The 288,358-nt window shown below is 34.7% G+C and overlaps 17 protein-coding genes and 1 pseudogene across 26 annotated transcripts in view; 10 read left to right on the top strand and 8 right to left on the bottom strand.

Moving 5' to 3' along the window:
• The first annotated feature begins 977 nt into the window (after positions 1–977).
• On the top strand, positions 978–27,694 carry LOC109081444 (zinc finger FYVE domain-containing protein 16-like). The gene is given in 20 exon segments (XM_042733283.1): positions 978–1,146; positions 1,983–2,095; positions 3,625–4,337; positions 4,340–5,575; positions 7,565–7,661; positions 14,111–14,287; positions 15,428–15,567; positions 15,652–15,865; positions 17,940–18,062; positions 18,158–18,313; positions 19,514–19,636; positions 19,639–19,737; positions 19,855–19,937; positions 21,889–21,993; positions 22,079–22,229; positions 23,364–23,444; positions 23,527–23,689; positions 24,284–24,389; positions 24,466–24,642; positions 25,535–27,694. Coding segments are annotated over 19 exon segments (4,173 nt in total). The 5' UTR covers positions 978–1,146; positions 1,983–2,025; the 3' UTR covers positions 25,694–27,694.
• Positions 27,695–28,363: 669 nt separating this feature from the next.
• On the bottom strand, positions 28,364–32,804 carry LOC109081445 (ankyrin repeat domain-containing protein 34B-like). The gene is made up of 2 exons (XM_042733282.1): positions 32,659–32,804; positions 28,364–30,176 (listed from the first exon to the last, which is right to left on the bottom strand). The coding sequence occupies exon 2, from the start codon at positions 30,113–30,115 to the stop codon at positions 28,475–28,477; it is 1,641 nt and encodes a 546-aa protein (XP_042589216.1). The 5' UTR covers positions 30,116–30,176; positions 32,659–32,804; the 3' UTR covers positions 28,364–28,474.
• Positions 32,805–38,465: 5,661 nt separating this feature from the next.
• LOC109097889 (ras-specific guanine nucleotide-releasing factor 2-like) lies at positions 38,466–72,627 on the top strand. Its single transcript, XM_042732042.1, is given in 31 exon segments — positions 38,466–39,062; positions 45,092–45,198; positions 46,355–46,526; positions 47,462–47,551; positions 47,686–47,939; positions 49,242–49,311; positions 49,548–49,736; positions 49,858–49,967; positions 50,688–50,806; positions 52,311–52,471; positions 54,631–54,697; positions 54,822–54,958; positions 55,606–55,688; positions 56,382–56,630; positions 58,262–58,354; positions 59,843–60,246; positions 62,080–62,205; positions 63,083–63,172; positions 63,314–63,420; positions 64,843–64,955; positions 66,098–66,158; positions 66,246–66,349; positions 66,453–66,537; positions 67,518–67,715; positions 68,498–68,577; positions 68,653–68,770; positions 68,873–68,941; positions 69,280–69,425; positions 70,693–70,810; positions 71,510–71,704; positions 72,607–72,627. Coding segments are annotated over 31 exon segments (4,218 nt in total). The 5' UTR covers positions 38,466–38,780.
• On the top strand, positions 71,566–76,698 carry LOC109097602 (creatine kinase S-type, mitochondrial-like). 3 transcript variants are annotated; one of them, XM_042733280.1, is made up of 10 exons: positions 71,566–71,704; positions 72,830–73,020; positions 74,004–74,202; positions 74,599–74,694; positions 74,790–75,011; positions 75,145–75,230; positions 75,783–75,906; positions 76,013–76,147; positions 76,241–76,366; positions 76,463–76,698. In XM_042733280.1, the coding sequence occupies exons 2-10, from the start codon at positions 72,872–72,874 to the stop codon at positions 76,577–76,579; spliced, it is 1,254 nt and encodes a 417-aa protein (XP_042589214.1). In that variant the 5' UTR covers positions 71,566–71,704; positions 72,830–72,871; the 3' UTR covers positions 76,580–76,698. The 3 variants fall into 3 exon arrangements, with proteins under 3 accessions (XP_042589214.1, XP_042589213.1, XP_042589212.1); XM_042733279.1 differs by lacking the exon at positions 75,145–75,230 and adding an exon at positions 75,433–75,518 and having other exon boundaries at positions 71,689–71,704; positions 72,845–73,020; XM_042733278.1 differs by having other exon boundaries at positions 71,689–71,704; positions 72,845–73,020.
• A 1,807-nt stretch (positions 76,699–78,505) lies between these two features.
• LOC109110364 (ubiquitin-conjugating enzyme E2 L3-like) lies at positions 78,506–80,658 on the bottom strand. The gene is made up of 4 exons (XM_042733281.1): positions 80,595–80,658; positions 79,670–79,765; positions 79,382–79,568; positions 78,506–79,291 (listed from the first exon to the last, which is right to left on the bottom strand). Exons 1-4 carry the CDS (start codon positions 80,619–80,621, stop codon positions 79,137–79,139), a joined length of 465 nt encoding a protein of 154 aa, XP_042589215.1. The 5' UTR covers positions 80,622–80,658; the 3' UTR covers positions 78,506–79,136.
• Positions 80,659–83,490: 2,832 nt separating this feature from the next.
• On the top strand, positions 83,491–95,773 carry LOC109110311 (hypermethylated in cancer 2 protein-like). Its single transcript, XM_042733277.1, has 2 exons — positions 83,491–83,755; positions 89,082–95,773. Exon 2 carries the CDS (start codon positions 89,112–89,114, stop codon positions 90,795–90,797), a length of 1,686 nt encoding a protein of 561 aa, XP_042589211.1. The 5' UTR covers positions 83,491–83,755; positions 89,082–89,111; the 3' UTR covers positions 90,798–95,773.
• A 9,356-nt stretch (positions 95,774–105,129) lies between these two features.
• Positions 105,130–144,647, bottom strand: LOC109091485 (annotated as a pseudogene).
• A 3,130-nt stretch (positions 144,648–147,777) lies between these two features.
• LOC109091471 (tricarboxylate transport protein B, mitochondrial-like) lies at positions 147,778–159,966 on the bottom strand. Its single transcript, XM_019105244.2, has 9 exons — positions 159,751–159,966; positions 153,232–153,339; positions 152,637–152,736; positions 151,448–151,586; positions 151,024–151,108; positions 149,954–150,058; positions 149,742–149,857; positions 149,590–149,663; positions 147,778–148,610 (listed from the first exon to the last, which is right to left on the bottom strand). Exons 1-9 carry the CDS (start codon positions 159,860–159,862, stop codon positions 148,496–148,498), a joined length of 954 nt encoding a protein of 317 aa, XP_018960789.1. The 5' UTR covers positions 159,863–159,966; the 3' UTR covers positions 147,778–148,495.
• Positions 159,967–161,435: 1,469 nt separating this feature from the next.
• LOC109091469 (voltage-dependent anion-selective channel protein 2-like) lies at positions 161,436–169,302 on the top strand. 4 transcript variants are annotated; one of them, XM_042733274.1, is made up of 10 exons: positions 161,436–161,575; positions 162,488–162,559; positions 162,649–162,698; positions 163,641–163,643; positions 165,061–165,213; positions 165,305–165,357; positions 165,430–165,651; positions 166,397–166,547; positions 166,935–166,992; positions 168,453–169,302. In XM_042733274.1, exons 2-10 carry the CDS (start codon positions 162,493–162,495, stop codon positions 168,542–168,544), a joined length of 849 nt encoding a protein of 282 aa, XP_042589208.1. In that variant the 5' UTR covers positions 161,436–161,575; positions 162,488–162,492; the 3' UTR covers positions 168,545–169,302. The 4 variants fall into 4 exon arrangements, with proteins under 4 accessions (XP_042589208.1, XP_018960787.1, XP_042589209.1 ...); XM_042733275.1 differs by lacking the exon at positions 161,436–161,575 and adding an exon at positions 161,774–161,979; XM_019105242.2 differs by lacking the exon at positions 163,641–163,643.
• A 261-nt stretch (positions 169,303–169,563) lies between these two features.
• On the bottom strand, positions 169,564–174,150 carry LOC109091468 (torsin-4A). 2 transcript variants are annotated; one of them, XM_019105240.2, is made up of 2 exons: positions 173,995–174,150; positions 169,564–171,126 (listed from the first exon to the last, which is right to left on the bottom strand). In XM_019105240.2, exons 1-2 carry the CDS (start codon positions 174,028–174,030, stop codon positions 169,894–169,896), a joined length of 1,269 nt encoding a protein of 422 aa, XP_018960785.1. In that variant the 5' UTR covers positions 174,031–174,150; the 3' UTR covers positions 169,564–169,893. The 2 variants fall into 2 exon arrangements, with proteins under 2 accessions (XP_018960785.1, XP_018960786.1); XM_019105241.2 differs by lacking the exon at positions 173,995–174,150 and adding an exon at positions 173,591–173,932.
• A 1,432-nt stretch (positions 174,151–175,582) lies between these two features.
• Positions 175,583–185,875, top strand: LOC109091467 (BRCA1-associated protein-like). Its single transcript, XM_042733272.1, has 12 exons — positions 175,583–175,855; positions 176,623–176,784; positions 176,869–177,052; positions 179,016–179,205; positions 179,518–179,631; positions 179,992–180,140; positions 181,991–182,066; positions 182,368–182,506; positions 183,871–183,980; positions 184,067–184,156; positions 184,278–184,381; positions 185,135–185,875. The coding sequence occupies exons 1-12, from the start codon at positions 175,777–175,779 to the stop codon at positions 185,493–185,495; spliced, it is 1,758 nt and encodes a 585-aa protein (XP_042589206.1). The 5' UTR covers positions 175,583–175,776; the 3' UTR covers positions 185,496–185,875.
• A 1,808-nt stretch (positions 185,876–187,683) lies between these two features.
• Positions 187,684–206,820, bottom strand: LOC109082581 (N-alpha-acetyltransferase 25, NatB auxiliary subunit-like). Its single transcript, XM_042733271.1, has 24 exons — positions 206,665–206,820; positions 204,193–204,278; positions 203,113–203,251; positions 202,812–202,930; positions 201,398–201,472; positions 201,191–201,298; positions 201,033–201,111; positions 199,808–199,919; positions 199,577–199,666; positions 199,205–199,377; positions 199,006–199,118; positions 198,044–198,251; positions 196,568–196,657; positions 196,298–196,478; positions 195,130–195,229; positions 194,878–195,029; positions 194,664–194,789; positions 194,344–194,587; positions 193,230–193,359; positions 192,407–192,472; positions 192,102–192,199; positions 191,904–192,014; positions 191,663–191,809; positions 187,684–189,784 (listed from the first exon to the last, which is right to left on the bottom strand). The coding sequence occupies exons 1-24, from the start codon at positions 206,720–206,722 to the stop codon at positions 189,662–189,664; spliced, it is 2,928 nt and encodes a 975-aa protein (XP_042589205.1). The 5' UTR covers positions 206,723–206,820; the 3' UTR covers positions 187,684–189,661.
• A 594-nt stretch (positions 206,821–207,414) lies between these two features.
• Positions 207,415–216,355, bottom strand: LOC109097253 (ATP-dependent RNA helicase DDX55-like). Its single transcript, XM_042733270.1, is given in 14 exon segments — positions 207,415–207,919; positions 208,799–209,085; positions 209,164–209,329; positions 209,513–209,660; positions 210,732–210,788; positions 210,870–211,001; positions 211,822–211,904; positions 212,144–212,333; positions 214,367–214,516; positions 214,592–214,654; positions 214,724–214,815; positions 214,914–215,000; positions 215,677–215,727; positions 215,815–216,355. Coding segments are annotated over 14 exon segments (1,788 nt in total). The 5' UTR covers positions 215,923–216,355; the 3' UTR covers positions 207,415–207,745.
• Positions 216,356–216,440: 85 nt separating this feature from the next.
• Positions 216,441–221,134, bottom strand: LOC109097455 (transmembrane emp24 domain-containing protein 2). Of its 2 annotated transcripts, XM_042733269.1 has the most exons (5): positions 220,833–221,134; positions 219,818–220,010; positions 218,696–218,716; positions 218,137–218,244; positions 216,441–217,352 (listed from the first exon to the last, which is right to left on the bottom strand). In XM_042733269.1, exons 1-5 carry the CDS (start codon positions 221,010–221,012, stop codon positions 217,228–217,230), a joined length of 627 nt encoding a protein of 208 aa, XP_042589203.1. In that variant the 5' UTR covers positions 221,013–221,134; the 3' UTR covers positions 216,441–217,227. The 2 variants fall into 2 exon arrangements, with proteins under 2 accessions (XP_042589203.1, XP_018966643.1); XM_019111098.2 differs by lacking the exon at positions 218,696–218,716 and having other exon boundaries at positions 220,833–221,132.
• A 3,926-nt stretch (positions 221,135–225,060) lies between these two features.
• On the top strand, positions 225,061–238,124 carry LOC109097254 (tyrosine-protein phosphatase non-receptor type 11-like). The gene is made up of 16 exons (XM_042733268.1): positions 225,061–225,297; positions 226,807–226,929; positions 227,834–228,028; positions 228,136–228,328; positions 228,876–228,995; positions 229,436–229,549; positions 229,670–229,766; positions 229,874–229,953; positions 230,030–230,188; positions 231,321–231,452; positions 231,533–231,687; positions 232,812–232,879; positions 233,010–233,155; positions 234,245–234,360; positions 235,290–235,390; positions 236,130–238,124. Exons 1-15 carry the CDS (start codon positions 225,284–225,286, stop codon positions 235,357–235,359), a joined length of 1,782 nt encoding a protein of 593 aa, XP_042589202.1. The 5' UTR covers positions 225,061–225,283; the 3' UTR covers positions 235,360–235,390; positions 236,130–238,124.
• A 4,769-nt stretch (positions 238,125–242,893) lies between these two features.
• Positions 242,894–263,020, top strand: LOC109097252 (rabphilin-3A-like). 3 transcript variants are annotated; one of them, XM_042733266.1, is made up of 17 exons: positions 242,894–243,078; positions 250,903–251,040; positions 253,098–253,227; positions 253,589–253,672; positions 255,854–256,010; positions 256,170–256,208; positions 256,296–256,505; positions 258,171–258,323; positions 258,520–258,599; positions 258,717–258,791; positions 258,878–258,987; positions 259,248–259,374; positions 260,361–260,417; positions 260,665–260,816; positions 260,979–261,060; positions 261,248–261,344; positions 262,183–263,020. In XM_042733266.1, exons 1-17 carry the CDS (start codon positions 242,915–242,917, stop codon positions 262,314–262,316), a joined length of 1,989 nt encoding a protein of 662 aa, XP_042589200.1. In that variant the 5' UTR covers positions 242,894–242,914; the 3' UTR covers positions 262,317–263,020. The 3 variants fall into 3 exon arrangements, with proteins under 3 accessions (XP_042589200.1, XP_042589199.1, XP_042589201.1); XM_042733265.1 differs by having other exon boundaries at positions 242,896–243,078; positions 256,293–256,505; XM_042733267.1 differs by having other exon boundaries at positions 242,935–243,071; positions 256,293–256,505.
• Positions 263,021–265,001: 1,981 nt separating this feature from the next.
• LOC109097454 (group 3 secretory phospholipase A2) lies at positions 265,002–271,787 on the top strand. The gene is made up of 7 exons (XM_042733264.1): positions 265,002–265,887; positions 266,740–266,872; positions 267,059–267,193; positions 269,090–269,394; positions 269,490–269,619; positions 270,492–270,617; positions 270,806–271,787. The coding sequence occupies exons 1-7, from the start codon at positions 265,353–265,355 to the stop codon at positions 271,017–271,019; spliced, it is 1,578 nt and encodes a 525-aa protein (XP_042589198.1). The 5' UTR covers positions 265,002–265,352; the 3' UTR covers positions 271,020–271,787.
• Positions 271,788–272,845: 1,058 nt separating this feature from the next.
• LOC109097535 (tetratricopeptide repeat protein 28-like) overlaps positions 272,846–288,358 on the top strand; it is a 270,646-nt gene continuing 255,133 nt past the window's right edge. The window contains 2 exon segments of the mRNA XM_042733263.1: positions 272,846–273,115; positions 284,179–284,469. Of these exon segments, the coding sequence (XP_042589197.1) occupies positions 273,086–273,115; positions 284,179–284,469 (321 nt within the window). The 5' untranslated portion in view covers positions 272,846–273,085.

The raw sequence follows: 288,358 nt of genomic DNA, 5'->3' as shown, positions 1-288,358 counted from the left end.
TATACATTGTTCATGGAATGGTTTTTTTTAAAGAAACGTTTCAGCTGGACGGAAGTATTGTATTCAGTATTCAGAAGTAATGTTCTGATAATGTTTGCAAAATGATGAAATGTTCCCTTAACATTGGCATAACCAATAAAAACAACACTTTTAAAATAAAAACTAGACATTTCACCTTTCAGAAAATATAATTTTGAATATAGTAAAAGCGCTCCTTAGAACATTTTTTTAAAGGGTTAGTTCACCCAAAAATGAAAGCTACATTAAACTGATTATTACGTTTTGAATATGGATATTTTTCTTACAAAAAAAAAAAATGCATCGATTCGCTACAGAAGGCCATTGTTCACCCCACAGAGCCGCGTGAGACACTTTTTTTAAATGGATGGGTGCTTTTTATTTAACTTCTTTTGGACTGATGCATGCAACACCCACTGAGTAGAATTTTTAATATAACTCCGATTGGATTCATCTGAAAGAAGATAGTCATATACACCTAGGATGACTTGAGGGTGAGTAATTTATGGGCTAATTTTCATTTTTAGATGATCTAACCCTTTAATGTCAACATAAACAAGAAAAAAAACATTTTAAAAAATGGACGTTTTGAACGTTCTGTGAATGTTTTTAACTTTAGGCCTTCATCTGGTAAAGGAGGCTGTTAGGGAATGAATGACGTAATGGTCTTTACAATGGTACTCACTATATAAAGGCTCACGTAAGATCACGTGATTTTAGCTAAGTCACAACTTTCAAAACTGTTTTATGCAGTTTTTGTCTCCTGGAAGTTTTTTTTCTCTCCTTCTTCCTCTCTGAAAAGACTGATTTGTTAAACAACAATACAGTCCATTGCACACGCTGTACTTCAGTCCCTTACTGATTCTATTATTTTTTATATATATATTCTTGTCGAAAATTAAATATGACGCTACCCTGACTAAGCTCTGTAATTCAGTCAAAAATAGTGCGCGTCCCCTTTAAACAGCGACTCTCGCGCCGGGTGGAAATGGTCGCTCGCGCAGTCGACTGTGGAATGTACTGAGGGAAAAGAAAACATTAGCTCGCTGCTAACAGTGGAAATACACTAACATTTCATCCGAATACAGCCAACAAAACGAAGACGACTGAACAATGACACACATTAAGGTAGCTAACGAAGCGGAATGATATCATAAAAAATAACATTCCGGCCACCTGGGCTGAATTTATGTGTGTGTGTGAGAGATTAGACGCGAACAGCTAGACGCTAGCTAGCAGATTGCTAATGATAACTGGACAGCTAATATAACTTTATGAGAAATAGTAAGTTGACGTACTCTTTATTTGTTATATTTTGGGGTTGACGTTACGAAAGCTTTATTATTGTGTGCTGAAACGGTTTGAATGGTGTGCTTTATTAGTTTCTGACAGTGCAGTGATAAATAATGATGTTATTATTAATATCGAAAATAATAGCACTAATACGCATTAAGTAAACGTTATCCAGTTCATTTAGATGAATAATTAACAGCCCTTTCGAAACAAAGATTGATATCATAGCTCACGACAGAGGAATCCTAGATAATTACCATAGCCTTAGTGAATTAATTTAGTGTTTATAGTTTCTTGTTTAAAACGTATTGTTATATACAATGTTTTTTGTCAAATCTTTTGATTTGCTCTACAGACCACTTCCACTTTTCACTTCTCAATAAATCACAGCAAAGTAAACATCCAGAACCGTTACTGTGAATTTAGATGTTAAAAATATTCAATCTTACAATTATACAAATCCTCAGTATTAATAATAGCCATACATACTTGTCCCCGCTTTTAACTTATTTGTACTTAAGCATTGAGAACAGCTTGTCTATTTGTTCCTTATTGTTTTGTCTGTTACTGTCAGTAACTACCAAGTATTTCCTAGTTAGATTCATAAGACATAGAAATGTTACATTAGTAAAATATGTGTGATTTTTAACTTTCTGTCTCAACTGCCCCAGTTTCTCTGCAGGGGTAAGTGAGGTGTATCGTACCCGTCCTAGGATGGACAGTTATTTTAAGGCCGCTGTGTGTGACCTGGACAAGCTTTTGGATGACTTTGAACTCAATGCAGGTTTGAGACTTTTGCTTTACTGATATTGTAGTATTACAAATATTAATCTTGCACTTCTCAGTTGGTGAGGACACAATTCCTTTTGGGTGAATTGATGTAAATTCAACAACTTTTGCCGTTCATTTAATTGATCATATGTTCTGTATAATGTGTATGTATCCTATAGTTTATGTATGTAGTTGGTAGTTTTTTTTATTATTTTAACCCCTTAACTGTCCCCGTCCAACCTGTGGGACGCTTGGTGCTGCTTTTTTGTTGTTGTCCTTTTTCTCTACAAAATCTTTTAGTAATCATCATAAATTATATATCATTTGAAAGCTTAGAAGTCCAAGATTCATCCTGTGAAAACCATTTTGAAATCAGACGTATTGCATAACCATGGAAATGGTACTTTGAAATCTTATGGCGGTCTTCTCCCTCTTAGTGGGCAGTGTCAAGTGTCATATTACAAAATGTTGAGATAGAAGTAAAACTGACAGAGAAATCTAGAGAAAAATTAATTAAACAAAATTCAAAGTAGTTTTGATGGCTCCCAGTGGCTGTTTGTGGTATGACGCCCTAAATAAAATCTCACAGGAACCTCAATTTTTTTCATATCAACTTCAAATTTGGAACATAACTTATTTAGACACAAGGCTTAAATTTTATACCAATTTTAGAGTAAAACCTGTTATGTAAAATATTTATAATAAATAAAATAAAATGAATATAGCACATTTTATTTATAGTACATTTAAACTTCTATAACTTTTTGATACTTTAATTTTTTGAAAAATTTATGCCAAAAATCTACTAATTTTATTCTTAAAAAGAGACCAACCTTAGGTCTATATTCCAAAGTGTTCATAAATTACAACAATTTAAGTTTGGATAGTGCACTTTAATGCCTATTTTAAAAAATGGGGGTGACAGTTAAAGGCTTAAAGTATTTTAAATTGAAATAACTTTTTTATCTGAATATATTTTAAAATTCAGATTTATTCTTTTGATGGCAAACCTGAATTATCAGCATCGTTAGTCTTGAGTGTCACACAATCATTCAGAAATATGCGGATTTGCTGCTAAATTATTATTAGTTATTAACTGGTGCTCAATTATTAATAATTGTTCTTGATTTTATCATGTGACACTGAAGAATGAAGTAATGATGCTGAAAATTCAGCTTTGTGTCACAGGAATAAATTACAATTTAAAAATATATTTAAATATAAAACAGTTCTTTTAAATTACAATAATATTAACACAATATTTTCTATATTTTCAATCAAATAAATGCCTAGGTGAGCATAAGACTTCTTTCAAAATCATCATCAAAAAAAAAAAAATCTTTATTTCAAATTTTTTATTGGAGAAATCTCATATATTATGTGTAATTAATAATATGTGCAACAATATATATTCTATGCATGTCGTCTGGTCTTTATGTCAGTTTTATGGTATCATAACATTTATTTTGGTTGTTTTATTATGGCTTATGTTTTCGTGTCAGCTACATTATAAATTAATATGATGTTTTACTTGATTTTTAGAGGAGCTTGAGAACAAGTCCACCACTTTTACAAGCCCTCCTTGTCCGGACGCCACGATTGTCTCTAGTCACCATTTGGACCTTCAGAGCTTCACACCAGAGCAACACACGGTCACACAAACACTCCCAGACGTCAATGCCCTGCACTATGGACTTACATCACAAAGTATTACCTTAAACCAAAAAGATTCTTATTCTAATGAACAGCCACTCACAGGTGTGGACCTCCTGTCCTCTGTCGATAGCAGAGCCACCAAAAGTTCGGCTCCTCCTTGTCCGGACCGCTCCCTAAAGCCTGTGTGTGACCTGGTGAACGATACGGGTTCTGCAAACCTCCAGCAAGCCGATAGTCAGGAGGACTTTAAAGAACTGGATGTTTCTGAGAAACAAACTAACGAGGAGCTGCTAGTGGACTTCGAGAGTCCTGTAGTCTCTTGTCCGGGAGATGCTTCTAACGCCGGTGGATTACCAAAACATGACTCTGAGATTAACTATAACTCATTCAGCCTGCTAGATGTCATATTACCGGCCGTTGGTGACCCTCATGGTTTAAGTAGCATCACACCTTTGGAGTGCAATCGAATTGAAAGTCTTGAAGACTCGAGCTCCAATGATCAGAACAGCTGTCCATGTGAAGTCTCAGTAAACGAAGATGATGTTAATAATTCAATTCCTCATGCTACAAATGAAGCAACCAGTGAAGAGCATGCTGTAACTCGCTGCAGCCGGACTCAACAGACACCCAACTATCTGAAGATCTCAGTGCAACTCCAGAGGATTCAGCTGGAAGTCCCTCCCTGGAGAAGGAACCTTCTCTATCTTGCTTGCCGATGGCTGTATCGATGTGTGGATCCCTTGTGGCGTCTTTAGACCCACAGACAGCAGTGATTGAAACCAAAGATGAGGCTGATCTGGAAAGAAATTCAGCAATTCAAGAGGCTGAAGAGTTAATTCTTCCGTTAGAAGAACCCACAACACCGTTCTCCTCCAATAGGCCTGATTCCTCACCTGAAGATGAACCTGATTTGTCCAAAATCATGTCGAACACAGAAAGGGCGACTGCTGTCTCAGGCCATTACCCTGAAAGAAACTTTAAGCGCAACTTGTCACCGACAGAGAAGGAGTTGTGCGAAAGCAACCCGTCTCCGCCCTATTCAGAAAGCCCTAATTATTCCTACGAGTTCAGTATCGCCAACGATTACCTTCCTGAAAGCGACCAGACCGTGATGATGGTTACGGACGAGGAGCTGGACGCCTTTCTGATGGGTCAGGATGTGAAAATGAACTCCGACGCAGGCGCAGAAAAATTCACAGATGACGGCTTTTCAGAATTTAACGGAAACGCGGAAGGCTTTTTAGATGAGGAGCTACAGAGCTGCAAAGTTGAGACATTTGCTTCTCCTGAGAGCGATGGTTCTCTTCAATATCTGGAGGAGAGCGAAGGTTCGAACGTGTCGTCTTCATCTCAGGACAGCAGCCCGCTGAGGACAGATGCCACACAAACAATTAGCCATGAAAATGCAACCAGCCCTGTTGAGATTCAGTCAGTTTGCACCCCTAACCAAGACTCAAATTACGGCGGGGCGAGACCCAAAGCAGTTTTGTCCAACCAAACCGTACGGCCTCCATCTGAACGACCCGGGACTGGTCATGCTAATCCCGATTTACCAGGCCTTTCTGCAGAGAATGGCTCACAAGTTTCTCCCAACCAAGATGAAAATACCTGTGAACCCCCTTCTTATCAGCAATATGATACAAGTTACGGCCATGATGAGCTTTCAGAGCCTCCACCGTACCCAGGAGAGAGTCCTGATCCACCAGGACATGAGGTCGAGGATCTGGGGTCAAAGCAGCCCCCGTGGGTGCCGGACTCCGAGGCTCCTAACTGCATGAATTGTGAGCAAAAGTTTACCTTTACCAAAAGAAGACACCACTGCAGAGCATGTGGGAAGGTGAGTTTGTTGTCTCTCAGTGTCAGTAACCACAATTATTTGGAAGATATTAAATAGTATGGGGTCTTACGATTAATTTTTTTAAAAGAAATTAATACTTTTATTCTGCAAGGATGCATTAAATTTATCAGAAGTGACCATAAAGTTATAAAAGATTAGTTTCAAATGAATGCTGTCCTTTTCTATTCATCAAAGAATCCTGAAAAATAAAATGTATAAAGTTTTCCACTGGAATAAGATGCACCTGTTTTCAGGAAATAATAAATGTTTATTTAGCAGCAAATGAGCATATTAGAATGGTTTCTGAAGGATCATGTGACACTGAAGATAGGAGTAATGATGCTGAAAATACAGTTTTGATCACAGGAATAAATTACATTTTAAAATATGTGACCACAAAACCAGTCAATTTTTCGAAATTGAGATGTATACATCATCTGAAAGCTGAATAAATATTCTTTTTGCTATGATAGGACAATATTTGTCTGAGATACAACTATTTGAAAATCTTGAATCTGAGGGTGCAAAAAAATCTAAATATTGAGAAAATCATCTTTAAAGCTGTCCCAATGAAGTTCTTAGCAATGCATATTACTAATCAAAAATTAAGTTTTAATATATTTACGGTAGGAAATTAACAAAATATTTTAATGGAACATTATCTTTACTTAATATCCTAATGATTTTTGGCATAAAAGAAAGGCTTAAGACTGGTTTTGTGCTCCAGGGTCACATCTATTCAAATTTTCCCTGAAATTTGAATAGATGTTTTCAATTATAAAGTAATATTTCACAGTATTACTGTGTTTACTGTATTTTGAAATAAATGCAGTCTTGTTGGGCAGAAGAGTCTTTATTCAAAAAAATTTGCTTTACATTAAAGTTAACATAACATTTTAAACTTTAGTAGTTATATATTTAATATTTTGATATCATAATTAGCTACATTGTAAAAATGACTCATTATAAAAAAAAAAACCACAAAATTTATATATATTTATATTGATCTTAAATCAATCAAATTAGTGCAAGCATATTAAGTATTTATTGAACCGAACCTGTGACCACAGCAGCATGATACAAACTGAACAGTGATTTTACCTATACATTATTATAAAAAAATCTAACACAGATATATTGTACATTTTAAACAAATCTCAACAAGCCCAAAGTTTTGTTTTGTTTTATTTTATTTTATTTTATTTTATTTATTTTATTTTATTTTATTTGTATAATTGACTATTGTCCCTGGGAGGTGATTTACTTGCTATATTACTCTGTACTCTTTCTTCTCACATAACAAAAGAGTTTAAACTCTGATCAATATTTCATGTCCATTTATTATTTATCGAGTAAGTATCTTCATAATAAGCAAGATATGTACAGTCAGACAGTCATTATTTCAAAATAAACCCTTTTACGTTTGAATCCTTATCACCCTGTCAGGGTTTATTTTGCATAAATGAAAAAATTAGAGTCTTAGTAATGTGTTTGCTTCAGTTCTGAAAGTGACTTTGTAACTTTGTGTAGTAGTTGAGTGTGCCCTGACTTTTGGAGGTGAAAGGCAAATAACCGCAGTGTGAATCGATGAATTTACATGCAGTCAGCTGCGTTGATTTCGAGCAAAGTTCTGTGCCATTGTGTCTTAGTTTATTATAACCACAGGAAAGCCTTAAACCTGTAGTCCACTGCTTTAGACAGCAGAAGTACTCATTTTATGTATTGTTATCATTACGTCAGTGTGTGGTTTATTCTTCTCTGGAGGTGCTAAATATAGAGGCGGATTTACTGGGTCAGCAGAATGTATTTTTAGTGCTGATATAGTTTCCCGCTTGAAATGCTGCACTGAGTTGCTGTTTTCTAGACATATTGGGCCAATAAATAAAATGGGCTAAAGGACACCAGAGAGGAGAGTTTTCTCCAGGTTTATGTCTGATGAAGTACTGCCCATATCCATTTTATTAATAAATAATGTTGTCTGCTTTGCAGGTGTACTGTGCAAACTGCTGCAACCGCAAATGCAGACTGAAATATCTGGATAAAGAGGCCAGGGTTTGTGTCATCTGCCATGTTACCATACAGAGAGGTGAGTGCTAAACCACTTTAATATAGTCCCCAGCTGGCTTAATAAAAATGAATTCAGTATGTTCAAGTGGATGCAATGCACTGTACCTTTAAAACATCCATTACAACGAACAAACATTAAAGGGATAGTACACCCAAACATGAAATTTTGCTGAAAATGTCCTCACCCTCAGACCATCCAAGATGAGTTTGTGTCTTCGTTGGAACAGATTTGGAGAAATGTAGCATTGCATCAGTGTCTCAGCAATGGATCCTCTGCAGTGAATGGGTGCCGTCAGAATGAGAGTCAAAACAGCTGATAAAAACATCACAATAATCCACTCCAGTCCATCAGTTAACATCTGGAGAATCAAACGCTGTGTGTTTGTAAAAAAAATAAATCCGTCATTAAGATGTTACTAACTTTAAACCATTGCTTCCATCTAAAATCCAGTACTAGGGATTATAGTGGTATTTTGGCATCTTAAATGCCTTAATCAATGCCTTAATGTGGATTATTGTGATGTTTTTATCAGCTGTTTGGACTCTCATTCTGACGGCACCCATTCACTGCAGAGCATCCATTGCTGAGACACTGATGCAATGCTACATTTCTCCAAATCTGATGAAGAAACAGACTCATCTACATCTAGAAGGCCTGAGGAGTGAATTTTCAACAGTTTTTAATTTTTGGGTGAGCTATTTCTTTAAAGACTGACAATCTGTGGCAGTGGTTCATGTCGGTATGTGGGTATGACCCATTTCTACACTTCGGCCTACATGAACTACTGCCACAGATGGTTTATTTTTAGCTGCTGTAATGTGGTAAACAGAAATTAGGTTGATAAAATTAGTTTTTGAGGAAGAAATACTCAAAAGTACTCATTGTATTGGTATTGTGATATTGGCATGAAATCTTTGAAAGAGCTTTGTTTGATGCACTTAGTATGTATTAGTTATGTCTGTGAAGTCATCGGCTCTAAAGGCCCATTTGCACGTAAAACGATAACAATAATGAAAACGTTGCCATTTACAGCTGGGAAAAAATTCTGAAAGCGATTCTGTGCAGTTATCGTTACAAAGATTTCAAGACAAAGTATTTTTCACAAATAAATACATATTTAATGAAAATTTAATTAAAAAGGAAGTAAACACTGTAACCAACAGGGCACTCAGTATTCTGAGAAGTTTGTGTGCATTGAGAATCATATTTGTTTTCAAATAAAGCCAAGGTAACACTCATTTTACATACAGCACGCAGTGAAAATGACGTGAATATGGCGGTGGGCAAATGCATAAAGCGCAGCATAATTTGAAATCACGAGTTTAAAGTTTGTTGATCGCGCGTCTCCAGTGAAGCTTAACTCTCCTTCTGCCGCATTCAATTCACACGGACCGACTGTCACGCAGAGAACACGCGATCGTGCAGGATACAAACGAACACTTCACAAGATCTCAACTAGATTCGACTAAGTCTGAAATGTTCATTAAACAAAAAAATAATTATTCAAACAAATATAAAATCGAAATTACATAAACCCGAATCAAACAAAAACTTACTAAAACGATAACATACTATTAAAAACTAATAATATCAAATAAAAATAATATAAAACTCAAATTTATAGAATTAGATAGACTTATCCATATTAGACAGAACTGAAAGACGACAGCCAACAGGAAGTAAATTGTGAGCGGTGTTAGCGCCGTCAAAATAAAAGTCCTGCCTCAAACACATCGGCTAAACAGAAAAACTTATCGGCCTTGGCGATATATATCGGTCAACAACTAGTCGTGATATGAACTCTGTTCTTTAAAATATAGAAGAATTTTAACAATATTGAAACACTATCAGTCTTTATTATTTCTGGCCGATAGTAACTCTGATTACTAAAGGTGCATTCACACAAAAAACAATAACTATAACCATAAAGTTTAAAAAAAAATTCTAACTTTAAGAAAATAGTAGCATCCACACAAAAATAAAATGATAACAACGTAGAGAAACAATATAGTTGGAATCATTTTCACTGCTTTTTTCATCTAATGAACGCTAAAAACATTAAAGTGCATGTTGACATCACATTCACGTAAAGTCTAAGCAATTAGATTAAATATAATGTTATTGTTTCTGAATGTGGACACTGATATTGTAAGTATTTTTTTTTTTTGGTGTGAATCAACATACTTTTACTAAACATAATAATTTTTTCAGTTGGATCAACAGAGGGCAGTGTCAAAATCAAAAAGTGCATTATAAGTGATGAAGTTGTTGACAAAACTGAACGGCTGATCCCTTTCTCCTCTGTTTTCTCCAGTCATGTGGCACAGAGTTCAAGTTTTTGCGTTTCTACTGCATAGACAACTAACATTTAATACCCAACATAAAAATCCCAATAAAATCCTTTATAACTTTTCAACTATGCTTTTTTTTTTTTAACCTTCATAGATGTTTTTTTTATTAAATTGTTTAACAATGTAACTTTTTTTTTTTAAATGACATTGATGTCCTTAGTTGATACAGTTCTGTCATGACCGTGTTATTTTAGTATTATTTATACTATTATAGTATTAATAAATATTTATTTAGTGTTTATTTTTGTATCTTCAGATTTAGTTATAATAAGTTTATGTAATTTTGTTAATTTAGAATTATTATATACTCTTATAGTATTTATTATTTTGAATTCGCTTTTATTTTTTCGTTTTTAATGTTCATGTTTGTTTTAGTCATTTTTTAATGTAATTTTTATTCGTTTTTAAATATTTTTTTTATTTCAGTTTAAGTAATTGTAATACTTAAACTTATTTCACTTAGTTGCCAAGGCAGCATCTTTTAGTTCTTAATCTCATAAGTGTATTTTATTTAATTTAACCTTTACTACTTTTTTTAGTTTCAGTCAGCAATAATAACACTGGCTCACTTGCGTCCCTTTTGAAAGAAGCAGATCCCGTATCCTTTTAATTTGTGTCCAACTTTTTTGTGGACCAAACATCTGAAGCTCTTTTATTTTTCAAGGGCTGATTTAATGGAGAAGATCAAGGCTTTATTTTATTTTTGTTTTGGCCGGTCTATAAAAATAGGCTGGCACACGGTGTGTGGCAGAGCGTGCGGTCCATTTGCACATTAAAAAGGACATTCATCACAGAGCGTCAGTGCTGCGAGGGTTTGGTGCAGGGCTGGGTGGAGCCAGGGCTCTGGTGCATGTCCTTGAGTGTGTGTGTGTGTGTGTGTGTGTGTGTGTGTGTGTGTGTGTGTGTGTGTGTGTGTGTGGTTTAGGACCCACCTGGTGCAGTATTCGTGACACCCTCTCATTCACTCTCTGGGTTGAGGAATAGAGTTAGACACACATAAACACACACACACAGACACATATCTCATCTTCAGGCGAGGAGGGTTTGTCACCACTCTCAGCCCAGGGCAGCAATTTAATACGACCTCTGTGCGTGTGTGTGACGGACTGACTGAGCTTGCACTCGCAGCCAGAGACGTTAGCCTGGTCCAGGACAACTCAGTGTGAGCTGCGCCCCGTCCGGGATGAGAGAGGCTCAAGGATGCACCCTCTATTTCACTCACTCGCGGACTCTCTCTCGCTTAACGGCAAGGGGGACACTTCCTCCTTTGCTCGGCGCACACTAACGCGGTCCTGGGAGACTAACAGGCTACCCGTGATTAACCTGGAAGAGAGTTAATTTAGGATGAGGTAAGCTCACTGAACTGAATCGAAATCGAGCCCTCTTGAGGCTCAAAGTATAATTGATCATTTTATTTGGTTACCTCTTAAAGTTTGTAACTTTTTTTTGCACCGTCTTTAGTGTATTTCCACATGCTGAAGGACGTTCCGTCCTGCTGGTTCTTGGCTTCACAGTTCCCATCTGTCTTGTTGTAGCCGTTTTCACCGTGAGCCAGCATATTCTGCTTTCGTGCTTCTAGCTGACATGTTTGCAAGTGTCACAGGCAGTGTCAGTGTAATCAGGTCGATGAGCATCTATGAGCTTTAATCAACAAAATGCACAGCGCGGCTGACTCACAGCTGGAGGAGGTGTCAACACACTGGGCTGTGGCTGCACTGGACGTCCTGTTTCTTGAGTTCAGTTTGGTGGCTCGTTGCCCATCTCTTTAATAACAACAGTACTGTGATTGACGCTTAGTGCTCTTGCTTGTAAATGTTTGATTTATTAGAAAGTGACTCAGCTGATTGAGGTTTGTACTTTGGACTTTAGTCATCATTTGGTTTACAATTCTTGACAATAGACATTTATAACGAAATATTTGAGTGTACATTATATACACTACCATTCAAAAGCTTGGAGTCTTTAAGATGTTTCTCAAAAAAGTCTCTACTGCTCACCAAGGCTGCATTTATTTGATCAGACACCATTAAAAACTACAATTGTGAAATATTATTGCAATTTAAAATAACTTTATGTGAATGTTTTTAGATGTAATTTGTTGCTGTGATCAGATCATCATTACTCCAGTCTTCAGTGTCACATGATTCTTCAGAAATCATTCTAATATGCTGATTTTGCTGCTCAAGAAACATTTCTGATTATTATCAATGTTGAAAACAGTTGCTGCTTCATATTTTTCTGTGAACAGTGATACATTTTATTTTTCCGGATTATTTGATGAATAGAAAGTGCAAAAGAACAGCATTTATTTGAAATAGATATCTTTTGTGACATTTTAAATATACTGTCACTTTTTAACAGTTATTCAATGCTGAATAAAGGTATTAAATTCTTTAAAAACAAAATCTTACTCACCCTAAACTTTTGAATGGTAGTGTATTATAAATATAGTTCACCCCAAAATGAAAATTGTCATCATTAAAGGGATAGTTCACCCAGAAATGAAAATTTGATGTTTATCTGCATACCCCCAGGGCATCCAAGATGTAGGTGACTTTGTTTCTTCAGTAGAACACAAACTAAGATTTTTAACTCAAATCTTTGCAGTTTGTCAGTCTTATAATGGAAGTGGATGGGAGTCATGGCTTTGAGAGTCAAAAAATATACACAAACGAAACCAAATTAAACCCTGTGGCTTGTGACGATACACTGATATGTAAAGACACGAAACGATCGGTCTGTGCAAGAAACTGAACAGTATTTATATTGTTTTTTACCTCTGATTCACGCAATGTCCAAACTGTCCTGAGCGCGTCCTGAGCGTGTTCTCAACAGCCGGTGCATGACACATTTTCTTCTTCTTCTTGCTTTATGGCAGATTGCAGACTTATAAGTGCATTACCGCCACCTATCTCTCAAATGGACCATTGACACTCCTAATTGAGATGTGAAAAATACACTCAATGGTCCATTTGAGAGATAGGTGGCGGTAATGCACTTATAAGTCTGCAATCTGCCATAAAGCAAGAAGAAGAAGAAAATGTGTCATGCACCGGCTGAAGAAGACGCGCATGAATCAGAGGTAAAAAACAATATAAGTACTGTTCAGTTTCTTGCACAGAACGATCGTTTCATGTCTTAAGACCTCAATGTATCGTCACAAGCCGCAGTGTTTAATTTGGTTATGTCTCAGTTTTTTTTGACTCTCAAAGCCATGATTCCCATCCACTTACATTATAAGACTGACAGACTGCAACGGTTTGAGTTAAAAATCTTCTTTTGTGTTCTACTGAAGAAACAAAGTCACCTACATCTTGGATTCCCTGGGGGTAAGATAAACATCAAATTTTCATTTTTTGGGTGAACTATCCCTTTAACTCATGTTGTTCCGAAGCTTATGACTTTTTCTTTTATTGAATACAAAAAGCAGAACATTGTCGCTTTTCTTTCCATGAAATTAAAGCATATAAACCAGGGGTTGTCACTCTCTGAAAAGCACCATAAAAGTAGTTCATACTTGCCAGTGTGCTATTGAAAGTCATCCAGAAGTTAGAGTTGTGAGGAACAGATTGAAACGTATTCACTGTGCTGCAGTGGAGGGCAGGATTTTCAGTAAATATTTACAAAGATACGAACGACAGCACACACGTCTACTTTTAAAGGGAACTTTTTGTGCTAGATCTCTGTTTTTGTATTTCAACAGAAGATAAAGAAAGTCATAAAAATTTTTGGCTTGAATTATAAACTCCTTTTTTATGTGCGAGTATGCATGGTGTGAGTAATACAGAATATTAATTTTGAAATAATTTAGGATGAGACTTTGATTGGATAGTTACATATTAGATTTCCTTTATTACATAATTCGTAAAGTCAAGTAAAGTCAGATATGAACTACTGTATTTTACAAAAGTATTTATTAACTATTAATTAAATTGCCTAAATTAAACATTTTTGGGGTCCTGTTAACTAAAGTTGTGCACAGCCTTTAATGACAAAACCTCACATTTACCGACTGTTCCTTTCTCTCTCAATCATTCTCTCTCCCAGCATGAGCTTTCATTCACCACACTGTAAAGACTGATTTAGGGATGGCTGATTTTGTGTGTTTGTGTGCAGCTCAAGCCCATGAGAGAATGATGAGCCCTACTGGGCCCAGTCCCAATCCCAACATCCCATCAGAGTACTGCTCCACCATACCACCCATGCAGCAGGCCCGCGCCGCCGGCACCCTCAACTCTCCCCCACCCACCGTCATGGTCCCCGTGTCTGTCCTCAAACACCCCGGTAATGACGGTACGCACTGCACTCTGAGCCAGAGTTATAACTCTTATGGCTATAAAACACAGTGACTTCCACTTAATATAATTAGCTCATGAATGAAAGAGTGATTGCGTCCCAAATTTGCATGCACTGCGTATCATATAGTGTGCTAGACTAGGTTAGCGTGTTAACTGTACACTACTATATAAAAGTTTTGAATCAGGATGATTTTTAATAAATATTTCAATTCAGCAAGTATGCATTAAATTGATCAAAAGTTGCATTTGTAGACATTTAATGTTACGAAAGATTTCTATTTCCAATAAATTCTGTTCTTTTGAACTTTTTGTTCATCAAAGAATCCTAAAAAATTAAATGCATCACGGTTTCCGCAAAAATATGAAGCAGCACAACTGGTTTAAACATTGGTAATAATAAGTAATGTTTCTTGAGCAGCAAATCAACATATTAAAATGATTTCTGAAGATCATGTGACACTGAAGACTGGAGTAATGATGCTGGAAATTCAGCTGCGCGTCACAGGAATAAATTGCATTTTACAATATATTCAATTAAAAAAAGTTGATTTTAAATTGTTATAATATTTCACAATTTCTAGTGTATTTTTGATCAAACATTTGACCCAAACAAAAAAGCAAACTTTTAAACGGTATTGTAAATGGTGTAGAAAAAATTGAAAACAGAAAAAAATCGCTTCCTCTTCATCACACCACATATCATGGATATTTTATTTGATACACCTATTTCAAGTCAGTGTCAATGATATACTATCATAGTTTTATTATTATTTTAAATTAGATTTTGTTTTTATATTTTGCTTTCATTTAAATTTTGAAGTTTAAGTAAATGTGTTTTGTTTCTGTCATTTTTTAGATGTCTAGTTATTCATTTTATTTCAATTTTAGTTATTTTAGCACTTGAAGTTAAACTGAAATAAAATAAGAATTAATGCATTGGCAACTAACTGAAATGTTAGATTTTTATATAAATTTTATTTCAGTTTAACCTTTTATTTCGAGTAACAAACTTTCAGTATATATATGGTTTTAGTTATTTTAGTTTTATTATTTTAGTTTTAGTTCACAACAATAACCCTGTTTCAAGCTTTATCTTGACGAGTTGCTGTTTGTGTTTCTCCATGTGTTCTTGTAGGTTTTCCACGTGAGCAGAAGCATGTGTGGTTTGCTGATGGTATCCTGCCGAACGGTGAAGTCGCCGACACCAGCAAACTGTCTGTACAGACCCGGAGATCCTCTCAGGATTCGAGCCCAGTAACGCCAGACCCGCCGGAGGTGAGACGGCTAAATCCTCTCAGCTGATGCTGGAGAGAACTGATAATGACAGCTGAAGTCATTAACTGATTTGCTGCCTTTCAGCCTGATGGTAAATTGCCTGGTGAGTGTGATGAGAGCACCGGAGGAAGTTCTGACAGCGCTGCCGAGGTGAGCCGCCCGCCCGTCAGAGGCCCGTGGGACTACGGCCTGCTCTGTGCGGTGGGCAGCTGCGTGCAGAGAGAGGTCAGTCTGGTGCCAGAGGACGATGAAGGTCTGCCTCCACTGCTCATTACCACAGGAGAGGAGGAAGATGGGGGTGAGCACTTTCAAAGGTTTAAACTAGAGGGTAGTCTCGTTTTGATTGGGCTACAAGTCGACATCAATATTTATCAAAAACACAAATGCACTAGGGCTTCGAATTTCGAATATTTGTCTAATTTAAAAAAAAACAAAAAAAACACATTTGAATGCAAAAACATTGCATTCGAATTTTAGGTCTGCGTCAGCTGTCAGGCAGCTTTATCAGTGGCACACCAAATGCGACGACGATGTAAGTTTCATTGCATTTTAATGCTTTTGTTAGCGACAATGTTAACCTATGCAGTTGAACCCACTTGATGCGGCACTGCTACGGTGTTCATTCAATATATTGCAGAAAACGAGAGCATCAGTGTGGAGAAGATGTTGTTTACGTCAAAACTGAAACCAAGCTGTACACACAGAATGCATATTTATCTCATTTTCTAGAGGGACATCTATCACGTCTCGCACGAGAGCGGCATGTTTAGAAAGCCATGTAAAATTAATGCAAAGTTAAACTTTTAAAAAGCACGTCTCATGACTTTATGCCATCTTTTCCCCATCCCACTCTATCTCATGTTTTTAAATGAAGAAAGTAGCCTACTTTTGTGATTGGTTTTCAGTCCTTTGTATTGAACTGTACATACATGCACGGTGCTGTTTTTTTTTCTACCTGTTTAAGCAGCTCTATTAATTATATATGGTTTATAAACATTATTTTAAACATTATGCACTTTTTTCAAAGATAGTCATGTTATTTTATTACGCTTTGAAGAAACGAGCATAATGTTTTGCTCGATGCGCCCTCTAGTGGCTTCAGGAGAGAAGCCAAAAGCTTTTTTCCCTCTAACTGAAATTATGCCTTCCAATATAATATTTAAGTAGAAAATTAGAATTCAGTTTTTCAGTCATTTTGACAACCCTAAAATGCACAATGTCGAAAATAAACTTGAACATGTCTTCATGTACTTCACCTCCAGAGCTGTCACTTTTGCCATCATTTAATTTGAGAAAAACTAGTGTCAGATACACACACAAACTCAAAGGTCTCCGCAGTGACCCACCGGAATAAAAGTATGGTTTAATTTGAAGAAGTTATTACAAAAAGATATTGCTGTTATATAGTAAAAATGTACTTCTCCTCTCAAAGTAAAAATAATAATAATACAACAATATAACATTACTTCATCATAAAAATAATAAATAAAAAATGGTCTTTTTCCTCATTTATTCCTTCTCTTTCTACCTTGTACTTATTTGAACAATGTCTAAAACTTGGGATTTCAAGCACTTCCTGTGTCTGTTTGCCTCTTTAAGAAAAAATCTCTTTATGTATCCCCCAATTGTAAGTCGCTTGGATAAAAGCGTCTGCAAAAGATTTTTTTCATCCATGTTTTAATTAATACAGTATAACATTTCTGCAGCACTTTATTTGACCAAAAAAAAAAAAAGTTTGACATAAAATAACATATTTTGCTGGAAATTAGTGTTTTTTCTTTTCCCCCGTTAAGGTTTTATGAATTTGCTTCTTTAGACAACTTTTTTGATAAAACAGAAACGCAAAATTTGGGAATTTTATTTATATTATTTATAAATAAAGAATAAAAGGCAGCTTATTCTGTAGTTTAATTCTAAATAAATACATTATATTCAGATTTATTGTCGAGGTCTAGCAAATATGTGCAATTCATTTTCTTCCCCCTTTAATGGTATGAAATGAATGTTGTGATAAATCAGTATTTATATGATATGGGGGGAAAAAATGTTGAGATAATATTTTTTGGCAATATTGTCAAACCCTACATTGGACTATTCAATGAGAAATTTTGAGGATTTCATGCCCTCAGGCTCAGAAATGTGTCTATTGTAATGCCAGTGTGACTTTGTAGATGACCGCAAAATGCTATTTACTTTCAGAAGTCACTTAATATCCTGATTGAGTATAAAACGTCATATAAATGTGTAGCTACCTCACTACCTTTAACTGAAGCTGCTGCCATTTCGGTTGTTATTTTGTGGCCTCACAATAGTAATTTTGCTGCTGCTGATTCTTTAGGGTGTGATACTGTTTTTCTGTCATTGCATTGCAGATGTATTAGTTGAGGAACGTCCTGCTGCTTGCCAAATATTGCTGCTGTTGGAAGAGGGAGGCCCACAACCTCTGACCTTTGTGCTCAACGCCAATTTACTGGTGAACGTCAAGATCGTCACATGTATGTTACGGTATCGCAATCTGATTAAAATATGTGATCACGTCCAGCTCGTTCATTGGCTAAACGTCATTGCCTTCTCTTTGTATGTGTTGTAGATGGTGGGAAGAGGTGCTGGTGTCTGAGCTCTAATGGTTTTCAGGGAGTGGGCCAGAAGGAGCTGGTGTTTATAATCGAGTGTCTCCCAGAGGAGAACAGCCTGCCTAGAGACGTATTCAACCTGTACATTAGTTTATACCAGGATGCACAGAAAGGTATGTCACACAAACACTTCACAGTATGGGAAAACACATTACGCTTGGTTGCTTTTCAGATCTTAGGCTTTTTGGCTTTTCGTCACGTGATGTTTCAGACTAGTGGAAAGAAAACATCTAAAAAAAAATTTTTTGTCTATTTGTGTGTGTACATTTAAATTACAATCCATATCTTTAAAGGCTGTTTTCTCAAAATGACTTTTTGCACCACTTCAGTCGCACTGACATACAGTACACCAAACTTTACAGTTTTTATACATTTTATTTAAAAAACCATGAATAATTTTTCTTCTCTCTTTACACAATATATATTTTTTACTAGAATGAAGTATTTCTCAAAGTAAAAATAATATTAATAATAACAATAATAAAACTTATAATATTACTTTTAATTATTTTACTATTAGCATTAGAAGTAATATCACTATTATTAATAAGAAATATCTCACAACTCTTACAAATATATATATTTAATATATACATTTTATCCATGTTTCAATTCATACAGTACAATTTCTGTACTGTAGCACTTTTTAACCAAAAATAAAATAAAATAAAATGCATTTTGGGGGGAAATTATATAATGTATATATTGTATACTTATATTGTGTGTATTGTATATTGTATATACATATATATATATATATATATATATATATATATATATATATATATATATATATATATATACACAAACACACATATATTTATGTATTGACTAAATTGTTAAAGTTTAATGAATTTGTCCTAAACAACGTTTTTTGATAATAAAAATCTCTTTCTAGAAATGCATGCAATTTAGTGCATATTTCATTAGTTAATGCATCATTTGCATATTTAAACATACCATGCCAAAACATATTTGCAATTATTAATGTAATCAGTTAACAGAATATGTACGTTGATATCTGTTAAATTATTAACCTATTCATCTGTAGTGTCTTGCCTTAAAGGGGAGACAAAAACCGTCATAATTTGCTTTTTCATGTCCATATTCCATCCTCTTTCTGATTCTAATAAAGTTGTATTTTTTACTACTGTACTGATAAATTGGTAGCAAAATAGATTTATACCAGCAGAAATATTTTGTTTTAAGGTTTATTTTGTTGCATGATATTTTATCTTTTTAATAAAAACACTAAATATTCGGAATGTAATTGAGTGATATTTATAGTGTTTTTCTTATTTTTCCCACCAAAGGGAAGTTCATCGAGCACCTTGGAAACGTAACGTTCACTGACAGTTTCCTGGGCAGTAAAGACCACGGGGGCGTCCTGTTCTTCACTCCAACCTTTCAGCCACTGGATGGTCTTGCTCTGCCGCAGGTTCGTTCCTCTGTGGTGTTTTGATTCAGAAACTAGAGGTTCCCTGGGCTAAAGTGTTTCCCCTCCGACTGCTGCTCGCTCTGGGGGTGCAATACAACGGTGAGTCCTCATTAAAATATCCTTTAGTACACTAGAGAAGACACTGTTTTTAAGAATATAATATTCGCTCATAGTACTGTCTCCTCCAGTCTTGTGATGTGGTGTTTATTGTTACAGTGTATCCCTGCACTTTGGTGAGCGTGCGTTTCCGTGACTCAGTTTTTAAAGAGACGGGACACACCATCATGAATCTGCTCACAGTACGTGTTCACATTTATATCCCTCGAGTATTGAACTAATTCATATGAATTTGCAATGCATTGTTTAAAGATTTAAAAAGTTTGGGATTGGTAAAATCCATTAATATTCAATACCAAAAATCAGACTAATTGTGATCCTGCAGCACAAAAGCAGTCTTAAGTCTCTGGGGAATATTTGTAGCAATAGCCAAAAATACATTGTATGGGTAAAAATTATCCATTTTTATTTTATACCAAAAATTATTAGAATATTAAGTAAAGATCATGTACCATGAAGATATTTTGTAAGTTTCCTACCATACATAAATACATAAATATATAACTTCATTTTTGATTAGTAATATGTATTGCTAAGGTCTTCATTTGGACAATTTTAAAGATGATTTTCTCAATATTTCGATTTGTTTTGCACCCTCAGATTCCAGATTTTCAAATAGTTGTATCTCAGACAAATATTGTCCTCCTAACAAACCACACATCAATGGAAAGATTATTTATTCAGCTTTCAGATGATGTATACATCTCTTATTTTGAAAAATTGACACTTAAGACTGGTTTTGTGTTCCAGGGTCACATTTGTTGCTAACCTTATACACAATATCTAAATTTTAGGTTTATTGTGGTTTTAATTAAAAATGTTATAATATGTGAGTCATTTCCCCCTGAAGGGTATGAAATCAGAGATGGTTTGGTCAAGCTGTTTTTCTAACCAGAGTCTTGGGTTCAGCTCAGGACAGATAATGAAGGAGATTAGAGAGCGCTCAAGACTCAAACCCGAGACCTCACAGTGTGTACTTCAGCTCTGAGCCACTCTTGATTTCTGAGAATTAAAGAGCTTCTTTGGTCCCCATTCTAACTATAGTGCTTTCAGGTACACTTATGGCCACTTTTTTGGATGCAGGCATGGAAAAATATGGCCTATCTCTGCAAATTAAGTTTATTTTGCATCTAAATTATTACCGGTTATTCTACTTTGCAGATCCATTTTAGTATGACGTGAATGTAAACATGTAATCAAATTTTTGGCCCTGTAACCCAAAACCCTTTGCTGATTTATGGCTTAAAATGCTTTTTTTTCAAGCAGTGAACCAACATTCAAAATATTCAATGCAAAATATTCAAGGCAAAAACTAATAATCAAGTTGTTCAATCAAGGCATCAATACCTCTGTTAACTATTACTAATTATATGGACAGAAATAACATTACATAATACACACGACACACATGTATTATTATAGGAATAATACAACCACAAATTACATTTTGCTGAAAATGTGCTCTCCCTCAGACCATCCTAGATGTCGATGAGTTTGTTTCTTCATCAGATTTGGAGAAATGTAGCTTAGCATTGCATCACTTTCTCAGCAATGGATGCTCTGCAGTGAATGGGTGCCGTCAGAATGAGAGTCCAAACAACTGATAAAAACATCACGACAATCAACAAGTAATCCACACCACTCCAGTCCATCAGTTCGCATTTTATGAAGCAAAAAGCCACGTGTTTGTAAGAAACTAAAACAAATTTCACTGGAGGAATTGTTATTATGGATTATGGACTTATATTTTATTCGGAAGCAACAGTTTGAAGTATAAAAGCCTTAATGAGGGATTTGTTTCACGCAGCTTTTGGCTTCTCAAGACATTAACTGATGGACTGTAGTGATGTGGATTACTTGTTGATTGTCGTGATGTTTTTATCAGTTGTTTGGACTCTCATTCTGACGGCACCCATTCACTGCAGAGCATCCATTGCTGAGAAAGTGATGTAATGCTACAGTTCTCCAAATCTAATGAAGAAAGAAACTCATCGATGACTTGGAAGGCCTGAGGGTGTGTACGTTTTTAGCACATTGTCAATTTTGGGTGAACTATTCCTTTAACTTTAGGCCTTGTAACGCCAAATCCTTGTTATCCACCTTCATTTTTGTGATTTGCTGATTCTAACACAGGATCTGAGGAACTACCAGTACAGTTTACCGGTGGTGGAAAATCTGCGAGTGCACATGGAGATGGGCAACAGCTACATCGACATTCCCAAGTCCAGGTTTAATGAGGTCAGAGTTATGTTTGAATTGTGCAGCAGTCAGGCTTCAGTGTTATTGTGTTGTTGAATGTGTTGTGTTGTTCTGGCTGTTGTAGATGCTGAAGGTGGTGAACTCCTCTAATGAGCACGTGATCAGTTTCGGTGCCTGTTTCAGCAGTGAGGCCGATTCTCACTTGGTTTGCCTGCAGAACGAGGACGGAAGCTACCAGACGCAAGCCAACAGTATACCAGGAAAAACCAGGAGAGGTTAGTTAGTCACTGCTATAGCTAAAAAGCTTTAAAACTTGGTGTTTTTCTCTTAAATGTCTTAAATGGATTTTGTTTTTTCAATCAGAGGGACCAAAATTTCAATCATTTTAAGCCATTGTAGTCAAGTAGATATTTAATGCAAAATCTAAAAATCAAGTGAAAAGTAATCAAGGAATGTTTTTCCCAGTGATTTTGACTAAATGAACACAAAGAAAATTTGATTAATCTTTTTTTTTACATTAACATTACATGAAACACATTATTCCAACTTACATTTAAAATAATCAAACCATGTTTTCTCAGTGTTTTTTGACTGAATAAACGCTAAGAAAAAATATGTATTTAATCATTTTTATTGATATGCACAAAAATATTACATAATACTAAGGCTGTCAAATCAATTAATTGTGATAAATCGCATCCAAAATCAAAGTTTGTTTACATAATTTATGTGTGTACTGTATATATTTGTGTATATGTGTAAATACACATACGTACATGTATGTATCTATGAAATATTTATGTGTGTGTATGTGTGTGTGTATTTATACATATGTAATTTCATATTAATGTATGATATATATTATATAAAAATGTAAATATATAATGCATATATTTATTTAATATATACATGTATGAGTATCTATATATATATACATATAAATATATACAGTACACACACAGATGTGTAAACAAACATTTATTTTGAATGCAATGAATCGATTTGACATGCCTACATAATACATATTATTTTACCTACATATATTTGTGAAAAATAATCAAGGCATGTTTTCCTAGTGTTTTTGACTGAATTAACATGGACAAAAAAGTTTTAATTGCTTTTCCACAAAAATATTTAGATAATTATTTAAACTTAACAAACAATAGCATTTTAAATCTGAGGTGATATTAAAACATCTTTATGTTGTGATAGTTGCATGTTGCAAGACAATGAATTATCGCAAGGCTATTTAATATTATCAAAATCCAACCAAAACCAAACTTTCAAATGTACTTTGGTCAGCACCAGAAGTTTTAGTGTGATATCACTCTTTAAGTTGTTGGTTGTGTAACATTTGTTATGTAATATGATTAGTGGATGTCTCACCGGACCGCATCTTTCATTTGCAGTGACTGGAGCTAGTTTTGTGGTTTTTAACGGTGCTCTGAAAGCCTCATCAGGATTCATCGCCAAATCCAGCATTGTAGAAGGTAATGCTGTCACATAAATCACTTTCAAACACTACTTCAGGTCAAAACGTTTAATCATCACGCTGTCCCTCTTTATCTTTAGACGGGTTAATGGTGCAGATCCCTCCGGAGACCATGGAGGGTTTGCGACAGGCCCTCAGGGACCAGACCGACTTCCAGATCCCCTGTGGAAAGGCAGATTCGGAAGAGACACGGGAAAATGTGAATGTACGCTGGGTTGACTGGACCACACCTGTCAACACTGGGTACCAGCAATTTATCATATACATTTACACTATCATGAGTTTGGAGTAGTTAAGATTTATTGTTTTTAAAAGTAGACCCTTATGCTCACCAAGGATGCATTTATTTAATCAAAAATATGATCAAAACAGCAATATTTTTACAATTTAAAATAACTTTTCTATTTTAATATAATTTTAAAATGTAATTTATTCCTGTGATCAAAGCTGTATTTTCAACATCATTACTCCAGTCTTCAGTGTCACATGATCCTTCAGAAATCATATGCTGATTTGCTGTTTAAAATTACTGTATTTTTATCAAATAAATGCAGTATAGGTGAGCAGAAGATCTTAATCATTCCAATCTTTTAACCAGTAGTGCATGTTCTCACCAGATGCTTGTGGAGGTTCTTATGCCAATACTGTACTGAATAACCACTTTACTGAACGAAAAACAACTACCTATAAAAGGATGCCAGTGACCTTGAAAATGTCTTCTGCCTTAATTAGGCACTATTTAATATTCATTCCTTCAGCTTCCTCTGACTGTTAAGATGCTGTGTCAGGCCAAATTTAATTCCCCTACGACAATATAACGTGTTTGCATGTTTGCAGAGTCACCAGTCCGGTGGATGGCAAGTCTCTAGAGGGAGTGTGCAGCGTCAAGATCCAGCAAGACTCAGAGTTTGAGATGGACGGCCGAACCATCAGGTGTACTGAGGTGAGTACGGCATGATGCCTGCAGAAGAAGGGATTTTATTGGTGTCATCTCTGCTTCATGTCCCATCTCCCTTCAGGTCTTCTATGTGCTGAAGTCTTCAGACGTTTCTCTGTCTGCCGTCCTCACATCATCGGCTCAGTTTCAGAGAGAGATCGCCACGGCCAGCTGCGCCGCCCTCTGCCCGCACCTCTCTGTGCTCATGGCCAACGGCTTCAACTCTCTCGCGCTCCGGGTCTCCACCGACTCGGACATGGTAAATTATTTTGGGTGCTAAATTATACAGCAGTGTTGACTTTACAATATCTTCCCAGGCTAAAACCTGCTCATTTTATAATATAAGATCAAAAAAAATTTCAACAAAAGAGCAGTTTTAATGGCTTCCTGTGGATTTGCCGGCAAAATAAAAGTTTGAGCTTTGAAAATTAAGAAATTAGAGCTAGCTATATACATATTTCTCACACATACACACATATATATATATATATATATATATATATATCACTTCATATATTAAATTATATAGATTTATATATTATATATATATATATATAAAATAAAATAGACACTTCATATATTAAATTATATAGATTTATATATTCTATCTATCTAGTATTGTAAAATTGCAATACTAATATTTATGGCTAGTTTAAATTTCTTAATTATCAGTAGTTGCTCAAAAGATTTTAATAAATATTACTAATGTTAAATTTTAAAATTTATTATTAAAAATATATAAATGTTAATATTAGCATTTCGACAGTGAAATATTTCAATAATATTTCTGATTTGTTTGATATTTAATGTAATATATTTAATGTAATGTTAATACTAAAAATAATCATGTAAGTTATGTTCATATATATTATCACCAAATTTTGGGTCAAATTATGCAGCCGTTTATTTTATATACAGTAGTCAACATTTGAAGTGGATCTAAACATTTCATCAAAGTTGTCCTAAAACCTAAAACCAAAAATGCGTTCTTGTCTTGTCAACTTTGATGAAGTTTTTTGATCCACTTCAATTATTGATTACTACTTATATACAGTATATTTTATGCAGCCCTTTAAACAAGCACAGCAAACCTTTTTTAATCACATTTAAAATCCCAATATTGAGCAGAATCACTCGTTGTATTCTTATAGGTTGAGTATCAGGCTGGCTCTGGTGGCCACCTCCTGCCTCAGAAGTATATGAACGATCTGGACGGGGCTCTGATTCCTGTTATCCACGGAGGAAGCTCCTGCGTCCCCCATCAGGCCATGGACATGGAGTTTTTCTTCTACATCTCACTGAGCATTTGAACACTGGTGACTCAAACTTTCCAGCCACAGGCAGCCTGTCAGACCTTCACGATCGGTACCAATGAATCACAGATGCAGATAGACAGACTCCGTATCTGATCTCTGACAAGGTATGGAGAGTTTGATGCGTTTTATAGGAAAAGGGGGAGATCCTTATATTAGCGATCCTTTAGAATAAAGAACGAGGTCTTGGATCAGCAACAAAAATAAAAACGACAGAACTTTGCTGAACTTTGCTTCTTTAGTCATGTTTCCAGGGTCTGATCGTTGGATGCTGATCGATGAATGTTAGTTTGAACGTGAACAGAATTGTTTATGTATGACTACGATGTCAGATATACTGGTAATTATAATCGTTACTTGATTACACACATGGCAACTGAGCATATGAAGTGCTGTTTCTTTATGTCTGTTTTTTCTGAGCTGGAATCTGCAATCTGTTTTTCCCATCCATCATAATTTACTGTTACCATATGAAGTAGCTTCATGTGGACTTAAGAATCCATATGGACGTTTTATGTACTGATTATTGTACTTTTTTTAAGTACTGCATCTTATGATTAGTCATTTTTCTCAATCTGTAAAATACACAGGATAAAATACGCCTCGGTTTGATTGTTTAAAACATACAGATGAAATCATCTGCTAATTCGATTAAGCTTTTATTAAGCTTAAATACTATTTTTGGAGCAGACAGTTCATGTGTTGATTAAAGGTGATATTTTTGATAGGGCATTGAAATTAGAAATACACATTCTGCAATCATAACCCCAAAAAAGCTAATGAAATGCTTGTGAAAACATGGTTTCAAACCACATATTATATTTACCAGAAACGTTCAGAGTAAAGGACGATAGGATGATCTCAATGAAATGCTTTGCTTTAACATTTATATAATTATTTTCACTCTACTGCATTAATTAAACAAAAGGTAATATATTGAGATCTTTAAATGGCTTTATTTTACTATTAGTTAATTTTACTGGACAAACTGAAAAACAGCCCCATCTGTTAACACTACAAATGTGTTGTTGGTGTAACCAGCCAGGAATTGAAGGATCCTTAGAGCTTTGAATGTTGGCCTGAAAAAAAATATCAACACATCTGAACACTTTCCATGTTTTTTAATTTAAAAAAAATCTCAACCCACAATAATGCGAGTTAACAAGGCTGCCGAATGTCCTCAATATACTCCACGCATTAAAATATCCGTAACTGTTTAACAGATTGAAGAATTATGAAAATGCTTTCCTTATGAAATATACTGGACGGTGTTTCTGAATTAAGTAGTCATTTTATAAATGCAATAACCTTGAGTTGTTTAACTGGACTGTGATCCTACAATTTTACCTTCAGCTTAAAATGTACCTTAAACCTGCAAAACAAGGCTTTTTTCCCTCAAATGAATTATGATTATATTAATGCCAAGTTTATGAAATCATTACTTTATAGATGCTGCAGCTTAACAAAAACCTAAATTCATTAATTTGCAAAATGCACTTTTACTGTGGTTGGTGAAAGCAAATACAGGGCGAGTGATTGTTTCTTATTTTTTATTCAGTTTTTCTTCATGGTGATAAAACACAACATAAGCAGTGATGAATCAGTTTATTTGATATATTTACTGGTATATTTAAATGATCTGAAGGCTTCTATAATTCTGTCACAAACCAAATACAAATGTTCTTAAGATACACATGATTGTTGTGAAAGGATTGAGCATTTTATAGACATCTCAGATCCTTATTTGGGCTTTGTGGAATATTTTGGGAGTTAAATTACTTTCTCACTGTTCCTGATTAATTAAATCATCACAAAGTATTTTTATGCTTTACAAAAAGCTGTTAAGATGTACCGGTTTGCATAATGTATATCTATTTATTCATGAAAACCAGATTTATTTGATGAATTATCTGGTATGGGACCTAAGGATGTTCTTCAAAACAACATTCATTTCTAATATGTATCTCATGTAGAATAAAATTTTGATAAATATACAAATTTGTTGTCTTGTGCTCGTTTATGACTTGTTTCTAACAGCCTTTGGTTTTGCCATTTAGATGAAGTTAGATTTTCTAAATGGGCGAGGAATTTGCTGCAGATTTACTGCTTACGTTATAGTTCTGTTGTAATCGTTTTATTTTTTAAAAGACATTGGGAACATCAAACACAGCACCCAAGCAAAGGTATATTCTATACACAATGACTCAAATGTATTATGAATGAATTTGTATGTTGGCAAGCTGAATTTCTGTGCCAGTAATGTCTTAACCTCGAACTGAATGGTATTTTAAACCTACAGGTCATTTAAATGTTTTTGCATCCTGTTTTCTTAGTTATTGAAGCTCTATCCACATTTATGACCAATTGTTCCTGTTAAGTCGTCTTTGACTGTAAAGGTGCGGTCACATTCAGGCAAATAAAAGGTCCATTGTCAATAGCATAGAGATGCATGGAGCACTGCTGAACACAGAAATCCCTTTCAAACCAAGCAGATTTACTGTACGTAACCAACTTGAATGTGCAAAATCTACGCAGGGAAATCTTCCCACACGTGAAGCTCACACACACCGATCCTATTGGAATGACCGGATTTTGACCATGAAATTAAAAATAAAAATAACAAAACCTAAATCACCTTAAATATTCAAATTTAATTTTTTGGGGATTTTGATTAGACTGAAAAGTATAGAGGCTTTTTGTTCAGTTTGAGGGACCAGCAATTATGTGGTGTCAGTGCAAATCAATGCCTTTGTTACTGTTTATAACAGTGGCAACCATTCAGTGTCCAAAAATTTCTGTGAAGTCACCATGTCGCTTGAGCTGCTCGGTTTGCATGGAGTGTCTTCTCATCAGCATCCTCCTGGTCTTGAGATCCTTTGGAAAACCGGCAGGAGCCGAGGGAATGCAGGGCTTTGCCACTGCCGGTACGCCACAAACTGCTTTGTTGCTGGAGCTGATGCTGCTTGGGTTGCCACTTCCGGTGATGTTTGGGATTGGTGTATGCTGGTTCAGCGGAGGGAGGAAACCAGCTCGAGGATGGGAGATGGGATCCAAAAGCGCCCCGGAGCCTCGCCGCTCGTAGCTGATGGGATTCCTCCTGTGCAACTGCGTCAACGAAGCGCTCTCAAGAGATTCCCTGGAGCCCACCAAAGTAGGAGAACGCGAGTTAGCAAGTTTTCTCTTCTCTAACTGTCCTTTACGGTCTTCTGGAGAGTTGGCGAGGCTCACCGATAGTTGGGAATCGGAGCTGTAGTGGTCCATTCCTAGTTTCCTCCTCTGGATGATATTACGGAGACTGGACATGGCCAAATTTGGCAGGGATTTGTCCGGATCCTTCTCAGCCGGTAAAGCTTCCGCACTGCTTTTGCAGTGAAGATTGGGATGGGATAAAGAGTGCAGGGATGATAAGCTATCAAAGGACATGTTTCGGCATAGTGATCCTTCCAGTCTTAAACATTCACTGTTGCTTCCTTGCCGTGGAGTTTGACTCAAAGAGTTGGCTTCTTTCAAATCAACACTGCAATGCCGTGATAGTAGCGTGTTATCAAAAGCCAATCTCTTCATTCTGAAAGTCATTTCCTCTTCGGGCGTGATGTCCGGGAGTTCCTCCGTAGCGGAGGTGCTTTTGACATGCTGTTGGGCCAAGAAAGACTGTGGGATCTTCAGCCAAGGCTCGGAGTGTAATCTTTGGAGATTGAGGATTTTGCTCAACCGACTCTTTACCAGGGGGACCTGGTGGGATGGAGAAGTTGGCTGGGAGTTGGTCATACTTTGGAGGTCCTGGAATGAAAACATGTGCTCTGTAAGACTAGAAGAAAGAGTACCCTGTGGAGAGGTACTGAGGAGAATATCAGACGGAGAAGCACAGGGAACAATTGTAGAACTCCATTGTTCCACCATTGCAAGAGGAGGAATAGGGAGGTACTGTTTTGAAGTTTGCCTTCCGCATGCAAGTTTGTCAGGGGTGATGATGATGACTTCTTTTCCTCTGGCTTTGCAGGCATCCATCAAGATTTTAAGAGTTTCTTCATCGCTAGTATTGATGGCGTATATCAGAGCCGAAGAACCGGTGTGGTCCTCGAGACATGGATCCGCCCCGCTACCCAAGAGCAGCGCCACCACCTCAGGACCGGCTTGCTCCAAACAGGCATGCATTAGAGCCGTCTTCCCACTCTTGTCTTGGATGTTCGGATCAGCACCACTTTCAAGCAGGTACCCAACCATCTTCGCCTTCGAGACACTTTGGTGGTCCATATGCCTGCTCCTGCAGGCGACCATCAAGGGTGTTTCGCCACACTCGTTACTCTCATTAATATAAGCGCCTCCTTCCAGGAGTAGCCGTGTGAGACGGAGACGACTTAGATAGACAGCCTTAAGCAAGGAGTTGCCATCAGTGTTGACAACTTGTGGACCTTCCATCTTCACCTCTTTCACTGAGACTCGAATCTAACGGGGATCACGTATGCTGCCATGACAAAGCCTGTGAAGAGGGGAACAAGGTTAGGTATTTGTTGCAAGGGATGTATGGAAGACGGTCCAGCTCTTCTTATGGCAAATTACACACAGTGCATCTACACAATGGAAGCCTCGAGTATATGATCCTATTGTGTTCGGCTCGTTATTAGATGCTTGATTGGTTGCACACAAATGCTGCAAGATGATAAAACGGAGCCAAATGCATTTTCTCTTTTTCTGTCTTTCTTTATATTAAAGCTTCTTTTTTTTTGTAGAATTACAGCTTTCCCTCTCAAGCAATGTTTTTTTTTTTAAGATAAATTTAATTATCCGAACCAGAGACCTTGGCTTTATTGTTTGCCATTACTGCCTGACAACATTCTTTGCGCTGCCTGTCCTTCTCAGCATGAACGCAATACTTGGCCTTCCTCATGCTTTCATTAGGAACAGCATCTTTCTAAAGGCCATTGTGTTTGCTGTCCTTGGTGTTACTTTCTCAAGAGTGCTGACATGCCTGCAGAACATCATGCCTCTGATTGGGGTTTATTAAGTGCTCTTGAATAGCTTTTAAGTCAATTGGAGAGACGGTAGGCACTTATTTAAAGAAGGTTTGGATACTGTATTCAGTTAGCTTCATCCTACATCTAAGCAATGCATTATAATGAAGTCTCCCTGCATTTATTATAAGTTACTTTGCCAAAGTATTTGTAATTGTTTGTTTTTGTGAACGTCATGCTTCCATGCTTCTTAACTGCGAATGAGACATTTTCACATGTATTTTTTAAATTTGCATGTCAAATTCAACAAGAAACCATAATGGACTCATTTCGAATGCACATTCGGACATTCCTGGTGTTATTGTTTACAGTTCTAAATGGTGTAGAAACAATTTTCAATTAGAAATTGCAAGTAAATTTCACAAATTGTTGCAAAGACATGGCAAGTAACATTGAATTAAATGACATTTTGAAGTATAAAGACTGAAATAGTATTTTCTTGTAAAACTTGCTCCAAACTTTATTAACAACCTAAAAAATATTGCTGTGTATTTCAAAGATAATTTCTATATTTTACAAAATTTCACCAAATGCTATATGAAATCAAAATTGACCCATTTTGGACTAGAAATAAATTGCTGGTAAATTTCACAATCGATTACAAAGAAATAGCAATTACATGTGAAATTTTGAAGTAGAAAAACTGAAATAGTGTTTTCTTGGAAAACATTCCTGGTGTTTTTGTGTACAGATATTTCAGAAATAATTTGTGAACCAGGACCACAAAACCAGTCATAAGTTGATTTTTCAAATTTTTTAAATATTTCTAAATCTGAAAGCTGAATAAATAAACTTTCCATTGATGTATGGTTTGTTAGGAGGACAATATTTGGTCAAGATAGAACTGTTTGAAAATCTGGAATCTGAGGGTGCAAAAAAATCTAAATACTGAGAAAATCGCCTTTAAAGTTGTACAAATGAAGTTCTTAGCAATGCATATTACTAATCAAAAATTACTTTATAGTAGGAAATTTACTAAATGGCTTCATGGAACATGATCATTACTTAATATCCTAATGATTTTTGGCATAAAAGAAAAATGGATAATTTTGACCCATACAATGTTTTTTAGGCTATTGCTACAAATATACCCCAGCGACTTAAGACTGCTTTTGTGCTCCAGGGTCACATTTCTGTTGTTTTTGCGATCTTTCACCAAAATGCATTGCTTTGCTTCTCAAATGAGGGTCCTTTTCTGCAGATTCTTTGTGTCTTATGCTCCTTTCCTAGTCAAATATCGAGTTTCCCTCAGAAATGTCGTTACAGAAGCAAAATGCTTGCAAATGTCATTTCATGTGGACTTGCATCATGTTGCATGCTGCAGATGTTGAAATCAAAGCCACTGCCAGTGAAACACCATCAGTACTGACTGTCCAAATACCAACTGCATTTCCTCTATGTGAAAACAAGTTGTCATGAGCAGCTCGCCCGCTGTTACCATGGAGGAAATGACGATTGCTTTCAAGTAGCTGTGACTTCTACCCTGTCAGCGATGTTCTGCCGAGATGCTCAACTCTACTGGGAGCAGGTAGAGAAGCTCCACTTATGCACTTAAAGTCCTGTCCAGCTGTTTTTGCACAAACAAATCAGAAAATGACTTCATGCCATTTGCTTAAATTCTTCAAGCTTTTGTAATGTACATGGAAAGATGATGTACGAAACAGCATATTCAGTATGCACTTGAGATTTTGAAGAGGACGCAAAGTGTTTCTATTCTAAACAAGGTACTCTGGTTCAAAGCACTGTCTGCTCTGTGCCAACTTAGCCAGTGAATCACAAGAAAATACATCTAACAACGCTTTAAGCAAACCTCATTCAGACAACTTCGTAACATGGGAGTCTTCAGTTTGCATATGGTAAAAATGAGGTTTGATTATCATAAGCTGCTCGTTTCATAGTTTAATGTCAAATACTACAGACCTTCAATTTCAATGGATAAAGAACACTTACCGTGTAATCAGAAATTTTGACCGATCCGGATGATGGCTGGAGTCAGTGATGTTTTGCCAGTGTCACAGCTGTCTGTAGTGTAAATGTTTGACTGCTTTCATTGCAGGCATGACGTTGATCAGATCTAAGCGACGATGAGAGGTGCATTATTCACATGCTGAGAGAGGAACAGGCAGGGTGGGAGAGAGAGAGAGAGAGAGCAGGAAAACATCAAGACTCACAATAAGCCTGATTCCCAGGAACTTCAGATACACATTTGGACCCTTCCAGAGTTTCAGAGAATTGATTTAGAAACAAATTAATCTCAAGTAATTTGATTGATAGATAGATAGATAGATAGATAGATAGATAGATATCATTTTATTAGCGCAAAACTACTGTAAACTTAATGTAACGTACTATGTTATTTTGTTTTGATATTGGGGCTTACTTATTGCAATTAATCCATTAATTAATTTTGCAGCTTTTAACACATCATTAATGTCGTTAGTTCAAGTAATTGCTTGACTGTAGAGATCTTGAGTTTCACAGGGACACTGCACCATTAAACTGTACTTCCGGATGCCTTCATCTGTGGTTTGTACAACATTTGTTGCATGTGTAATGTCTCAGAACTCAAGGACATGCAGATGGCAGCACTTTAAAATGCTTTTCATTGCTTGTACCGAGCAGAAAGCGACTCCTGAAGAAAAGCACCTTGTTTAGGGACAGTTGTACGTACTGTCTTTTTTCATCAGACCTTTTGAAATAATGGTGTTTATGTGGTGCGGTGGGTCTTTACATATGTGAAAGAACTGTCGTCAGGTTGATTGGAAGGTGAGATGGCGTAGTTTCAGTCCACTTGAGCAATGCCATCTCCATGGCAACGAGTGGAATAAAGAAACGCTGCATATCAGGTTGGACTAAACTCACGGTGAACTTCCAGATTACGTCTCCCACCGATCGAGTGCATCTGATCACGCAGTTAATTACTGCAGCGACTAACTCAGCACTTTACCACCACACAATAATCGCATAAAAATGAAAAAATAATAATAATAATAATAATAATAAATGAGTTATTTAACGTGATTGGTTTTGGTTGTGATGATATTAGGTGTTCTGGTGTGTAGAGTTATGTAATGTAGAAATATTTCAAAGCTAGAACTGAAATGTAAAAGCTGGAAGTACATGGTCAGACGAGTCATATTTAAGGACTAAGGACTAATGTCATTTATTAGTCTAATGAATGTCTCATATATTAACCAAACCTATGACTGGCTGACCTTTCAGGCCTTCCATGTTGCAGCATGTTAATTACAGTGATTTTATTAGTTTATTAGTCATTTATCAGAAACATTTTGCTTTGTAGATTGAAGTGTTTGAAAGGGAATACTAAAAAGTATTTTTCTAGTTTTATTTAATTATTTATAATTTTATTTTTGTTTTATTATTTAATTTATTTTTATTTTGTTTTTATTGTATTTTTTTTTGCTTTTATTTTTCTTTTTTGTTTAATTTTATTTTATATTCAATTCTATATTATTGTATTCCGTTTTTTTTTTCCTTTTTTTTCTTTAATGGCTTATTTGATTTTATTCTATTTTATTTTTTATTCAATGTTATTATTTGTTTTTATTCTATTTTATTCTATTCTATTCTATTTTATTCAACTTTTTCATTTGATTTTATTCATTCTATTTTTTATTTTTTTATCTTTTACTGTTTTAATTTTCTTTAATTTAATTTAATTTTTAGTTTATTTTTATTAAATATTCAATTAAATTCTTTAATTTTGTTTCATTTTATTTCATATTCAATTCAATTCTATTCTTGTATTCTGTTTTATTTTGTTAACTTTTTCTATTTTATTTTTTGTTATTATTATTTGCTTAATCTAATCCATTCATAAACCATTTTATTTATTTAATTTAATTCATACATAATTTAATTACATGGAGCTGTTTCTATTACATGGAGCTGTTTCATTGCACATGTGTCTGCTGTTAATAGAAACCATGAACCTGCTTCACAGTGGACTCTAATTGTTTAGACATCGTCATGGCAACTATTCAACAACATCAGGTGCAACTTTTTCCCAGTAAACTGAGTGACGTTAATGATGGTTTTCCTCTATTAGCAGTCGGCAGCATCCGCTCTGATTGATTTTCATTTCAGTACAAAAACATGTGAAATCTATATTCAGATCCAGAAATTGTGAAAACCACTGATCTATAATTTAGAATATAGATCAGTGGTGAAAACCTGTTTTTCTGTGCAAAACCAGCCGACACAATACTAGTGCTGTGAGTGGTTGCAAAGGTTTTCCTTTGCAGTTACAAGGGTCTTCTGAGGCTTTTAGTACATTGCTACACTATTGATAAGGTCTGAATGTTTGACAAAATATTGCTAAGTAATTGATTAGGGCGTCAAAAGACCCCAGTCATGATTTTCAGATGAATTATGATCTGAAGTTTCAAAAACTAAGTATGAACAATATTAGGCTAGCGGTGATGCTCAGCTTCTCAAGCACCACTAAAAATGACCTATTCATTCTGGACGTGCCACAAGATGGCACTCTATCAGCAGTTTTAACAATTTGTTTGTATAACGATTTAATTAATTTGAATATCATATTAATATAATAAGATCTCAGCTGCTGACAGAATCTGTGGTTTTAGTAGCAATAGAAATAGTTCTATAGTAACACCACTTAAAACAGCACAGCTAAATGTATTTGTTCTTCATGTAATGTTTTTTTCTCTCTTTATATATAATTTAAAAAAAATATAAAAAAAAAAAAAATAAAAAAAATATTAAAAATAAATTCGCTTTTTTTAATTATTACTCTAAAATGGGAAAAGAAAAAAAATAAAGAAATGGAGTACATATATTTAAATGAGTTTAGTTTTTTTCTGATTTTTTTTTTTTAGATAAATTAAAAAAAAATACTTTGTATTTATCCAGAAAATACTGTAGAGGTAAAATAAGCATATACGCATATACAGCTTAATTTTTCCTCTTTATGATATTTTAAGTTGAATGATTAAATAAAAAATAAATAAAATACATAAAAATGTTTAAAAAAAACCTTAAAAAAATTATAAATTTATCTTTTTAATCCAATGTATTTTTTGTTTCTGGTCCATGTGATATTTACACATAATTTACTTTAATTTACTAACAAACAAAAAAAATACTACTGCATTATATTTACATGCAGTGTGATGTATGTGTTTTTTTATTTAGATGTTTATGCAGTGTATTTATATATAACATTGTTTAATATTTATATTATTAAAATTATTAAAGCTATAAAAAACACTAAAGCTATAAAAAAGAACTTATTAAAAAAATATTAAAAATAATATTTTTTAAATAATTTAAATGTGTTTTGCATTGTGTATATTTTTTAATAAGAATAAAATAATTTCTAATAAATAATAAATAGAGATGCTTAATATATTTATTTATTTAGTCACATTTTTTATTTTTTAATGTTGATAATTTTCTGATCCAAAATTGTTTCCTTCTCCTCAGAGAAACCCCTCGAGCTGTCGGTAAATGATGTCAAATCATGAGTTTGCGGACCTCATCTGACCCGATATGCAAAGCTGGACACAATCAGAAATCCTGTCCTAGTTCTGCTTTAGACCTCAGATGAAGCTGAATTCACCCCATTATCTTTATTTTGCAGATCACGAGGCTTTCTGTGGCATTTCAACTCACTGTTTTACGCATGCTCATATATATCGAGATTAATAAATTTTGACTTTGAGGATATTCAATATTAGCTGCAAATATGATAATGCATGTTCCCAGAGAAGTCTGGGTACGCTCTTAATGTGGTTTCCTGCAGAGGTTGTGTAGAAGTGGGCGTCTGGTATCGTGAGCTCTTCCTCTGTAAGACAAGTTCATCTCTTTGCACAACAAGGAGATGAAATTAGAAGCGGTGTGAGTTTCCTCAAGCTTTATGCTGCTTTATTCTAGTCTGAAAACAGATTTAATATGTGTTTCTAATCACAGACATCACTATGGCTCTATTCCCAAACCCAGAGATGCCTAGATAAATGAGGTTTTAAAGCATTGTGACGTGATTCTAGGCAGCATCAATGCATCCTTTACAGTGAAAGCAATCCCAGAATGCATCACAATGAGCTCAGAGTTTAGATTATTTATTTATAACTCATGCGCCACATGCCAACATACATAAATTATCTCATTATTATATATAAATGTATCATTTGGTGCTATGATCCTTTCAAGAGCTGATGTGTGTCGGTGCAATAAGATTATTTGTTGTTGCTGTTTTTCTTTATATTGTTGTGGAAAGTGTGTAAAACACAACAGTCAGTGGTGCGATATTTTGGCGTGCTACAAGCGTAGCCTACTCATTGGAAAACTTTTTTTTTTTTTTTAAACAGATTAATTTCTGATGGACATTTAGAAAAAAATAATAATAATAAAACATGCAAATAAAAAAAAAGAATTCGTTGCGAATACAAAGGAGTCGCGAATACGCGCAATGCATCAAATGAATCGTTTTTGATTCTGTATTGAATCTATCTTGGAAACGGTAACGTTGCTCGATTGTAGATTATTATTGTTTGTCTTTGTTGTGGAAAATGTGTATTGTTTATCTCAGCTGATGTAGAAAGCACAACAGCAGTGTATTTTGTCACGACACAGTGGTAGTCTTTAAAAAAAAAAAACGATCCAAAACTAAACTATTTTTAAAAATATTTTCTGATGGACATTCACATTGAAATACAACTCGTACATTTAGAAAACATGCTAATTTATTTAAATAAAGAACAAGCTTATTTACATATTTTGATACAAATGAGATTCAATACGGGCGGCAAACCAAATGAATCGGTGAATCGTTTTTGAACGAACGAATCAAACCGATTCAGTAGTCTACACTGAATTCGATCTATGAACGCTAGACTACTTGAGAGAGATTGTAGGACAGTAGTTTGTTGTAATTTTAGTAGCCGAATAGTCTTCCTGGAAAGTATGTATTTATGAGTTAAAAACACTCAAGTCACAACGATATAAACAATAAACCTATTTAAACATAATACATATAAACTCTACTAACTCAAAATCATCAAAAAAAAAAATAAATAATTTGTATCATTTCTTTTTTTTCTGTTTTTTTTTTCTGTTTTTATTCAATTTATAAACTGAATCATGACATTCTATGCTAATTAGCCTACACAATAATATCATATTTTGTATATAGCCTACACAATAATATCATATATATATATATATATATACATATAGCTTTATTGTAACGTTACATTAATATATATATATATATATATATATATATATATATATATATATATATATATATATAAATATTCATTTGAACATTGCATCCGACAAGTTTTTCTCACTGACACGCCCCCAACTCAGAAACGCGGGACTTTTTCGAAAATGTCGATTTTCCCGCTCGAAAAATAACGACTTTTTGTTCTTATACGTTAAAACTCGTAAATACGGTCTAACCGACGTGTCTTGAACGCACCAGTATTCCTAGTAGTGTGGAAACTGTAGCCTATTATTTTCCTATTATTTTAATATTTTGTCGCGCTACAATGCTACTCGTTGAAAAAAAAAAGTAAGTTGGAAAAACCTACACTTTTTAACTGAGTTTTAAAGAGCTAAATTCTGTCCGATTAACTCTAGCATCTGCAACTTTCTGCAAAACTCGTTTCAGGGAGGCGTGACAGAGACACCAGAGTATATTCTCTGTGGACAGTGATGTAAACAGAGACTGAGGGGAGTAACGTTAAATAGTTCTCTGTCTCTTTAAGTTAGTGTCAAAGCCGATTAGCGCTGATCTCGGTCGTGATTCTGGCGTGCCGTCTGTTCACTGGAGCTATTTTTGTTTTACGTCGCCGGCGCGCGCATTTTAGACATTTTTGTATATATTTGTTGACTTTCTGAAGTGTGTTTTCGCTTGCTTTGTTACCCGCGCACTCCTTTAGGATATCGCTGCGTGTTATTACGCGTCTGGAATCTCCTTTACGCACAGCATCAGACTTCAGATCATCATCATCTCTTGCTGCTGTGTCTGAGGAGGATGATGATGATGATAATGTGTTCAGTGTGACAGTCAGGGCTGTAAGATGCAGAAGAGCGTGCGTGATAACGAAGGGCACGCGCTCTATCTGTCCATGCTCGCGCGTAAAGAGGGAATCAAACGTGGGTACTTGAGTAAAAAAGGCCGCAGAAAAACAACCCGCTGGAACGAAAAGTACTTCGCACTGCACCAGAATGTGCTGTTTTACTTTGAGAACGAGCAGAGCACCAGACCCTCGGGGATTTATTTGCTGGAGGGATGCACCTGCGAGAGGATCCCGGCTCCCAAAGTGTCCACCGCTGGGAAAGAGAGTTCAGATAAACAGCAGGTATGATCTGACTTCAAATTCACTTCATATTTCATCTGTGATCTACTAGTTACTCGCTGTGACAGTTTCGAGGAAGTTGGTTTCTATACAAACCACGTGCTTGTGTCTGTTTATGAGTGAGTGTGTGTGTGTGTGTGTGTGTGTGTGTGTGTGTCATATTGAACACAGTACACTGGTTCTAGCTGTCACAGTTTTGACTCTACTGACAGTTTCTCAGTCTAGGTTTGTTTTTATAAGTCATCTTCTGCATAGACACAAAATGTATGGAATTAATTTGTTTTTCGGACACAATTGTGAAATATTATAACCACAGTTTCAAGGACAGTTCATGAAACATGTCCTAATTCACAAATAAAACTAAACTAACATACTAAACCACTGCTCTCGTTCCTCTTATTCCTAAGAAATAGCCTTATGACAACTTCCTCATGCGACAACTAGCCCCTGTGGTTCTTATGTGTTGGTGTTAAGATGTTAAAACCAGCAATAACAGCCCATATATTGCAGTCAAACATGACCGTATATATTTACATTTACATTTACATTTAATCATTTAGCAGACGCTTTTATCCAAAGCGACTTACAAATGAGAACAGTAGAAACAATCAGATCAACGAGAGAACAACAACGGTATACAAGTGCTATGACAAGTCTCAGTTAGTCTAGTACAGAACACGTAGCCAGGGTTTTTTTTTTTTGTTTTTTTTTTGAATATGATAGACAAGAAAAAGAAAAGGTAAGTACTCACTTATATGCATTATATAAGTGAGTAAATGTCTGTACACTGGTATATTGGCTTCGAAGTGTATTTTACAAATGCAAGTTTTAGGTCTTCTTCAACAAAATGAATGCAAATGAGTTCTGAAATAGAATTTGGAACAATTAGCCTATTGTCAGCGTGCAGACATGAAAACTTCTATTGTGAATATACATTTTTGTAGTTATGAGTTATTTAGTAGGTTAGAAACTAATCTTTATTAGTCACAGACCAGTTTACCAAGCAAAATGATTAATTTATTGATATTTTTTGGCTATTTTGAAATTGGGCATCAGCCTCAAAATTTGCTTGGCTTTTTAACAGAAGTTTCCTTCTGCTTGTGTTAGTTTCTGTAAATATTGAATTTTTTGTTGTTTTTGCTCTTATCAAATTTTATTCTATACTATATTTTAAATATTATTGATTATTATATTAGACAGCCACCCTGCTTTTAAAGTACTCACAGAAAAGTCATATTTTATTATATTTTATTTACGTTCACCACTGAGAATATTGACAATTATCAAAAGTAAAATGTCCCTGCTCACTAAAGAGAAAATTGATTGTAATAATGAATTTTGTGGTAAAATGTCATTAAGTCCTTTAACAGCAAAGCACTGTAGCAAGCACACACCTTATGGAGGTGCCAGTTATGGAAAAAGGGTAACACTTTACTTAAAGCCTTTATTATAATGCATTATTAATGCATTAATTATGCCTTGTACAGTCTCATGAATTCTTGTAACCACAGTTAATACATTATAACACTTATCAATTCATTGTTGCACTATGCATTTTAAATTCGGGTGTAATTATTTACGACAAGATATAATGTATTACAACACAGATTATGAATAATTCTAATGCATTACACCCTTTAATAACCCTTTATAATGCATTACACATAAAGGCTTTAAGTAAAGTGTTACCGGAAAAAGACTTGTAACAAAAAACACATCTGCACACTCACTTAAAAATAAACTTTTTATTAATAAAGTGAGCATGCAGTTTTTTTTATTGATACGTTGATGCGCTTATTTTCTTTTTCTTTTTAAATAACCCTCAAATTACCCAAATTTGTAAAATTAAATTTAGTGGTAACATTTATTTATTTAAATTAATAATAATAAAAAGCATTTATTTATATATCATGATAGTGTTTGTTGTACTTCTTTAATTTGTGTTAATTTTAATAATAAAAAGTTTAAATAGTGTTTAAATAAACACTTTTACAGTGTACTTTTACCATTGGGAATAATGACAATTACAAATAAACTCAAAAGTAAAATGTTTCTACAATTATTTTAAATGGTAATAATATTCCACAATATTACTGTTTTTACTGTATTTTTAATCAAATAAATGCTTTGGTGAAAGCAGAAGGGATTTATTTCAAAAAAGTTTAAAAAACGTTCCAAACTTTTGACCAATAGTGTGTTTTTTGTTGTTGTTTTTTGTTTTTATCCATTAACAAGATTAATTTTCAGTAATTTTTATTGTACAATGCCAGGCATCTTCTTCAAAGAGTTCCACCAAAATTTGGTATTACTGATAAAAAAATTATTGTTGTATGTTGAAGTTGGGCCTGTTTGCATTTGCATCAAACAGCACGAAGCATCAGAGAGCTTCAAAGTACTTCAGCAGCATTTAAAAGCAAATGCTGATTGCGCTTTGATTTCTGGGCCAACTCAATTAAACAAGCTTTTGTGATGTGCAAACTAACCTGTGTATTTATAAAACAGTCGTTTATTGATGGAAAATAGGTCTTCTCTGTGTGAAATGCCTGCTTTTATTTTAGAATCAAATTACAGTTAATTATGGTAACGTTTTTAATGAGATAGTTTGGCAGTTTTTGATGTAAGCTAATCCAGTTTGAGCTATTGTGATGCAAAGTGCTCATAACTTCATTATTCGTTTGGCCGATATTTCCTCTCGCTCCAGTTTCGACCATGCAGCAGTAGATTCATCTCCCTCTTTGAACGTACATGATAAAGATTCAGATGCAAATGAAATATGCTTGACACAACCACCTCATTCGTTAGCTGAAACCAACATCTGTTCTGCCAATGACTTGTGTTACCATGGAAATCAGGTTTGATGTCATGTTGAAGTGCCACTGTATTATTATGCTTGCAGCACTTATACATCACAAGCTTCCTACTGCGTCAGCTGACTTTGAGGTCTGTTCCCTTTAAAGTCTACATTAAAATGAAAGCATACCCTGTTTATTTAAAAAAAAATTATATCATATCTTACTATCTTTAAAAATTGCAAATGATGGGATAAAGTCAGTTTTCTTGCAGTTTATGTATAATTGTACTGTTCATAAGTTTGGGTTGGCGAGATTTATTATTATTATTATTTTTGATAATGTTTGAAAGAAGTCTCTTCTGCTCACCAAGGCTGTGTTTATGTGAAAAAGTAAAAAACACTATATTGTAAAATATTATTACTAGTCAAAAGAACTATTAATTCAATGTGAATATATTTTTAAATATTATTTATTTCTGTGATGCAAAGCTGAATTTTCAGCATCATTACTCCAGTCTTCAGAGTCACATGATTCTTCAGAAATCATTCTAATATGCTGATTTGAGTTTCAAAACAACAGCGTTTAAAAAAAATCTTATATTTCTTATTCATCTTTCATCAATTTTATGCATCATTTCTAAATAAAAGTATTAATTTGTTAAAAAAAAAACTTGTAGATCTTTGGAGCTTGAGAGTATATCTGAATGTTTTATATATTTTAAGTTATATGTTTTTAATAGATTTTAAGTTATTTCAATATTAATTATGAATCACTGGCAGTCTAGTTTTATTTTGTATATTTTGCATATAATGTATTTTATGTAACATTATGTACTGATTTGATTATGTTAACTGCATTGAAAATAAAAGAAAATCCTTATGTAGTCAAGATTTAAAAATATATATAATTCTGGAACCAAGCTGTTATACAGTAACTATTAATGGAAAAAATGATTTCCCGCCCTGTAAGAAATCTGAATTTTAAATACTTAATTTAACTTAATGTTAAAATGCATTCTAAATGCCATTGCATATTGTTTTTGTCATATTTTCTGGATTCTTACAGAATTCTAGCCTCTCAGAGTTCTGGGTTCCCGTCTAAGAAGTAGCCCTTCTGGCAGTGTGTTTCTCTCAGACGCGCTTAACTGAATGAAAGTCTACAGTGCATGACTTCAGAAGGACAATCTGTGTATATTTATGTGGGTGACCCAAGAAAAAACGCATCTAGAGCTGCTAGCACAAATTATGCAAATGAGTCAGATATGAATATGAATTCTCGACAATTAAATTAGCTATTTTAATCTAATCCAAAAAATAAAGGTGATTTCAATGGCATTCAGTGAGAGAAGATAGTTCTGTGGGTTGGTCAAAGTAAAATGTATTTGTGGGCCTGCCGTGTCTATTGTTATCTCTCGGTTTAAACATGGCCTGAGGCTCAGGACAGCGCATTAAAGACAGAGGAGAAGCTCTGATGGTTACATAACCACACACACACACACACACACACACCAGCCGTGCATCATGAGAACACAAACGAGCCCTTAAGCCTACATCCTATAAAACACTCTCACAGTTTTCTGGCTCTTTCGCTCCATCACTTATTTGAGGGTGAACCTGTCAAGAACATGTCCAGGTCATATTTTTATCCATAATCAGGTGAATATACATACGAAAATTAAGTCTGTAGTGAAAATCCTTTACCTAATTTGGTGTTCCTGCTCAAATAAAAAACTGCCTTTTTAAAAAATATCTTGTAAATCTCTCAGTATGCTGAAATCTTGGATTCAATCTCGTTTTCAATTTGTTTTCTTTCAATTAGCACAGGTTTTGGATTTTTTTTTAAACTGATTGGTCATAGGCCTCATTGATCTGAGCTGATGCACCTCAGCTTTTCAGTGAAAAAAAAAACATTATTTGTTGGTAATTTTGGCAAAAACTGAGCTGCATCAACGAAGGTCTACCATCAAGTATTTCCAAAAAATAAATACAAAACCTGCACTTATTGAACATAAATAAGTTTAACAAAAGATTGAATACAGTGTTTGGTAATAATTTAGCATATTGAAAAAAATTTTAGCCATTGTTTGTATTTTTTAGGCTGGTGATTTTTGACCAGGAACACAACAAATATAACAAGGTGGTATTTAAAAACAAAAACAAAAATGTAATTGTTATTAAGATTATATTACAATTAAATGCTTTACTTTTACTTTTTATGGATTACATGATGACATATTATTCACACAATAGCAATAAATTATTCATAATGGAAGTCTGGACAAAAACATTTCAAACCTGGGCTTGTAATGTCATTGTTGTTTTTATGTTTATTAATATTTGTTCATATCATGCAGGGATTCCTAAATATTTTTGTCAGCTGAACCTCTTAAATATAATCTTGGAAAAGTTCTTATTTGAAATCATTTAACTACGCATTCACACGTTTACAGCTCTCTTAATGGTCAAATTTATATGCACTTTAATGCATATGCATTCAATTATTTTTATTGTACATTTTTCAGATTTAATTAATTATTAGCTTCTCCCAAAGCCACTGCAGTTCTTACTTTCAGGCCAGTTTGGCAAACCCTGGCATAATGTAATGTTTAATTAAAAAAAATGTAATGTTTTCTTTTTCTTTTTCTTTGCTTTTTTATATGAATATGGTATGTTTAATGTAAGTTTAAAACAATTTTTATAAAAGTCATCTTAAAAGTAGTCAAAATTACATTACCTAAAATGAGTGATCTAGTTTGCATTACTAACTACAGTTTTTATCAGGAAATCTGAAATCAGTAACTGACTACAATTTGTAAGCAATCTACCCAGCTCTGGTGGTGATATTAACTAACATTTTTGGGAAAAATAAAATAAAAAATGTCAAAATGACCAGAACACAGCATGAGAGTTAAAAAAGACAATGCTTTTTTTTTTAACTTTGTTTCTTCCCTATCAGATATAATCTATTCATATTTTTTCCCACTGTGTGTTGGTGACACGTTTGGTGTTTTAATATATTATCTTCTTTTGATTGGCTGTTTTACATGCTGCTTCATGATTTAAGGGAAAATGACTCGGTAATACGTCTACTGTTATTTCCATTTAATAAGTGCATGCATGCTAGTGGCTGCTGGAAGCGTCTCTGTTTAGGTCAGAACTGTATTAATGCTGCTCACCATGGGCCAAAAGCACTATGAATACTGAATGCTGATTTGTGGCCTACACTCTCTGATGTTTTCAGTACTACTTTCTGGTGATTTTCGGCCACGATGGGCAGAAACCTCTGGAGCTGCGGACAGAAGAGGATGCTGATTGTAATGAGTGGGTGGAGGCCATTCATCAGGCCAGGTACAATAAAAGACAGAACGCTCAACATCTTTGGGAACATAATGAGGTTTTTCTGAGCTGGATAGCATGTCGTTACAACCTTTCTCTAGGAAAGAAAAATCACTTGTTTCTTCTAGATAGCAATGCAAATGAAGACGTTTGCCACTGCTTTTCAGAAGAAAAAAGACCTCAGTAATCCAACACCAGGGTTATTATAATTAACCTAAACAAAAACAAAACAAAAAAACATTTGCATGTCTTACTTGGAATAACTGTTAACAGAAAGAAAGAAAGAAAATATTATTTTGTTTTATTTCCGCTAATTTATCAGTTTTGTTTAACTTGAAATGCTAAATAACTAAAACTAAAACTATTTAAAAAAATTCTGTTGCTTGATATACTGGTTAACTGAAAAAATAAAATATAAAAAAAAAATTAAACATTTTATTTTAGCTAATTTCTTAATTTTGTTTACTTTAACTTGAAGTATTAAAATAACTAAAGCTGAATTTAAGAAAAAATTTACAAAAACTATACAGACATATTTTTAAAAAACTGACAAAAACACAACAAAATTACTAAAACAAAAATGAAAATGAAAACGTATAAATTAGATTTAAAACATAAAAAAAAAAATATATATATATATATATATTATATATATACACACACACACACACACACACATACATATTATATAGAAATGTAATCTTATTAAATGAGAATGCTTCTCATTGCATTGTTTTCAATTCAAAATTGTTTTGGAAAAATTTTTTTATGTTTTGACATTTACATGAGAGTTTTGCATGTGGTTAATATATCAGGACCTCAGTGGTGCCTTTACTAAACTGGCTTGGCAGCGTGTAGTTTTGATGGATTTGTTATAAGGTAGGAAAGCAAGCATGTTCACACATTTCACACAGATCTTTCACTCTACATCACTAGTGAGTTACAGCTCAGTGATGATGGAGGAGAAAATAATGCAGAATGCAAATGGTAAAATGCAACTCTCCATATACTGTAAACATGCATAGTTAGGATAGCAAAATAAATAGGCGTATAAATTTTTTAAGTAAAATGACTTCCTATAGTGACAGGTACATTGATTTATTTAGCACTCAGAGTTTCTATTTGTAAATGTTTCTAAGCAGTTTTGTCCTTCTGCTGTCGCTGACAGTTATTCAGACCTCATCATCGAGCGGGAAGTTCTCATGCAGAAATACATCCATCTGGTCCAGATCATGGAGACGGAAAAGGTTGGAGACAGGAAAACGGAAAAGGTGGCAGCAAATCAGCTGCGGACGCAACTGGAAGACCAGGATACAGAGATCGAGAGACTGAAGGCAGAGGTCAGTTCAATCTTCATTGGTTCTGTCAAGGGTTGCCAGGTCCCAGAAAAATTTACCCTCCAAAACCCACTCATAAGGAATGAAAACAAGCCCAATTTTTCCATTGTTTTGGATGATTATTTGGATGATTTCAGCTAGACTAGTTACTCTCTTTAATTAATTATTATTATTATTATTATTATTTTTTACAAATTATTAAGCATTTTGCATGATAAATTGCATAAAATGTGAGCTATGAATAATAATAACACTGCTATTAAGCATGTTATTCTGACAAATCAATGCATACAATTCTGTCTGTAAGTCTCGCTGTTTTTTTTCTCAAAATTGTGAGAAATTAACTTGAAAATGCAAGAAAAAAGTCAGAATTGTGAGATAAAGAAATTGCATTTACCTTTTTATTTTTTTATTCTCAGAAAAAAATCCAGCCCAAAACCAACTCCACACTAACCGAAAATGAATATAAACTAGCTTTGTTTTTAAGCATCCAGTCACAGTTAACAGCTGCTGGATTCTTATAAATGGACTTAAAATTAAATGTTATGTTTTTTTTGTTTGTTTATATATATATATATATATATATAGATATATATATATAGTATATATAGATATGTCCCTATTTGATCTTCCATTTCACCACACACACACACAATTAAGCAACCTTTAGTTTGTGACATGACAGCAAACATATGTCCCTATTTGCTCTTTCATGGGTCCTTTTGGTTGCAAGGTATTAAGAGGAAATGATTAAAACCTTAGAAAAAGGATCTTTTTATATTTATTTGTCTACAAATAAGCAGTGCATTATAAAAGTAGTCCCTAAAAAAAATTCATTTCCAGCAAAGGCATTTTCAAAAATTTTCAAGAGCCCAATTGTACAAGAAAACGCTGGCAACCCTGCTATGTGTATATTAACTGTGTTATCTGTGTTCTAGATTGTCGTTCTTAATAAAACACAAGAGCGAATGTTGCCCTGTCAGTCCAGTCAAGAGGAAGAAGATCCAGATATCAAGAAAATCAAGAAGGTATATGATTGTCTACATTTGCATTGTATATTTGTTCACAATTATAAATCCACCTCATTGACACAGTAATGTTTGATATTGTTTCTAGCGTAAGTGCAGTCATTGGGGCGTCTCCGTTGCGTGTTTTCTCACAGGTGCAAAGCTTCATGCGTGGTTGGCTGTGCAGAAGGAAGTGGAAGATCATCGTGCAGGACTACATCTGCTCACCTCACGCCGAGAGCATGAGAAAGAGAAACCAGATCGTCTTTAATATGGTGGAGGCCGAGACGGAGTACGTGCTAGCTCTCTATACCTCAACAACTTCCTCCTGCCGCCCACTAAGGACGGCCACCACCAAAAAAAAACCCCCCATTAGTCATGACGATGTCAGCAGCATCTTCCTCAATAGGTATAATTCATGTGGTCAGCCTGAAATGAATTGAATACTTGGAGGAATACTCTGGAAGCTACTGTGTATCTGCGAATTTTATCTCACAATTCAGACTTGTTTTCTGAATTGATGTCTTGCTATTATGATTTTTTTGTTTCTACCAAAAAATAATAAAATTAAAGGGTAATTGTGACTTCTTGCAATTACGAGATTTTATATTGCAGTTCTGAGTTTATATCTCACAGTTCTGAATTTTCTCAGAATTATAAGTTGTAATATTATTAAATTGTAAGCTAAAATATTATCTTGCAATTCTGATTTTTGTCTTGGAATTGTATGTTTACATCTGGCAATTCAGTTTTTCTTTCTTCATTTCGACCAGGGAATAAAAAACATGTAAATGGTAATTGAGAATTTTTTTCTCGCAATTCTGACTCTTTATTTTTTATCTTACAATTTTGAGATTATATCTTGTTTTGAGATTAAATCTCAAAATTCTTACTTTTTTCTCAGAATTTAAATTTCACTCTTCTGTTATTTTGTTTCCACCACTGAATAAAAAATAAAAAAGGTAATTGGAATTTTACGTCGTGAAATTTTTTCTCTGTAATTTGTTTCATATCCATCACAGAATTATGGAAGCCCGTTTCTGCCACTAAATAAAAAATAAAAAAGGTAAATGTGACTTTTTATCTCGCAATTCTGACTTTTTTTTTCTCATAATTGCGTGATATAAACTCACAATTCTGACAACATATCCCCCCCCCAAAAAAAAATTGGACTTGACTCACAAAAAAGTCAGAATTGTGAAATCTCCCAGTTGTGACTTTATATCTCGCAATTCTAAGTTTATTTCATGCAATTCTTTTTTAACCCAATAACCTTTTTTATTTTAATTTTTTTCAGTGGCGGAAACGGGCTTACATACAGAATAAACAATAAAAAATTATTAGATAAAATTTTTATCTCTCAAAATTTTTTATCCATGTGAAAAAAAAAAAAACTAAAAAAAAAAAAAAAAAAAAAACTAAATTGTGAGATAAGAACTCAAAATTGCAAGATAAAAGTCAGCATTGTTAGATAAGTCACAATTACTTTAGTTATGAATCACTTTTAGTTTTTTATTCCATGATAGAAACAAGCTTTATCCAGATTCTTTTTTCAAATTTTGTCATGCTGTTGATCAAGAAAAAATTACTTTTATTCTGACACCACCAATAAGTGTTTAAAATATGCAACTCTTTTTAAAAGTATAATATCTGTTTTCAAGTATTAGAAATTGATGCACCATGCATTTCTCATTTTTTCTTTATTTGTAAGTGAGACGATAATGTTTCTCCATGAGATATTCCATCAAGGCTTGAAGGCTCGGATAGCCAACTTTAGGTGAGTGTATAGATTTTATTTTATCTATTTCAAACAAACATACACACACAAACACAAATAAACACATTCATTAAAATCCACACTACAAATCAAAAAACACAGAGTAAAAACTAACATAATAATAACATCTAGTAATCTACACAAGTCAGTGTAGAAATAACAATGTTCACATAAACATGATGCAAAACCGTACTGTGACGTTTCAGCGGATCTCTTCGACCGTGACGGTTAGGGATTCAGCGGAATCTTGCTTCGACATCCTTGCTGCCGATGCTGAACATTTATCCGTTTGTGCGAAACCATCAGTACAGTTTGCAGGTTCTGGCCAACTGTAAACAGAACACACACAAACAACCTAAACAAAAAGAATCAAACGCTTCCTGTGAGGGCCGAATGCTGGAAACCTTCCTCACCTATCCCATGTTTCAGGTGAACCGCTGACCTCTGACCTTAGAGCAATGAGCGGCACAAGCATACTGCATATTGCATTTCATTTAACTGGTCCATTGTGTAAAAATGAGTACTTGTGTATTTGAATTGTTACTATTAGATCCCGCGGTACATCATCACCCTTCATGAGCTCCTCGCCCACACGCCTCATGAACATGTGGAGCGCAAGAGTCTGGAATTTGCCAAATCCAAACTTGAGGAACTGTCCAAGTAAGTGAAAGCTTAGAAATAAAGATGAGATGGTCTCTTCAGTCCAGTATTTTGGCTATAAAGCACCAGAACATAAAAAATATAACAAAGAACTAGAGAATTAAAAGTTGAAAAAACATTATTTGTTCTAATTGGAACCTTTATTTTTGAGAGTGAAGATTTTAAATGTTATTTATATAAGTTATAGTCAAAATTATAATAAAAAATAAAAAAAAAAAATAAAAGAAACAAATAATAATAAAAAAAAACAATATTTAAAAAAATTTCATATACATAAAAAAATAATACATAGTATAATATATAAGTATATAATTTATTCTTTAAAGATATACATTTACTATAAAAACAAATCTTTTGTTTGTTTTAAAATAAAATTAAAAGTATAAACTTTTTTAATTGCTGTTTTCTCTCTTAATTCTTCTTAAAATCATCCTAAAAGCAGCCATACACTTCTGTGAAATTATATTAGATTGTATCCACTAAACATGTGGTTATTCTAAGATGAAACTCTCATATCAAACAGCCCCATTAGTGTAAGTGCCTTCTCTATGGAAAAAGTGATGCTTTTAAATGCAAACATTCATGTGACCAAGGCATTGATCACGCTTTCTCATGTCATGGTTCACTGTCGTCCAACTCACATTTCTGCCAAACACCTTCAAATCTCTTTATTGTATACACTGAGATGATACAGCTGTGTGTGTGTGTGTTTATTCTCAGAATGATGCACGATGAAGTGAGTGACACAGAAAACATCCGTAAGAATCTGGCCATCGAGCGAATGATCGTGGAGGGCTGTGATATTCTGCTGGACACCAGTCAGACGTTTGTCCGGCAGGGTGAGATGCGGTTCATTACAGTCACGTGAATGGAGCGGCGGGGTGTTCGATTGCAGGACACTTCCTCTTCAAATTATTTTCTACCCCAATACTTCATGAAGTGAATTCCTTCCTGTTTGTTCTGCTTTTCTACAACATTGCAAGTGCCATTTTCTAGCAGCTGATCCAAATGAACTATTTTTGTTTGTTTGTTTGTTTTATTTATTTGATGATTTGATTGATTTAAATGATTAAATATTCCTGACCTATTTATCATGTTGCAGCAAGAAAAATAATTTTTATGGGTCAGATGTGTACTTTTAAATGTACCTAAGTTCAATTTTAAAAAAATAATAATATAAATCTTTAAAAAAAAAAAAAATGTTTGAAATGATAAAAATTAAATAATTAAAAAGAATATGTTGTTGATATATGATAAAAATTACAATAAGGCATTATGATAAACTGTAAATAATATAAAAATAATAAATAAAATTAAATCAATATTAATAATTTATTTAAAATAATTAATAATTAATTAAAATAATAAATATAATTTAATTAATAATAATTTCTTTAATAATAATTAATATTAATTTTAATTAATTAATATTTGTTTGTAATACAAACAAAAATATTTTATTTTAAAAATAAAACTATTTAATATAAATATATATTATTTTTATATATGGTAAAAATAAAAATTTTAATTGTTTTAAAATATTATTTCTTTATTTAAAAAAGTGACAAATACAAAAGCTTATATACAAACAAAAATAATATTTTATTTGTGTAAAAATAATCTTTTTTTTTTTTTTTTTAAACACATATGTGACAACATATTTTGTTTTTTTTTTTAAAAGCAAATACATTGTAACCACATATGTCTTAAGTCGCTAGGGTATATTTGTAGCCATAGCCAAAATACATTGTATGGGTCAAAATTATGGATTTTTCTTTTATGGCAAAAATCATTAGGATATTAAGTAAAGATCATGTTCCATGAAGATATTTTGTAAATTTCCTACTGTAAATATATCAAAACTTAATTTTTGATTAGTAATATGCATTGCTAAGAACTTCATTTGGACTTCAAAGGTGATTGGAAAAATCATTTATTTAGCTTTCAGATGATGTATAAATCCTGACCCTTATAACTGGTTTTGTGGTCCAGGGTCACATATGTATTATTTGTTTGTTGTATATTATTATTGTTTCTTTATTTAAAACAAAAGTTGACCGGCTTAACTGGAGTCAGTCAGTAGTTTAGTATGATTACGAGTGTGTGACTGTTTCTGCTCCACCCAAACACTGATCTCATTCAGCTCTGCTCCACACTGACAGCAAGGTGTGAAATGTGCTCTAATGAAATCTAATGTGCCATTTTAATGCATCTTGTCTCATAGAAAAGTGTCTCTGGATGAGACAGCGCTGCCCTCTCTCCCTGAAACACTGTCTTTAATGTTCTCCTTCCTCTGGATAATGAGTTGATGTGTGTGTGTGTGTGTGTGTGTGTTTGCTGTAGGCTCTCTGATTCAGCTGCCCTCCGTGGAGAAGGGTAAACTGAGTAAGGTGCGTCTGGGCTCGCTGTCGCTCAGGAAAGAAGCCGAACGCCTGTGTTTCCTGTTCACCAAACACTTCCTCATCTGCACACGCACCTCCGGCGGCAAACTGCACCTGCTCAAAGTGAGTCGAGTCCATCTGAAGATAATAACAGCTCAGCAATACAAAGAATCAAAGTGATACTTCTAGCTTCTTAAAGGGATAGTTCACCCAAAAATGAAAATCCTTTGATTAATTACTCACCCTCATGTCGTTCCAAACCCGAAAGACCTTCCTTCATCCTTGCAACACAAATTAGGATATTTTTGATGGAATCTGAGAGATCTCTGACTAAATTTCTATTCTGAAGATGAACGAAGATCTTACGGGTTTGGAACGACACGAGTAATTAAAAATAATAATAATAATATATATATATATATTATATATATATATGAAGAGTTTGGTTCCAAACGCTATAAATCCAAAATTGTTAAATTGAGAAAAAAGGCATTTTTCTTTCCCAAAACGACTGTTTGTATGAAAACTGTTATTTTCCTGTTTCAAACTGTAATATATCATTATGAGTTTGTAATAACATAAAAAAATCAAATCCATATTTTGATTTTAAAACATTTATTAAACAAAGAAATTTTTTTTTCTCCCAAAATGCAATATATCCATTTTTGTTCATTTTTTTCCCCAAAATTGCTACAAATCCATTTCATCAACAAAAAACTCACTTTTCTGTATGAAATTGCAAAGACATAACAATAAATAACAGTAGAGAGTGTCGAAGTTTTTTACAAGATCGTCAGCTGTCAGTTTGTCGGCATGACAAAAGTTTTTGATTCACGTGTGAGAACAAGCAAAACCGCCGGGTATTTTGCCACCCGCCTGAGTTTCTTGCCTCTCTTTCTGACTTCCCTTTCGTGGTTGTCTTTTGACGGCTTCCACTTCTTTCCCCACAGACGACACGACCACTGGCTCCTCAATACCCATCAAAGTTATTCATTTTAGTAGCCTATATAAAAACTTAAAAGTCTGAGGCGAGTGTTTACCGGCGTCTACTGACAGGGTGCCGCCATGACAGTTTGCGTCATGGAATGGTGCGCGGTGATTGGTCGAATGGAACTGTAGGGTTTTTGCGGAAAAACAGGAATGGCGTTATTTGTCTCTGTTTGAGAAAAAAGGGAAGAAACATGGCAGCGAAACACGGCGGTATATCGCGTTTTGTTAAAAACTGATTATCGAACTTTGAATAGAGAGTCAATGGGGAGCTTGTTTTGGCGGTAACTCGATCGTTTTTTCAAAATTGGCGTTTATCGCGTTTGGAACCAAACCCTTCATATAGATTATATATATATATATATATATATATATTATATATATATATATATACATGCACACTGTATGTGTATGTGTATATATATATATATATATATATATATATATATATATATATATATAATTTTAAATGTATAAAATGTAAAATATTTAACTATTATTTAAATCATTTTATTTAAATCATTTTATTTTATGTATAAAATTTAAAATAATTAACTATTATTTAAACTATCTTATTTATTTAAAAATAAAATGTAATATAAATTTGAAAGCAAATATCTTTTTTTAATATTAAATATAATTATTATTTCTTTATTTAAAATTAAAATAATAATTATATTTGTTTAAAATGTACTTTATAATAATAAGTGTATTAAATATGCATGATTTATTTAAACATTTTATTTTCTGAATTATTATATTCTTATTTTAAATGTGTGTATATATATATATATATATATATATATATATATATATATATATATATATATATATATATCATATATGTAATAATATATATATATAATATATATATATATATATATATATAATATATATATATATATATATATATGTAGAATGTTAATATATATTATCAAAATTTTGTTATTTTAATTATTTTTTTAATAACTATTATTTTAAATTAATATTATTTCTTTATTGTAAATTAATCAAAAATAAAAATACGCACCTTTTCAAAGTGCATTGAGTCACCCTGAGAATAACACCGCCTCAAAAATTACAAATATAAATTTCGTTCACCCTAAAATATTCTCATCAATTAATCACCGACCGTCATGTTGTTCCCACCCCACTTTGTTTTATGTACAGTATTGGTCACTGTTCACCTTTGTTGAAAAGAGCAGTTCAGACATCTGGGTGAATTTTTACTTTAACTGTTTCATGCAAAAGCATAAAATAACTATAATAAAAGTACCTTTCTTCAAAAACCACAGCAGGGAGGCAGGTTGTCTCTGATAGAGTGCACGCTTATCGAGGAGCTGGATGCCAATGATGAAGACTGTAAGTCTGACGCCAAACCAACCGTCTGTACTACTTTATTGCTACCATTAAACCTAGTAATACCAACACAAAGCTAACTATTAATGAAGTAAATAGAGTGAGTTTTGATTTCCAATCTCCTCAGATAATGCTGCTGGTCAGGGACTCAATCATCTGGAGTTTAAAATAGTGGTTGAACCTGCTGATGGTCCATCGTTTGCAGTCATTCTGCTCGCTCCGTCTCGACAGGAGAAAGCATCCTGGACCAGCGACGTGAGCCAGGTACAATCTGCACAATACATGCAACACGCTTATTCACACCTTTTGTATCTGTAGAACAAATCTTTTTCTATGAATATCACAGCTCATATGAAACAAAAATGCATGCACAAGAATTAAAGTTTATTCAAGCTCAGAAATGTAGAGATTCAATCAAACCCGAAGAACAGAAGTTCATGTGTTGTAGCTAGAAAGCAAGATGCATGAAATGCACAAGAGTGGGAAGTTTCCATTATATTTGCATAGACATAAATAGTTTCTCTGACTTTTACGGTAAGGTTTTTGCATAATATTTTTAGTATGAACTGTCTAGTATAGACTTTGCCCTAGGGATGAACTGGTATGCAAATTTTGGCTTAATATTGGTATCTGTTTTGGTCTTTTTGTTTATTTAAATATCTATAATTTTATGTGCTTCAGATGAACTGTCATCTTATAAAAACAATTTGAGTAGGAGAAATAAGCCCTTATATTATATGCTAGCAGTATCAGCCTAATCAGACAAATTCTGATCATTTACAATGCTAATATTAGCTGATAATGATTGTGCACCCCATGTTTGTTTATTTAGACTCCTGTTACTGTTGCTAGAATGTGAGAGTGAAGTCGCTGCATTCTGGTTTTCTTTTCTCTATTTTTATGCCATTTAGTGCATTGACAACATTCGCTGCAATGGCTTGATGACCAGCGTGTTTGAGGACAACTCCAAAGTCAGCGTGCCTCACATGATCAAGTAAAACACAAGCACTCCAGTTTTTTTATTTATTTTTATTTTATTTTAAGTAATTGTAGTGCTTCAGCTTTATTCCATTTCTAATTGTATTTTTTTTATTTAAATTCAGATTCATTTATTATGCAAATAGAAATACATACATATATTTGTTATAAAAGCATAAATATTTTGTTTATTTTACAATAATAATGTATGCATTTAACATAAATATGCTTTATTTTAAATTAATATTTATTTACATTTAGAAACACACACACGTAATAAAAAAACATAAAATGTATTTTTTGTTTTAATTATTTAAAATAGACATTTTTAACATTTTTATTTAAATACAGTAAATACATATTTATTTTAAATCAATTGTTTATTTATTTAAAAATGACAAATATCAAAACAAATATTTATTATAAAATATGAATATTTTATTTGGTTTAAAATAGAAATCTATGTATTTAAAGTGTTTTTTAATAAAACTTTTTTTCATTTAGCTGCCAAGATATTATTTCTAAATTCCATTTAACTTTAAGACTCTTATCTAATATTTAGATTTTATTTCATTTCAGCATAATTCCAATTAACATTTAATTAATTAGTTAATAGTTTTAGTTTTAATTTTACTTTACAGACTCAAAACACAGACTTAATCCCGATGAGTTCACTGTAAATAGTTAATTTGCTCGTTCGTGTCTGCAGGTCTGACACCCGACTGCACAAAGACGATGTGGACATCTGCTTCAGTAAGACGCTGAACTCCTGCAAGGTGCCACAGATCCGTTACGCCAGCGTGGAGAGACTCCTGGAACGACTGACCGACCTGCGCTTCCTGTCCATCGACTTCCTCAACACCTTCCTCCACACCTACCGCATCTTCACCACCGCTGCTGTCGTGATGGACAAACTGGCTGATATCTACAAGAAACCCTTCACGTCTATACCTGTCAGGTTAGAGTCACTAGCTTCTGTCGCTCTAGCTCTTTCTCCAGTGCAAAGGTTAGAGTATCTGTCACTCTACCAATTTTTTTGATTTTTTTTTCCTCCAGTGCAAAGGAAGTGCAAAAATGATTGATTTGATCATTGTTTTGACTGTCACACATTTAAAACAAGCTCTTCATTCTCCACTCAACACCATTAATAATTTTAAACACTTAAATACCCCCAACCCATCACCCTCCAAAAAATTTGCCAAAAAAGACCACCAGCCACCGCTAGCGATTTTGATGATTATCACTAAAATTTAATGGCCTACAGTATATTTTGCTGTATGAATATTTGAATATGCAATGCACCAAAATAGAGATCAAAGCCTCTTCTTTTAAACAAGAAAATCCTTTTTATTTTAGCTTAAAGCATTCTTTTTTATCAACACTTAAATATAGGTAGGTTTCATAAAAATTTATAATTTTGAGCAAAAAGGTGAGAAAATAAAATTTTTATCAATAACTACATATGAATAATATTCAGTATGATTATCAAAGCATAAATCCAGTAAATCGCTTCCATCAACACCTCCAAAGCTTGCACAGCCATATATCACTTCCTGGATCATCATGTTACTCTTTAACATTATGCAGTTTTCATTTATATGCTGTCTATTGCTTATGATCACATTATTTATCATATGCATCTGTTTACATAAGAGATCGCTCATTTCTCCTTCCTGTTCATGTGTGTTTTTGTTCGGGAGGTTTTGTACTCGTTCACAGGATGTGTAATAGCGCCCCCGGGTGTATAACAGTGAAAACACAAAAAGCTGTAAAAACTCATCAATGACGAGATAACTCATCAGTGGTGGGGAGAGAGTTATTCTGAAGTTCATTTTGATTATGTACATTGCCATTGAAAGGTTTTTAAAAAAAAATTTTTTTTAAAGAAATTGATACTTTTACTCAGCAAAGGTGCATTAAACTTATCAAAAAATGGCAGGTATTTACAATGTTTTCTAATAATAGTAATTATGATTATCAAATAATTATATTTTTATTTCAAATTGGAGAAATGGCTGCTGAAAAAAATTAAAATTCTATTGAAAAACATGACAGAAAATAATGGGAATCAAAATGTATATTACAATAAAAAACTGTCATTTTAAATTGCAAGAATATTTCATAATATGTCTTGTAGTCATTTTCTTTTAAGAATCTTGGAAAACAAAGTCTTACTGATCACAAACTATTCAGTTTATCTTTTAATGATTTCATTAATTAATCAGTGCAAATACAAATGAGATTTTCTGCATTTTACTAAAAACAAATTAGCAAATTCAAACATGCAAATTGAAGGAGTCAAAAATGAAAAAAGCAAATGCAATCCTCCAGTATGTGTGCAAGAAAGGTTTAAAATGTAAACATTATTAGGTAAAATGCAGATAAAATGATTTTCTTTATTTATGGATTTTTATTGATCAGTACAATAAACAAAACCAGCATTACTTTTACAGTACACTAAAAGATGCATACAAATGTTAAGGTTTGGCGTCATCTGTGTCTTTAGAATACAGACCACAGAACTCACTCTGTTCCCTCGATCCTCTGCTTCCCACAATCCTCCTGTTCCTCCCTCACTGTCACCCGCAGGGCTCAGTATCATTCGTCCGACCGTTTGTCCATCGCCTCCATCTGTCCAGACTACAGCCTGAAGATCACAAGGCTTGCGCTGGACCAGTCCAAGTAACTAATCGCTCATCTCTCCCTCTGTCTCTTTTTGTTTAACATGTTTGTGGACTTTATTTTCTCTCATGTCCATTTTATTTTATCAGTTAATCAGGTTTGTTGTCATAATTTAGTTTTTCATGATCATTTCTCAACGTCTTTATGATCCGTGGAGCTATACAAATTGTATTTGCTACTGTACCTTTAAGACTTATATATGTACCGTATTTTTCGGACTATAAGTCGCACCTGAGTATAAGTCGCATCAGTCCAAAAATACGTCATGACGAGGAAAAAAACACATATAAGTCGCATTGGACTATGTCGCATTTATTTAGAACCAAGAACCAAGAGAAAACATTACCGTCTACAGCCGCGAGAGGATGGATGGATGGAGGGTGGGTTGGTGGATGGATGGATGGATGGATGGATGGCTGGAGGGTGGGTTGGTGGATGGATGGATAGATGGATGAAGGGTGGGTTGGTGGATGGATGGATGGATGGATAGAAGGGTGGGTTGGTGGATGGATGGATGGATGGATGAAGGGTGGGTTGGTGGGTGGATGGATGGATGGATGAAGGGTGGGTTGGTGGGTGGATGGATGGATGGATGAAGGGTGGGTTGGTGGTTGGATGGATGGATGAAGGGTGGGTTGGTGGGTGGGTGGATGGATGAAGGGTGGGTTGGTGGGTGGGTGGATGGATGAAGGGTGGGTTGGTGGATGGATGGACGGATGTTTGAAGGGTGGGTTGGTGGGTGGATGGATGGATGGAGGGTGGGGTTGGTGGGTGGGTGGATGGATGAAGGGTGGGTTGGTGGGTGGATAGATGGATGGATGGAGGGTGGGTTGGTGGATGGATGGATGGATGGATGAAGGGTGGGTTGGTGGATGGATGGATGGATGAAGGGTGGGTTGGTGGATGGATGGATGAAGGGTGGGTTGGTGGATGGATGGATGAAGGGTGGGTTGGTGGATGGATGGATGGATGAAGGGTGGGTTGGTGGGTGGATAGATGGATGGAGGGTGTGGTTGGTGGATGGAAGGGTGGGTTGGTGGGTGGGTGGATGGATGAAGGGTGGGTTGGTGGGTGGATAGATGGATGGAGGGTGGGTTGGTGGATGGATGGACGGATGAAGGGTGGGTTGGTGGATGGATGGACGGATGAAGGGTGGGTTGGTGGATGGATGGACGGATGAAGGGTGGGTTGGTGGATGGATGGATGGATGGATGAAGGGTGGGTTGGTGGGTTGATGGATGGATGGATGAAGGGTGGGTTGGTGGATGGATGGATGAAGGGTGGGTTGGTGGGTGGATGGATGGATGAAGGGTGGGTTGGTGGGTGGATAGATGGATGAAGGGTGGGTTGATGGGTGGATGGATGGATGGATAGATATACAGACAGACAGAACGATAGATAGATGGATAAATGGATGGATGGTGGGTGGATAGATAGATATTTGCAGTGCATTTATTCACTTGTTTCCATCTTATGCTGATGGTTTAGGTCCCTCGAGCTTTTCTTCGCCACCAACCAAGGCCCCTGGAGCGGAGAGCACCTGAACAACAAATCCCCCCGTCTGTCTCGCAAGTTCTCCTCTCCTCCGCCCGTCTCCATCCCCTCGCGCACCTCTTCCCCCATCCACTCGCGGAAGCTGTCCCTCAGCTCTCTTTTGAGTTGTAAGGGTGGAGCTCTGGACCTGTCGACGGCCACTTCTTCTGCGGCCAGCAGCCCGACGTCTCCCTACACCCCTGGCATCGCCTCCCCTCCACCCACCTGCACCAGGGCCCCTCTGGACCTCAGCCGGGGCCCCAGCTCCCCTGAGCTCAGCCCCTCCACCCCAGAGGAGAGCGGGGAGCTGCCGCGTATAGATGCCTTCTGTGGGAAGCTGCGACGGAGTATTCGACGAGGTGAGAGTCAGAAGGCAAATTCACTTCATACTGGATAGAAAATAAGATGTATGAATAGATAGACTGACAGAAAGTTAGATAGATGCTCTATGTGCACAAAAGCATTGGGACACCTGACCATTACACCCACAGGGATTTAATGACATTGCGTTCTAAATACATAAATATTAATATGGAGTTGGTCTCCTTTCTTCAGCTGTTCTGGAAAGGCTTTCCGTAACATTTTGGAGTGTTTCTGTGGGATTTTTTGCCCATTCATCCATGGACTCAGTAGCTCAGTAAATAAAGCATTGTGTTTTAATCTTGGAGACCTGAGTTTGAATCCCACTATTGGGTCAGTTGTTGCCTAATAGTTAGAGGGTCTGGTTTGTAACCCAAAGGTCGCAGGTTTGATTCTTATTACTGGGAGGAAATATATGAGGAATAAACACAACAGCATTTTGTGTACAAGCCACATCACAAAAGCATTCGTGAGTAGGGCTGCACGATGTGTCGTTTAAGCATTGATATCGCGATGTACGAATCCACGATAGTCACATCGCAGGATGTAGGCTGTCGTAGTTGATCCGTTATTCATTAACCGTACGGGCCAGCTGCTCCCCAGCCCTTGACGAATGTGATTCGCGGATTAATTGCACAGCTTAACCATCATAGAGTGAAAGTTCATCATTTGCATGTGTTTTTAAGTCCTGTCAGTTTAACAGGGAGCATATAAGAACGAGCAGAGAGAGAGAGAGAGCGAGAGAGAGAGAGAGCGAGAGAGCCCCGGCCGTGCGCGCGCGTGCTCACCTTCACCGTCTTCAAACAACACGAGCGCTGTCTTGCTCTCTCTCCCTCGCGCATATTAATCAAAATCTACTGACACGATGGTGTCGAACAAAAAAAGAAAAAAAAACCTTTCCAGTGATGAAATGTTTTCTGTGTTGTCAAATCTTGTGCGATATCCTAAACTGTCGAGATAATTACACAACGCGTGCCGTACACGTCTGATTCGCGAACTAATGATTCCTTTGAACCGATTCAGTTTAATGAATGGTTTAAACAACTGACCTGTCCAACACTGAACTCACGAGACGTCTGAATTCGTGTATAAAAAAAATCTGTAACACTTTACAATAATGTTCTATTTATTAAACTATTTAACTACATTATTTAACATTTACTATTACTAAACTGCACTTCTACAACATTGTTAATTTCAACATTTAGGCTATAGCCTTCATTGTTGTAATCAAAAGTTGTACAGTATTTGTTAACATAGTTAATGCACTGTGAAGTAGTAACATTACCAAACAATGAACAGCTGTGTTTTAGATAAACTAAGATAAACAAAGATTAATAAATATAGTAACAAAAGTATTGCTCGTGGTAAGTGCATGTTAGTTAATATGTTAACAATTCAAACCATATCCTGAAGTTACAAACAAATAATTTACTCTAATTTAAATAATACTCTGATGTTTAAATCATTTAAAATGAGAATGTAAGTGTGCTCACCCCATTTTTGTTTGTAAGAAAAAATTAGATTAGAGTTCATATCGCAATATATATAGCGCAGAAAAATAAAATATCGCAATGTCATTTTTTTCCAATATCGTGCAGCCCTATTCGTGAGGTCAGGCAATGATGTTGGACAAGAAGGCCTGGTTCACAATCTCCATTCCAGTTCATCCCAAAGGTGTTTATTGGGGTTGAGGTTAGGGCTATGTATGGGTCCGTCATTTCTTCCACATCAAACCATTCCATCCACTCCATTTTTCCCCAAGTGTTTGAAAAAGCAGACTTTATGGCTGACTTTATGGCATGACTGATGTTGTATGATGTTCATGACAGCTGTACTGGAGTCAGTATCCTTGGATAAGTTTATTCCCGAGACACCCACGTCCAGTGATTCAGGAGACATGTCCCCATGCCGTTCACCGTCCACCCCGCGACACCTCCGCTACCGACCACCTACAGGTACTGCTCTCTCACTCTTATATTTTCATTGATAGTTTTAGCGCACTGTAAGCATTAGGTTATGAAATATACATATTGTACACTTCTTAAACAAAAAACATAACGCTGAAGTTAGTCAATGTTTCCTAAACCAAGTTCATAATTTTTAAAACCAAATTAAAATAGGGTTTTTTATACTTTACCTTTACCAGTCAAATGTTTGGACACGCTTGACTGGAATATATTTAATTTTATCATGACAAAAAATATATTTTTTCTTTTTTAATTAAATTTTGATTTCATTCTTTTTTTATTTTTAAATGCATTAAAGTCCGGCAAATTAACTTCTTCAGTACTGTTTAAAAAGCATCCCAAAATGCACCTCATGAAGTTGGATTATTTTATTAAAAATAAATACTCTGCATTGATTGGGAAAAAGGATTAAATAATACATTCCCAGCTAACAAAAATATGTTCTAAAAATGATAGACAGATGTTCCCAATAAGTTCTCCGAACATTCATAATGTACAGTTTTTTTTTATAAACCCATTTTTTTCTTGTTAAAGGAAAATTCCATTTTATAATTTTGCAAATATTACTTTTGAATGTTCCCTGAACATTCCGAAATGTAACATTTAAAAAAAACGTTTGACAAACTTCCAACTAAAATGTTTAGAAGAAACACCTTCAATGAAGGATGTACTGTATAAAGAATATTTTTGTGCTAAAGTTTTGAGAACATTTGAACAAACATTCTATTAACATTACTGAAAGAATGTTTGTTCGTACCTTTTAAAGAGAACATTGCCAGAATGTTAGCCAAAAGTTATGAGAGCGTTCCCTGTTAGCTGGATTAAACTCGTATTTCAATTGTTTTCTCTACTCGTGTCCTCATAGGTCAGTCTCCCGATGGCTCCCGCTGTGCCGTGTCCCCCACGTCCGCCTTCGCTATCGCCACCGCCGCAGCTGGACACAGCAGCCCGCAAGGTTAGAGACACTGATGGGGTCGGACAGCTGCCCTCGCCACTGAAACACATCTCCCATCGGGTCTTTGTTGAGTCATGACACGGCTCTGGTGAGGCTTTCTCATCCTCATCTAACAGAAATCTCCTACTGTCTCTCATTCAGGATTTATCAACCCTGAGAAATCCTATGACAAGGAGTTCCTCGTCCGCAGGGCCGCCACCAACAGGGTGCTTAACGTCCTGCGTCACTGGGTTTCCAAACACTCGCAGGTTTGTTGACTTTGCATAATTTTCAGCCTGTTCTTTTGTTCCTGATGTCCTGCCCTTGAGTGATTTATCAGTCATAATGGAGACACATCTTGCAAGGAGGATGTAAGACACTACAGGTGAACAGGGTAAAATCTTAACTCATAGATATCACCATACTTTTTCATCAGTTGTTTTGTATTAGAAGTTTTGATGTTGCTGCAACGTTGCAAATGATGCATTATCTAATTAAACAAGCACTAAATTATATTTCCAGAACATGAATCTGAACATTGGATAAAGCCAGGTTCAAATTTCTTGTTTCATTTTGTTGACATAAGAAACGTTTTAGCCGAGGGGATTTTGGATTTCTATTTTTAAAAATTTTATAATATTTAAAAAGATAGTTATCTCACCATAAATCAGAAAGTACTGGCATCAGACAGAAAAAATAAATTTTCACCATATTTTGGAAATAAAATTTTGATGATGTATCAGGCAAATCATGTTTGAACAAACTCCTCTGTAAAAGCTTTCAGAACATAGTTATGAATAAAACCGTATGCGTTATAAAATATATACATACACAAATAGATAAAGTGTAATAAAATAAACACTTAAATGTGTATATTGGATGTTTTCTTTCCTCTATTCTGAAGACTGACATATGAAAGCTTGTCAGCCACAGAATTAAAAAAAGTTTTAAAAGTTAATTTTATCTCACAATTATGACTTATTTAATTAAGAATTAAAAGTATTCTAAGATATAAGGAAAAGTCAAAATTGTGAGAGAAAAACACATAATTGAGAGAAAAGAATTATGAGATTTAAAAAACAATTGTGAGACTTGTGATATATAAACTCACAATTGCAGGAGAAAATGTCAGAATTGTGAGCTAAAAAGTTTTTCAATTTTTTTTTATTCCACAGTGGAAACAAGCATCCATAAGACGTGTCATCAAAGCAAAGTAAAATTGACCTGAAAAACTGTGGTTTGCCTGTGGATGAAAAAACAAACGTCTATATATACAATGTTTAATATTTACACAAGTCAAATTAACCCAAAACAAATAAATAAATAAACCCAAGTGAAGTCATTCACACAGTCATTTTAAATTCTAATATTTCACAAGATTACTGTGTTTACTGTATTTTTGGTCAAACAAATGCAGTCTTAGTGATTTCTTTCAAAAATAAATCTTAATGACCCCAAACTTTTGAACAACAGTTACATTAAATTAAACCTGTGTATGCACACAAACACCATTTCTGAGTCAAATTTGTACAAATCCATGAATCTGGGTTTACTTGCTCAGAGGACAAAAAAAGATTGCCTGATGTTCATGTCCTTTCTTCAGCAGTAATGGTTGGGTTGGTCCTGTTTACGTTGGTGGAGTGCATGAATTCATCCTCCCTGAAGCACTGTGTTTGTTTTTGTCTGTGCAGGACTTTGAGATGAACGCAGAGCTGTTGACGGCTGTGATCGCTCTGCTGGAGGAGGTGCTGCGAGATCCAGATCTTCTGCCGCAGGAGAGGAAGGCCGCAGCTAACATACTGAGGTGACGCCCACTCCACTGGAGAACACGTTATCTGTCAGTCAGACTGCATTTGTGTGCTTCAGCTGCACGAGTGAGAAATCTTTACAAATCTGAGAGAATTAGTTTGATAATGATGTCAGTTTTTTTTCATCTACACTAGCATTCAAACGTTTAAGGTCGGTAAGGTTGAATTTATTTGTTCAAAAATGCGATAAAAACTGTAACATTGTGAAATATTATTACAATTTAAAATAAACTGTTTTCTATGTGAATATATTTAAAAATGTAATTTATTCCTGTGATGCAAAGGTGAATTTTCAGCATCATTACTTCAAATGTCACATGAATGATCCTTCAGAAATCATTCTAATATGCTCATTTGATTATTATCAATGCTGAAACATTTACTATTTGTTACCCTGGACCACAAAACTAGTCATGACTAGCATTTGTATATTTGTAGCAATAGCAAAAAATACACTGTATGGGTACAAATTATTGATTTTTCTTTTATGCCACAAATCATTAGGATATTAATTAAAAATCATGTTCCATAAGGAAATTTTGTAACTTTCCTACGGTAAATATATCAAAACTTCATTTTTGATTAGTAATATGCATTGCTAAGAACTTCATTTGAACAACTTTAAAGGTTTTTTTCTCAATATTTAGATTTTTTTTGCACCCTCAGATTCCAGATTTTCAAATAGTTGTATCTCAGCCAAATATTGTCCTATCATAACAAATGATATTCAGCTTTCAGATGATGCATAAATCTCAATTTTAAAAAAAAGAGACCCTTATGGCTGGTTTTGTGGTCCAGGGTCACCTTTTTGTGGAAACCACGACACACTTTTCCTTTTTTTTTTTTTTTTTTCAGGATTATTTAATGAATAGAAAGTTGAGAAGAACAGCATTTATTTGAAATGGAATCTTGGAATATTATAAATGTCTTTACTATCACTTTTGCAGACTAAAAATACTAATTTCTTAAAAAAAAAAAAAAAAAGTTTTTACACCCAGATTTGGGGTGAAATCTATGCAGTTTTGTTAAATGGATTTAAATAGTAACATGCGCATTAAATGGGTAAAAAAATACATAATTTTGAAATGTTCATTTTTAGTTGACCTACTCTTTTAATCATTTATATATCTTTCCTCAGTGCACTTTCTCAAGAAGAGCAAGATGATTCACAGCTGAAGATTGAGGACATTGTGCACATGGTTAGTGTGACTGCAGCACTGAAGTCTCTCTGATTTGTGTGTATAGATGTCATTTATTCATTCAGTGTAATTCTGTGTGTTCTCCAGTCCGACTGTCCAAGAGTCGAATGCTTTGAGTCGCTGTCAGTGATGGAACTAGCAGAACAAATCACTCTACTGGACCATATTGTGTTCTGGAATATTCCATATGAGTGAGTGTATCACTGTACTTTAGAGTGCTTTATTCTTAAATGGTTGCTGATTAACTATTTAGTAGCATTGCATGATGTTTAATAGAGATGTTTTACTTTCCAGGGAGTTTCTTGGTCAAGGCTGGATGAAAACAGACAAAAACGAAAGGACTCCATACATTATGAAGACCAGTCAGCACTTCAATGATGTGGGCAAAAATGATAAACTATAAACATATTATTAGTAGTAGTAGTAGTAGTAAATTAATAAATAAATTAATTAATATTTGATCATTCTAATAACAAAATGCACTATGCTTGACTATACAGTTATTTAATTAAACTGCAGTCTTTGATTAGATAATCACAATAAACACAATCACAATTATTATGGTGCCCCTTTTATTTTAATTTTACATTTAATATAATGGTAACACTTTATAATAAGGTTTCATTTGTTAGCATTAGTTAACAACACTAGTAAACAAGCAATGAACAAAGCATCTGTTAATGTTAATTTAAACATTTACTAAAAAAAATTTAAAATCAAAGTGAACTAACATGAACAAACAATGAAGAATTGTACTTTTATTAACTAACATTATTAAAGATTAATGATTAGTGTAAATGTATAAATATTGCTCATTGTTGGTTGATGTTTGCCAATGCATTAACTAGTGTTAACAATTTGGACCTTGATTTGGAAATGTTATGTTTGTATGCATGCATGTATTTTATTATTATTTTTTTTTTTAATTAATAGCCAAATATATTGCATTTACAAGAGTACATATAACCAAACATGTCAGGGGTAGATCTACATGTGAATATATACAACAAAAAAACATTGACATTAAAAAGCTGCTAAGTTCTTATTGCTTTTAAGTTTTTACTTTTGGATATTTTTCAAATATATTTCAATATCAGTTTTAAATCATTCAAAGATTGACATTTTTTCATTCCAGTGAACTTTATGAATATAATAACAAGCAATTATAACAATTAAATCAAATAAAAATACAATCTTGACATCACCATCAATCTACTAAACAAGAATCCTAGCTTTTCTTTTTAAATCTGTTCACTCCCAAAATAATAATTATTATTTAAAAAAATACACTTTTGTAACTGTAAATCTCTAATGTGATGTGAGCGAGTCAATGTAACTTCTTAATCATTTTCTGAACAGATGAGTAATCTGGTAGCGTCTCAGATCATGGCTCATGCAGACGTGAGCTCCAGAGCCGCATGCATTGAGAAGTGGCTGGCCGTGGCTGATATATGCCGCTGTCTCAACAACTACAACGGCGTGTTAGAGATCACATCCGCACTGAACCGCAGCGCCATCTACAGGCTAAAGAAAACATGGGCCAAGGTTTGCAAACAGGTGAGTCCAAAAAAGCCTCACAGATTCCATAGGATTGTAAAATAGGGTGGCCATACGCCCTTCTAATTTGCTTAAATGTCTGGGTTTTAACTTTGTTTTTTTGTACTAACATGCTCTCTACAGTCCTCATACATTATATGAATGTCTATTTGCTTTGCTTTGCTTTGATTGTTCTCTGTAGATTCTGCCTCCTCGTGCCCCGCGATTGGTCGATTTTGTACAATGCCTGCATGCTATTGGTCAAACTAGGGATGCATGATAATAGTTAAATGATTAATTACGATTATTTTGCTCAAAAATATAATCATGATTGTTGTCATTTTTACCTTTCATTAGAATTATTGCACTTTCACATAAGCACAAATTAAAAGAATATCAACTCGAACGAGAACGAGAAGCCATGAGAAAGAAAACAGACTGGCTGTACTACATTTTATTTGAGCTGAATATCTCAGTAGAGATTGCTAAACTCTAACTTATTTGTTTGCTGGTGTTTTCAGATCATCCACGCTTTTTATTTCATAATGTAGAGAGATGAAGTGTGCATGGTTGCCAGATTGGGGCAATTTATCAATTTCTGACAAAATATTGGAGGATTTAAACTCTTGAAATCTGGCAACCGCAGCCATGAAAGATTAAAATATGATTCATTATGAAGGCCTTCAATCTTTAAAAACCCCCTGAACATATACAAGAAAAAGATCATTTATGGTCACCCTATGTAAGCAAACAGTTTTTGTGATTTTTTTTAACCATGTGGGTGGAATTTTGTTAATTATCAGACCAAGGCACTTATGGACCGACTGCAGAAGATAGTTTCATCTGAAGGGAGGTTTAAGAACCTGAGGGAAACCCTGAAAAAGTAAGTAGTTTGTTAGATTTGCACAGAATATATACACTCTGTGATTTTATACTTAGTGGCGTATTTAATCAGCAGCTGTAACCCTCCGTGTGTGCCCTATCTGGGCATGTACCTGACGGATTTGGCGTTTATCGAGGAGGGAACGCCCAACTTCACAGAGGAGGGTCTCGTCAACTTCTCTAAAATGAGGATGGTATTTAAACAATTCTTCAGCTTGTGGTGTTTGTGGGACGTCGAATCTCAGGATTTCAAAAAACATCAGTGAACCTCTCTTCAAATGTGTTGTTTTTCACAGATCTCACACATAATACGAGAGATCCGACAGTTTCAGCAGGCGCCCTACAGGATTGATCTGCAACCCAAGGTACTGTCTGAACGGATAGTGATATTATGGATATATTATCTATAATAAGTAGATAAAGAATTGCTTTAGGCGAAGTGGACATTTCAAGACAGAAGCTTATTGCTTTTAAAAAAAAGACTTTTAAAAGACTTTTAAAAAAAGTCTAAACTATCAATCAGATGACAGAAGGCGTGGAGTAGATTGAGTGTGACAGCTTTAACAGCAAAGTTTTGATCATGTTGAACATTTGGAAACCTTAGAAATTTACATATCAGATATGATACAGTAGCCTTATGTTTAAAAAACAGACTTTGTAGTTGGTTCTCGATTTATGTAACGTATCGCTGTTTTTCTCTCAGGTAACACAGTTTCTCCTCGACAAGACTCTAGTAATGGACGAGGACACACTTTATGAATTATCTCTTAAGATTGAGCCAAGAAACAAACACTTCAAACTAAACCTGATGAAAAAATCTTTTTTTTTTTTTTTTTGCTGTAAACTCAGGTTTAAATGTGCCTTTTTTAAATATTATGTACAGTTATAATATTTCATAGTGCATATTTCTAGCATGATGCATTTTAATAACAATTTGATAATCTCTCTTTTTACCTGAATGCACAATATCAGTTCCATTTTTAAAGCTGTATCATTCCTTTACTATAATGAGAATTTGTATGCATACAAACATATGTTCAGATATCAAAAATGTGTGTGATTGATGTTCGCTGGTCCAATTTTTACAAGCAAGTTGATCTGCCCGCATGTATAACAATCATGTCAGTACTTTGATCCACTGGAGTTCGCTGAAATGTCAAAACTCAACCAAGCATGTTTACGGTTTACCAAAAGAAATATATTTTTACATTTGTTATTATTAGGTGAAATCTGTTTACACAGCATGTTGCAACGAGGCTGCAGTTGCTCATTTAGCATGTTTCTGTTTGTAGAAATGTTTTGATATTTTGCTATGAATCTGTAACTTTTTGAGTAACAAAAGCAGATTCGAAGCATTTATTAAATATATTCTACACTTCAGAAATACTGTGATGGTATCATGATACAGTGATGGGAATACCGAGGTACTTTTGTACTGATTTATTACCATATCTGTGTACTATGGTATTATACACCATGATACTCCATACTATGTTATGTGCAGAAAATATACTTTCTGGCTGATGCAGAAGGTTTATTGTTGATTTTGATATCAGCAGGAAATCATTCACTAGTACAGTTTTTGGTTGTTTTCATAAAGTTTACTCCACCCAGCTTTATCTGACAGTATTTCAATTTTACACAAATGTTTTAAGTGGGCATTTAAGTCTGTTTTTGTACAAAGAGAAATAGTTGTTTAATTCAAACATAGATTCAGCAGAGTGTCCTGTTTATTTAATTGGGTATATATTCATTTATTTGAACTTTTTCCATGAAAACTTAGATATTGTAAACATACAGTAAATAATGCTGTTGACTCATGCACACTTTCTAAAGAAGGGCCTTTTCCATTAGTGATTTCACATCTTTTTCAGTCAGTGACATAAATGTGCTGTACATTTATCCTTGATGTAGCTGTAACCTTTGAAATAAAATTTGTCTTATCTTCTGTATAGTTTGTTTTGCATTATGCATTCAAAAGATGAAATAACCCATAGAAAAAGATCATTTGTATAATCAACATATGTTTTTATCATTCTGGCTAGCTAGCTTGCTGCCTGTCTGTGCAAGTTACTTGATAATGGGATAATTATTGTGATTTAAATAAGTATTATAGTATTCCACCCACGACTGATGATGGACACTGCCATATTAGCAGAGACCCCGCCCTGAGTGAGCCGCACACAATCCCTCATGTTTATCTTCAAGCAAGAGCATTTAATATCAGCGTTCAAGTAAGAAATGTCTTCTAATTATAACTACAAAAATTATTCATTCAAAAGCAGTGAGTGATTTTCTGCTTTTATTTTATTGTTTGGGTCATATTAACACCGTAGACAGCTACAAGTAACTGTATATTTCGCTGCTGTCATTGGGGACACCTGAGACTTATATTACATCTTGTAAAAGAGGCACAATAGGTGCCCTTTAAAGAGCTGGTAGTGGTTATATTTAAAGGGGTCATATAATGCGATTTTAAGTTTTCCTTTCTCTTTGGAGTGTTACAAGCTGTTTATGAATAGATAAGATCCCTAAAGTTGCAAAGACTAAAATCTCAAACCCAAAGAGATATTCTTTATAAAAGTTAAGAGTCAACCACGCCCTCCTAAAACGCCTCGTTTGAACACGCCCCCACATGTCTACGTCACTATGTGGGAAGATTTGCATAACGCCACCCAAATGTTCACGCAAAGAAAGAAGGCGTAACTTTGATTCTCGCTGTTGCCGCTGCCGCCATGTTGTGGAGACGCTGTTTTGTTGTGAAAGCGAAACTACTTTGTTTGGTCATAGAAGAGAAACAATTATGTACAGTATGTGGAAAATAATGTTTTTTTAACCTTAAACCACATAAACACATTTCGTTACACCAAATACACAAAATAAAGTTTTTTTTTTAGCAGCATCATATGACCCCTTTAAGTGGGTGCATACAGTGCAAAATGTTGGACTATGGTGGAAAGTCTCAAGGACAAGCTGGACGACAGACATGGGTTATGACCTGGCACTTACGTGGAAGAGGATTGGCCATCAGGTCCACTTCTAATCCCATATCCTGGGAGGAGCGCCAGCTTCCCTCACAGACTGTGTGCTTCCTGACACAGCCTACTGTAACAGAGGAGACTCTACAGGTAAAACTCTCATCTCTTATACTACTTACTCAAAAAAAAAAAAAAAAAAAACTTAAGCTAAATTTGAGAATTTGGCATTCCAGTAACTGCATATATAAATTGGACTGGTAAATACTGAAAATGCAAAAGTGCAGTGTAGTGTATGTTTGGTACAGCTTTTAATTATTTTTCTCATTTGATATACTTAAGTTGTATTGAATGGCTGTGAAACAGATTGCAGATGCCTACATAGGTTACTATTTCAATAGGAAGCATTTGTTGGAATCACTGTGCCATCTTTATGGACATTAAACAGTATCTTATTTAGTGCTATTCTCCTAACATTCTGGACTAATCCTTGAGTTTAAAGCCTAATAATCCCCCACAACTCCACCGAGAGATAGACCTTAAACCACGGTCAAGTGCTGACGAGCCACCTGCTTAGAAGTATCACAGAGTGTTCATGGTTTTGCTGTATAATGTAGATCTGAGTTGAGGCTGCCGGATTCTGGTTGGGTCTTGCGTACGCTTGTGTGACCGGTTCAGAATGTCACGGCTGAGCACGAGGCCTCAGGGTAGACTGGTGCCAGTTGGGGCTCCGTTCCAAACACTTCATGTAGTCTGCTAGTCTATTAATAACACTTTCAGTTTTAGAGTTCCAGCTGCAGTGTCAGAAGGACGTTGTCAAGGATGTCACCAAATGTTAAAGTCTAAGAATCTGCTGTGGAGAAACCATTACTGATTGACCAAATTTTGGGGTTCCAAATTTTAGAGGTGTATTTGAAATATATTTTAAGTGTTCCTTTGTTTGGTTACTTTGACAAAATATTACAAAATGTTGTTCGGCTTGACTACTAAACTATGTCTTGTATTTAGGACAATTCTCAGAAAAATTATAAAGTTCCTCCTTAACTGTCCTGTAGAAACCGGTGAAGGACGATTAGTAAACAAAAGTATTAGCGTTAATCAACCAGTCTCTTAATAAGGTAACCAGTCAGAAGTAAAGTAAGTAAGCTGCCATCTTAAATCAAGTAATACTTGTCAGCTTAGGGCACCAACTACTGTAACACAAAGTTTAGTTTGATAGCTATAGTCTTAAAAAGAAGCTATGATCATTGTGAAAACCTTGCCACCTTGTTCTACCAGTGCTGATCCCGTCAGAACTTTTGGACAAGAAACGGTGTGAAGATGGCAAGCTCATTTGCCAAGATGATGTCGAGCCGTACCGCTGGCTTGCTCATGGCGAGCCTTGGAGCTGGTGCTTTGGCAACCGGTTACTTAATGAGCGACAATGCTGCCATCTCTGCAGATCAGAGGAGGAAACTCTACCCTCCCAGGTAAGCACTGGAGGCGTGAGTACAATTACATCCCATTGATAGTATTGCATGAAACACAGCTAGTCATTATTTAATAAATATCTAGACTTGCTTTATGATTATCATTTGTCACTTACCACATTGCTCATTTAGCAATCATGTCATTAAAAAATGCAGGAGAAGCTAAGAAGAAGGGTGAGGAACTTTCTATTCCATCAGCTTGCTTGCACCTGTTCAGCAATGGAAAAAATATGATCAGACGTAGAGGTCATGATGTACTGTGTGATGAAGTATCACACGTTAACTGAGTGAAAGGTAAATGAGTGGGAACATGCAACTTATGTCCCATCCCGCATGTCACCTTATTTGCACTACTCTAATAGACGCCAAAGATCAAATCAGATCAGCAGTCCAAGATTTAAGTTCCTTGAAGGAGCCAAATATGAAGAGAGTTTCTCTTTTAGGCTGATCCAAAACCAACATCCTACACTTAAATTCATACTTTAACCTTCAACTGAGAGAGGATCAGTGAGTCTCCTGTTACAGTCCTATAGATTTTGGATTTAGGCCTGATTCACAAGATGTTAATCTGCCCCGAATACCTCCCTCAAGCTTTGAGATCCTCTAAGTCCAGACTGACTTAATCCTGGATATACTTTCGAGTAGTAGTACACTACAAAGTCCTCACTAGTGTGGTTTCGTGATTTGACTGAATCTCCAACAGGTTCACCATTCGATCCAGTGCCAATGACAACTCTGCACATAGTGGATGAGTTGCACAGTCTTATAGCAGTAGATAGAAATGACCTTCTGCGGTGTTCCCTGTTGCATCAAGGTTGCATTACTCTACTGCTGAACACAGTCTTCATTCCAACAAGAATGCCATGGGGCATGATAGCCAACAATTTGGACGTCATTTTCCTCTCAGTCATCACTTCCACAGGCTCTAGGTCTTTCCCGATGACAGAACATGACTTAAGATGTGACTTTGTGTTCCTCAACAGTGCTGACTTCCCTGACCTTCGCAAACACAACAACTGCATGGCCAGTGCACTGACCCCAGCCATCTATGCCAAACTGAGGGACAAGATCACCCCAAACAACTGGACTCTTGACCAGTGCATTCAGACTGGTGTGGACAACCCTGGTCATCCCTTCATCAAGACAGTTGGGATGGTTGCTGGTGACGAGGAGAGCTATGAGGTACACCCATACATTCAAACTACCTACATGCTTTTTTTAATGACATAATATCCAAATTCTCTTCCTAAGGTAGTTTTGTTCAATCCTTGATGAAAAGACCAGCTGGTCAATGGTATGATGTGTTAGGGATGCTGGCTTCTTAACCAGCTTAACCAGCAAGACTTCCTTGATCATCCTGCTTTGCCAGAAAGACCAAGTTAAGGGTACAACTATGTTGGTCTGCTAACTAGACCACCACTAAACAACATAAACCATCTTGGCCAAATCGAATTTATTATTGTATAAGCTGGATTCTTCAGCAAGTTCTGGCTTTGCCTCTCCTCTCTTTTCAAGGTAATGTTGTGCAAACTAATCTAGAGACAACACCCTTGACTTCTTTGCCAAATTACGTTGCAGGTGTTTGCTGAAATCTTTGATCCAGTAATCAAGGACAGACACAATGGCTATGACCCAAGGACCATGAAGCATCCCACTGACCTGGATGCCTCCAAGGTGAACGTCTGTTTTTATTTCTTCATGCAAAATGAGTTTCTCAGATTCCCATTTAATTTTCTACCAACATTTCTTGGCTGTTCTTTATCTTCCAGATACATTCAGGTGTGTTTGATGAACACTATGTCCTGTCCTCCCGTGTACGCACAGGCCGGAGTATCCGTGGCCTCAGCCTTCCCCCTGCCTGCAGCCGCTCTGAGCGACGTGAAGTCGAAAGGGTCACGGTCCAGGCCTTGGCTGGCCTGAAGGGAGACCTCTCTGGTCGTTACTACAGCCTGACTGAAATGACTGAACAAGAGCAGCAGAGACTTATTGACGTGAGTTGCTTCCATAAAGTTCTTTCAGTCATGGGATACTTTTAGTGCTTGGTTGATAGTGTGATTGGGTTTAAATGAGCTGCTTCCACACATCATGATGCTGAACTCTTCCTTTCATGCTGGCATGGCTTAGGAGCATTTTCTCTTTGACAAGCCTGTGTCTCCTCTGCTCACTGCATCTGGGATGGCCAGGGACTGGCCAGATGCTCGTGGGATCTGGTAAGGCTAGACGGAGAGAAAACAAGCCATGACAGTACAACCCCAACAGTCTCTTTAGTTCTACACCCTTCTTCCCATCTTCTAAAAATTTTTTTATAGGTTGCATTTGACTCAAGAAGTGATCCAAGTGTCTGCTCTTCCTCGAATTTTGTGATCCTCCTCCAGTTCCACCTACCTTAGTCTTCCTTTCATCCTTCTGTAGGACCACTTCCTGTTTGACAAACCTGTGTCCCCCTTGTTGACTTGTGCCTTTATGGCCCGTGACTGGCCAGATGCAAGAGGCATCTGGTATGGCTTTAGGAAGTTATTGGCATGATTTGATCATTTATTTAACTAACAAGATATGTAACATAAGAACATTATAAATATTCTCACATTTGCCTGCAAGCACAGAACTGCATTCAGATAAAACTTACCATATGTAGCTTTAATGTTAGATTGAAGGCATGATACTACTGCAAGATACTATTGATTCATTAAACAAGCAGGACTTGCTGGCATGACTGACAGTACAGAGCCCCTTTTTGCCTTTTAAACATCCCATTATTTGCAGCATAACAACGAGAAGACCTTCTTAATATGGATCAATGAGGAAGACCACACCCGTGTCATTTCCATGGAGAAGGGTGGCAACATGAAAAGGGTGTTTGAGAGGTTCTGCAGAGGACTCAAACAGGTAAATCCACACATCCTTCATACTTTTAACAGTTAACCAACTTTTACCTAGAGTTGTCCTATAAGCTTAATATCTTCCATCTGTTGGCTGCCTCTCTGTTGGACAGGTAGAACACTTGATTCAGGAGAGAGGCTGGGAGTTTATGTGGAATGAACGTCTTGGCTACATCCTGACCTGCCCATCCAACCTGGGCACCGGCCTCAGGGCTGGAGTACACATCCGCTTGCCAAAGCTCAGCAAGGTTACAATAATTACCTTTATCTTACAGTGAAAACTTTCGGAAGTAAGCTGTATTTAATGTTGAAAAATTTCTAATTCAAACAATTGCCTGTAGGACCCTCGCTTAGGCAAGATCCTGGATAACTTGAGGCTGCAGAAGCGTGGCACTGGAGGAGTGGACACAGCTGCAGTGGGCGATGTCTTCGATATCTCAAACCTTGACCGCCTGGGCAAATCCGAGGTATGGTATTCAAAATCAGATGAGTTAACTCACATGGAGTTTTTTTTACACGCATACGTTTCTCAAACTCTGGTGTGACTCTGCTTTACTTTTCAAGTGGAACTGGTGCAGCTAGTCGTCGATGGTGTCAACTACCTGATCGAGTGTGAGAAGAGGCTGGAAAAGGGCCAGGATATCAAGATCCCCGCCCCAATCCAACATTTTAGGAAGTGAGCAATGCTCTTTTAATGAAGGATGGACCCAGCAAGAGAAACATGAACACTCCTTCCACTAATCCCAAAACCGAAGGTCTTATATGTATAGAAAGCTCAATAAAATGAACCCTAAAACTATAAATGCTTTCTTATTTCTTTGCAACCACTAACATAATGTGCACACAGTGAGCAACTGATAGAACGCTGCCATTGCAATCAATAAAAATGCTTGATAGCAGTGTAAAGAGCTACTTTTGTTATAACAGTAGTGTTCTAGTTTTCTAACGTTGCTTGCTTGCAGTCACATTGTAGACATCTTATGTTTCTGCCAGATGCTTTTTACTCTAAAGTATTTAGCAGCAGGATGCCAATGTCAACACAGTTGCTCTGCCATCACAGACAGTAATAGGTTTATCATTACAAGGTTCTAGGAACCCAGTGGCCGGACACATGGCCCAAGCACTACACTATGTTTCAATGTCACATACTCCGTATATTTGATCATCTGAGGAGTTGACTGAGTGAAAAAAATCTTTATACACTAAGCACAGTTTGTCTGAACAGTCATCAATTGTAAAAATGCAGAAAGGTCCAATCTTCTTTAATCTTTTAAACTGTAATTAATTTAACGCCAGACACTGGCCTCCCATCGCTAATCCAGTGAGGCTAATTTCTCCATTTAGAGCTGCTTAGTGCCGTATGTAATAATGCTAATCTTGGTTCTATACTTAAGAGAGAAGCGGGATGGGGCTCGGGGTAAATATATGTGCTTTTACAAAATGGGTTCAGCGTGCTGGCTGTAGAAGCCACTGAAAAAACACAGAGGCTATTATTAGAGGGTCTACATGCAACCAAAACCCAAATGTAGCCAATAATGATGATAATAAAACAATTTACCATCTGATAACATCACTGTACCTTGGTACCACCACTACGTTTTTATGGACAGAAGAACGTTGAATTATAAAAACACTTATTAATATGAGAAAATCAGGTTAAATGGTCTAATCTGCTACTCTCTTATAATTTACAGAATACTATAACTTTTACAAACTTACCAAGTGTGTGTAAAGCTGTAGGTATGACTACCATAACTGAGAATTTAGTTTGATTTTTTTTTTTTATTAAAGTGGTAGCTAATAGCAAATTACCACAGTAACAGATACTTTGGTAATTTGCTATTTGCTACCACTTTAGTTAGTCTGCAATATCCGTAAAAGTGATTGTGTATTTGGGTGGCAACTATGATAGCTTTTGTAATCAACTAAACCTCATTGCACTGAGCAATCCTGTAGTCAATAAGAAAATATATTTTAACAGAATTGCACAAATCGACCCATTTACCTTGAAATCAGATCTTCTTCATAGTGGTTTGGCGGTTCATTTCACGGTTTCCTCATAGACTGTATAAGGTTTTCCTGGATCAAACGCCCCCTAATGGCCATGATAAAGATGTTTCTTCATCATTAGATGTACTGTACAAGGTGTTTTAGATTTTGCATAATAGGACTACAGAGGGTATTTTTTCTAGAACTAACAAAAACATTACTGTTATTTTAATATTAATTGCACAACCCCTCAATCTAAGAAAAAAATGCTTTCTTAAAACCTTGACCATTGCAATTTAGTACAGTGATTGTATCACTAGTATACTTATGAGTAAACTAATAATTTCTGCCAAATCCAGGAAGGAATTAATTAGAGAAAAGATATATTACTATTCCTATACGACTGTCTCACATGCAGTTAAAAAGGGAGGTTTAGATTAGGTAACACTATTCATTTTTAACTAGTTGCTTATTAGCATGCATATTACTAGAATATTGTCTGTTTATTAGTACTTATAAAGCACATATTAATGCATGATTATTTTCTGGATCCCAATACGTTGTGTGTCCCAGAAAGGTCTTAAGATACATGATGTTCAGTCAGACACAAAGTCAAGTCAAGTTTTGCTTTCCTTTTTATGACATCATAAACATTATATTGATGACAGTGACTAGTTTGTGATTCAGTGAGTTACAAACTGAGATTATGAAGAACATGAAACCTTGTTCCACAGAAAACAGTGCGACCTAAGCAAAAATAAAAATACAGAGATGAAAGAGAAATACAAAAGAAACATTTGCCACACACCTTTGACGTATCATGTGTTTTCATTCAACAAACTACTGGATTGTATTTTTTCAATGTCATACATGTGGAAGTGAAACGACTTAACATTATACTCTGGTTCACCGTAGTATTCTGCTATTGAAAACAGTCAAGATTCATCACACACGACCTGAACACATCTCTGTGCAATTTAAGAACAAATTAAAAGGAACCACCTCTCCGCCCCCAGATCTCACCGCTTTTATCGAGTTCTCATTCGCACGCTCCCCTCATCGCAACTTCGACACGCTTCGACACCCAGAGGCTGAGAAGTCTCGGGTGTTTCTGCCGAAGGTGAAATGCGGTTGGGATGCTCCGAGGGGGACTGAGAGTGAGGGCGGACTGGAGGGGACTCGGATCGGGGGGACACGGTTTTAGAGGAGTGGGCAAAGGAGAAACAAGGGAAACGCGCCCGTGCGATATCAGTCCACTGGCCGCTTCTCGCCATGTTTCTTTGTAAACTCATCCGCATTCTTAAAGAACTTTTTACGGTCTTTTGAATACTCCTCCGCCAGGTCGGCCCTCAGCGGGTGTTCTGGTTGGGGGTCGTTGACGAGGGCGATGAGAGACTGGATTACTGGGGAAAGAGGTGCGGGGGGGAAACATATTTAATGCATATTTAATTACGAGTGTGAGGCAGATAAAATGGTTCAGAGACGTGTCGTACCTTGGTCAGTTTTGGTTGCAGGTTTCCAGTTCTCAGCACTTATGACCGGCAGACACACCTGACCCTTCTCGTCAATGTTCGGGTGGTAGATCTTAGTTTTAAATGTGATCTTCGGAGGCTTAAAGGGGTATTCTGCAGGGAATGTGATTTCAATCCGGAACGCACCTTTGTCGTATGGAGGGTTGTCCTGAAAAAAAAAAGCAGAAACGGTTCAATTGAGAGATGATGCTGATTAACTGTATTTATGCATGCAAAAAAAAAACACATTCACAATTAATAAAAACTTACAGGAACAATGAGTCCTTGCCAGGTCAGAATGTTGGACTCGTCCACCTGAATGTTGCGGAAGTTTTTCATTCCAGACTTGCGGATTTCATCAAGTTCCTGTTAAACACAGCACAGCAACCTGACACTTCTCCAATCGTTGAGAAACCACAAAGTGAGAACAGAATACTTTCGGTTTCACTGTTTTCGTGTGAACAATTCTCATCTACAGTTAAATTTACATTGTGATTCAAGCCATTTTTATTTAAATCTGTTAAAGTGGCACGCAAAATACCGATCGTACTGTTATTTTTAAGTCTTGAACATGAACCCAAGAGTTTGAAATATGAATGTAATCTATTAAAACTAAAACGGTTCATATATTAATAAAAAAAACTGTTAATCTTTATGATGTGGTTAATTACAAATATATTAAAGGAAGAAAACAGACATAACGTTACTTCCTGTTTCTCTTTCTCAAATTAAATCACACGCTAAGAAAACTATAGAAACCTTCATGTGTTGTATTAAAGTAGTATTCATTGTATTTCAATTTGATCACCATTTCTGACGTGATCTTAACTTAGTTGATAAACTAAACTTACTGATCTGTCTTATCTGCTAAACGTGATCTGATAACGACAACACTCTTTACAGACGTGCAAAAGTTTATTCCGAGGCACGTCATAAACTAGACTCGTCCAGAACCCTGATTATATTATCTGAGCTTCATCTCACTCTTTATTTTCATCACACGCGTAAATTCCAACCACGGCTAAGATCGCTAGCTTCTTCCTCATCATCCTCGACACATTTCACACCCGAGTGCTCTAAAGTTTCAGCTTTCCGACCGACCGTGATTCAAGATCACATTATTCCTATTCACGGAGGTAAAGCGAGTAAAATGTGTATTTAGTATACACAAAAGCAGATTTTTCGGAATATTTACCTTATGCAGCCGCCTGCTCGCCGCCATCTTGGATTTGCCTTTGCCCACAATGCAAAGCGCGTTGAGTTCGCCACTTCAAATAAATAAATAAAATTAATAAACGATAATTTGTGACAAATGCAGTGCTACTTTTACCATCATTGGAATGCTATAATTTTAATTTTATAGTGTTAATTTTAGTTTAAAAATAATTTCGTTGTGTTTGTTTTTATTTTATTTTATAGCTATAGCTATATAGTTTTCATTCATTTTAATTTCAGTTTTGGTTATTATACTACATCAGGTTTTTATTTTATTTCTTTTAAAGTTTATAGCTATTATTTCAGGCAACGAAAAAGTTATACTGTATGTAAAATTAACACGCTTATAAAAATAATTAAATTGTAACCACAACTGAGGAAGTATCAGCAGATATTGCTGATGGATATATATATACAGTACAGGTCAAAAGTTTGGAAACATTACTATTTTTAATGTTTTTGAAAGAAGTCTCTTCTGCTCATCAAGCCTGCATTTATTTGATCAAAAATACAGAAAAAAACAGTAATATTGTGAAATATTATTACAACTTAAAATAATAGTTTTCTATTTGAATATACTTTAAAAAAAAATTATTCCTGTGATGCAAAGCTGAATTTTCAGCATCATTACTCCAGCCTTCAGTGTCACATGTAACATCCAGTCTATCACATGATCATTTAGAAATCATTCTAATATTCTGATTTATTATGAGTGCTGGAAACAGTTCTGCTGTCTAATATATTTGATGAATAAAAGGTTAAAAAGAACTGCATTTATTCAAAATAAAAAAAAACCTTTCTAATAATATATATTCTAATAACATATTTTCTTTACTATCACTTTTTATCAATTTAACACATCCTTGCTGAATAAAAGTATTGATTTTATATAAAAAAAAGAAAGAAAAAGAATTACTGACCCCAAATTACTGACCAGTAGTGTATATTGTTATTACAAAATATTTATATTTTAAAAACATAGCTTCTTTTTTTACATCAAAGTATCCTAAAAAAAGTATCACATGATCTGAAAAAATATTAAGCAGCAGAACTGTTTCCAACTTTGATAATGAATCATCATATTAGAATGATTTCTAAAGGATCATGTGATAATGATCCTAAAAATTCAGCTTTGCATCACAGAAATAAATGATAATTTAAAGTATAATAAATTTAAAAACAATTATTTTAAATTGTAATAATAGTTCACAATATTACATATTTTTTCTGTATTTTTGATCAGAAGAAAGTTCTTTCAAAAACATTAAAAATAGTAATGTTTCCAGACTTTTGGTCTGTACTGTATATATATATATATATATATATATATATATATATATATATATATATATATAATATTATAAATATATATATATATATCCTATGCAAACAAGTAATTGCTAATTGTTAACTATGATTTTACTTTATTGCACCAACTTTGCATAGCTGATAGCACAAAATACCATTTATAAAAATAAATATATAAGCAAATAAACAAATAAATAAACCTTATGAGTTCACACTTCAACCCCCCGATGTCCAAACCAAAAGTACGCCCTTGGAAATACATATTCTTTGCATAAAAAGTACAGTAATCTGCTTGAATATGAGAGCGTGAAACAAAAGGAGTCCACGAGGGGGTGTGAGAGCACTTTATTAATGCACATTCTGACCCAAACACACTCTAGAAGAGACAGAACAATAATCACTCAGCTGGGGATCAACTTGAGCCTGTTATTTCAGGACACAGTGTCTGCTTATTGTAGTATGTGTAATTTAAAAACAGAAGCATTTCCTGAACTGAAAGGGTTTTATCTTGGCATTTAATAAATATGTCTTACATGCATATTTCCTATGCTTCCTTTTCCTATACTTTCTATATGTTCAGCACAGTTTCACTTCTACTGCTGTCTCAACATGTTAAGGAACTGTCAAGGGAAAGTTCTTCACAAACCTGCTGTTCTGGTTGGTCTCTCAAGACACCAGGGGCTTGAAATCCACAAGTATTTAGCACACAAAACCGTCTGGCCTCAGTCAGAGATTAAATATTAAGATAAAGTTTGACTTAAACATTAAAAAACAACTATTCAAGCAAAATCAAATGCTTGTAAACATTATTAATTATTTAGTCAGAAATGTTTACACACAAGGTTTGAAATCAGTCTTTAAGATCAGAATTACATGTTTTTATTTTTAACAATGTCCCAAGACATAAAAGACCCCCCCCCCCACAACATCAAGATGCATAGCTGACATAATATAGACTTTATAGGCTGCAATTTCTATAACTGTATATGGCTAAAAAGCCTATTAAAGTGCTGTTGATCTGACTGTCTTCAGACGAGAATACAAACACAGCTGAATAATGACACTATTGTCTTCCGCACAGCTGTAATCGATTAACTTTGCATCATTTACAGACACTTTAACGTTTATTAGTGAAAAGCTGCTTTGAAAACATCTGTAAGCTATTGTGTAAAGCACTATAAATAAATGTGGTTTGACTAAATGCATTTTTTAATTAGTTTTACAAAAACACACATGCTTAATTCAATGTGTGACTTGTGAAACTGACAGACGATTTCTGAGTGAAAACTGTTTCTATGTATTCCAATGCATTTTTATGTGCATCTGAGAGGCTGTTTTAACCACATTTCCTCTCAAAATCAAAAGTACACTTATACAAGTGCAAATATTCCATGCATGTATATTTTAATATAAAAGCATGTGTAATTAGCCAAATAAAATAAAACCAAAAAACAATAAGAAAACCCTCACCATCACTAACACTCTCTCTCTCTCTCTCTCTCTCCCCCCCCACACACACAACACACACACACACACACACACACACACACACAGAAGCATTTGGATTGTAAATGTGGCAGCAGCAGTGGCAGGTCATGGCACGTTACACCAGCTCAGCAGCAGCCCTGGGCTCTTTAGGCAAATGAGAGTGTGTGGCTGGCAGAGGCAGGGCATTTACCCTCTCTCCCCCTCTCTTTACTGCCTCTTATTCAAATTTGGGTCAGGGGTGAGGATTTCTCACGTCACACAAGCTTGCAGGCAAGATGGCGCTCGGAAAGCTGTGAGATGTGGAAACAGAATGACTGTTTGAAGAGCTCCTGTCGATGCATTAAGGTAGATACTTTATTATTACACACGCGGTTTGTGTTGTGAGGGGAAACGTGCGTGCGTGCGATGTAACGGGGGTTTGTGAGGGGATTCTTCTCTTTATATATATAAATATATATTTAAAGAAACACTGATTCCGCCAACATACTGCTCGTATCGCGTGCCCACTGGGCTTTCAGCGCACACACAGCGCGAGCGCAGCTGGCAGGGGCAGATATATGTGTGTTTTATCACAAAGCATTGTATCTGTTTCATCGTGGCTTGTGCAGGAATCAAATGCATTGTTTAAAAAAATACCTACATACATAATCCATCTATTATACTTTACTAAAAACGATTAGTCGCCACCTTGATGGCTAAACCCGACCAGTGGCCCTTTATGTGGCCAGCATTCCTGTTTCACCCCTCCCTCAGTGTGTGCTTTACCTTTAACACGTATAATGCTCATATTGAATATTTGTGCATGGTTTTGTATCGTTAATGCATGCATTAAAATATCGCGTTTAGCATTTATAATGCTCTAATATAATACTGTTTTCCATTGTTAATCCATAAATTAAGATGTCACAATGAAGATTTTAGCTTATCCGTGTTTGTTTCATTAAATGCACGAAAGCAACCCGCTATTTATGAGTGGAAAGCTGATTTATGCTTTCGGATCATCATGACTAGGTGTATTATGATGAAGCAACGTTGGATTATTTAGTTTGTTTCTTCCCAGCGTTGTGGTTTTATGCTCAAACATGAAGATGAGTAACTTTTTACCCAGCGTTGTGGTTTTATGCTACAGTTTATGTGGGAGAATGTGTTTTAGGTGTTGTGACAGCTCACCTTTGCCTCTGTCACTGTAGTTTAGCATGCATTGCAGTGAAGATTTTTGCTTGCTATTTTACATTTCTTGTAATGTTTGTACGTAGATCCCCTCTTTAAGAGGAAAAATATCCTAGGTGCTGTGTAGTTTTGCATTATGAAGTGCATTTGAGGATCTAAAATGCTTTTGTGGCTGTAGTCATTGTTATTTAAATGATGCATAAATGTTATTAAATTATTTTACTTCAGTATCTTGAGGAGAGCTTGAAGGACCCTTTTAATCTCATCTGTTTTAATGGGCTGGGGGAGGTTGCTTGAATGAGATGTACAATTATTTTCAACCAACCCTTTATGTGTGACAGTTTGCTTGAATGAGATGTACAATTATTTTCAACCAAAGATATGGCCATTTTGTGTAAGGAAAGCCTGTTACGAGTCTTGTGCATGCTGTCGTGATGGATGTTTTGAGGGTAAGCAGACCTGCAGATGCATGCTTTGCTGTCCTTTGGAGCTGATGTTTAGGTCCATGGTCCAGTGAGGCTTATCTTCCAACTGTAGAGTTTGCTTCCAAACGCTTCTCGACGAGTCCTAATTGTTTTGTTGTCTTTTACAAAGGTCAGAGAAAAGGAGAATGAAAGGTGTGTTTAACAGATGTAGTGGCATTCATGTTAAGATCTAATCAATACTCTTATGAAAGGCAGCTCTGGGTTTCTGCTTTGAATAATGCAGATGATCAGATCTAACGGCGGTGAAGACAGTTTATTTAGAGTCATTATCATTGAGACGATCGTTAGGAATTGTGTTGTGGGTTTGCATTTAGTCTGAAGTCTTATTTCACACCCAGCTGAGTATTTGTTTCCCTTTAAGAGGAGCACAATCTTTTCCTCCAGTTCTTTGTGAAATTTCAGATGTTTTTGACAGCTACATCTTAAAAAAAAAAAATTAAATTCTCCATAACATTAAAACAGCAAAAAACCTATAAACATTTACTACTTTTTCATTTTTTTTTTTTTTTTATTCTCCTTAGTTTTATAACAGGAAAATGGCTATAAACCTTGTTTGAAATTATTTAACTTGCGTCTGTTTCTGTTCTTCACCAGAATATAGGTTACCTTGTATTTCTTTGTTTAGTTTAACCCTTTTAGGCCAGTTTAGATGTACATGAGTACATGTCTGAATGCATGCATTGTGTGCATGTTGCTTTAAGGCATCACCCCATGTCTGAAATCTTGTCTAACATGCTTGGCATGTTTATTGACTAGATCCTTTTAACCTGGAACCTTTTACCCACTTCTTTGGTGAAACAGATATTACATGATTGTGTTGGGATGTTGATGAATACGATGTGATTTATCTGTTGAGGGTTGTTCCAGGGTTGCCCAATCTGGCTGAGTGGTTGTTTTTGTGCCAGATTCCCTAATTCTTGATTTCCATTAGAGAAATGTTAGGCCTACATTTTAAGCATTTTGTGTGATCTCTGGTTTCAGTGATTTTGTTTTTTAATTAATAGTGTGACATGCATAGAAGTGCATTTGAAACAGGTTTGTAAGAATGAGGTCTTTTGATGTCTTCGGACAATTTTTAGGCGTTACGAGTCTGGTTTTTTTCAGGTATTCTGCAACTTTTAGCCCAGCCCACATATGACATGCATGTGAACACAGATGCACTTTTAGTTTGTCTGCAAATTACAGCAGTGCCTGGACAAATGCAAGAAATGTCCTGCTGGTTTCAAACAGTATGAAAGCGTTTGAAATGATCAATAGTGTAATCATAGTGGAAGTTGACTTTTTGTCAGAATTGATTTAATGCATGATTCTGGTCTTATTGTGCATGCTTCATTTTATTCCAAATAAAAATCTTAGCATACACTGTAAAAAAAATGTTTTGTTAAATTAATTTTCTGATATTACAGATTAAATATTTAAATACAGAAAAAAGAAAGAATCAATTCTGCATTTTTCATGTCATCATCAAAAAAACAAAAAAACTCATGCCTGCTTTTGGGCTGACAATAAAACCCCATCCTTCATTTAGCACAAATAGGGCATAACATTGAATGAATGAACATTGGGTGTGTACGAAGGCCTTGAATTCTTCAGATAAGTGATATTGTGTTATCTCTTAGTTGAGGTCGTTTATCAGATTATTTGGATCAGGTTTGCTTGGCTTCCAAGTTTTCTTGGATCTCTAGAGGCTAGTGGTTACAGTAAGCACTTAGATCTTAATGTCTCTGTGCACAATCTATAGAAATGTCTCTTATCAAGTTAACCTGCCTGATATTATTAAAACCCAATTTGCAGTAGTGTTTTTAGGGAGTTTTTAGTCACCTTAAATCTTCACTGAAAAATTGAAAGCGTTTATGGTGTTCTTTTTTGTTCTTAATTAGCTGCAGGGTAGGCTTGATATTATATGTTGATGCATCTCATTAATGTTTTGTTTTGCCAATGCCCTCTTTCATAAGCGCAAAAGTACTCTCTGTGTTTTTAAGACAATAAAATCAGGGCCCCAGGGGTCCGTGCCACCAGATAAGCTTGTTTATGAGGTTAAGCGCAGTCCTTGCCAGACTTGTTTACCCGTGTTGTTACTGGCCGCTTTTGCACTTTGACTTTTTTTCCAGACGACAATCTCTCTGATTAGAGCAGTTGTTTCATATCTGGGATGGGACTGCTGTTTTTGTGGAGGGATCGGAATGTCGGCAAAGCAATTGAAAGACCAGCAGCATCTTATCAAGACTTGTGTGCAACTTCTAGATAAATGTCTTTTGTTTTTTGAGCAGTGGGTCTTTGGTGCTCTCGAAACAGTTTGCCCAAGCAGTTATGGTTATCTATGCAGTTTTTTTCTCCTGTGCTTGAGGCCTATAAATACCCTGAGAGATGGTATCATGCGATAGGGTTTAGTTTTAGGGCTGGGTATACTGGTTTTTATGAGACAAGTAAATGGAGACTGTCATTTTGAAGATTTCAGGGTTCAGACTTGTATAGGTTGTGAACATGATTGTTATTAAAATAATCAGCCTTTTTTCCTTTATAATGAAGGATTAAATGGCTAAATATTGAACTTCTAGTTGTTGGAATTTATTTATTTTTTTATTTTTTGCCTTTTGGTGGGACTTAAATATCTTGTGAAATACATTACATATTTCTTTTTTCACACCTTCCTGAGTCATCATTCGTCTGCTTTTACGCAGTATTTAAATGAAAATTCCGCTGACTGTTTGGTTTCCTGTCCCCATTATTGGTTTTGGCTCAGTTGTACATTGCCATGATGAATAAGCTATAAATAGTTAATCTGAGAAAGACAGACTGACTTGAAACAACTGATAAATATTCAGCATGGTACATAAACAGATCTGTAGTCACCTTAATTCTATTTTTTAGGCCTATTTTAAGCTTGTTATTTATGGATTTTGTTGAGTCTAATATGCACGACTAAGCTTTTACAATAATCTAGTACAAAAAAATAATAGTATTCAATTGGGTGTTCCACAGGGACGGTTACTCCACCCATGCTAATTTGTGTTGTTAATAAACAAGGCATTGAATAACCACAGTGCTGTGAATGTGAAAATGTCTGGGCATTGTGCAAAGGTAAATCCCAGTTTTTCCCATTGACACACCAGTCTCGGCTGGTCTAAGTGGCAGAAACCTTGTTTGGCACATTACAAAGATTCTGCTGCAAGCCGTGGCCTGTTCATCCTGTGGAAAGGGTTCTGTTTTACCTGTTTCCCACCACACCCATGTTGATACCCCAGCTCAGGTTTCAAGCTGTCTGTCACACAAGCTTGTTGGTGACGTCCACTAGCCTTTTTCACCCAGCCCCCATATGACAACAAAGGGACTGACCCTGGAGGCTGGCATTAATGACTGCTGGCAGGAACGTTAAGCCTTAGTGGACGCCCTCAGAAGAAAAGAAATTGTGTTACTGTTCAAGCCTTTTATCCCTTCTCTGGTTTTAGCTGAAAGTTGAGAATTTGTACACCTGACGAATACGATGCCAGCTTATGCATACTATGAGAAGGCCTTTTTTCACAACAAAAGTTTCCATAGTCTTGATTAGTTGATTTAAGACTTGTTTATGTGGATTTGCTTGAGCATAAGAGTTTTGTGGTTTTCCGTTCATGCCTGTTAGCTTTGAGCTTGTCTATATGCTATGTGTTCCCAAACATTGACAGTTCACTTTTAGCAGCTTTGCATGTTTAATGTTAACACTCATCTTTGATAGTAAAATGTGACTGATGTAGCATTGCACAGGCTTCTGTCCAATTAGATGCACTCTACAACAGGAAAGACCCTCCCGCTGTGATTGGCCAGTATGTAGCAATAGCTGTGTTGTAACTATTGCCTGTTTAAAAATAAGGATTGGGTGCTTCAATATGCCACACCCAACTGTGAATATGAAACCAGAAAGTCAGCAAAAAAGGTCACTTGGTGTGAACTTTTTCTAGTAAGTGTTTGATGTAGGACATAAAACTATATGGATTTTTTTTCCATTACAGTGCATAACAGTGTTTTTTCTCTTTTAGGTTTCATAGGTAAAGAAAAAGAAGTTGGAAATGGAATTGCCAAATCATGCCAAACAATTGCTGCTGCAGCTAAACCAACAAAGAGCCAAAGGTTATCTGTGTGATGTGATCATAGTAGTAGAAAATGCCCTTTTTCGGGCCCACAAGAATATCCTGGCAGCCAGCAGTATCTATTTCAAATCCCTTATCCTTCATGACAACTTGATTAACCTCGACACGGACATGGTCAACCCGTCGGTTTTCCGGCAGGTTCTGGACTTCATTTATACTGGCAAGCTTTTGTCATCTGATCAGTTCAGTGACCACAATTTCAATGCCCTTCTAACAGCAGCAAGCTACCTCCAACTTCATGACCTGGCTGCTCTCTGCAGGAAGAAGCTCAAGCGTAATGGGAGATCCCTTCTTAATAAACCAACCACACCTACCAATGGAAGAACGTCTAGGAACCAAAGGCTGTCCTCTATACCCGTGACTCCAAACCAAATGTCAGGGTTAAAAGACAGTGAGAAGACAAAGAGGCATGAGGAGCTACTCAAAGATGACTTGTCTGAGGACGAGATGTTTGTGAGAAACACCCACTGTACAACCTCAGCAAATTCACTCAGTCCCTCAACGAGTAAGAATGGAAGCAATGGCAGTTGTGGTATGCAGGAACTTGGCCTAGACCTTTCCAAGAAAAGCCCCTCAGGGAGCACAGCCACTGAAGAAGTAAGTCCCAGCAGCATCCCACAAGAATCACCTCAGTCTGCCTCAGAATCCATAGCCAACAGTGCCTCATTTGATGAGAACACCCACACGCAGAACCTCACTGCAGGAGAGCCCATGGACCTGGGCGGAGGAGAATGTGAAGAAAGCCAACCGCCTCCGGACGTTGAAAAGCATAAAAGTTCCCGACAGGTCGCCCGGCAGAGGCGGCAACCCAAGAGTGAAGGCCACAAGGGCGAAGATGCAGAACGAGGAACTTTACCCAACGGAGTTGTCAAAAGATTGAAAGTGGTTGGGCAGAGGCTCCCTGGTGGAGGAAATGGCAATTCCGAAGTATCCTTCCAGTGGAAAGATGATGAGGAAGGTTTAGAGAATGGACAGGAGCAAAGTGAAGAGAGTGGACAGAGCGAGAGTGAAGGTGGGCGGAATAGCACCAATTACGTCTACCGACAGGAAGGCTTTGAGCCTGCCCTTGGTGACAACCTTTATGTTTGCATCCCCTGTGGTAAAGGCTTTCCGAGCTCCGAGGAACTGAATGCCCATGTGGAGACCCACACAGAGGAAGAGTTGTACATCAAGGAGGAGGATGATGATACCTATCCAAAGGAAGATGAACTAGAAGCGGAAGACTTGTCTTCACAAATAACCCATGTCCTTGGCACTGAGTCGCGTCGCTTCAGCTGCTCGGTCTGCAACAAGAGCTACAAAGATCCGGCCACTCTTCGACAACATGAGAAGACCCACTGGCTTACCCGTCCCTTCCCCTGCAACATCTGCGGCAAGATGTTCACCCAACGTGGCACCATGACACGTCACATGCGCAGCCACCTGGGGCTGAAGCCATTCGCCTGCGACGAGTGCGGCATGCGCTTTACCCGCCAGTACCGGCTCACTGAGCACATGCGGGTTCACTCAGGTGAGAAGCCATACGAATGTCAGCTATGTGGGGGCAAATTTACCCAGCAGCGTAACCTCATCAGCCACCTACGAATGCATACCTCCCCGTCATAAGCCAAAGACACCTTGAACAGTAGACCCTCAGCAAAAAGAGTCAATGCACACCTCTTCCTTTTGAAGTATACTGCAAGGAGCCAATAATCCAAAGCAGGGTTCTCTTCTGCTGTTAATTACAGGAGGAGCCTTTCAAAAAACGAGCCCCAACAATGGAAAGAATAAACCAATCGGTATGAGTTTATGAGAATATGATTTTTTTTCTTTTTGAATTTTGCTGTGAATGAAAAACAGGGGTACTAATGCTGTTGTATGATTCTTTGGGATATTGTGACCACTCTCAACCACTGCAATCCATGCATTGCTTTCAAGAGTCCATGTGGTCTGTCTGATTGTTTAGGGTTTTTGGTGTCCCAGAAATATTCCTTCTTTCCATTCTTGGTCCTTGATAAATTATCACTTTTGAGAGTTCTGGTGGTATATTTTATGTTAAACTCTCAGCAAGGTTTGAGCTTGTACTGACCAAGTTATTCTATACACAAAGGTTTTAATTCTTTGAAGTGTCTCCTAAGGGTCTCAAATATAGTGTTGTCAGACATGCAAGATGGCTTTTCTGTCATCATTTAAGTGGTGTTTCATAAAAGCTTTGTGCATCCAACCAAACATTTCCCAGTAGACCTACTCTGCACATCACATCCATTGGCTTAATTCTAGGTGTAGCTGGAAAACAGGGTCTTTGTAAGTTTTGTACTGTGGTTGAGGATTCGGTGATCAGATTGGATTTACCCTAATGTACCCTGCTCCTACATCTAGATGCAAGCCAATGAAAAAGTGGTGACGAGAGGCCATGGGTGTCTTTTTTGTCGTTTACTCCCATAGTATATAGGGTTTTATTCTCAAAGAAAAGCCAAACTTAAAGGTACTTGTTTTTAGATTTCTTTAGATAACTTATTGGTATGCTTCTGTGAATGTTTTAACTGGAAGTTCTTTCCTTCATTTCTTTGGGATCAGAGAGGGTTGGGTTGGTTTGGGTGATGGGTTGGGCAGGGTTCATTTAAGTGATACTGAACTTCAGAAATTCTGTCGGTACTGTTATTTTTCACTTTTTTGATTACGTATTTTCCCTTCACTAAACAAGGCAAGTCTGTAAGGTCTCGTCTCATTGCTACCTCTTAATTAAGAACAATACATTGATTGCAACTATGGAGGTCTCTGAATATAGATGTATAAAGTTTGCTGAGGCTTTCAAAGTAGTTGTAACCTGCCCATCAACAAAGGTTTTAAGTTTTAAAAGCATTAATGTAGAGAATAGCTTCTTTGGGCGCATGTATTTAAGGTATTGAGAGTTTTATGTCAGAGAAATCCAAAGAGAAATTTAATATTGGGGAGAATGGCTTACCAACAAACGTTTCCTGTAGAATATCCCTACCAAAGTTTTTAGATTGCATTGCAGGAGGTAAGGATGTACTTTTGTCTTTTAGTTCTTGACGAAGAGCAATGTAGTGGGATGTTAGTTTGTACTTGACATTTTACTAAAAACCAATGAACTTCTTCTGGTGGTTGGTGGGCCGCTGGCTTTCCATTTTTTGAAGTTTACAGAAGTTTTTCAAGAGTGTCTTTTGGATTCTTACTTTGTCTGCAGAGAGACTTTGAAGAACTTCAGAAGGACTAATTTATTTTAGTTCAGACCAAGAGAAAACCGCATAGCAAATGTCGTAGGTTCTTGTGTTACATGTTGAACATACTTGGAAAGCTTACTGAATGAGGAGGAATTGATGCACTGGATTGCTTATTAGCCATCAGCCCTAAATAAAACCTTGTTCTAAAACCATGCTAAGTTACATGGCATCAAGTAAAAACCATGATCGTGTACTCATTCAAGGTATTATGTAAAGTATGCATGTTGAAAAGAATTGAAGGTTATTCAAAATGCTGGTAATTGTGTCGGGTGAATGTTACATGATCAGTGTTGGGTAGACGCTGATGGATGTATTTATAGTACAGTGCTGAATTCTTTGCTGTCATTTTCATTTCATAACTCAGTTACGGATGAATTATATCGCCAATCCCAGTGTATCACATTCCATGAGTAATCCTTAGCCTTCTTAATGTAAAAGTCTTAATGGCATTCCTTTTTTCTGGTTCTTTCTCCAAAGTCTTGTGTTTGTGCTTGCTAATGATGAACTTTGGGGTGCAGCTATAGTCGTGTTAATGGAGTTGTGTTTACAGATAACCTTTTTCCTGGAATTCCTTTAATTTGCCTGTTTAAACTTTGTTTTTTTCATTGATTTTTTTTTTTTTAATGTCATCTCCATCAGTTATTCAAGTCAGTATACTGAAGATGTGTGCAACTCATTCCATTTACACACAGTATTCATGTGATTTCAGCATAGCACCAAAGCTAACCAAAATAGCCGGTTACATTTAACTTTAACCCAATGCAAGTCACCAAAATGTCTTATTTTGTAAGTTGTGCACATCTTGGATGTTAGATTTTGTTTTGTTACAGTATAATTGTGCTCTGGCGTTGATACACACCTCAACTCAGGGAGACTTTTTAAATATTTTTTGTTGTCAAACATACTGGACAGGATTCCAGGAAAAGGTTCCCATTGATATCTTGCTAATTTACAAGCACTTCACTTGAATACCATCAAAAAATGATGTCTTGGGTGATACGAGGCTCTGTTGTTGATTCCAGCGTTTGAGACTATAGCTGAAAGAACTGGGAGAGCGGAAAAATGGATGACAAAGTTTCAAACTGTGACAATAATGTTTCTACTTCAAAGCTTCAGGGATAGTTCTGCATCTTTTGAAATGCGGAGCTTTCGACTGCATTTGTAAGACTGTGTCAATACTGTGTCAATTTCTGTATTTTATTGATGAAAAGCAAAACACTAGTTTCCTACGAAATAGATTTTACGAGTGTGTTCCCATTTCAAAACGCCTTCAAAAAAAAAAAAAAAAGCATTCTAGTAAGCGCAAAATGTATAAACGAATAAGATTAAAGCTCATACCCAAATTTTCAGACTATTTTCTAAACCAAAGCACATTTTGAATGATTGATTGATTGATTGACAGCTTTTAAAGATACTTGTGTATAATATCTCATTGTTTACATAAACTCTTTACAGTCATAGACCTCAGGTGAGGGGAGGCCAGTTTGGACCTGCTTCTGTGTAGGTCACCGTCTTTAAACGAATCGTAACTGTGTGTCTTACCCTGTGAACGTAGCCGCATGCTTCTGATTTGGATGGGCTGCTACTTTTATTGATTTGTAATTGGCCCTTTAAGATGTGCTGAGGCATCCCTTCTGAAAATCATGTTGTTGACATCATTATTTTTATGAATCTGCTGCTTTTCTTTTTTTCTTTTTTGTTTTTTAAAAATGTAAATACGCATGAATAAAACGACACACATTTACCTCAAAGTAACTTTTTAGAACCTGCTGCATATATATAAATACATATATAAATATAAATAAATATATTTTATTTTTTAATTTTTTTTTGCATCAACTCTCTCTTAGTTTTAGTTTTTAAAAAAAATGTGTTGTAAGTATTCTGAGCTGCCTGTTTTCTTTTTCTTTGTCCGCAAAAGAAGCAACTTAAAAACCCACTGGCCTCTCCTCCGTCTACATTGGTGCAAACACTTACTGACAGTGTTCACTTTTTTTTATCAAATGTCTATTGTCAGTGATGAATGTATTTATTTGTTTGATCCTGTTTTCACTTTTTAAGCGTTCACTTTGGGTGAGACGACGTGTCTTCAGGGTCTGATGTATTCTGTTGTAGTAAGCTGAGAGGTAAATTGAAAAAAATGACACAAGACGGATCATTTTAAACCTGTGAAGACGTAGACATGAGGAATGTATTTCTCCATGAAGTGTCCATCATAAAGGATGTATCCCACATTGTTTTTGTAATCTTATCTCACCCAAAGCATGCACGTGCTCTGGATCATGTGTTTCCTGTCACAGACTCTTGAAGGCTGTTTGTCGATTTTAAATGTTCTCTGTCTGTACGCCTCTGCCCACCGATACAGGAAGGGACCTTTTAGAATTGTGTCAAAGGCATTCAAGGTTGTGTTTTCTGTACTGAAAGCTGCCGTGTTGTTGCACGCTGCGATTCAAGGCTGCCGGCCGATTTCATTTCTTTCTTTTTTTCCGTTTTATTTGCAAATGCCCAACAGAGCCAAAGGTTTTTCCTAAGAAACATCACATCTCCTCATTTTTTTCACTGTAAGATCACATCTTTTTAAGCTTTATAAAATGCACTTTCTAAGTTCTCACTGAGGTCCTTTACGCAGGCGATTACATCTTATCTGCTATTTACAGATTTACTTGAGTTCTGAAGCTTTAAGTAAATGCAAAGATTAAAACTCACACTTGTTTGCTGCTAATGTGTAGTTTTGTCTGATTCTACATATCCCAGATAGTATTATGTTGTTTTTCTTGAACGTTGCCTCTTGTCAACATAACTGGCAAGTGTTAGGGACCTCGAGTTACCAAACCAACCCAAACTAACTAAACCAAAGCCAGATTTACAAGCATGTGCATAGCAGGTGGGCATGTTTCCCATATGTTTTTACTTGAACGCCATATTGCATTGCTAGCCTGTACACCATACGCGTTTTAATTTAGCATTCCAATAACTTTTATGTACTGATTAATATTTATTTTCTTTCTGAATGAGAGCAGGGCGTAAGATAAGAGAGATATTTGGAGGAATACAGACATCATCACCAGTAGGAGCATTATATTAGCACACTTGTGAATGAAGACAAGTTGCTCTTGACGAATATTAATTTGAATTACTGTCGTGTTTTTGGTCAGCCTTGAACATGTTGCGTGGACAACACGGCGGTTTCGCGTTCCTCAGAGAGCTTGTATTCAGGTCAGAGCTACATGCAGCTCGAATTCTGTCTCATGTGAATAAAACACAATGTACAGAGCTCATCTCATGTTCACAGTCTTAATGTACAGCTACGAGAAGTCATTTTAGAATCTTTTCATTAAAATCTTGATCAAAAAACCACTTGGTTCTCTGTGTGTCCTTGTGTGTTCGTTCCTTCGTGTTCTTTTGCTTTTATGACTTACAGTGGAAGTAAATGTGGTAATGCAAGTCTTTTCCTTTCAGTTCACTGTGAAAGAATTGCTTTTGACCTTGTCTGTGCAAAGTTACGATCCAATTCAATCTTGAACAAAAAAATATGCAATGATGCAGGAAAATGAATAATTTGGAGAACTTCATAGCAGAAATTTCTTAAGGAAAAAACACATCATAAATTAACAAAAAAAAAAAACTTTTATGCTTTGACAAAAAAAATAAAATAAATAAAATGGTATGGTATGGTATTCCATTTTTTTGTCCTCAAAGTGCCCCATTTACTTCCATTGTTTAAAATTGGCATGCCAGAATCAAACTTATGTGATAAAAATGCCATATTTACTTTAATTGTAAGTTTGCATTAATGCTTTGTTTTGCCTTTTAAATTGGTGCAACATTTTTGTGATATAATCACTTTTTGACTTATTCTGACCTTGCAAAGCAAAGAAAATCTTACTTTAGCATGATCCATTCAATGATGCAGGATAATGACTTTTTACATAGAGGAAAAATCCAAATACAGGAATTACACATGTGAAGAATAACTAGAAGTTAATCTGCTTAAAACAGTAGTCTCAAATGACAATTTGAATTTTCATACTTGAATTTTCTTAAGAAACAATCCATGCAAGTGCTACATGTTGTGCATTGTCTTTTCATGCCCTCAAAGTGCCCCATTTACTTCCATGCATTATTTTGCTTTATGTACTTTTCAAAACATAAGACTTGGAAACATAACATGGAACATAAGATGGAATCACTTTTTGACCTTGTTTATGCAAAATTGTAATCCAGTATTTCAAATTAGCATGATCTATGCAGTGATGCATGAAAATGATTGTGCCTCCATTTTTCCATGCAAACAGTAAATATGCAAGTGCTGTTCTGTACAGTAAAAAAAAAAAAAAAAGTTATATATATATATATATATATATATATATATATATATATATATATATATATATATATAATTTTTTTTTAAAAGAAGAATCCATGCAAGTGCTTTAATAAAAATATGCAGTACCTCATCTTTTTGTTCCCTTAAAGTGCCCCATTTACATTCATTATAAGTTTGCTGTAATGCATTGTTTTTTTAATACACTTAAAATTGGTGCAAAAATAAGGTGTGTGATTAAAATCGCTTTTTTAATTTATGAAAATTTTTAACTGAATATTTAAACTGTCTTGACCATGCAAAAAAAAAAAAAAGATGCAGGAAAATAAGTTTACATTGGGAAAAAAACCACCCATAAGTCAAATAAATTATTTATTAATTTAGTTATTTAAAATTCTTATTTTCAGGAAGATTCAATGTAAGTGCTTTAATAAAAATATGTGGTGCCCTCAAAGTGCGCCATTTACTTCCACCGCAAGTTTACTTCAGTGCACTGCACAATGTATTAATTTATATGCATCATTCACTGAACTGAGGGATGAACTGAAATGATTTTCTGTTGATGTAAGTTCAGGTTCAGCGCTCTATTCACATTTACAGCAGCTGCACTTGAGTTTCCGCACCATCCAGAGGCGAATGCTGCGGGACGTGTTGCGTCGTTGAGACCTGGGGTCACCGATGATTAATGACGAGAGGGCGAGAGAGGAATCGGGGCCCCTCCCCCCAGCCGGGCTCTAACGGGCCGTGGCACAAGGGGTCCGTCTGCCATCTGGGAGCCCCTCTCAGAGCTTCACCAATCAGAGCAGGCGGCTCGCTCCTTCAGCAGCACTTTTCTTTTCCCTCTGCCTGGCCCTCCGCTCGGCATTCTCGGGGCCATTTAGACCGGCCCTCTTTTGTTCCCCCACCAGGCTTGCCACTGTATGTCAAGAGGCCAGCGTGCACCTCCCTACCCCGGGGGAAAAGAGGGTTGGCATTTTTATGGTCCTTGTGTGGCTGATTCTACGGAGCCATTAAGCCCCGCCTCAAGTGGTGTCACATGCCAAATGACCCTGAATGGGGTCAGTTTCAGGCACAATGGGTTGTATGTTGATGCCGCCTCCCCCTACTAGGCCCGTCTGCTAAGTATAGATTAACTATAGACACATCTGCGAGGAGGCAAAATCACATGCAGTTCTTGCAGGAAGCCCTTAAATGCATGAAAGGGCTTTCAGCGTCTTATGCCCATGATCGCGGCATCTGCTGCCCGTTGCTAATTTGAATACGAAAACTGGTTAAGGCGAGCAGGACTGTTGCTGTTGGTCATAGTTAGGGTTGGTGATTTGAACAAACTCCTACGATGTGGTATCGCAGCTAATAAGGCCTATCTGAAAACATGGGCCAGTAAGAAACCACATAGCCACATACTAAAAAAGATCATTCAGAACACCAAAGCAACCATATAGCAACAGGCTTAAAACAATTTAGAATACCTAAGCATCGACATGCTAAAAACAACCCAGAATACCATAGCAACCATATAGAAACAGGCTAAAAAGAATTCAGAACAGTTTAGCAACAATATCGCATCATTTGACAAGCAACAAAAGCAATTGCAAACATCTTGTATATAAAGGGTTTGTTGAACTTTAGTGTTACTTTTGTTTTTTGATTCTGTATGATGTGCTCATTTAGTGTTATTTATTTAAATATTTGACGAAAAGCATTGAACGTTTGTTATTGGTTAGTGTTTAATTATTTGTCCATTTGACGATGAATTTCACTTTGAATATTCTCGTTTGAATAAATGGCGTCTGCTCTTGTTTAGTGTTATTTATTTGAATGTTGATGAAGAACTTCACGTTGAGAGTTTGTTCTCATTGAAGTGTTATTTATTTGAACGTTTGGTGAAGATCATTGTATTAAATGTTTGTTCTAGTTTAGTGTTATGTATTTGAATGTTTGTTTATTTTAACATTTGGTGAAGAGTTTAGCATTGTATAAAACCTTGTTTAACATTGCGTTAAAGGTTTGTTCTTTTTGTTTAGTGTTATTTATTGGAACATTCGAAGATGAACATCATGTTGAATATTTGAACGTTTGAGGATGAACATCACATTGAATATTTGAACGTTTGAACATCAAATTCAATATGAATATAACAACGTTTGAGGATGAACATCACATTGAATATTTGAACGTTTGATGATGAACATCACGTTCAATATTTGAACGTTTGAGGATGAACATCACATTGAATATTTGAACGTTTGAGGATGAACATCACATTGAATATTTGAACGTTTGATGATGAACATCACGTTCAATATTTGAACGTTTGAATATGAATGTCATGTTGAATATTTGAACGTTTGATGATGAACGTCACGTTCAATATTTGAACGTTTGAATATGAATGTCACGTTGAATATTTGAACGTTTGAATATGAACGTCACGAAAATGAACGACACGTTGCATATTTGAATGTTTCACGATGAACGTCACGTTGAATATTTGTTCTTATTTAAGTGTTATTTATTGGAAGGTTTGGTAAAGATCATTGTGTTAAAAGTTTGTTCCTTTTGTTTAGTGTTATTTATTGCAACGTTTGAAGATGAACATCATGTTAAATTTTTGAACATTTGAATATGAACTTCATGTTGAATATTTGTTCTCATTTAGGTGGTATTTATTTGAATGTTTGTTGAAAAGCGTTGCATTGAGTGTTTGTTCTTGGTTAGTGTTTGAACTTTTGGTGAAGATGATTGTGTAAAGTTTGTTATTTTTGTTTAGTGTTTTTTTATTTGAATGTTTGTTTACTTGAACGTTTGGTGAAGATCGTTGCGTTAAACATTTCTTTTTGTTTAGTGTTATTTGAATCTGTTTATTTGAAATTTGGTAAAGAACTTTGCGCTGACAATTTGTTCTAGTTTAGTGTTATTTATCTGAACGTTTGACGATGAACGTCACGTTGAATATTTGAACGTTTGAATATGAATGTCACGTTAAATATTTGTTTCATTTAAGTGTTATTTGAACATTTGTTGAAAAGCGTTGCATTGAGCGTTTGTTTTTAGTTAGTGTTATTTGAACTTCTGATGAAGATCATTGTGTTAAAAGTTTGTTTGTTTTGTTTAGTGTTTTTTTATTTGAATGTTTGTTTACTTGAACGTTTGGTGAAGATCGTTGCGTTAAACATTTGTTTTTGTTTAGTGTTATTTATTTGAATCTGTTTATTTGAACGTTTGGTGAAGAGCTTTGCATTGACAGTTTGTTCTAGTTTAGTGTTATTTATCTGAACGTTTGACGATGAACGTCACGTTAAATATTTGTTTCATTTAAGTGTTATTTATTGGAACGTTTGGTGAAGAGCTTTTGTTCTCGTTTAGTGTTATTTGAACATTTGGTGAAGAACATCACATTGAATCTTTGTTCTTGTTGTTTTAGTGTTATTTATTTGAATGTTTGATGGAGAACATCGTGTTGAGTGTTTGTTTTTGGCGGTTTGCACCAGGTGTCTGTTCAGGAGTACAGCAGCTGCCCCTCCAACCCTGGATTAATGCAGGACAGAGAAGGGGGATACACACGAGCCCGTCCCGTCCAGCAGAATCAAGTCTATTCTTCTCTTTCTTTCTCTTTCTTTCACTGGGCTGAATGTAATGGCACAGACTGCCAGGCTGATGGAGCAACGGCCCAAAAGAAACGGCCCTACAGGTGGTGGGCACTGCACGAGTTTAGCATATTGATCCTTTCACATGGACTCGTACAGCAGCCTCTCAGAGAGAAAGACGCTCTATTTACACTGTGCCATGGCGCTTTACAAAACAGGCTTTAGGGCAACACATAATGGGCTCCTTTCCCTGAGCTTGAAGGGCCACAAAGGACAGGGAGAAGAAAAAAAGGTTTAATGTGAAATTCTGATGCCTTTTTTTTCTTTTTCTTTATTCTTCGTCGCACACGATGACGCTTGACTGAGTAATTCAAAGGTACAGTGGATTTTTGAAAGATGCAGGATGCTGAAATTGGTGCCATGACCTGAAAGAAAATTTGTTTGAATCATATGAAGATGTACAAATGCCAAGTGTGAGGTTTATATATTTATATAAAAAACTGATAATCGTGAATTGAGCTTATTTTCCTAATCTGCTTAAATATTTTTGCTATATTGGTTTGGGAATCCACTTCATTTGTAATATTATTTTTTAATTTATTATACATAATTTATTTTATAAATGCTGGAAACGGTCAAATAAATCAACAGTTACATTATACAATAATCTACAATAATTTATTTCCACTTGAATTTTTTTTCCCCATAGTTTATATATTAGACTTAGTTTTTTAAAATGCAAACTTATAGTTTATATATATATATATATATATATATATATATATATATATATATATATATAAACTTAAGAATTAAAAAATTAGCTTGTTTTCCTTTAAAATATATAAAGAATAGGATGTAAAATAAGAAATGTTTTCCAAATATATAATTCAATTAAAAGTTTTGGAAAATAATACTTTTATTAATCAAGGATGCATTAAATTGATCAAAATTGACAGGTAACTCATTTATAATATTACAAAAGATTTCTATTTCAAATAAACATTGTTCTTTTGAACTTTCTATTCATCACAAAATCCAGAAAAAATATATTACCGTTCCATAAAAATATAAAGCAGCACAACTCTTTTTAATATTGATAATAATCAAAAATGTTTCAAATCAGAATATTAGAATGATTTCTGAAGGATCATGTGACCGTAATGATGCTGAAAATTAAACTTTAATCACAGGAATAAATAACATTTTAAAATATATTGAATTAGAAACCAGCTTTTTTAAATTGTAATAATGTTTCACAATATTGCTGTTTTTACTGTTTCATTAAATAAATGCAGCCTTGTTAAGCAGAAGAGGAAATATTTCAAAAATATAAAAAAAAAGTGACCTCAAACTTTTGACCAATAATGTATTTAGTTTATCTTTCTCAAACTGACTAAAAGAATCTTTAACAGAACCATTAATGGTTCTAAATCAGCACCAGAATCATCGTATTCCTCATGATTCCAGCATGTTTATGTGAAACTCCTGCAGTGTTTAAAATGCAGTGACTGTACCTGCTCCATGAAGCCTGGCCTCTAGGTACAACATTTTTAATCAGGAACTGTCAAGTGCATTTGATTAACATTAATGTGTCACATGGGTCGGCCCCCCACCATATGTATGCAGATTCACAGAGGGTCCGAGCGGCCCCAGCCACGCTCCGGCACATTCATCACTGTCACGTTGTGTTAGTTTTGTGTGTGTGTGTGTGTGTGTGTATCAGAGTCTGATGAAGATCACGCTTGCCGTCCCTCACCCTCCTTTACGTGCTTAAGACAATGCAGTGAGGTCTGATAATACTACGGTAATACTGGGATGAGCGCTCACCTTTACTCACCATGACCTGGATTTTAATATTTTGCTTTAGGAAGGAATGTCTGTTGTCTTGAATGCAGAATGCAGTTGGCTTATCATGTGCAGCTGAGACTGCATTTACTGGATAATTCAAAAATGTTGTAATTATGAACTTTGACAGCAGTTGATTGGAGCATGAAAAGTGGGCGTGTCCAACCAGATTGGAGGAGAGGATTTGAAAAATAGGAGGGGTTGATATCCACCAGTATCTTTGATATACTATTGTAATTTTTTATATATATATATAATTTTTTATTTTGTCATTTAATTCTAATATTAATTAAAAAATAACATGAATTGAAAAAATATTAAAAAACTTATTTTGTGAAAAAAATAAAGACTTTAAATGACTTAGAAAATACTGTCCTTCAAAAAAAAAATTCTTAAAAGTAATTTAATTTTAATATTAAAAATAACATTAATGAAAAATATATATGAAAAAAACTTTTGTTTAAAGTTGGCGTTGAAAAATAAAAGTTGAAATAAGCCTTAAAATAATAAAAGTGTAAGTTATTTGACAAGTTTTAGTAATTTTTCTTTTGTCATTTTAATTAGTTTTTTTTTAATGTAATTCATATGTAATGAAGTGTAATTGCACTAATTAATCCTGTAAAGCCTGGCATGAAATACCAACCCCCCCCCCCCAAAAAAAACAGGTTTATCGGTAAAGGTTTGATTTTGTTGCTCAAAATAATTAATATAAATTAATTATTATTAAAAAAATAATGTTATCAACAATATTAATAATACAATCTTAATTAATAATAAAATATTAATATTTATAATATTTATTGAAGTACTTTTAAGTACCATGTAAATGCTATGGTTTATGATTAATCATACAGTACTACATACCCATATTCATATTTCTATGATTTTTCATTTCTATATATTTTGTGGTTACTAGATAAGATATTTTTTTAAGAGATCACTTACAAAGAACAATTTGTAGGCAGTTAAATATTTCAGTTTTTTTTTTTTTTTTTATTTTAACAGTGTAACTATATAAAAAAAAACTATATTAACTATAAAAGTTACATATTTCCATGACTTTACTAAAGTCTATGAATTTTCGTGTTCTTGAAATTGGCTGATATTCACAGGTTCTTCATGACTACCGTGATGCTGAGGCTGGGTGACGTCCCATCTCTATTTCAGGATATGGTTATTGTCAGTAAGTATTTGGCACCTCGGGATCGATGTGTAAGTGTAAAGTACTCTTGGCACGTTGTCATGACGACCAGCTACACATTAAAGCCCGTAATCTGTAAACTCATTAAAAGCGAGAGTGGCAATGTGAAGCAGAGCTGCAGCTGCAGGTGATGCAGTGCTCGTGAATCCTCTGCGCTAAACCTGCAATGAAGCGCACGCATCAGACCGCCTCCGGACGGATCACGGCTCAGGGAGGGGCTGAACTGAGCGCTCTCATATTGCCCTGTGGAGAATAAATGGGCATGTTTGAGAAATCAGTGGCAACACCTTTTATTGCAGCCCAATCCCACTCTCCACCTCCACCTCCCCCACCCGCAGCGCTCGGGGAGCCGTTGCCATGGCGATCCAATATTCCGACTAATGTATGGATGTGGAAGTGGAATTCCTGGAGACAGTCAGGAGCTCAGAGGAGCTCTTGTGCTACAGCTCACTTACAAACCAGTCTGAACTTACAAAACACAAGCAGAATATCAGTGTGCTCAGGGCAACAACACATGACACGAAAGAATTCAATTCATATTTAAATATATATTATACATCTCTAAAATCAGAGAATTTAATTCACAAAATATAAATCGATAATAAATATAATACTAATATATATATATATATTATATATAAAAACTACAAAAGTTCTATCTTTCCACATGTATGTATATATATATATATATATATATATATATATATATATATATATATATATATATCTATATATATAATATATACACAGTATATATAAACACACACACAAAAACAAAAACACACAAATAAACACCTTTACATATTTTACATTAATAAGATATAAATCATCACCATTGTTTTATTTTATTATCTGTTAACAAGACTGTATCTGTATCTATATACTGTATATCTAGAGGCAGTTCACCTTGGAAACCCTTAAAAAAAAAAAAAAAAAGTCATTTAATTTAAATGTTAACTTAAAAAAATTACTTTTATCATTTTATTATAATTTTTTTCCCCATCTTTAACCATGGTTTAAAAAAAGAAAAAACACTACTGCACAACATTCGTTGGTTTAATGCTGTTGCCAACATATCAGATTTATTATTGTGAATATATATAATTCCATAATTTCCTAAAATTAAAATGAAAACCTCTAAAAATAAGTACTAGGAAAAATGAACAAAAAAAAAATACAATTGTGTATATCAATGATTCTACAATATCACTGCGGTGTATTATAAAAAATACCAATGTTCATAACTAAATCATTAATTGCATCAACTGTTCCAACCATGAAATAAGTTCATATAAGCTTTCTAGGAAATGATTATACAGAATATAGAACAAATACTCTTCTAGATCACAGAAGTGCATTAATACACAGTTCAACTGATGTGCGACTGGCCATCATAAAACTCATTTGAACTCTAAAGCCTCGTTTGAAGCTCTTGGCAGAATTGATCATATTACTAATCTGCTTTGCATAATGCATCAGAACATGCTTTACTTGTAAAACTAACACGCAGACTCCTGTGGAGTGCTGCTTTACTTTACAGTGTTTTTGAGATCTCAGTTTGTAAGTGTTTAATGTGGAAGCTGTATAAATGTGATGATCTCCCGCTCTGTGACCGCCGGCTACATCAAGCAATTAAATATTAATAGAGCATCTAAAGCGTCCTCTAGGTAAAACACACACAGGATGAATAATGGAAACGCAGTCATCGCAGATTACTGACTGACGGACCGCTCAAAGACCAGAAGCAGCACAGTTTTGTCCAAGTGTTTACATTTTAATAGATGCTTTCAGGTCCATTTCTGTTCTCAAATACATTTCACTGACAGCAATGAAATGTTAAAAGTGCAAATGCGGACAATCGGCGTACATCATCGGTGTCGGCTTGTGAAACGTTCCCAGCACACGATGACGTGTTTTTCACCAACAAACATGTCAGTGGTTTCACACACAGACCACAACAAGAGACTTGCTTGTCAGTGATGATGCACATCAATTAAAATACTAATTAAACGGATACAACTTCAGCATACACAGAAATGAAGTTTCTCTGCCATATGGCCACAAATATCTGATGCACATACAGTATATACACACAAATGAACTATAGCTTTTGTCTCTAATGTGTAGAGATGATTTGAAATCTGTTCACTGATAGTGTATAGCATGAGGAACAGCAACTCGACAGCAAATCTTTCTAACGACGGTAATACTCGCAGTTCCCTTTTTTTGTGCACTATGAAATTATGAAATCTTCAATGTTTTAAAAACACATGCAAAACGACACCAGATATTCTGTGAAGTCAGTAAACTACATTTTCTTTTGGGGTTGAAGATCCCTCGAACGACATCGGAGTGAATCTCACAAAAACACATTCAGCTCACGCTTCACCCTAAAATCTAAATTATATTTAAATAAAGAACATAAAGCCTATTTTCTGGAACATTCAGATATTTTGTATTATTATTTGCACAATTCTCATTATGGGAATGCATTCAGATGGATTTTTGAAATTCTCATCACTCGGTGTAATACAGTTGTTTTTGTTGTATTATAGTAAAAAGCAATATTTTACTTTATTCAACACGAAGGCAGTACAACATAAATATCAGTGACATAATATTCATGACTTTATTCATGCATTGCATTAATGAGAATTAATTCTATTTTCATATGCACCAAGATATTTTGCAGTGTTATTTGCATTCATCACAATTCTCATTTTTGGCTATATTATAGTTAAAAAAAAAACAAATTATTTAATTAAAGGCAGCAAACATATACCACCATGTATAAATGTATAAAATTAAAATTTTTGCATTACATTAATGAGAAGTTATGAGGCTATGCACAATGTCACAGTGCAAAGCAAAAAAAAGTAAACATTATGAGAAGCATTTAAATATTTTGCATTATTTTTTTAATTTGTATTATTTGCAAGCAACCACTTTTTCCCCCACAATTCTCAGTAATGTAATACATTCAGACATTGTACTATTTTCTCACATTAATTTCTGTGTAACACAGCTATTTTTTTTGTTGAATTAAAGTAAAAATGCTGGAAATTTCCTTCATTAAAATAAACAAAAATTCAAGGCAGTACAACAAATACCACCATGATTGCACCATTCTGCACTGCATTAATGGGAATTTTTGTTTAAAAATGTGCTATGCACAAAAAAACAATCCACCTATTGTAAGTAATGTTGCATTTTGCATTATTTTTTATTTGTATTATTAACATTATTCTATCCAAGCAAGCTGTTTTTATTGTAATGCATTCAGATTCAGTTTCTTTGCTATACAGTAATTTTTTTTTGTATTATAGTAAACAAAATGCAGTAATTTTTCTTTATTTGAATTTTAAAATTGTGCTACGAACAAAATATTGAATTTTCTTGTAAATCTATAATTCTCATTCTTGACAGCTTTCGTGAGATTCACCCGTTCAGTGCCGAACACGACGTACAGACGAGATACAACGTACAAACACTGATGTATTGCATAACACAGGTCATTTGCTGACGGCACGTAATCTACAGTGCAATCTGTGCCAAAGTCTTAGAAATGGCTTCCTGGGTGACGTGACTAAACCCAGTAAAGATTCAAGTAGAGTTAAAGGATGTATTTCTACACATGGAATGTCAAAATTCACACACGAACCGTCATATTAGATGCCTTAAAGGGAGATCAGAGGACAAACATGCAGCTTTTGGGCTACAGCGGATCACTAGAGAGGCCCCAAAGCAGCCAGACAGGAAGTGACACGCCTGGACACCACCATTGGGGCCAATCTGAGCGGGCGGTTTATTCTGATCTATAAAGTGCCCGTCTTAAAGGATTGTAATAGACTGATAATGACTGCTGATCTCAACCGGAGGCTGGTGAAGACACGTCAGTCCGGTCTCAGTATGGGATCTGGTTCTGGTAGAACTGCAGCATGTCGTAGGTTTTGCTCCTGTATCAGAGAAACGCAGAGTTTCAGCATTAACATTCACAATAAAAGTCTTTTTTGAATGTTACGTGACAAGGTGATGTTTGTCACCTGCTACTGAGGAAGCAGCGCTCGATGACTTTAATCATGAAGGCTGCGGCTTCCTTCTCACTCATGTTGGGGTTGAACCTTTGCCTGCCGAACACAATACTGCAGGGTTATTATTGTAAAACTATTAGAAACATTTTTGTTCATTACTGAAATAAATACAATATAAATATTAGATAAAAAAATTCTGAAAATAGATTAACCCTAAATAGTATTATTATTAATAGTATAGTAAATATTAAAATAAATAAATAAATAAAAATGGCAAAAGCACATTACAAAATTAGTAAAAAAAAAATAAATAAAAAATCAACAAAAATTAAATTGAAAACTGAAAATGTAAACATTCAAGTGGGTCTGGAAGTTAATTCAAAATATTAATAAAAATATAATATAATATAAATAATACAAAAATCTAAACAGTAATATTAAAATAATAATTACATTGAAAACTGAAATTTTAAAAATAAAAATCCAAACAGTAATATTAAAATAATTACAATGAAAACTGAAAATTTTAAAATAAAAGGTAATAAAAAAAAAATATATAAATAATACAAAAATCCAAATAGTAATATTAAAATAAACAAATAAATAAAAATGACAAAAGCACATTACAAAATTAGTAAAAAATAAATAAATCAAAATCACCAAATATTACACAGAAAACTGAAAATGTCAAAATAAAAGCTAATTCAAAATATTAAAACAAATATAATATAAATAATATAAAAATGCAAATAGTAATATTAAAATAAATAAATAAAAATGTAAAAAAAAAAGTTAATTCAAAATATTAATAAAAATATAATATAAATATCAAAATATTAATATTGAAATAAAAATGGCAAAAGCACATTACAAAATTAGTAAAAAAAAACAAAAACAATTCAACAAAAATTACATTGAAAACTAAAAAAAATGTAAAAATAAAAGCTAAATCAAAATATTAATAAAAATATAATATAATACAAAAATAACACTGATGTACAGTGATCAATGTTTCAGAGGAAGAAACGGCAGATCAGAGCGTTAAATTATGATTTAATATTCATTAACGTACTTCAGGAGTTTGATGGTCTGTCCTCTGAAGCACGGCAGCCCCGTGTCGAGCATCAGAGTCACCAGCGATACCACAGCATCCATGTATGGCCTGAAATATATACATCAAACACACATAAAAGGGTTTTATAAAGTGAAAAAACAGGCATGAAACTTCTCTAATTCTAACCAGCTAGTGACAGAATTAGTATCAATAAGATGCTATTATAGTTTTTTTTAATATTTTGTTTTTAAAATTAAATATTTTATATTATATAGTATTATTATTTATACAGTATTTATAAATCTTATACTATAATTTATAATTATTTTAATTTAGTTGTTCTTGTCTTTTTATTAGTTTTTAATATGTTTAATACAGATTTTTTTTCAAATTCAACTAAATGAAAACGAAAAATGTTGTAGTAGAAATGTGGCAAGTAGCTGAAATAAAATAATTTAAAACTTTGCTTCATATTTTATTTAATTTCCATTAAATGTTTAAATTATTTCAAGTAAATTTCAAGTAATGAAAATGTTTTATGGTTTCAGTTTTAATTTTATTTAACAATAATATCCCTGTAAAGAACAAAGCCTCTGCAGTCTTAACATATTGGAGTCAGAATCCACCCAAATCCTTCCCAGACAGCCTCCTGTGTCCACACGTCTGACCTAATCCATCATCTCTGAGGATACTGAAATATTGAAGAGCGGCCGTCTCACCTTACGGCCAGGTATCCACGCACACACATGTCCATGAACCATTTAAAGGGAGTGGCCTCCATCTTGCCGCCCATGATCATCACCATCTCGTCGGTCAGCTTGATGTCGGGCTCCCAGCCCAGATTACCCCCCGGAGAACTCTCGAACATGAAGCCGAAGTCTAGAAGATACAAAAATACATAAAACACAAGCCCATTTAACCCAGTCATTTCATTCTTTTTTTTTTATGTTTTCAACTGTAATTAGAAAAAAACAAAACAAAACAAAACAAAACTTAATAATAAAGTTAATTTAATATTTATTTAAATAAATGTATTTATTTTAAGTCTAACTTGAGTTTTCATTGCAAGAATGGAATAATTAATGGGTTATAAGATGGAATTTTTCCTTGTTTGATGTACTATAGATATCAATTACAAACATTAATATGTAGTGGACAAAAACTAAATAAATTAACAAAAACACAATCATTTCACCTTTTTTTATTTTTTTTATTAAACTTACATTTTATGATAAAATTGTTATTATCTTAAATTGTACATTTATATTTAAATTTAATTCATTAAAATGTAAGTTCATGTAACATTTATTTAATAATTAAAAAAATGAATCAGTTTGAGTCTAATTTGAGTTTTTATAGCAAAAATGAATTATGTACTAGAGGATATCACAGAAAAAAAATATATAAAAATATAAATATTAGTTGAAAAACTTAAGACTAAATAAAAATTTTAAACGCTGCCTTGGCAACTAACTGAAATAAGTATAATGTGAAGCAAAAAATTGAAATAAATAAAAGCTAAAACTGAACTAAAATAGAAATTAAGCCTAAAAAGTAATATTTAAAAACAACAACAACAACACACAATTAGGCAGAAGCACATAATAAATTAGAAAAAATGAACTAAAGTTTGGTTGAACCCAGCTGACCGATGTGGATGAGATGGCCTTTGCTGTCCAGCATGATGTTGCCGTTGTGTCGGTCTTTGATTTGTAACAGGAAGAGCAGCAGACTGTATGCGGCCATACTGCGGATGAAGTTATAACGAGCCTTAGAGAGAGAGAAAGAGAGACTTTACACAATGAATGATCAGAAACATCAGCCTCCTCCCCAAAAAGACTCAAACAGCTTCCGCACCTTCTGGAAGGCCAGCGTGGACTCGTCCCCGTACTGGTTCCTGAAGTATTCGTACATGCCAATGTCAGTCTGCCGGCCGAGCTGATCGCGGGACTTACAGTCCGGAATACACTCAATCACGCCACACTGAAAGAACCAAACAGGAAATCCAGGTAAGCAGAGCTTCAGCGGGTCAGGAGCATGACGTCTGACAGGAAGCTGGAACGAGACTCACTCCAGGAGCGGTGGCCACCACACGGTACGGGAACACGAACAGGTCCAGACCCACCAGCTGGAAGATGTTCTTGAAGAGACCGATGATCTGAAGGGCGAGCATGTCCTGACACCAGAGAAACAAAAATAATAAATACATCTAATGTGAATATCAACTCAAAACACATCAAGGTCCAATTTCAACCCAAATTCAAAATACAAAAATGCTTTTAACTAAATTTTTACATTTTATTTATTATTATTTAAATTATTACATTTTATTTCATTATTGTATATTATATACACATTACTGTAATGGTTTCAGGTGTATTATTTTACACTGAAAAAATATAATATAATTTACATATCTGATGTAAAACAAATGCTAATTATGATTATTTTTAAATGTAATCCAATCATTAACCACATTTTAACCAAAAATGATTTAATATGAAGTACAAATGTTCTAAAAATTATAATTTATTTTTTCTTTGGAGTGAAATATAATGCAGATGTAAAAGGTTTCATAACATGCTTATATAATAAAAAAAAAATAAAAATAAAAAATAAAAAAATTCAATAAATATAATATTTTATATATATTTCCCCTATAATATTTGACATAATATTTCATAACATTTCACTATGAAATATAATTCATGAAATTGTCATATATATATATATATATATATATATATGTGTGTGTGTGTCAAAGCATGTTACTAAAAATGATATTTTCTCTTCTTTTATATATATATATATATATATATATATATATATATATATATTATATATATATATATATATATATATATATATATATATATATATATATATGTATATATATATATATATATATATATATGTATATATATATTTTAAAAATGTAAAAACCAATATATATGTGTGTGTAATTTTTCTCCATGAAAACTTATTCATGAAATAGTGTCAATGTACAAAATCTTAATGGTACTACAAATGATCATTTCTTTTTTTAATTTTGCAGTGAAGCATGATGCAGACTTTAGAGATCTCATAAGCATGTGTCCCATGATACTGACCTGTCTGCAATCATCGCCCACTTTAAAGATGGCCGCCTGCCAGCAGACCTTTTGAGCCGTCTCTGAATCCTCCTCACCTTCATCCTGAGAGTCTGACGGACAGCGCAGACCTGCAGACACAGACAACACTGATCACACAGAAACTGAACGCATCCTGCAAGCGCTGCACGTTGATGGCGTATGAAAGGTCACGTGCGACTCACCCTCTTTTTCAAGCTCACTAACTCCACACCTCTTCACTTTGAATTTGGCCAGATAAGGTGCTTTGGCAGCGCTGTAATAAATCACATATGAAATGTAAACTGATAGCATGTGAGCAGGCTTCTGGCGAGCGGTGGTGTCTGCTGATACCTCTGCATAGGTGTTCCTGACTTGTAGTCGATATCGAGGACGATCGCTTCTGGATTGCTGGGCAAATAGCATCCTGATTACAGTGTTAGAAAAATTAAACACAAATTAAAAAAAAAAAAAGACATGTAATATTTTTAAAGCTCAGTTACTCTTAGGACAAGACTGACTGATTTCTAACCTGACTGAACTTTGATTTCTGACAGCGCCTTCAGACACGCTCTCTTCCTCTCATCTCCTTTAGGAACAGGCCTGAAAACAAGAACAGCATGCTTTATTTCTGCTCACTTTACTTATAGTACATTCAAAATATATTTTATGTAAAGAAAATAAAGCTAAGCTTACTTATAATTTTATTATCTAGTTAATTATCTAGTTGTAACCAAAATGATTTAAATAACAAACAAATGTAATTTCTAATTCATTCCTCTGAATTTTGTGCCAAAATATGACCTGGACACAACAGGTTTCATGAGATTCACCCTTTATTGAATAATTCATAATTTTTACGTTTTAAATTAAATTTGAACATTTTTACAACATTTTTATGCATTAAAAGCACACTTCATTTGTAAAAGCTGCTTTTTTTTGTAGATATGTCAAGCTCTAGTTATAAAAATATTTGATTCAATGGAAATTGCTATTTGTGAGTAAACTTGCAATCTCAAATGACTGGAAAAGTCATGACATGCTTGCATAAAAAAAAAAAAAAAAAAAAAGTATATATATATATATATATATATATATAATATATATATATGATATAATATAAATACACATATATATATTTAGTGTTTCATTTGGATTTTTTATTTCAGAATTTAAAGCGAGTTTAATTTGACATTTCATTAGTTTTTTCATCAACTCCAAAACCTATTTCAATCACATTTATATTTTAAGATGCATCCTTAAGGTATAGCACAATCCCAGAATGCACTGCAAAATCAGTAAATAAATAATGGCAGATGGAGTTGAATGAAATTATATATATATATATATATAAATCTATTTCTAATAGCTCCTTTTTGTGGTTCAATTTCAGTTAGGACGTCGTCTAGGAAAGCAACCGCTTTGTTGGCAGTTCAGTAGTGTTTGGAAGAGAGCTCAGATGTGCTGGAAATATCACTGAACATACTTGATAATGGCTGAGACGTTGGTGATCTTGTTGAAGAAGTCAAACTCGCGCTGGTAGAAGTCTTTAGCGGGGCCTGACAGAGAGCGTGTGATCTCCTCCACCATCTGCTCCAGAAGCTCGCCGATGTCCGCTGAAGCACAACACACAGCCAGCACTCAATAAACACCTGGACATCTCACGCTGCAATAACATCTTATGAGTTACCATAAATGTTTTACATGATGTTTCTCTTCCTGGTTACATACACCACTGTATGAACTGCCACTGGAACATGAAAAATGATTGACAGGCAGAGCCACCTCCCACTTTTGATTTCTAAACAGCATTAGCACAGGTGTCCATGTTCATGTTTCATCACGGGAAATTACGTTCGATTCCACACACACTAACATTTAAACATTTCGGGTCAGTAATATTTTTTAAATGTTTCTGAAAACCCTACAAAAGGCTGCACTTATTTGATCAAAATCACAGTAAAAACAATAACATCCTGAAATATTATTACAGTGGAAATAAATGTTTCCTACTGTATGTGAATATATGTTCAAATGTAATTGATTGAACTGTGTTTCCAGCATCATTACTCCAGTCTTCAGTGTCACGTGATCCTTCAAGAAACATTTCTGATTATTATCAATGTTGAAAACAGTTGTGCTGCTTCATATTTTTTGGAAACCGTGATGCATTTTATTTTTTAAGATCCTTTAACGAAGTGCAAAAGTACAGCATTAATTTGAAATAGAATTATTATAAATGTCTTCACTGTCAGTTTTGATCAATTTAATGCATCCCTGATGTACAGAAGTAGCAATCAAACAAATCTTTGAACAATAGTGTATGTTAATTGTGAGTTATCTGACTAATTTAACTAACTGGACACATTCAGACTGAACTGGGCAGCAGGTTACGTACGATCTTTCTGATGGCCCTCCTCGTCCAGATAGATGTTGGTCTTCATGTTCCATATGAACTGATGAGCGAGGAGCTGGGACTTCTGTGCGGCCCACAGGATGTACTCGCGCACGTAACCCATCTGTCAAAACCCCAGCATAGATGTCAACAGCAGCCCAGGGCTGTGAGAGTCAGATCAAACCACTGTTGTGTTAAGAAAAAGGGTTCAGGAAAGGTCACAGTTCACTCTTCCTCACCTTGTCATACCGCAGCGCTTGAACGATTTGAGGAATGTAAAATAAAATGGCATCCTGTAAGAGAAACGCAAGTCAGGAATCACAGAAGCATAATGGACAAAACATGAGGAATAAAGCAAGATGGGGATCACTATTATGACACATTTGTGGAGTTTAAATAATAAACTCCCTTCAGAACACCTCCATTTGTGTTTCACAAAAGACAGAAAGTCAAACGGGTTTAAAACAAACCATGAACAAAATTGTGAAAGTATAATTGCGTCAGTGGAAACTGTAGCTAAATGCATAAATGCTGACAAATGTCCGATATTGATTGACAGCAAGTTAATTGATCAGCTGAAGCATTAAGCAGGACATTTTAAAAACATTTCTAGACATGGAAAAAAAGTGGGAATTGATATAAAAAAATATTAAAATACCAATGAAAAAAATGTATGAATGTTTATCTTTTTTCTAGTTATATCAAGCTCTGTTATATTTCATTGGGTAGAAATTGCTTTTTGAAAAACATGATTTCTACACCTAGAAAAGTCATGGAAATTAATATTAAATATATATATATATATTTAAATATTACAAATTCAAGTTCTAAAATATTTTATTGGGTAAAAATTGCTTTTAAATGTGTGATTCCTAGACCTGGAAAATAATATAAAAATGTTAAAAAGTTAAGGAAATGTTTATAATTTTTTTTTTTTCTATTTACGTCATCAGCTCTAAAATATTTTATTGGGCAGAAACTGTTATTTGAAAAATGTGATTTCTGGACCTTGAGAAGTCATGGGGAAGTCAAGGATTTTTCAAGGACTTACTTTTTTTCTAGTTATTTCAAACTAAAATATTTTATTGGGTAAAAACCGCAATTTTAAAAGTGTGATTTCTAGACCTGGGAAATAATATTAAAAATTCAAGGAAATGTTTAGAATTCATCATTTTTTCTATCTCTACATTTTTTTGGGGGTAGAAACTGCTCTTTGAGAGTAAAAAATAAATAAGAAAATATAATCACAAACGACTTGAAAAGTCAAGTAAATTCACTGGTAATAAAAAGTGTAAACCCTAACGAATATTTAGTTATTGAAACCTATGGAATGTAATTATTTGAATAATTTATGAAAATATTTTTATTAACTATTATTACTATAAAGGTAATTTTAAATATTGATATAAATATTAAAATAATTATTTAAATTTGAATTGTCACTGCTAGTTTACGTTAAAAAAAAAATAGATAACTTTGAAAACGAACAGCTTTGTCATTGCAGCAGTGAAATAATGTCTTGGCAGTGGGGGTCTTGGAGGGAGAAAGGTTGAAAAGTCAGAGACTGTAGCGCCGCCCTGCTGGTACGTACAGGAGGGAAGGAGCGCAGGACTTTGACTCCATACTGAGCGGTGAGCGGATGAGGAGGGTACATGCTGGAGAAGTACGAGAGGCCGGTGGGAGGATCTGCAGGAGCCCAGCACAGGATGTGGCTCAGCTCTGGACAATCAGCATCAATGGTGTGCCACGTCACCAGGAACTGAGGAAAAACATGCAACAGTGAGTATGTTTACATGGACAAAAGTATCCCGATTTTAACACGATTAAGACAATACCCTGATTAAGAATCTACCATGTGAACAGAGATTTCTGATAACCTTAATCCGGCTAAAGTTATGCTCAAAGTAAACACAAATCGAATTAAGACGTGGAGTATTCCTGTTTTCGTCGCATTATGGAAGTGCAGTGTAGACATGTACACACCTTAAATCACATTATTACCGTCGTGTAGGACTTTTCGCTGTATTTTGTGACAGGATACACACACGGCAGTGCTCAACCGTTTGACGGCAAACAAAAAAGCATGGCTTCAACAATGCCATCATCTGTTTGCACGTATACCATAACAAATAATTAACTGCACTTGAAGCTTTCAGTAAATTAAAAATTAAACATGTAAAACGGGAACATGAAAGGAATATGCTAAAAGCAACTCATGCCAATACCTTAATCATAATATTGTTTTATTCAGAATAAGGTAAATAATTAGATTACTGATATCTGTGTGATTGAGAGTGGTTTTTAGCACGTAGTGGTACATAATGTTCTAAAACGGCTCTAACCTTCACTGCCTCTGGCACATCGCTGACAGCACCAGGATCCAGTCGAACCAGACGGGTCACTTCAGCAACAATGACATCTGCATTTTTGAACCTACAAAGCAAGAAAAGAGGTCATACAGTGACATCAAAACATGAGCTTTGTACCAAAACCTCAAAAGTGGACTGAAATCTAATTTTTCTGGTCAACTGGTGCCGCACTCTAATGCATTAGTAAACACACACATAATACAGTCCATTTGTAATCAGGGTTATCAGATTAAATTTTCAATAGCATAATATTGCAATGATTATCCTTCCAGATTTTACTGATACGATTGGATTTTTTATCTTAGAGTGGAAAAGATGATAAACTGTTTTTTAAACAATTTCTTTACGTGTAAAAATATCAGTAAAATATTTTCTAAAACAAAATAATATCATTTAACTCAAATTGTCTGCCATTTAAAATAAGATTTATTTATTTTTTTCACTGAACTCGATGCATTGCATTCATAACATAATATTGCAAATAATGATTCCAGATTTTATTTGGCTATTGATGTCTTTAACTCAGTGGAAAAAAATTAAAAAGTCTTTTAAAAACAATTTCTTTGTGTAAAAATGTCAGTGCACTTTTGAATAAAAATTAAAATAAATCAAATAATATTTATTTTGTAAAAAATGTCTTCACGTAAAAATGTTAGTACACTTTTGAATAACAACACAAAATAAAACAATTTTTTTTTCACATTAGAGAACAAAAAAAAAATATATATAATATATATAAAATATACAGTATTGTTCAAAATAATAGCAGTACAATGTGACTAACCAGAATAATCCAGGTTTTTAGTATTTTTTTTATTGCTACATGGTAAACAAGTTACCAGTAGGTGCAGAAGATTCTCAAAAAACAAACAAGACCCAGCATTCATGATATGCACGCTCTTAAGGCTGTGCAATTGGGCAATTAGTGGAAAGGGGTGTGTTCAAAAAAATAGCAGTGTGGCATTCAACCACTGAGGTCATCAATTTTGTGAAAAAAAAAAGGTGTGAATCAGGTGGCCCCTATTTAAGGATGAAGCCAACACTTGTTGAACATACATTTGAAAGCCTGGAGGAAAATGGGTTGTTCAAGACATTGTTCAGAAGAACAGCATACTTTGATTAAAAAGTTGATTGGAGAGGGGAAAACCTATAAAGAGGTGCCAAAAAATGATAGGCTGTTCAGCTAAAATGATCTCCAATGCCTTAAAATGGAGAGCAAAACCAGAGAGACGTGGAAGAAAACAGAAGACAACCATCCAAAATGGATCGAAGAATAACCAGAATGGCAAAGGCTTAGCCAATGATCAGCTCCAGGATGATCAAAGACAGTCTGGAGTTACCTGTAAGTACTGTAACAGTTAGAAGACGTCTGTGTGAAGCTAATCTATTTTCAAGAATCCCCCGCAAAGTCCCTCTGTTAAAAAAAGGCATGTGCAGAAGAGGTTACAATTTGCCAAAGAACACATCAACTGGCCTAAAGAGAAATGGAGGAACATTTTGTGGACTGATGAGAGTAAAATTGTTCTTTTTTGGGTCCAAGGGCCACAGACAGTTTGTGAGACGACCCCCAAACTCTGAATTCAAGCCACAGTACACAGTGAAGACAGTGAAGCATGGTGGTGCAAGCATCATGATATGGGCATGTTTCTCCTACTATGGTGTTGGGCCTATTTATCGCATACCAGGGATCATGGATCAGTTTGCATATGTCAAAATACTTGAAGAGGTCATGTTGCCCTATGCCGAAGAGGACATGCCCTTGAAATGGTTGTTTCAACAAGACAATGACCCCAAACACACTAGTAAAACTCGTGGTTCCAAACCAACAAAATTAATGTTATGGAGTGGCCAGCCCAGTCCCCGGACCTTAATCCAATCGGAGAAAAACTTGTTGGGGTGATGTCAAAAATGCTGTTTTCTGAAGCAAAACCAAGAAATGTAAATGAATTGTGGAATGTTGTTAAAGAATCAATGAAGTGGAATAACAGCTAAGAGGTGCCACAAGTTGGTTGACTCCATGCCACACAGATGTGAAGCAGTTTTAAAAAAAACTGTGGTCATACAACTAAATATTAGTTTAGTGTGATTCACGGGATTGCTAAATCCTAGAAACAAAAATGTTTGTACAAAATAGTTTTGAGTTTGTACAGTCAACGGCAGACACTGCTATTTTTTTTGAACACACCCCTTTCCACTAATTGCACAATTGCACAGCCTTAAGAGCTTGCACATCATGAATGCTGGGTCTTGTTTGTTTTCTGAGAATCTTCTGCACCTACTGGTAACTTGTTTGCCACGTAGCAATAAAAAATATACTAAAAACCTGGATTATTCTGGTTAGTCACATTGTACTGCTATTATTTTGAACAATACTGTAATTAGTGCTGTCAAATGATTAATCACGATTAATCACATGCGAAATGTGTGTATTGTGTATATTTATTATGTATATATTAATACATACACATTCATGTATATATTTAAGAAAAATATGTTATGTTTAAACATTAAAAATATTTATATAGAACATCAATTATATTAATATACATGTATACATGGAAATATTTTCAAAATATATACTGTTTATGTGTGTATTTATATATACATAATTAATATTCACAGTACACACACATTGTAAAAACAAAAACTTTTATTTTGTATGTGATTAACCATTTGACAGCACTATATAATATAATATAATATAATATAATATGATATAATATGATATAAAATAAAATATAATATAATATAATATAATATAATATAATATAATATAAAATAATCTTTCCAAATCACAGTAAGAGTTTGATTGGGGAAAATGTGCATCTTTGTCAATGTTACTGGAAAAAAAGTCCTAAAATAGTTCAACTTAAATCAGTTAAAAAGATTTTTTCCCTTAACTCGACACAGAGGATGCTTGGACTGCATTCTGCACAAAAGAATACATGCCTGAAAAATGACTAAAGGGTGGACAGGTCACTACAGTCTGAAACAGAGCAGAGTCTTGTTGTCGGTGTACCTTGCTGGAAGCTGCATGGCCAGATACGGAGCGATACTCCAGGCCAAGTTGACGTTGTCCTTCCACTGTTTCTCACTCAGGTTGATGTACTTAGATCTCCAGTTGAAGATGCTGGTCTCTACCGACTGCTCTGTGGCGATGGCCAGCTCCTGTGTTGATAGCGGGTTGTACCAAGTGGTCAGTCGCTCGATCTCACTGGCCTGTCAAGAAAGCGCAGAGACGCTCAAGACACAGGAGAGTATTGGTTTAACAGGAACCAGGCTGGGGAACCTACCAGTAAAGCCAACAGTAACGTCCTGCGCTTCATGTAGTACTTGTGCAACTGGGTGCCTCGGTTGCTTTTTTTGGACATGCCTATAGTGAGAGAAGACACCGTAACAGCTGCATGAGAACTAAACATTAAACATGCTGGATTGCGGCTGTACACCTGTGAGACTCTTATAAAGGTGCTTCTGTAATAATTTAACTATTCTACCTGGTTAACAAGCACAGCTGGTTCTACACTGGGAACAGTGTTATTTCTGTATCACATTATAGTTTTAATTAACACTCTGAAATAGTTTTTACTTTTATGTTTTTCCATTTTCAATTTAAATCTGATTACAAACAGATTAAACAGGGTCAAAGAGCTGTTGTGTGTTTGGGTGATACCTGATTTCTTGGAGGTGGTGGACATCCCGCTGGACAGGGGGTAGGTGTTAATCCAGCCCTGAGCGCTCTGCTGGCGGGAACCCACGGTCACGTCCATGTTGTTCCTCGGGTCGGCGGCGTTCATCACCGATAAACTGTTCATGGACGGATCCTGGTTGTCTGTGAGAAGAAAACTTTGTTAAGCGAAGGATTTTATAAAAAAAAAAAAAAAACATATGAATAAAGAAAATTAAGCCAATTTATCATTTATATTTATATATAATTCAACTATAATATATATTACTTTGTGTTATGCATTTTATATTATGTGCACAAAGCTTAGTTAAGCTTAATTAACTGAAATAATTTTTTTTTGTTTGTTTGTATATATATATATATATGTATGTATATATATATATATATATATTATATATATATATATATATATATATATATATATATATATAAATAAATATATATATATATATATAAACAAAAATGAACTAAAATAGAAAATTGAAAATTTCTTTATCTTTATCTCATTAAATATATATGTATGATTTTTGTATTTATGTATCATATTTATTGCACATAAAACAATTAATTGAAATGAACTGAAATGAAATGATTTTTTGAAAATGTGTGGGAAAATGTAAATAACTGTGATGAAAAAATAGCCCTAAAACTCATTAGTCAAAAAAAAATAAATAAAATAATCATAATAATAAAAAGACTATCAATTTCTTTTTGTGCAAAAAAATGTGCACTTTTAAATCATATAAAATTATATATTCACTGTCTCTCTCTTTGTAAAGAAATGTAAATACATACATATTTTTAATTACATATAGTTTTTAGAAAATGTGCACAATTTTCACACAATTTTGGTCCTAAAATAGCTTTCAATTTCCCCTATGAAAAAACAGAAACCATATATTTCCATATTTATTTCTTCTGATTTAAGAGTGAAGTATAACCTGGACACGTTCCCGAATGGTTCTGTGAGATTCACTCACATAAATAAATGTTATTTCCAACTTTCTCCTTTTACTATTTTGTTCCATCATTCCAGCACTTTTTCTCCTTCCCCTTTCCCATTAGCTTTAATGAATTATTAACACACAGCATCCGAGGAAGAGAAGCCTGCAAATTATACATTCGAGGAGTAAATACCAAGCGAAGCAACTGTTTTGTGTGCGATGTAGCACATCACACGATGGAGAGGCTTCAAGGGACGAATAGAGTCTGAGTTAGTTCTCTGATATTGAAATGATCATGCATTTTACATGAGAGCGCTGATGTTCTGATGAGATCATGGATAGAGAAGGGTGGGGAGAGACGGGACGGACGCATTTCTCAATTTGAGCTTGGTGACAAATTGATAAATTCGGCCGTTCGGATGATTGTCGTGCATTTTTAGTACAGGTTTCAAAATTTGCGGCCATGCAAATTTGAACCACATAAACATGCTCCTGCTGCACTGTAGCTGCACAGTCGTAGCAAGAGAGGCTTACTTAATATCGATATCGGAGAAGTGCTGGAAACGATAAGCGATCCGAAAATCCCGGCAGATAGGGAGCTTTGAGGGGGATTGGCGCCAAGCTCACCAGGTGGCACGAGTTGACTAGCAGCTAGGTACTTCTTATCAGAGAGGATGCTGGCGTAGAAGCGGATCATGATGCTGATGTCCTCGCGCAGACGCTTGTCTCCCTGAGTGGGGAACTTTGAAGCCACGCTGAGACAAAAACAAACAAGCAGATAAAAATAATAATGATTCATTTCATTTACTAAGGACACAAGCAGCCAGAAGTACTTCTGTCTTTAATGGATAGCTCAACTAAAACTGAAAATCAACTACAAATCAGGGTTATAACCATTAACCATTACATGCTATAAAATAAACCTTTATCATATCAATAGGGATGTAACGATTCACTCAACTCAACAATTTTGATTTCATGATTCCATTCGAGATTTTTTTATAAAGTTATAAATTAAATGTGTCCTTTTAAATGCTTGGACAAAATGCTTCACATTTCTTTGTGAAATTGAAATATAACACTTTACTAATATACTAATATAGCACTTGCATATTATTGCTCTTTTGTTGGTTTTGATAGCTTCTATTGTCTTTATTTATAAGTCGCTTTGTATAAAAGCGTCTGCTTAATGACAAAATTTTAATATAAATGTAAATAACAAAACTAAATTGAAATTTTAAAACAAGCCCCAAATCAAATCAAATAAATAACACAAATAAAAGAAATATCTTCATATAAACAAAATAAGGCTTATTCTGTGCTCTTTCCATTTAAAATTAGAGGCAACCACTACATTTTAATCATGATCATATATGCAACATGAACAGTTTTAAATCTAAACTAGATAGTATCATTTCGAAATATGAAGCAAAAACAGTATGTTTTGACTTCAGTTTTGTGAAACTACATAAAAATATCTGCATGAAACAGAAACAGCAGACGAGCTGAACGAGACGCAGATTCACTCGCAGCCAGCAGGTGGAGCTTAAAGCGTTTCCTTGGTTTCTCTATGCAGAACTCTATGCAGTACCTGAAATAATCAAAGGCGGTGGAGTAAATCTTTTCACGTAGGACATTACGGATGGTGGCGTTGGTCACTACGTCAGAATGCAGGAGGGAAAGTCCAAGCGTCAACAACCTGCGTGCAGAGAAACATTGTAAAATTGTATGGTTTTCTACTTGGTGCCAACCAGGGTTTTTATAGTTAAAGCTGCAGTCTGTGACTTTTTTGTGTTCAAAATTTATATAATAAGCGAGTATACCATGAATCCATGTTTTTGGTTTGTCCTGAATCACTACGGTACACCTATAATAAGTGTTTATATTCAGACTATTTTAGACTGGTACCGCTGCGGAGTAGACCAGTACCTGCGTGATTCGTCGTAGACATAAACAGAGAGAAGTAGCTCCAGCTACAATGTTCTTTTGCAAGACGCACACAGTTCTGTTTATTAACCGCTAGAGCGCCAAAAGTTATGGACTGCAGCTGTAACTAAATGTAAAATTAAAACTGAATCCATAAAAAATACTTAATAAAATAAACTAAACATTAATAAATAAAATAAAACATATATTTATATATATAAAATTAATAAATAAAAAATTATGATAAAATATAAAATATAAACAAATGTATAAAAAATAAAATAAATAATATAAAAATAATGAAATAAAATAAAATATAAACAAATGTATTTGATACAGCTAGTTCCCAAATCGATATTCCTCATTTTCACGTTGAATTGATTTACTAAAATAACAAACTAAAAATATTGAAAAACTATAGATGTATAAAAAACACAGTAACTAATAAAAATGGGAAAAAAACAATAGTGAGACTAAAACTTTGACTAAAATTAAAATGAGAACGGATTGAACGTAAAATGAAATATAAATATAAGACTTTCTCTTTCTCTCTCTCTATATAAATATAAAATCTCATTGATAGTAAAATAACACTGGTGTCAACTACAAAACTGTAATGAAAAGAAATGTGGTGTAGGATTTAATTTGAATCAATTTTCAGAAAGTGATACTAAATTTTACAACTAATAAGAAATGACAACACCTTAAAGTAAACAAAAAAAAATTACCCAAAAATAATTTTTTTATTAAATTACAAAAAAAAAATATATTGCTTTCTTCTGATTTAGGGGTGAAATATGACCTTGTTCTTGACAGTTTAATAAGATTAAGTGGTTGGTAAATTAATTTCCTTCGTTTAGCCATTTATGTTAAATCAAATGTGAATTTTTAAGCAGATTTTTAGTAAATAATCTTTATTTACAACTTTGAAAAGCAATTTTTCTTGCTAACCTGAAGCGCGGTCCAATGGCCGCCACGTGGCGGTTCAGGCTGCTTTTTGGGCTGCCAACATTAAGAGACAGAGACCTATGCAGAAGACTGCTGAAAATCTCCACCTGATCCGCACTGCTGTACTTGGCGATCTCAAAACGCTGGACCAGAAACTAGACAAAAGGATGAGAAAGACAACTAACTTAGGATAAAATGCCATTTTGGAAAACAAAAAAATGCATTGCAATAAATTAAACCAAACTATTTGCTAAAACAGAGCATTTATGTAACAAGTTTATTGATGCAATTACACAAGAACGACCCTCATCGAAATAGAGGAGAGTTAGATTTTCTCACAAGGAGTCTTCAAGCTATTTGAGGTGTGTATCATAAGGAGCTTTCGGATGGGTAAATCCACAGCTATGAAAATGCTCATAAGCTTAGACGGATAAACAGGGTAACAGGAAGCAACCTCAATCCAGGTGTAGTGGGGCGAGACGTTGGGCGGGCAGGGGACGGGCTGGCTTTCCTCGGAGGCCGCCAGAGGATCCGCCTCCACCTGGGCATCAGAGAACAGCCCCATCTTCAACTCGACGGTCATCTGCCACGCACCTGCCATCTCCCGCATGAACTGACCCCAGAACAGAGGAGAAACTCAGTGAACACTAGAAAGAGCATTGGAAAACCTTCACAGCTAAGATACGCAGGTAATATATGTAACATGTAACATAACTGCACAGATTTGTGACCCTGGACAATAAAATCAGTCATTAGGGTCATGAATGCTGAATAAATAAGCTTTCCATTGATTTAAGGTTTATTAGGATCGGATAATATTTGTCTGAGATACAACTATTTGAAAATCTGGAATCTGAGGGAGCAAAAAATTCAAAACATTGAGAAAATCATCTTTAAAGTTGTCCAAATGAAGTTCTTAGCAATGCATATTACTAATCAAAAATAAACTTTTGATATATTTACGGTAGGAAATTTACAAAATATCTTCATGGAACATGATCTTTACTTAATATTCTAATTATTTTTGGCATAAAAGAAAAATCAATAATTTTGACTCATACAATGTATTTTTGGCTATTGCTACAAATATACCCCAGCGACTTAAGACTCCAGGATCTTACAATGCTTTTGTGCTCCAGGATCACATTTAGGCGACATCGTGAACAGAATACTAGCATACTGTGAACTACACATTGTATACTGTTTTGAGGTGTTCAATGAAATACAATAAAAAAAAAATGTGTGTGTATATGATTGTTATAATATAATATTATTATTATCATATATAAAGTTACTTATATATAATAAGATTCAATTATATGAATGATTACAATAGTATTTTAAATGTCATTATGTTTCTGCTGCTTTATTATTTCATGTTGGGAATTTGAATACATTTATATGTTATTTACTTGCCTTTTTAATCTGTTTTATTACTTATAAAATACTGTTTACTGGAATAATTACTTAATAAATTTTCTTTTCAGCATACTTGCATTTAATTTAGGTTTTGAGAACTGTATAATTTTACTGGTATTGGTATACACTGACAAAATATTGGTATTATGACAGCTCTACTTATACATGTGTGTATCTTACCGGGACTTCAACGCTTGTCCTTGCAGCCAGAAGCCATTCCCAGCATGCAATAGCCGTTTCCATGCCATTCTCAGTGAACATCTTTAATGGAGACCAGCACAGGTGATGCAGCAGCTGAGGATCCCATTCTACACAATAAACACAACATCAAATCAAAACTCCACTGACTTTGTTAATAACTGCCTGTGGTCTTACTGATCTTCTTACCCTGTTATCTATAAAAAACAACAACATACTCTGAAATTCAACTTGATTTGTGGTATATTTCAGTGTTTTATTATGCAGTTTGTCTTTATTGCAATTTAAAGGCATGAACATCTACTGTTTGCTAATGTAACATGCCTTTGGAGCTGATCAACAGCGCAGTCATTTTGAACATGGCTTCAGTGAAGGCTTCCGGCTGGCCTCCGTCCAGAGCTTCATTCATCTGACGAATCATCAGCTTATTCAGATCCGACGTGCTCCGCGTGGCCTCAGAGAAATGGATCATCCCTGCCACCTGCATACGAGACACGTGAGGAGTTAAGACTCTGAGCTTCTTTCATAAAATACCCAGCAGCCTCTGTTTTATTATTCATTATTTATTACCTCTCCAGCATAGCGGTTTCTCAGGTTAAGGGAGGCCATGAAGTTGGAGTAGTCTTTCTTCACACATGCTGGTCTCTCTGAGAGCTGAGTGGTCTGAAACGGGATATTATTATTAATGAAAAAAATTAAAAACTGTTAGTTAAAAATAAAAAAATAAATTTAACTCCAAAACAGAATAAAATAAATATATAAATAAATAAACATTTTATTTTAGCTTGTTGCAAATAAACAAATAAAATTAAATGAAATATCACGAAAACTAAACTTAATTTATTTCAGCTAGATGAAAATAAACAATAACTCTAAAATGAAATAAAACAAAATAAAAATAAAATATTAAAATAAATTAAATATTTTAATTTAACTAGTTGCAAATAAACAATAACCCAATAAAATTAAATAATATTACAAAAAAAAAAAAAAAAAAAAAAAAATTATAATATATATATATATATATATTATATTATAATATAATATATATATATATATATATATATATATATATATATATATATATATATATATATATATATAAAGTATAGTCTTTTATTTAAATAGCCTATAAATTTCTCATTTTCATTTAGTTTAATTAGATATACTAAAATACAGCTAAAACTGAAATAAAAACAATATGAACTATATAGCATATAGAAAAAAACAAATAAAAAAAATCAAAATTAAAATGAAAACGTGAAAACAAAAAATGCAATTGTAGTCAAAAATATTAATAAAACTATACTTGTATCTCAAAAATACTAAAATAACACTGGTCTGAAATGACAGTGAACATACTTTCATAAAATTTCCTGATTGCTTATTATTACTAAGAAACTAGTCAAAGTCTCCCTTCAGGATGAACGAAAGCTCAACAGAGGCTGGTCATCTTACACCCAGACTGGTGCTCTGACGGTTGTATCCAGCAAAGTGCAGGATGCTCTCAGTGGCCATAGCCAGCCCCGTCTGATAAAGACCACACAACAACCACTTATGATTATTAATCAACTACTCATGAAAAAAAACACATTGATGCGGCTGAAAATCGTTGCAGAGGATGACAGTGACGTTAAATATCTATTGCTTTTCATGGGAGGCCAGACCTCTAGGTGAGATTTGGTGACCGATGGCGCCCATTTCATGGCCTCCTTTAAGATTTCTCCACAGCGGGCAGCGAAGTCTTTCACTATGCTCTACACATGACATATGAAATCCCAAACATATCATTAACACATATGCAAAACCATGCTTTTTAATAAGAAGTCAAATTTTTTTTTTACCTGTTTTATATTCCAGTCAAATAAACATTTTTTTTTTTACAGTTAGTAAAATTAAAAATGAAGTAAAAATAATATGAATATACATTTATATTAAACATATATATATAAATATGCATATATTTATGTGTTGTTATTGTGTAATACAAATGTACATTAAAATTATATAAAAATTAGATTACACATTTATATATATATATATTTTTAATTATATATATATATTAGGGCTGTCAAATGATTAATCACGATTAATCACATCCAAAATAAAAGTTTTGTTTACATAATATATGTGTGTATACTGTGTATATATAAAATACACACACATGCATGTATATATTTAAGAAGAATATGTTATGTTTATATATTAAATATATTTATATATAATATAAAATAATAAGAATATAAATATCTAAATGTATATACATGTAAATATTTTCTAAATATATAATTTATGTGTGTGTATTTATATATACATAATAAATATACCCTGTACACATACATATATTATGTAAACAAAACTTTTATTTTGGATGTGATTAATCATGATTAATCATTTGACAGCCCTAATATATATATTTTATATTTTAATTAAAATATATTCAAAACAATTTGTATTTAATATAAACTTATGTATAATATAAATATATACTTATAGAAATTTATATATATTTAAAAAAATATATAATGTAAATATCAATGTTATATAATTATATTTAATGCAAATGTCTAAAAATTTAAAATACAAATACGAATATTTAATGTAAAATATAATATATAAATAAAAATTGTTGCAAGTACATAAAATCCCAGTGATTTTAGTAAGTGGGGAAAAAAATTAATAAGTCAAGTAAATGTACCTCTCTGGCCTCGTATGTATCCGGCACCGTGATGCGATACGGGGTGTCCGGTATGTCATAATACGGCTGGTCTTTATGGATGTCCTGAAGAACATTTTAAGATTTTAAAATCAATAACATCTCCTGTAACATCTCCATATGGAAGAAGCACTTACAGCGCTGAGTGAAAGAGACAGGGTCTGTAATATATCCAACATGGTCCTCAGGACACGACCGCTCCACAACAAGTGCGGAAAACTAGACAGAGACACGGTTGCATTGAACGTTCAAGAAGAAGAAATCAACCTAATACACTTTTCTACTGTTTGCGAGGTAACTGAATCATTTCCCGTGACTGTAATGGAGAAGGACCCACGTCTCAGCGAGTCCTGACAGATATCTGTCCGCCACTCTGCGGATTCTCTTGTGAATGTGGTTGAAGTTGACCAACAGGAACTGAGCATGGTTTTCCAACTCCTCCTCATGAGCTTTAGTCTTTTCCTAAGAGAAAAGATGTGTAATATTAGAGGACAACCACAATGGTCCACATCTTCAATTATAAAGCCATTCACATGATTTTTTCACTTACCTTGTCAGCCATCATCTGAAGAAAGACATCGAAGACCTTGTCACCCACCACTATGACACACTGCATCATTCCTGAGACGAGGAACACAGACAGATAAAAGCATCTATTGATTATATATACAGTATTTGCTAAACTTGAATCTTAAGACAAGACCCAAAACATCAAACTAACCAATTTAACTAACAGATATCAAAAAACAGCAAACAAATAATTAAACAAATCACATTAAGAATTTAAATATTGCACTTCACCTGAAATGTTATGTTTAGATGAATTATATAACTAAAAAATGAGCAAGCTAAGAATTATATAACTAAAAAAAATGTCCTGATTCATTCTAACCATGTTTTTAGGAATAAAAATGTTATATAAATCAGGGAATGATATATGATCAAGCTACGCTTCAGAATATAGATAGGAATGCAACGTATCTGTAAAGTTTGGTGTAAGTGCTAGTGAAAAGGAGAAAACAACTAATTTTGAGAAAACAAAGTCATGGATCATAAGTTGTCTTAAATCATCCAGAAACAGATGAATGTAGTAGCCCACCTGATTTATCCTTCTGGATCGCTCGGTCCTCAAAATATCGAAACATCACTTGAAACCGATCAGAATCCAGCGAGCGCAACACCCTGAGAAGATACATGCGGTCATGTTCAAGCAAAGAAATACACCAGTCCGGCATTCACTCACGTACCTCATGTATTCCAGTCGGTAGACGGACAGCAGGTAGGTGGACATGGCAAAGTCCAGTTTATTGATGAGCGCAGCGACCTCCGGCGGAGGATCCAGCAGGTTAATGATGGTGCCTCTCAAATCATTCAGCTCAGCCTACAAACACAGCACATACAGCTCAGTTTACAGGGTGAAACTGCTGAATTTCAGCGATCATGTTGGACTAGACAATTCATAATCAGTAACATTAGCAATCTGCCCGCACTTACAATCTAAGATGAGAACACAATTTGAACTGAATTGAGTTTGATATCACGGAAGCCCATTTCTGCCACAAGATTAAAAAAATACATTAAAAAAGGTATTTGTGACTTCAGAAATATCTGAAGATTTTCTCATATAATCTCACAATAGAGAAATATAAACTAGGGCTGCCCCCAAATATAAATAGATTTTTCTAGTTGACTAAATGTTTATATTTAATTAATTAAAGTAACTAAATATATACTGGGGGTGGGGAGGCTTTAATATATAGCCTATTTTGTGCTCAAGCGCATACATAAAGCTTCCCATATAGCAAAGCAAAAGTAATGACTATGTGTTGGGAAAAATAGTAAGATATTAATGAATAAACTAGTGTTTTCTGAGTGTTGGCTGCTTAGAGGAGATCTCCGCAGTGCAGTGGATACAGTACAGAGAGAAATGCATCATTAATATCGATTACATAATCAGAGAGTATTTGTTTTCTCTTTGAACAGGTTACTTTTAAAGTAGACATTTCAAGCTTTCTGTAGATGTATTTCTCATGTCTGTGAGGCAAGTAGCCTGTACGCTGAGTTTCGCCATGCCATGTCATTTAGTAGCATGCTGTGTAAAGTTGCTACTACTTACATGTTTCAATGAGAAGCATGAACGAAGCATGACAATAGGCCTACATTTGGAATGAATATTTGGATTTCTTACCCCATATACTGCAATTACCTCAAGGACCAGCCATTAAAGGGCTGTCCATCACAGACAGTTTTTTTTTTTCTGCAACTAACCAACTAATAAAACTTTAGTCGACTAAGCCTCTTCTTGTTGACCTATGTTTAGTCGTCTATTAGGGGACAGCCCTAATATAAACTCACAATTCTGAGAATAAACTTTTGGGATATAAGCTCACAATTGCTAAAAATAAAAAAAAAAAGTCAAAATTGTGAGATGTAAAGTTGTAATTACCTTTTTTATTTTTTATTCCATGGCGGAACGTAAAAACTAGAATTATGGAATGTAAACTCAGAATTCTGAGGAAAAACGTCAGTTTGCAATACATTCTTCAATAAATGCAAAATCATGAGCTGTAAATTCAGAATTGTGAGGGAAAAGTTTATATCTCATACTTATGACTTTTTTCTCAGAATTGCGAGTCTGCAAAAAAATCTATAGGCTTCTATAGGATAATGACACTATTGTCTTCTGTATAGCTGCTTTATAGTTTAACTGAGTTTGCTTCATAATTGATCAAATTATTTTTCTGTTTATCACTGTGAAGCTTTGAAACTATCTGTATTGTATAGTGCTGTAAGAAAAAACGTGACGACCAAATCTGTCTGATTTGGTGAAGCAGGGAACAATCCGTCTTTTAAATCAAGAATCAGAGTGATTGAGCTGTACCGAAGAGACCGTATCGTTCTTCAGGGCAGAGTTATACTGCAGCTCTGAGCGCAGCGGTTCTCCGCTTGGGAACATCAGCAGGGGGGATTTGGTTGCGATCTCACACACTCCCTCATACCACTCCTCCGGCCACAAACCTGAATATGAAAGATGACAAAATCAATCAATACTCAGACCTACAAATTGGATGGCTTATGCTGATCTTTTATTTAATATTGGGTTATTTATAACACAGAAATAGTAGCAGTATTATTACAGAGCTTCCTTCTGTCATATAGAACTACGATTAGGTCATTTTTATCATACATATTGTTCAATCTTAAGAAAATAAGCAGCTACAAATATGTCGACTTATATATGTGATTAATAAATGACAATTATCTGACCTGAGCCCTCGACAGCGAAGCCCATCACAACCGAATACAGCCAGAAATCTCTGAACAGCTTCTGCAGTCTCGGTTTGGCCTCTTTTATGGGCGGCAAACGTTTGGTCAGCTATAAAATAAAATAAAAAAAATAATAAAAAAGACATGAAATTATGAACAGCCTGACACAATCAGGTTTTAACCAAAATTATTATATGTGGAGAGTAAAATAAAGTAAAATAAAGCATATTACATTTTTATTTCAAAATTTTAACACCAAAACAAAGTTTGCGAATTATACTTAAGCATTAAAAATGTCCAAATCTGGGTCGCATTTATTTGATTACAAATATAGTAAAACACTCATATTTTGAAATGTTATTTCTATTTTAAATATATTTTAAAATGTAATTTTTTCCCATGATAACTGCTGAATTTATGACAGTCATAAACAAAAATATTTAATTATTGCTATTTCGATACAGGAATACATTACATTTAACAAGAAACATAGAAAACTGTAATAATGTTTCACAATATTACTGTTTTTTGCAGCCCTTGTAATAAAATAAAAAAAATTGTGGGGCACAGTAAAAAACAAAACTTTTTTTTAAATTTCTTTCATATTGATTTTTTGGTTCAATAAAAAAGCCGGTTAAAAAGTAAAACAGTAACTATAAAAGTTTCATCTTTATTCATTCACCTAATTATTAATTTCTAAATCATGAAATGGATATTAACAGAACAATCTTTGTGTCACATTGGCAGAAATGCCATTCTCTTACCACAGCAATGACAGGAATGAGAACTCCTAAATTACCAGCGCTGCTGGACGCCTGAGGAAAAACAAGCATAAGAAACATTCAAAAGCAGAAACACTACATTACTCAAATACTCCATCTGTGACCCTGGAGCACAAAAGCAGTGTTAAGTCTCTGGGGTATATTTGTAGCAATAGCCAACAATACATTGTATGGGTCAAAATTATAGATTTTTATTTTATGCCAAAAAGGTTAAGATGTTAAGCTATTAAGTAAAGATCATGTTCCATGAAGATATTTAGAACATTTCCTACCGTAAATATGTCAAAATTTAATTTTTGATTAGTAATATGCATTGCTAACAACTACATTTGAACAACTTTAAAGATGATTTTCTCAATATTTAGATTTTTTTGCACCCTCAGATTCCAGATTTTCAAATAGTTGTATCTCAGACAAATATTGTCCTATCATAACAAATCATACATCAATGGAGAGATTATTTATTCAGCTTTCAGATGATGTATAAATCTCACTTTCGACAAATTGACACTTAAGACTGGTTTTGTGCTTCAGGGTCACATATAACATTTACAATGTCCCATATAATAATGCTAAATCTGCTGTACATTGCATGCTGGTCTTACAATGAAGTAGAGAAATAATAATACACGACTATAATGTGAGGGTTCGGTACCTTGAGGGCCGGGCCCTTCTCACTGGCTCTTTCGCTGGCTCGCTTCCCCTCCAGCCCCAGCTGCACAAACAGCTCCAGCAGATTCACCAGCAGCTCATCCACCATCTGCTCTGTCTGCAGGTTTGCTGCGATGTTGGCCAGAGCGTTGATCACGGCCAGAGAACAGTGTCTGCATAAACAACAAAACTGAGCTAACTGACAAGATAAAGATGCAACTGACTAAATAAAACAGTACAGCAATGAATTTATAATCTCTCCTGACTTACTGAATTTTCATATACATATATATATATACACACATACATGCATATAGCTTCATACTATACTATATTTATTTTTTTAAAGAAAATTCTAAGATAATTCTCTTCACCAATCACCAATTCATCATATAATTAAAAAATAAAAAATTAAAACACTAAAAACAATTAAAATAAAAAATAACTATTTATATATAAATACAAAATTCATATAACATTTAAAAAATAAAATAAAAACCAAAACTATATTATACAATATTAATTAGGGCTGTGCGATTAATCGAAATCTTAATAAAATAAAAATTAAATATTAATGTTACTTCAGCCTTGGTGAGCATAAGAGACTACTTAAAATAAATAAATAATAAAATAGATAATTTTTATTATATTTAATATTATTTGTTTGGTTTATTGTGTTAATTATGTATATTAAAATTATTTATTTATTATTATTAGTCAGTTTTTGTTGCTGACATTGTTGTTTTTACATTGATCACTTGCCAAGTAAATTACGGCAAGAAACATTTATTTAAAAAAATGATGTAACATTTCTGAGTGAAACAGAACATTCAGGATAATAAGGGCAGAGCTTGATTTTATCTAATGCGATTAATATGATTTTGGTAACATCAGCAGAAAAGAAAAGACTTCAAGCCTAAAAAATCCACTGTAAATCCTCACCTGTATCCATGATCCCTGTAGTCTTTGGTGGAGTAAACCATCGAGCTGGCCTTCACACTAATCTGCTGGAACAAGTTCCAGACTTCCTGATAAATGTATTGCTGTGCGAGACAAACAGATAGCAAACATTAGCCCCAGAAGGCCGATCAAAACAATCCCTGTGACAGAAGACAGAAGTGCTGGCGTACGTTTCCTGTGATGACCATACAGCCCAGCTGATCTATGATGAGGACGTCGAGCTGAGACGGCGGCTGGCAGAACTTCTGCTGCAGGATCTGAAGAATGGGCTCCATCACGCGGGGAGTGTCTCTCAGAGCCACGGCGATGTGGCCTAATGCTCGTATGGTGTGATCAGGGATGAGGTGGGCTTCCCTGATGGAGAGGGGCACAAATAACATTTTAGGGATTTCCTTAAAAATAATAAAATTTCCCATTTTCTTAAATGCCACTTGAGAGATTCGGAATAAAAGACTTTTAACTATTTAATGATCAATAAGATTTAATTTTGGACCAAGATGCATGATTTATTGTCAGATTTCAATAACATACTTGTCATTTTCCTGCGAGATGTAAAGACGGTTGGAAAGACTGGCTAGGAAAGCCTCAACGATGACTGAGTCCATGCACAAGCCTGCTTTTAAACACCTGGAACGACAAAAAAAGTCCCTTATTAGTGACTAGTAACTTATTAGAACTGTGGTGAACTAAATGAAAAACTGCAAAGTCATACTATAGACTGTCAAAAGTTAAAGCCAGAATCCCAATTCTCATACTTCTGCTAAATACTTAAAATATTTACCACCATGATGATGATAAAGTACGTACACTACCGTTCAAAAGATTTCTTAATGTTTTTGAAACGAGTCTCTTCTGCTCATCAAAACTGTGAAATATTACTATTTAAAATAACTATTTTCCATAAGAATAATATTTTAAATGAAAATTTGTTGCTGTGATCGCAGCTGAATTTTCAGCATCATTCCTCCAGTCTTCAGTGTCACATGATCCTTCAGAAATCATTCTGATTTGCTGATTTGCTGCTCAAATACTGTGACTTGGAAAACACTACTCCTAAACTCATGTATAAGAACTAGGCATTACTTTCGGCTGCAAATAATTTCATATGTATAAATGAGGTTTACCTGCATATATTGTCGATGGAAATGTCTCGGAGCTGCTCATACATTGATGGCTGGCTCTTCTTATTGGAGTGAGAACTAAAGGTGGACTGGGAATGTTCATTGGTTACGTGGATCTTGATCTCTCCTGTTCCTGTTTAGTGGGAAATAGAGTTGGACTACTTGCACTGATTCAAATATTTTTATTCTTAAAGGAAAAATTGCTGAAAATGTACTAACTCTCAGGCCATGTGAGATGCAGATGAACTTGTTTCTTCATTGAAACAAATTTAGAGAAATGTAGCATCACTTGCTCACCAATGGATGCTCTGCAGTGAATGGGTGCCGCCAGAATGAGAGTCCAAACAGCTGATAAAAACATCAAAATAATCCACACCACTCCAGTCCACTGGAGCAACAAAAAGCTGTGTCACAAGTGACAAATACATCAAGACATTTTTAACTACGAACTATTAATTCTGGCTAAAATACGAGTCCATAATCCATAATATTGTTTTCTTGACTGAAAAAGTGATCTCATCTGAATCAAGAGAGTAATATGCACAGCACCGTTTAGAAGTGAAAACAGTCCAAAACATAACCAAAAATATTGTTGGATTTTGATGTGAGAGAACAACAGAGAATGGACGTTTTCACTGGAGCAAGCGTTGTTATGGATAGAGGACTCGTATTTCAGTTAGTATTTTAGGTTAACGTGTCTTAATGATGGATTTGTTTCTTACAAACACACAGCATTTCCCCCAGATGTTAACTGATGAACTGGAGTGGTGTGGATTACTTGTGGATTATTGTGATGTTTTTATCAGCTGTTCGGACTCTGACGGCACCCATTCACTGCAGAGCATCCATTGCTGAGCAAAAGATGTGAAGCCAAATTTCTCCAAATCTGTTCTCATGAAGAATAAACTCATCTACATCTCGGGTGGCCTGAGGAGGAGTAAATATTCAGCAAATACACACAGGATAAATCCAGATATCAAGGGGAGGATCTCACCTGTGGTGTACTGACTGTGGTATTTGTAGAGCTTCACTAGTACAGGTGAAGGTACCACTAGGAAATCTCTTAGAGACATGGTGACTGAATGAGCCACCACTGGGAAACGCTCACACAACCGTCCGAGACCCTGCTCCACCAAACACCATAAATGTTGCATTTTAGCCCTAAATGTTTAAAATGAAATTCTTCAGTGCATTTTGAGAGGGGCAGAACACTGGACGCACCTGTAAACAGCAGATGAGCAGAGGCATGTGAGCGATGATGACCTTGCTGGACGTCTTGGACTGCAGCTTCTCAGACAGTTTTGTGCAGAGGTTTTCTGCACCTGGCAGAAACAAGCCAAAAGATGAACGGTAAGAGAAGTCACGTGACACATATGTGAGGCACATGATACCAGAATCCTCTCTGAGTCTCACCCTGCTCCTCCGTGACGGCCCACACCATGAGGTCCACGCAGGCAGCGTTGGCCTGGCAGCGCAGCTTGAGCGGGTTCAGCTCGCTGTGCAGATACTCCACGTCATGCAGGATCCTCTGCAGCTCAGACTGACTGCTGCTGAACTGCTCCAGAACGAAGTCATGAACCTCCTTCACGAACGACACCTGCAGGTCTGTGCACATCAAACCATCACATGACAGTAGCGAGCGTTACTAAAACCAGAAACTAGAGTTACTGAAAGAGATGTTAAATTTAGTGGCTAACCTGATTTGGCTAATATACGTAGAAAATCAGATTTTCCTTTTTGTTTTTATATATTTTTCCTAAACTTTCTATTCAAATTATCTAAAAATGTAAACCCTTTTCAACTAAATATTGAACTATTTTGATGCCAGATTTTATTTGTAATATACTATATTTGGTTTCATTTATTTTATAACATAATATAAGACACAACAAAAAAAAAAAAAATATAACAAAACTGTTATTTGTTTATTTTTAATACATTTTAGTTTTAGTTTATATATGTGTCAATATACTGTTCTTTATGAATTGTTATAATAATACATATAATAGATTAAGAATGAAACATTTATTTATTATTATTATTAATAATAACAGCAAGACAACAATTATTTGGTTTTATTTGTAATAAATGATATATAAATTTGTGGTTTATTATAAATATAGTAGATTAATCATACTTATAATGGCACAAAAATAATTGGATTTTATTACTGTAATAAGTTGTAAATATTTATATAACAGATAATAAATATAAATACAAAGTATAAATGATATAAATAATTACAATTAAATTTAAATAAATATATTAATTTATATAACAGATAATAAAAAGTTAAATAATAACAGATAGTGATATAATAATAATAACAACAATAATAAAAATGAATAACAATAAAAGGAAAAAATATTTGATTTTATTCACAATAAATTACAATTTTATTTTATTTTGTACTTTATTAAAACACATGTAATAGAATAAAAACAATAATGTTTTAATTAACACTATTTCAATGTTTTTAAAAATGTAATCCATACATTACACACTATTAACATTTTACCTTTCATGTAGTATAAAGTGTCCCTCAGCATTTTAAAGATGGCCACATACAGCGGATCACTGAATGTCTTGTAGAACAGATTAACTGATGCGTTGACCTGTAAGAGAAAGCAAATGTCCAGAAAACAACAGACTGTCTCTTGAACAGAACAAAGCAGAAGCATCCAAATCAAAGCAGGTACCTCCAGAACTCCAACCATAGTCAGATCCAGTGCCTTCATAAAGGATTCTGACACAAACTGCTCGACCTACCCAAGAAGAGAAAGGAACCACAAAGAAGTCAAAAGAGTGAACATAAATACATCACATAATATACTTCAGTAGCGGAAAGCATTGCAGAGCACTGACCATCTGCAGAAGCTGCCTCAGTAAACCCAGCGGCACATCAAACCCTTTACTGTTGCTGCCTGTGAAGAGCGGCGAGACGGAGAAACTGGAGCTTATGGTGGAGAAATAGTAGTCAGGGTCCACAGCGCTGCCGTCCGGCAGATACGAGCCAACTGCAGCACAAAAACAAAACCAGGATAATACCCATCAAATAGAACTGCACAATTAATCGAATTATGGATGCCACGATTACGTAATCGTTCAAAGCAGCAATTAATCGTTCAAAGTCCACTTATGTTATTCTGTGTGCTTAAGATGCGTTTTATCTTAAGGGTTTTTCACATTATTTTAATTTTAGTATAACATTATCATACCATTCATATTTTTACTTTTTTATAATTTAAAGAAGAAACCAATCCGATGTATAGTTGACATCTGAGGCTTAATACTATAGAAAAGCACTAAAGGTTTTTCAGTTAGAGTGTTTTCAGCTTGTTTATTTTCATATAAAATAAAATACGGCATGCAGTTGCATCAACCAATGGTATAAACATCATTCAGTGTAAATTGTGATAATCATAACTAATAAATCGCAATTACAATTTCAAGGGAATAATGGACAATTATGATTTCTGTCATAATCGTGCAGCCCTACCATCAAACCTAGACAGCATTTCTGGACATCAAAGGCTCGTCCAAAAATGTCTACTGTATTAAAAATAGTGTCTAGTAAACAAAACTAATAGTAAAAAAGTTACCTTCAAAATAAGGAGCAGAAGGGTCAGCAGGAGAGCTGGGAGGAAGTCCGGCACCTTCAGGACTGGCCTATAAAACAAAAAGAGGCCATTATTAACAAAATCACAAATTCAACAAATGCTAAATCATATAATCTAGTATTTTATATTTTTTTTGTATTTAAATTGTATGAAAAGTCAATTGTATGTCTATATAAGCACCTTTAACAACTGCTTAACAGTACTTGCTTTTTTATTACTATTTTTTCCTATCAAAAGTTTGTATTATTTCACATTTTAATCATAGGTTGGCATGGGTTTCTGCAGGTTTCTGTGAAGGTCAATTTGAAGACCAACACAATTTAAGGAACAAATGGAAGGGGACACAAAGAAATTCATCAGAATGAAGTGAGCTTACTGTATGATTAAACAAGAACAAGTATCTGCCAATGGGCTCAGAAAAAGGGCTTTCCAAAGGGAAAGCAAGTTTATTTTTTTTTAACCACACTGACATATATTTGTTCTTGTTTTAAAGCATAAGTTTTACTCATATCTTCTTTTAGCATCTCAACAAAAAAAATCATCATCAACTAATAATTTTATAATATTACTACAAAAAAACAAAAAAAAAACTTAACTGAACAAAATAAGATATTTTTTGTAGCGTATGCAACATGACTTTAAATGAATTTAAAACTTTCTGCTCCAAGTTGAATACATTTCCAGCCCTCAGTTTGTGGCTCCCTGGATTTCTGATTGCTGCGCTCTCATTTTAAAGATGCGGACGGCCTCTGCTGGTACCTGTTGTGAGATGCTGGAAACGCTGCTGGTTTTATGGCGTAAAGTGTCGCTCTGGCAGGCGGTGAGGAGCGAGCTGGGTAGGATGGAGCGGAAATCGTTAAAGGATCGTCGTCGGGTCACTTCCGCCCCATCTCCTGCGCCCAAGAGCTGAGGACTGACCCGTGGGAAGAGTTTAGACAGCAGCGGCTCCTCTGTGTTGCTGTAGCGGCCAAAGGCTCGCACCACGCCGAGCAGACAGGGCACAGTGTATTTACACAGGTATTCTGGGGAGGACAATCAGAAGAGAGCATTTTTATTCCACACTAATATTTAAGTCAACATGAAATCAAAATTCTAATTCATTTTGACTAAATGTAGCTTGTCGTATTGTGATAAAAAAAAAAAAGATTACATATTCTAAAATATATATTATATAAATATATTTTCAAATTATATACACTACCAGTCAAATGTTTGGAATATTAATGGATTTATTAAATTCTATTAATTTAAGTCTCTTCTGCTCACCAAGGCAGAATTTATTTAAACAAAAATACAGTAAAAACAGTAATATTATTACAATTTGAAATAACTGTTTTCTATTTGAATAAACTGTAAAATATCATTTATTCCTGTGCTGCAAAGCTAAATTTACAGCATCATTATTCCAGTCTTCAGTGTCACATGATCATTTTAATATGCTAGTTTGCTGCTCAATTTATTATTGACTATTATTTATAATAATTATTATTATTAATTAATTATTATATATTAATCTGTTATTCTAAATTGTTATAATATTTCACAACATTTATTTTTATGTTAAAAATATTTGAAAAACAAATAAAAAAAAAGTACTACCATTAATTATAAAACATAAAAAAACAATAAAAATTTTAAAAAAACAATCAACTCTAGATCGGTCTCACATTATGAAAGCTATGAATTTCATATTAACAAGGCACTCAGGATGGGAAGAAAACACTGACCTTTATCTTGGCCTTCGATGTTCTGACACATTTCCTGTAGCACCTGCATGAGGTTCGTTACAGCCTCCAAAATCTGAAAGAGATTTTAAAGTAAACTAAATAAATCAGTGCTGCTCTTTTCCCTGTAGACCCTAGTCAGGGTAGATACACGGCATAATTAATGTGACATGAGTGAATATGAAGCTGTGAGAGACATCGTATTGATGTACTGTATTCCCAGGTGTCATTAGCTTAGCTATCAGCAACCTATCAGCAATTAAACTTCTCTTTTTAAATACAATAGGACCGCAAAATCATGACAACATAACAACAACATGTCTTGGTTGCAGATTCACTCAGATTAAAATTAAACTACAGCAGGCAAAGTCATCGTGAACACACCTGGAGTCGCATGGACTCGTCCATCTGAGCAACATCTGAGAGCACGGTCACCAAACAGAAGGAGAAATTCTCCGCAACGGGAAGCGTTTCTGAAACCGCAAAGATGAGAGACATGTCAGATCCGGAGCAACTGAGAATGCATTCAGGAAATGTGATAAAAAGACCAAAATATCTTTTTATACCTCGTCCTTTTCTCTCTGAGCTCTCCTCGATCCATTGCACCCTGGGTAATCCCTTCAGCAAACCCAACAAGTATGGGACAATAGCATCCTTGTGCTGGAGGAGCAAATAAACATACAGTTCAGGACTACAGACCATTACTGCTCATAAATTCACTTTGATTAACATAACACTACTAAAGTTCTTATTTTTCTTGTAAAGCACATTGTGACTCCTCTTTGTCTGTGAAAGGTGCTATATTAATACATCTGACTTACTTACACTGTAGTAGTAGTACATTAATATTTTTCAGATTATCTGAAGCTGAGGAGTGTGACTGTGTTAAAGCAGTACCTGCAGCTCAGACTCCACCAGGAAGATGCCGAGGGCGATCACAGCATCTCTCCTCCGCTCGTCCAGCTGGAAAACACCTCGGATGTCCACGGGACACATGCATTGTAGCTTCTGGACCTATGTTAGACAAATATGCAAATGTATTTAATAGTGGTGGGCCATTATCGGCGTTAACGTGCTGCGGGCGATAAAAAAAATATCGCCGTTAATCTATTCTCAGAGTCGGGTTGGGAGCTGGGTCTATACTACGCAAGCTATGATGACTTTCACCGTGATAGTTTAGCGCGGATGTATACCTAGACGAATTGCAATGCAGGGGGCGAGAACAAGTCTTCGAACCTGTGTGTATGCCTACTGCGAAATTACCAAGCTTCCCAAAAAAAAACCTCGACAAGACTCACGCCTGTTTCAACACATACTCCGTCTGCAGTGCGTATGCAGTCCGTGAGTGTGTGGGGGTCCAGAAGCAGCACGGACTCATTGTGCTTTCACACAGGACGCGTTTGCAGTCCCGCTACTGATCCGCAACTGTTTAGTCCACAAAAACAACATTTGTTCATCATTCTATGTTTCAAACCATGTTAAAAAAATTAATAAAAAAAAAAAAAAAACAAATGTGACTCTTATCACAGAACAGTAACAATCTTTCATAATCATAGACATTAGTTTAAACTTAATAAATATAAACAACATATTATTCATGCATTTGACTTCTAGGTTTGTATAATAAGATGCTCAAGCAAGTGGCACAAACATTTAAACAACAATTAGGCTACTTTTATTGTTGGGATATCGCAAATATTTAAAATTAAAGCACCACTGACAGAAACAGTCGACTCTCGTGCCTTTTGCATTTAAATCCTTTATTACAAGCAATCGCACGGTTCTTAATGAACTTTGTTTTTCTGCTTCCATAAAAAAGTGCATAGGCCTATATCATGTTGCCTCGTTTATCTAAAGGTGCTCTTTTTCTTGTTTTAAACCTAGCCAAAAAATAACACAGAAGCCTGAAACAGCTTTAATTAGTATACATTTATTGTGAAATTACTGCATTTCCGTGTCAATCCATGTTAATTTTTACTGCGAACAATGCGCTGTCATTTTAATTCAGCGCCTGCAGCACAGCAAAACTAGACTCGGTACGTAAACGATCGCTGCACTGCTGCAGACGCACCGCTCCTGGAACGCACTGACGGAGCACAACCGCGTGAACGCTGGAATCCGTTAACATGGGTGCGTAAAAAATAAAAATTACAAAAAAAAATGCAACGCATACACACTGCAGACGGAGTATGTGTGAAACAGGCTTAAGGTTGTTTGCAACTTGTGCAATGCGGAATTAGTTTACTGTAGGAGTTCTTCCAGTCTCAAGCACCACCTAAACGCAAAGCATCCCTTAGCTAATGCGGAAGATGCCGGGCCAAGCAATGTAGCGCAGGGGAAGAGTCGTCTCAAACTACTATGTTTGAGTGCAGCACAGCTCTATCAGTACTAACAAGTACATCTTATTGAACATAATTTGAATGCCTTCGGAAGAATTCAAATGAGCCATTTTAATCTAGATTAATTTCAAGATTACAGTGAGATTAATCTAGATTAAAAAAATTAATCTATGCCCACCACTAATATTTAAACATGTCATCTTCATCATTCAGAAGCCGTGAGAGCCATTTGTCTTTAATTTGTGTAAATAACTAATCATGCATTTTTTTTGTGTGTGTGTCACACTACCAAAACATGAACACGACACCACCTCAGTTATATTAATGTTAACTAAAACTATTAAAAACATTTTTTTTAATTAAAATAAAGGCAAAAATAAATAAAATATAAATATTAGATGAAAAAATACTAACTGGAAATAAATAAAAAATAAAACTGGATTTATATATATACACACACACACACACACATATATATATATATATATATATATATATATATATATATATATCTCTATATATATATATATATATATATATATATAAACCAAACTGATAAAAAGACAAAAGCACAAAATTAATAAAAGCTAAAATAAAATAAAATGAAAGCTGAAAATATAAAAACAAAAGCTATTTCAAAATATTAATAAAAATGATAATAGCATATAAATAACACTGGACACCACTCAATATTACAACAGGTGTTCACACATCATAAAAACATGATGATGCAAGATTATGTACAGAAGTTCACTAATGTGTGAGGAAGTTTATAACATACTTCCCTTTAAAACAGATTATTGATCAAGCCGTTCCTGTTTTCAGGTAAACATGTACATTTCAGAATTACAATTTATTATAATTTTAAATCATTCCTTCTGAAGCAATAAGGGTCAAACTATAGCATGTAGCCAAAAGGGTTCTAGAAAACCAGCATGCATAGAGCATCTCACATGCAAAACTGACTTTCAGGACACCAGTGTGTCGCATACTTGGTTTTGAATGAGAGCACCTTTGCAAAGATTTATTAAGGTTCAGAAAATGTCTTGTTCTCAGAGTCACAATGACTTTTCTACACAGACGCGCCCTCGAAACACCTGGTTTTTCACGTCCTGTCAGTAAGTGATGACAAAACGGCGCTGTGATGTGTCTGGGTTAATGCATATTTTACATCTCTGAGATATAAATGATCACAACAAAGAGCAATTGCTAAAACATCAGCCAAAAAAACTGCTCTTAAATAAACATAGAAATCAATAAACAGTTAACCAAATCTGACATACTGAATAAATGTGGTTTAATTTGTGTTTTGAATGATCTAAAAGTACACATTTCACTCGCAACAAAAATATCCTGTATTTGACTATTAGAACATTTATTATTATTATTATTATTATTATTATTATTAAATTGATAGTTTTGTGCTGTCACTGATTATTTCCTATAACTGTATTGTAAGTGTAACACATCAGTAAAGCATTTAAAATAAGCAATGATGGAAATGATTATTAAATTGAATTCTAGTTTCAAAGTATTATATAGATGATTACACGTGGCCATTAATTAATAACGTAAATATCTCTTCAACCCTTAAATAAATGAGGGGTTGATGAGAAAATGGTAAAACTAGCAAAGCAATGGCTGTATAAAGCAATGTCAGTCGATTTGAATGGCTGGTCTTTAACATTTGACTATACATGTTAATAAAGGCTATATAAATAAGAGAGGACGTCAGATATTTGATTAAACTTTGATTTGTTTTGGTTGTGTTAGCTGTTAGCTTCAGATGCTAATAAGAAGTAAAACTCTCACCTTGTCAAGAGGAGCGGGTCGATGAGCAGCCAGAGAGCGCGCGAGAGACAGAACAGTATTAAAATAAAAACCTCGCGACGCCCCTTTCGAAGACATTATTCATTTACTATTAAAAACAAACAAATATCTACATCTTTAAATGAAGTGTTCGTCAAGTGACAGCGGATGAGAGCTGCGACTACGGAAAGCCCGAGCGCACATTTTACAAGGTCACCGTATGTGTGCTGCAGCATTTACGCGTTCGCTTTTTTGCTTGTACTATGTTTTTGATTAATTGAAATAAATTAAATGTTAACTGAAATAAAAATAAAATATTAAGAAACGACATACACATATTAAAAAAAACCAAAAAAAACTAATAAGGACACACCAGTTTTGCAATGAACCCAAATTTTGGTCAGATTTTTTTTTTAACGTTCTCATTTTGTAATTGTAAGTGACCTTTTATTCTGTTTTAAATATGTTTTTCTTTGAATTGTTTGACTACAAAATAAAAAAAAAAACAAAAAAAAAATAATAATAATAAAAATAATAATAATTCAAATAAAAAACTGGTCCTGTAATTCTCTTATCTTCATTTAAAGTTGATTTAGACAAGTATATGGATATATATATAATTTAATTTAATTTAATATATATATATATATATAAAGCTCTGTGATTCCTAAAGCAATCAAAAATGTATATCTCTAGACTATATTCATCCTATAAGTCCTCTCAAACTAAAGTATAAGTCCTCTTAAAACCTGCCAACACATTTGTATCTGTGTATACTTCTTTCTTTTCTCTTTAATTATTTGAATTAAATAATAAAATAAATAATCAAATTATTTTATTTTTCTAATATGTATATGAATGATCCTATTGTCTGCTTTTACACTCACTAAACATATAAAGCTATATATAATTTCAACCTGAAAATAGGCATGAAAACAATTTTAAATCAATTTAAATATTAAACTAAATATTATTATTGATTTATCTAATTATTTTTGGTATTTAAATTTAAAAAAATTCTTTTATTTATTCTTAATCTCACTTTAAACATGTTCATTGGTTTGTTTTTTGGATATATTTTATCTTCTTTTTAATTATGTAATTTTAGCTGTGAATCATTTATCCTGTTTGTTTAAACTTTTATTTAGATCTATCTATCTATCTATCTATCTATCTATCTATCTATCTATCTATCATTCTTTCGTTCTATCTACGTTCTGTCTATTGTTCTATCTATCTATCTATCTATCTATCTATCTATCTATCTATCTATCTATCTGTCTATTGTCTGTCTATCTATCTATCCATCTATCTATGAATAAATAAAACAGACTCATTTATCCAGTCAGCATAATTTATTCTGAATTAAAACACGAACTGAAGGCACATTATTTTTCATTAGCATGACAATTAGTGCATATTTTAGGTCACACGTTTGGAATGCATTCTGATAACTTTCACAGAAACACAATAAAATCCTGTTTATTCCCACTGCTGTGTCCTGGCCCAACATGGGTCGCCTATGCCTTACTGTTTACAAAGTCAAATAAACACTAGATCAGGATTTGACTGCAACACGGTATCGTTTAGACATATGGCATTACAGTATATCTAAAACATGTCTTTTAAGAGTCAAGAACCACAGGCACGAATGATCGTTTTGACAGTCACACCTCTTCAAGACTGTTACTCTCCCACATGACGTGCAGTGAAGGCAAAATACATGTTATTTAGTATTTCTACACTCTAAAACAGTTGCATACTACAAGTTAAGCCACTCAAGTTCTCTGGTCTGCTGTGAAAAACAAGCCAGAGTTTTGAAAACCATGCTGAAAAGTGAACATCCGCTTTATACAATGTCTGTTACACGTCACTTTTTACAGATTTGTTAGAGCATCTTGAGGTAGAGGTAGGAAGAGAAAAACAAGCACGCTGAATCGTCTTTAAGGCAATCCGATCCGTTGACCTTTTTCACATCATTTACAACATTCAACTCATGTGAAAGAAGTTAACATTGTATTTGAGTGATCTGGCTCTTTGGTGAAACAACGCTGTTCAGTTTCTAAATGCACAGCATGTGTTGTGGTGTTGATTTCAGAGAGTTATTGTATATGTCACTGTTCTTATGCTATTCTGTTACAGCAGTGTTTAATTATACACAAATTACGGAAATGATTTCATGTAAACAAGTAGAATTACAAAAAAAAATAGATTATATGATGTATATTAATATAGGCACTTAAAATAATCACTACCAAATGTCAAAGTGCATTTATCAAGTGTACCACTAATACTTGCCAAAAGTTATGAATTTTAGAAGTTTTTAACCCCTTAACTGTCACCGTCTCACCTGTGGGACGCTTGGCGCTCTTTTTTGTTGTCCTTTTTCTCTATAAAATCTTTTAGTAATCATCATAATTTATATATCATTTGAAAGCTGAGAAGCCCAAGATTCTCATCCTGTGAAAATCATTTTGAAATCGGACATTGCGTTACCATGGAAATGGTACTTTAAAATCTTATGGCGGTCTCCTCCCCCTTAGTGGGCGGAGTCAAGTGTCATATTACAAAATGCATTACGGTCTTTTAGAATCAAAACTTTTTATAATCTTGGCAACAAACATATCATTGGAAAGGTCTGAGTCGCAGGATTCCATATTTGGTGGTTATTTTGAGATAGAAGTAAAACTGACAGAGAAATCTAGGCAAAAATTCATTAACAAAATTCAAAGGAGTTTTGATGGCTCCCAGTGGCTGTTTGTGGTATGACGCCCTAAATAAAACCTCACAGGAACCTCAATTTTTTTCATATCAACTTCAAATTTGGAACATAACTTATTTAGACAGAAGGCTTTAATTTTATACCAATTTTAGAGTAAAAGCTGTTATGTAAAATATTTATAATAAATAAAATAAAATAAAATTAATATAGCACATTTTATTTACAGTACACGTAAACTTCTATAACTTTTTTATACTTTTATTTTTCTTTAATTCCACTTTTGCCAAAATCTGCTAATTTTCTTCTTTAAAAAGAGACCAACCTTAGGTCTATATTCCAAAGTGTTCATAAATTACAACAATTTAAGTTTGGATAGTGCACTTTAATGCCTATTTTAAAAAAATGGGGGGTGACAGTTAAAGGGTTAAAGAAGTCTCTTCTGCTCACGAGGCTGCATTTATATGCTTAAAAACACAGTAAACACAGTAAAATTGGGAAATATTATTATCATTTGAAAAAAACATTTTCTTTGTGAATATATGATAAAATGTAATTTATTTCTGTTATCAAAGCTGAATTTTCATCAGCATCATACTCCAGCCTTCAGTGTCACATGATCCTTCAGAAATCATTCCAAAATGCTGATTTGCTGTTTAAATTGTAATACTATTTCACAATATTACTGTTTTTCCTTTATTTTTGAGCTTAGAAATGCAGCCTTGGTGAGCAGAAGAGACTTGACAAGTACTGTACTGGGTATAAAACCCATTTGTATCTCATAATTAAAAGCTTTGGTGATTTTTTTTTTTTTTTTTGTAGATGAGGTTAATTTATGCATTTTAGACTACAGGTCTAAAATACATATTCTGTTTCTTAAGTTGCACGGTGTTCAGATTAGGCTCTCGGCACTTAGTATATAATCACATGTGAGGAAAACAAAATTAAAATACATACAATGGAAACGTATAATATTTGCTGGTAAATTGCACTTTAGAAAATAATATTGTTAAAACCACAATTACATTTTCTATGATACCTAATGTTTAAAAAAATACAATAAAATTTGAGCGAGTCTCCCTAAAGATATTATTTTCCATAAACCATTAAAAAAAAAAGTCTAATATTTAAATTGGTCTTTGGGGTAAAATCTAGTTTTCAAGTATTTGGTGTCTTTCTCACATTAGTTGGAAAATCTCTCCCTCTGATGATTAAATTATGGTTATTAAGCACATTCTGTTGGCAGATATTTTGGCTGAAGAGTAAAGGCTCTCTGTTGTCACACCGGTGTGATGTCATGAAGGCCAGACTCCGCCCATCAGCGTCACGCCTCCTTTAATCCGTCTTCCAAACCTTGTTGAGAACTTTAACCACTTCCTCGTAGATTATGAACACTATAGCCACGTCCATACACACCCGGCCTAACCTGGGCACGGTGCCTTTGTAGAATCTACAGGAGAGAGAGAAAACGAAGCGAGCACGTTTAAGTGAATGCATACGGATGAATCACAGGAAACCTTTCATTATGCATTACAGTAATGAGAGTTTGGTGAGAGTATGTGCTGAAAACAATGTCAAAAATGTGTATGTCCTTATGAAAAACAGAATTTTATAATTTGTTCTTTTGTTTTGGGGGTAAATTATGAGCCCAGATGTTTTTATGAAACCGTTACAAAATATTAAAAACTAACCATGTGGAAATTGTAGTTCTAAAATGAGTTAAACTGAAATAAAAAAAAATTAATTAATTCTATAAAATAATATAAATAATATTACTAACTAATTTTATTTCAGTTTTACTCATTTTAGTCAATTAATAATTTTAGAACTAATAAAAATTATAAAAGCACATAAAATTAATATAACGTAAAAAAAAAAAAAATTTAAAATCAAAAAAAATACAATTTTCTAATAAAAACATTAATCCATTTAAAAAAAAAAAACATTTAATGACAAAAAAAGTGTAATTTTAATTTTAGTTCAAATTTAAGCCATTTTATTTTATGTGCTTTCATCATTTTTATTACATTCTTGCTTACAAAGCTGGTCCTTATTTAAAATTAAAACTATTATTGATCATTTTCTGTAGTTGAAATAAAATAAATAAAAAAATATTATGAAAATATGAAGTTTCAACTGATAAACTTAAAAAATAATAAACTTAACACTAACTGATATAAGCTGAAGTTGAAGTTCTAAAATTACTAATACTAAAACTGAAATAAAAAAACAACAAAGATACAACAAAAACTAAAAAAAAAAAAAAAAATTAAAATGTCATTTAAAACAATGTCGAAAATTCAAAAATTTACAATAAACATAGAAAAAATAAAAAAAAAAAAATGTAAATAATGGCTTCAAATTTTTTTATGAGATTCCCCCATAAATATCTTCATCAGGTACTTCGTGCTGGTGTCATGTTTACTCACGCAGCCGCTCCTTCATATTTCATGATTTTGATGGCGCAGTCAACTGTGCTCTTATATTTGTGAGCTTCCAATCCCTGAAAACATCATAAAAAACAATATTCAACTGTCCTGTTGATGTTTTACTACAGTCTTGCCTTCTGCTTATTACACACCTGCATTCTCGTTTTGATCACATCCAGTGGTGTATTTCCAAACACGCTTGCGGCTCCAGCAACGGCTCCAAACACTCCGGTCAGGAAGGGGTTAATAGTCTTCTGGGGGTTATCACCTAGTGTTAGAGTGAACACAGTGGTCATTGTAGCCACACTGTTTGATCAGCACACAAAGTACTTCTATAATGCTAATAATAGATTGTGGTTCACACCTTTGTACCAGTTCCTGAGAGCGGTCATTACGTAGAATCGGATAGCCTGGTTTGAGCCCTGCTTCAGTACTGTTGCGGTCAGTCCCTGATATGTTCCTTTGAGTCCTGTGAAAATAGACCAGAGTTTTATAAACTAAATAAATAAAGTTTTCATTCTACTCTTATGACAGGAATTTAGTAAACGCAATTATTATACAAAAAACCAATGATTCATATTTTAATTAATTTAATAAAAGCTATAAATAAATAAATTAAATATAAATATTACATTAAAAAAAACAACTAAAAAAAACACTTTAAGAAATAAGAAATGTTGCCTTGGTAACTAAGTGAAATAAACAAATTTAAGTATTAAAATGACCAAAACTAAAACTGAAAAAAAAATAAAGCTACATAGAAATAATAAAAGCACATTAAATTGACTGTTGACTGAATTTAAAAAGAAAACTGAAAATATTAATATAAAACCTAATCAATAAAAAAATAATAAAAATAACAAAAAAAACAAAAACAAAAAATAATAACAATTAACAAAAATTCAAAAAAAAAAATAAAAAATAGCTATAATATTAATTATATACAATAATAACAATTATTAAATAGTCTAAAAAAAAATGTAGAAAACAGCCAAGAATGTGTTTTTATAAAGTGACATTTATAAAGTTAAATTCACTAGAAAAACAGTTTCAGCTTATAATCACTGACTACTATTAGTTTTATAAATATTTTGAATCAATTTCTATTTTTTAATTAAGGTTTTAGTCATTTTGATAAGTGTTTTTGTCATTTGAAGTTTTTTTAAACATATGTCTGTATCATTTTATAAATTTTTTAGTGATTTTAGTACATCAAGTTGAAGTAAACTAAAATAAGAAATGTTGCCTTGACAATTGGCTGGAATGAAATGGTTTTTTTTTTTTTCAATCAATGTTTATTTTATTTGAACGAATGATTTTATGGTTTTAATTGTAGTTTGATTTAACTGAAATAACCGTGTTGTATCAGTTGTAGGTGTGTATGGTCTCCAGACGGTGGCGCTGCAGACTAAACAACCCACCATCCACATGTACCTTGTGTTCTGACTATTTCCCTCACGCCATGGAAAAATCCTCGGTACTTTGGGTTCGCTGAGGTCTGATCGTGGATGAATTTGACCTGAAATTAAAGGAAAACATTATATTTATATCAGTGTTAATTCAACCAGAAATCTCTTCATAATGGTTATACTTCACATGCATTTCAAAGATATGTGTGTCATGCATTAAAAGCTGCAATCTAAGCTACATGCAGTCTGAGTGTATGTTAAAGCATCAGTTTATTCTTGTACATAACTGGTAAAGCACAGATGATTTCTTATAATGTGTCTAGACAGCAAGTGAGCAATGCAGTGTGACTAAAGTCAAGTGTCGCTCGGCTCACTCTCAGTGTCATCTGAAGCACTAGGCCTCTAACTATCAATGCATGCTAAAAGCATCAGCATATCACGCCACAGACCTTTACAGTCTCCATAGGACACACCACGACGACAGCCTCGGCCACTCCTGCGCCCAGACCGCAGATCAAGCCCCGCGTGCTGTCCAGCTTCCCAGACTCATCCCTCATCTTATTACTGAGGAATTCAAACATCCCAAACCTGCAGAGAAACACATGACCTTACTAAAACTGTAACTCAAAGTCAAAAGAAATATGAAAATAAAACCTAATCAGAAATAATTATAGTAAATACTATCATATATAAATAATACTAAAATAACATTACTTCATGCTAACATCATTTTAAAAACGTTGTGCTCTATAAAAAAAATTTACTTTTCAGAACCTTGTTTAGAGGTAGGATAAGTGAAATGAGTTAAGAAATCTAAATAATAAATAACTATACATATAAATAAATTATTAATATATATATATATATATATAATATATATTAAATATATATATATATATATATATAATATATATATATATATATATATATATATATATATATATATATATATATATATATATTAGTGCTGTCAAACCATTAATCACATCCAAAATAAAGGTTTTTGTTTACATAATATATGTGTGTGTATTGTGTATATAGAAATATACACACATGCAGCATATATTTCTTAAATATTTACATGTATATATTTATAGTCATATAATTTATATTATATATAAATATATTTAAACAATAAACAATATATATTTTCTTAAATATATACATGCGTGTGTGTGTATTTATATGTACATAATACATATACACAACACACACACATATATTATGCAAACAAAAACTTTTATTTTGGATGCGATTAATCGTGATTAATAAATATAAACAAACACAAACACTCAAAAAAAAAAAAAATATATATATATATATATATACACACACACAAACACACACACACACACACACACACACACACACACACATAGCTGATTTCCATTTGTATGTCAGGTTCCAATATTTTCAAATAATAGATGTAAATGACTTAATAGTTTACAAATGTAAATGCAAATGTAAAAGCCTAGCTGGACTGGCTGAAGTGTCATGTCAGTGAGCAAGTACTACTCTACAAAAAGACACATCTAGTCGATGAAATGTTGTAGAGCAGAGCTAAATTAGAAACTGTGGGCAGCTCTCAGCTGGAATGATGTCAGACTTCACACAGACAGCGGGTCAGGAAGCGCTCACCTCACCGATGCTTTGGGAATAGAGCCATAGAGCAGAGAGCTCAGACCACGATACAGACCCTTCACCCCATGACCATGCACCGTCTGCTTCACACAGTCAACTGATGAGACAGGACAGAAGGATTACACCACTTCAGTATCATTATTCAGAGCCACTCGCAGTCTAATCTCAGCCTGACGCATTTCAATTGCTAATATTTTGGAAACGTAGGTGGTAATGAATTATTAAAAGCATTAATTTCCTTTTCAAATCGTTCTGAACTCCTGTAGCCGAGTAATTCATTCAACATTTCAAAAGAGAACATGACCAGACTGTCGAAATGTGACACTGCTGGTTGCAGGCATGCGATTGGCTAATAAATGTTGTGAAAATGGGCCACAAAGTCCTGCGGCTGATAAACATGAACACAAAGCTTGTGCATCGGTTACTATAGTTTGAGCTTGGACTCTGCTGATGAACCATGTGTTTTTACACACAATGATTCAACAAAAGAGTTTGGAAAGCTCTCAGGACAAGGCAGACGTAACTGGAATGAACACCACTGCTGAGTGTTTACTTTAGATAATACCATGAAGTCATTAGAGCAAATACACACCGATGCCTTTGTAGCGAGGCGGGTTTGCCTTCTCATCTAACTGCAGCTGAGTTTTCACATACTCTGTAGGAAACGTGATGCAGATTTCAATGCCTCCGGCAATCCCACCTGCAAAACAGAGAATTTATTAATAGTGATATTCACAATATAAGCCACAAATCAGGGTTATTTTGGTTAAAATTTAAGAAAAAATAAAAACCTAAATAAATTGTTACTTGAAACAAAAAGATGTTAACTGAAATAAGACATACACACACACATACACACCCACACAAAAAATACATACATACATACATATATATATATATATATATATATCATCCAAAATAAGTTTTGTTTGAGTCTCGGGCCGGCAGGAATTGTGGGTGGGGGGAGTGCATGTACAGTTCTCTCTCCACCTTCAATACCATGATTAGGTACCTTGAGCACGGCATCGAACCCCCAACTGCTCCCCGGGCGCCGCAGCATAAATGGCTGCCCACTGCTCCGGGTGTGTGTTCACAGTGTGTGTGTGTGTTCACTGCTCTGTGTGTGTGCACTTCGGATGGGTTAAATGCAGAGCACGAATTCTGAGTATGGGTCACCATACTTGGCTGAATGTCACTTCACTTTTACATAATATATGATTGTGTACTGTGTATATTTATTATGTATATACATATACACAGACATGCATGTTTATTTTTAAGAAAATTATGTTATGTTTATATATTAAATATTTTTACATATATATGAAAATAAATATATACATAGAAATACACACACATATATTATGTAAACATTTTTTTTTATTTTGTATGCAATTAATTGTGATTAACCGTTTAACAGCACAAATATATATATATATATATATATATATATTTTAGTTCAACTTTATGTGCTAAAAAAACAAAATATATATATAAATGTAAACTCATTTTCTCATTTTCATTTAGTTCAACTTTATGTGCTAAAAAAACAAAACGATAATAAAAGATAACAAAAAACTATTTCATTAAAAAAATAAATAAACATGGCAAAAACACAAAAATAACTTAAACTAACAAAAAAAAAATACAATGAAAACATAAAATATACAAATAAACTAAAATAAAATAATAAAAAAAAAAAAAATAGGGAAAAAAAAAACTATAAAAAAAGTCCCATATTTAAAGGCTATTTTGTTCAAAAATAACACTATGCAAAGAACAAAAGCATAATAATCTATCATGTAATTCAATGTATATATTAGAACTAGATAAAAATGCTCAGAATAAGGTGTTTTGGGTAGTTTTTAGTGCATTGCTTAGGGCCAAATAAAAAGTATCTCCCTCAAGTTTCTAGATATGGCTTATTATAAATTTAATCACTAATCTCAATAGTAATAGCAATTCTTGCCTAATTATTTTAATGATATTTTAACCAAATAATCATACACTGAACAATTCACTCAGAAATTGCTTGCAAATTTCACAAATAATTACAAAGAAAGTTGCACATTGAATGTGAAGTTTTAAATCAGAAAGACTAAAATAATATTTTCTTGTAAAGCACACTCCAATTATCTTTAAAAAATCTAATTTTTTTGTTAAAAATATATAATTATTATATATAATTATATATACCAATATGGAGTCAGTAAGATTTTAATGTTAATCTTCTGCTCACCAAGGCTGCATTTATTTGATCAAAAATACAGTAAAAACAGTAATATTGTGAAATATTACAATTTTAAGTAGCTGATTCCTATTTGAATGTATTGCTAAATTTAATTGATTTTCAGCATCATGACTCCAGTCTTCAGTGTCACATGATTCTTCAGAAATCATTCTGATTTACTGCTCAAGAAACATTTCTTATTATTATCAATGTTAAAAACAGCTAATTTCACATTACTGTGAAAACCATGATATGTTTTATTTTTCAGGATTCTTTGATGAATAGAAAGTTCAAAAGAACAGCATTTATTTGAAAAAGAAACTTTTTTAACATTATAAATGTCTTTACCGCCACTTCTGATCAATTTAATGCATCCTTACTGAATAAAAACATTAATTTCTTTAAAAAAAAAAACCTTTTGAATGGTAGTTTAGGAGTTTACACAGCAGTGATCATCTCAGAGTAACGAATGTCTCATGAAAGTCACAGTGATCTAAGGCCACCTTAACTGTGTGCTGAGCACATCTGCAGCTCAACAGGCGGCAGTAAAGGGGGCGTGTCCTTCTGCGATTGGCTCAAAGGATCCGCCCCCTGCTCTCTGATGGGTGTGACTGTGAAACAAACGTCCTGCTCTTTAATTACATCTCGACATTGCTGACACATTTACACTTCTTTCACTGTGTGCAGAGCCGCTTCAGGTGATCAATCAAATGAATCTGATTCAACCTGCAGACATTCCAGAGCAAAATAACTCAGGAGACTTAATGGAGTTATTTTTCATTTAGGCATCAACTCTGTCTAAGGTGTTTCTACTAAAATAACCACGAATGAGTAAACATTTGTCATACTGTAAGATTATAGAGATAAAATGGATAGCAGAGCAGTGTTTGAGTTCATATTGAGATTTCTGGTCACATTTGAGCACAGTTGGAGACATTGCTGTGATCTCTGGAGACACATGAGATATTAAGAAAAAGACTTTTTTCCTCAGGAGAAACACCTGAGGACTTCAAACTTCAGCAAAAGTCTCCATTTAAATCACAGATGGCTAGAAGAAAGAAAAAACTGATTTTAAATTAGATTTAATAAGATTTTTGTTTTCTACAGGATGCATTAAAATGCATACTACTGTAAATATATCCTGTCAAATGCAATTTATGGTCATTTTAATACAACCCTCCTTTTATACTGTAAAAAAGGAGATGAAAAATGTGAAGACACAAAAATAAAAAGCAAATGTTGTTATGTCATTAATTGGCCACAAACCACTAATGAGTGCCTTATGCTTTATATTTGTAATTCCTCTAAATGACTTCTGGTGCATAAACTATAAGTTGTTGTTCCTGTTCATTGTCTCCTCTTCATTTTAGTGATGTTTTATCATCATTGATAATTCCTGGAACAATCCTTTGTGCATTCAGTAAACTTGAGGGTTTTTTTGTTAATATATATTTTTTCTTTAGTATACCTGTTTAACGGGTTTTAACATAACTGACGAGTGCTAATGTGTCTTATAGCAGGTGAAACAGCAGAATATAGTGCAGGAGGGTCAGATATCAGACCTGTTTGACCTGCTGATCTCCCCGAGCCACAAAAACTGCCCTGAGGGAGAGCCGAGGGGCTACAACCATCCCAAAATCACCATGAATGTCCACATATGAACAATAAATACCAAATAATAGATTTTAAAATAAATATAAATATTAGAAAATTAAAAGTTTTAGGTCTGTAATTTAAAAAAAAAATGTTTTTAAAACATTTATGCTCACCAAGGCTGCATTTATTTGAATAAAGACAGTTAAATCAGTTATACTGTCTGGGTTTAAAATTATTAGAATTTCAAATAACTGTTGTCTATTTTCTTGTAATTTAAAATATAATTTATTCCTGTGATCAAAGCTGAATTTCCAGCATCATTACTCCAGTCTTCAGTGTCGCATGATCCTTCAGAAATCATTCTAATATGCTGATTTGCTACATTTATTATTATTATTATCAATGTTAAAATCATTTTTTCTTCTTAAAAACCATTATACATATAAACCATGATAAATTTATTAAAAGAAAATTCAAAAAAAAAAAATTACAAAAGAACACTGATCAATATAAAACATCTCATCAAAACAATTCATCCATCCTTTCAAACATCAAACAATAGTTATAAAGGAAGTTCAGGCCACTAATACTACTAGCTCCCTTCGGTAGAATTATATTAAACTATCTTATGCATTCAGTACTAGGGAAAATATCATGGTCAAATCCAGATTGCTTCTAACAAATAAAAGCAAATAGCACTTTATAAATGTCAGAAAAACCACCATTAGAACCTTTAAGGGAGCGATGAATGTTTGGGCGAACTGCATGACACACCTAATCCTGCTTTAAATCAAACAAAGTGACTCTATATGATGCAATCAATGGCCTTGCGTGAGTAGTGGCAGGCGTGACGTCGTGTTTTCCTGCTGAGCCATCCGTTTATAATGAAGTACTAGTATGACTGGTCTTTTACAATCAGAACGTCAGCCAAAAGGAACGTGTTTTTTGTCAGAGGTGCAGCAGGTATTTACATTATAATGAGTACTGTTGACAAACGTACTGGTACTTTGGTACCAAGTCGATACTTTTATTTTAAAAATGCAACAACAAGCGTGTGCTCTCTATGAAGAGAAACATAGGTTTCTATTTACGACGTGTTTTGGCAGCGTTGATCATTTTAGCCAATCACAGACAGCGTGTGGGAGCAATGGCCAATCAGAGGCGTTTACGTTTGTCAGCGGGTAATACGCCAGTTTGTCCAGCGCAAGTCGTTTGCTTGTACAACCAACAAATTATAAACACGCTGTAAATAAGAAATTCATTCTGCAGTATAGACAGAGTCAGTGCTCACTTGAGCTTTAAACTGTTTCGAATGGTTCAGTATGATTTAGTGAACTGGATCATCCAGTTCACTAAAAAGAACCAGTCCAAAAGAATTACATCATGAAAGAACCGGACATCATTAGCACACCCTGCAAAGTTTTCACAACTTACAAATTCGAAATCAACAACAAAAAACAAAACAACATTATCTGAACATAAAAATAAACCAAAAAATAAAATATAAAACATCAATAACATACATAAAATCCAATAAACCAACATAATCAAATTCAATCAAACAACAAATTTAAACACTCAAAAAACATATTCAAAAACCAACAAACCGTCTGCATTCAGTGTTACTGTGTTAATGCGTTCATGCATGCCACAGGCTCTGTCATCATATCATGTCATGCATCCAAGACATTTATCACTCCACTGAGCAATTACTGGAACCAGAATGAGCTTCAAGCAGCACATAATTAGATATGAATGGAACTACTATGCGGTTTTCATTAACTAGGCCTATCAGTACTGCTGTGAATCTCAGACACGTGCCCTGGCAAGACATTAAACACACTCACCAACTTAGCACACTTCAGAATAGAGTGGAAAATAGACAGCCTATAACTACACTTTTAAGACGACAAAGTTATCCATAGATGCCGAGGAGAGAATGAAATATAGAAAAAGAATGTTAATGCAGTATTAATGCAATGTTATCATAATTTGGAACCAGTCATAAAATGATCAAATAAAAATAACAATCAAATAAGATACTAAGTAAAAATATAATACAAATATTCATTATGAACAATCTTATTTGATTATTATAAGCTCTTATTTGATCAGTTTAAAAGTATACCCAATTTAATACTTATTATCTCAAAATCATAATGATTAGAAATTTAGACATAGGAATTTAATTAGAATTCCTTTAGGATTTTTTTCAACTGTTTCTGAAATATTAAACGTAAATCAAAGGCACTTATGGATAACAGCAGTAAAGAAATACTTTAGCAATCAAGGAAAGTGAAGAACATGTCTGGGTCATATTTCACCCCCAAAATAAAAGAAACAAATAAGAAATTATCTTTTAGGTACAAAATAAATGCGTTGTGACATTATTTTGATGCCAATGAAGCACATTCTTCCCCTTGTCACCATAACGCAAAATAAAACAATTATATATATATATATATATATATATATATAATATCTTATATATATTATATAGTGTATATATATATACGCCGAAAATATATATATATATATATATATGTATATTTATATAATAGATATATATATATATATAATATACATATATATATATATAATTATATATAATATATATATATATATATAATGGAGTACAATTCAAGATAAAAAAAAAATCTGAAGTAAATGTTACAATACATTACAAAAAAAAAAAAATGTAGTGAACATAATAATAAAAAGTCCTGAAAGAAAAAAGTTCCTAAAACAGATGTCATTAAAAAAAAAAATATAAAAAATAAATAAAATAAACTCACATTAAAAAAATTCCATTTTTTAAAAAATATATATATATTAAATAAATAAAATAAATGCATTTTTTCCACATTCCAGTGGTGAAAATTAAGGTGTAAAATGTACTTAACTGTCATTAAAATAATTTTATTTTTTGGGGATTTTAGGGTGTAACATGACGTTTTCCTGACGCCTTTGATTGACACATTCTATTATTGTTACAGGCAAGTCTTGACTGTTACATTGTAACACATAAACGCTACACTGTATCAACGTTCTTGTGTTACTCTGCATCAGTTCCACACAGCACGACACACACATCACAGTCCAGCACACTGAATACTCGCCTGTGCAGTGATGCTGACTACAGCCCTGTAGGGATCGAGTGAGCAGAGGACAGTGAACAGTGTGGATGACAGTGCAAAAACTGCGCGCCACAGCTGATCTGGAGTCAGTCACAGCATCAACACAAATGACTTTCACAGAGATTCATAAACGCAGAAAGACACTTACCAGCTAAGATGGCCTTTCCAGGGTGTGTGAGTTTGGCTTGTCCGGCGGGCGCAGCGGCTGATAAACAGTGCGGTCTGTGGAAAGGACTCACAAATTTCTGGTTCACTGACATTTTTCTTGTTTTAAAGCCTGGTTTAAAGAAAAATGCGCCTCCTGCACAGCAGAAGCAGTATTTGTAGTGTAAACGGCGCTCATAAGGCTAATTTACAATCTCCTTACAGCTCAAGAACACATCAGTCCTGTTAATGCGCAACCAAAAGGATACTCACAACACTATACATATGTGCTTTTTTTTTTAATGTATGTATATTTAACGCAATAATACCGACAAAATACACCAACAAACACAAAATTTCAAAGTGTTAAGGTGGAACGGAACGGATGCTTCTCTTGAAGGTTCATTGACCTGAATGTGAAACGCGCACGTGACAACATCATACCAGGACAATCAGCTCATTAAACTTTACAGAAGTTGTTTTTGGAGAACTTGTAAAGGAAACTACTGTGTATTTTATTAGGGGAAGGTACCAGTTTTGTTTACATCGTAAACAAAATAAAAATAAAAAACTAAAGCAGTGATATATTTAAAGAAAATAAAAATAAAAGATTAATTCAATTAAAAGAATTTTTTGTCACATTCAACTTTTTACGGTGTCTTCATCGTTTATTTTTCAGATGCTAATTATATTTTATGAAAAGGTTTTATAATTTATTATTTTAAGGTTTTATTTATTACATTACATTACATTACATTTACATTTAGTCATTTAGCAGATTTTTATCCAAAGCGACTTACAAATGAGGACAATGGAAGCAATCAAAAACAACAAAAGAGCAATGATATATAAGTGCTATAACAAGTCTCAGTTAGCCTAAACACATGTATACGGAACACAGATAGAATAGAAAAAGAATAGATAAAAATAAAACAAAAAGAATATAAAAATAATATACCTATCTATTTTTATAGCTTATATTTTTTTATAATTGTATAATAAATGAAAAGAAAATAGATAGAATACGAAAAGATTAAAAAAGATAATACATAATATAATACAAAAAAAGAATAAATCCACATTTGGATTTATTATCCAAATCCAAATGTGTCGTTTTAATTAAAATGATCTTGATGCACTAAAATAACAAATTAGTTATGTATAATAATTATTTACATTTATAGACAGGTTAAAAAAAAAACATTATTCAAACCTTCACTAAAAAAAAAAAAAAGAATTCAATATATTATTATATTAAAAACTATAATAGTATCTCAATGATACTAACATATCCCTGGTATAGATTCGGCATGCATAATTTAAAATGTGCTTTTTAAGATGCAAAGGGGGACAGAGCATATGAAAAATATAACTGATTATTTATAATTAAAAATGCATGTGAAAAATGCCTAGGATCCAGAATAATGAGAGCAGCATTATGTGAAGGTGACGACATCTGCTGGTAACTGTGTGTTTGTGTCTGAGTAATAATGAAGCAGTGTTGAATATGGGCACATAATTCTTTTCAGCTGGAAATTGATATCTCTCATTTATCTGCACTTGGAGATTTAATGCATGAGCACTTTGGAATAAAAAATATAAGAAACTGATCATTTTATTTGTGAAAAAACACCACTTTTTAATGTCTTGTCGGGGACTTTTATTTAGAAATCGTTTCTGTGACGCCAGTGGGCATGCGCAGTTTGTCTCCTTCATATTGTCCTGTAGTGTCAAATCTGAAACACAGGACACTCTAAATCTTCTGTTTTCGTTTCGAATCATCATTTTATTTCGTCTCAACAATAGCAGCAGCAGCAGCATCATCCTCGGTATGAATTTATCAATCTATTTTTAACCAGACCGCAACTTTAAATATAAAATGAAGCCAGTTATTGGTAGTTAATGAAAAACAGACAGCACAGCAGCTCCTTTTCATAACCTCACCCTAGTTTATATTCAAACACCTTTTCCTTGTTAACTGTGTAGTTTTGTGTTGATCATGATTAAATGTGTTTGTGCAACATGTTTGTGCTTCCTGCATATGATTAAGTCTTAAAGGCTTTTCCTCCATTCATGATTAGATTATGAGCTCGAGACCACGCCCCCTCATGCATAAACACACATAGCTGTTTTCTTTGCCTCTCAAGTGTCAAGTTTCCTCAAGTTTCCTAACAGAAGAAGGCGTCGCTGTTGTATTATAGCATGCATTTCTACTGAAGTGTTTGATAATCAGGTTTGAACATCAGCTTTTCTGTTCCTCCTTTCAGTATTATCCTACATAGGCAGTATTTTTAGGTATGATAGACCATTTAATGCTCTAAAATGCTGCCTACAGCCCATTTTGTTTGTACTATGATTAAAAAACCCCACATGGACAATCATGTAAAAATAGATGCTGGTTGGCATAGTTTTTTTTGCATGCAATCAAGTTATAATTTGCTGGATGTGAACTTATTTTCTAGTATCTAACAGGCCCTTATAAAATAATGTGTAAATAAAAGTGAAATGTGTTGGCTGGATCATGTACGGATTATGAAAACTTAATTTACTAACTAGAAAATGAACATCTACTATGAACTACACTGACACAGTGGGTATGGTAACTGATTATGCCATTTTGTGGGTTTGCTTCATCTGCAGGTTCATCCCCAGTTTCCTCAAAAATGTCATTTTTGTAGCTTACTTACAACAGCAGAGACAGTTTAAGCGTGCTGACATTTCCCCTTTTGTTTATGTAACAGATAGAATGGCTGTTCCTCCTGCATACTCAGACCTGGGAAAAGCAGCCAAGGATGTTTTCAGCAAGGGTTACGGTGAGGAAACTCACTCCGTCCTGGAAAAGCTGTCTGCTTTAAAGACAAGTTGCATTCTACTGTATTTAATGTCTTTGATTTGTTTGTAGGTTTTGGGATTGTTAAATTGGACCTCAAAACTAAATCTCAAAATGGAGTGGTGAGTTCGTTTTTTTTATTTTTTTATTTTTATTTTTTATTTTTTAAACATATTGGCCAAACTAGAACAAAATTATATTTTGCATAAATAAAATTTAGGTCTATTTTAAGCGCCAATAAAGGAATAGTTGACCAAAAAATGAAAATTAGCTGAAAATCTTGTTTGTTTATCTGAACAGATTTGGAGAAATGTAGCATTCCATCACTTGTTCGCCAATGGATGCTCTGCAGTGAATGGGTGCCGTCAGAATAAGTGTCCAAACTGACTGATAAAAACATCAAAATAATCCACAGCACTCCAGTCCATCAGTTAACATCTTGCAAAGTGAAAAGCTGCTTGAACAAATCCATCATCTACATTGCTTCTGTCCAGAATACTAGCTCATAATCCATAATAACACTTCCTCCAGTGATAAAGTCCATCTCCTGTTGTCCTCTCACATCAAACATCCAGCCACATTTGTTTAGAGCTGTTTTGGCTTGCAAAATGAGCTTTATCTGTGCAGATTTCTCTACTGTTTCAGACCAGACGGCGTTTTAATTAGAGAAAGCAATACGATGGTTCGAGTACTCCTACAGTATTTTAGCTGAAAGCAACAGATTGAAGTTAAAATATCTTAATGATGGATTTGTTATTTCACAAGACATTCATTGATGGACTGGAGTGGTGTGGATTATTCCTGATGTTTTTATCAGCTGTTTGGACTCTCATTCTGACGGCACCCATTCACTGCAGAGTATCCATTGGTGAGCAAGTGATGTAATGCTACATTTCTCCAAACCTGTTCCAATGAAGTAACAAATATTTTGGATGGACTGAAGGAGGGTCAATTTTTCTCATGACAATGAAGCAAATTTCATTACCTTAATGCTTATTTGTCATGCATGTAAACATTAAAGCAATTTTGTGTCTTTGATGCACCATTATGGGAAATGCATTTAGATGGTAAGATTATTGTAAGAGTGGCATGTTTCACTCTCAAGTCCCACCCACTTAACTCCCCCACCCATCACACATCACCAACAAAAAACACTTAACATACACAACCAACATCCTCAAGTCATTATATTCATGTCAGTTATTCGTGGGAACTATTTTTACGTCATGTGTGAATTTAGCTTTGAATCATTTTTCCCTGACTACACAACCAACATTGCTCTAGTTGAATAAGAGTCACGTCCCATCAGTGTTTGTGGGTCACAATCAAAATAAACCTAATTCTGTCACATCCATCACCAACACACAAACATCAATATACACCAGACAACACCTCACACCTTCATTCTCAATGTCCAATTTCAAATTTAAGTTTTTAATAATGCACAAATATAGACATCCTGACAGATACTTTTAACAGTTAAACACAGGGTTGTTGGTAACAGTGTTGTTATTTTTAACTAATAGTAAAATTAATTTTGATATTTAAAAAATTGAAATATCAATAATTTGGTAAATTAGTAATTGAAAAATCACTAATTTGGTAGTTGATAATTACATAGCGGTGTTGTTGTTTTTAACCGTAACTCAAATTAATATTATTAAGAATCTGTATTTAAAATAAAGCTGAAATAAAATAGATATTAGATGAAAAGCTTAAACTTGAAAAAAAAAAAATAGAAACTATGCCTTGGCATGAAGTATTTAAAATACAAAAATTAACTGAAATAATAATAAACTAAAGCTATTTAGAAATATTGAAATAAAATCTTGTATATTTAATTAAGTATTTAAATAATAGGTTTAAAAAAACAAACTAAATATGACAAAAGAAAAAAAATTACTAAAACTTATACTCATTTTAAATTGAAAACTGAATATTAAAAAAATTAAGTACTAAAAATACTAAAATGAACTGAAATAATAATAAACTAAAGCTATTTAGAAATATTGAAATAAAATCTTATATATTTAATTAAATATTTAAATAATAGGACAAAAAAACCAACTAAAAATGACAAAAGAAAAAAAAAATACAAAAAAACATACACACATTAAAAATAAAAAACTGAAAATTAAAAAAAAAAAACTAATTGAAAATATTAATATGTACTATAATAGTGTATAAATAATACTCACTGGTAGAAAGCAAAAAGCTTAAAATGGCTAAATATTTATAAGTATGTTGTGTTAATAATTGTCAGTAAAAAACAAACAAAATCCAATATTATTTATCTTTACTATCATCTCTGATAATAAAATTAGAATTTGAAATCCAAACATCATAATGTAGGTAACAGTCTAGTGCTTTTGTAACATAACGGACTGATATGATTAAAAAAAAAAAAAAAGCTGTTTGTTGCAAATACATGCCTATTTTTTATTTTTTTTTAAATCCTGTTCATAAACTGTAATCCAACTGCAGGAGTTCAACACGTCTGGATCCACCAACACGGACACGGGAAAAGCCGGCGGGAGTTTGGAGACCAAGTATAAGATGAAGGATCTGGGATTGAGTTTAAACCAGAAGTGGAACACAGACAACAAGCTCACTACAGAAGTGTCTGTGGAAGACCAGGTCTGATCACACTCTCCTCATGACCTTTGACCCCTGTTGAGCTTCAAATGGTTTTGCTATCATATTCATAATTTGTTGTATCATCCCTCAGCTCATACAGGGGTTGAAACTGGCCCTGGATACGTCTTTTGTACCAAACACAGCGTGAGTTGTTAGTATCTGATGCTTGTTTCATGCTTTTGTTTGATGTCTTTGACAGTGTTATTCTCTCTTTAGCAAGAAGAGCGGGAAACTGAAGACTGGCTACAAGCGTGACTTTGTCAATGTGAGCTGCGACATTGATTTCGAGGGTCCGGTTGTGCACTCTGCAGCGGTTCTGGGATACGAAGGCTGGCTCTTGGGCTACCAGATGGCGTTTGACACGGCCAAATCCAAACTGGTGCAAAACAACTTCGCTCTGGGATACAAGGCCGGAGATTTCCAGCTTCACACCAACGTGTAAGAATCATTGGAAAACAACACAGGAAAATTATAGTTTACAGCATTAGTTGATATATATCGGAATGATTCTAATTGTAACCCTGGAGCACAAAAGCAGTCTTAAGTCTCTGGGGTATATTTGTAGCAATAGCCAAAAATACATTGTATGAGTCAAAATTATAGATTTTTATTTTATGCCAAAAATCATTAGGATAATAAGCAAAGATCATGTTCCATGAAGATATTTTTAAAATTTCCTACCGTAAAATATATCAAAAACTTAATTTTTGATTAGTAATATGCATTGCTAAGAACTTCATTTGAACAACTTTAAAGATGATTTTCTCAATATTTAGATTTTTTTGCTCCCTCAGATTCCAGATTTTCAAATAGTTGTATATCAGACAAATATTGTCCCATCATAACAAACCATACATCAATGGAAAGCTTATTTATTCAGCTTTCAGATAATGTATAAATCTCAATTTCGAAAAATCGACACTTAAGACATAAGGTTTTGTGGTCTAGGGTCACAAATTAAATTGAATCGAGACCAGAATTCGTGAAATTTGTGTCAACATCCAGCCCTAGTATATATATACTTCTCAGTTGTCACTACAGTGTTTGATTAATGAAAATGCAAAAAAAATAAATTAAAACAATAATGATTGACTGTCAATAATTAGTTAAGTAAAAAACATTTGGAAGGCATGCTATTGGCTGATAAGTATCTAAAGATGTGAAGTGTGTCATGTGTCACCAGTAATGACGGAGCTGATTTCGGAGGATCTGTCTATCAGAAGGTCAGTGATCAGCTGGAGACGGCCGTCACTTTGGCCTGGACTTCAGGCAGCAACAACACGCGCTTCGGAGTTGCTGCAAAGTACCAGCTGGATAAAGATGCTTCTGTGTCTGTAAGTTCACAGTCTTCACACATCCACATTATGTTGTTGCGTAGAGGATAATTCACTTAACATGGATTCAGTTAAGCAACAAAAGTAGTACTCGTATGCAAATTCTTGGCTAATGCATTGCAAGCTTGTGGTTCCATTGTACATGACAGCAATGCCGAGAATGCAAATGTGTGTTGCATTATGATTCAAGCTCTGTCCCATTTCACAACGTCACGTCAAACCAAGGTTTGTGTAACTAGAAGCATCTGTGTCCATGTTGTTTTTTGGATTATTTTCAGGTCTAAATCTGCCCTTACAGGGAAGTCGTATTAAATATTCAAAGCTTGGAATGACCAGCCTGTGCATGTTTTATTTTTTGGTTTGTTTTTCATTATTTCCTCATAACAGGCCAAAGTGAACAATGCCAGTCTGATTGGAGTTGGTTACACGCAGTGTCTTCGACCCGGTAATCCTGTTATCATTATTGTTTATGATCTCTGGATATGAACAGCATAACACTTCTACATTTCTGCAGTATGCAAACTGCACAGTTTGTGAATATAAGCACCGAATACCCAGATGACATTTGTGACAATGTTCAATATACAATCAAAGCACCGAAGGGAATACTTTATCCCAGAGTGCAGTGCATTTCATTTGAAGTGTGAAGAATGACCCAAGAGTGATTTTCAGCATCTTCCTTTTTGATTTATTCTTCAAGCATACTACTAGAAGTTGAGGCATTATTAAAGGAATGGTTCACCTGAAAATGAACATTTACTGAAACTTTTCTCACCCTCAGGAAATCTAAAATGTAGATGAGTTTGTTTCTTCATCAGATTTGGAGAAATGTAGCATTACATCACTTGCTCACCAGTGGATGCTCTGCAGTGAATGGGTGCCGTCAGAATGAGAGTCCAAACAGCTGATAAAAACAATACAATAATCCACAAGTAATCCACACCACTCCAGTCCATCAGTTAATGTTTTGTGAAGCCAAAAGATGTGTGTCTGTAAGAAATGAATCTATTATTAAGATGGTTTAACGTAAATTCTAAAATATGAGTCCATAATCCATAATAATTATTTTTTGTTTTTTGTTTTCAGTGAAAAAGAAATCTCATCTGAATCAGGAGAGATATATGCACAGATCAAGCACTGGTTACCAAAATTGTTTTCTAAACAAATATGTCTGTGGATTTTAATGTGAGAAGACAACAGGGAATAGACATTTTCACTGGAGAAAGCGTTATTATGGATTATGGCAAATAATCTCCATAAAAGACCAGAAATGATGGTTTGAAAGTAAAAATGTCTTATTGATGAATCATCTTTTTACAAAAATACATCTAGCCACTCAATAAAAAATAAATTAATTGACTGAAAGTAATTTGTGTTAGCTACTTGTGATGTTTTTATCAGCTGTTTGGACTCTCATTCTGACGGCACCCATTCACTGCAGAGCATCCACTAGTGAGAAAGTGATGGAATGCTATATTTCTTTTCATATGAAGAAACAAATTCATCTACATTTTGGATGGCCCAAGGATGAGTAAATGTTCAGGAAAATTTATTTTTGGGTCAACTTAGAAAAAAAAAAAGATTACAAATGTACTTTTAAAACATTTTTATTTTACTGAATTTTGCATGCAACAGTGAGATTATGTGACAGCAATGTCGCATACTACTGTTTAAAGGCGTTGATCTTTGCATATGGCTTACAATTTGCTAAAAAATATACAAAGTGCTATTTTAAAACTAGTAATTATTCATAAATAGCAGTATATGCTCCACAATATGTAGTACACTAGAATTCCATTCTGGTCATCTTGTGACCAATATTTTACAGTAGTTCTTTAAGATACTTATAATTAACCTCTTTGTGTATCTTTTAATGTCTTGCATTCTCTTTGTCCCATTGTAAAGGTGTGAAGCTCACTCTCTCGGCCTTGATCGATGGAAAAAACTTCAGCACAGGCGGACACAAAGTAGGACTGGGCTTTGAACTGGAAGCGTAGCTGCCGTAGTGCAAAAGACACAGAAGAAGAGAGACCCAGTCCTCCTACATCACACGCTAGCACTCGATGACTAAAAACACTTAGTGGCATGTTGATGGTTTTTGCAAGGCTGTGGGAGCTGAGTGATTCAATCTCAACCGGCCGTAAGATCTGGCCTTCTAAGGGAAATATTTGCTGATCACCTAATTTATTTAACGAGATTTAATGTAGAGCACCTAGAGCAAACCAAATTACACAAGTAGCGGTAGATTTGCTAGCTTTGCGTGTTTCTCTGGTGATGTCAGTGCATGTTAAGGACTTGTGTTTGATTTATTGCGTTGGAGAGCGAAGGTCATAAACTTGCATGGTCGTAGTTGAGGTTATTTCTCAGGATGCTGTAGTAGAGTGATGTTGCACTTCTAGGGCTGTAAGCCTCACAGGAAACTGAACAGACAGCATGCGTATTTTTAGAGCTAACAAACACTATCTTTTTTCACACTCATTGAAAGTTAGAGAGCAACTCTGTATTGTGGGAAAAAAATGCCGCTAGCAAACCATTTCAAAAGTGTTTCGGTGTACAAATGAGTGTACAATTTTTGTGCATTGAACTCTTTATGGGCACAGATATCAATGCGTTGTACATACCAACAGTTTTTTCCATATTACTATTATATATATTGTTATTATATATAATAACTAATTTTACAACCTTGAGGAAGTTGGTTTTTGTACCTCATTTTTCCAGTGGAAATTGAGAAATTTTAATAAACAAAGAAAAATTGAATGCTGTTTTGTGTTATTTAGAGTTGTGCTTGTTTCATGGACCTGCTTCACAGTTACAAGTATGAGGAAAAATACAGTACCGTTCAAAAGTCTGGGGTTAGAAAGAATTATTTATTAAATAAATTCATACTTTTATTCAGCAAGGATGCATTAAATTGATCAAAAGTGACAGTAAATACGTTCACAAAGTTTCAAAATTGTGTGACACTGAAGACTGGAGTAATGACACTGAAAATTCAGCTTTGATCAAAGGAATAAATTACATTTTAAACTATATTCAAGTAGAAAGCAGTTACTTTACATTGTAATAATATTTCACAATATTAGTGTTTTTACTGTATTTCTTAATCAAATAAATGCAATCTTGGTGAGCAGAAGAGACGAAAATATTTCGCACCCCAAACTTTGAAACAGTAGAGTATACCATTTTCTTTACAAAGATAATGTATAACTGTACAACATATATATTTTTTTTTTTTTTTTTTTTTTTTACATAGAATGCACAATGAAATGTGAAAAAAAATTGTCATTCTCATGGCACCAATAACAATTTCCTCACGTTGACCATCTGCACGGCAGATTTTGTTTCAGAGAAGGTTCACTTTTGCCACAACCTGCCTGCATCCGGTGTGAGAAAACTCCCGTTCGCCAACTATATAGTATGATAGTTCTTCCGCAAGCCTTTCTACATGGGATCGATCTGGATAGAATCCTTCCCTGGACATCTCATCAATAAAACAATCCATTACGTTGCTCTTCTCCAGAAGCATAAAGGGCAGGAGGTCTGCCTCCAAAAACACCATGTGGTATCTTTCAAGGTAGCTACGCAACCAAGGGTTCAGCTCCTGAATCAAGCTCAGATGGCCTGAGACAGCGACGCTGGAGTTGTGCAGAACGAATTTGGTGATGTCTTCATGTCCCAGGTTGCTGATGAGAATGTAGATGGCGTTTAAGTATTCGTTGTTGTTTTTGGGATGGATCAGGTCTTGCAATGTGTCCAGCAGCTCCCTGGGCATGTGTTCCACCTCATCGAAGATAAAGACCGGTATCTTCTCCTCTTCCTCAGCCTGAGTGACCATTTCCGAGACGTGAGAGTCCAGAGATTTGGTGCATCGTGGGATATCGTCGTCTGTTGGGCAATGGTGCAGAACAAAGTACTGCATCACCAAGTCGTCGCCAACAACTGAGCGGAAATGCTGGGCCAGTAATCGGCCAACGTGGCTCTTTCCAACTCCAGTGGGTCCATGGAGCGACAACACTAAAGGTTTATTGTGTACATAAGTTGACAAATAATCATGTAAATGACCCAGAAGACTCTCTGCCACTTCCTGTTGGCCAAACACTTCCCTTTTAAGGGTTTTCTCCAGTCCGTCCAGATCATATTTAAGCACATGGTCATCCAAGTTCTCAATGGCGTTGTAAACTTGTAGAAATACAATGATGCACAACAAGTAGAGGCACTTCTTTGCACGGCTTCTCTCTTTTGTGGGTACGGCTCTCAAACTGCTGCTCGGATACAAAACCCGCCCCTTCCTCTTTTTCTTCCGCTTGCGAGGGGAAGAGGGGTTAGAGTATATGGGGTCTTGGATATTTTCAAAAGTGAAAACCTTCGGGCTGGTGGACCGTGGAGAAATGAAGCACTGGGATGATGACGCGGCTGCTATCTCAAGACGCCGTTTTTTGATGGCTTGGTACTTCTGGCGAATGCGCACCATGGTGCGTACGCTTGAGGAGAACTGGGAGAAGCTTCCGGTGCCATTTTCCTTTGTCTCTTTCGGATGGTCTCCTCTCAGCCTGTCACTGGGGTCTTGTTCTCCCATCTGTGGAAAGCAATGAAGAAATGTATAAAAACCAAACATTATGAGAAATATGCCTACAAGACAACCACTGGCACGGCACCAATATACCTAAACTCACTAATTCAAACTTATGTGCCGTCCAGAAGCTTGCGTTCTGCAAGTGAACGGCGCATTGTGGTGCCATCCCAAAGAGGTTCAAAATCACTCTCATGGACCTTTTCCTGGACTGGAATGACCTCCCAATCTCAATTCGAACATCCGAGTCTTTACTCATTTTCAAAAAAAACATCTAAAGACTCATCTTTTTCGCCAGCACTTGACCAACTAATATTAGCACTTACCTTTTCTTTTCTTTTCTTTTCTTTTCTTGTCTATCTTTTCTTGTCTATCCTATTCTTGGAAAAAACAACCTTGCTATGAGTTCTGTGCTAGACTAACTAAGACTTGTCATGGCACTTGTATACTGTTGTTGTTCTCTCGTTGGTCTAATTGCTTCTATTGTTCTCATTTGTAAGTCGCTTTGGATAAAAGCGTCTGCTAAATGATTAAATATAAATGTAAATGTAAATATTAATACATTTGAGTAATTACTATGCTAAGAAATAAAGATTGCATTTCAAAAGTAGTTTTTGCAGGATTTTCCAGCAGGGGAAACTTGAAAAGTGCTCAAAACTTATTTTGACAACTTTTTGTTCTATATTTCTGCTCAAAAAATAGCACAAAATAAATGAGTACAAATTGAACATTTCTGCCGCTAACGGTTCTTTATTGGAATAAATGGTCCCATGAAGAACCTTTAAAATTCCATGTAATATTTCCTTTGGGCAAAAGGGTTCTTATAGTAGAAAAAAGTTCTTTAGATTAAAAAGAAAAATTCTTTAAACTCTTAAAAATCAAGCTTCTTTATTGCCATTGCTGGTTCCAAGAAGAACCTTTTACGACCATAGAACCTTTCCATTGGACAAAAAGTACTTTATAGTTGAAAAGGGTTCTTTAGATGATTGAAATGTTCTTCAAACTAAGAAATAAATGGAATTGTTACAAAAGGTTGTTTTAGGATACCCCAAAAAAATTATCTTAAATGGCAGGGGTGTCCAATCCTGCTTCCAGAAGGCGAAGTTTAGCTCCAGCACACTTGCCTGGAAGTTTCTAGTGAGTCTGGAGACCTTTATTAGCTGGTTCAGGTGTGCTTATTCGGGTTAGAGCTAAATTCTGCAGAACAGTGGTTCTTCAGGAACAGCTTTGGACAGTCCTGTTCAATGGCATTACTGCAAAATGCCTTTGGAAACTTTTGCATTGGGGCAGGACCAAACTTGGCACAAAATAAATGAGTATTGGATATTTCTGCTTCTTGCATGTTTCGTTAAGCATCCTGACCTCAAAGTGAGCACATTTTCTTTCTTGAATGACCCTGAAAAAACCTTATAATATGACTGATGTTGTAAACAGAATGCATAATAAACTCAACTTCTCCTTTGTGATGCATGTTGCACCTTTATTTTGGTGCATTATATCTTGCATTTTCCACTAAATATCTAATGCTGAAAGCAAGAATGGAGGCATGCGCATTTAGATAGCGAACAGCGAGCGTGAGGTCATTATAGACATGCATGGTAGCAGCACCAAAGTGCAAATGCAATCTGGTTGGAGTTGGATCTTCTGTCTTGTTTAGCATACCTACCTCAAAGTGAGCGCATTTTCTGTCCTGAATGACCCTGTAAAGGCCTTTGGTACATGATGACTCATGTTATAAACAGCATGCTTCATAAAAACAAGCTCTGCTTTGTGATGCATGTTGCACCTTTATTTTGGTGCATTTTCCACCGTACAAAACAGCTAATGCTGAAAGCATGAATGGAGGCATGTGTATTTAAATATTTAATGAGAGGTCACTATAAACATGCATGATTTGATAAAAACTTCTGTTTCTGTACCACTATTTCTGTTCCAAAATAGGACCTTTTTTCAGAGGCAGGACCAAACTTGGCACAAATTAGATGACCATTGTACATTTCTACTTCTTGCTTGTTTCGTTTAGCATTCTCACCTCAAAGTAAGTGTGCTTTCTGTCCTAAATGATCCTGACTAACTCTTCAGTGCATCATGGCTCATGCTGTAAACAGCATGCATCATAAACTCAACCTCTGCTTTGTGATCCACGTTGCAGTTTGCAATTACCACAAAACAGCAAGAATAGAAGCATGTTGTGGCAATGTCATTCATTATTTTCAGCTTGCCTGTAGGCTGAAAGAGTGGCGTCAAAGACTATACACATGCAAATTATACTCCATTTAAAACAGTTTCACTTCAACAGAAAACAAAAGAGCTCAGTTCCAACAAAAGCTATGCTCGTATATTGTCTGATTATCAAGTATCAAATGACAGAAACAACAATTCTTGCTTCTAAGAAGCCTCTCCGTTTTCCCCTACAATGAAACTGAATCAGAAACATGAAGCCTGTTTGCTTCAAACAAAAAGAACTGACCTTGGAACTCTTGTGAAAGCTTCTCAAAAGGTCTGAGGTGCATTTAAACAAAGTTTCTTTGCAAACGGTGTGTTCAACATTCCACACATTCTGCCTTTCCTTCACGAGCCCCTCTGCCAAAGCAGATATGGTTTCCTTCCTGGAAATTCTTTTTCACACACCCCTTTTTGGAGAACAAGGGCAATAAAAGTGGCTTGTTAAATCATGAGCGTGCGCGACCAGACTGCAAGTCTGAAGTCTTCCAGCAGCTTAATCTCAGTGGTTTTGCTCAGATGAGGGAAGTTCAGTACGACTAGACAGTTGCCTCAGCTGAAGTGGTTAAGCTTTATCAGATGCAACAGAAAAACATACAGGAAGACAAATGCAAAAACAGAGTATGTATTCTAAAAACAGAGCTGGATTACCTTTGGAAAGCACTCTGGTGTGTGGTTCAGAAACATCAGATTTCTCTAGAAGCTTGGCTGATGAGGAGACGAGAGGAGGTGACTTCCTCACAGCCAGATGAACATTAACAGGCAGACGTTTGCAGCTCCTCCTCCCATTTGTCCAAACCACCTCCCCCATCACGTACAATGCAAAAAGCAGACCTTCTGATGCACCTTTGTGCATAAAAATAGTCTGTTTGCACTCTGTTGTACGTCATTTGAATCAGACAACAAACTGGGAAATTGATTTGAATGACTGAAGTATTGTGGAAAATGGTCATCATACACAGCTTTTGTTTTATTCTATAAGGAAACCCCATTAATCAGCAGAACTAGTCGAACGTTTAATCTGGGTTTGTTGACGCAAGCAGTAGAATGTTTATTTAAAGTCTATCTGAATCACTCTTTTGATGAGGATTCGTAATGCATAAACCAGCCCAGATGACTAGCTCACGTCGGAGGTTAATGTGAGCTGCTGCTGTCACTGTTGGGAGTTCACAGGGTGGAGTCTGAACCAGTAGCTGAGAGTTACCCAGAAAGTGTTTAGTGCTCTGGCAGTGGCTCGGTGTGCAAATATAGCAGCACTTTTACAGCTTGCACCATCATAGATAAGATGGAGCGATGATTTGATGAGAATTTACACTCACACTCAGAAGTGAGCATGTTGTGGTTTTTTCACTGCAAGTCAAGCGAAACACATTTAGAATGGTTTATAACACATGTTGCTTGTATATAATGAAGAATTGTTTGTTTATTTGAATAATGATAAATTAATTTTTATTTTCAACATTTGCATGTACTACTGTGTACTGTGTTGTTGATTAATTATAAAAACTAAACAGACTTTAAAATGATGTTGACGTCTTTTCTAATTTAATCTATCTATCTATCTATCTATCTATCTATCTATCTATCTATCTATCTATCTATCTATCTATCTATCTATCTATCTATCTATCTATCTATCTATCCATCCATCAATCTATATATCCATCTATCTATCTATCTATCTATCTATCTATCCATCCATCTATCTATATATCCATCTATCTATCCATCCATCCATCCATCTATATATCCATCTATATATCCATCATCCATCCATCCATCTATCTATCCATCCATCCATCCATCCATCCATCTATATATCCATCATCCATCTATATATCTATCCATCCATCCATCCATCTATATATCCATCATCCATCCATCCATCTATCTATCTATCTATCTATCTATCTATCTATCTATCTATCTATCTATCTATCTATCCATCCATCCATCCATCTATAATAAATACATAAATAACAAAAATATCCATCCATCCATCCATCTCACTTCAAGACTAATTATTTGAGTGTGTAATAATGTACTTGCCAATAAATATATCATTCTGAAAATGTAATGAATATAATAATTATATCAATAACAATAATTAGAATAATAAAAATACCATGGTGTACATGATGCATATTAAACAATATCACCATTATATTACTCACAAACAGTGGCCACGAAAGGCTCTTATTATAAAGTGTAGTTAGGGCTTTTATTTTGAAGTGATCCTCGTTCCCGGAAGTAACGCAGTCATTTGTTTTTCATTCTCAAACGTCATTGTTGTTTTCACGCGTTTTCTCTCTAATAATTAATGTAATTCTGTTCAGCGTTTATGGCATATATTTCTGATGAAAGCCCATGAGCACGGGCCGTGTGTCGGTGTTGTGTGTGTAGCAGTGTGTCAGGGCTCGATCTTCTGAACACATGAGTGTGTCTCTGGTTGTGATCAGACTCGAGCTCGCGGATCAGTCTGAGTCCCCGCGCGCCTTTCAGTACTGCGCCGGTGAGTTCATCTCGTTTACTGTTACATAACTGACACTGACTTTGTTTACCACGGTACAGGATGATGGCCAGATTCATATTATCATCATTACCATATTATGGCACCTTGTGGCATGTCCAAAAACATTTTTGCACATGCCACAAGGTACCATAGTATTCTGAACTACGATGTAAATATTATGTTTCATAAAGTGACATGGTTTATGTGAAAATACCATAGTATTATTAAGGGTAATCATACCTGCGTATGCATTACTTGATTTTCATATAAAATAAATAATAATAATAAAAAAAAAATATAATTATGTAATTATTTATTATTATTATTTTCTTACAGCGCTTGAGTAAAACACAAAATTTAGATAGTTCATTAGAAGTAAAATTCAATAATTCAGTAAAATAATAATAATAGAAGTAGTAGTAGTAATTATTCTTATTAATATTATTGCTAATGTTATTAGATATTTTCTGGTACTTAGAACACAGGATAACAGAAACAAATACAGTGAAAAAGTAATCATAAACTGAATAACAATTTAAAATAATAAATAATAATATACTCATTTTATTATGGTAATGATTATTTATTATTATTATTTTTTTCCGAATAATTTAGTATATCAGTAGCAGTAGAATCACGGACCTGAGCTGAGAGAATAGCAAAGAAACATGATTATGCTGAATATCGCGAGCGTCTGTCACACACTCGGTGTGTTTGAGCTCTCTTTGAGGGCTGGGGTCACAGCTCACAGCTCCTGCGTCCCTCAGGTTCAGAGATGTCAGAGGACGAGATGAGAGAGGCGGCGCTGGCCTCCGCTAGAGCGACGCTGGGCGGTAGAACGGAGCTGGAGCGAGCCGCTATCCTCCACCAGCACCTGGGCAGCCGCGTGATGAGCGACATGGTGATCGAGACCTTCCAGCCCAGCGCAGGTCTGCAGCGCAGCACTTCAGTCACTCTCTCATCCGACACTCGTTTAACCCCTGAGGAGTAAACAGACTGTGTTTTTCCATCAGGAGCCGAGGACGGTAAAGAAGAGCTGAAGTCCACAGCTGACGTAAACGGAGAAGCTAATGATCAGATGGACGAGAGTGTGACTCCAGACTCTCCCTCCAAACAGCTGCCGGATCAGATCTCCTTCTTCAGCGGAAACCCGTCAGTGGAGATCGTCCACGGCATCATGCACCTCTACAAAACTAAGTTAGTGCTGTCTATCTATCTATCTATCTATCTATCTATCTATCTATCTATCTATCTATCTATCTATCTATCTATCTATCTATCTATCTATCTATCTATCTATCTATCTATCTATCTATCGTTCTATCGTTCTATCTATCTATCTATCTATCTATCTATCTATCTATCTATCTATCTATCTATCTATCTATCTATCGTTCTATCTATCTATCTATCTATCTTCTCTATCTATCTATCTATCTATCGTTCTATCTATCTATCTATCTATCTATCTATCTATCTATCTATCTATCTATTGTTCTATCTATCTATCTACGTTCTATCTATCTATCGTTCTATCTATCTATCTATCTATCTATCTATCTATCTACGTTCTATCTATCTATCTATCTATCGTTCTATCTATCTATCTATCTATCTATCTATCTATCTATCTATCGTTCTATCTATCTATCTATCTATCTATCTATCTATCTATCTATCTATCTATCTATCTATCTATCTATCTATCTATCTATCTGTCTCTCCAGTTTCATTTGAGTCATATTTTTTGCATATTAATAATCAATAGGAATTGGCCTAATTATGCCCTTTATGCGTTATTGGGTGTTCTTCTTTGTTATCTTAGAATGATTTTGCAGAATTCTGATTTATAATATATTCCATTGTGCCAAATAGAATCAAATGCTTTTTTTGGAAACTGACAAAGCATGCAGATATTTTTCTATTTGTGTTCTGTTTGCCGTGTTTATTGATCAGCCTGTGCAGAGGGTGAATGTGATTTAGAAGGAAGCCATTCTGACTCAGCACCAGAGTGTGTGAGCAGAGCGGTGGGACTCTGACGGGAGCGAGGAGCGGATGGTGGTTATCACTCGCTCCAAGAGCGCTCCACTACCGCTCCATCACGAGTACAGTTCATACCAACAGCCCATAATAATGAAAACTGCATATAAACTGCACATTTAGCAAGAATTCACATTAAACATATATTTAGCTAGCTTGTTAGTACCAAATAAATTTGTAAAATCATTCAAGACACTGAACAAAATAAAATAAGAAAATGATTTAAACAGGGACAGCACTTATTCACATGCAGTCGCTCTCTCAATAATACAGTCAAACAAATGTAATACAGTGCTCCTTCCTCTGTATCCGATTTCAGATGAGTAGAAATCTGAAAGAAATGCAGCGATCCGTAGATAAAATAACTAACTATTTTCATCCTTCACAAAAAAAAAAAAACATTTGCACTGCAATAAGCAGCAATGATACCTTCTACTGCAGACAGCCATGCAACAAGCTTGGAAAAGTTTGCACACTAGTGTGTTCCAATAAGCCTCTTTAAAACTACTCTGCTAGTGTGTTTTTTTTTTTGGTTCTTTTAATTTATTTTACGAACAGCGCTTCTGTGATATTTCAAGACATACTGAGATACTTGGGGAAATTGTTGCTGCTCACATACTCTGCAGTGTGTCCGTTAAGGAAGTTTACAATTCTATTGCTTAAAATACTGCTAAAACACTTTCTGTTCACACAAAAGCCTCTGAAATTATTAGGGTCCAGTTCATCTCCTCTCTTGCATATTGTGACTCCAGGAAACAGCCTGAACTTAGTACAAGGTTGAATCATTTGAGCATAGTTGCTGAAACACCAGAACGCTGTCAGAGCCCCAAGATTTGTTACATTCTTGGCTTTTAAATATATAGTCAATTTTTCCTATGTAATTGGAAAATGAAGCTGGCTTTGATTATTTCTGAATGGTGTTTTTGTAAGTCTATAGACTTTGTATAATCAAATTATATTAGTCATTGAGTTGGTTTGCTGGGATTTCTTTATATGAATTTTTAAAATGTTATATACTATATATTTATGTCCCAAAAACATGGAATTTGTGGAATTAGAACAACAGACACTTTGTTGCATGGTTGATTAGAGCCGTCGGTCTTGTTTTGTGTGTTGACAGTAAGATGACGTCGCTCACAGAGGACGTGCGGCGCAGTGCGATGCTGTGCATCCTCACCGTTCCCACCACCATGACCAGCCACGACCTCATGAAGTTTGTGGCTCCCTTCAATGACGTCATGGAGCACATGAAGATCATCCGGGACTCCATGCCCAACCAGTACATGGTGCTGGTCAAGTTCAGGCGTCAGGTCAGTTACTTATCCAGATATAAGAACAATTACAATGAATGAACTGAAATTCCATTGGGCAGGATCTAAAAAGTCCCCAGTCTGTCTAATCCTCACTAATCTGGTCTATAACACAGTTCTTCAGAAAAAACCTTCATGCATTTTCTGGTGCTGCCTGCAAGGAGTTGATTTGCCTCTGATTCTGACCGTAGACACATTTTGCCACGTGATTTGCAAAATAAACTCATGCAAATTATCCTGCTGAACATCGAGTTTATTTGATGTTCAGTATTTTATGAATGGACGGTCATTGTGTTTTTTTCATTTCTTTAGGCCGATGCTGACAGCTTCTACACAGAATGCAACGGCCGTCAGTTCAACTCCATTGAGGATGCTGTCTGCCAGTTAGTCTATGTGGAGAGAGCGGAAGTCATCAAATCTGAAGAGGTAAGGCTCTGGAGCATTAGTTAATAGTGTTTACTAAAGCAAATCTAGCGGCTCTAGATTTAATTATTAACAATTAGTTCCAAAATTAATAAGAAATCACATTATCATCATTACTGAAGCAAGCAGCTACTATGATTTGAACAAACGACACTAAGTTATAAAATTCTTGGCAACTTCACACTATTTTAGACCGATGCATTGCTTAAGTGACCAGGATTAACCTGTTTTGTTGTTGACTAGCACACACACACACACACACACACACACACACGTCGTGTTTCCAGCACTGATTTACATGCATAACAATAGCTGCAGTGTTCTGGAATGTGTGAATGATCTCAAACTCTTCATTATAAACAGGGGGCCAGTTTACCTGTGATGGATCTGACTGAGCTGCCCAAGTGCACCGTGTGTTTGGAGCGCATGGACGAGTCCGTCAACGGCGTGTTGACCACCCTGTGCAACCACAGCTTTCACAGCCAGTGTCTGCAGAGATGGGAGGATGCAACGTGAGTGCTGTCATTCACAACCAAAGCCTTTAGATTCAACATGCAATCAAAATCATTTTGAAAACAAAAATTAAATGTTTTAATTAAAAAAAATTAGCTTTGCTGGTAATATGTCCAAGGCTGTGTGTGCTAGGAAAATATATATTAAATAGTAATAATAATTTTAATCCTACTGGAAAAAGTTCAAGTCTGACCCTACCCTAATTATAATATAGTTATTATTGACTTTATTGTATTATAATTTGATATTTAAATCATTTTAATTTGTTCTACATTTAATTATAAACAATAAATTGTAAGTGTGCATATATATATATATATATATATATATATATATATATATATATATATATATATATATATATATATATATATATATATATATATGTATATGTATGTATGTATGTATTATATTAGTTAATTATTTTTGTTCATGCTTGTCAAATTTCATCCACACCCTCGTGTGACATTCTTCTCTCATGACGCAGCAGAGCATGACACCGTGTTTGTGCTCATATTTTGCTCTCATCTGTTATTTACGTGCGTCACTTTTAACCTTTTTGTCCCGATTCTTCATTGACGTGATACAGGTTTGCTGGGCCGTTCTCTGTTCTTGCTGTTGTGTTTGTGTTTAATTGTCATAGCTGACCTCTGACCTGTGAGATGAACGTCACAGTGTCATGTTTCATGCGCACAATGGGAGTGCAGATGGTTTCAGGTGTAAGTGTTTACACACATGAAATGTGAGCACGTGTGATGCTTTTTTGTGACATATTTCTGAGTAAACCGATATTCAGTTGGAAATTATGTAGGGTGGGACTTTATTTCATTCATCAGGATTTGATTGGGCATGAATCTAGGTCATGATATTATTAGTGGAGTTTGCTAATCCATGCATCACTATTACTAATGCTCTTACTATGAGCTAGTGATTTGAACAGACTACTAACTCAAACTGTGACTCATGAGTATTAGATTTAGACTGAAGACGGGACATTTATGAAGAAAGTAAATGGTATTTTTGACGTCACATTGTCTTTAAAGGAATAGTTGACCCAAAAATGAACAGTTGCTGAAAATGTACTCACCCTCAGGTCAATCCAAGATGTAGATGAGTTTGTTTTTCATTACATTTGGGGAAATGTAACATTGCATCAGTGTCTCAGCAATGGATGCTCTGCAGTGAATGGGTGCCGTCAGAATGAGAGTCCAAACAGCTGATAAAAAGATCACAATAATCCACACCACTCTTTTTCATGTCTTTTGAAGGGAACAGCTGCATGTTTGTAGGAAACAAATCCATCATTAAAAGTTTTTAACTTTAAACCATTGTTTCAGGCTAAAATATAAGTCCTCTATCCATAATAATGCTTCCTCCAGTGCATCTTGTCTGAATCAGGAAAGAAATCTGCACAAATCAAGCACCGTTTACAGTCCAAAATAACTCTAAACAAATATGTGGCTGGATTTTGATGTGACAGACAACAGATGGACTTTATCACCAGAGGAAGTGTTATAATGAATTGTGGACTTAACGACTTGAGTTAAAAATGGTTTAATGATGGATTTGTTTCATACAAACACACATTTTTGGCTTCACAAGACATTAACTGATGGACTGGAGTGCTGTGGATTACTTTTGGATTATTGTGATGTTTTTATCAGCTGTTTGGACTCTCATTCCGACGGCACCCATTCACTGCAGAGGATCCATTGGTGAGCAAGTGATGCAATGCTGCATTTTTCCAAATCTGATGAAGAAACAAACTGGCCTGAGAATGAGTAAATATTCAACAAATTTGCACTATTCCTTTAAGAGCACTAACAGTGTGCACTTTTTTTTTCTGCAGGTGTCCCGTGTGCAGATACTGTCAGACTCCTGAACCGGTGGAGGAGAACAAGTGTTTTGAGTGTGGAGTCCAAGAGGTAAACAACTAATCCAAAAAACCAATGCAAAAGAAGTTGAGTAGTAATAATGAATAACACATTTCTTTGGACAAAACACATCTGAAAAATAGAACTGGACACGGTGATCTGCTGCCAGACACACATGAGCCAGGTTATATGTATATATGTAATATAATTATTTATAATGTAATATAATGAATTGATTATTGCACATCATGAATAACATATCCTACATAGATGTATTTTTCAGTTTGTACACTGTATGGATTCAGTGACTAACATTAGATTATATTTGAGACATATCTGTTATGTGTGTCAGAATCTGTGGATCTGTCTCATCTGCGGTCACATCGGCTGCGGACGCTATGTTAGTCGTCATGCCTACAAGCACTTTGAGGAAACACAGCACACTTACGCCATGCAGCTGACCAATCACAGGGTCTGGGACTACGCTGGAGGTGTGTGACGTCATAGAGATGCAGAGATGCTAAAAAAAAAAAAAATGTGCAGACATATGCTTGAAAATAACGGTTAAATGTTTACTTCTCTGGTAATTTTAAATATGAATAGAAATTCCTACCCTGCATTATTTACATTTAGTCATTTAGCAGATGAGGACAATGGAAGCAATCAGAATCAACAAAAGAGCAATGATACGCAAGTGATATAACAAATCTGAGTTAGCTTAACACAGTACACGAAGCAAGTTTTTTTGTTTTGTTTTTTTGTTATTATATAATAAATAAAAATAAAATTGATAGAATAGAGAAAGCTAGTGTTACAGGTCCTTTTTGAAAAAAATGAATCCTATTTGTTATTTTAAAAAATTGCTGTTTATTGCTGATTATTCATATTAACATTTCACTCAGAAATATGTCAAATTATGGATTATTATATATGGATCATTATCATGTTTCTCATCTTTAAACACTGGTCCAATTCAGTGTTATTTTAGTATTATTAATATAGTATTATAGTTTTTATTTATTAGTAAGCTTGGAGTCTTTCTCCTGCCTTCTTTCTTTCTTGAGATATTGAATCTCAAATAAGAATATGAGAAATTTCCCTTGACCACACAAATTTTTCTTACATTTTATCACCTATTTCTCAGCAAGAGAATATTCAAATGCAAAGATTTTTTCCCCCATAAAAACAGAAAAATATCTATCAGACAATACAATCTTTTGACTCTCATTGCTACGGTCCTGGAGTTATGAGTCATTATTTTTGTGTATGGCACTCAGAAAACAACAGTTTTTAAAACTCCTTCAAGGAGTCAAGAGCTAAACAAAAAGGCCTGTTTTGTTACAAAATACTGTAACTTTTGGATACTTTATGTTATCACCACAACATTTGAAACAGATACAGCTAACATGATGCTGGGGAACATCATCAAAAAATAACTTTATTTCGATCCTGAGATATTGAATGTCAAATAAGACTTCTCTTGAGCACTCAAATTTTTCTCACATTTTTATCCTCTGTTTCTCAGCAGTAGAATGTCCAAATGAAATCATTTGTACTGAAAGTACAGAAAGTTTTCTATCAAATGATACCAACCTTCTGACTCTCCTTGCTACAGTCTTCAAGTTATGAGTCATTATTTTTCAGTAAGGCAAAAAAGGCCTCAGGGCTTAAAGGGTTAAAATTTAACTGGATAAAATCAAGTTTTCCCCTACAACGTTTATTGTTGAATAATCCTGTTAATATTTCACTCCAAAAGTTATGCAGGTTAAATGCATTGAATGTTTTAATTTTAAATACAATTTTTGAAACCGTTTATACTGAAAATAGTTTGAGTCTTTGTCCTTCTGTTGCTCAGATAACTACGTCCATCGGCTTGTTGCCAGTAAGAGCGACGGGAAGATGGTGCAGTACGAGTGTGAGGGAGACACCTGTCAGGATGAGAAGATCGATGCGCTGCAGCTCGAGGTGTGTGTGTGTGTGTGTGTGTGTGGGAAACTTGCTTTGTGTCAGATACTCTGCCATCTCCGCTTTAACAAATCTTTTTCCTGCAGTATTCATATTTATTAACCAGCCAGCTGGATTCTCAGCGCATTTACTGGGAGAATAAAATAGTTCATCTGGAGAAAGACACAGCGGAGGAGGTTAGAACCGCACCTTTACTTGAACTAATCCATAACAGCGTTATGTTTAAGATCATAATAATCTGCTGTGTCTCATATTAACATCAGTGATGCAGCTTCTTTATGTTTGTGTGGGTTTCAGATCAACAACATGAAGGCCAAGTTCAAGGAGACGATTGACAAGTGTGACAGTTTGGAGCGGAAACTCAACGAGCTCACCAAAGAAAAACAATCCCTTGATAAGAAGTAAAAATGACATTATCTGTCAAATGAATTTTTCATAATCATCAAATGAAACATTTGGGAGATCCATTAACAATAGCTGTTCACTATAGGCCAGATAACAGGGTTATTACACTTAACTAAAACTATAAAATTATTAATAGCCTCCAGCAATCCCACGCATATGTAACTGACGAGAAGGGTGTGGAAACCAGAGAAATGTCTCGGTACAAAGAGTGACTGTGTATAACTTACTAAAAATAAATGGGTGGATGTGTTAGAGAGTTATTTCTGCTGGTAGACAAGGCAACATTTCTCATTTTTATTTAGCTTATTAAAATAATGTACTAAAATAACTTAAAATCAAAATTAATAGAAATTATACAGACATTAAAAAATGACAAAAAAGCTAAACTAAATGAATTAAATTAAAATGAAAAGAGAAAATGTGAAAAAAAATCATTAGAACATTTATAAAAACTGTAATTGAATATAAATGATAATAACATAACACTGCATGGTAAAATAAAATATTTCATTAAGTAAATGTTTGTACATTAAATGTAAGTTAATATAAATAAAATATTTTTATTTTTTATTTATTTTTTTCCTTTAAAGTGCTGGCTAAAGTGTATTTATTGGTAGTAAAAAAATTTTTTTTTAAGGAAATTACATTTGTGAAAGGTAGATGCTTATTGCTTAAAATTTCAACATTTAAAATGGCTTTCTTTTTAATAGTAACACACCGTTTACAGTCTTTTGTGCTGTTTTCTGCAGATGTTCACAGCTGAACAACAAAGTGGTGAAGCTCAGTCAAGAGCTGCGGGAGGAGCAGGAGATGAACCGGTGCCTGCGAGCCAATCAGACGCAGCTCCAGGCGCAGCTGCAGGAGGAGGAGAGGCGGGCTCACGAGACGGCGGCCAATAAAGACGGCCAGATCGCCGAGCTGCAGGAGCAGCTGCGAGACGTCATGTTCTACCTGGAGACGCAGCAGCAGATCGACCGCATGCCGGCAGACGCCCGGCAAGAAATCCAGGAGGGTCAGATCAACATCGCTGCGGCCCCGCAGCCCGGGCCCTCGGCCCACGGCCCCGGCAGACTGAGCGGCCGCAAGGGACGATCCAAGAGGGGAAAATAGCGAAAGACATGTGTTTAGTATATTCAGTGCTTAACGGATGGCAGAAAGGTTGCACAGCAAATGAGGAAGTTTGAATAATCACCCTTCCTCGTGTTAGAAGCTCTAATATTTCCCGATTTGTTCACTAATGTCTCGCACGAGGACACCAGTTCTGCTTAGAAATGTAGCTCGACCTGTTTTATATGAAAACAAAGTGCTGTTCTCATCGCACTATTTTATTTTCGTATCTTTTTAGTTTCCTCACAGCTGGAAGATGTCAGTTTTTGATTTACTTTATGTTTGTGGAAATGACTGGATATTGCTTTCTGCAACTCTAAAAGAAGAATCCCACGAAAAAACTCGTTTGTGTCATGAAAAAAATTATATTTTGCTGTAATGCATCTGGATGTTTTTTATTTTTTATTTTTGGTAAACTCATTTCTGTTAGCAATTGTTTTTTTTTGTTTTTTTTAAATTCTATATATAAAAAAACTAATATATGGAAGCCCATTTTCGGCTAGGAAAAAAAAAAAAGTATTGTGCGATAAAATCAGAGAAAAATAAAAAAAAAAAGTATTGTGCGATAAAATCAGAGAAGAATTATTATTATTTTTTTTTTAGTTTACATCTCATAATTTTTTTCAGATTTATTAGTATCTCTTAAATCTTTTATTTATTTTTTCTCCACCATGGAATAACAATAATACTAAAAAAAAAAAAAAGTAAAAATGGTCAAAATTGTGAAATATATACTTGCAGTTCTCAGGAAAAAGTCAGAATTGCAAATCACATTTTTCTCTGAATTCAGGGTCTTAATTGCAATTTTTTAAATATATTTATAAATGTATAAATACATTCATATATAAATGGATGAATTGGGCTTCCATACTAATAAGTACAAGAAATACTACTAAATACATTTAAACTACTGAAATAATATACCATATTTTTTGCATTATAGTAATTGAAAAAATGCTTCTACACAGAACTGGGGTGATGTATGTAAATTTCATGAATATAATAGGCTGCATATTCTTCATTTTCCTTTGCATCAGGCTAAAATCAGACATTTTTGATGAGATACACCTCATTGTGGGCAGTATTATGATCACAAAGACTCACAGAAAGGCTCTTTTGTGGTGAAAGGGCTCGTCGCTTCTTGATGTCATTTGGTTAACAGACGCACACTGCACAATATCGTGTGGCTTTATCATGTTTCTCTCTCTCCACCCTCTTATTTTTAGTAACTTATACACAGTCACTCTTTGTACTGAGACATTTCTCTGGTTTCCACACCCTTCTCGTTAGTTACAGATTGCTGGAGGCTATTATTAATAACTTCTGACAAGAAAATGCATGTAACAAACCGCAAGCATTTATGCACACTTAAAATGTGTGATTGTCAAACTGTTAAAGCTACAAATAAAAGTTATTCTGAGGCAGCTTCACTGGCAAAGAGCTACTAGAAAAAGGAAACAAGAAAGGCATGAGGGTTAAAAAAATAAAATAAAGTAATATATTAAACAGGCATTTTTACTCACTTATATCAGGACAGTCTTCGTTTCGCCGAATAAAAAAACACTTTTGAGAAAAAAAACTGCTTGTTAATAAACAAACAGACAGCCAGCCAACCAATCACTTGTGTGACTCATTATATTATTTTTATTTGGGAGTGAGCTATATTTGGACTTTACCACGAAAAAAAAAAAACGTAAAAAGTTAGTAAAACTCAGTAAAAGTAAAAATTTAAATTCAGAAAGCAACTGAAGTATAAATGATAAAATAATAATAATAATGTTATATATTAATATATAATTATACACTTTTAAATGTATTTTCTTAAATATTATACATTTACATAAAATAAAAAAATGATTTGAAGAAATTACATCAAAGCAATTAAATTACGTGATTATAACTCATACATAATTTTTTTTTAAATAACATTTAAATTATGTACATTTATATAAAATGTACAATTTTATTCATTTAAGAAATTGGTCAAAACCATGTAGCCTATTAAACAAAATACAAAAGCAAGATTAAGATCAAATCATTTTTAAGATTAACATTAATTAATGCAATGTTAACTCATTCACAATCAAACCAGCGACACGTTTAAAGCAGCCTAAATCTTTTGATTTCATGTTGACTTTAAAGAAAAAGCAAGCTGTGTGAATGCAAAATAACTTCAGAAGCAGGCACAGCATATGGAACATTTACTTTTTATTTAAAAAACTCCTTTTCACATTCCAGTGTTTTTGTTTGTATTTTCTCGATTTCCCTAACAAAAGAATCGATGAGCCGACACACTTCCAACCACCTCTTGACCTCCTCAGTCCAGAAGCGCCTGCGGTGCTCCTCCAGCTTTGTGACGGTGAGGACGCCCAAAGAGCCCTTCAGTCCCGGAGCGACACAAGAACATCAAAATAAGAAAGAGAAAAGCGTCTTTCCACCCTCCCCGAGCAGGTATAAAGCGATGAAAGCCTGTAGTAGAGTGCAGCACACCGGACAACACATGCTAGAAACATGATTCATTACGGTGCTCGAAAACATTGTAAACAAGTTGCACTTCCCGGTAGACATCAACAAATCAGTCGTATAAAAAAACCTACCTTCGACTCGACTGCGACGTCAAAGGGATTATTTCACCCCAAAATTAAAATTCTGTCAATTTACTCAGCATTCCATTCTAAAACCGTGAGAAATTGCTTCGGAAAACACAAATTGAGATATTTTAAATCAAATCTGAGATGTTTCCGTCCATCTTTGAAAGTCTTTACGTTTGTAAAAATAAATCTATACAATTTGATCGACTTTATTCCAAGTCTTCTGAAGATTGATGTATTTATCTAAGGCTTTTATTCACGTTCATCGGCAAACTGTTTACTCAAGCATGCTTGCTTGAACAAACCAATGAAAATTCACAAGTATGCTTGAGCTTCTGTTTATGTTCAACGATCAATGCTTGCAAGTGAATTAAAGCGTCAATTAAATCGGTTCATCACATAAAATAATAGTGTTTATTCAGAAGATGCTGCTAAATTTCTTTAGGGATGTTTTAAATCATCAGTGTTTTTGGATGAACTATTTTAAATGGAGGGACAGAAGTCTCTCACAGTCAATAATATTATTTGTGTTCCGAAGATGAACGAATTTCTAATGGTTTTGGAATTACATGAGGGTGAATAAGTGACAGATTTTTCATTTTGGGGTAAACTAACCCTTCAACGCAAGGCTAATTTAGACATTTTTGGTATGCAACAACAATAAAACCTCATCATTTAAGGGACATCATCAGTGCAATCGACAGTTTTTCAAAGTAAACAACGCGCCCCCCAACCAATCGATTCAATTAATCATAAAATTAATCCCAAACATGATTGAATAATCGTCTTTGACCATCAATCAAAGGATGACAAACAAACACAAACTTCCCCAAACCTCAAGTAGCACTAAATGCTATTGGTTTTCACATGGTGGCAATTCCAAACAAACAGTCGGGAAAGCTACATTTCGTACGCTTGTGGCTCAAGTAAAGTCATTTGTAATATACAAACATATATCGCAATAGAAGCACCCGAAGCATCTGGATACTCGCGCCGCCCCGTCGAAAGGTTCTCCTCGTGACGAAGCGTAGCTCTTGGTGGTTGTGCATCGCGAACGGCTGCGTAAACGCGTCGCAGAGTGCGTCAGTCTGGAAGTTGGCTACTTGCGATATGGAGCGGCACCGGTTTGCTTTGGAGTGTCGTCTGAAAACGAACCGTCAATCGCGAGGTTTACGGCTGGGAAGTGAGAGAGACAATAACGCAAGACATCGACAAAAGGACAAAGCAGTTCACTTTAATTCGTCAAGGAGTTCTCGTTGATATTCTTTCTCTTCACACTATGTACAATAATTTATAGCATTACTTCTAAAATTGCTTGTTTTCATTTGCCTATGTAGTTTTGCTAGGGATATGAAGTTTACGTTTCCACTTAAAAGTGCTCCGCGGAGCACCGTAGATGTTTGTGCTGAAGCCGCTGTTGAAGTTTACAGTGTGGCTGTACGTGAGTAATGAGACGGATAAATAGGAAAAGGAGACGAGGCCAGCTGAGTTCTCAGACTGAGACGGGAGGATTGCGTTAGGGGCCGAGGACGCGGTCACGTGGAGCCGTGCGGGTCGGGGACCGGATCGATGGAGCGCTCAGATTTTGAGGGATTTTAACGTGTCCGCTCTCTTCTTTAATAGTTCCCCGATCTCCTGCAGCGAACGCAGGTAGCTGCTGTGCACCTTATCCATGGCCGTCTTTGTGAAGGTCTCTTCTGCCTGAATGAAGCGAGAAAACAGCGGTCAAAAAACGAGAACCTAGTGACCTAGTTTCAACCTCAGATTGCACAAACACACACACGCACACACACACACACACACACACACACACACACACACACACGCACACACATTTAGCTAGCTTTACACAATTTATGGGACCGGGGCAAGATTCACAAAAGTTAAGTAATTTTAATTAAATATTTAAAAAATATATTTTTCTTAATTAAAACCATTAATTTGAAACAACCCAAAAAATTAATTAAAATGTAAATATCAAGATGTATCAATATAAAATCTAGATGATTCTTCTCAAGAATTTGAATTCTTAAGTTTTGTTAAAAAAATTATTTTTGATAAAAAAAAATATTAATAACCTCCCTCAAAAAATAATAAATAAACTTAATTATTAAATTAAACTTAAATAATTATGATTAAAAATAACAATAAAAATTCTATAATTAATTACATTATAAAACATTTTTTTTTCAAATATGACTAAAAAAGTGAAACTTCAAAAAAAAAAAACTATATTAGAATTACAATTAATATGAAATAACCTAATAAATTAATTGAATAATTATTTTTGAATAAAATTATTTTAAGAAGACTCTGAATTCTTCTTAAGTTTTGTTGTAATGATCTTAAGAAGTGTTTTTGGGGAATACAAGACATTCTTAAATTTTTTCCTTAAAATAATTGAGCTTAAAAGACAATTAAACAATTATATTTAGGAATTATATATTGTCAATTAGAACTCGAAATGACCTAATAAATTAATTAAATTATTTTTAAGTAATGAACCTATTTTTAAGATTCTTCTCAAGAATTTGAATTCTTCTTAAGACTGCCATACCATTAAGAAGCATTTTAGGGAATCTTAAAGGGATACTCCACACCAAAAAGAAAATTTTGTCATTAATCACTTACCCCCATGTCGTTCCAAACCCATAAAAGCTTTGTTCGTCTTCGGAACACAATTTAAGATATTTTGGATGAAAACCGGGAGGCTTGTGACTGTCCCATAGACTGCCAAGTAAATAACAGTGTCAAGGTCCATAAAAGGTATGAAAGTCATCGTCAGAATACTCCATCTGCCATCAGACGTGCAATCTGGGTTATATGAAGTGACGGGAACACTTTTTGTAAGCAAAGAAAACAAAAATAAGGACTTTATTCAATAATTCCTTTGTCAACAGTCTCCTCTGTGTCTCTCCATATCACTGTATGCTCTTCTGTATCATCCGCGCCACAATGATGCTCTGTTTTCTTTAAAATCAAAGCTAAATACACATAGAAACAGCACATCCTTGTGGTGCGGCTGATACAGAAGAGCATACGGTGAAATGGAGAGACACAGAGGAGACAGATGACAAAGGAATTACTGAATAAAGTCTTTATTTGTTTTATTCGCTTACAAAAAGTGTTCCTGTCACTTCATATAACCCAGATTGCACGTCTGATGGCAGATGGAGTATTCTGATGATGACTTTCATAACTTTTATGGACCTTGACACTGTTATTTATTTGGCAGTCTATGGGACAGTCACAGGCCTCCCGGGTTTCATCCAAAATATCTTAAGTATCCCTTTAACTTTTCTTATATAAATATCTTTAGCTTTTTCCTTAAATTTTTTTTTGAAATGATAAATGTTGGCTATCAATAATGGACTGAAATTAAAGTACTAAAATTACAAAAACTGAAATAGAAAAATTAAAGCTAAATAGAAATATATACATAAGCACATAATGAAAATGACAAAAAATGGAAATGAAAAATATAAAAATAAAAGCTAATTCAAAGTAAAAGTGAATACTATAACAGTATTTAAACAAAACTGGACCAGACTCGATGCTGATAATCTTCTAGAGACGCACCTCAGACTGGGTCTGTCCCTCCAGACTGAGGGCTCCCAGCTCCAGCGCCGTCAGGCTGAGCTCCTGGCTCTTGATGTGCTCCAGCGCCTGGTTGAGGAGACTCTGCAAGCTGCTGCTGAACTCCTGATAGGCCGAGAGCACCGGAGGCTGTGTGGGAGACACGAATCAGCACATAAACAAAGACTGATCCACATTCCCTGCAACCCTACACTGACTCGGGAGAGATCAGAGCCGCTCCTACCGTTACAGTGCTGGCTTCTTTTTTCTTCTTCTTCTTCTTCTGTAAACTGGACTTTAAGGGCCGGAGGACGCTTCCACAGTAATTAGACACCCACAGGACGATACAAACAGACTGGAACCAACAGTTAAAAAAGAATTCTTTTTATTTTCTCAACAGAGTCATGTATTCTCTTAAATTCAGTGATGGAGAGAGACTCACTTCAACAAAGTAGACTAGATTCTCCAGTAAAAATGGTTGCGGCTTGCTTTGACCGTCTTTAACTTCCAATAGGTCACCTTTACATTTTTCCAACATATCTGGAAAAGCATGTAGAAAAAAAAAAGAAGTAAAAATGAACCCATCTGCAACACATTTAACTTTTGTAATGTGAATTTTTTTCATCAGGATTTGATTGGATAGTGAAAGTGGACTGAATTATTATTACTATTTTTATTATTTTTGTGCTCACATAGACTTGGTTTACACAAATTAAACATTAATATGTACATAAATTGTAAACATACCTTGAAGTTGTACTGCTAAAGACTTGAAAAGATTAGATATTTGTGTTTGAAGCTCTGTTGATTCATCTGAAAACACAAGAGATACAGTTATTAATGTAATACAATCATAAGTCCAATTAAATTGAAGAAACTAAAATAATACATAATGTAATATACATTGTAATTAATTGTATAACTGAATTAATATATGTGTGTGTCCCTGGAGCACAAAAGCAGTCTTGAGTCTCTGATTTACATTTAAAAAAATACAAAAAAACACATTATATGTCAAAAAAATACATATTTCTCATATACCAAAAAAAACAATAATATAAAAAAAAAATAACATTCCACAAAAAAATATTATTAAAATTCCCAACAAATTAATATATCAAAAGGTAGTTTTTGATTAATAATATGCATTGCTAAGAATTCATTTAGACAACTTTAAAGATGATTTTCTCAATATTTAGATTTTTTTGCACCCTCAGATTCCAGATTTTTTGTATCTCGGCCAAATATTGTCCTCCTAACAAACCATACATCAATGGAAAGCTGATTTATTCAGCTTTCAGATTATGTATAAATCTCAATTTCGGAAAAATTTACACTTATGACTGGTTTTGTGGTCCAGGGTCTCACACACACACACATATACATATACATACATACATACATACATACATACATATATATATTATTTTTTTTGGAGTAGGCTCTTTTCCAGGCCAGAAAAATAAACTTACAATTGTAACAAAATAAATGTGCTAATATTTTCTCATAAAATCAAACAAGATTGCTAAGCAGATGTACGCTGTACATCACGAGGTGTGAAGTAACGAACCCAGGCCGGTGGTCTCGAGCTCCTGGAGGTGCAGAGGGAGCTGTAGAGAGGAGAGCTGACACTGACAGCACCCGCTGGACAGAGCCTGAGCCAGACGAGACGCCACGGGACCCACAAACGGGTACTGAAGCTGAGAAGCACAACATACACACAATCAATCCACTTATCTCCCTATTTTATATCCAATATATGTTCTGAAAAATGTGTACAACTTATACACAAAGTAATCAATTGTTATTTATTTTGTTAGTGTTCAACATTGTAAACAAAATATAGAAAAATCAATAAAATAAAATAAAAAAATTTCATCATTGATTGTACCTAAAACTATTAAGAAGCACTTATGTTTATAAAACAATTTAAAATGTTGCCTTGGCAACTTATTGAAATAAAACAAATCTAAGTATTAAAACTAAAATCGAATAAAGCTCAATAGAAAAGAAAACCCCCTAATAAAAGACAAAATCACATCACAAAATTACTAAAACAATTAGATTAGATGGAAAAACTTAAATGAGAAACTTTAACCTAAAAAAGTACTAAAATGACTAAAACTGAAATAAAAATACATCTAAATAGAAATATAAAATATTACACAAAAGAAAAAACATTACTACAAGTTAAACTAAATTGAAAAATGTGTGTAAACAAAGCTAATTCATATAAAATACTAAAATAATGTTTTTCACCCACATCTTTATATATATATATATATATATATATATATATATATATATATTTATATATATATATATATATATATATATTATATATATATATATATATATATATATATATATATATATATATATATATCCACCTCATTCACCTCCACCTCTAATGTTTTTCACCCACATCTTGGTTACAACAGAAACAAAACCAGGTGAAGGTAGTGGCTATTTATTATTAAATGTGTACAAATTTGTATGGGATAGAGTTTTTTTGTAAATTATTTTTTAAATAATTAGTTATTTAAATTGCACGTTCAATGTTGCATGTATGCAAGTAATATGTCGTCATAAAACTTACATGATGCATATACAGTTATGTGGAGCAAGATTTTAGATAAAAGTGGATTAGATAAAAAACAACATCGTTCTGTAACGGTTCTGACCTGCAGCTGTTTTTCCGTGAGCTGTGTGGCCTGGTTTAGCGTGTTTTCTAGCTGTGAGAGCAGTGACTGTAGAGAAGACGGTTTGGCTGTCACTCCGTTTTCAGTCGTCTTCTCAGAGTTGCGTGATGCCGGCGGGTGCGTGAGCGCAGAGACGCAGCCAATCAGACGCAGCGTGAGCGACCGCAACCTCAGCCACAGGGTGTCTTCCTCTAGAGAGCGCTGCTTGTGCTCCTCGTTCAGCTGCCTGCGGTTTGTGATCATTATTAGAACAAACCAATGCTTAAAACGTGTGATAGTTCAGGAGGATGGTCTCTTCGTACCGGTCCTTAGGGTCCCAGCTGACGAGGACAGTCAGGTCGCGGTTGTCCCTTAAGCTGTCCCACGGGATGTCGTCCTCTTCCGGACATAGAGACATTGATTTCACGCTCTCCTCTAGAGGAGACGATCTGTGCAATGAAAAGACCACAATCAACAAAATCACTTTCTGACTTCTTAAACGCAGAAAATATGAGAGGTAAAGATAAAGCCACTAACATGTCTGCTTCCAGGAAGAGGTCCAGCAGCATCCTCTCCGTGCGCACCTGGGCAAAGTGCAGCGAGTGATTGAGTCGGTTCCTGAAGGCGATGAACTCAGGGATTTTCTCGAAAGCCCCGTACTTATATGCTTGAATAATGTATTCTGAGGTCTGCAGGAACAAGCAACTTAAGCATGAGTGAATGATGACAGAGTGGTCATCTTTGGGAGATTCTGTACGTAGAGTGTCGTTAATCAGAATGAAAACGTACATCTTTCTGGTTTGAGTGGAAAAACCTGAGGGAGAAGTTACAAGATTGGGAAGCAGCAGCAAACTGGCCCAAGGACTCTGCATAGCGGGTCAATAAATACCTGGACAAAGACAAAACCAAGAGATCGGTGTTAATATAAGACATGTGTAAACATCTGCATGCATTAATGTGATTTAATCCCAAGACTTTCTTGTTTTAATCTACTTTACCTTCAATCAATGAAAAGTGTATTTTTATTATTAATATATTTTGTACTTTGAATTGGTACACAAGGCAATCAACTTATTTATGGTGCATTTAAACAAAAACATTCTTCACCAGTGATATTTTTAACTGAAACTATTAAAATAGCTTCTGTTTATTCAAAACTGAAAAGATGAAAAAAAAAAAAAAAAAAACGAAATATTATACATAACATACATGCACATATAAAATGTATATTTTAAAAAATGTGGAAATGCACCATTACAGTCTGTGAAATGTGTCCATTAAAAATAGCTTTTGTTAAATATAAATATTTAAATAAAATTTGTAATAAATATAAATATCTTTTATAAAACTTATTAAATATAAATATAATTACATTTAAAAAAATAAATAAATTTAAATGAAAATTAGAAATGTTGCCTCTGCAATTAACTGAAATTAAATAGGTTTAAGTACTAAAATTACTAAAACTGAAATAAAAATAAATTAAAGCTAAACAGAAATATTAAATATTACAAAAATGTAAATAAAAAAAGCACATCACACTACAACTTATATTATAAAATATAAAAAATATATAAAAATAAAAGGTAGTACAAAAAAAAACAAAAAAAAACACTATAATAGTATATAAATAATACTAAATGAACACAGTTCTTCACTTACAACATGGTTACAGAAGAAACCAGGTGAAGTTATTGGTTATTTATTTTTACATAGTTTACTTGGTATTAATGTGCACAAATAGTGTATATTTTCAATGTTATTATTGCTTTTCCTATATAAAGAAGTACAATATTTAATGTATGCAAATAATGTGCTGTCATAAAACTTGCATCTCTAATAATTAAAAAAGCTCGTTAAAATTTAGAATAAGGTGCCTCCATGAACTGACCAGGAACATATATTCAAAAATAATTCAATGTTACCTTTAACATATTAATAAAAGACACGTTCGTACCCTATGGTGTCGTGCTGGACGTGTTTGGCGTCCAGACTGGAGTAAAGATCTACCACCGGCTCAAAAGCCCCGAGACGGCAGTACAGAAGCAAAAGCAGCAGTTTGAACTGAGCGTTGGAGGAACTGTTGGAGAGACCTTCCTCTAACAGCCCCAGACACTGCCACAACATGTTCTGATCACCTACAACACAGACACAGCACTCGCTCATCAATAACAAGAAAACATGAACGCTTTCAATCAAGCTGACTGTAAATGAGGAGCAGACTCACCCGTCTCCAGCCACAGGTCTACATAGACATGAGCCGCCATGAGACAGTACATATCTGAGAACTGTAGCTCTGTTTTTAAACAGGACTTCCCTAGAACAGAAAGAAAACCGGAACTGGTGAGATTGCTGCTACTGAACATTATGAGTCAAACAAAACACATTAAATAGAAATAAATGTACAAAGTCTGATAGAAAGTGACATAAATATTAGACACTGGTATTATCTAGTGCTGTCAAGTGATTAATTGCATCCAAAATAAAAGTTCTTGCTTACATAATATACAGTACAGATCAAAAGTTTGGAAACATTACTATTTTTAATGTTTTTGAAAGAAGTTTCTTCTGCTCATCAAGCCTGCATTTATTTGATCAAAAATACAGAAAATTATTTTCCATTTTCAGTTGTTTATGTGATTTATTCTTGTGATGCAAGGCCGAATTGTCAGCATCATTACTCCAGTCTTTTATTCTTGTGATGCAAAGCCGAATTTTCAGCATCATTACTCCAGTCTTCAGTGTCACATGTAACATCCAGTCTATCACATGATCATTTAGAAATCATTCTAATATTCTGATTTATTATGAGTGTTGGAAACAGTTCTGCTGTCTAATATATTTGATGAAATAAAAGGTTAAAAAGAACTGCATTTATTCAAAATAAAAAAAAATTCTAATAATATATATTCTAATAATATATTTTTTCTTTACTATCACTTTTTATCAATTTAACACATCCTTGCTGAATAAAAGTATTGATTTTATTTTAAAGAAAAAAATAATGAAAAAAAAAATTACTGACCCCAAATTACTGACCAGTAGTGTATATTGTTATTACAAAATATTTATATTTTAAAAACATAGCTTCTATCTTTTTTTTTTTTTTTTTTAACTTTTTATTCATCAAAGTATCCTAAAAAAGTATCACATGTTCTGAAAAAATATTAAGCAGCAGAACTGTTTCCAACTTTGATAATGAATCATCATATTTAGAATGATTTCTAAAGGATCATGTGATAATGATCCTAAAAATTCAGCTTTGCATCACAGAAATAAATGATAATTTAAAGTATAATAAATTTAAAAACAATTATTTTAAATTGTAATAATATATAATAATATTACATTTTTTTTTCTGTATTTTTGATCAAATAAATGCAGGCTTGATGAGCAGAAGAAACTTTTTAAAATCATTAAAAATAATAATTATTCAAAAATAAATAAACACACACAAACAAATATATAACTTATAACTTACATGATATATAAATATATTTAATATACATTTTTCTTAAGTATATACATGCATGTGTGTATTTATATAAATATTAATAAATTTACACATTACACACACATATTTTATGTAAACAAAAACTTTTAGTTATGATGTGATCACTCGTGATTAATCGTCTGACAGCACTAGTATTATTTAAAAATGGAAGAAATCTTAAGAGTTCAACCTGCCTAGTCATCTGCTTACCGAACTGTAAGCCGTGCTGGTAATGTGCCTTCAGTTCTTTGATGAGGCCCAGTTTGCCCTCGGTGTTGAGCGCGTGCTGCTGGCCCAGACTGCGGCTCAGCTGGGTCACACACAGATGTCTCTGCAGAGCCCGCGTGTCTCCTGGAAGAGCAACACCATCCTCTCCCGGAGCGCACAGAGGCACGGCCTCCATTAGCCTGTTGATGAACTGAGACAGTCGCAAGAAACTGAGTATATATTTAACACAGTCATTTATTTAGTTATGAAAAAAAAAAAAAAAAAATGCAAATTATACACCCATCCCATCCCACCCCAGACCTACGTAGGTCATCTTACGCCTGCTTCACACATACTCCATTTGCAGTGCATATTTTTTATATGTTGGAGCATTCACACTAGGGCTGTCAAAATGGCTGAAAAACTTAATTCAAATTTTGTACTTAAATATTATCAATATGCAAACTATATTCAAATTCAATAGGCAAAATTTCAGTCAGGAGCGAAAAAAGGTTTTGGCGTCTCTCCTGAGGCCACAAGAGGGCACATCGAGCAAAGAATTACTAATGCACGTTTATTCAAAGTAATAAAATAACACAACTATCTTTTAAAAAAGTGCATAATATTTAAAATAATGTTTATGAACCAAATATAATTAATGAAGTTGCGTCAAGTCTTTAGCTGTTGCTCTAAGGTTGTTTATCACCTCATCGAGCATTCAACATTATGCCTTTGGAGCGATCTTTTATGGAGAGTAGCCACCGTACCATATCATGTCCATTTATAGACAATTTGTCTTTCTGTGGGCTGACTCTGTAAACCGACTGGAGAAGATCAAATCAAATTTCATGACCTATCAATGCAGAAAATCAGAAAACTGACAAAGGTTCACTTACTTTTTCTCGCAACTGTATACGCACATGTATAAAACTGATTGCACTGATCTTGCTTCTCATCGTGATTACCTGCACATGCTGATCAGGTGTGAGAAGATCCAGAAAGATCTTCAGGTCGGTGATGCAACATGGCTTGTCTCCAAACTTCACAAAGAACTGGAACATGAGCTCAAGAGGTTCACCTGCATCATGGTGGGAAAACAAGTCAGAAACAGACAGCAAACACGCAGCCTGCGTTGTGTTTAAAGAGTCCCAGCCCACTGTGTACCTAGCTGCTGTGCTTCAGGACAGCTGCGCTCTCGGAGCCGTCTGATGAGCTCCAGACGGGCCAGGTATGGCCCTCTCAGGTGCTTGGACTCCTTCGCTTCTTCTGTGGCTATTCGGTCCTTCATGAAGCTGATGGCCTGGGCTGTGGAGGCATGCACCTCCCCTTCTGCTGAACTGCAGCAGTGAGAGAAACAACACAGCATGCATGATACTGAGAGACAGAAATGTGTTCAGAATAGATCTGCCATACTTTTTAGTATGCAAACTGTGCTCAATATGCATGGAATATCCAATCACCTACAGCCAGTATACAGCGCAGTGGCCCTGACTTTCTAACTCTTTCCCAGTTAAATACTGTGAATTTTCTACTTACTGAGCTCCTTCTTGCGGAGGTGCCCAGCTCTGATCAATGAGGTGGAACAAAGAGTCAAAGTACAATATGTAGAACTGCCAGTCGTCAGGGCTGCGGAGAGAAACAAAAATATGACTAACATCTCACATACTGAAAATGCATTGCTCAAATGGAACGATTTCCCTCCAAAATTGCTCTTTATGTTAAATCCTTTCAAGAAACTGATAGAAAACGTATCAGTGGTGGACTCACTTTTTCAGGAGCAGCTTGCAGGACAGCGCGTTGCACTCGGCCCAGCGCTCCAGACGGCGGTACAGCATCATGCATTTGTTCTCACGGCTCTGCAGTTCACTGGTCAGCTTCTCTGAGGGAGAAAACACAAGGCAAAATGACTAAGAGACATTAAATCTATAGACAAAAAAAATCAAATGGTTGCACATTCTTTGCTATACAAACATTAAATGCAATCTCAATGGCAGAAGCACATAGAATTTATAATGTTTTGAAAAGAAGTCTCTTATGCAAATCAAAGCTGCATTTATTTGATTAGAAATACAGCAAAAATAATTCAATATTATTACAATTTAAAATAACTCTTTTGCATTTTAATATATTTTAAAATAAAATTTATTCCTGTGATGTGCAGCTGTATTTTCAGCATCATTACTCCAGTCTTCAGTGTCACATGATCTTCAGAAATCATTCTAACGTGCTGATTTGCTGCTCAAGAAACATTTCTGATTATCAATGCCGAGAACATTAATATTTCTGTGGAAACTGTGAGACATTTTTTCAACAGCATTTCTTTGAAATATAAATATTTTGTAACATTATAAATGTCTTTACTGTCACATCTGATCAATTTAATAAGTCCCTGCTGATTAAAATATTAATGTCTTGCAAAAAAAAAAAAAATGACTGACCACAAATTTTTGAAGGGGAATGTATATTCAGTTATTTGACCGCAGGTTACTTTATCCCAAAAAGAGATGTGAACTATAAGCTATTGAAACTCTTATAACCCAAAGAACAAAAAAATTAAAATAAAAACAACATTCCCTCTTATATTACTTAAAAAATAAAAAAATAAAATAAAGTTTTTTGCTTGCAAAGTTCTTTCCTTCTGAGTTTACGTATCAAATAAAAAAGGTAACTATGACTTTTTCTCTCTCAATTTATGAGTTTATATCTTACAAATCTGAATTTATATCTTGCAATTCAAAAACAAGTCAGAATTGTGAGAGAAAAAGTCACAATTACCTACACATTTTAATTTTTTTATCCTGTATTGGACCCAAGCTTTCATAATAACATGCTCTTTATATGGAGACAAATCCCCATGAGTTGGTAACTGCTGTTCTTTTTGACCTGCTTCTCATCTCTGGTAACTGGCAGCACGTCACACATGCAACACAAAGACATTCAACTGGAAATAACCCAGAATATTCTTTTGAAGAACACAGTGTTTTCTCCTCACCTCCAAGTGGCCCCTGAACCACCTCCAGCGCCTCCACATATTTCCCCAAACGCTCCAAGATCATGAAGTACAGCTGGACCTGGAACGGCCGATGGAAAATGCATCGTAAACTTCATACGGTTGAAATCAGAAACAGATTATTGATACCAAAGTCCTACCTCAGCTTCTGCCTCTATTTTCTCCTCCTTAACCATTTTTTCCACCATACGCTCAGCCAGCGGCAGGAACATGGTCTGAGAGAGCTTCTCGTCTTGTGCTGAGATGGCCTGAAACACAAATTGCACTGATGATGTTGTTTTATTTTGTTCTGCATGGGTTCATCTCTGCTATATATTGTTAATGTAAGTGAGAAAACATCACCGTACCTGCATCACCAAGCTCATCACTGACCAGAAGTAATATGGGTTTTTGGGGACAATTTTATACAGCGCCATTCCAGCCTGTCAGAATTGTGGAAAACAAAAGTCAGTCTTTCATCACAAACATATTTTAGAGATTCATGATTAACTATGCAGCCCTATTAAAACTACAATCTCCATATGGTTTAATGAAATTAAATACATCACAAAGTTTGGGTGATGTGCATTTGGGAACAAACAACATCCTAAAACTGAAATGCAAATTGAAATGGCTGTTGTCAACAAAAAGAGAAGATTTAAGGGCCTTTGGTTTACCAGCAAAATAAAAGCTAGAAGGTTTAACATTTGCAAATGCAGACATGAAGAAAGCAAACTTAAAAATAGAATAATTATAATTTACAAAAATTCTCCATAAATACTAGATATATAATTATACTTTAGAGTGGATATTGATATTTATTTGGTTTAGTATTTTTGTAATAATAATAATAATAATAATAATAATAATAATAATAAGGGCTCCCTGTGCTTTTCCACCAAAATTAAAAACTCAATCATTTGATGTTTGAAAATGCATAAATTAAGAAAGCCATAAAAATTAGTACAGGAAAATAAAACATTACATAACTTTATTTTAAATACTAGACTTTTTTATTTTACAGTGAATAAAAAATAATACTACAGTATTAGTAATAGTATTTCTTATTTTCTTTAATAATTTTGCAATTAAAAATTAATAATAAAATAAATAAATAAATAATAATGGCTCCCTCTGGTTTTCCGGCAAAATTAAAAGTTAAATTGTTTTAAATAATTTGAAAATGCAAAAATGAAGACATCCATAAATATTATTATTATAACACTTTTTAATACTAGATTTTTTATATATTAAGGGAATAAGTAGTATTATTTCTTATTCCCATTTTGTTGATTTTTTAAATAGTAATAAACAACATTATAATATATACAATAATTATTTATACTACTACTATTATTATTACAGTATACTGTCGGCGCCGATAGCCTCATGGTAAGTGTGCTGACATATACAGCGCAACTACGCTCACGGCGACCCGAGTTCGATTCCCATCTCGAGGTCCTATGCCGGTCCCGCTCCCCTCTCTCTACCCAACACTTTCCTGTCATCTCTCCACTGTCCTGTCTAAATGATAAAGGAATTAAAAAAAAAAAAAAAAAAACAATTACAGTGAAACTGATATATAATCTATTTTTTTTTTTTTGTTGAATTTTGCAGCCCTACAAACAACCACAGCAAACCTGGAGTTCTTTTTTTTTTTACTGAATTTTAAATCACAATTTTTAACAGAAAAATCCAATTTTTCCTCATATGTTGCAGCCCTGATTTATTTTTTAAACAGGATGTAAAGACTGACGACATCAGAGAGGACACAAACAAAACCTGTTGCATTTTCTTGTACTCTCCGACCCGGGCGTAGGCCATGAAGAGGTGAGAGTGGTACTCCTCGCTCGTTGGAACTTTCCGGACTGCAGCTTCATAAAGCTTGGTCACTAACTCGGCTATAGAAAGAAAGAGAAAAAAAAAAATACACAAAATTGGAGTTTTTGGGTTTGTGGTCCATGTCAATCTGTATATTAAAACCAAACATACTCTGAATGGCATTTTGGATCCAGTGAGGACAGAAAAAATAGATTCATAGTTTGTTAGGATGAGGTTCTGTGTCTGTGCTTTCAACACTCACGCCGGTGCATTTCTCTGTAGAGGATGGTCAGTGCTTGCAAAGAGTTGTCATCTGTGGGTTCGAGAACGGCTACTTCCTGCGCCAGCGTGAAGGCTTCATCCTGTTTGCCGGTGCGCTGCAGACCGATCGCCTTCAAGACCTGCCAAACAAGAGCAAAGCATACAACAAATGTGTCTGGAGCTAAATCATTGATCTAGAAGGTCAAATTCATGATGTTTTTTCTTTCTTAAACAAAACAGCCTTTTGTGTTGACCACAGCATCACATGAAGTACGACGTGAATCCATCAGTTCTGCTAATTCTTTGTGACAGTTAGCTTGAGCGAACCAATCGCAGCCTGAGCTGACCAAAATTAAACTGGAAACTGTGTTTGCTGGGACTGCATGAATAATCCAAATAAAATCTTAATCGCAGTATGGCTTAGTGCAATTATCAAATGCTTGTTTCAGAGAAAAGATTTAAATTAGTTTTTCTGCCAAAATAAAACTTGATTGTTCAATTCATGAACATGAAGAAATTATGACCGCTGCAAATATTGCAATTTTAAAGTTATTGTAAAGTTTTGAAAAAGTATTATAAATAAAATGATTCAAAGTTACTGTAATAAAGAAATAAAGTTAAATTGTCAAATTATCATATTTCTCTTAAATATTTTTTACAGTGACATTTGTATTTTTTTTTATATTTTACTTTATTTAATACATTTGATAATAATAATAATAGTATTATTGTTGTGAGCATTTTATTATTTTATCATCATATTAATATATAAATATTACAATATAAAATCATATTACTGAAATAAAAATATTGTGGCCAAACAATGCAGCTCTACAAAGAAACACAACAAACCTGCAGCTGGCAAATATAAAATAAAAAATAAAAAATAAAATAAAATAAAATAAAATAAAAAATAAATAAATTAAAAAAACATTTTTATCACAATCTCTATCAGAAAAATTAATTAAAATCAAAATGACATTTTCCCACCCCAAAGTTGAGCCCTAGTGTTTGCTATTAATATGACGAGCTGGTCATGGAGTTCTGGAGTAAAAAAATAAATAAAAATAAAATAACACACCTTTGCGCAGTGAAGATCTTTGTGCTTCTTGAGCAGTTTGTCAGCCTGCTGGATTGCCATCTTGTTGTTGCCATTATCCAGGTAATCTAGAAGAGAAAAACACGTTCAATACAACAAAACAGCACGGGTGTGGATGTTACTAACATCTTTGACAATTACCAAAGAGAATAACCATGTGTTAAAATAAGACTGATAAACCTCGATGCCACTAATCTGCCAATCAAACATCACTAGACCAATACCTCATTATAATTTCAAGTATGCATGCAGTTACAAACCTTTTTTTTTATTATTCAAATTTTGGATTCTTTTTGAGTTCATGAAGGTGATGTAAATGATGACAGAAACTAACTACACTACAACTTCAATCAGCTTCTTTACCACACAGAGATGGTCAACTTAGAGAAACTAAACGCCACAAGAAACCTTGAGTAACTTTATAGGTGGAGAAAATGCTACAAAAATGAGAAATATGACCCTTTCAAGGTATTACGGGCAACTTGTAGATCCAGTCATGCTAAACCACAAGTGAGGGTATAAGAGCATCGTTGATCAGGACCAGACGGCTGCAGAAACGCAGCACTGCATCACACACATAGACCCCTGACTGTGAGAACGTTCTCTCACCGGCTGCTCGATGCGATCCGGAGTGCAGGAGCCCCCTCCCCTCCCTTCCCATGAGTCTCTGCTAAAAGAACACAGGACCATGTCTGATGACAGCTGGATGCCAAATTTAACCAGGCCAGACTGTAGTTTTAGACTTTCTACAAGAGAACACTTCAACGTGTCTGCCTGTAAATGCATCTTTCCTGATAAGTGTTATATTTCTTATCAATCCCCCAAACAAACACAGATCGATTTCACACAACAGGACGGCCAGACAAAGCACCAGAATAAAGGGTCATTGATCTATTGATTGTTATATTCCTCACATGCACAGAGCGGCATCTCTAGTGTAGCAGAACAATAGCGAGTCATTGACATTTTATGCCATTAAAAAATAACATAGTAATATTATAAAATCTGCTGTTTAAGTCAATGCAATTTGATGCACATATCTGCCCAGTCTGAACTTAAGAACCTGGAATTATATTTAAAAACAGTTTAGAAAATTGCAATGATTAATTCTGGCCCTGGTTGCTATTAAAACATTATATAATTTATTGAATAATTAAATTAAATATTATTTTATTTAATAATCTAAAATAATCTAATAATACAATTTAGTAAAAATTGTGTCTTAAATATTTATAAAGTGGGTTAACTGTTTTAAGTCAATAAGGCAGAATCAGAACATGCAATAACCATGTATCTATACTTACAAGATGCATTGAAATAACTAATCTTTGCGTTAATAAGAACAAATATAGACTAAAATATGAATTAATTATTCTATCTTCAGTCTTATCTAACTATCATTTACCTAGCAAGTGTAAATGAATGTTAGACGAACTACATTTCTACATGCAAATTTTTTAGTCTTGACCAAATTCAACAATCTGTTGTCTTTCTTCTTTGCAAGAAACAAAATGAAAAATATATAAGTTAAACAAAAATATAATATTAAATGAACTTAATCCAAAGCTAAATGTTATATTGTCTTTCCACATAGAAGTGTATTAAGGCAAACTAATGCACAAGTATATGACTCTGTACAACAATAATTTAATGAGTTTGCAATGTATGCAGCATAAAATATGCAAATACATTAATATTTACTACATGCACAATCACATACATACAGTCAGATATTATATGTTGGCAGATAAAACACAAATGTCAGTGGTGTCCCACAAGGCTATGCATTAAGACCAACAAAGTTTGAGGGTTCAGGCATTTAAAGCCATTTACAGGGCATTTCTGCACAGCTTTGGCGAAAATTTCCCAAATTAAAACACAATACCTAAAAATGATATTAACAAAGAGGCTTACAATTAATCTCTGGAAGACAATAAGCAGGTCTATCTTCAGATCATTTAGCCACAAAGCTCAGCTCTATGCATCTATAAATGTAACTACTCATGTTATTACAGCATTAATGAATTATTAAGCATGTAAAGCATCTGTCTGAGACTCTATACACATAACAATCCATAGAAAATACGAAAAAATAAAGCACAAATGGCTCATATTGAGTCTGTTGATCTCTTTGACATTTCAAACAGGTGATGAGCCGGTTGATCAAATGACATTAACACAGATCTCTGGATATTTAAACAGTATTTAAGTGTTTAGATAGGCTATAAACAGGCTTTATTCTACCGATTAAAACGTCAGGGTGTGAACGCGTAAGGACGCACTGTCACCCGCGCCGCAGCCGAACCGACACCGCGGCTTCAGCTCCACAGGCCTCACCGGCTCTCCACAGCTCCTGCAGCCCTCTACTACACTCAATAACGCACAGTTCGGTCCTACAGCACTAGTCAGACCCGCTAGGTCTGTATAAGCTCAGGCGTGTGGTGTGAATCTTACCGTAAATGGGTCGCAGTCTCCTGTCGTTGGGGTCTTGCACATGGCCCCTCGCCGCCATGATGGAGCTGAGCAGGATTAATTGGTGCGCATGCGCAGAGCGAGCACTCCGGAAAGACTTTTAACAGGAGCCTGGAGTCATGTGCGTCATTCAGTGTCACTGTAAAAGACACAGCTCTAATTTTGCGGTGGTACGATCATGTTTTAAGAAGTACTACTGTATTGTTTTGAAGCAGGTGTTTTTAAATGAGGTCCGAGAGGGGCAGAAAGTGAGTGCTAGGTGGTCTGTGAAAATATTTATTGAAAAACTGCGTAAATAAATACATAAATAAATTAAAATATAAAATAAACAGACAAATAAAATATTTTATTTAAAAATGAATTCAACTAGAAAACAATAGACAAAAAAATAAATTGATTAAATAAAATGTTATTTAAAATAAAAATATTAAAAAAATAAAATTACATAAAAGAAATACAAATTGAGTAAAACAATAAATAAAAATAGCTTTAAATAAGAAATTAAATGACTAAATAATAATAAATGAATAAATACTGAATCTTCCAGTACAGTTATTTGAGTAGAAAATGTAACAGTTAACTTAATTATAATAATTATATTTCCAAGTAATTTTGAGACTGATTTATAATATCATTTTTTTTTCACAGTAAAATTGGGTCTTTATGCAAGAAACATTTTTTTTTGTCTTTTTGTATGTGGGCCAAATGAAACAACACACAATTGTTTATTTATTTAATTATTTATTTATTTTTTGCTGTGTGAATAACACTATCTTTTCCATGTATTTTATATATGCACTGTTGGTAACAGGAAATATATAGATCATATATTTATAGAAATAGATCATATATTTCAAAAAGAGACCCTTTCCTTGAAAACACTTACTTTTACAATAGAAAAGTTTATTTATCATATTTGGACATTGATGTATATGGTTGATAATTAATACAGAAGCGCATTTGTTAAGAATGCATCCTTCTTGTACAGTACACAGACAACCAGAATGAAAATGAAGTCAAATGACAGTCAATTCAGGTGCATAAAGTCACAGAAATGACTCGGTCATTCTCCGTCTCCATCAGAACTGTTTGCATCTGCTCGTTTGGGATGTGAGCTGCCCGCTGAACTCATGTGCTTGTCAAAGTCCTCTTCACTGATCTTTCCTTGCTTGAGTTTCTTCAGCAGACGCGTGTCATTTAAAAGCTCGTTTACGTCTTCGTCGTCAACATCTGGTTCCTGTGACCACACAGATATAGCATTGAGACTTTATAGAATAGCCCATTCGCTACATTTACAGAGTTTTCTATTGTTATACATGTACTTTCTATATTTAGAAAAAATATGCAAACAGGGAGTTTTGGGATTTTAAAGGAATAGTTACCCAATTTACTCACCCTCAGACCACCCAAGATGTAGATGAGTTTGATTCTTCACCAGATTTGGAGAAATGTAGCATTGCATCAGTGTCTCAGCAATGGATGCTCTGCATTGAATGGGTGCCGTCAGAATGAGAGTCCAAACAGCTGATAAAAACATCACAATAATTTAATCCACAGCTGATGGACTCCAGTCCATCAAGTGAAAACTTATGAAGACAAACAAATCAAAACAAATCCTCCATTAAGTCATTTTTAACTTCAAACTATTGCTTCTGGCCAAAAGACCTCTATCCATAATATTACTTTTAACAGTAAAAAAGTAATCTTGTCTGAATCGGGAGAGAAATCTGGACAGATCAAGAACTGCTTACAAGCCAAAGCAGTTCTAAACAAATATGTGGGTGGATTTTGATGTGAGAGGACAACAGGAGATGGAGGAAGCGTTATTATGGCCAGAAGTGATGGATGTGTTTCTAACAAACATGCAGCTTTTTACTTCTCAAGACATTAACTGATGGACTGGAGTGGTGTGGATTATTGTGATGTTTTTATCAGTTGTTTGGACTCTCATTCTGACGGCACCCATTCACTGCAGAGCATCCATTGCCGAGCAAATGATTAAAATACACAATCCACCAACAAACTCATCTACATCTTGGATGGTCTGAGAACATTTTCAGCAAATGTTCATTTTTGGGTGAACCATTTCTTTAACGCAAACAAATGAGTAGCATACCTCATCCAGTTTTCTTTTGGCGGCCTTCTTTTTCTTTTTATCCTTCTTGTTCTTCTGCTTCGACCAGGCTTTGTTCTTGATGAAGTTCTTCTTAAACGGCATCTCTCTTTCTTTCAGCTCCGCCAGTCTTTTTTGTCTCTGTTTCTCTCTGTTATTATCTTTAAAGCGGATGGAGTCTGTGTCGATGGCCTCCTGTTTGAAGTCTGGGAAGGTCTTTCCTCTCAGTTCAGGCATTTTGGGCAAACGGAGGAGAGCAAAGCCCCGGGCCAGAGCAGCAAAATCCAGGTCTGGACGAGGTATATGTCATTTTAATCAGGTGAACTTGGTTAAGTATCTTATGAAAGGTGTAAAGCAATGTCACTCACCTTTAATGCGAAATATCAGACTACACTCGTGTTTGGCGTAGGCCTGACACACGACAAAGGCTTTCATGCCCTTCTCAAACATCGCTCTGTCACCTAAAGCCATCGCCTTCAGTTTAGGCAGAACATCAACCACGTCTTTCACTGGAGGATACGTCTGAAGAGGACACTGTGGGAAAACAACTACTTTAGCACCTTAAACATATACAATACAAAATATTGAGAATGCAATAATATTAGGCACTTAAATGCATGTCTAAAGAGTTTAAAGCCTAATTTTGTACTCTATTTATATAAGCTAGACTCTCCATCTGATAGTTTGTATATGAAATGAAGCTTCTCTCTCACTTACCTTTTGATTAATGGACAAGAAATTTACATACGACTCTTCCATTGGCAGAAGAAAGACGAGTGCATTGCCCTGGTTTCCGATCCGTGCCGTTCGTCCACACCGATGCACAAAGGAACTAATGAAAGGAGCATTAAATTTGATGAGAAAAATGAGCAATATATGCACAAAGCATGCAAATAGTATGTGTATATACATGAGTTGTTTTTAATACAATTATAGTAATTTTATTTTTATATTTCCATTGTAACTTTAGTCATTTTGTTATGTGCTTGTCATTTCAGTTCTTTTCTTTAGTATTTCTATACTACTTTAATTTATCTTGATTTCAGTTTCAGTCATTTCACTTTAAACCTTTTTATTTCAGTGACAGTTTTTTAACGAATATTCATATTTTTATTTATTTGAGCTTTATTTAAATTACTGAATATAATTTTTAATAGCTTAAGTTAACAATAACAACAATGCTTTGAAATGCATTGATTAAAACAAAGTGTTAATACTTAAAAAAATGCTTTGCTATGTATACCGATTTCAAGGTTTTGACCTTTAATATGTGTTACAGATTTAAATAAAAGCAGTACATGACATTAGATATTTTGTAATTATGTTTAAGAGCAGGTTTAAATTAAACTAGAGCTATATGCATATCTAGTTTTATTTTAATTAATTGTGTTATTTACTCTATCTATATGTTGCCAGGGTTGAGAGTGACCTTAAAAAAAAAAAAAAAAAAAAAAAAAAAAAAAAAATATATATAAATAAACAAATCACCTGCCTTTTTTTTTTTTAAAGTATGTGTAATTATGTATGCATGTTATATTTGTAATGTAGGGTTGGTGGAGTTTTTTTTTTTTTTTGTTAAGAAAAGCCTTTTTAGGTTCCTGTGAATCAGCATATACTAAACTCTGTATATACTTTCTATGCACAATGCATATTTTATCAGTTTTTTTTTTTTTTTTTTGGGCTGGAATCATGTGTACTGTCTCTATCTAAACAAACCAATAAATAAATAAACATGCTGAAGTTTAATATTTAATGTTAGTGTTTTGTTCAATTCATTAGGTAGTGGTGCGTGACAAACCACTAACTGCATTTTAGCTGACTCTACAAGCACTAATCAAATCATGTAATAAACTATTCCAAGCTTTTGTGAATGTAGTAACGACTCAAGAGTACATATTTCTGAGCTCAAGCGTGTTCATGAATGTCGTGGTTACCTTTCACTTCTGGTATGTCGATGCCTCTCGCCATGACATCTGTGCACACGAGAATCCCACTGCACACATCCATAATGCATTTATTCTTGATCTCTAACTTCCTCTCTGTAAACAGCTAGAAAGGCATCACACTACATTACCTCTTCAGCGCCCGGAAATCTGCAAAGATCTTGTTTCGTTTATGCTTCATCTTCCCGTGGATGCAGTGGATGCTGACATTCTTGATCAAGACTTCCAGGGCTTTACCGAAGTACTCCACACAGGCGCAGGTGCTGTGGATACAGAGAATATGATGATGTTCAGACGGCTGAACAATATTAATTACATTACAAAAATTGGGAATAATTAAGCTTTTTTAATGTTTTTGTAAAGCTGCTTGTATTTGATAGAGTAAATACATAATTATGAGTATCTGATACAGCAATACTGTGAAATATTATTACAGTACAGTATTTACAATAGCTGTATTCTATTTGAATACATGTTAAAATGTAATTTATTCCTGTGATGTAAAGCTGAATTTTCAGCATCATTACTCCAGTCTTCAGTGTCACATGATTCTTCAGAAATCATTCTGATATGCTGATTTACTGCTCAAGAAACATTTCTGATTATTATCAATCTTAAAAATGCTTTTTGTGGAAGTTAAAAAAATAAACTGTCACTCAAAAGTATTGGGTATGTCAGTCTTTGAAAAAAAAAAAAAGAAGGAGATTAAATTAAAATGCATTAAATTGACATTAAAAACATGTATAATGTGTCAAAAGATTTATTTTTCAAAAAAAAAAAAAATACTGTTCTTTTAAACTTTCTATTCATCAAAGAATTCTGAAAAAAAAAAGCAGCAAATCGGCATATTAGAATTATTTCTAAAGGATCATGTGACACTGAAGACTGGAGTAATGATGCTGAAAATTCAGCTCTGATCACAGGAATAAATTACATTAAATTTTTTAATATAAAACCGCTATTTTAAATTGTAATAATATTTCACAACATTACTGTTTTTACTGTATTTAGATCAAATAAATGCAGCTTTGGTGAGCAGAAGAGACGACTTGTAATGTTTGTGGCAAAATCAGTTTGACAAACCTGAAGAACACGAGCTGCTTCTCATGTTTGTGCTGCCTGAGAAACGCCACTAAAGTGTTGAACTTCTCCTCTGCTCGACATATCTGCACATAATAAAGCAAACGTTAAGATAAATAATTGGGAATCAGTTCAGACAAGTATGGCCAACCCAACTTGTTCATAATGAGAAAGGAATGTGAATTAAAGGTATAAACGCAATCAATACTTCTTTCATGTCCTAATTAAAAGAGCAATTACAGTTTCAGAAACGCCTCATGAAAATGCATGCATGTGCATTAGTGAATGAGTCCCTGCTGGTTACAGACAGCTCTAGATGACTCACCGTGTAATAGTTGCTGAGTCTGGCTGGTGTTTTCTGCACGCTCGAGGCCGCCACACCTTTCTCCTTCACTGTGATTCTCACAGGGTTGCGCAGACCAGCCCTCACCAACTTCTCCAGCTCTTGCGTCTGTGTGGCAGAGAAAAGCCCTGTGCGCCGCTGCTTGGGTAAATACCCCAGAATAGTGTTTAAACTGCGGAGGCGAAGAAAAAAGCTGCATTAGCTGCATAATTGCACTGTTATTCTCAACTTTGGGGTCGCACTTGTGATCCTCTTGGTCCTCTGCAAATAATTGCCGCAGAAAGAAAGACAAAACAAACAACAAAAAAAAACATCACGATAATCCACACCACTCCAGTCCATCAGTTAACATCTTGAGAAGTGAAAAACTGCATGTTTCTAAAAAACAAATCCATCAAGACATTTTAACTTCATTACTTCTAGCTAAAATAAAATAGAGTCTTCCATCCATAATATTGCAGAATATTTTACATTGAAAATGTCATCTTCAGAAATCTGCACAGATCAAGCACTGCTGACAAGCCAAAACAGCTCTGAACAAAAGTGTGTGTGAGTTCTGATGTGAGAGGAGAACAGAGGATGGACTTTTTTGTACTGGAGAAGGAAATGTTATGGATTATAGACTGGATATTTTACCAGGAAGCAAAGTTAAACACCTTAATGATGGATTTGTGTCTTACAAACACACATCTTTCATGTCACATGATGTGAACTGATGGAGTGGAGTGCTGTGGGTTACTTATGGATTATTGTGATGTTTTTATCAGCTGTTTGGACTCTCATTCTGACGGCACCCATTCACTGCAGAGCATCCATTGCTGAGACACTGATGCAATGCTACATTTCTCCAAATCTGATGAAGAAACCAACTCATCTACATCTTGGATGACCTGAGAGTGAGTACATTTTTAGCAAATTATAATTTTTGGGTGAACTTCCTTGTAATGTGCTATATTTTAGGTCAATAATATTTTTTGTAATATTTTACATTTTGAGGGGATTTTATTATACCAAACACACACACACACACACACACACACACACACACACACACACACACACACATATATATATTACAGTACAGGTCAAAAGTTTGGAAACATTACTATTTTTAATGTTTTTTGAAAGAAGTTTCTTCTGCTCATCAAGCCTGCATTTATTTGATCAAAAATACAGAAAAAAAATGTAATATTGTGATATATTATTACAATTTAAAATAATTGTTTTTAAATTTATTATACTTTAAATTAATCATTTATTTCTGTGAGCCAAAGCTGAATTTTTAGGATCATTATCACATGATCCCTTTAGAAAATCATTCTATATGATGATTCATTATCAAAGTTGGAAACAGTTCTGCTGCTTAATATTTTTTCAGAACATGTGATACTTTTTAGGATACTTTGAAATGAATTAAAACGTAAAAAAAAAAAAAAAAGAAGCTATGTTTTTAAAATATAAATATTTTTGTAATAACAATATTACACTACTGGTCAGTAATTTGGGGTCGCAGTAATTTTTTTTTCTTTCTTTTTTTTTTTTTAATAAAATCAAATACTTTTTTATTCAGCAAGGATGTGTTAAATTGATAAAAAGTGATAGTAAAGAAAATATATTATTAGAATATATATTATTAGAATTTTTTTTTTATTTTGAAATAAATGCAGTTCTTTTTAACCTTTTATTCATCAAAATATATTAGACAGCAGAACTGTTTCCAACCTCATAATAAATCAGAATATTAGAATTATTTCTAAATGATCAGGTGAATAGACTGGATGTTACATGTGACACTGAAGGCTGGAGTAATGATGCTGAAAATTCAGCTTTGCATCACAGGAAAAAAATATTTTTTTAAAGTATATTCAAATAGAAAACTATTATTTTAAGTTGTAATAATATTTCACAATATTACTGTTTTTTTCTGTATTTTTGATCAAATAAACACAGGCTTGATGAGCAGAAGAGACTTCTTTCAAAAACATTAAAAATAGTAATGTTTCCAAACTTTTGACCTGTACTGTATATAAATTAAACGAATATTAAAAACACTTTTTATAATATTTTTCAATCAATGCAGCATTCAAATTAAAAACACAGCAAATGTATATGAAATCCAGTGAATCGAGGCAGAATAGTGCTATCTATACTTATTGAATAATCTTTCTGGCAGTTTTTTACAGACTGATGATTTGAGATCATTACCTGGCTTCAAAGCCCATGTCCAGTAATCTGTCTGCTTCATCCAGGACAAGAACATCCAGAGACTTCACAGCGGTGGCCAGATCAAGCCCATCGGCCTTCCTCCTGAACATGTCCTCCAGTCGCCCAGGGGTCGCAATTATGATATTGGCTCTAACCGCACATAACACTGTATTTGCTTCTTTTATTCCAGATTTAGTTTTAGAAAAGAGCAGTCCATACACTCACCCCTGAGTCTTAAACTTCTCTACATCCTCAATAGGGTTGCTTCCACCAATTAAAAGAATCTGTCTGAAAACAGACACACAGTGTTAGATTCACAAGCCGAGGCCATCAGGCCAGTAGATGTTTTATTCTCACCTAAACTTGAAAAACCCCCACAAAAACCCCCACAACACCTCTCATATCCACAGCCACATCACACGTGTGTGTTTTACGATCAATGCACCGACCTGACAATACATCACAATACAAATCAAAATGAATTACACTGATGCAACGCAAGCATCCGATGAATAAAAAGACAAAAAAGTCATCATCTCAGACAGACCTGCATCTTTTTTAACTTCTCTTCTCGCTTTAGGGGGATTTCTAACGCAGGAATCACAAATGCCAAGGTTTTCCCGCTGCCAGTCACCTGGAATCACATTACATTTTATGATATACACTTACAAAAGTTCGGAATAATTATGTTTTTTTTTTTTTTTTTTATGTTTTTGAAGTCTTAACTTAATGACTTTATTTAATGCAGCTTTATGCTCACCAAATATGCATTCATTTAATCCAAAATACAGTAATATTTTTTTTAAATGGTTACGATTTAAAACAACAGTTTTCTATTTGAATATATTTGAAGCATTTTTAGCATCTCATTACTCCAGAAATTGAGTATTGCTTACAATACTACTCAATACTACTTACTGAATAAAAGTATTAGTTTCTTTATTTGAACCATATTGACCCCAAACTCACGTCTGACAAATATGAAACAGCAAAAACTGTTTGCAACATTGATAATAATCATAAATGTCTCTTGAGCTGCAAATCAGCATATTAGAGAATCAATGATTTCTGAAGGGTCACGTGACACTGAAGCCTGGCGCAATGTTGATCACTGAATAAACTATAATTCAAAATTTACCCGATTTGAAAAGTTATTTTAAATTGTAATAATATTTCACTGTTTTTACGATCAAACAAATGCAGCTTTGAGGAGCATTAGGCTCAAAAACATTGAAACAAATAGGAAATATTCTCAGACAGCTGTCACTTTTGACTTTATGATAAAAACAAACACACATTCAAATACTCACGGCTTCAGCAGCCACATCTTTATTACTCATAAAAAGAGGGATACAGGCAGACTGAATTTGAGGGGGGAAAAATTAATTAATACAATGTAAATAATACGATAAGAAACACGCGAGTACAGTTAGTCTGAACATTAATACCTGAACAGGAGTCATGTGTGTAAATTTCAGCTCCCTGAGAGTCTGTAATATGCAGTCATGTAATTTCACGGGCAAATGCTCCCATTTTCCATCGCTAAAGTTTTCCATAGTTTATGAATTTAGAGGAGTTTGATGCATAAAAGTAAACACATGAGGAGATGTGTGCTACACGCAATACTTTCCGAATGAGAAACAAGCGACTGATACAAACGTTCCGCATCACTTCTGTAGGACTCCGCTCTTATCTGTCACCTTTATGTAATGTGAAGCTTAGTCGTTTAAATTAATTATCTATTTGTGTGTGACCTACAAATGGAAAAGCGCCGCTGACTTTACTCACATTTCACTGCTGGTTATATATGCTCTATATAATTGTGTATGTGACAAATAAAAATCTTGAATCTTGACTTAGATTGACCCATCCTCATCAGCGCTGAGAAAAGTAACAGCGACCACGTGACAACGTCATCTTTATAATATTCCCGCAGCAACCTCGATAATGTATACATGAGAAAACTATCTAAATAAAAAAAAACACACATCAAATACATGGCAGTTAGACTTACATTTTTCTGCGAGTTTCCATGTTGTGCATCCAAATCTGCACAAACAATAAAAAGGACACATTTTAAGAACGTTTCATGTTTATTAAATCAAATCCATATTTGACATACATATTCGTTCACCAGTAGTCTTTGCCAAATTATTTAGCATTTTCTTTAATGTAAGAGTTGGTCTAGACACCAAAAAATGGTACAAAACTACATAAAGTACTTCCTGTGTGAAGAAACTGGAGATAGAGAAAGAAAAGAAATTGGCCCTACCCTGCCTAAACATTTAAAAAACACACCAGAAAATCTGCAAAAGTAAGCAAGCAGTCATTTTACCGCTTCACCAGCATCAGGTTTAAATATGTGCCATGGAGGTTGTTGTTGGCATAACTAAATGTGATAATGAGCGGTGAAAATGACGTGAAATGTGCTCGCAGTGACATCTCCTGACACTTATATCAGCGACCGCCGACTTCCCACTCGCTCGCAGCATTGTTCATGTTATGGTTTAATTACATCATGCTATTTCCATACAATCCTAATCCATGTTCTTGTATTGGGGCGATACCACATCACCTTTACTTCATTCTCAGAGTAATGTGCAATCTTAACAGTACTGGGAAAGAAACACCAAGCAAAACAAAAATAAAATAAAGTCAGGCTAAAACAAACTCAAAATCGCACCTTTTACCAAAACAAACAATGAAGAGAAGTACAACTGGGGCAAATAAAAACCAAAACACAGATCGGTGGACTAGCGAACAACCAAGTTCTTCCCATCTCTGCTGAATTGGACATCCAATTCGTAAAACTGGTAAATCTTGGACTCGATGCGTTTATGTTGTGGAACACCGACAGGATTTTATACGACTCTCCGCACTTCAAAGAATCTCTTCAGGTAGTAAATCTGTCCGAGGGTCATGGCCACCAGCACCAGAGCCTCGAAGAAGGACCACAGCACCACCCTGCTGTTCGTGTTGTCATTGACTAGAGGACAGAGACAACAGGATTAAAATAGATCCATCAATAAATGAATAAAATATTAATAATTCAAGGTCAGTTTAAATATGCATTTCAGCTGCTCGTCATGGCATAATAAAAACTAATAAATAATTCCAATGTCCATTTAAACACACATTTGTTCAATAAATAAATAAATAAATAAATGAATAAACAAAAGGCCACTTCAAAAATTATATTTTTTTGTTGGGTTCACGTCATGTCAAAATAAAAAAAGGAACATTTATAACAAGAAGAAATAATAAATATTCATGCCATTATTACATTTTTTAATTATTCAGTTATTAATGTCACGTCAATATGAAAAATAAAATAATTTACAGGCCATTTAAACATGCATATTATAGCTGGATTCATGTACTGCCAAAATAAAATAATACTACTACTAATAATTAATATTTAAAAATGACATTTATTTTATTTATTTATTTATTTTTATATAGCACATTTCGTACACAATGGTAATTCAAAGTGCTTTACATAAAAGAAAGTAAAATAATCATGAAGAAAAATAACAAAAATAAAATAAGCAATTTTACAACATTGGAAATGATTTAAAAATTTACTTATTTAAAATGACAAAATTTAAATAATTCAAAGACTATTTAAACTTACATATGGCTGGGTTCATGTCAGGTCAAAATGACAAAAATAATAATAATAATAATAATTCAAAGGGCATTTAAACGTGCATATTTTTCCTGGGTTCAAAACAACAACAACCGTGACGTGATCAGTGCGGATGTCTTACTTGCGCGGTGTATTCTCTCTCGGACCTCCATGTATTCCTGCTCATGTTTGACCGCCGTCATGGCAACCGCCAGCTCATTGATCATCTCCTCCAGCTTATTCTGATGAGCTGGAAATAAATTCAGAGCAATTTACTCACGATGACTATCAACGTGCATGCGATTTTTATAAACAACAGTATAAAAAAAATGGGTACCAACTGTGAACGCCTCGTGTACACATGCAAGAGTTTACAGGTCATAAACAGCGGTTACATTAATAAAAACCCTTATGTATAGAGATACATAAAAGATAAACACCAGAATGGCATACAGTTAAACTGCAAAACAGGCAATGAGAACTTCAAATAAACCTCTTCTATGATAAAACACAACCATTCGTGTTATATCTGTAAAACAAAATCCACACCGTACTCTCTTTAGGGTTCAACAGCAGATTTATGAGCTCATCGGTCACACTGTCTTTATACACACAGGTGCGAATGTAAGTGCAGATGCTGTTAGATTTCAGTTTAAAACTCAACAGATGTTAAAATGATCTACTGTACAGTCTATTCCTACCATCCCAGCTGTCACCACCTCCTGAATAGGGAAGAGAGTCACGTTAGAGGCAAAAAAAAAAAATAAAAAAAAAAAATTCATAAATTCAGCACTCTACAAGTACAATTTTTTTTTTTAATTAGTGCTGTCAAATGATTAATTGCATCCAAAATAAAAGTTTTTGTTTACATAATGTGTGTATATACTGTGTATATTTATTATGTATATATAAATACTAACACATGCATGCATACATTTAAGAAAAATAAGTTATGTTTATTTATTAAACATTTATATATAATATAAAAATATAATCATGTAAATATTTTCAAAATATATACTGTATGTGTGTGCATTTATAAATACATAAATATACACAATACACATACATATATAATGTAAACAAAAACTTATTTTGGATGTGATTAATCGTTTGACAGCACTAATTAAAATTAATTATTAAATAAAAAAAAAAACAGAGGTACTCATTTTAGAATTGAGATTTAGTTAAAGTCATTTTTTTAATATGTCTATATAGTTTTTGTTCATTTTCATGCCTGATGAGCTGGAAATAACTTAATTTACTCAGTGATTACATCAACACAAATATTTCTGCATGCAAATGCAACAACACCAATTTAACTACTTTTATAATTTTCACTTATTTTGAATTAGTTTTTGTTTGAATTTTTTTCCATTTTCATTTTAAACTTTTAGTAATTTTGTTAGATTAATTATTTTTTATAAATATCCATATAGTTTGTTTTTAATTTTAGTTATTTTAGTTTGTCATATTACACTAAATAAAAATAGAAATAACTAGCTAAAATGAAAAGATTTTTGATATTCGAACTTATTTTTACTTTATTTCTATTAGGCCTATTTTTTTTTTTTTGGTCAACTATAATAATCCTGATATAGGCCTATAGAAATCAATTTCAAGGCAACTGAAATATTTTAGAACTGCCCAGAAAACCTAACATTTGTTACAGAGGTTCCACAAATATTTTATTTTCCATTTTTTTCAGCCTTCTCCAGTTGCCTGAAAGCTCCCAGGTTTTCCGTGAGCGTGAGAACTCTGCCATACGGAGCAAAAGAGAGGACACGACGAGAAACAACCCCTGCATCAGTTCATGCGCTCACCCTCCGTCTCCATGTCCTGTCCTTTGGGCGCCTCGCCGATGTCGATGGTGAACATCACGATCTTAGGGGTCATGGTGGACATCTTGTTGCTGAAGCAGAACTTGTAGGTTCCGTCCATATGGGCGGCTACAGAATACTTGCCGCTGGACTCGCGGTCTCCTTTATAGATCTGCTTCCCGTCCGGACCGGTTATCTGTTCAGGACAAACAACACATGGGGTAACATTACTGACAGATGCTCACGACTTCACAAACCCACACATAAACACTAGTAACAGTTAATAATATCCATGTGTGTGTGTGTCCATATACAGTGATGGCCAAAATGATTAAAACACTAGCATTTTCAGCAGCTAAAAATGGTTTTAAGTCAGTCTTGGAGGCGTTGCAACAGTTTGTTCTGTTTCTTCATGTCACTCCAGACAGACTGATGATGATCAGATCAGATCTCTGCGTGTCGTCAGACAGAAATCTCACTGGATTATTACAATTACTACAATTATAATTATTACAATTAATGGAAAAACAAAGGTTTAGAAATGGAAATTTATAAATCCTACTCACACAAAACAACAAAAGATAGAAATAACTTGACTTTAAACCATTTTTAGCTGCTGAAAATACTAGTGTTCTAATCATTTTGGCCACCACTGTATATATGGCTCTTTAAGAATATCTAAAGTACTTTTGGATTATAAATGGTAAAATCATGGTAATACTACAGTAACGTTATGTGTGTTAACCATCTGGTGGACGCAAAGTAAGACTAAACAACACCAGAGTACTCTTACTTTCACCTTGACCCTTCTAAACGTTATCAACACACACACTGCCCTCCGTTAAGACTGTATATAATCTAGTATAAGCATTAATAATCACTAAAAGCCAGCAGTACACTTCCGGCTTCATGCACCATCTGGCGCGCGCAGACAGCGACACCTGCACACTTCACACAGCGCCTTATCGTTTATAATCAATTACATTCATTAATACATTAAGTGTATTCTGCTGCTCACCTCCACGTCGATGTCCAGAAATCCTCCCTCGGCGACCTCAAACATCAGGCCCATTTTGGTGCCCGAGTTCACGCGCTCGTAGAAACACTCCTCCGCGTGAGCGTCGATGCTCACAAAATAGCCGCTCGCCGTGTAACACAGCGCGCCGAGGAGCACGACGAGTTCCGAGAGCGTAAACATGTTTGGTGCGCTGTATTAATGGAGGATAAAACCCATAAAAGAGACTTTACGCCGCGCTGGACCGATAAAGGCGGAGACTGACAAGCGCTAGCTGCGCTACTGATGATGCCACGTCAAGATTTAGACGAGTCGCCTGAAGGGACAAAAAGGCGATAACGCCGGACGTAGTTCGCGTTTGCAAAAAACGAGCGGAACAGTTGACGTTTCAGAGCGCTGACATCGAAATTAAAACAAACGACTGACTTGACTTGTGTTTTTGTACGTACAGAATCTATTTATTTTATTATATTTATACAGAATTATTTCGGTGCGATTTGGCTTTTTTTTTTAAATACAACTCAATATTCTTTGATAATGGTGGTTAAAATGCATTTATTTATTTGAATTAAATGTAATATATTAATGTAATATTATTACACATGTAGTCTAGCCTATGTATTAAATATAGAGATAAATGTTTATCCACAAAGGTAAAAAAAAAAAAAAAAACATTATTTTACAAGAAATAGCTAAACAAAAAGACTGTAAAATATTGTAAAGAAATTGATTCATATACCCTATTTGTATATATTTGTATATCTTTGTTTTTGTTATCTTCTGTTAATATAATAAAAATGGTATTTAACCTAAAATCATGATGATGAGCAAAAAAAAAAAAAAAAAAATCAAAAAAATTTTTTTTTGTACTGTTGTTCTTGTGTTGCGCCTCTAGGCGTAACTTGAAGAAAGAGTAGCTAAACGAAATAGTGAGAAGGGTCTGTCTGCAGACTGCAAGACAGGGGCGTAACTTGAAGTGGGCGTAACTTGACGAAAGAGGCGTAACTTGAAGTTGTCCAAATCACAGAGAACCACGCGAGATGTCAAAACGAGATTTTGTCGGAATGTGTTCGAAACCGCATACCCTTTTATTAGGCACTTCATTTCAATAAGTACTAATTCAACGAGCGCTAAAAGAGTACATACTCAGCCTGAATGCGTATGTATGTATGAAGCATGAATGCTATTTGGATATCATCATCCGCTATGTTGATCATGTGACCTACAAAGTTAAAACGAGCGTAAAAACTTAAAAGATATGAGTGAAAGGTTTAATTAATGTATTTGTATCTTGATAATGAAGATTGTAGTATAGCCAATACTGTTAATTAAGTTTTTATATTTTTAACTCCACTAATGTGATTTTTTTTTTTATAGAATTAGAAAACCCAAAAATCGTTATCTCTAGAATATTTTTTCAATTATTTTATGTGATTTTTTTTTCTTGTATAGTATCTTATACTATGATGAACACATTATTTTTTTATTTACTGTTTTATGGCGTTATGATTGTTATTGTTAGATACAACCGTCTTACCATGATCTTTTATGTAATAAGTTTGGCAATAATGATAAAAAAGAGGTACAGGTGCACTACCACCTCACAGCATCACTAACTCAACAGTCCAGTACAGTTTCTCTCAGCGACTCTGCAATATCTGCAAAAACGAAACGTCGAACAGCTGCTCGAAGATCTCACCTTTGGAGAAGATTGTTGATTTTATACTCTAAAAATGTAAGTATTACTACTCAAAAATTTACATTACCCCATAATGAATTGCATCTTTTGCTCACCCCAACACTTACATGCAATAATAATGATAAATGCCAACCAATAATTATATAATTTTTTTCCTTAAAATTACATTTTAGTAAAATAAGCAAAATGTATTTTCTGTCGTGACATAGCTATACATGAATATACACTAATGCAGTTGATGTGAATACATCAGTTTTCAGTCAAGCAATTAATACATGAATAGATCAAATATTTATATTTTATTTACTGACAACAAGAAACATGTCTAAATGATTAAAAAGAATGTATAAATGTTAGCATCACAATAAATACAGACATGTACAAGTCAACAACACATGAAACAAAGCTTCTTTCAAACTTACTGTTCTAACAATCATGTATTTACAGATGGTGAACCCCACATCTTACTATCATCTCAACACAGCTGAGACAGTTCTGCTGCGCTGTGCTTCACAATCTCACTCTTCTCAACGGGGATGTCGTTGAGCAACAGGATGAGGAAGACCTTGATGACGGCTCTCTGAACCACACAACCTTGAAGCGAGAGCAGAAGAACACATGCAGGACAATCCTGACTGCTGCTGTGTCTGCTCCAAACAATCGTGTGCTGCTCTCCATGAGCACCACTACCTGTAAAACATTTACACAGAGTTTACAAGTACATGCATTGATTTATTACTTTTGTAGTGTGCTATACCACTGAACTGGTTCAAAACTGTGCTTGAGCACGGCTCTTTTTCTCCAGCTTGATCAGAGGATTGTAGGCCTCTGTAATAAGAGCACTCTCAATCCCTTCAGATAAAAGCTCCATCACATTTTTTGATGATGCTTCTGAAGCTTCTGAAAGTCAGCCTTCATCTTATAAACAGAAACCAGCAGAACAAACTTTACCAAAATCAAATCCTCAGTGTCTTTTTGGTCTTTCTCTAGATGCTCTCACTGCTCTGGGGTCACTGATGATGAAGAGACCACAGCAGCATCTGGTCCTGATGAGACAGTAAGAGCTGGAGTGATGGAGCGTCTCATCCGTGTCTCTGGACCATTTCCGGATGCTGCAGTGGACTTCTCCATCCTCAGTGCACACACCCAGTCTGCAGACATTTTCATAACCTACAGAAAATACACACACACAATACAAAAAGTCATTACTTTATTCTTTTGTTTCAGGTTTTTCCTTTTTTTCCCCTTTCCTTGCAGGTCCTGCTCCACCACAAAAGATCTGCAGCAAATGCACAGAAAACAACAATAAGAAAAGTGCTGTAATAACTGTTTGAAATTACACTAATTAAAATGTTTCATTTATTTTTGTAGTGTACTTACACAAATCCTTTGATGGCAGCATTCCTTCATCAGTCACTCTACAGCAGATAAACATAATCTGTTCCTGTAACATCCAGACAAGAGTCAAGTAACCTCTGTGATTTATCTGTGATATACAGTACTGCATCTGCATGTTGAGTTAGTAACTGATGTAACTCACTTTTTATACAACACAAATGTTCCTAAAATTATCAATATTGCAAATGGACAAATAAAATAGATAACTAGTGTTTAGTTACTGTATGTAGATTTGTTTGTTTACATGACTTACACTCATCTAAAGCAGTGTTGACAGTGAATTCTACATAATAGCACACACACATCACTCAGATGCCTGTTTCATGTCTGTTAAATGTGCTTATCTGCAATACTTATTAAAAGACTATCCTGTCAGATGATAAATAGACCATTAGTAATAGTCTTCAAGATGTATATATGGTTTATGTAAATCCACTTTAAAAGAAGTGTACTTAATGGAGCTCCCCTGTTAGTTATTCATTATAAAACGTGTTTTTACAGCACAAACACAAATATGCTATATTATGTAAGTAACAAACAGGGTTTAGATTAAGCCAGGATCAGGCCATAGCTCAATTAGTCTTGTCTGTGAAACCGGAGGATAGCGTCTTTACACCTTTTGCTTATATGTTGCTAACTTTACACCTTAGTTTTAAAAGATTATTAACTCCAAAATCAATAACACTGTATGAAAATAACTTGTACTCTTAAATTTAAATAATTATTTTGTGAAAAAATATATTCTCACCATTGTAACTCATTGTAACTTCTTTCCAGTTTAACGGCGGTTGGCATCCAGCTTATTGGTGCAATACCGCCCTCTTCTGTCCCGGAGTGTGGATCCTACTAAACGTACACATCACTCACATTGTCCCCTAACATTAATATCTACACACACCTTATGCATCAAATCCTGCCTAAAACCTCTGCTTCCCTTAAAAAACGTAATCAATATTCTACTCTGTGCCCTATTGAAAGCAGCCATATTGCCAACAACTTATCGTTTTGACATCTCCCGTGATTCTGTGAGATTTCGACAACTTCAAGTTACGCCTCCTACTTCAAGTTACGCCTCTTTCACGTTACGCCCCTGTCTTGCAGTCTGCGGACATACACGCTTGCTGTGTGTCGCAGTTTTGGTGACGTTTTTCCAATCGACTCCAGAAAACTCTCCGCCGCCGCGGCCTAGCGCTCCCGCTCCCTCTTCCCCGTTATTTTATCCACTCATGTCCGTCTGTCCGAACCCAAACCGAGCGGAACCCGCTGCCGTATGAGGCGCTGAACACGGGACGGTCGATTTAAACGGAGGTTTTACCCGGAAAGCTCGTAAAATAACAGTAAACAGAGCGAGGGAGCGATGACATCCCGAAGGTGAGAAACTAGCAAAAACAAACATGATATTCTGGCCATTTCTCATTTATTTTACATATCTTATCACCGTCGGGCATACTATTTTAATGATAAATCAAACACATGTTTGTTTTAAAGTGTTTTAAGTGTGTAAAATACGAAACAGACGTGTTTAATTGAAATGTCAGGCAGTTTAGTGATTTAAACCCGAGAGGGCGAGACTCGACATGTTTGAGTCTGAAAGAGTCGCTCTTACTTTAATTTCACTGATTTTAGGACATTGAAAGTCTGTTTTATGATCATGTTTCATATCTGCTGATGATGAGTGACAGGTCATATTATAGATTTGATCACAAATAGTGATGATCAACAGGAAAATGACATGACAGCAGCGCGGAGTGAATTTGAGTTTATTTTTATTATTGTAAGCTAGTTATTGCTTGTGTTAATATTGTTCTCATGTAATCTGCATTAGAGATAAAGAAAAGATGAATATATGTCTGCATAATTCATCATATAAGACAATGTCATAGCATTAGAAACAAACTGTTAAAGCAAGAATTACTTTACAAAACATCTGACAACATCATATGATTTGTGTAGCATTTGTGACATTCATATCGCAATTATTTTGATGTCATTGTATATACATAATATACTCATTCACAAAGGGATATATTGCACTATTTCGGTTCAGTAATGTCTAGGGTTATTATAAATAATTTTAACTAAACTTTGTTAGTTAATAAAATAGAACAGGAAATACTTTATTTCAGCTAGTTGCCAAGGCAACACTTCTTATTTCAGTTTAGTTTAACTTGATGTACTGAAATAACTAAAACTAAAACTGGAATAAGAATTAATAAAGTATTTAAAAAATAAAAAATAAAATACAATAAAAACAGAAAATATAAAAATGAAACTAAATCCAAATATTATTAAAAACCAAAAACTACTAAAATGACAGAAGTATTAAAACTGTAACTAAAAAAGAAAATATAAAACTAAATAAATTCAAAATATTAAACACAAAAAAAAAAAAAAAATAACTAACAGATCTCTCCATATTTAATGTGCTAAAATGATTTTATTTTTGAGCTGCATCTCTGGCTTTTGATTCTGAATGATCTTTTTTTTTCATAGGATGGTTTTTAATATTTACGGAAATTTCTGCAGATACTTTCATGCTTGCTGCATGCACTACAATCATTATATCTGCACTGTTTACTTCACTGGTTTGCACTCTATCTGCCATGTGCCTTGTGCTGCTTTACTTATCTTTCTTTTTACATGACCTATTTGTATAGTTGTACTTTATATTTATCTATATATTTAATGTTCTACTGTTGTTGTTATCTGTATGCACCGGGGGTCTGAGAGTAACGCAATTTCAATTCTCTGTATGTATGTGCTGTACATGTGGAAGAATTGACAATAAAGCAGACTTGGCTTGATTTGACTGAAGTGTTAATGTCCACACTCAGTATTTGGTGTGATGAAGTGTTGAGGGTGTTGTGTTTGTGTCTGTAGGTGGTTCCACCCCAACATCACCGGAGTGGAGGCGGAGAACCTTCTCCTCACTCGTGGTGTGGACGGCAGCTTCTTGGCCCGTCCCAGCAAAAGCAACCCTGGAGACTTTACGCTGTCTGTCAGGTGAGAGCAGACGGATAAATCTGGATTTAGACTGGGAATAACAAGTGTTAATTAAAAATGTTATGCATTATGCCATTGACTTAAAAAAGGGCAGAAATTTGTCGTAAAATACTGACAGTGTTTCTGGTTTTATATTATGTGCCTGTATATTTTACAACTTTAAGTGGTATAATGCAGTGCTTCCCAAACCTGTCCTGGAGGCCCCCCTGCCCTGCACTTTTTGTATGTCTCTCTTATCTAACACACCTGTTTCCACTCATCGGCTCATTACTAGAGACTGCAAGAACTAAACTGGGTGCGTCTGATTAGGGAGACTTATAAAATGTGCAGGGCAGGGGGGCCTCCAGGACAGGTTTGGGAAGCACTGGTATAATGTTAATATACCTCTCTACTTGAACTACAAACTAAACTTTTTACCTTAAAAAGTACTGATATCCATCATAAAATGACAGTACTGTGTGTTAATGTCAGTGTTTATGACACTTGGTGGCTTAATGTATTCACGAGACACTTCTGTGCATTGAATTCATCAAGTGTCTGAACCCCTAAAATTAAAACCCTTTAACGTTGATTACTCAGTACTAAAGTCATCCACCGGCAGGACATCTTAACATCTGGCAACCGCAAGAATGAAAGCTTGTGGAGGCTTGTTACAAATGCAAGATAAGGAAAATATCAAATGGAAATGAAACGTTTTCACGATTTATAACCAGTGGACAAATATACATTTATTGTGCAGCCCTTCTATATATTATACAGCAATGCATCATTTTTACTTGCAAAACCATAATTTTTCAACCAGTAATATAATGTTCACTGTAGATGACAAGGTAATTTAGTAATGTACATATTTTGACTGTAACATTTATTTGAAAAATTGAATTGAAGCTCTTCTCTTCACCAGGAGAAATGGCGCCGTCACCCACATTAAGATCCAAAACACTGGAGACTATTATGACCTGTACGGTGGAGAGAAGTTTGCCACCCTGGCTGAGCTGGTGCAGTATTACATGGAACATCACGGACAGCTGAAAGAGAAAAACGGAGACGTCATTGAGCTGAAATACCCGCTCAACTGTGCCGATCCCACTTCTGAGAGGTGAGCGCGAGCGTAGCTCATTATCCGTGATAATTGTGTTTTATATGCCTTTTTATTGGCGTTCGAACACAAACACACTCTGACATTGTCCTTTATTTTTTTGCAAGGTGGTTTCATGGTCACCTCTCTGGTCGTGAGGCCGAGAAGCTGTTGACAGAGAAGGGCAAGAATGGAAGTTTCCTGGTGAGAGAAAGTCAGAGTCACCCGGGAGATTTTGTGCTCTCCGTACGGACCGGAGACGACAAGACGGACACCAGCGACGGCAAACCCAAAGTCACACACGTCATGATACGCTGCCAGGTAAAGTTCACTTAAAATTTTGACTTGCACGTCAAATGTGTTTCTTTTAAATTAGAAAGGGGTAAGGATGATTAACTAAGTGTCATTTAGTGGGCTCAAATAATGTAGATTTAAAAAATATTTTTACTTGTTTGTTAAATGAAAAGAAGCAACTTTTGTGATTTTAAATTAGTAGTTTTTTCTACATTCATCTGCTCTAAACCATCACTGTTCAGTAAACAAATATATATTTATAATAAATCATTAAATACATGCTTACCTATTTATGTATGTATTTATTTATCTGCAGTGCTTTAGATATTTAGGCTAAAATGCATTCTTGTTTTTATTATGTGTTATTTAATTGGTGTTCTTGGTCTATATTGGAAACCAGTTTGAATTGGTTTATTTAGTTCCAAATCACATTTACATTTACATTTAATCATTTAGCAGACGCTTTTATCCAAAGCGACTTACAAAATCGACTTACAAAATCATAGTAATAAATAAATGTTTACCTGTTTTGTGTTATGTAGTTGGGCTATAATTATTATTATTATTTTATCAGCATGATCTGAAGTATGATGTTGGAGGTGGGGAGAAATTCGACTCGCTCACAGATCTGGTGGAGCATTACAAGAAAAACCCTATGGTGGAAACACTGGGGACAGTCCTGCAGCTCAAACAGGTGTGCGATTGACCATTTAAGTAAAGATGCGTTTAGAATTGGACTTGTGAATCACAGAATTGTATGCTAAATGAATACACTTATGCTCAATAGATTGGGGTCAGATTTATTTATTTTTTTAAAGAAATTAATACTTTCTTTATTCAGAAAGGATGCATTAAAATTCAGCTTTGCATCACAGGAATAAATCACATTTTAATATGTATTCAAATAGAAATTAGTTATTTTAATTGATAATAATATTTCACAATATTGCTGTTTTTACTGTATTTTTGATCAAATAAATGCAGCCTTGGTGAACAGGAGACACTTCTTTCAAAAACTAAAACAATCTTACCCCCCCAACTTTTGAAGGCATTTTTGAACACTTGCTTGAGATGAATCGATCAAGATTCTTCCTGACATAAGAGTTTTTCAGTGCAGTGTTATGTTTCTTGCAGCCTCTGAACACTACCCGCATCAATGCAGCAGAGATCGAAATTCGGGTACGAGAGCTCAGCAAGCTGGCAGAGACCACAGATAAGGTCAAGCAGGGATTCTGGGAGGAGTTTGAGGTGAGAACCAATCAGCACTCAGTTTAGAGCCAGATAAAGCAGTGATCTGTTTAACTGATCAATCAATGTATTCAGTAAAGGGTCCAGTTCTGACAGTCATTTTAAATACGGTGTCCACAGACGCTTCAGCAGCAGGAGTGTAAACTGCTCTACAGTCGCAAAGAGGGCCAGCGGCCAGAAAACAAAAACAAGAACAGATATAAAAACATTCTTCCCTGTGAGTGAACAACATCATCATCATCATGCAGAGCTCTCAGAGTCACATGCACCACATGAGCCATCAGTGTCAGTAATATTGTTTTCTCTGTGTCTCCACTTCCTCAGTCGACCACACGCGAGTCGTGCTGACCGACGGTGACGCAAATGAGCCGGGCTTGGACTACATCAATGCCAACATCATCATGGTAATAAAGGAGCCTTCAAGTCCTGTCAGAATGATTCAAAAGTTTGTGTAGTAACTTTTTTTTTTGTGGTCCCCAGCCTGATATCGAGACTAAGAGCAACAACTCCAAGTTGAAGAGGAGCTACATCGCCACGCAGGGCTGCCTGCAAAACACCATCAGTGACTTCTGGAGGATGGTGTTTCAGGAGAACTCTCGAGTCATCGTCATGACCACGAAGGAAGTGGAACGGGGAAAGGTGAGGGGTTTCACAATGGCTGGACCAGTTACAGACATTTTCATTCTGGTTCATGGACTGGTTTTTGTATTGCTGAAGGAAATATCTAATCATGCAACCTTTGACCGAATGTAAATACATTTGGAATGGTACTAAAATTATTCTTTCTAAACTTAAAATTAGTTGCCAAAAGAAGAGCTGCAGAATTTAATTGCTAATTTATTTAGTAGTTGTTTAGTTATGATTCAAATTGAGATTAAAATTGAAGATAAAGCAATAAAACATGTTCATGACTTAAATAAAATTAAATATAAAACATTTAAACTTGTTTTGATTTTGGCTAGTTGTCAAGGCAACGTTTATATTTTAATTTAGTAATTTAAATACTAAAAATTCTAAAAAACTAAAATACCTAAAACTAAAATAAAAATGAATAAACCTAGGCATAAAAAAGACTAATAGTTATGACAACATGCAACAAATTACTAAAACTTTAACGAAAATGAAAATGGGAATTATTAAAACTCATAAAAAATAATAGTGAAAACTATAATATCTCGATGCTGAAATAACTCTGGCTCTAAGTTTGTTGTGCTTGTTTGTGGGGTTGCAAAATTTGCCTTATATGTGAATATGATTAAATATCAATATGACTAGAAAATAATAATAACAACTATAAAGAATATTTACAAAATATAATTCAGAATTAGAAAATTTCACTGTAAAATAAAAAAAGTCAAGTAATAAAAATACTTGTCTGATTTTACAGAAAAACATTAAAATTACTATACTAATATTTATAGCTGTCTTAATTTTCAAATGTTGTGATCATAACTGTAGGAGACTTTAAAGCTCATTTGCTGACAGCTAGGGTTGCAAAGGGGTGGAAAATTTCCAGTAAATTTCTAAAACTTTCTGAAAGTTTCCAAAAAATCCTGATAAGTTTCAAAACATTCTGGAAGGTTTTCTGGAATTTTACCACAAATCTTTCACCATTTGCAACCCTTATTCTCATTGGAAATTTAGAAAGATGGTTAGCACATATTGCTTCAGCCTTTGTGATTTGATAATTGTGCAAAGCCACATCCATTATTGGATTAATAGTTTATTGCTGGCTGAAATACTCTGAGATGAATTGTGTTTTTCTTCACAGAGTAAGTGTGTGAAGTATTGGCCTGACGTGTCTGCGCTGAAGGAGTACGGAGCCATGCGTGTGCGGAACGTGAAGGAAACATTGGCGCACGATTACATCCTACGAGAGCTGAAGCTGTCGAAAGTTGGACAGGTAAGGTAAACCGAAATGCTGACATCACCACAGAATGCAGGAGTCGTTTTCTAACAGCGGGGATCTGTCTGATGTTGTAGGGTAATACTGAGCGTACAGTGTGGCAGTATCATTTCCGCGCCTGGCCTGACCACGGTGTGCCTGGAGACCCGGGCGGCGTGCTGGACTTCCTGGAAGAGGTCAAAATGAAGCAGGAGAGCATAACCGGGGCTGGAGCCATCGTGGTGCACTGCAGGTTATGAGAACACAAGCAAAAACTAAGGGTTCTGTGGGTCTTCAAATGGCTTAATGCACCCTTGCACAAATTAAGGCCTTATAAAGGTCTTGAATAAATGCAGAAAGTCTTAAATTCATGGCATTAAATGTTGCATGCACTGCCAAAATTGAAAACTGCACAGTATTTTTGTCTTGTTTCCTATAAAAATATTGAGATATGACGTCTAGTATTCTGAGAAACTGAACAAAATGAAGCATGTTCATGGTTAAAACAAGGAAAACAATGTCTATGAAGAATGAAAACTTGTTCAAGTTGATTTTTCTGAGCCCACTGGCAGATATTTGTTCTAGTTTTAACCATAAACTCAATGCATTTTGATCAATTTCGCATGTCTAAAGACTTGGAAGCTGTATTTTCAAACTTTGAATTGTTTCTAATACAACTCATTGTGTGCTTTCTATACGCTTGCATTTAGAAAACATGTTCCCTTCAATTTATTCCTTCAATTTTCTTTACTTGGTCTTAAAGTCTTAAATTTACCTTTAAAACCCGCAGAAACCAAGACTTGCATGGGCTGATGTTAATGATTTAAAAAATCAAAACAGTTGTGGCTTTTAATTCTTTTAGTTAGACATTAAAGGTGCTGACTCTACTAAAGCATAAAAATACCATAATATGTTTGCAGATATTTAAGAAACATGCTAAGTTACTTGTTTATCTGAAAAACAATGCTACAGTCAGTTATTCTCCTTTGAAAATGTCTGTCCAGGCCAGAATATCTGTGTTTGTTTTGGTTTGTGAAACCTGCACACTGCCAGTTTACCCAAATGTATTTCAGCACCCTGGGTTGCCAGTTGGTGGAAAACAGTGTATTTCATTTCATTCATCATCAAGTGTGCTCGTTCCTGTTGGTGTCATCAATCTGGCAACCTGCGTGTGCGTCAAAGTCTGAGGAGGAGGGCCCAGGTGAAAAAAAACCTCTGGAATTTGGACTGCAATACCTAGTTAAACCACTCGGTGTCAATCCTACATACAGCACCTTTAAGTTCGACTTTTAGTTTGAAACATTAGCACAAATACTTTCATCATCAAGCGAGTGTGTGTGTTTTGGTTCTAAACTTGTGTTTCTGATTCTCCTGCAGTGCTGGGATTGGACGAACAGGAACATTTATCGTGATTGATATTTTAATAGACATCATCAGAGAAAAGGGTAAAGTTCTTGAATCTAAACTGTTTATCTGTTGGTGCTCTTTTCATTAGAAACTAGGCCTTTCAACCTAAATGTGGCCACAGTAGCAGCTTTACTTGAAGTTAGATCTGACCTGCAGTCTGTTGTGCAGGAGTGGACTGTGATATTGACGTGCCCAAGACTATCCAGATGGTGAGGTCTCAGCGTTCAGGAATGGTACAGACAGAGGCCCAGTATCGCTTCAACAACACCGCCCAGCATCATAATAATAATACACAACACCGCATAAAAGAGGAGCAGCAGTTTTCTACGACTATAATAACAAAAGAAAAAAAACAACTCAACCAACATAAAATACATACATAAACAAACTGTGCTTGTTTTTAGGGCTGCACAATTTGGCTTTTTTTTTATATATATATATATATCAATAAGCCTGTGAAATGATGATAGTTATTATTTTTATAATGATTATTACTGTTATCACAAAAATATTTACACAATAAAACAAAATGAGATTTTACAATTGTAATATTACTATTTACACATTAATATTATACTGTTTTAAAAAAAAGCATTTAAGAAAATCTAATTTACATAAAATATGAAATATAATAATAATGTTTTTTACAAAACAAAAATGTAAATATAGTATAAAATAATAATAATAATTTTATTTTACAGAATAGTAAAATTATTATAATATTTAGGCTGTCTTAATTTTTTCAATTTCAAACATTAAACCATAGAGAACATATTCTCAACAAAAAAAAAAAACATGTACAGATACTACTGATTATAAAAAATCTATATTTAGAGGAGCAAAATGGTGCACAAAATCAATTATTCCAAAATAAATTATCCACATATAATTAATAAACTGATTTTTATAAACAACATTTTAACATAATAAAATTTTATTTCTTCACAATTTTTTTTAAGCTGCATGTTTGCTGTAGTTATTTGTAGGGCTGCACAATTTGGCTTGTATTTGAATTTTATTATATAGCAATATCACTGTAAAATAATGATAATATTGCTTAATTATGATTGTTATAAGTTATTATTATTATTATTTCTACTGCTAATTTGAAAACTACAACATATAATAAAAAATGAGAAATATTACTGTTGTATAGTATACTATTTCACTGTAAAATAAAAATTACATAATAATATAAAGTAATAATATTGGTATTTTATAGAACAACATGTCTTAATTTATTCATTTCCGAACAATAACCCTTTTATTTTGGAGGAGAACTCTAGGGAGACTTTAAAGCGTCTCTTTTGTTGACAGCAGATTAATAAAGAGAGGAGCAAAATGGGGCAGATTTGCAGTGCTCCCAAAATGAATGAGTCTCATGGACTGTTTGTTTTGACTTTCAGAAAAGTAAAATTAAAGGACGCGAGTACACCAACATCAAATATTCTCTCTCTGACCTGACTGGAGGAGATCAGAGCCCTCTGCCACCGTGCACGCCAACACCGACCTGTGCCGAGTGAGGACACACCAGACCATTACTCTCCACAAACACAATTTCATTCATTTCATAGAAACGTTTGCATGTCACTTTAAAGAGAAAGCGTCTGAGAAATAAATGACAAATGAAGCAATAGGTATTAGACATCTCGACAAACACCTTTTTTTCCTATGTTTTGTTTGAATTTTATAAAATAATATTTCCAAATCTAAATTTTGATTTGGTAAACATAAAACTGAAGCTGCGATAGACTTTACACTCTCTTGATTCTGAGTGAAATGCTATCAAATAAGAAAAAATGTACGGCTGCACTTGATTTTACTCTTCAGTTTTTGATTGGATTGTGAAAAGGGGGCATTGTGTAAACGAATGAAAACAGCTCAGGTCATGTTTTGGATTAAGTTTTCTGACATGTTATTTAAATACGAGGATTATGTATTATCATATTAAATATGCACTCATTTGCATACATTTCCAGAACAAATCTGAAAACTGGATAAAACCAGGTGCAACATACTTTAACTTGGTGAAATGTACAGCTTTCTATAGATCTTGGATTTATCTTTTTATTACTCCATAAATTAGAGAACAATGTCAACAGACAGAAAAAACTATATTTTCACCATGGTTTTAGTTATATTAACCAGGTGAATGTTATATGAACAATCTAATAAATATATAGATAGGAATAAAACTGTAAAGTTTGGTGTATGCAAGTGGATTGTAATCACAATCTATAAATGCAAACAGATAAAGTATAATAAAATAAACACTTAATAGTTTGTTTGTTTATTTATTTATTTTTTGGAAATGCACAGACGAATAGTTTACAGTAAAACCAGCAACATGCATTAAGAAAAATAGGGTCAGTTGTGATTTCATGCCAGCTATAAGTTGGAAACTTGTCCCATGATGTCTGGTTAAGATGTAAATCTATGTGTTTTCAGCATGAGGGACGACAGCTCTCGAGTCTATGAGAACGTGGGTCTTATGCAACAGCAGAAGAGTCACAGATGAGACTCAGATTCCAGCACTGTCCAAATCACAGGTACAACTCTTCACCACAACACATCACAGTATGTTCACTTCCAGATTCAATCGTTTCTTTAGTATTTTGACTAATTTACATTTGTTTTTAGATAGTTTAGAGGCCTATTCACATCAAAAAAAGAACTTGTTAACTCTTACTGTGTCTTTTTGACCCAGAGAAGAATTCCCTAGCTAATGTTATCACATTGGACTAAAACTTACTGACTTTGCTCACAAAGGGTATAACTACTTTACAAAAAATAGATCATTTTTTAGAATCTTTTCCCCCACCTTGTGGTGTTCTCAGTCAGAAATGACCAGCCTAAAAAATGCTTACAATTTGAAGCATTTTCAGTCTTTGGGATCAGTCAGGGTTTTTTTTAGCCACAGACCCTTGTCCTTCAGGTAGTCCAGGACCAGTCGCTCAGATGACTTCATGATGCACATATCCTCACAGTAAACTGTAAACAGTTTTTTTAAATTTTTGAGTAGGAACGCTGACTTTTTAGCACAGCACAAGGGTCAAAATTACATTATTCTCCCAAAAGTCATTTCTGCTTGGATACTATAGATTTTATGTTGCTTGTACATGAAGACACAGTAGTAATAGCTCTACGTCCATCTGCAATGCAGGTTCCCAAAATTTCACCTTTGTAACACCTTTTGCTAAAAATGTTCATTCATTGAATAGGCTTTTAGTGTTTGTTTCGGCTCATTTCAGTCCAGTAATGACTAATATCTTTCTTTTTTATTCCCAGACAGGAACTGTTTTTTTTGTTGCCAGACGCTCCTGAACACCTAAGAAGTGATCATGACTAAACAGAGAGACGACAAAAAAAGACAAAAAAAAAAAAAAAAAAAAAATGAACAAAGGAAAAAAAATATTCCAGAGACCGGTCAACACGAGCTCAGAGACATGTGGATGGAGTGAATTTCATTTCTCCTTCCATCTACGTAGCCTTTTAACCCCACACTAAGAAACCACTGTGACCATCATGAAGCCTTATACAGAATAAACCCAAAACAGCCCCTGCAAAATCATGCTTTTTCTGGGTGTGGAGTTTTCTGAAATCGATTCAGGCTACTTTTAGCAAATGTGGGAAAAGCTTACGCTCTTTACGCGTTCATCTCTTACATTGTTGTTTGTTTTTCCATCTCTTCTAGACAAAACAAGAATGCTTTCTTTCATCGAGTGTGATATTCAAACAGAAAATGGACACGGTCATCACATACACCTTTGCTAAAATAATTGGGAGCAGAAGAAAAGCGAAAAGAATGAGGTGCATCCCTTTCCTCGGAACATGAAAGAGATGCACCTCATTTTTCCAACACAGTTCATTCATTATATAATCAGTAAAAACGGCCCATTTGTGCCATTCTAGTGCTAGTGCTAAATTCAGATCAGAGGATCCGAATCATTCTAGTCCACTTTCACAGCCTCTGCCTTCAGTTTAAGCCCAGCGTCCTTAAGACTTTGCTCCAAACTGCAGGAGAACTTCAGCACACCCTCGGTTTGCCTTTTTCGCACCCCTCGAGAGTGACGTCCTGACTTTTCCGTGGGACAAAACGTCCGTGTCACTGGCTTGTTTGTGTTACTGAATTATTGTTCTGCTGCATCAGGCCACCCAGCAGCTGCTTTGGCTTGACTGCAAAATCTGTTTCTTATTATTTTTTAATGATTTTGCTGTCTTTTAAAAAAAAAAAAAAAAAAAAAAAAAAAAAAAAAAGTATTTACGTCAAAGCAGCGTATGAACTTAATTTCCAAATCACTGTTTTAAGAGTGACTGCACATTCGTAACCCTGGTGATTTCTCGCTTGTAAAGAGCTGTGGATATATTTATGGGTTTTAAAGTGTTATTTGGGCCCTCTATGATGGACAAACTTGACTTTTGGATTTGTTTTGCCAGGTCACATGCCTTTGTTTTCTTGCAATGCTAACTTTTTGGCTTTTCTAGTTTTTGCAAGCTTCACTAAACCAAGCTTTTCTTGTGTTCAGCATCAGCAGTATTTCATAAATCGTTTGTTTAATGTTTTCGCAAGTGCTTCTTCCTTCATAACCATCAGTTCAGACGTATGTTCACAGCCATAGGTGTCTTAAGATCACAGTTACGTTCTTATCTGGCTTTGACTTTCTTGCTTTCTTCATCTTGAACGTTGATTCCTTGGAAGTTTGTAACATTGATTTTCTGGCAGGTGGCGAGCTCAGCCCATCATGTATTCGGCGTACTGTAGTGTGTTTATCGTCCTGAAGTGTGTGAGCGTGTTTGTGTCTTGCAAATACCGCTGTTTGTTTGCTTTCTCAAGTCCGGTCTTCTGTTTCCGCCATGCTTTTTGTTTCTTGTAAACATGACACACGTTCCTGTGTGTTGGTGACCAATTATCTTCCTTTACTTTCTTTTGAAACCAACAAAAAATGTCACGGTCCTCTTCGCTACACGGAAAGCATTACGGTCCAAAGCAACTAATGTGAATTTTTGTCATCGTGAAGAGAACGAAACGGTTGTGGAACTCAATGGAAACTATATTTTTAAAACTTGTATATTGTACATGAATATCTTGTAGAGGAGAATGTACTTACTAAACATATGTAATTGCCATTAAGATATACTGTATGTTTAACCCAGCAGCATTTCTTCTCGTGCCAGACGGTGAGCCTTACAGAAGCGAATAGGGTTGATTGTGGTGTTCGGCTAGCAATGCAAATAACCAACATGAACTCCTTGATAACAATAAACAAGAAGCTCACATCTTCATACTCGAGTCCTGTTTATTTACTGGAATCTGTGCGATTGATTTTGATTGGTGCATGGATGAATGTAAAAGAACGAAAATTTGCTGAAAATGTTCTCTCCCTCAGGTCATCCAAGATGTAGATGAGTTTGTTTCTTCATCAGATTTCGAGAAATGTAGCATTCCATCACTTGCTCACCAATGGATGCTCTGTAGTGAATGGGTGCCGTCAGAATGAGAGTCCAAACAGCTGATAAAAATATCACAATAATCCACGTTGTTTTGGGAATTATTATATAACAGGTAATACTCTGCAAAACCAAATTATTGTTTGTGACGTAGAAGTTTCATGGCCACTTGGTGACAAATTTCACATTAAATGTAATAAGATGGCAAAAAGCAATGGGCTGAAGCTAATTGATTTTGTAGCACTGGACTCTGTTTTTATGTTGTGCAGCTGTTTCACTGCAGGCCCTTGAACTAAACTCTCACAACTGCAGATCTGGATTTTTCTGGGAAGCTACAAGGACTCAAGGTGAATCTGCTTGCTATAAGCAAAGTAAAAACTAAATGTGAAAAATCACAGGGGTTTCAATTGTTTCATATACAAGCAAGAATTTTTGGCTGAAGCCTGGAGCTTTTCAGATGTTTTTCCTTAGGAAAAGACCTTAATAATCTGTTTTAGAAGAGATCTGCAATCTCAGAATTTTTTTTTATAATTGTTATATTATAGTTTAATATTTTGATTTCGATTTTTTTCTTTAAAGTTTTAGTAATTTTGTTGTATGTTTTTGTGATTTTTATTTTGTTTTACAGTTTTAGTAATTAATTTTTTTTATTTTGTTGTGATTTTTTTACTTATTTTTTAACTATTTTATTTTTATCAAGTAACTAATTTTAACTTTTCATTAATATTAATTGTAACTTTTATAATTAAATTAATTTCTATTATAGTTTTTTTATTTAAAGTATTAGTAATTTTGTTGTGTGTTTAGTAATTTAATTTTTAGTTATAAATAGTAGTTAGTAGTATTCATGTTAAACTACATGAAAATGAGAAATAAAATAGCTGAAATAAAATAAGTTTTGTTTTAGTTAATGTTTATTTGAATCTTTTTTTTTTTTTTTTTTTTACTTTATTATTTATATTTACTTTTAATCATAATGACCATGTCTCAGTATGGACTCAAAATATTCCTCATAAAGATCAAATCATCTGAGCTTCTCCACATTTATTTTATAACCATAAAACTCTTACTGTATGACAACTAATGACTCATTTGTGTCTTTTTATTTGGAATGAAATGAAACGTTACTAAGTACTGGATTAATTCTCATAAGTTTTGAGAGCAAAATCTGGGTTATAATTAAAACAACATGAGTGTTAATAATTAATGCAACATTGTGCACATGCTGGTGCTTTTCCTTACATCCAAGGTTTATAGTTTAAATCACAAAATACAGATTTATATAGTTGCTTTTATCTATTTTTACACCAAACCCAAGAGGAGATCATCTTTTGATGTTTTTTGGGGCATTTTTAGAAATTATTTTGTATAATCAGAATAATCAACTGCTAGTTATCTTTGAGGTTTAATTATGGCAGAAGCTTTAGATCCGAACACATGAGATATTCAGAGCAGACGAGGACATGGACCCCGAGGAGCCACGAGACGTTATTGACTGGTGTCTTAATTAAGTAGGAAAAGGTTAATCTGCCGTCTGTCTAGAGATTCAGTCCTGTGTTTGACAGTGAAGAGCGGCTCTCTTTTTAAGAACAGAATTAGAATAGAGGGTGCTAGAGTTAGAGGGTCACATAAAGATGGAAGAGATGTGTTTTTAGCTGATTCTAGAAGATGTTCGGATTGAGTTGCGGAGGTCATTCCACCTGGAGGAAACATTTAATGTAAAAGTCTGTGAAAGTGATTTTGTGTCTTTGGGAGATGGTACAATAAAGCGACATTCACTTGCAGAACACAAGCTTCTAGAGGCACATAAATCTGAAGTAATGAATTTAGGTAAAGGGGTGCAGAGCCAGTTGTGTTTTATGTGGTTGTGGCATTAATGTCTTGAATTTTATGCGAGCAGCTATTGGTAGCCAGTGCAAACTGATAAACAGAGGTGTGCCATGCATTCTTTTCGCTCATTAAAAATTAATCTTGCTGCCACGTTCTGGATTAATTGTAGAGGTTTGATAGAACTGGCTGGAAGACCTGCCAAGAAAGCATTGCAATAGTCCAGCCTGGACAGAACAAGAGCTTGAACAAGGAGTTGTGCAGCATGTTCCGAAAGAAAGAGCCTGATCTTCTTGATGTTGAATAAAGCAAATCTGCAGGACCAGGCAGTTTTAGCAATGTGGTCTGAGAAAGCCAGCTGATCATCAATCACATCTCCAGGTTTCTGGCTGTGTTTGAAGGAGTTATGGTTGATGTGCCTAACTGGATAGTGAAATTGTGATGAAATAATGGGTTTGCTGGAACAATAACCAGTTCTGTCTTGGCAAGGTTGAGTTGAAGGTGATAGTGCTTCATCCAGCAACAAATGTCTGTTAGACAAGCTGAGATGTGACCAGCTACCGTCGGATCATCAGGATGGAATGAGAGGTAGAGTTGAGTGTCATCAACATAGCAATGGTATGAAAAGCCATGTTTCTAAATGACAGAACCTAATGATGCTATGTAGACAGAGAAGAGAAGTGGTCCAAGAACAGAGCCCTGAGGCACCCCAGTAGTTCGATGTTGCGACGTGGACACTCACCTCTCTTAAGATACTTTGAAGGATCTTTCTGAGAGGTAAGAGTCAAACCATTGGAGTGCGGTTCTTGAGATGCCCTTTGCCAATAGGGTTGACAGGAGGATCAGGTGGTTAACCGTGTCACAAGCAGCAGACAGATCCAGCAAGATAAGCATAGAAGATTTGGATTCCACTCTTGCCAGTCTAAGGGCTTCAACAACTGAGAGCAAGACAGTCTCGGTTGAATGTCCACTTCTGGAACCAGATTGGTCGCTGTCAAGGAGGTTGTTCTGTGTGAGAAAGGCAGAGACTTGGTTGTACACAGCTCATTCGAGTGTTTTTGCAATGAAAGGAAGAAAGGAACCCAGTCTGTAGTTCTCTAAAAGAGATAGGTTAAGTTTAAGTATAAGTATTATACTAATACTACACAAACTAAAAGCTAAAAAAAAAACAAGACAAAATATCTTATTCTAGTATTATAGTATATATTAATATTTTGAATTAGCTTTTATTTTTATATTTTATGTTTTCATTTTATTTTGTTGAACTAGTTATGTGCTTTTTTTACTTTAACAATTTTACCTTTTTTAAGTAATTAAAAAAACAGTTCTAAACGTAAATAAAATAAATAAGAATTAGGAACAGCAGTAGTGAAGAGTCAGACAGCAGGCGGATCACTCTGTCGCTGTCATTTTTTGTCTCTTGTTCAGTCAGTGTCTTCATTCTCCTGCTGCTCAGCGATGTGAGGCTGTTAACTCTCTCATGTGTCTCTTGAGATGCTTTTGATTCATGTGAAGCATTTTCTCATTCTGTTCACTCTCTTCTTCCACTTTCATTCCACTTGACCCCTGTACAGCAGGATCTCTGACCTGAGATCAGCACCTGAATGAAAGAGTTACAGAGCGAATGTCATGTCGAGAGGAACCCGAAACATGATGGACATGTTTTTAAACAGCAGCAGGCAAGGTACAGTCACAAATGATCACACTTTCAGTATATTTGAAGTAAAATGAATGTATACAATTTCAGTTAATTTTCTAATTTTCAACATTTTTTATTTTAATTTAGTTTAACTTGATGTATTAAAATAAACAAAACAAAAGCTATATAAACATATATATGCAAAAAATGTATCAAAGAAAATTATATAAAAACAAAAAAAAAAACACCTCAATTAGAACTATTATAATTATATTAATTTTAAAAATTTCTTAAATCAACTTATTTCATTTTATTTATATTTATATTATTTAAGTGTTCAAATTATATTTTCCTTTTTTAAATTTCTTTGTAATTTTTTTAATGTGCTTTTGTCATGCTTCTTAGCATTTATAATATTATTATTATATTTTTCTTATTTTAATTTTAGTAATATTTTAATATATTTTTTAGTAAATTAATTTAGCTTTTTTGGCATTTTGTTAGTTCTTTTTTCCTTAAATTTATATATATAATAATTATTACATCATTATTAATAATAATAATAGCACAAACAAAACCAACTTTTTTTAATCTGATATTTAGATTGTATGTTATTTTAACTTTATTTCAGTGAATTAAAAAGGTTTGCATTAGTTTTAGTTGTAGTTAACAATAACAACAGATGTTGTATTTTATTGTGTCCTTCTGACATTATTTGTCTGTAACTCTAGGGTAATTTGCTTCAAAAACAATCACAAGGGGGCAGTAGATTCACATGAGGGCACACGGTCACTGACGACTGTAATTTTGCTCAGTATTATTTCTAATTCTGACAAATTACAGCATAATTGGTCATTTCACTTGCACAGAAGCGATTGTGACCTTTTAAAACTAATGAGCCGTGGTAAAAAACGGTGATTAGTAAAAGAAGAGAGTTCATGTGTGAAAACCAAACTGGATAACAAGATGCATATAACAGATTGTTGCTATATATGTGTGTACAGATAACAGCAATGATTTAAAATGAGTCATAATATACAGGCCTATAGGAAGAAACACAGGCAGAGGGGTGGATATAAAATATAATTGAATCATCATCATCATCATCTTCATCAGGTATGTGCAGTGTAAATGAATTGTGCTGTTTCTTTCTCATTGGATGGCGGCACGGCTCGGTCAGACAGGAGGGGGTGGGGGTTTGGCTTTTCTTCTCCCTAAAGACAGTATTAAAGCATCATTCCTGCATCACTGTGGAGGAGAAAGAGAGAGACACACATCTTCATCTGTGCTGCTGCTGCTGCTGCTGAGTGCAGGAGGTGAGCGGTGAGTGACTTCACATCACTGACAGCTTGCATCAACTCTCATAATGCAACAGAGCTGATATTGAATGATTATACGTGCTTGCATTTCATTGCATTTCAAGCATTTAGGTCAGGAATGCATTGGGTCAGGAGGTGCTTTATGGTTGTTGTGCATGTCTTTAAAATCTTGGACTGGTCATGGAAGCAGCTCTATTATTAGACATAGGCATTGCAAAAAGAAAGGAACACAGATGGCAGTGACATTCATGCATGTTGTGTAATTAATGTGGCATGACTGGAATTGATCTTCAGTTTGTGCCACTCTTCTTTGGTGGAGTTAGGTCTGCTGGCGTGACTTTAAATGCACAGTCTTCCTGGGCATTAAGTTTCACATGATTTTCATTGGGTTTTAGTTGCATAGATTGAAATCTGCTTAGCTTTGAATGAGACAGCTCATCAAATAGTTGTGAACAGCTCTGAGGGCTTTTGAACAACATCTCAAAAGGCTGCTGATGAGTGTGCGTTATGTAATGGGAAGTTGCGTCTTTTCTCTTTGGGCCGTGCTTTTGTATGCGAGACGTGGATCTGACGGCATTCAGAGGCAATAAATGTTGCTTGACAGACACATCTACAAGTTTTTGAGCTTAAAAATAACCCTTTTGCTTTTGCATTTCAAAGCTTTGCAACATTTCAGATCATAGAAAAGCAAAGTCAGTCTCAGGAAATTGTTATGGCTCGGGGCACCAATGAAGAATAGGTCACGATTGCGTCCCATCCAGGTTACTTGTAGTCATAGTCTAAACTCCAGCATTCTTTCAGCTCAGATCTTTCTCTAATTCCTCAACGCTTGACTGGCTGTGTGTGCGATTAGTGGCTTTCTTTGCTCTCAGCTATCGGATCTGAAAATACAAAGCTTATAGAACATGGCTGTTGACACTTTACAAGACTTAATGGAAGCTTCTACTTCCTCAAGACAGGATGCTGAAAATTAAATGTACTCTACAGTTAAACTGATCACTGGTAGTAAGTATTAACCCTGTGGAGCCTGACACATTGAAATGGTCCAAAAATCATTTTATTTTAAATGGAACAGTATATTGGACCTTTAGACAAAAAAATCTAAAAATAAATAAATAAATAAATAAATAAAATAAAAAAGTAAAGAGTAAAATAAAATCTCAATCAAAATAATAGACACAAAATTAAAAAAAAGCTCATAATAGTGTGATATTGTGAAAATATAGAGGAAAATAAAATCTCATTTTAATTCAGAGGCCCAAATTTAGAAAAAATATGGTTTTAAATTTGGTGCAGATGCTGATAATTATTTGAAAAAAAGTTAGATGAAATTCTGATGCTTGTAAGGTAAAACATTGAAATATTTATAACAGTATAGCAGATGCTTACATAAAATGATATAATCATCAGTCGTCACTCTATATCTCCAATAATGTCTTAGTACAATATTTCAATTATTAGTTTTATGACCAAAACATATAATGCAATGCAATACAATGACAATTGAGATATGAACAAGTAAACCTTACTCAAAAGCCTGGTGATCATATTTGAGACTCGCTTTTGAACATGATATTCCTAAAAAAGTAAACATAAATTGCTGTTTTCATCTTGAAATATTACTAACAATATCAAAGTTATTCTTATATTTACTTTATAAAAATCAGTAACGATTTCAAAGCAAAAAGACACATGAGTCATGAGCTGAAGGTGGATGTTTGTACAATTATACTAAAAGACCTTTTACATATTTGCATATCATATATGATACAGTAGACTTTATAGGGTTAATAATGCCCATGTTTGGTGGAATTTTTTTTTTTTTTTTTTTTGCAGTAATAGTGATGCATCATTTTTGGCATCTAGCTCTTGTTTTCTTTCAGCTGTTGTTTTCTCTCAGTGGTAAGATGAAGGCTTTGGTAAATCCTCTCTGGACGCCGCCTTCATATAAGAGATGTGGTGGGCTATAGCATTAATGAAATACTGAAGAAGCAGCTGTGTGCTTTCCTACCACAGACAGATGGCCAGGACATCACACACCTGGGTATTGATTGTAAGCATCAAAACATGTTGGCATGAAATTGCATTTGCTGTGTTTTCCTTCAATAATGTGACAAACAGGATATTCAACCAGAAATAAATTTAGGGCAAGAGCTGGTTTTCCCAATCAGGAATTGATTAGACTGTGGAAGGTGGATTCTGGTGGTATTATTATTATTATTTATAACTATTTGCATATATTTGATTTTCTTTAAATCATAAAATCACATTCATTGGGAAAACAATTTGATTAATTGAGTTAAAAGTATGAACATGGTTAAAATGTGGCTAACTGTGAAACAAGCTATATTAGTTCAAATGTATGAGATTGAAACTAATTGGATTTATTGATGCTAAATATATAAACCTGGTTATTAGATAAAGTTACATTGTTTATTAGTACTATTACAGAATCTGACCTGTTTCATCTATGTATGACTGACAAATATGCATCACATTAAGTTTTTATCATTAGCTTATGTTAAAACTGCGTAATCCAAATGGATGGAAATGTTATAATATATTTGCAATTCAAATACATAAATCTTAACTGCAGGCCTAAATATTTTTAGTACATCTCTAAATCATTCACAATAAGACCAGAAACATGTATTAAGAAGGTAAAAAGGGTCCATTTTGATTTATTTTGACATTAACGTTCTCCTCTTCCTCTCTAATCACAACTGCAAATGGCCCAAAACCAAGCCTTGAGGTACACCGCTCACTTTTCTGAGGGCTGCGTGGAAGATATCTCCCCTATTGAATTCATTGGGTGTTCAAAGAGATGTAAAAATAAGGGTAACCTTGTTTGACAGTCCACAGTCAGCTCTGCATCTCCATCGTGCCACACAGCCATGGATTTAACACTGTTCTGCATCCGTTAACTCAAAGGGAGACTCATCAAAATGGTGGTAAAGGGATAAACTTGTTGGGGTTCTCAGTAAGCCGGTAAGCCGCTTCTTACCAGTGAAGCTCTTGACGTCTGGAGTAGGTGGATGATTTTGTGTGTGCTGATGCTGATGTTGTGTTAGTGTGTATTCTGTGAGAAGAGAAACGGCAAAGTGTTTGTTACAGGAATACATTAAGTAGGTCAGATACAGTGTATCAAGGCTTTTTAAAATTTTATGCATGCACTTTCGGTGACAGCATCACAGTAGTGACGTTTCAGAAATGTCCCATGCAACCAACATCCTTCTTGTCTTGCTGCAGAGTATGCATTAAATGCATTAATAAATCAAACATTAACCCTGTAAAGCCTGACATATGAAATAGTAGTTGGAGGAATCCAATTGTTTAAAAAAAAAACATTATATAAAACCTAAAAACACAAAAAAAAAAAAAAAAAAGGAAAAAAAGGAGGGAAAAAAACACCTTGCTTTTATCCTGAGGCCCAAATGAGCAAAAATGTGATATTTAGATGACCATAAAGAATGATGAAATTCTGATAGCGTGTAATATTAATCAGTGAGATCTTTATAACAGTATAGCTTACATAAAATTATATAAATATCAGTTGTCACTCTATAATTCCCAGTAATGTCTTAGTAAGATTATATTTAAATGCTTAGTTTAAAAATAAAAACAAGAAATGAAAAAAATTATTGATATTACTAACAATATCAAAGTTATTCTTACATTTGCTATATATAAAAAGATTTCACAGCAAAAAAACGCAAGCTGAAGGTGGATGTTTTCACAGTTATACTAAAATACCTTTTACTAGCTAAAAAGAAGTTAACTATCTACCACGCTACAGAAGTTTTGTTCAGCAAAGATTTTGCATATCAAATATGATACAGCAGGCTTTATAGGGTTAAGTAGTGTGTATGCACAATATGCATTGAGGTAATAGACATAGCCTTCCTTTTTTGTCCTCCTAAAGTTAGATCAGTCTTATCACCTCTATTTCCTGTTTTTTTGGCTTTGTTGGAATCCATTTTTCCAGGTCGTTGGGCCTTTTGCAGTGGACATGCACACAGACACACACTCGCACATGCTGTAAAACGCCTTCGAGGAGCACATTGCATTGTGGAGCTAAAACGCCTCGGTTTCTTTTTACTTCACGTCAATTTGTGGAGTGTTTCCGTGGGCTAGTGATGCTTCCCGTGCTCAGCAGCTGCTGATGAATTCCAAGTGACATGGGTTTTTCTCTTGGCAGCGAGGCAAACCTGGCATTGCTGTGTTCCGGAGCCGCTTGCTGAGCGTGCCTTTGCTTTCCTGTTATGAAAGCTTCCTAACACCTGATTTATTGGATATGTTCGCAGAAGAATCAATATACATTTTGTAAATAAGTTTTTTTTTTTTTGGCCATTTTATTGAAAGCAAAGAGATGACAAATGAGAAATGATTTGGAGAATAGTGTGGAAATTCAAGTTGGATCTGAATCCTCATCTCCCATATGAGTAACACGGCTTAATGTGTCTGTAGCTTAATGCCAAATGCGCACTACAAGAATGAAGCATGCCAGCCTGTGATGTTTTAAAAAGAGCAGTGTTATTTTAGTGTTTTTGATATACTATTATAGTTTATTATTTTGAAGATTTTATAAATAAATATATATATATATATATATATATGTATATATATATTTTTTTTTTAACTGTGTATATACAGATTTAATAAAGCAGTTTTTTTAATGCTTCAATTTAAAGCAAAAGAAAATAAGAAATGCTGCTTTAGCAACACTGCATGTAAACGCTGTAAAATAAAAAAAAGCGTAAATGGAGTAGCTGCATGATAATTGTGATATAGCTTTGTACCATATATTTATTTTTTATTATTTGCAATAGTAACTGTAATTTATAACAGTAATATATTTCTGTCTTTATTTTTTAATTAAAAAAATAAGTTAAAACACTTCTTCTAATAGAATTATAATTAATTATATAATACTTTATTATTCGGTATCAAAGAAATGAACATGCAAATATGTCTTTAAATTATTGAAATATTAACTTAAAATCTAAGTGGGCACTTCCATATAAAAATTTTATGTTTAATGGTTTTGGCTGATAAAAAAGATTGGAAACCATATTTTACAGGAACAATAAATTTGTTCTGGGACAACTCTGCAGCAACATGAGGGAAAGCAAATCATTTTAAACAGGATCAGGGTTGGCAAATATACACACAATGTGTCCAAATTCCAAAAAGATGCAAACAACAGCACTTTACATGATTAAGCATCTTCGCAAACCATGTGTAAAAGTACTTTTGGTCCACTAATTCGTCTTTGATATGATAACACTGACATGTTTGTGTAAAGACCGTGCTTTAATGAGTTTACACCAGCACTCAACCACCCACTCAACAAATAACAGCCCAATTAATCCTAGCATCTCATTATCCCACTTCTCATTAACCTGCATTCTGCTTGAAGTGAGATTACCTACCTGATGTATTTAAATACTGTATTCTGGAAGGTTGTGGCCAGTAAGTGAACAAATGGAGCAGGGGTGGAGGAGAGCAGGTGTTTTTGCTAGAGGCGGCCCGTGGCTGCAGGTCTACAAGCCCCAAGGCGTATATAAATCACAGCACAAGAGCTCACTAGAGTGTATTATAGGTAATAATGTGAGCCGTGCTGGAACAGCTGAGGTTATAGATTGTGGATGTGGGCAGGGATGTTGGCAACCTCTGAAAGGTGTGGAAAAGAAGCTGCGTTTGCCAAATCCAGGTGTGCTGACATCGCTGATCAAACCGACTCAGTAACATGTGCCAAATGGCTCAGCTGGTTCCAGAGTGCAATGATGTGGCATTTAGGTTTTAATATTTGAAATCAGTTTAATAATGAAGCACTGTTGACTTGTAATTCTTCAGTGGTTCTTTGCAGCACCTTAGGTTCCTCAATGAACCCTCTTCTTACGCTGCACAGGTTCTTTATTGGCATTGATGGTTCCATGAAGAATCTTTAACATCCATGGAACCTTTCGATTGGACAAATATTTATTTAATGGAAAAATGTTCCTTAGGTTTCTCAATGAACCCCCTTCAGTCTTAAAAATAAAGGTTCTTTATTGATCGTTTCATGAAGAACCTTCAACATTTATAAAACCTTTCCAATGCACAAACGGTTCTTTATAGTGGAAAAGTTTTGTTAGATGATTCAAATGTTCTTTGCGATCTTAAAAGGAAGCTTTTCAGAGTGTTGCCATTGAAGAAAACCTTTCAGTGAACAGTTCTTAAAAGAAAATTTTTCGATCTAAAGAACCTTTTTCCACTATAAAGCCAGTTTAGTTAAATTTAACAAGATTTCGTGTATTTGTATCAAAAGATTTCCACAGCTGTGCTTGCTTTTATGAGACTGTTTGGATTTCAAGGCTCAGTGATATTGAATTTACTTTAGCCATTAATACAATAATGCAATCAATGTCCTGGATGTCCCAGGATAGAAAATGACATTTAGGACACATTGATGCACTGCCCCCAACAACTGACCCTACCAGAAAAACATGGACCAGCTCTTGATCTATTGTAGTCTCTGACAAAGGGTTTGTGTGGGTCTTAATTTACAGTACCCCTCCCCAAATTAGAGCCATAAAGAGGTCTAAAATCAGAGCTGAGGATCTTAAATTCATAAAGTATTGGCCTTAAACAATGCATGCTTTGCAAAAATGAACACCTTGCGCAGTATTTTTGCCTTGTTTTCCAATACAAACATCTAAACATCTTTAAATCAAGATATGTTTATATGTAGTACAGACGTGAATACTGATTTCTTAGAAATGTAACCAACTTAAATGCGTCTATGCTTAAAATGAACATCTATCAGTGGGGAACGAAAAAAAAAAATCCCTTTTGAAAAGGTACTTTTTCTGACCCCACTAGCAGATGTTTTTGTTTTAATCATAAACTCACTTCATTTTGACAAATTTCTTTGTGTCCCCTTACATTTATTCCTTAAATTGTGTTTACTTGGTCTTACTTTCACCTTGAAAACCTGCAGAAACCCTGTAAAAACTGGTTAAGCTGTAGAGCAAAATGCCTTCCTTTATCGTTCCATAAATGCGTATCTCTGTCTGCATTGGATATTATTTGTATATAGCTTAGTTTAGAGTTGCAAGCATTTACATTTAAGTGCAAGGCTGACGTTTTTGTTTGTGTCAGCATTTTCATATAAATCCAAGCCGGGTTTTCAAACAGCTAATGCAAACATATTTGATTTTTGATGCACGTTACAGTGGAGCCTTTAAAGATCCGGCAGGCCCTTAGAGATGCGTGTTCATATATGATAGACGCGCTTTCTATGGAAACGGATGATGAGATGAATAGTGACAGCGCTGGTGAGAGTGTGATGTAATTTCTGATCATAAGTCTCTCTCTATTTCCACTTTATTCAGTCTCCATGACCTCCTCCTCTTCTTTTCATCCCCAGATGGCAATCAGTCATGTCCTCCGTCACCTCGACATTTTCAATCAGCGGTTCGAGCGTCTCTGTGGGGACGGAATAGAATTTGCCCAACACGCCGGAAAGAGCGATGCATTGACTCATTAATGATATGACATGCTGTAATGTCAAAAGGCACCGAGCAGATTCCACTTTCGCTGGAGATAAAGAGCAAAACAGCTGTTGTAATTGCTCTACCTTTGAAAATTATTTCCTGACCGATGCGTGTCCGTATGCGCAGCACGGTGCTCCTCTAAAATCCTCTCTGTTGGTTGATTGTGTTGGGTAATAATACAGACAGATGGGGCCGCTGGGAGTTTTTGGTGGTATATTTAAGCATTCGGCACTGCAGATGTGTTTGGCTGTGCACTGGGCGTAATTGACTATTGTGCTTGTGTGCTTTAGGACGGGCTGTGAGATGTACGGCAGGCAGATGGAGTCTGCCACTGGAATCGAGGAGCTGACGGACGAGGAGAAGGAAATTATCAACAGCGTGCTAGCGAGAGCCAAGATGATGGAGGCCATGGAGCAAGAGAGGATTGGGTGAGACGTTGACTTGAAGTACTGTTTTTGTTCTGCTCCCGAAGGAAATCTCTAAGTCAAGTCACCTTTTTTTCTGTTGCGCTTTATACAATACAGATTGTTTCAATGCAGATTCATAGTAATAAACAGGAAAATTAACAGAATCAATCATGCAAACTTCTTCAAATATGAGAAATTCAAATTCTGGTGTAGGCTAAAGTAGCTCTAAAAAGACAACTCGTGTCGTTTTGTTAGTTCAAGTTAGCTCATTGTTGATACAGTTCAGTTCAGTGTCAATGCTGCAAAATCCATCCATTATGAAACAAATTCAGTTCAGCTAAATAGCAGCTCTACAGAAGACAACAATGTCATTATTCAGATCAATTTACACCTACTCAAAGACATCAGTGAGATTAAAGGATAAAATCCACTTCCAAATTAAACATTTCCTCATAATTTACACACCCCCATGTCAACCAAGATGTTCATGTCTTCAGTCGCAAAGAAATATATATATATATTTTAAGGAAAACATTCCAGGATTTTTTTCCCATATAGTGGACTTCAATGGTGGCCAACGATTTCAAGGTCAAAAATGCAGTTTTAATGCAGCTTAAAAGGGCTCTACACGATCCCAGCCGAGGAATTGTCATTTTCTAACAAAAAAATAAAAATATTTATACACTTTTTAGCTCTGCGATGCGATCGTAATTTCTTTGCGACTCAACTTAGATTTTTGTTAGGTACCGTAAATCATAATGGAAAACTCCATTAGGTCTCTTTAGATAAAAAAGAGCCATGTTTATGCAGTGAAATTGTCCTCTGCCAGTAAGAAAGAAAATTAGATGTCTTTAATGTCTCAGTTGTCTGTTGTAGATAGCAGTAAAATTAAATGATCACATGGACACTTTGCTGAATTTCTTCTTCCTCAGCATTTATTTTACGCTATCCATGATTTTTGTATTTTTTTTTAAACCTACCTCTCCTTAATAATTGTTTAATTTGTGTCCATTGTTATTCCTTATAAGGCGATTTAAGGGAAAAATCTGAGATGAAGTTGATACTTTTGGTAAAGGAAATCATAATAGAGAACTCCATTAAGTCTGTTAATGTCTGTGCACTGAAATATTCCTAAGTTCAAGATAAATTGTCCCAAATATCTTTTTCAAAGAGTAATACGATCAAACAGAGACAGAATGTCTGAAGCCTGAAGCGTCTTCCTTGTTTGGTTTTGTTGTCCACATGATTTATTTTTCCCTCCGTAATCCTGTTGTATGTCAACAATTGTATCATTTTTGTTCCATGTATGGAATCTTAGAATAAACACATGAAAAACAATTTGTATTCAGTAACAATACACTGACACAATCAGATGAGAACTAAATTTTTTAACTGAATTGAGCTGAACAATGACGCTAACTTTGAACTGATTAAACATTGAACTAAATGGAGTTGAATAATGACCTCTGTAGAGCTGCTTTACAGCTAAAATTGACTTCATTTCATAATTACTGAATTTGATAACATTAATACCGTTAGTTTCCTGTTTATTAATGCAAACTCTGCTTTTGAAAATCTGTATTATATAAATAAATGTGACTTGAAAATTGAAGCAAAAATAACTACTTTAGACTTCCACTGGGTGGCCAAACGGGTTTTTCTACAAATGATCCGCAGGGTCACATAAACTGTCACATTATCGTACACAGGACTGGACTCAGTAGCTTTCGTAGCAAAGGCAGTATTGACCAATACCTTAGACCCCAAAGCATCGGTTCACAGTTTCCTCTCATTCCCCAGAGCAATTCGGCACAAGTACATCTGTCCAAGTGATTGAGAAGACGGGTGTGCTTAAGCTTTTTCACAAGCCAAGAGTCAGCCGAGGAATGTGCTGCAAGAAATTAATAGTGCTAACTAGACAAGAACTGCCTTCCTTCTCATTCCCTCTCTCTCTTTCTCAGCACTTTGCTTGCAAAACGTCTTAACTCACAGTCCTTTCCATCAATACATTAGAATAACCACTTGGAGGAGGGCCGGAAGTGTGCTGACGTTATACTTTGTTGTTTTTTGTCCCGCAGGCGTCTGGTAAATCGCCTGGACAGCATGAAGCGGACGGCCTGCGGTGACGGCGACTTGCGTTGTTTACTCTGTGGCCAGCAGTTCGGCCTGGCGGGCGTCAGCGCGGTCGTGTGCGCAGAGTGCAAAAAGGTAGCCGTGCATTCGCCAAGCCTTTGACCTCATGCAATTATCTAATGCACGCCAAGCACGTCTTCCAATAACGATTGTCCAAAAATAACCAAGCAGAAATGAATGAGCGATATGCACTTATCTTTATTATGCCCTGCCCATTACTGAGCCACGTGTGCATTTAAGAATCAGTCTGCACAATCAAAAATAATGACACGGAATGCATATGCTTGTCTTCTGTGACGCCTGACACAAAGATCAATAGATTGTTTATTGATCCCGGAAGGGATGTTTAGTCTGTGGGCTGTTTTTCAGCAGTGATGGAACTTAATGCCATCTGAGTGTGTTTACACCTGCGCCTGTTTGTGTTTCACCCCCACAGAACATGTGCACTAAGTGTGGCGTTCAAAGCGTCTGTCGTTCCAGTCCAATATGGCTGTGCAAAATCTGCAGTGAGCACAAAGAGGTGAGATGCATTGAGGCCGATGAATGTTTTTTTTAGAGCAATGATAATTCAGCCGAAACCTAAAATTGTCATAATTTTGCTGTTCTTTCCACACAAAGGGAGGATTTCTGAGCTCCTCTGTGAGGTCACTGTGAACATGAAGAACCATAAAAGCATCCTTAAATGACATTTAATTATTAGTTTAAATGTTTTTAGCTATTTTAGAAGTTCAACTTAAGGAAAATGAGAAATGTTTCCTTGGCAATTTGCTGAAATAAAACGAGATTAATTTATTAATATTGTATATGTATATAAATGTATAAATTTTGCCATCATTTACTTACCCTTCACTTGTCCCAACCCTATATTAGTTTTTCTTCTGCTGAAAACAAACAATATTTATAATATGTTAAGATGTTTTGATGAATGTGGGTAACCAAACCAGTGACGGTAGCCATTGACATCCATCGTATTTGAATTTATTTTCATTATATGGAAGTCAAGGGCTATCGTCAAATGTACATTCTTCAAAATATCTTCTTTTGTGTTCAACACCTGAAAGAAATTCATACAGGTTTGGAACAACTTGAGGGTGAGTGAATGATGACAAAAAAATAACAACTTTGTGAAAAATATCTCTAAAACCTAAAATCAAAAACACAAAAACTTTTTTTTTCAAAAATCATTTTAGTTTTTTGTTTTATTTAACGATAAGGGTGCACAATAAATATTGGCCGATATTTAATACGCATCTCGTCAGTAAAGCCGTAAATTCCATCAGGTGCATGATTTCACACAGAGCAGCTGTTACTACACAGAGCCGTTGTTATCTGACAAGCTGCGCAAATCCATCATCTGATGAGATGCGCATTAAATATCGGCCGATATTTATCGTGCATATTAACCCCTATTTAACGATAATAATGCTGGTGTGTCGTAACCAAAAGTGTTGCACTGATTTGAATATACAAAATCAGAAGACATATGGACTACTACTTTTTATCACTAGGAACTGTAATTTCATGGAAATAAGTTGCATAAATATAAAAAACTGACAGCATGTTGAGAATGACAACATGAGAGTGAGTAAATAAAGATTGAATATTCCTATTTAGTTGAATTATCCCTTAAATGTGATAAAGAGGTAACTAACTGTATTGTGAATCCCTCATGTTAAAACATTTCAGGTTTATATTCAGAAAACGGTGTGCGTTCAGAAAGTGCTTGTTAATGTAAATCTGCACTTACCTGGCATTGATGAGATCATTTGTTTTGACGGCTGAGCAGTCGTTTCGATGCTTATGCAGCGATGTGCATGTCTGATTGAACAAATCCATTTCTACAACGCTTTTAAATCAACTCCTAAAAAATGCTCTGTAAATAATATTTCACTGGCTGCACAGAATAATTATTCTGTGTCTAACTCAGAGATATAAATAGACAGGATAGTTCAGCACCTCTAACTTTCAAAGACACTTTGACTGTGATAAGATGATTCATCCTTTTGACGATGTAAGTCACGGTTAGTTTCCTTGTCAGACGGGGTCAGTAGCAGCAGGAGATGTGACTCTCTTTAATGCAACAAGATCATGAAGCCCGAATCCCATTTGCGTTTAATCCATTGAGTCGCTGACATTCTACTTCATAACACCAGGGCAGAACCGAGTTCCTGCATTTTCATATTCCAGCCATGCCAGCTCCCAGCTGATGCTTATGTGGATGGTAATTGGCTGAGATGAGATTCACAGGTGCTGTAAAAGAAAACATAGAAACTTATGTAATGCAGCATTGTTTTTTCAATTACGTGGGTAGCATAAACAATCCATCCTATTTTTCCTAGTCTATGGATTCTAACTTGTGTTGTTACATATATTTATCTCCTGGTTCAGTTGGGTTAGAAAATTGCTTACATTTTTTGTAACTTTAAAGTGTATCAAATTACTTGGAGCTTGGCAAGTGGAACAGCAAAAAAGGAGAAACAAATCTACAAAAAGGCTGATTCTTAAATGAAATTTACATTTCCGCCTTTGGCTGTAGTCTGTTTTAGGCCAAAATTAGTTTAGCAGACTCTCACAATTCACTCACACAAGCAAGAGTTGGCTAAACTGAGCTCAAATGTATGTTATTAGTGGTGAATTAGAATAAATTGGTGCACTAAAACTACATCGAAGTTGCCAAATGATCATTTATTCTTTCCCAAAGATGCTGAAGCGGTCTGGTGCCTGGTTCTTCAAAGGTTTACCACAACAGATTTTACCCGCTCCTTTACCGATCTCTAATAATAAAGAGCTCAGAAGCACCAGCGTGCCTGCTTCAACCAATCAAGAGTCTTCAGTATCTTCACGGCCAAAAACTGGAGGTAAACTCTACAGTTTCAGCATTGCTTTGCATTGGAAAAATTCCTAATTGCAAATTCTCAGTACCATGCAGTTTTTTAATGTATTCGCACTAGGCATGGATAATTTATTGTAAGGTTTTCATAATTCATGGTTCAAAGAAACTGCTATTTTCCATGCAGAGAGCATGCAGGTCACCGGCAGAGAGCAGCAGATATCTGGTAAGTGTCCTGCATTTCAATAACACTAGGAGGAAATGAGGCTTACGATTGCAGTATCATTTTCCCATTTTCTCCCGTGCTCAGCAGAAACGATGCCCCCTAAACGGGACGAGCATTCTATCGTATCCCAAAGAGCCCTGGAGGAAACCAGAGGTGGACAGTCTATGAGCAGGAGCACAATTCAGTCCAGCGCCGTTGTGGAAGGACAAACGTACTCACCTGTAGTGAAGAGAGAAGTACCGGTGATGAGCTCCAAACCTCCAGCGTCGACCTTTTCCACGACTCCCATACAAAAAGGTGAGAGAATGCATGTAATATTCACATAGCATAAGCAGTAATGATTCAGGAATGGGAATATTATAAAAGTGTATGTGTCCTTCAAGTGCACCGTGGTTCAGGGGCCTTGTTATTAAAATGCACATATGATCGGATTTGATCCTAAATTCTATGTCAGAATTGAGGAGAAAATCTGTATTTCTAAAGGCAATAACTAAAACCACTTTGGTTACAAGTTACAACACATCCGGGGTATTATTGTTAAATAAAATCTAAAAAAAAAATGTTACTTGAAATAAATGGAATAGTTCATGCAAAATGAAATGAAAATTTTGTTATCATATTATGAAAAACAAAACATGGAAATCAATGGCTACCGTCAACTGTTGGTTACCAACATTCTTCAAAATAAATATTAAATAATATATATTGTGCTCAGCAGAAGATGGAAACTCATACAGGTTTGTATGAGATAAAACAAGATAAAAAGGCAAAATTATATAAAATTAAACCAAATTAAATATCGGAGTGTCTATTTACACTAAGTGCAAATAGCCCGCCTTGTTGGCTGAAGCTATTTACACTAACTCTGCCCACCAACGTGTGATTCAGCTAGTCAACACTACAAAAGACAACTGACAATTGTCAGCTTTAGTGGCACAGATGGTCAAACGTGTAACATATCCATTTTGACAGAATCGACCTGGGTTCAAATCCGCCTTTTGCCGAGCTTTTTTCTCCCTTTCCAAATTATAAATCACATCAGAAAAGCATTTATTTTCAATGCAAATGAAGAATATAATCAAAAAGTTGAAAATAAAGTATCGGGTAGGGTTAGGATAGGTGTGGGGAGGACTTTATTGTCCCAATAAGGTGGCATCCATTTAATAATTTGAATTAAAATCCCAATTTACACTCAATAAGTTAATGTTGTATACTTTTACAATGTACTACAATACTGAGGTGCAGATAAGTGCCACTATTTGCAATAAGTAGTAACATTTTAGCATTGTGTAAATAGGATCTATAGCTATTTGCACTTAGTGTAAATAGCATATCACTAAAAAATGCTACTATTTGTAAATAGCATCTATCACTGAGAAAATATGTTATTTTCACTTAGTGCAAATAGCCGCTGCCATTAAATATATAAAACACACACATACACAGCTTTGTCTCTTACAACGTCAAGATAAATGGACAATCACAATATGCAAATGAGCAACTGCTTTGCGATGTGAAATTAATTCATTAGGTGGAGTTGATGTGCTTGTTCACTTTGCGTTTACTTTTACGATGCACATTTCAGAAAGTGACTTGCATTCACATTTAGGATCATTCTGTGGACATCTTTAGAATTGGGGCCCCTGGGATGGTAACCAAAATGTTGTAGGTTTGAATCCCACAAGCTTTTGATTTGTCACCATTGTGCCCTTGATCAAGATGCTTAACCTCAGATTGCTCCAGAGGGACTGAACCTATAATAAGCACACTGCAGATTGCTTTGGTTAAAAGCATTAGCTCAATGACTTCCTACAGTTGGTTGATGCATCTGGAGGTATCGATCTGGATGTTTAACCCAGTGATTACTGTGTTTCCTTTCTTAATTGCTTTGACTATAACAATGTAGCAACTGCACAGATTTTGCTTCACCGCTAAGTGCATGTCTCTTGGTACGAATTCCAGATCCTATGAGTCGACCGGAGGCCAGGGCACCACCTGCTATACAGACCGACGCACGTTTGCCAGCTGCCAGCAGCGTTCCCGCTTCACGCCAGCCACCACCCCCCACCGCAGAGGATGAAGAGGACGCCAACAGCTATGACTCTGATGATGCCAGTAAGATGCTAATTCGCACTGACATATGGACATGTTTGTACCCCATGGGAAGCACACAGAACAAAATGGTTTACCGTGCATCACAGATTGCGTAAAATCAGCAGACATTCACTTGAGACGGCGTTTGAAGTGAGACTGTTATTCTTTGGTGTCAGGTTTTTTTCATGCCTTTCACGCGATGTTGTCCATTTTCCAGCCACTCTGGGCATGTTGGAGTTCAGTCTGCTCTACGAGGAGGAGAAAAACGAACTGCGCTGCAATATAATCAAAGCAAAGGTATTGTCTTTCTTCCCTAGAACAGGCAGTTTCGATGCAATCTATTTCTGCACTGGAAAAGTGTTTCTGAAGGATCATGTAGAACTGCTAACCATGCAATTATTCCATCTTTGGTGGGGTCTCAAGCCCATGGACTCCAATGGCTTGGCTGATCCTTATGTGAAATTGCACTTGCTTCCAGGAGCCAGTAAGGTACGAGTGATCTTGCTAATGGTAACAACAGCTGTACAAGTTGTCACAGAACGTAATGAATGCATGATATTTTGTCGATCTCTCAGTCTAACAAGCTAAGGACAAAGACGATTCGTACCACCTTGAACCCTGTGTGGAACGAGACCCTTGTTTATCATGGCATCACTAATGAAGACATGCAGAAAAAGACTCTCAGGTGAAACAAGCTTTACTGTATTTAATGCACTGAAGCTTTCAGAGGGCAACATGATGCTAATTGTTTACAATTCTCCTTCCTCAGTCATTTGCATGATGGAATGAGCTGATTGTTGGGTTTTCTTCCATTGCATTTGCAACTTAAAGATTCTTGGAAAGCCTCACTGATGTGTTTGGTTAGAATAGTTTGCAGTGGACTTAATTAAAGCCGTGACATTTCCCAGAGTGGAAAGGGTCAGCATCCGCATTGTTCCCTGGCAGGCTTTCTGTCAGTGATGAGGACAAGTTCGGCCATAATGAGTTTATCGGCGAGACGCGGGTGGTCTTGAAAAAACTGAAGCTGAACCAGAAGAAGACCTTCAATGTGTGTCTTGAGAGAGCGATTCCGGTAAGATGAAGGGCACAGTAGAAAGTTTACTGTAATGGGGTCATTCCTACAGTTTAGGGTAAATTCTGGACTGAGGAGGGTTGTTGAAAAAAATGCTTAAAATTTCATTTATTTTTTAGTCTTATAGTGAGAAAATGTATTATAACCTAATAATCCTAACCAAATTTTTACATTTGGTATAGGAAATTTATACTTTTGACAATTTATCAATGCATTGTGCCTTTTAATGTTTCAATGCTTTAAGCTCAAGAAGCTTTATTCACCAATGGGACTCTGCAGTGAATGGGTGCCGTCAGAGTTAGAGTCAGCTGATAAAAACTTCACAATAATCCACACCACTCCAGTCTTCAAAACATTGCTTCTGGCTAAACTGAGTCCTCTATCCATAATATCGCTTTCCTAAAAGAAATAGTTGTCTCGTCTTAATCAGGAGAGAAATATGCCACAGATCAAGCACCATTTACAAGTCTAAAACAGTTCTAAAACAAGATATTAATGTGAGAGGACAACGGGGGATGGACTTTTTCACTGGAGGAAGCATTATTATGGATTATGGACACATATTTTGGCAAGAAGCAATGATTTGAAGTGAAAAAGTAACATAACAAGATGATAATTGATGGACTGGAGTGGTGTGGATTATTGTGATGTTTTTATCAGCTGTTTGGACTCTCATTCTGACGGCACCCATTCACTGCAGAGCATCCATTGGTGAGTTATGTCAAAGAGAACAAGTACATGTATATATTTAAAATAGCTATTTTACAAATATATGTTACCTTTATTTCAATATGAAGTTGAGAAAACATGGAATTTTGTGGGGTACATGTATAAATAGAAAACCATTTGGCATAAAAGATGGTTACCATTTCATGTAAAATATTCAGTGTTGTTTCATGGGGACATAAAATCCACCAAACTGTATGAATGACCCAATTTGACTTTGCAGTGTAGTAAACTGACTATGTTTAACACCTGGTACACAGGTGAGACGTACTGCTGGCGCAGGTGCATCTCGTGGAATGGCGCTCTATGAGGAGGAGGTAACTGCAAATTAAATATGAAATTATGTACTTATAACACTGAAGTATTCCCAAGAAAGCATAGTGGCTGGTAGCTGTCGAGTCAGGCATTTAACCTTCCTTTCTCCTTGTTGAACTGCATCTGTACACCTGTGTGCATTACAAGTCACTTTGGTTAAATGGCTCAGCTAATGATTGATCTGTTAATTAGTGTCCACAGCAAGATATATGGATTTACTCATCTTTTGTGTGGCTTTTTTTTTTTCAGTTGAAGGACGATGGAGAGGCAGAGGAGAGGGGACGTATCCTGATTTCTCTCACCTATAACAGCCAGCAGAGTCGTCTGATTGTGGGTGTAGTGCGATGTGCTCATCTGGCAGCAATGGACTCGAATGGCTATTCTGACCCCTTTGTAAAGATGCAAGTATACAACAATCTAATAAAAGGCACTTCTCAAAGTGTAATTAAAATGTTCTCTGGAAGACGAATCATTCGCTTGGTGAAATTGCTTTGTGACAGTCATTAGGCTTATTTAACATGCTGTGTGCTTTTGTGTCTCTGAATTTTCATGCTGTTTTACAGTTACTTGAAGCCCGACATGGGAAAGAAAGCAAAGAATAAAACTCAGATCAAGAAGAAGACTCTTAACCCTGAGTTTAATGAGGTACTCTTTCTTTCTTTCTCTGACGATATGACCTGCAGTGAGCATCTTGACACGCTCGACACTGACGTGACACCATGACAGTGCTTTAATACGCTCTGACACTATAATGAAAGGAAGTTTTTTGGCATATATCTTATGAAATGGACCTGTCAACGTTTTTTTTTTGTGTGTGTGTGTGTGATTTCAGGAGTTCAGCTATGAAGTCAAGCATGCTGAACTGGCAAAGAAGACTTTGGATGTCTCTGTCTGGGATTATGACATGGGAAAATCGAATGATTTCATAGGTGAGAAATATATATATATACACAACAAAAAAAGTGTCAATTTAAATGGATAGTTGCTAGAATTTACTCACCGATTCAAGATGTAGAAAAGATTGTTTCTTCATCAGAACAGATTTGGATAAATGTAGCACTGCATCACTTGCTCACCAATGAATGCTCTGCAGTGAATGGGTCCCGTCAAAACACAAATCAAAAAAAAAGAAAAAAAAAAAATTAAAATCCAAAAATAATCCACAGCACTCCAGTCCATCAGTTAATGTCTTGAGAAGAGAAAAGCTCACTGATGTATTTGTAGAAACAAATCCATCATTAAGATGTTTTTAACTGGACAAAATACAAGTCCTCTATCCAGTCATCTCATCTGAATCAGGAGAGAAATATGCACACATCAAGCAACATTTACAAGCCAACACAGTCCAAAACAGCTCTAAACAAATATGTGGGTGGAGTTTGATGTGAAAGGACAACATTTTTCACTGGAGAAAGTGTTATTATGGATTATGGGCATTTTGACCAGAAGTGACAATTTGTTAAAACATCGTAATGATGGATTTGTTTCTCACAAACACACAGCTTTTCACTTAACAAGATGATAATTGATAGACTGGAGTGCTGTGGATTACTTGTGAATTATTGTGATGTTTTTATCAGCTGTTTGGACTCTCATTCTGACGGCACCCATTCACTGCAGAGCATCCACTGGTGAGCAAGAGATGCAATGCTACATTTCTCCAAATCTGTTCAGATGAAGAAACTAAGGGTGAATGCTTTTTCAGCAAATTGTGATTTTTAGTTACAACTGTTCATTTCAAGCTTTTCATGTGTCTTTTCCACACAGGTGGCTGCCAGCTTGGTATCACAGCTAAAGGTGAATGTCTGAAGCACTGGTATGAATGTCTGAAGAACAAGGACAAGAAGATCGAACGCTGGCATGTTCTGTTGAATCAAAACAACATTGAGGCGGATGACTGAGGTGTTGTATCTCCAAAGATGACAGTATACGGTTCCATCTTCCAAAATAGTAATCGAGCTGCTGATAATGTTTTCTTTTCATTCAGAAAAAAAAGCCTTTGTCTTTGCCTCTCCTGAAACCCTGTGATGAGCTATAGTGGTCCAACCGAGAAAAACCTAGAAAAACCAGTTCATTTATTTTTTTTATGGTGGGAAAAAGACAGTGTATGACATTTTTTTCACTCAGTAAATGCCTTAAAGAACAAAACCTCATGAATACAGATGTGATGCAAATATATTAGTCATCAAACCCTGCAACCACATACAGTATACTCAAGGACACTGGGAAATGGACTTTACTCATGTAAAACCAGTTCTTTAAGTAAAATAGCATGTTAAATTCTATTGTACACACCATTGTTTGGCATTAGAAATATACGCTGCCCTTGCATATGTCTATTATTCATTTATGTTTGTTACAATCAGTATGTCACAGATGAGAAAGACTGTGTAAAACAAACTGTGAATATAAAGTTTAGAAAAGTATTAGAGTTATATCCAGTAAATATTGCATCATGGAAATGTCCTGTTATGTGCATGGAATTCATGGACGTGTTCCCTAATTATACGTTATAATCATTAAGTTTGAATTTATTTCTGTAACATGTTTAGTGTTACAAGTGTTGTTAATACCCAATAAAGTGATCTCAGCTATTGCCTCCGAATCAGTGACGCGAACTGCTTATGTATTTTTCCAGAGCCTTCTGGAAACTGGAACAAAGGTCATCAGGTGAACTCTATACACCTCTGGTGCGAGGTGTCATGCGAAGGCTGGCTTTCTGGTGTTGTGTCTGATGTTAGGATACTATCTCTCAAGGTCATGTTCTTTAAAATCATTCCCAAGCTTTGACCTTCGAACAGTGACGAGGAATTAGACTCCCCTGGGTCTTTCATCTATTGCCATCATGTTTACTTACATCATGCAAGAGATTAATCAATGTTCAAGTTGACAAGACACTACTTAACCTTTTTTTTCTGATTAGACCTAAATGTTTGTATTTTCGTTTAAATAATTCATAAATAAAAGTGTCACCAAAACAAATCGCAAAAAAAATTAACCAAAAAAATATTGACTAATTTCAAACTTAGATTACTGATTTCATTGCCGTGAAGTCAGTGGGGTTTCTAAAGGGGTATTTTGTTAAATGCATTAAATAAGATCTGTGGTCTTGAACACAAGCTTGAGATATTTTCATGTTTTATTCCAAGCTTTTGCTAGTCATGTTTGTCTGACCAATGGTAGTGTTTGGGAAATCTGTTGGAAAACATTACTTTTTCAATTATTTTTGAGAACGCTAATGGTGCAGAAATAACACACACGTCACTTTCAATAACATAAAAATACCCTCACTCAATATATTATGCTAACTCATTTCTCATATTCAGAATGAGTCTATTTTGCATGTGTCTTTCTTAAGGCTGTTTGGAATGAATATCCATTACCCTGCACTGAAAAAAAGAAAAAGCACATTAAAAAATTCCAGCTCGCTGGGGTTCTGACTGTAATGGCGTAATTGCAATTATTCCAAATTGAGCTAACAGCCAGTGTAAGTATTCCTCTGAGAGCATTCTACCTTTTAGTAAAGTAATCGCTGAAAGAAAACATTTTTAACTTCTCATTTGATAGCAATCTTGTCATTTTCTTCAGGTTTCTCGAGCTTGTGTTTTTCCTCATTTGACGGATGCTGGAATTACATTTACCAGCGGAAGTACCACCAATAAAAGTGCTGTAATGGTTAACTGATTAGGACAGCATCCAGTGGTGACAGGACAGAAACTTTGTGCGAATCAGGCGAGCCCTGCGCCAATCAGCGAGGGCGGACACGTACAACAAACTCATGTGACCTTTGCATCCTCATGTAAACACTCGCCATTCCCAGAAGGGATTAAAAATTGGCATATAATTTGGTGAGTTGGCTGGTACCTTTGTTAGGAACTGAAAGGCAATACATGATTTAAAATGCAATATTAATCTAATACTCACTGACATGAGTAATTCAAATTGACACACAGACCATCTACTGTAGAGAAACTTCTGTGCTTTTTAACTTTTATCAAAGTGGAAAATGTGATATAAAATTTATATAGCATGGCTGAATTGCAATTATTATATATATTTTTAACTTGACGTTCTAACGTGAAATATTGTCAGCAGAGTTAACAAAAAAAAATGAGGAACCAAAGATATATATTTTTCTTTATGATTTTGTGACAGCTGCAATTTTACAGAGAGAAAGGAATTGCCTGTAAGAAATATGTTAGTTATTAATATGCAATAAAAAAAATCCAACTAAGTAATTATTTTAGGGACTTTTTTTTTGCATTTGTAAATAAATAAATGCAAAATATGGTTTGTGGCTAGTAATAAATATTTATGACTGGTAAAAAATTCAATTTATGTGCAGACAGCATGCTAAATAAATAGGCACTTAATGATTTTATAAAACTTTCATATAGCCTAATAATGCACAGAATACAAATGCCGACCTAATTTAACCTGAACACTTAAATGTAATAGTTTTGGATCGCATGTTTCTTTCTCCTCCCACATGGAGTTTGAATCTTTTTGTCATGTTGTAAAGCATTATTTCATCATGAGTACCAAGATATTAAATGTTTACTGCTGGAGGACATTGTTGACACTAATAAAAAACGATAGTGATCAGCCGGAGAGATAATTCTACTCGTGTGAACCCAGGAAACGGGGAGGGTTTATGATCTGATTTACATCTTTTGTGTACATGTGTGTGCAGACATCTGTGCTTCCAAGTCTGTATTTACCAAAGACACACCCCCTTGTATCATCCCACCCCGTCTGTTCTGATGTGGCCATGAGCCACGATGCAAGGAAGAACCCACATACGGAGTATAAATAAGGCTGTGTTGAGGCGCGCTCTTTGCCAGAGATGAGGGGTTAAAAACCCAGTTAACCTGCAGCACCTCTGGCTATTCATTCATTCACAAAATAGCTGTACAGTTATTAATTTTGCCATAAAAATGCAAAGCAGCCAGCTTTTACAGGCAGTTCTGTATCTTTTCATGCTGTTTCATGCTTGTTTCAGTGCTGACAGCTCTGACACGTTCTGTATTTGGACTAGATCCGCTTCAGGTGGTCAAACACAGTATGCATTTCTCCGAAGAACTCAGACGTCTCTTCTCTTGTATGACAGCATCTGGAACAAAAACAACAGCCTTTTTAGCTGCATGACAAGTGATGAGCAATCTGTGATTGAGAGTTACCTGTCCAGGTGCTGGGAGGACAGTTCTTTCTCAAAGACCCTTGATGAACGCTTTGACATCAGGGATCTGATTGATCCTCATGGCCCCTGTGAGGCTGCAGGCATTACAGAGGAATTTACAGCATCTGTACGGAGGGCCAGAGACCTGAGGAGCGTTGAACCTGATGGATTTGAGCACCAGGACAGTGGAGAAAGCTCCACACTGACGCTGCACCGCTCAAAGCGAGCATGGATGATTCCAGGGACTCTGTGGTGTGGCTCAGGACATAAGGCTATGGCCTTTGGTGAGCTGGGTAAGTAGGATTATATCAGTCAGTCAGTATAAATCAATCAATCAATCTATCTATATCTATCTATCTATCTATCTATCTATCTACCTACCTACCTACCTACCTATCTATCTATCTATCTATCTATCTATATATACAATTTATTAATAATTTTAATTGCTGTGTTAAGTCTAATAATTTATCATTTTTAATATTTAAATAATATATAATCTAATTTAATTCTATTATAATTTATCATTTTGAATTATATTTTAATATTTAAATAATTAAATAATTATATATATTTATAAATAATATAATTCTAAAATACTCATGATTTAATTTGTACTGTTTTCTTTTAAATGAGATAAAATATAAATAGAATCATTTTCACAAGTGGCCCCAAACTTTTGAACCCCAGTGTATATTAAACAAAAATTTTAAGGTAAAAAATATTTATGCACTTGTAAATTAAACTGGTTCATTTAATTGAATTTGGAATAATAGAAAAGGAAAAATCCTTACGTGTTCACTTGTCTTCTGAAATCATTCTAATATGCTGATTTGCTGCTCAAGAAACATTTCTGATTATTATCAATGTTAACAACAGTTGTGCTGCTTTATATTTTTGTGGAAACAGTGATATACTGTATTTTATTCCAGGATTTACTAATGAATAGAAAGTCCATAAATTATTTTACTGTCACTTTTTATTAACTGTAATGCCTCCCTGCTGGATAAAAGTATTAATTTCTTTAAAAAATGTACACACACCTCAAAACAACAAAAAAAAAAAAAAAAAAAAAAAAAAAAAAAAAAAAAAAAACAACAAACAAAAAAAGGAAAAATCCTTACCTGTTCACTTGTTTTCTGCAGGTGCCTTCGAAGATACAGATAAATGCTGCAGAGAACACGACCACTGTAAAGACACCATCGCCTCTTTTTCATACGACCACGGTGTCTTCAACACCAACATCTTCACTTTATCACACTGCGACTGTGACAACAGGTATGTCCTGCTTTATTCATTAGAGCGGGAAATGTTGAGACTACCAGCACTGAACATTCCTTCCATAATGTTCAGTTGAGTAACATGAGACATGTCCAACATAACCAGAGAGTTATTTCACTGAGCGAGCGTCTCGGATTACTGGATCTTATGACATTGTAATCAGGTCTTGTGATATCAATTCAGGTTCCGCCGCTGTCTCCTGGGTGTTAATGATACCATGTCCAACCTTGTGGGCTACGGATACTTCAACATGCTAAAGATGCGCTGCTTTGAGTTCTCTCAGCGGATGCAGTGTGCCAAGAGAACGTGGTGGGGCATGTATGTATTCTGTTTCATTTGACTCAGCACTTTTCTGTTGGGAAACATTCTCACTGTTCATAAAATAAAAGAGCTTTAACACTCAAAATTATTTGAACCAAAAACCTGGCATATTCCAGTAATTTCTACACTACTGTCTGTAAATCTTTTTAATGTACTTGAAAAAATGATCTTATGCTCACCAAGGCTGCATTTATTTGATCAAATTTTTTTTTTTAAATGTATATATATATATATACATATATATATATATATATATATATATATATATACAGTACAGACCAAAAGTTTGGAAACATTACTATTTTTAATGTTTTTGAAAGAAGTCTCTTCTGCTCATCAAGCCTGCATTTATTTGATAAAAAAAATACAGAAAAAACAGTAATATTGTGAAATATTATTACAACTTAAAATAATAGTTTTCTATTTGAATATACTTTAAAAAAAAAATATATATTCCTGCGATGCAAAGCTGAATTTTCAGCATCATTACTCCAGCCTTCAGTGTCACATGTAACATCCAGTCTATCACATGATCATTTAGAAATCATTCTAATATTCTGATTTATTATGAGTGTTGGAAACAGTTCTGCTGTCTAATATATTTGATGAATAAAAGGTTAAAAAGAACTGCATTTTTTCAAAATAAAAAATAAAATTCTAATAATATATTTTCTGATAATATATTTTCTTTACTATCACTTTTTATCAATTTAACACATCCTTGCTGAATAAAAGTATTGATTTTATTTTAAAAAAGAAAGAAAAAAAAATACTGACCCCAAAATTACTGACCAGTAGTGTATATTGTTATTACAAAATATTTATATTTTAAAAACATAGCTTCTTTTTTTATTTTTTTTTTTTACTTTTTATTCATCAAAGTATCCTAAAAAAGTATCACATGTTCTGAAAAAATATTAAGCAGCACAACTGTTTCCAACTTTGATAATGAATCATCATATTAGAATGATTTCTAAAGGATCATGTGATAATTATCCAAAAAATTCAGCTTTGCATCACAAAAATAAATCATAATTTAAAGTATAATAAATTTAAAAACAATTATTTTAAATTGTAATAATATATCACAATATTACATTTTTTTTCTGTATTTTTGATAAAATAAATGCAGGCTTGATGAGCAGAAGAAACTTCTTTCAAAAACATTAAAAATAGTAATGTTTCCAAATTTTTGGTCTGTACTGTATATATATATATATCTAAGCCTATATATATATATATATATATATATATATATATATATTACAATTTAAAATAACTCTTTTTTGATCTTCAGTGTCACATGATCCAATGTGATGCGCAGCTGAATTTTCAGCATCATTACTCCAGTCTTCAGTGTCACATGATCCTCAGAAATCATTCTAATATGCTTATATTTATACCAATAAGCATTTCTGATTATTATCAATGTTGAAAACAGTTGTGCTGCTTCATATTTTTGTGGAAACAGTGATATACTGTATTTTATTCCAGGATTTACTGATGACTAGTCAAAGTCCAAAAGAACAGTGTTTATTCAAAATTGAATATTTTGAAACATTATAAATAATTTTACTGTCACTTTTGAACACCATAATGCATCCTTGTTGAATAAAAGTATTAATTTCTTTAAAAAATGGATGGATGTGTGCACACACCTAAAAAAAAAAAAACGAAAAAAAAAAACAGCAAAATGCAATGAATTTTAGGTTAATATTAAAAAGATCAAATATCTTTCAATGCCAGACACAAAACAAGCAAAAACCTGGTTGAACTTTGAAAACAGTTCTCTCTGAAAACTTGGCACTTTAGTGTGATTTGTACATATACTGTAATCTCTGAGCACATAATTTTGTGCACACAGTTACAGAACCTTGTTTTTCTCATTGGCAGGTGTGAACTTTATGAACTTGCTCAATACGCTGTGGTGAAAGATGCAGCGAACTACACAGACACACTCCCGGAAGACATGGAGACGCTGGAAACGAGTTTTCACCAAGCGATCACTCTGGGACAAAACCAGGTCATCAAAAACACAGAAGAATCACTTACTATACAAGATCCCAGGAGCAACAGTGAAGAACCGGGTCCAGTTTCGACATCACCAGAGCCATCTGTTACAACACTGCAGTCCCGGAAATCTGAAGCATCCGTACTTCCAACAGACGCACCAAAGATAACAGACAGACCACAAAAAGGTGAACTAAATATTACTCAGATCAGATCTGTTGTAAATTGACTAAATTGGGAATCTTGTAAAAGCTTCATTTTTTTTTTTTTTTTGGTTTCATAGGCAAGTTTGAGATGTGTGAGCTCTACAGAGACCTGGATTCATGCCATCTGCAGATCCCTGCTTTACAGGAGAAATTCAGTCTACGAAACCCTGGCATGAGAACCCTTTACCACTGTAACTGTACTGCCAGGTGAATACACATTCAGTACAGTATATCCACCCAGATTCCAATGATACCGACACCAGCTCCCTACTAGGGATGTGTAAACATTTCACTCAAAAATGAAAATTTACATAAAATTTGCTCACCTTCAAATCATCCAAGATGTAGATGAGTTTGTTTCTCCATTAGATTTGGAGAAATGTAGCATTGCATCAGTGTCCCAGCAATGGATGCTCTGCAGTGAATGGGTGCCGTCAGAATGAGAGTCCAAACAGCTATAAAAACATCACAATAATCCACAAGTAATCCACAGCACTCCAGTCCATCAGTTAATGTCTTGAGAAGTGAAAAGCTGCGTGTTTGTAAGAAATAAATCCATCATTAAGACATTTTTAACTTCAAATCTGTCTTTTATCCATAATATTGCTTTCTCTAGTGGAGAAAATAAAAATCTGGTCTGAATCAGGAGAGAAATATGAACGGATCAAGGACTGTTTATAAGCCAAAACGGTCCAAAACAGATCTGATCAAATGGCTTAATGATGGGTTTGTTTATTACAAAAATGCATCTTTTCTCTTCACAAGACATTAACTGATGGACTGGAGTCGTTAAGATTATTTGTGGATTGTGATGTTTTTATCAGCTGTTTGGACTCTCATTCTGACGGCACCCATTCACTGCAGAGCATCCATTGGTGAGCAAGTGATACATTTCTCCAAATCTGTTCCCATGAAGAAACACCATCGTGGATGGCCTGAGGGTGAGCACATTTTCAGCTAATTTTCATTTTTGAGGGAACTATTCATTTAAGCAAGTCTAGCACATTTAAGCTGGTTTTGGGTTAATTTAATTTGGGTTTAATTTCTCTACTATCTACTGATACATGCTGCTTTCTCAGGCTCGTCCAAAAGATCTTGTCCAAAGAACTGGATGAAACTGACCCTGTGCATTCTCTTTTGATGGATTTCATATCACAATCCTGCTTCACCCTGCAACAGTCTGAGAACTGTCTGAATGGAAAAAGGTTGGTATAGACATTATGGTTAAAAATCTGGGCTGGTAACTCAAAAGTTGGTTGACTCGGGTTAATTGTCCCTTAATGTGTGCTTGTGAATGAGAATGAATCTACAAATAATAAATTGTAAAGAATGGTCAGTTAATCAAAGTTCTTCTGAGGTGTAAACCAATCTTTGTGGCGTCTCTCCTGTTTAGCTGCTCAACTCCTCCACCAGAAGCACAGCTCATCCAAAACTGGAGGAAAGACATGACAGGAGGGCGACCTCTAGTGGACTTCAAGCGCAAACTCAAGAGGAGGAACCCTAAGCGCTCCAAGAGGAAAGACTCTCCAGTCAGATTATATAAGAAATGCATCAAGATGCACACTAAACTGCAGAGACCTCGAGTTCCTGAACGGAAACGCTCATAAACTCAACAAAGCAGCAAAAGACTTGCAATGGGACAACAACAACAATACAAATGCTCTTATAAAACAGCTTAAGAATCAAACTCACAACCTGACACACATCTGCCTTAGATATAAGAAATCTGTGCTGAAATAGTATTGTGAACATATCTATATATAATATAACAGGTCAGAGTGTAAGTTACCTCATTATGGGGTAATATGGTTCAGATAGTTTTAGCTGCCAGAAATGATGTGCATTTAAAGCCAGCTTCTAAGTGGCATAGGTAGCTTATTTTTTTAAATTGATATTCAGCCACACACTTCAATTAAATAATGCCTCGTAAACATTCCAAAGTCATTTACTTTCATAGCTATTTTTTACAACTGCCCCCACCCTCACAGATAAGACTCTGAGCTAGGGATGGACTCTTTCATTCATGTTCAACTTTACCCCACAATCTAGAGATAAACTAGATGCAAGTTTAAATTCAAATGCATGTAACTTTATGCAGCAGTATCTGGCATCCCCAAATCATTTTCATTCCTCAAAATCGGTTTTCTGTTAGAGGCTATTTTTTTTTGTCCTGAGGTGCTCTTCTTCTCCTCAGGGAAACTGGGATGCAACTGCATGTGTTGAAAATGTCAGCACTGACTTTGTTATGATATGTTTTGGTCTCTACTACCTAATATTGCACTATATCTGAACTGATGAAACAAACAAGTGTTGTAAATGTATGTAAAATTGTAAATAACATGTAAATTAATTTAATAAATATATCTTTATATGAATCTGACTTTGATCATGTTCAGGTCCAGAAGCATACACTTACAAAGTTCTACTAGCTCTTTTTTTTTTTTGGTAAATGGTGAATTATATGGTAAATTATCATATATATTGGTACATTTATATGTAAATCAGTTAAAACCATGGTACACGTCAAAAAAAGAAAGAAAAGAAAACAAAAGTACTGTCTATCATTACTTTATCATGGCCTAGTATATTTGTAAAGGAAAATTAAAATACATTTTTTTTTCAATAATAATAATAATATGAATTATTATTATTATAAAATATTGCAATTTATAATAACAGCAATAACAGCATTTAATGGTCAGTTAATGTTTACATCGTCATAGTTTGACAATATTTTGGCACACAACAATTTCACAGACAACACCCACATGAAAAAAATACTATAGTAATTTATAGTAAATACTATAGTGTTTTTGAACCACATATAGGCTAGTAAAGTGTATTATACTGTATATATTATAGTATTTACAACACTTTGTTAATGAATGCTACAGCATACTGTACTATAGTCTTAACTATAGTGAACTGATAAACTGTAATAAATACTGTAGTATAGGCTACTTTAGTTTAGTTTTTACTGCAGTAGTGTAGGTATTGTAGTATAATATACCCTATAGTTATAGAAAAATTAGTACAGTATTAGGTAAAGTAATTTAAAGTGTTTATATTACTGTAGCTGATATATTACCACGGCAACTATAGAATTACCACAACAAATTAATTCAAGTACTTTTACTATAGTAGGCTATGGTTCAAAAACACTATAGTATTTACTATAAATCACTTTAGTATTTTTTCATGTGGGTAGTAAGTTAGGAAAGATGCCCCGGTCAGTGAAGTGCAGTACATCAAGTGATCCAGAGGCCTGTTTCATAAAGTTTACCAAATAAGCCAGGCTTATTTTGAACCATATGTCAGACTAACTGAAGTAAGCCTGGCTTTTTAGGAAAACTAGTTTTATGAAACAGGCCCCAGGTCTGGTAACTAGTCGCAGTAGGTAACTCAACTCCAGTCTGATGTCACAAATAGTAAGTGAGAGCATCTGAACCGCCTCCTCTAACCGGGAGGACTGAGAGAGAGAAGAAAAACATGGCGAACTTTCCTCTTTTCTGAAGAGCTGCTGAGTGCATGACTTGATCTCTGCATCAACACGCGATCTGAATCTGAAGTCGCTTTAATCGCGGAAGCCAGGCTGTTTCTCATGGATTCGGAGCGTGTGAAGTATCATGGGATGAAAGTTTGAAACACTTGGAGACTACTAAAGTGGGACAGGATGGAGAAACAAGGAACAAGACGCGAAAAGGTAAATAAACGCACAAATAGTGTGAAATGTGAGGCTTGATGGTGTTGTGTAAGTTACAGTGTGATGTAAAACTGGATTTATTATTGCGGTGTGTTTTCAGTAAAGCTTGCTTTCCTGTTGGCATGCTACAGAGTACAGTATAAAGCCACATGTAGCACTAAAACTTTGTCAAATTTGATACGATGTCAGTGTTTTAGATTCTTTTCACTACTCTTTTTAGATCTAGAGGGTTGTTGTGCAAGTTTAGATTGTTATTGAGTAACATGTCATAATTGATACTGCTAATAAACTTACAGTGTGTGTTTGCATGAAATGCATTCAATTATCAAGTGTATTTATGAGAAAAACTGATACGACTTCTGGATTTAAGACTTCGATAATACTGATAATGACATTTCATCTCAGAAAAGTTACAGTCAGTCAGTATTCATGCACTTTATGAAAAGCCCATGAAAGGTGAAATATCTGGGCTGCTCACCCAAAGGTTGTAGGTTCAAGCCCTGCACGAGTTGATCCGTAAATTATGTGAAAACACTTCTCCTAAGGTTAATGCACAGGTACCTGTAAGTTGTTTTGGTTAAAAGTGTCAAATTAGTGTAAAAAAGGAAAAAAGAAAAAAAAAGTTATCCCTGACATAGGATTTTTTGAGTCCCAGAGACCTGAATTTATGCAAATCTACATACAGACACCTGCTAGACGAACAATATTCTGCTGAATGTTGTCTCAAATAGAGTTGTGCAAACAGTTTCATATTGAATAATATTGCTGATTTATTAATGGTTTGTGAATCAAATGGAGTTTGTGTAAATTATGCAGTTAGTGTTATAGGATTATTGATTTGCTGTTTGCTGACTTGATTTGTGCTGCTGCTGCTGCTATTGTTATTTTGTCTTCACTGGTTATTTGTTATATGTTGATTTTGAGAGCTCATCATTTAATAGTTTGTTCATTGTCGAGTACTGTGTACATTATATTGCTTAAAATGTACTTATCCAGAACTAAATATACAAATAAACACAACATCAAGAATCAATATTCAAATTATCAAGAATTTATTTTGCATTTAGTGGACAAAGTAACAGAACATGATGCTTCATGTTGCCTTGGAAAAAAAATAATAAAAGTATATATATATATATATATATATATATATATATATATATATATATATATATATGTGTGTGTGTGTGATACTCCACCGCAAAATGAAATTCAAAAAAGAATTGCTTAATTGCCATAAATAATGTCAGAATGCAAAAGATATTAATGTTCCTGACAATAGGCTTCATTTACTTTAAGCAAAATAGGCGACCTCCACCGTGGTCCTTCCCAGCAGACCATGACATGTTTTGTGGTGTTTTCAGACTCACCAGATGTTCGTGGGTGCACCTGTGTTTTCTTTGAACCCAGACGGAGAGAATGCGGAGAAAATTTCCAACTGAATCAGTCTGGGGAGTGTTTCAGGGGACAGCAGACTCATCAGTGCAGCCTGGTGTTTTTGGCAGAGTAAACAAATCATCTTGAATGAAATATTTAATGGCAGTAGTCACAAACCATCAACAGTGACAGAACTCAAAAGATAAACTTTCCCATGCCTCCAGTCATATTCGATCAATTTTCTTCCCAGAAAAAAATCCATTCTTGCATTATAAATGTGAGGAAGTGCTGAATGCGTGCATACATCCTGATTGCAAAAATATCATGTGAAGAATATGCACCTGCTGAACTATGATCCAACCGAAGTTGGTTTTAAACAGTTCTTTCTTCAACACTTAGATGTTACGTAACCCAAATGCAACATTGAAATTGTTTTTCATACAAAAATAAACAAAGATGTCCTTAAAACCAAACATGGAAATGTATTAATTTCAAAACAAAGATCATATTATATCCTCTACCTTCTTTCTACTTCAAATTTTAATGTTTAATTCAACGTTACTTGCCAATTCTTTGTAAGTCTTTGTGAAATTTACTAGTAATTTCTGTTCTACACCAGATTTTATTTTTCTCCAGTGCAACGTGGCGAGTGTTATAGTGCCAAAAATACTGTAGAAATTTATTGGCCTGAAAGTTGATTCATTAAGTTTAAAAGCTTTTTATTTTGCTGTCCTATGTAAGCACTGTATTGTTGGTTGCCATTTATCTTTGCATTCACTGTCCGGTCAGAATAGATCTGAGGTTTAAAGCGGTTTTAGGCTGATTTATGCTGCTTTGGTGGTCTAAGCTGGTGTTGGTTGAACAAGGAAATCTTGCAGGTTGAAGAAATAGTTCACCCAAAAATGAAAATGTGCTATCAGTGTACTCCCCCTCAGACGATCCAGGATGTAGATGAGTTTGTTTCAGTATAGAAACTGATTTGGTGAAATGTAGCATTACATCACTTGCTCACCAGTGGATGCTCTGCAGTGAATGGGTGCCGTCAGAATGACAGCTGATTAAAAACATCACAGTAATCCACAAATAAAATCCACACCACTCCAGTCCATCAATTAATGTCTTGTGAAGTGAAACTGCATATTTGTGAGAAAAACATCCACCTTTAATGGATTTGAACATTAAACTGGTGCCTTCTGGTCAATATAATCCATAATAACGCTTCCTCCAGTGAAAAAGTCTGTCCCCTGTTGTCTGTCACATCAAAATCCACCCACATATTTGTTTAAAACTGTTTTGGCTTGTAAACAGTGTTTGATCTGTGCAGAATTCTTTCCTGATTCAGACAAGATGACCATATCACTGGAGAAAGCATTATTATGGATAGAGGACTCATATTTAGCCAGAAGCAATGGTTTAAAGTTAAAATCTTAATGATAGAATTATTTCTTACAAAAACACACAGTTTTTCACTTCACAAGACATTAACTGATGGACTGGAGTGCTGTGGATTACTTGTGGATTATTGTGCTGTTTTTATCAGCTGTTAGGACTCTCATTCTGACGGCACCCATTCACTGCAGAGCATCCATTGCTGAGACACTGATGCAATGCTACATTCTCCAAATCTGATGAAGAAACAAACTCATCTACATCTTGGATAGCCTGATGATGAGTACATTTTCAGCAAATGTTCATTTTTGGGGGAACTGTTCCGTTAAGCTAATGTACAAAATGCAGCATACGCTGGTGAGCAGCTGTACTTTCTAAGCATTTATGGGGTCAGTCTTTAGATGATCGTGAGATGTTCAGATGTTTGGAAATGTTTTGGGCAGAGGAGAAGGCTGTAGACAGATAGTGTAAAGTCGAGCTGACGCCCTGCGGGCCCTTCTGAGAGGGCATCAACTTCTCCATCAGCCGGCTGATGCCTGCCAGAGGAGAGGCTTGTTTTCATTTTCCCAGGAATGTGACTCAGCCCCCTGACCTGCTCGAGACCGAGGGGTGGGATCACGAACGGCCAGACAGACATGGAAGCAGTGAGACACAGGATATCAACTATGTTTGCTGTGTCAAACTATCATGCACATATATAATATAATATATATATATATATATATATATATATATTTTATATGAATATAAAATGATTATACTTAATAATTTAAGTACAAGGTGTAACAGTTCATAATTGCGGGAAGGAGGCAGGAACCGGCAAACATTTTAAACAATTTAATAATAAAATAAACAAACAGGTGATCATTTACACATGATGCCAACCCCCCAGAAGACCTCAGAAGATGCTAACCCTGGAACAACATATAAAACTACCAAATTTTGCTTAAAGGGATAGTTCACCCAAAAACGAAAATTCTGTCATTAATTGCTCACCCTCATGTCGTTCCAAACCCGTGAGACTGGTTAATCTTCGGAACACAAATTAAGATATTTTTTAAAACATCTGAGTGCTCTCTGACCCTTCCATAGACAGTCAGCAACACAACTGTAATGTTCCCCGGTCAAGAAACGTAGCCATCGGTAAAACAGTCCATGTGACATCAGAGGTTCAGCCGTAATTTTACGAAGCTACGGGAATACTTTTGTTGCGCAAAGAAAACAGTAATAACATAAATTTATTCAATAATTCTTCTCCCTGAGTCACCATCTTCTGTCAGTTTGGAGAGTACCCCACAACATAATCAACATAAATCAGCATAGTTTACGTTCAGCATGCGCACACTTTCTACAGAACATAAGCATCCTCTTTCATTTGATTTTGGTGTTAAATATGACTCAAGCGTGTTTTTTATAGCATTGTTTTTGCATTATTTGTGTAGTATTTAAATTTTAAGTTTTAGTAATTTTATTGTGCTTTTGACATTTCTGTAGTTTTTAAATCTTTCTATTTAGGTTTAGTTTTAGCTTAAATTTTTGTATTTAAGTTATTTGCCTAGGCAACATTTTTAAATTTTCATTTAAGTATTTCAAGTTTGTTTTTCATGAAATATTTACATTTTATTTAGAACTTCAGCTCAAATTTAAGTGAATTTTTAATTTACATATTTTTTTTTTGTTTATATATATATATATATATATATATATATATATATATATATATATATATATATATAATATATTATTAGTATTTTTTTCAGTTTTAGTAAATTTAGTATTTTTCAAGGCAGCATTTCTAGTTTTTATTTAGGCTTTTTAGGTTTAACATTTTCATCTATTATGATTATTATGGTCTTTTTATTTCAGATTTTTTTAATTATCAATCATTTTCGCTTAAGTTAACTTGGACAGCGCTGGTTCTTGACAGGTTTATTGAGAGTCACACTGTTAGTTTCGAGGGTCAGAAGAATATTTCCCGGTTGTGTTTGTGGGAGCGTGTCTGTGTATTGTCACGACGCGTGTCGGCTCTAGACAGGTTAAAAGGCCTTGTTTGCATGCTGATGTTAGCATCTGCTGTTGTTAGTTTGAGTTGCATCAGCTCAGCTGTTTGAAGTGAGTGGTGATCAGACAGGAAGAACACGGCAGGAGTGGAAAACAACCTTTATATATTTTACCCAAATCAATTTTCACACCAGGCTTTGATAATCCGCCGTCCTCTGGCCGACCCTGTGCTGTTACTAATAACAAACACACACTGTTAGTGCCTTTAAAGCATCGTGCTCAGTGTCTATTGTGCCTGTGTTTATGATGTGCATAAACAGATGTCAGATTTAGTTTATTTATTATTAGGGCCAGAACATCATTCTTAATTATTGTTCTGTTTTGATATAGATTATTTTAATGAGGCTATAATACCTGGAGAGTGCTTTTTCACTTTGCATTCACATTAATTTTTGCTGCAGTTGCATATAGCTAGTATGTGTAAAGATTATGTTAAGGGTTTTTTTTAAAAGAAATGAATACATATATTCAGCAATGATTCATTAAATGTGACAGCAAAGACATTTATAATGTTAAATACTTTCTATTTCAAATAAATGCTGACTTTCGGTTCATCAACAACAACAAAAAAATCCTGAAAAAAGAGTGTATCATATTTTCCACAAAAATATGAAACAGCACAACTGTTTTCAACATTGATAAATATAACAAATGTCTCTTGAGCAGCAAGTCAACATAGTAGAATGATTTCTGAAGGATCATGTGACACTAAAAACTGAAGTAATGATGCTGAAAATGCAGCTTTGATCACAGGAATAAATTACATTTTACAATATATTCAAATTAAAAACGGTTATTTTAAATTGTAATAATATCTCACATTTCATTTGAATGTTTTTACTGGATTTTTAAGCAAATTATTGCAACCTTGGTGATCATTAGATACTGCTTTCAAAAACATTAAATATAAATACAACTAAAAAATATAAATACATAAAAAATGAAATATAAAAAATAATATTAAAATAAAAATATTTAAACAAATAATTATAATATAAATATAAAATGTAAATAAAAAAGCAAATAATATTTTAATTATTACAAACTTTAATGTAAATGATCATTAAATAAATTTATATTTGTTTTTGTGATATCCAAATGTTTAAAAGGAGACAGTTTTGCAGCTTGTCTTTTTCAACACTTTAATTTCAAAATGAAAATGTCATGTTTTCATTAAACATTGAAAGTGCATTTAATAGTGAAGTTATTCTAAGCTGGTTTGGATCGTGACCACCATGAGCTCAGATTTGGTGCCGTCTTGACGTTCTCTGGCCATTTGGACTCAGTGATAATCAATCAAGTCACTAATGGAATTAGTCCGTGTCCAGAGATCAGTGAGAAGCCCGTGACTACATTCAGCATGTGGAATATTACGTGTGTGGTCAGTTTACGGCTGTTATTTTTGGCCTGTCGGATGAAGCTGGAGTTGTACATGTGCTCCATATGTTAGGTGTGCTCGTGCTGATCTACATTGTGAGGTCTTCGCTCTGTTGTCTCAGCTGAAGATGAAGATGACCACCGGCTCCATCTCTGCACCGACGCGGGAAATCTGTCTGTTCAGAATTACCTCCACCAAGGCTCTCATTATCTGCCCGTGTAGACAGCGGCCAACATAAATACGGCTGACGCTGTTATCTGTGCCTGGCTCTGGACGGGGTGGATGGAGGTCTCACCAGACTTTCCTGAAGCTTCAGAACAATAGGACACGATCAACAACACCACAGAACTAAATGTGCAAAATGACAATCAGAGTGCTTAAAGAAGCATTAGTTGATTTAATGTTTCTTTTTTTTATTTTTTTTCATACTTTTTGACTTTGAGTTTTTAATGGAGAGTTTGGCTCATTAATCTGTGACTCATGAGGCCATGCCATGGAGAAATGATTATTTAATCCTAATTAGATGTGTGACGTAAAAGACTATTGAACTATACAAATACGAATGTGTGCGGGTTTTATGTGGTTGACGTTAATTGAATTATATAATGTTACGTATGTTCTTGAAATAATAGATGAACTGCAGTTGGGTTATTTTGACTAGGTTAGAAAATAAAAAAAAATACTGCTAACTTACACAATAAAACAGAAAAAAAACATGATAACATTATAAAAAACTTTTTTGAAAATTAAAAAAACGGAATTATAGTTATATATATTTATTTTTTACAATTTCTGATATAATTTAATTTAATGGTTTTATTTATTTTGTGTGATGAAAGCACTTCCAAAGCCATTTCTTCTTTTAAATTTTAATTCCCACCCCAACACAACAATCCAAACTATGAATATAAAATTTTTATAAATAAATAAAATAATGGTAAAAATAATTAATGAAGATACAAATATACAAGTACTGACATAATAATATTAAAATATAAAGTAGGGAAAACCATAAATTATTTATTAAATTTTTCATTTATTTATTTTTACAATTTCTGGTAATGTTAAGGTTTTATTGTAAGATTATTTTTATCCATTTTACTGTCCACTGCACTGAAGTTGGAAATAAAACCTTATTGGGGTATATTTTACAGGATAACACTGCCGTTTTTTCTTCTTCTTGTAATTGGCATTTACTAGCAATTTCTGAATGAAAATTGTTTCTACACCAAATTTCTTTCAATGCAGGTGAAGATCAAAAGTCCAGTCGCTTCGTAATATGTGCCGCGCAAATTGAGCTCTTCACATGAAGCACTCGACTCACAGTTGATTCAAATTTAGCGTTAATGTGTACCCACACAATACTGGGTTGACTTTTGAGTATTTTATCATTACTTTCCAGTGCTGCTGAATGAAATATATGTGTAATCATCAACACTGTTTGCATTTTGGATTCATTTTGGATCCACAGAGCTTGTTGCAGTGCATTCTGGGATTGAAACTGTCTGGGAAGCACAGATTACTGCCTTAGATTTTGGCTAAAAGAAGGTATTTTATGAGGAGGCTTAATGTGTTTGCCTGCTTCATACACAGGCGTGTAAATGATGCCTTTAAATCATCAGGTTCCGTGAACTTCTCTTTCTGACCCGGTTTTCTTCCTTTAGAGTCTCTCAGAAGAGCTGAATACACTATTGTTCTTTTCTATTTCTCTCTGTTGTTTTGTGGTTTTGCTTCTTGATGTTGTAAACCACTACAAAATTCAGCTTCTCTCGCATTTCTGTGCTTCTTTTTGCACTCGGTTTCCCTTTAACTGATGCGCTGTGTTTCTTCCTGCCTGTTTTCGCTTCGCTCCTTCTCTCGTGCTGTCGCTCTAGTGCTCCGGCTCTTCCTTTTGGCCTCTCTGGAAGTAATTATCCCGCTGTGCTATCCCAGAATTCCTGCAGAAGGGAAGAGGGGTGTGGCCTGCGTGTGAGATTACAGGCTGGAGTGGCTTTCTTCGCCTGCCGTTTTACTTTCTCTCTCTCTCCATCTCCATCCCCTCCCTGTTTTTCCCTGTCGCTCTTGGGAATTCTCCAGATGTGAAGCTCTTAGGTGGCTAGTCATAAATTTCCTGCATTCTCTGAAGTCAGCAGGAGCCACTGGTGTGTGTCTCCCAGAGGAATCGAGCTCACAGCCAAAACAATGAGCACGGCCTGATGTCAGCGTTGTGGCTTTGGAATATATGATATTATTTTGAAAGAAATAGCTTTAGCAATTTTGACCCATTTTTCGTCAGTTTCTTCCTTGCAGTTATTTGAATTAGTCATTTGTTTTTCTGCGCTCACTTAACCGAGTCTTTAATGCACATATAGGAAATCTTCCACATCTCATTCTATCATCAATATAATTTAATATAAAATGAATAAATATATTCTGATTAAGCTAAAATTTGAAATCATGGCTTAATTTAAGTTTAAACACTGTTTTAAAAATCACTCAAAACATGCAATTTTTGTTGAAAACGGGGAAAATGGTACAGATTTACAATTCATCATATGTGCTCATCACATCAAATATAATGCATAATAAATTCATTATGTTTGCGTAAGCAGTAGATTTATACTATGAAATTATAATCAGCATCATGGTTTGTTTTTGAACAATTAGTCGGTATTAGAATCAATATTATATACATTACGTTTTCGATTTTTAATTCAGCAAGGATGCATTAAATTGATTAGAACTGACAGTAAAGAAATGTATAATGTTATAATGAGCAGCAAATCAGCGTATCAGAATGATTTCTGAAGGATCACGTGACACTGAAGACTGGAGTAATGATGCTGAAAATTCAGCTTTGCATCAAAGGAATAAATTACATTTTACAATATATTCACATCATAACGTGTTTTTTAAAATTTGTAGTAGTTTAGAATATTACAGTTTTTTGATCAAATAAATGCAGCCTTGGTGAGCAGAAGAGACTTCTGTTAAAAACGAAGATACAAAACTTTTGATCTGCAGTGTAATTGAAGTACATCTGCTTGGGCATTTATTTATGCATGTATGCATCAGTTTCAGTATTATTTCATTGCAAGGTTTCGTCCGTATGTATGTAAACATCTCAGAACAATCCACAATATGTATTGTGGCATTGACAACTTTGAATTGAAATCGGTCATCAAATCAGTTATCAGTGATACTGTATAACATCATCTTTTTCTGATTTTGTTGCCTATTTAGTTTATATATTTGGTCTTACATAAGTTGATTTGTATTCATGTAGTATTTCTGTAGTAGTTTGTGACATTGAGTTTCATGGCCTGTTCTTACAGCTTTCAGAAGGGCTGGGCTGTACTATTGAGCTTTTTCAAGGGTTTCCATCATGCTTCTTAAAGAGATTAAGAAGAAAGTTTCCTCTGTGATGGCTTTGTGCTTGCCCCTGCCAGTATAATCCTAAAACCCTGCAAAGCTGCTTCGCTACGTGTTAAACACAACAAATGCAGGCGTAGAGGTCAGCTGAATTCAACACGAGACAGCATTGTTTCTATTTAAATGGGTCATGTTCTGTTTTCTTCCCACTTAAAATATCAGTCAAGAATAAGATTCCAAAAAAAATTCATCACGCTTTCTCTGACTTTATGCAAATGACTGCTCCCATGATTAGCTTAGTGCCGTTCATGGGCGTGTCAGGTTGCTGAATGCTGAATAGGTGTTGATATGTAAATGTGGGTGTCATATGTTAATGAGTGTGATGTCATTGAATATGTTTTCAACAGGCTTTTCTCTGTGTTCTCTTACAACTACAAGTTTTAAACTTAATGATTCCCACATAACATGTATGTCTGATATTATTTACTAGCTTTACATCATGATTTGTTGTTCATCTTATTTCAGCACGATTAACAGATGACCTTCTTCAGTCATTGCTGGTTAACTTGCAGATAAACTGGTTTGGTTTTTTGACCAAACTGAAATTGTTAGCACTGGTGAGAACCTTGTCAATGAATTAGGCTACAAATATCTTTTTATTCATTTGCGTGCATATTGTAAAATAAGTGTATGATTAATTTTAAAAATAAGTGTACATAATATTTGCCGTTATTTACAAAATAATTAATAAATAATAAATTAATTAATTAATTAATTAATTAATTAATTAATTAATTAATTAATTAATTAATTAATTAATTATAATTAATTAATTAATTAATTAATTAATTAAATAAAAAGAGATTATTGCATTTAATAATTGTGGATGCATTCAAGTGCTCAAAAGTGATAAAAACATATTGTTACAATTTTTTTTTTTTAAATAAATGCTGTTCTTTTGAACTTTCTATTCATCAAAAATCATTTTTGGAGTTTAGTTTCAGCACTTTGAGAGGTTTTTTTTCATGGTACACTATTGTTCAAAATGTTGGGAGTCGGAAAGATATATAAAAAAAAAAATATTCTCACCAACGTTTTTTATTTTTATTTTATCAAAAATACAATAAAAAGAGTAATATTGTGAAATATTATTTTAATTTAAAATAGCTGTTTTCTATGTGACTATATAATAAAATGTAATTTATTCCTGTGATGTAAAGCTGAATTTTCAGCATCATTACTCCAGTCTTCAGTGTCACATGACCTTCAGAAATCATTCTAATATGCTGATTTGCTTCTCAAGAAACATTTCTGATTATTATCAATGTTGAAAACAGTTACATATTTTTGTGGAAACCGTGCAGCAATATTTTGAGGATTCTTTATTTGAAATTGAAATTTTTTAAAACATTATAAATGTCTTTACCATCATTTCTGATATAAAGCACTTGATTTGAATGCCTAAAAATCACTAATGCATCTCTCTGATGTGTCTCTTCCTGGGTAGTTTGGTCTGTTTGGACCGCGAGCGCTGGGCAGGGCCGTGCACGCCGCCACCGCCGATGGCCCGGGCCTCAGCAAGGCAGAGTTCATGGAGAAGGTGCGGCAAAGCAACGAGGCCTGCCAGCTGGGAGACTTCCAGACGGCCGTGAAGCTGTACGGCGAGGCCCTGCGCGCCGACCCGCAGAACTGCATCCTGTACAGCAACCGCTCAGCTGCCCACCTCAAACTGGGCCAGTACCAGACCGCCCTGGACGACGCCGTCAAAGCCCGCCTCCTTAATCCTAAATGGCCGAAGGTGAGTGTCTTTATTCCAGGTGAAGACGTCCCTCGTTCTTCCTGTGCTCTGTACTGTTTTTCCTCAGCTCAGAGAAGCACAGATCATCTCTGGTTTCCGTTTATTTGTGTGTTCTTTTAGCATTCATTGCAGGTACAGTGAGCCGAGAGCCAAATCGCCTCTTTGCTTAACATTTCTCAGCTGTGATGTTAACAGGCACTCTCAGCAGAACATCACAGTAAAGTCAGCGTCTGAAAAATGATCGCAGTAGTGGCCTTGCGGCAGGAGCTCGTCTGCTCTTGGCAACGGGAAAAGGGCACGCTGTGATAGACTTGCTAACAAACAGCACAGGCATTTAGTCCTATATGCCCTCTTACAGCTACTAAGTATTAAACTAGATTAATTATAAAGAGAGAATTTGATTAGTTGGATTCAGTTTCTCACATACTTCCCACAAAATGTGTTTAACTGGATGATATTTGGCCATATTGAGATTATTAGCATTGGTGGGAACCTTTCTGTTTTTTTTTTGTGCATATTATCATGCAAAGTAAGATTTTGATTCATTATAGCAATTAATGTATGCATTGTTTGCCACTTGTATCAGTATCTGCCATTGAAAACCTTCTTTGTTTAACTATAAGTTGTAGTTGGAATCAGTTTCTGACACAGTTTTACGAAACATTTATGTGTCATATTATTTACTAGCTATATATCATCAGTTGCAGTTCTGGCTTGTTTTGTTTTTTTAACTCCTACAGATCACATGCCTAATATTTGTTAGATTCTTCAGTCATTTCTAGTTATAGATAAGCTGGTATTTAAACCCATATTTGGCCATATTAAGATCATTAGCATTTTATGCTTGTTTTAATAAATTATAAATATTTCTGTTATTAATTTGTGTGCATATCATGTAAAATAAGTTTTCAGTTCATTTCAGCAATTAGTATACATATTATTTGCCAATATTTACATCAGTATCTGCCATTGAAAAGCCTTTTTGTTTGACTCGTAAATTGGTACGGCACATGAAATTAGTGTATCGTAAGTCAAGTCAGCTTTATTTACATAGCACTTTTAACAATACAGATTGTGTCAAAGCAGCTTTAGGAAAATAGTGTGTCAATGCAAAAGGACAATAGTGAACACTCAACACAAGTTGTTTCGGATAAAAATGTCAGCCAGCATATTTATATTATAACAATTTAGGTTATTTAGGAAATCTCGTTTTTGTTCTACTTTGAACCGGGCGACCCACACATATGAGTGCAATCTTCACAGCTCTAGTCGTAAGTATTTTGTAATCACGCAAACATGTTGGCTTTAATAAGAACCGAGGATATTAAAATGGCATTTCTCATTCGTAAACCGCCTCAACGCTCTGAGAGAAAAGCGTTTTGCGCAGACGTGAGTGGTGCTTCGGTTTGGTCTCGCTCTGACCACACAGTCCTCTCCTCCCCGGCCCAAAGCACATGTGGCAAAACCCAAAGCCAGTGAGGAACGTTAACCTCTGCATGCACAGCTGCCCATCTTTTCGTTTGCTGCACGGAGCCATAGAGGCGGGACTTTCTCGTTTGGCACAAGAGAAAAGGGCAGAAACATGGGTTCCATGTTACTCAATCAAAATGTGTGAAATTGTTGGTTTTTCTGAGCAGCGGGCTCCTCTGAGTGCTCTAACCAGCGCCACAAGTGCAGCGCTCAGGATCTAGCCGAGGATGATTTGTGGGAGCCAGCAGACAGCGATCACTGTATCGGAGAGGCTGTGCTTCCTTTTGGAGCAGAATAGGAGGAAGTAGTGGGTGTGGGGCCGAACTGCTGTTTTGTTGTGGAAATCCTGGACGGGTTCAACAGCAAACTTGTGCTGCGAGGACAATAACTGCAAAAACAGCAACATTCCACCGACTTTACAGGCCTAGAAAACGCTGCAGATTTGCCCCGTTACGCACATGTGGAGCGTTTCTGCCAAAAGTCTCATAAAAAACACAATTAAACAAACAAATATGAAGTTGTGACATTGCCCAGAAGAAAACTTTAGATTCTCTTTCATATTTTGGAGACTTAATGGAGTATAAACTTTGTCTCAGATGTTCCTTCAATAAATTGAATTATTCGGTTCAGTGGAAATAAAAAGTAAAATGGATTGAAATTATACAATTGTTCATACAGAGTAAAAATATAGCTATAAAATAGATTTTTCAAAGCATGTTTAAACTTTCCTAGTACTTGAGTTATAGTTCTCTGATTGTTTGAAAAGGTGTTCCTAGGCAGTTGCTAAGCTGTTCTGATCGGTCATATTCTGTTTCTTTTTTTTTTTGATGCTGTATGGTGTGAGTCCCTCCTTCAGTCTAAATATAACTTTGAGGTTCTTTTTTTTTATGAAAGAAATTAATACTTTTTTTTTGAGCCAGGATGCAATAAATTGATCAAAAGTAAAGTTAAGACATTTATCATATTACAAATAAATGCTGTTATTTTGCAATTTTTTATTCATCAAAGGATCCTGAAAAATCCTGGTTTCCATAAAATTATTAAAAAGCAAATGTTTTCAACATTGACAATAAGAAATGTCTCTTGAGCAGCAGATCAGACAGTTTTCTGAAGGATCATGTGACACTGAAGACTGGAGTAATGATGCTGAAAATTCAGCGCTGCATCACAGAAATAAATTACATTTTAAAATGTATTCCAATAGAAAACAGTTATTTTGATTTGTAATAATATTTCACAATATTACTGTTTTACTGTATTTTCGATCAAATAAATGCAGCCTTGGTGAGCAGAAAAGACTTCTTTTCAACGATCTTATCAACCCAAAATGTTTGAACATTATTGATGTAATTTAATAGACTCAGTTTCATCATATTCCATGGCAAAAACCAATGTCTGATTATTTGGAAACATAACAGTACACCTCTTCTTAACAAGAGGCATGATTTGAGCTATCGCTGATGTAGTATGAATGATGTAGATTGAATAATAATAAACCACAGTTTCCTTCACACTTGAGCTAATGAATGAGATTCAGACATTTCTAAGTGTTTGTTTTTTGTAGTCTGGACTTGTTTGCAGCTCTGAATCTCTTACTGTATCTGTCAGGAAAAAGACACAGTAGACATTAAAATGGCCTTTCAGTGGGGAAACTTGCCCAATGAGCCAGTACTTCACACCTGACAGACAGGAAAAAGCGGCAGAATGCTAAACTGGTTGTAAGTCCTTGTGATGATTGAAAGCTGTTGATGTTTTTCCTCCTCGTCACACACTCAGACGCTTCTCAACCCTTTATGAGAGGCCACGGCAGTGATGAATGTGAAGAGAAGGCAAATGAACGCAGACGAGTGTCGCTTCATCAGCATTCTCCTGCGAGCGCTCGAGGACGCTGAAAGACTTGAGACATCAGTGTTTTAGCTGTATTTATGCATCGTTTGAAGTGTTTGTGCTCGCAGAGATGCAGATTCAGTATGTTTTCAGTTTACCTCTCATGATAAGAGGACTTGGTGTCAAAGCTGGGCGGTATGACTAAAAAACACACTCAATATTGATTTTTTTTCAGCCGTGTGATAATGTTTGTTTTTGCAGCTTAGAATAGCATTTTATTCTTGTATTATGCAAATTGTTGTATTTAATATATACATATTTTATAAAAAGGAATTAGAATTATTTATATTAGTTATAAATATAAATAATATACATATCAAAAATACCAAAAATAACACCATAAAAGTCAGTCAGATGATTATCAGTGAATGGAAAGTTAAAATAGAAAGTTTTAATAATGAAAATTTAAAATGTATATAATATTTATTATTGTGTGTGTGTGTGTGTGTGTGTGTGTGTGTGTGTGTGTGTATATATATATATATATATATATCTTATATATATATATACATACATACATACACACACACAC

This window comes from Cyprinus carpio, chromosome B10, assembly GCF_018340385.1.
Source record: "Cyprinus carpio isolate SPL01 chromosome B10, ASM1834038v1, whole genome shotgun sequence".
Classification (NCBI taxonomy): domain Eukaryota; kingdom Metazoa; phylum Chordata; class Actinopteri; order Cypriniformes; family Cyprinidae; genus Cyprinus; species Cyprinus carpio.
Note: the sequence above shows the minus strand (reverse complement) of the source record. Positions and strands in the feature narration are given on the sequence as shown.

Bases quoted from the DNA above. Each gene is read 5' to 3' on its own strand.
- LOC109081445 (XM_042733282.1), bottom strand. From the start codon at position 30,115: ATGGAAGGTCCACAAGTTGTCAACACTGATGGCAACTCCTTGCTTAAG.
- LOC109097602 (XM_042733280.1), top strand. From the start codon at position 72,872: ATGGCAAGCTCATTTGCCAAGATGATGTCGAGCCGTACCGCTGGCTTG. The intron at 75,231-75,782 runs GTAAGGCTAGAC...CCATTATTTGCA, and splicing joins CCAGATGCTCGTGGGATCTG to GCATAACAACGAGAAGACCT. The intron at 76,367-76,462 runs GTATGGTATTCA...TTTACTTTTCAA, and splicing joins ACCGCCTGGGCAAATCCGAG to GTGGAACTGGTGCAGCTAGT.
- LOC109110364 (XM_042733281.1), bottom strand. From the start codon at position 80,621: ATGGCGGCGAGCAGGCGGCTGCATAAG. The intron at 79,766-80,594 runs GTAAATATTCCG...TGTGTTTAACAG, and splicing joins CGAGCAGGCGGCTGCATAAG to GAACTTGATGAAATCCGCAA. The intron at 79,569-79,669 runs GTAAGTTTTTAT...TTTTTTTTTCAG, and splicing joins GGCAAGGACTCATTGTTCCT to GACAACCCTCCATACGACAA.
- LOC109110311 (XM_042733277.1), top strand. From the start codon at position 89,112: ATGGAATTGCCAAATCATGCCAAACAATTGCTGCTGCAGCTAAACCAA.
- LOC109091471 (XM_019105244.2), bottom strand. From the start codon at position 159,862: ATGTCAGTGAACCAGAAATTTGTGAGTCCTTTCCACAGACCGCACTGT. The intron at 153,340-159,750 runs GTAAGTGTCTTT...TCTGTTTTGCAG, and splicing joins TGGAAAGGCCATCTTAGCTG to GTGGGATTGCCGGAGGCATT. The intron at 151,109-151,447 runs GTCTGTGGCGTG...CTTTAATTTCAG, and splicing joins GTCCTATGGAGACTGTAAAG to GTCAAATTCATCCACGATCA.
- LOC109091469 (XM_042733274.1), top strand. From the start codon at position 162,493: ATGGCTGTTCCTCCTGCATACTCAGACCTGGGAAAAGCAGCCAAGGAT. The intron at 165,652-166,396 runs GTAAGAATCATT...ATGTGTCACCAG, and splicing joins TTCCAGCTTCACACCAACGT to TAATGACGGAGCTGATTTCG. The intron at 166,993-168,452 runs GTAATCCTGTTA...CCCATTGTAAAG, and splicing joins CACGCAGTGTCTTCGACCCG to GTGTGAAGCTCACTCTCTCG.
- LOC109091468 (XM_019105240.2), bottom strand. From the start codon at position 174,030: ATGTTTCTGAACCACACACCAGAGTGCTTTCCAAAG. The intron at 171,127-173,994 runs GTAATCCAGCTC...TGCTTTCCACAG, and splicing joins CACCAGAGTGCTTTCCAAAG to ATGGGAGAACAAGACCCCAG.
- LOC109091467 (XM_042733272.1), top strand. From the start codon at position 175,777: ATGAGTGTGTCTCTGGTTGTGATCAGACTCGAGCTCGCGGATCAGTCT. The intron at 177,053-179,015 runs GTTAGTGCTGTC...GTGTGTTGACAG, and splicing joins ATGCACCTCTACAAAACTAA to TAAGATGACGTCGCTCACAG. The intron at 184,382-185,134 runs GTAAAAATGACA...TGTTTTCTGCAG, and splicing joins AAACAATCCCTTGATAAGAA to ATGTTCACAGCTGAACAACA.
- LOC109082581 (XM_042733271.1), bottom strand. From the start codon at position 206,722: ATGGCGGCGAGGGGCCATGTGCAAGACCCCAACGACAGGAGACTGCGA. The intron at 199,378-199,576 runs GTAAGTAGAAAA...TCACTGCTGCAG, and splicing joins CCTCCGCAAGAAGGAGCTCA to TTCAGCAGAAGGGGAGGTGC. The intron at 198,252-199,005 runs GTAATCACGATG...CGACTGTCTCAG, and splicing joins CACCTGATCAGCATGTGCAG to TTCATCAACAGGCTAATGGA.
- LOC109097455 (XM_042733269.1), bottom strand. From the start codon at position 221,012: ATGTTTACGCTCTCGGAACTCGTCGTGCTCCTCGGCGCGCTGTGTTAC. The intron at 218,717-219,817 runs GTGAGCGCATGA...TTCCCTATTCAG, and splicing joins ACAGGACATGGAGACGGAGG to GAGGTGGTGACAGCTGGGAT. The intron at 218,245-218,695 runs GTAGGAATAGAC...ATTTATTTCCAG, and splicing joins AGGTGGTGACAGCTGGGATG to CTCATCAGAATAAGCTGGAG.
- LOC109097254 (XM_042733268.1), top strand. The intron at 226,930-227,833 runs GTGAGAGCAGAC...TCTCTTCACCAG, and splicing joins GACTTTACGCTGTCTGTCAG to GAGAAATGGCGCCGTCACCC. The intron at 228,029-228,135 runs GTGAGCGCGAGC...TTTTTTTGCAAG, and splicing joins GCCGATCCCACTTCTGAGAG to GTGGTTTCATGGTCACCTCT.
- LOC109097252 (XM_042733265.1), top strand. From the start codon at position 242,915: ATGGCGGCACGGCTCGGTCAGACAGGAGGGGGTGGGGGTTTGGCTTTT. The intron at 258,324-258,519 runs GTAAGATGCTAA...TCCATTTTCCAG, and splicing joins CTATGACTCTGATGATGCCA to CCACTCTGGGCATGTTGGAG. The intron at 260,817-260,978 runs GCAAGTATACAA...GCTGTTTTACAG, and splicing joins TCTGACCCCTTTGTAAAGAT to TTACTTGAAGCCCGACATGG.
- LOC109097454 (XM_042733264.1), top strand. From the start codon at position 265,353: ATGCAAAGCAGCCAGCTTTTACAGGCAGTTCTGTATCTTTTCATGCTG. The intron at 269,395-269,489 runs GTGAACTAAATA...TTGGTTTCATAG, and splicing joins AACAGACAGACCACAAAAAG to GCAAGTTTGAGATGTGTGAG. The intron at 270,618-270,805 runs GTTGGTATAGAC...TCTCCTGTTTAG, and splicing joins AACTGTCTGAATGGAAAAAG to CTGCTCAACTCCTCCACCAG.